At 42.0% G+C, this 288,358-nt stretch overlaps 1 protein-coding gene and 2 pseudogenes across 1 annotated transcript; 2 read left to right on the top strand and 1 right to left on the bottom strand.

Annotated features, from left to right (window-relative positions):
- Nucleotides 1-51,563: 51,563 nt before the first annotated feature.
- LOC126264055 (5S ribosomal RNA) lies at nt 51,564-51,681 on the bottom strand (annotated as a pseudogene).
- A 25,029-nt stretch (nt 51,682-76,710) lies between these two features.
- Nucleotides 76,711-214,664, top strand: LOC126262476 (peroxiredoxin-6-like). Its single transcript, XM_049959140.1, has 5 exons — nt 76,711-76,863; nt 116,243-116,399; nt 187,523-187,740; nt 206,581-206,653; nt 214,190-214,664. The coding sequence occupies exons 1-5, from the start codon at nt 76,781-76,783 to the stop codon at nt 214,370-214,372; spliced, it is 714 nt and encodes a 237-aa protein (XP_049815097.1). The 5' UTR covers nt 76,711-76,780; the 3' UTR covers nt 214,373-214,664.
- On the top strand, nt 117,242-117,359 carry LOC126263811 (5S ribosomal RNA; annotated as a pseudogene).
- Nucleotides 214,665-288,358: the final 73,694 nt, after the last annotated feature.

Raw genomic sequence — 288,358 nt, 5'->3', positions numbered from 1 at the left:
AACACGTAATTTATGGAAATAATGCGATTAACTGTATTTTATTTCAAGCCATGTCATTATATTTTTTAGGTTTCCACGTAATTTATTATTCTGATGAAAATCCCCTAGTGCAATCGAAACCATGGTCAACTGACAAAAAATTTTTGTAACCGATGTGGCTGTATGTACATCCCGTAAGCAAAACTTTATGCTACTCTTTCAGTAGGGGGACTCGAAACGGATACCTCCAAGTCGATCGCCACTGTGCTAGCGACCGTAGCGAATCTAGGTGAGGAAATGGACAGAAACTTGTGATCAATATTGTAATAAAATTCGGCTTCCTAGCAAGTTTCAATAGCCAGTCTTTATTGACTACCAGAAATAATATAGCACTTAATCAGTGATTCGTTGGTTTGAGAAAAGTATAAAGCTGATTAGAGATATTTCTGTTATGTTTTCTTTAATGCAAAGAATTAACCGCCCATAAAATCTCGCTGAGTTTCGTTTTACTAGTACAGCTTAAGGCGTAGAGCGCCTTACTTCGGTGAAGATGAGTGAAGGTCCCTTTACACTGTTGCGAATTCCAGTGAAAAGTGAATGCATATCCGCAGTGTTCACTACCATTCGCTTGTATCTGTGAACAAGTATTTACACTATAGGGAACTGAAGGGAACACAAAGCGACGGACATACCCTAATACCGCTAGATTTTTGTTTATTTGTGCTAGTGATCGGAACACAGGATACAACACTATATTGAGCCACGTTCCAAAACTGATATCCAGAGAGGATGGTTTTGACACAAAGGAATCTGTAACATTAACTGATTGAGACAATTAATTTAAATCAGTCAGGAAAGTTGAAAGTTTGTGCTGGATCAAGAGTCTAACCCAGGCCTCCTGCTTGCTAGGCAGATGTGCCGACCACTGCGCCATCTGGGCAGAGTGGTCATCGTAACTGTACGGACTATCATAGCACGCCTACAGTCAGTTCAAAATTTTTGACTTATCCACATATTAGTGACGTATTCCCCTTGTTCATAGTCATTTTTACTGGCGGTATTTCACCGATTCCCATAAGAATTTGAACTTGGTGTGCACCTCCACTGAAGTGATCAACTGGTCGCCCTTGCCTTAGTTATATATATGTTGTGTCTGTTCTTTTGGATATCCAGACACTATATATATATATATATATATATATATATATATATATATATATATATATACACTACTGGCCATAAAAATTGCTACACCACGAAGATGACGTGCTACAGACGCGAAATTTAACCGACAGGAAGCAGATGCTGTGATATGCAAATGATTAGCTTTTCAGACCATTCACACAAGGTTGGTCCCGGTGGCGACACCTACAACGTGCTGACATGAGGAAAGTTTCCAACCGATTTCTCATACACAAACAGCAGTTGACCGGCGTTGCCTGGTGAAACGTTGTTGTGATGCCTCGTGTAAGGAGGAGAGATGTGTGCCATCACATTTCCGACTTTGATAAAGGTCCGATTGTAACCTATCGCGATTGCGATTTACCGTATCGCGACATTGCTGCTCGCGTTGGTCGAGATCCAATGACTGTTAGCAGAATATGGGATCAGTGGGTTCAGGAGGGTAATAGGGAACGCCGTGCTGGATCCCAATGGCCTCGTATCACTAGCAGTCGAGATGACAGGCATCTTATCCGCATGGCTGTAACGGATCGTGCAGCCACGTCTCGATCCCGAAGTCAACGGATGGGGACGTTTGCAAGACAAGAACCATCTGCACGAACAGTTCGACGACGTTTGCACCAGCATGGACTACCAGCTCGAAGACCATGACTGCGGTTACCCTTGACGCTGTATCACAGACAGGAGCGCCTGCTATGGTGTACTCAACGACGAACCTGGGTGCACGAATCGCAAAACGTCATTTTTTCGGATGATTCCAGGTTCTGTTTACAGCATCATGATGGTCGCATCCGTGTTTGGCGACATCGCGGTGAACGCACATTGGAAGCGTGTATTCGTCATCGCCATACTGGCGTATCACCCGGAGTGAGGGTATGGGGTGCCATTGGTTACACGTCTCGGTCACCTCTTGTTCGCATTGACGGCACTTTGAACAGTGGACGTTACATTTCAGGTGTGTTACGACCCGTGGCTCTACCCTTCATTCGATCGCTGCGAAACCCTACATTTCAGCAGGATAATGCACGACCCTATGTTGCAGGTCCTGTACAGGCCTTTCTGGATACAGAAAATGTTCGACTGCTGCCCTGGCCAGCACATTCTCCAGACCCCTCACCAATTGAAAACGTCTGGTCAATGGTGGCCGAGCGACTGGCTCGTCACAATACGCCAGTCACTACTCTTGATGAACTGTGGTATCGTGTTGAAGCTGCATGGGCAGCTGTACCTGTACACGCCATCCAAGCTCTGTTTGACTCAATGACCAGGTCTATCAAGGCCGTTATTACGGCCAGAGGTGGTTGTTCTGGGTAATGATTTCTCAGGATCTATGCACCAAATTGCGTGAAAATGTAATCACATGTCAGTTCTAGTATAATATGAATACTCGTTTATCTTCTGCATTTCTTCTTGGTGTAGCAATTTTAATGGCCAGTAATATATATAATTTTGCATGTTGAGTGCAGTGTTTTTGGCGAAGTAAGGAAAATGGCGTAGGAAACGAAAAAGTTAAGTGTCTCAGTTTATACAGGAACATGGTTCAAATAGCTCTAAGCACTATGGGACTTAACATGTGAGGTCATCAGTCCCCTAGACTTAGAACTGCTTAAACCTAACTAACCTACGGACATTACACACATGCCCGAGGCAGGATTTGAACCTGCGACTGTAGCAGTAGCGCGGTTCTGGACTGAAGCACCTAGAACCGCTCGGCCACAGTCGTCGGCTTACAGAAACATTAAATGCGTTCAGGCAGTGGACTTAACACTGAATTGTAGCCGCAGTTTTCCTCAGCATTAGTTCAATACTTGCCACGTATGTCGGTTGGCGCTTTTCACTGGTTACTCATTACAACTGAGGAGGAAATTTAAATGTAGAAAGCTAATTACCGACCACGAACATAACCTGAACAAACGCTAACATTTACATTCGGCTTATTAACAACCGGAGACGTCTATGTCAGCTAGTGTCTCGCATCTCAATAGCTATTATATCTGAGATTGTTTGTGATCTCTGCAGCGGATGTGCGAATCACTTTAAGAATTTTATTAAAATGTGTATAAGGAAGATATTGTCAATAAGTATGATAAATGAAATGTGAAATATACAAACGAATTGTCAGACAGGATGCTTGATAAAATCTGCTGTATAGTTTGTTAGAGGGCTCATAACATGATCTCTGCTAAACCATTTTTATTCATCACCAAAAGTCTCTAACAACACACTGATACATCAGCCATGTATTTACAAATGCCGTGACGAAAGCAACGCTATTAATCAGGTCTTCCGCATATTTTTAAATTTTATTCCAATCCATTGTGGCGCGGTGGTACGACAACATCACATTGCGATAAATATTAAAAAAGAGTTCTAAGTTGCACAGCGCTCTTCATTGGTTCATCAGTGTAATAGATACATATTCCTTTTTCTTCAGTTTCAATGAAATTTATTCTGCTTCTTCTCTATAAAAAAAAGAATTAGAAACATTATTTTATTCTCCCCGTTTCCGGGTGATGCAATCATCTAATAAAATTGTCGTCTTTCTGACGTCCAGTGTAAGACCGTTGAGTAGTTCGACAATTTTTTACCAGTCATATTTCTTTTCCTTCGACAGTTGTGCTGTGCGTTTGTACTCATTAGACTGTTCATTCCATCCAACATATCCTGAGATTCTTCTTAACACTCATTCAGAATGACATTGTCATCCGAGAATCTTATCACTTATATCCCTTCATCCTGAATTTTAATCCTAGTCTTGAATCTTTCTTTTATCTCCGTCATTGCTTCTTCGATGTATAGATTGAACAGCAAGGGTGGACAACTGCGTACCTGTGTTAGACACTTTTCAATCCAAGCACTTCGTTTTTGGTGATCCAATCTTATAGTTACCTCTTGGTTCTCATACACATTATATAATACCCGTCTTTCTCTCCAGCTCACTCCTAATTTTCTCAGAATTTCGAATATCTTGCACCAATTTATTTTGTCGAACGCTTTTTCTAGGTCAACATATCCAATGAACAAGTCTCGATTTTTCTTCAGTGTTGCTTCCACTATCAATTGCAACGTCACAAATGGCTCTCTGGTGCCTTTACGTTTCCTAAGGACAAACTAACTGCCATTCAACTGATCCTCAATTTACTATTCATTCTTCTGTATATTATTCTTGACAGCTTGGATGCAAGAGCTGTTAGACTGATTGTGCGATAGTTTTCACACTGATCGACCCTCACTATCTTCGTAATTGTGTGGATGATATTTTTTCGAAAGTCTGATGGTACCTAGCCAGTTTCACAGATTGTATACATCAACTTGAATAGTCGTTTGGTTGTCATTCCCCTCAATGATGTTACAAATTCCAATGGAATGTTATCTATGCCTCTTCCTGCTTGGTACTAGCGGTCGGAAAACAGATAAGCATGTGCTCAGTTGTTGTTGAGGGTTCAGTCCAGAAGAAGGGGACAAAGCATCAGCTTAGTTTGTTAGAGTAGGTTGCCTACTTCAGGGGCAAGAATACGTTCAGGGACAAACCTATTGTTCTCCTTTGATTGACAGGTCCTCAACCTATTGTTCTGCTAAGAGGATTAGACCACCCCACAGATAATCCGTCCTTTTGATTGACAGATCCTTAACCTATTGTTCAGTTAAGTGGTTTTCCAGTATGTCACAGACTTCTTGTGTCCCAAAGTGTTACCACTCATGTGACAGTGTCGTGGTGCCATTTTTCAGCAGAACATACTCCTAGCATAGCATATGTCTCTATTAACTATCTGTGCTATGTTGAGGTATTCCCATTACCAGCAAAATGCCCGGATCTGTCCCCTACAGGATATGTGTAGGACCCTGTTCGGACATCAATTCGGTCCTTGAGCCAATACTCAGGATATCAGCGGCTAGTACAGGCCTGGCTTGCCTCAGCGAGGATATAATGACATTATGACACCCTTCCCAACTTAATCAATGCACATGTCGACACCATAGTGGCTGCAACATCATACTGATAAATGGGCTCATACAGTCAAGTTCCTTGTAAATGTGACTCTATTTTGTAATCACTGAAACATCATCACATACCGCTTCAGTCCGTGAAGTTTCGTTTCCTCCTCCCCTTCTAGGAGCTTCACTTTTTCTGGTCAGACAGTGTATTTGATTTTGCTTGTAGTCTGAGGGCATGTCGCCTGTCTCATATATATGTATGGAATAGTTTTGTCACGGTATGTTCTCCCAAGGACTTTGGTAATTCTGAGTGAATGTCATCTACTCCAGATACCTTGTTTAAACATAGATTTTTCAGTGTCAGTATTACATTCTCTCGTCTCATCTACTTCCTCTTACATTTCTGTAATACTCTCTTCTATTTTTGGATGGCGTGGTCATTAGAGAGACGCTGCTGTTGTAAGAATTCCGAAATGAGTCTGTCATTTCCGTCGGCCGTTAAACTGCCGTCATAATGTGGTTTAGGAAAAGAACACTTAAATGGGAACAGTTTATGTAATGGAGCTAGTGGTTCTGTAGAAATCAACAGAGATTCGTTGGCATTCGATGGATATGTAGTTGCTAGTATCCACACAGCACCGACCGTACATCAGACTGTAAATTGTTTCTAATCTGTATTGCCATCATTTTGCCATACATGTTGCCTAACCCTGTTTGGTCCTGTGACGAAACTACGTAGTTGCTGCGTGCAAGCAAGGCACCTCGTTGTAGCAACAGCTTTCGGTGGTTAGGGGCTCTTTTCCTGCTGTATATTTGTGTCTGACAATAACAGCATTTGGTGAATACAAAACCAACATATCCTTAACTTATGAAGAAAAGGAAACAAAAAACATACAACTGTGCTTCAGTGACAAGATTTTACTTCATACACAGCGCGTTTCGACGGTTAAACCATCAAGTGGGAGATATCTCTTACACAGCTGTTTTTCGTGGCAAGCAGAATGTGTCCTATCAACCGATCCCTTCTCTTGTCATGTTGTGCCACAAATTTCTTGTCTTCTCAGTTCTGCTCAGTGTATCCTCGTTAGTTTTGCCATAGCTGGCTCTCCCGAGGCTATCAGTAGTTCTGAAGGAATATCGTCTATCCCTGAGGCCTTGTTTCGACTTGGATCTGTCAGAGCTCTGTCAAATTCTTCTTGCAGTATCGTATGTCTCATCTCATCTTTATCTACGTCCACTTCCCTTTCTATAATATTGCTTTGAAGTTCATCTCCTTTGTATGGACCCCGTGTAGTCGCCTTCCACCTTTCAGCTTTCTCTTTTTTGCTTAGGAATGGTTTACCATCTGCGCTCCTGGTATTCATAGAGCTGCTTCTCCATCCCCCAAAGGCCTTTTTAATTTTCCTGTAGGCGTTATCTATCATTTCCCTTTGTGAAACATGCTTCTAAATCAATACATTTGTCCTCTAGCGATTCCTACTTAGCGATTTTGCACTTCCTGCCAATCTAATTTTTTTTCCTTTCACTTGCTGCATTTGGTGCATTTTTAAGTTTTTTGCTGTCATCAATAAATTCAATATCTCATGTGTCATCCTAGGATTTCTACTACGGCTTGTCTTTTTACCTGTGTGATCTTCTGCTGCCTTCACTATTTCATCTCTTGAAGCTACCCATTCGTTTTGTACTGTGTTCCTTTCCCGTGTTCTATTCAACCGTTGCCTATTCCTCTCTCTGAAATTCTCAACAAACTCTGGCTCTTTCAACTTATCTAGGTCGTATCTCCTTAATTTCCTATGTTTTTCCAATTTCTTCAGTTTTAATCTACAGTTCATAAGCAATAAATTGATAAATATTGGTCCGAGTCCACATCTGACCTTGCAAACGTCTTACAGTTTAAAGTCCGATTCCTAAATCTATCTAACCGTTATATAATCAATCTGAAACCTTCCTATGTCTCCAGATCTCTTCCACGTATACAACCTTCTTTTATGATTCATAAGCCAAGTATCGGCTGTGATTAAATTATCCTCCGGCAAAATTCTACTTTCCTCTTTCCTCTTTCACTCCTTTTCCCCAGTCCATATGCTCTTACTATTTTTCCTTTTCTTCTGATCCGGCTTTGTAACATCAACCAAAATGCCTTGCTGTGAAAAATAAAAGAAAAATTGTTACAAATAGAAAAGGAAAATACATTTATTCATCTCTTCATCAGCAGAGCTAGTTGGCATGTAAACTTATACTACTGTGGTAAGAGTGGTCTTCGCGACTATTACACCAGCTCCTCCATAACCCCAATTAGACCTTGTATTTGTAAACCTTATTCACCTGATCAGAAGTCCTGTTCCTTCTGTCAACGAACTTCCCTAATTCCCACTATATCTAAGTTCAGCCTATTCACTTCCATTTTTAAATTCTATCCTAGGTACCCGATTAAGGGATCTGACATTCTACGCTCCGATCCGTAGAATGCCAGTTTTGTTTCTCCTGATAACAACATCCTCCCGAGTAGTCTCCGTCCGGAGATCCGAATGTGCGACTATTTTCCCTCCGGAATATTTTACCCAGCAGGACGCCATGATCGTTTAACCCTTCAGTAGAGAGGCATGCCCTGGGGAAAAATTACGGCTTTAGTTTACCCGTGTTTTCAGCCGTCCGCAGCACCAGCACAGCAAGGCATTTTGGTTGATGTTACAAGGCCGGATCAGTCAATCATCCAGACTGTTATATTTGTTTTGTTATCCAGACTGTTTCCCCTGCAGCTACTGAAAAGGCCGCTGCCCCTCTTCAGGAACCACACGTTTGTCTGGCCTCTCAATAGATACCCCTCTGTTTTGGTTGTACCTACGATGCGGTTGTCTGTGTCGCTGAGGCACGTAAGCTGCCCCACCGACGACAAGGTCCCTGTTTCATACGGGCGTGCATGCATATGTTTCCTAAATGGCGGTAAAGGGAATTTTATGCAATTCCTCGATGAAATTTTATTACGTTTTTGATAGTGAGTGCATAGAACCATGGTCACTGAGAGCCAGGACTGGATTCGCTGCAGGATACGTGATTGGGCCCCACCTACAAACATTACAGTCCAGTTTTATGGTTACTTTAAATAAATTTTGACGTGATTTGAACGTAACATAATTCGGGGAATATTGCAGATACACAAATAATACTGATTGGGGTAAAATATAAAATAAATGTGATTTCTTATTAAACACTAAATAAATGTTCACAAATGCAGTTTATGCTATGGTACTACACGTTGCGTGACACTGTCGAGAGAAAACTGATAGTTGTTCATGGTGCAAGAGGCTCAATCAGAGCGCGCGGAAGTGTACACGTCTGTGTCATAGAGCCACTATTACCAGCGTTAAGTTTTGTTGCATGTTAGTTGCGGTGTTGTCCTTTTCTACAGAAGCTGTAAACATTCGAGGAAATTACACAGACTGTGATATGTCATTGCACTGTATTTAATTTTCTTCAGAAAGCAGACGTCCTCGAAGAAATCGCGCGAAGTGTTTCGACGTAAAGCAGAAAGTTTATATACAAGTAAACCAAATTAACTGTCACTAATTTTCTGATGTCGAAGAGGACATGAACATAAATATTATTTATCAGTAACAGACCTACAATGTCTGCGAATGATTCGTTTTCTGTACGAAAGCCATCACTCAGATTTTACATCTACATCTACATCTATACTCCGCGAGCCACCTTACGGTGTGTGGCGGAGGGTACTTATTGTACCACTATCTGATCCCCCCTTCCCTGTTCCATTCTCGAATTGTGCGTGGGAAGAACGACTGCTTGTAAGTCTCCGTATTTGCTCTAATTTCTCGGATCTTTTCGTTGTGATCATTACGCGAGATATATGTGGGCGGTAGTAATATGTTGCCCATCTCTTCCCGGAATGTGCTCTCTCGTAATTTCGATAATAAACCTCTCCGTATTGCGTAACGCCTTTCTTGAAGTGTCCGCCACTGGAGCTTGTTCAGCATCTCCGTAACGCTCTCGCGCTGACTAAATGCCCCCATGACGAATCGCGCTGCTTTTCGCTGGATCATGTCTATCTCTTCTATTAATCCAACCTGGTAAGGGTCCCATACTGATGAGCAATACTCAAGAATCGGACGAACAAGCGTTTTGTAAGCTACTTCTTTCGTCGATGAGTCACATTTTCTTAGAATTCTTCCTATGAATCTCAACCTGGCGCCTGCTTTTCCCACTATTTGTTTTATGTGATCATTCCACTTCAGATCGCTCCGGATAGTAACTCCTAAGTATTTTACGGTCGTTACCGCTTCCAATGATTTACCACCTATGGCATAATCGTACTGGAATGGATTTCTGCCCCTATGTATGCGCATTATATTACATTTATCTACGTTTAGGGAAAGCTGCCAGCTGTCGCACCATTCATTAATCCTCTGCAGGTCTTCCTGGAGTACGTACGAGTCTTCTGATGTTGCTACTTTCTTGTAGACAACCGTGTCATCTGCAAATAGCCTCACGGAGCTACCGATGTTGTCAACTAAGTCATTTATGTATATTGTAAACAATAAAGGTCCTATCACGCTTCCTTGCGGTACTCCCGAAATTACCTCTACATCTGCAGATTTTGAACCGTTAAGAATGACATGTTGTGTTCTTTCTTCTAGGAAATCCTGAATCCAATCACAAACCTGGTCCGATATTCCGTAAGCTCGTATTTTTTTCACTAAACGTAAGTGCGGAACCGTATCAAATGCCTTCCTGAAGTCCAGGAATACGGCATCAATCTGCTCGCCAGTGTCTACGGCACTGTGAATTTCTTGGGCAAATAGGGCGAGCTGAGTTTCACATGATCTCTGTTTGCGGAATCCATGTTGGTTATGATGAAGGAGATTTGTATTATCTAAGAACGTCATAATACGAGAACACAAAACATGTTCCATTATTCTACAACAGATTGACGTAAGCGAAATAGGCCTATAATTATTCGCATCTGATTTATGACCCTTCTTGAAAATGGGAACGACCTGCGCTTTCTTCCAGTCGCTAGGTACTTTACGTTCTTCCAGAGATCTACGATAAATTGCTGATAGAAAGGGGGCAAGTTCTTTAGCATAATCACTGTAGAATCTTAAGGGTATCTCGTCTGGTCCGGATGCTTTTCCGCTACTAAGTGATAGCAGTTGTTTTTCAATTCCGATATCGTTTATTTCAATATTTTCCATTTTGGCGTCCGTGCGACGGCTGAAGTCAGGGACCGTGTTACGATTTTCCGCAGTGAAACAGTTTCGGAACACTGAATTCAGTATTTCTGCCTTTCTTCGGTCGTCCTCTGTTTCGGTGCCATTTTAGAAGGTTTTGTTACAGCTGTAATTCTTACCATGGAAACAATGAACTACTGAAGTTAGTTTATTATAAGTCAAAGAATAGCTTCTGTGAAATATGTAAATTTGTATTTCTACGGAAGTGCGGAAAGTTAGGCTTCCTAATTATAGGATTGACACTGAAAGTTATATTTCCTGTCTCCAGTGCGTAATTTTTTCCGAGCACATTCCCTGCATCCACATTTCTGATTTCCACGTATATTTTCAATCAGAATTAGAATGCATAATGGTATCTACAAATTTAAATAACATTTGAAAATATGTTTACAATTTTCATTATATTTAATTATAGTTATTGCGTAGAAAAAATTGTGCTGTTGCTAAGACTGTGGTCTCAATTTTACAATCGTTTTGCAATAAAGTCCTTGCAGCAAATTTATTACAATATAAAAGGTTCCTTCATCCCAGTACAAGTTCAGAACGGTGCAAGTCTGGACATTGCTTTTTCAAGAAATATATTTTTGATTTCAGGAAACTAGAAATAGTTATTGTGATACACCATGTAGAATATTCTATTAAAATCGAAATCATTTAGAATGTCGAAAAACAAAAAACAAAAAAAAAAGAAAAGAAAAAAGTCTTAAATCACGTTTCAATTTCCCCACTGAGGCTTTGAAAGAACTAACAAACAAACGGAATGGATCATGAATGAGTATGAATGAGTGTGCAGAGGTTAAATATATCAAGAAATAATGGCAGTGCCATGACGTTTTCATGGGGTACGGGACTGAATGAGGGGTAATAAGTATTGGTTTGAAAAGTAGTGTTGAAGATAGTATAATGGCTCGACCAAGACTTGCATGGCTGAAGAGGAAACTGATACTCCTGACGAACTCACAAGTTCGACTTCAGATGCCACTCAGTAATGAATTACTGTAAAATGTATGTATGCTTCATTTAATTTTATTTTTTAAATTTGTTTAACTTACTTTCACTTCACTTTTTAAAAAAAAGCTCATTATTTTACTGACTTGAACAACGACGAATGGCTGGAGCCAGTGACGTTGCGATATGGAGTGTTCTGTCCCCCCCCCCCCCCAAGCCCCTCCCCCTCCACCCCTTCTTTCCGCGCATTCCCATACATTTCAGTAAACAGACATCAGCGAGCCCGTGTGTAAACCGCAATGATGTGTGCAACGGGCAGCATGTTATAACCTACTTGCCTGTAACACTGTCAATGACTCTTTGTGATACGTTTGAATCACAGCATCAAAGCCTAGCTGCCTTGCCAATTATATTTATTTGCCAGGGTTCCCAAATCTGTGAGACGTCGACGATATATAGTTGATCTGCCACTGAGACAATTTTTAACACGAGCCAGAGTGCCGAATGACATTTCTGCTTCAGCTACAGTGACTGTAAGAGTGTAAAAGAAATTTCGGAAATGGGACTGGAGTTTTCAGATCGTGCATCTTATTCAAGAGGTCTAATGGTCCCAAAGTAATGTACACAAAGATTTAAGAATGCATTGTATTCAAATACTGAATCTTCTGACACCGTTGTGCCATCATTATTATATCCATTGATAAATAACTTGCATGCCTCGGTGACCCGATCGTCAGTCACATTTCAGTATTCCCATAAAAACCCACATGTTTCATGTAAAATCTTCACAGTTCCACTTCATGTTATCAAGGTAGACGCTGGACTATCAATAATGACTTTAAAACATTTATCTTGAATAAAGCTTCCGAATTCACGTCTGCCGCTTCATTTATGGTTTCATAATGAAATAATATTAGTGCACTCCTCCACAAATTGAGGATCGACATTAATTGCACTGCTAGGAAAGAGGTATTCCAATTTTCGCGAAGGTACTTTAACTGATGTAATAATTGTTTTACCTGAACATCGACGGTGATATTTCGAGATTGTAGTAGTTTACTTTTGTACTCGATTGGTACCAACAACTTCAGCCAGGCTGATGATATAATTAAACACTTGAGAGGTCTCACATAACCCAAAACACCCTGAACCACAGAAAGTGCTTCAGATGACAAATTTAACTTACTGAGAGTTTCAACAACAATGGCAATCTAATGCAAGTAAGCTATAATTGGCTTTACAGCGACAACCCGAGCACTCCTAGGGGTACCACAGATGGAATTTAAGAACTTCCAACACACTGTTTCAGAATTTCTCACAGTTGTGAACTTAAACTCAACAGACTGTAAAGAAGTTCAATCACTGTGCAAAAAGTGCTTACTTCACGACAACTCACAACTACATGTTCTCCGCCTGAGGCTATGACAAGCCCACAGAGAAAATTTTGTAAGAGAATTCGACCGAAGAAAATTTGTCTGACCTCCTTTGTAAGACCCTCTCATTTTACTTCCATTATCACAACCTTGTCCGGTGCATTCACTGGTAGAAATTGACTGTTTCACAAGTATTGATCGAATTAAATGTCCAATAGCAACTCCTGTTTTCCGATTACGACCTATAAATTGCAAAAACCGTTTATTCATTTCATATTTATCAGTTTCCCTATTAAAGTAAATATAACGCAGGATGAATTTCTGCTCAACATGGTTTGAGTTGCAGCAACAATAATTTTCTCTCTGTTACACGATGGTATGCCTGACGTGATGGGCACGACTAGAAATAAATTCTGAGTATCACTTAACAGACAATGCACTTTTAAACTATTTACAGTTTCTTGTCCGGTTCTGACCTTGCTAATGTGTTTTGCAAGAACTGGATCATAGTGACTCAAAATCTCTAATATTCGGAAGAAATTTAATTATTTGAATCTCCAACGCCTGAAGCCAAAACTTTTTGATCAGGAAATGTCACATCCAGTAACATGAGAGTTCCCATGTAATTTGGCTACTCTACCGACGAACAAAAGAAGAATATTACCTCTTCATTTCCGAGCATCAGCATGGCCAGCCTACCTCTATCGTGTCGTTTCATTTCTTCGCTCTTACGGTTTTTTCAGGCCAACTGTATTCAAACAGACATATTTTATTTTGTGTTTACTCTTAAATGCAAAATATTTTCTGTATATTTCGTGTAAAATCGCCAGTGGTGGAATCAGAAGTGCTTTATTTTGAATGTTCTTGGCAATAGTACCAAATTATAACGACGTTTCAGAGCTATTGCCATGTACATCTGTTGGAGAAATGTTTCGGTAAGATTTCCAGGCATATTTAAAGAAAGCGCATTTTCGACTAAATCACAAAGTGGTTTTAGCGCATGATGTTTAAAGAAAAAACTGTGCAGTCGGGGTTAAACGCAAAGTAGAATTTTATGCCGCTGGTCTGTAGGAATCATAAAACTGAAAAACTGAAGTGTAAAGAAAGAACTAGACTGGCTAAGCTGGTTCTGGGTTAAGATTTTTCTTATTTTTTATATGATACAAAATTTATTTCATAATAGCAGTATCCGAACTCTTGAGGAGCCCCGTATGAGGCTTGGGTCCCAGAGACTTTTCCTGAAGCTGCCCCCCCCCCTCCCCCCTCTTGTTGAGACTGCATAGAACCCCTAAAAGCTGGATATGACAAGCCAATCCCCTACAGAACCTTCAGCATTCATTAAAATTCTGGAATGTATGCATTCTCCATTATCAAAGAAGTTCTACTAGAGGAAACAGCCTAGAAGTAGACTCAAGAAACAACATTACTCATTGATGCACCAAAACACTACGGCGAAATTCTTAACAGAGTATTGCTCCACCCTTGGATCGCAATACAGCAGCGACTCGGCGTGACATGGTTTCGACAAGTCGTTGGTAGGTTTGCAGAGGTATTTGGCACCATATGTCTCAGCACAGGTCACGCAATACCAATCAGTTACGGGCCGGTGTTTTCTGGTTGCGAAGCTGTTGCCCGAAAGCGTCCCAAATATGTTGCGTCGGTTCAGATTAGACGAACCTGCTATCATATTTCTCAACCACTGGAGCGCGATTCTGGTCTTGTGACAAGGGCAGTTTTCTTGTTGGAAAACGTCGCCGCCGTCGTGAAGAACATCAAGCGTGAAGGACTGTAGTTGGTTTCTATAATGTTCACGTAGTCCACAGTTATTATGGCCCCTTCAGTACAACCACAGGTCCCATGGAGACACAAGTGAATAACTCCACAATCATTACTCTGGCCTGCATGTGTGTTGTTGTGCAAGTTTCGAGCAGACATTCACCTGGGTAACGGTGTATCTGGACACGAACATCCAGATGGTGTAACAAGAAACTTCATTCATCGGACCAGAGGAAACGGTTCCACTGACTTAGGAACATGAATAAGCCGTAAAGAGCTGTTAAGCAAGGAACCAATCTTTATGATTCCGTACCCACTGCAACGGTAATTGACGATTTCGCTGGATCAATATGGGAGTACGTAACGGTTGTCTGTTGCAGAGCTCCATGTTGAACAATGTTCAATTTACCGTGAATTTCAATGGCTGTGGTTTCGCATATTCTAAGTTCTAGGCTCTAAATATCTATAGCAAATTTTTGACTCAAGGTCAGTATGCATTATAAATCGCTGCTTAATCAACAATAAAGTTCTTTGTTGCTTTCCAAGAGATATTAATAGACCGAGAACACGCCATTTTGGAAAAAGGGTGGACGACGTTAAAAAAAATTCAGGAGCGACGTATATACGTAAAACTAGTCATTAGTGCTTGTATGTAGTAATGAATGTCAAATGACCGCTAGAAAATCTTGCCTCCGTGGCAGATTTGGATTCTATAGTTCATTTTCACTCTGTTACTAAGGTGTTTCCGGATGTATCACCGAGGACGAAATGTTCAACCACCCAGACTTTTCGAATATATAATTTATTTCACCATATCTAATGTGATGTGCAGACATGTATCAGTTAACAGACTTTTACACTGTAAAGTGTAAAGCAAATCTTGTCCTCAAGACAAAACTGAGAAAACTGTGCATCCACGCTGCAGTCTTATGTTTGGCATAGGGCCGAAACCCGTCAAAACGAAATAAATTATGAATTCAGAAAGTGTAAATTGTTACAGTATGCTTCCTTTGACCCCGCTGTGTCCAGAGTTTGTTTTCTGAGTTCAGACGTTCTTCCTAATCTTTTACCATGAGTGCCCACGTTCCTCATCCAGAATCACTAAGATTCGAGTAGTTTAAATACCGTTCTTTAAGTATTCTGAAATTGTTTATTTCTTAGGAGACTTTCCAAGACTACTGTGTATATATTGTCTTATTTATGGAATTTTAATTTTTTTACTTACTTTGTGTTTCATTGTGAATCGTGAACCTGTATACCCAGGATTCCACACTTTCAAAAATTTTTTTCTTAGTATTCATTCTAGGAAGAATCATTTCCATTGTATGCTATGGTGGATATGCAATTTGTACACTACTGGCCACTAAAATTGCTACACAAAGAAGAAGTGCAGATGATAAACGGGTATTCATTGGACAAATGCATTATGCTAGATCTGACATGTCATTACATTTTCACGCAATTTGGGTGCATAGATCCTGAGAAATCATTACCCAGAACAACCACCTCTGGCCGTAATAACGGCCTTGATACGCCTGGGCATTGAGTCAAAAAGAGCGTGGATGGCGTGTACAGGTACAGCTGCCCATGCAGCTTCAGCACGATACCACAGTTCATCAATAGTAGTGTATGGCGTATTGTGACGAGCCAGTTTCTCGGCCACCATTGACCAGACGTTTTCAATTGGTGAGAGATCTGGAAAATGTGCTGGCCAGGGCAGCAGTGGAACTTTTTCTGTATCCAGAAAGGCCCGTACAGGACCTGCAACATAGGGTCGTGCATTATCCTGCTGAAATGTAGGGTTTCGCAGGGATCGAATGAAGGGTAGAGCCACGGGTCGTAACACACCTGAAATGTAATGTTCACTGTTCAAAGTGCCGTCAATGCGAACAAGAGGTGACCGAGGCGTGTAACCAATGGCACCCCATACCATCACGCCGGGTGATACGCCAGTATGGCGATGACGAATACACGCTTCCAATGTGCGTTCACTGCGATGTCGCCAAACACGGATGCGACCATAATGATGCTGTAAACAGAACCTGGATTCATCCGAAAAAATGACGTTTTGCCATTCGTGCACCCAGGTTCGTCGTTGAGTACACCAGCGCTCCTGTCTGTGATGCAGCGTCAAGGGTAACCGCACCCATGGTCTCTGAGCTGATAGTCCATGCTGCTGCAAACGTCGTCTAACTCTTCGTGCAGATGGTTGTTGTCTTGGAAACGTCCCCATCCGTTGACTTATGGATCGAGACGTTGCTGCACGATCCGTTACAGCCATGCGGATAAGATGTCTGTCATGTCGATTGCTAGTGATACGAGGCCGTTGGGATCCAGCACGGCGTTCCGTATTACCCTCCTGAACCCACCGATTCCATATTCTGCTAACAGTCATTGGATCTCGACCAACGCGAGCAGCAATGACGCAGTACGATAAACCGAAATCGCGATAGGCTACAATCCTACCTTTATCAAAGTCGTAAACGTGATAGTACGCATTTCTCCTTCTTACACGAGGCATCACAACAACGTTTCACCAGGCAACGCCGGTCAACTGCTGTTTGTGTATGAGAAATCTGTTTAAAACTTTCCTCATGTCAGCACGTTTTAAGTGCCGCCACCGGGACCAACCTTGTGTGAATGCTCTGAAAAGCTAATCATTTGCATATCACAGCATCTTCTTCCTGTCGGTTAAATTTCGCGTCTGTAGCACGTCATCTTCGTGGTGTAGCAATTTTAATGGCCAGTAGTGCAATATCCACTGTTTTCTGCGCTTCCAATCTACCTGAAAAATTCTGTTGATTCCGGTTTACAGAATGTTGCAATATCAAAGTCGTCAGCACATCCTGTTCATTTTACCCACGACAAGTAACACATCTCTTAATTCCGATCAGTGACCTTAATACCTTTGCTTTCGCGATCTTGAAAAGAGAGGTTATTGTTTACATCCATGTATCATAAGATTATGTTAAACACCTTGCATTCTTGCCAGTGATCTCGAGTTATTTCCACAGACTTGGTATCCTAAGAATGCATAAGGATGTATGAGATTCCATGATAGAGCATAAATCCTGTTATTCCTCAGACATGTTATACTGTTTAAAACAAATTCGGCCAATACCATAACGAATATGTCCCGGAGAGCTGTCTCTATTGATTTTATCCCCATCATCCACTTTATTCCAGCAATTAATTCAACTGAAACTAACCAGGAGTAGTGTCTCAGTTCAGGACAGACAAATAGAATTGTACGAAGATCCTGTCGCTAGTTTCTCGGCATTAGAGCTGTATTTTACAAGCGTTCGTAGAAGTACTTCAATCTCGAAATCTCATTGTCAGCGATGCCACCTACCAGTTATGATGGGTTACTGGTAGTAAATTGCACCTTAAACTGCTTACAGTACGAGAGAACGAACATTTCTTCCACAACGAAGATCCTAACCGACTAAATGATCATTGAGTAACATGACAGAATTATTGATTCGAGGCTAACTGGTCGTAGCGCTCTTCCACGCGACTTTAAACACTGACATTAAGATTAAGTAGGAATCATGATTGTAAGTATATAGAATTTCACAGAACTTCCCATGAACTATATAATTTTGAATCAACCTCAGTGAGATTTGACAGAAAACAAAGGGGCTCAGTGATATACTTAATGTCTCTTCAGCATTTTCGATGACATCAGGATAGCCTCAACAAAGCGTGGGACAGTATTTTCCGCTGTAAGTTGTGGGAGGATACATGCCAGCGTCGACCGTTGCACAGGTGTCCAACGGTTTAAACACCCATCCGACTACACCTGTTACTTCCAGAGTCGCTCGTTGCACAGTTGACCACCGGTTTAAAGACCCAACGAACAACACCTGTTACTTCCGCCGCTGGGAGTGCTTTAAATGACCCGATAGCAAGTTGCTGCAGAAAGGGACGATCCCAACCTGTCTGAATTCCTTTTTTCTTACTTTGTGTGTGTTGTGTTGTAACACCATAGCTCTAATGCTGTACGGATTTATTTTGCTTTTGTTTCATTTAATGTTACATCATTGAGCTTCTGTAAGTGTGTTTGATAGAATAGAGAACACAAAATTGTATATTTTCTTTGTTAAAACTTTGATGTATGGTTTGGTTCTATGCAAAGTAGTGTATCTGTCTATTAAATGCTTTGTCCCATTTGGAGGGAACAAAACTTACTGTATATGATTGTAATTTTGTGTGAATAATTTTTGGTAGAAATGTCAATATGTGCAAATGTTCTGTTTTATTTAATGTATTTGGTTGCTGTTATGTAAACTGCTGATCCTCACTTACGGTTCTTAGTTTGTATGTAAACGTTGTTGTGGTTCCCCTTGGGAACGGAACTGTGTAGCGCGCGCAAATTGTGGCTGGCCTATGTAGAAAAGGTGGAACTGATACTCAGTCGGGGACTAGCTACGAGTCAGGGACAAACTACCAAACCGTGCACTGCCATGTAAAAGATGCATATTGTGCTGGTTCCGAGAGAGGATTTTTCTGCTACTTTCCAATGCCTCGGATGGATGGATAACTAGATGGAACTATTCTGGAATTTGTAACTATCATCGCCACCAAGAAGGGCCAGAGTCCAGCAATTCTGCCTGCAATTGCACCTACCAACATGCAGTTGCCACCACATTGCGCAATCATTACATCGGAATGCTATAATGATGTACAGTGAAGGATCAGCTTAATGGATGTGCTAATGTGCTCAAATATAAGGTAATTTATATCTGAATTTATGTACCTTCCTTGATTTTTCTCCTCATCATAACACATGTCAGGTTCCTCTCCGTTTGAACTAAAGTGATTACCGAGTGTCCTTACTGAAAGTACATTAAAACCCAGTTTTCTAATTAATGCCTCTTGAACATAGTAAAGAGAAAGTTAAAGTTAATGTGGCAAGAGAGTGAGTTAAAGTTAATGATGCTTGCTGAAAATATTCCTATTAAAACTGCAAATTAAAGTGCTGTTGCCAACTTCAAAATTAAAAGTTCTTAAGACTGAGGCTTATAAAGTAAATGATCACATTGTTGTCTGTAGTAAATTCTAAAAGGTGAGTCAGTTTCTTGCAATTTTGTCAACATTGTGTTTCGCTGTAGTAAAAGTGGAAAACTGCAGTTGTGAAACGTTATATACTCATGTTTGTTAAGTGTATGTCTCTCTTGTGTATAGGAAGTGCATATTAATAATATAAGATCCACAGTTTGTCTATTGTATTAATGCTGGGTAACAAGTAATGGGAAGACCACTAATTATAAAAAACCATAATTTCTTTAAAGCCTGAAAGTAATAGGGTGTTTCGGTATCTCTTATAATTTTGCAAATAGTTTGTGCTGCTCCAGTTGTTAGCTTCAATTTTAACGTAAACATATGTATGTGTCAGAGTTCATTGCACTCGCGTGTGGCGGCCAAGTATAGGTTGTGTTTATCCATTAAAGTTACTAATAACTATTTTCTTGAACGAGAATGTTAATCATTCTCTTGCCTAGTTAGGCTGGCGACCGTTTTCTTTATCAGTTGAACAATACAGATAGACAAAATTTTGTTCGTACTGTTCAAATATTTACGTAATTCTGACTTTCGTTTTCGATAAGCCATTCCCGTTAGGTACAGCACGGCCAACCTAGCAAAATTCCTCTCAGAGGGTAACACTGCTCTGTTGCTTTATACCATAATTGTTTTTACTAGATAATTATATTTCACGACCTGCCTCCTACTTTAAGGTTATGGTATAGTAGTAGCAGACGGGAGTGTTATAGTGTCTAGGAAGACAAACAATCAAACAACTCGTATTTATAAGTTTCATTACAGCAGACCAATACAATTCTTAACTGTGACTCATGTATCGCAAGCAAAGGGCGACATACGAAATAATCAGTCTTTGCGGTGACTGCTGATCTCTGACAGATGTCTTTCCTAAAGTACTATCGAAGTGCTCGACGTTGACGCAGCTATCCAAATGCCTAATCTTGAATCTGCTATTGAAATGGAGTCGGTCAGTGTGCGATAGGCTGATCTCTTCTCATATCCTTCTCTTCCCTGTCGTTCCCGACTGACGTGCCAGCGCTGACTGTACGCCGTAACAGCGTGACCACAGCAGATTTAAATTTATCCTGTGTCACTCCGAAACTCATAAATATGGTTGCTTCTTAGTCGGTGTAGGGATGCTACCTCCATTGCTGCATGATGATCAGCTTTTTTAACGAAGATGGTAAATCTAATCTTACGAAGGAATATTTAACAATTCACCAGCCTCCGTGGCCGTGGTCGGTAACTGAAGCCTGTGCGGTTGCTCTCGACTCAGAGGGGGGCCTTCCGTTGCCTGTTGGTGGCAAGATTTCACTGCTTGTATTTGGCCGGCAAGGGAAGGACTAATACTGACTTAAAGTTCCTGATGGCTAGACACTGCGCCAGCGCGCTGTATTAAATTCCAAACCTGTCCGCAGTGTCTCGTGAAGTGTGGGCGTGTGGCACTGTTGTTGGAGACCCGCCCTTCGGATGAGAACATTAAGCTCCATGGCACCTTGCGCTATTTGAGTGGAATAGGCTGTGCTGGCAGAGAGTTTCACCGTCTCTGCACTTCATCCGTAAAAACACAAACGTAACACTACAGTGTGCAAGCACTCATCAAATTCATCTACACGGCATAGATACAAACCTGACACTTCATAACAGGCAATGACAAACAACCTCCCCTTTTCATGAGGGGCGATGCAGCATCCCTGCATCTATTCACGTACACTCATTCCCTGAATATAGGACTGCTCTGACTGTTTTCGTAATACCAGCCGTGAGATTTTATACAAGGATGGATCTGAAAGGGAGGAAAAACCCATGAATCTATCTGTTGATTTAGTTTCTACTAAATACCATTTTCTAGTGTTTAAAAGGCATTTTGTAGAACGCCGAAATCCACTCATAAATGGTGAGGCAAATATGATTAGGAATTTTTCCGAGTAAGGGAACATTACGCACGTCGTACCTTCACATATCTTAATAATCACATTTTTATGAATTTCAGAGTTCTTTTAAGTAACTCAGCAAGCTTCGTTTGATAATACCTCAAACGTTAATGTTAGTGCTTGTATGTGCAGATCAGTAGGAATGATGGTTTGAGAAAGACGTAATCTCGCACAAGAAGGGAAAGGAGTGGGGACAGAATTACGAATATGAAGTATAAAACAACGCGCTCGGGGCATCACATCAAATTAGTCAACCACGAGTTAACTACAAAGCGATCTGAAAGTCTACCGACAGTTGCTGTACGCGATGAGCGCTAGCTAAAACCGTAGTCCTGAGGGAGAGTACAAACTGAATACGACTGTAGGAGCTCAGAAGTACTGCCATTACCGCGGAGATATTACTCAGGATTTTCTTGTATGCACAGAGGGCAAAAATGGAACCATTGAACTAGAGTCATAGTGATGAAGCTGCCCAGAAGCCACTGATTACAAGAATGTATACACGCCATTGCACAGTATAATAGTGGATAAGAACAGATGTTTGTTATCTGATTCATGTTAGTGGGGCAATACTCCAGCGAAAATTGCCTTAGTGTGTTCAGAACAGTTAAATTCTATCGAGGTGGTGTCTTGACCGGAGCTACGTGTTCCCAAATTTGACCTCGCTTCGCTAGTTTTGATCAATGACAAAAGATTCCGATGTTTTTGAAAATAAGGCAGTATCATGCTTTTCATTATATGAAATCAGTTTGTAATCAGATATTTCGTATATCAACATGATATTGCTCCTGTAATGAAGGCAAGAGATGTTTCAATATGCCTAGAAGAAGAAACAATCCGTCATTGTAGCACAAACCACAATCTGCAGACAGCTTCACAAAAATCGGTATGCCTTCTCTCGCCTTGCATAAAAAGTAACTAATTTACTTAACCTTTGCGTAAACAGGGCCCTCAATCTTAGCTAAATCTGTAGCATCCGTTACTAGGTAGAATTACTGGGAAACCATGAAAATAATGCCACGAATCTCGCATTTTTGTCCCACTGCTGGCCACGTACATTCGAAGCACTTACTACTGGCTACCACAAAACGGGCGCTCTCACGCATCAGACTGCATGCCGGAATCTACCGCTGTACAGGTGCCCTTCTGTTTAAAAACCTCACGGATAGCACCTGTTACTTCCGCTATCCGGGTGGTTTAACCGTCCAAAAGGCAGATTGGGGACCTTGAACGCAACGTACGGCAAATGCAGCGCACCTGTTGGTATTTAATGCCCTTCTATTTGACTACTGTTTCTATAACTGTCGCAAAAAGAGGTTAATGTTATTACTTATTAGATATCCACACATCGGGTAAGGTGTAAGAACTGAACGAAAACTATTCCATAGACAGCTTAACCCAGATTGGAAAAGGAATACCTGCAAATCAAAATTAACAAACTATAATATAAGGAATGTTGCTGCCACCAACTGGATAACAGCAAACTTTTTCAATTGTTTTTTGCATTTTGGCTTTGTTATATTAGCATTTGAAGTTTGCAGATCTACTAATCTACTCACAACCCCTACAAGGGTAACAGTTCCAAGCGTTCACCAGCCATTAGAACGTATATTAGTCGTAGTTTGAACACAGTGTGCCAGAAACCATAATTTTGATCACTTCCCTTTCTGTTTCCCTAAAACGCTTAAGGCAAATGGCTGCTGGTTGCATTGAAAAGGAAATGGCCGATATACTACTCCAACCCTGTCAAATTGGAGTTTATTCTGGCCCGGTAGATAAACCTTGATGTTACTTCCTTTTTCTTCAGTTCTTTTGTGACTTGAATCATTCTATTCGCCCCTGTGTATCCACTGTACCTTAGGTCTTAAATTGCAGTACGTAGCACATAGTACCGTTTTCAATCTTTGTCATTCCTTGCTTTCTGCTCGGCACACATTCGATTTTCATCTGACGTCGTGTTCAAGAACTAAAATTCCATAATTTTATAGTAGTTCTTCATTCTTACTTTCCTTCATATCAGTAACAGATCTATCCAATGTTACTTACTAACAAGCAGAGAGTTGAAATAGGATCTATCTCACAAAATAGAGAAACATTTTAGATCTTACCGCAATATGAAAAGCGGGCTTAACGATTTGTACGCTTATCGAGGTGAGCAGTCTGCAGGTAGGATGTAGAATGGCTGAGACAGATTCAAGAGGAGGCAGCTCAACCGCACCCCCCCCCCCCCTCTCCCACTATTTCCTGATTTAGGAATGTCTTTCCTTTCGATTCAGGAATACAATGACAAAAAAAGGCTGAGATTTAACGTCTCGTCTACGACGAGATCGTTAGAGAATGGACACAAGTTCATACTAGACATGTAAGCAGCAGGAAAGCGGCAATGTCCTTTTCAAAGGAATCATCGATGCGCTCTCATCAAATTATACAGAGAAAACTGTGGAAAACTTTACTCTTGACAGAATTTGAGCCTCTTCTCCCTAAATTTGTGTCCAGTACCTTGGCAAGTGTGCCACCTTCTTTTTGCACTAACCTTCTGGGGTCTTCTCAATAATAAATTACATTTTGTTAAAATTGACACCTGATCATTATCTACTTCTAATGCTGGATAGCTATGGTAAACTTATATTTCATTTCTACGGTTTCTCTGACTGGCATCAAATCAATTTTACTTCCATTATTATCGCCTGGAGCTTCCCATGTGTCCCTTGTTCTGCCGCGCAGTTAGAAGGTTTTGTTTGTTTTCACCATGTCATGTTCACCACACAACTCTCATCCTAATCCAAATCTCACTGCTGTCATCCTTTCAAGATCACTCCCTACTTCAGCGATGAAATCTCCTACTGCGATTATATTACTCATATCACTTCTTGTTTCTATTAGTTCTATGTTTTCAAGCATTTCTTCAACGTCTGATACATCGTGTGTAGAAGGTGGAAAATAATTACTATGTCGCCGTGTTTAGCTGAAGTTCTTATCTTTAATAATTTGTCATTAAATGCTAGGTGTTCAAAACAGTACTTTCCTATATTTTTATAGGATGACAGCTATTTCATTTCTAAGTTGTTCTTGTCTAGTCATCAACGAATAATAATTAGATAATTCCATGCTGGAAAGGAATCTCATACTTCCGCACGTTTGATTCCACTGCCCCAATATATACCGTACATATATTTCAAACAGGGTCGGCGACATGCTGCAACCCTCTTTAAGATCTTTCAATGTTTGGGATGGCTCACTCAGCTTACTCCCTACTACTGCCTATAACTGCTGGTATGTTCTCCGAATTAGGGTAGTTTCCTGTGTTTCTATACCTATATGCTCCATTCTTCCCATAGTGCTTTGATGGGTACAGAACCACACGCTTTTTCTAAATCCCCAAATAGTAGGTGTACTTCCTGAACCTTAGAAAATGAATTCTCATTTGTCTAAAAATCCACAAAAGACTGTCCAACCCCCCAGGTTCTCCCACATCTCTCCGTAAATCTCATTCTCCAACAAGTTTTTCAGTACACTGCCAAAAGGTCTGCTGAAAGTTTCAGTAACACTAAAACCCCTTTAATTGCTTGGGTGTTCTGTATTTCCGTTTTTATAGACTGCAGATATATGTGATATACACCATTCTCTCGGTATTTCCTTCCCCCACCTCCACCCCCCCTCCCCAACCTGCCTGAAAAATTTACATCACCATTTGAGGGGGCCCATATTTCCACAATTCTGTCACAACACCCTCCCGATCCTCTCGTCTTTCCGCTTCTTGCCTTTTCCAGCATCTTTTTTACTTATTCCTCTAGTATAAGTTCCGTGTTGTCTAAAGTGCTTTCCACATCCCCGTCCGGCATCCAGATTTAGGGTTTTCCGTGATTTCCGTAAATCGCTCATGCAAATGCCGGGATGGTTCTTTTGAACAGGGCAAGGTCGATTTCCTTCCCCATCCTTTCGCGGTCGGAGCTTGTGCTCTGTCTCCAACTACCTTGCTGTCAATGGGACATTAAATCCTAATCTTCCTTCTTTCCTTTTTCTAATGTACTGCTTCTATTGTTGACTTCTATCAACTGGTCTTTTGTTTTTTCTACCAGAAGTTGTTCGAAGTGCTTTCTCCACTGTCCAATAGATAAAGGCTGTATTGTGGGTGCGGTATTGCTAGCCATTTTCATCTTCCTCGTCATCTCCGATGACTCCGTCGATCTCCTTATATCAAAACGAATGCTCTGTTTTTGCACATACCCTTTCCCATGCCTCTTACTTAAATTTCCTTGCTAATTTATTCGTCCTCTTTTCTGTATCTTGTATCTGTTCCATTCCTCTGCCCTCCCAGAGCTTAATCATGAGTGATATAGTTTCTTCTTTTCCTCATACACTGTAAGGTGACAACGGTTTTGCACCTTACATGAGTCCATTTAACGACTGACAGCGGCGCAATCGCTTTGTAGATAAGTAGTTGTTGTTTGTTGGAATAATACTCTAAATTACGGTGTAGGAAATCTATGTGGAAACGCATCGGCACGCTGGCTAGGTAATACAGCGAGAATGCCGCGATTTTGTAATTATAAGATTTTGCAAGCGAGAGAGAGCTCGGTTACCTCACCAGCTAGCCGCCGAAGAACACAGCCTAACGGCATGAATGGTGAAATGGGGAAGTTCTGAAATCCGTTTAGAGCGGCCACAGCGGCCGCCAGCCTCTGAGGGACGCACGGCTGTAGGTGGTCAAGTGTTTACCAAAACAGAGCAGTGGATAGCTGTACGGGCTTTCCTGTGCGTGCTCTCGCCTATGTCCCACTAATTTTACGCCTTCGAGTAGCTCAAGTTGGGCAGGCCAGGAGTTCCGAATAACAAAAACTTTCAATGCAGGGGTCTATGTTCGCTACGACGGGGAATCTTGCCGGGAAAATCTCGAGTGGTCCCTTAGCACAAAATTTCCAGTAAACGTGTTATTGCCCACAGCTGTGGTTCTTCCCAGCCGGCGTGGGCGGAGTTTACTTGTGAAATTTTGTAGGAAGAATTGTGGAAAATAGTTCTGTTCCCAGGCTGTACATTGGTCGGCACTGGCAAACTGGGTATTTTGAGAGCTTCTAGTGATGTGATTCGCTCGGTAAAAGTTGAGGTGGGAAAACAGAGGTGAAGAGCGATCTTGCTCGGCTCTCGGTAGAGGTCTTCCGTTCTGGTCTCTCGTACTTAGAGGACGTTAGCCAAGTCGTCTCCCCTCTTGGTCTTTCGTTCTGAGAGGACGTTAGCGGCGCCAGCTCATTGCTGACGGAAACATTGTCGCAATTAGGGAAGTTTACGGACAGCAGTCTGTTGTTCGAATACTGTAGGATTGTACTTTCCGAGACGCCACACGCCGACCGCACGGACGCGCCGTCGCCGCCGGAGACCGCCACTACAACAGGAATATTACGGTGAGATTGCTCCCGCTTCGGCCTGTGTTAGGAGTAACGTTAAATAGTTGCATCAACTGCAATTGCTGTTTCCACAGAGGTTTCACGATACTTTGGGGATTAGTGGCTCTTCGTATTTTACGTTTGTGTCGATGTCAGTCGGTCAGCCAAGTTATAAGAGATCCCGTTTTGTACCGATTTTGTCACAGTTCACTGCCAGTGCCAGTTAGGTGGGTCATTTGTAAATTGTTCATTGCGTTTTATTCAGCATTGATCTGAATGTTATAATAAAATTATTGTGATTCAGTAGAGCCTTTACTTTCAGTAGTTGATCCTGAATTTACCCTTATGCTTATTTTTTATATTTGTGTATGTGTTTGATGTCATTGAACACCCTAAGTCTTCGTGATCGTTCATGTTTGGAAGGTAAAATAGGTTTGATTTATCGTCAACACTACCACCGCAGATCAATTAGGGGTGACAGGGCCACATTTAAATCTAGCGTTATCCATTTTTGCGTACAGTTCCACTCCCAATTTCTCTGTAAGTTGTTTGTCACACGCAAAATCCGACAAGCAACGGGTGGGGTGTTACAACACCAACAGCTCTGTGGTCATCCATTCTGTTCATACCCTTCTCTCCATTTCCCTTCTTAAAGCCTATTATACTGCTTCCTTTATTGGCTGTTTCGTGAAACTCCAGTCCTTCTCCATTGCATACAATCTTAGATTTAATGTTTGCTGGTAAAAACTTTTCACAGTTTCTTCTTGTACTAGATGTATCCTATATTTTGTACTTCAACATCCTTCTCCTCTTCCTGTTCTATCTTCGTCTTAATCGGAAAAGCAATTCTTGAAGTAACAAATCATCAGAGCAATACTCTATTCCTCTTTTTACTTTTACATCTTCTACCTTAATCACGTGTTTACACTATTACAAAGTCCATAAATGGTTTTCGGCTCCTGGACGTATTAGCCCAGGTGTATTTATGAATTTCTTTATGCTGGAATTGGCCATTTATAAGAGCACACTTCTGAACCGTACAGAAGTTAATCTACCTCTTGCTGTTATCATTCTCCAGATCCCTTCCCCATGGTCATCGTTTAATCTGTTTCCTATTCGTCCACTTAATTCTACAATTATTTATCCATCGGGTTCAAATGATTCAAATGGCTCTAAGGACTATGAGACTTAACATCTGAGGTCATCAGTCCCCTAGCCTTAGAACTACTTAAACCTAACTAACCTAAGGACATCACACACATCCATACCCGAGGCAGGATTCTAACCTGCGACCGTTGCAAGACTGAAGCGCCTAGAACCGCTCGGCCACAGAGGCCGTCTGTCCATCGCGACATTTGTCATCTACTTCCCATAGGTCATCGAAGAAGTCTCTCTTTTCTCCTCAGGTGGATTTTTGTTAGGGCCATATACCCCAATTAATTCCATTTTTATTCCATGAATTTTTATTGTTACACTTATTATTCTTTCATTCACTTCCTTCCTATTAATTATTCGTTATTTCAGTTTCCTTCTTATATGAATTGCTATCCCTCATTATGGTCTTTCAGTCTCTTACACTTCACTTCGAAACAAAATACAGTTTCCAATCATTTCTTGTCCACATCCTTTCTTTTTTGTTTCTGTAATTACCAGAAAACTATTTTCAGTACTTTCCTTAGTTATATGCTCGATATTTTCTACCAATTCCTGTACATTCAGTGTTCCACAGTGAGAGACTTTGTTCTGAACCTGAATCGGTAGCTTTTTTTTATCCACCCAGCTTTTTTATTTTCATTTGAGAAACGCGGCAAAACATGTTTTTAACGCGATTGGGTGCCAGCCCCACGCAGATACATGTAGGGTCGGGATGAGGTTACCTTCCATTAGGAACTTCGATGCACTCAACGACTGTGATGTGACTTTCAAATGATAGAGCACAGCAATCAGTCGTTCTTTTCTTGCAATTCTTTCGGCAAATATAGACTCCTGGAAATTGAAATAAGAACACCGTGAATTCATTGTCCCGGGAAGGGGAAACTTTATTGACACATTCCTGGGGTCAGATACATCACATGATCACACTGACAGAACCACAGGCACATAGACACAGACAACAGAGCATGCACAATGTCGGCACTAGTACAGTGTATATCCACCTTTCGCAGCAATGCAGGCTGCTATTCTGCCATGGAGACGATCGTAGAGATGCTGGATGTAGTCCTGTGGAACGGCTTGCCACGCCATTTCCACCTGGCGCCTCAGTTGGACCAGCGTTCGTGCTGGACGTGCAGACCGCGTGAGACGACGCTTCATCCAGTCCCAAACATGCTCAATGGGGGACAGATCCGGAGATCTTGCTGGCCAGGGTAGTTGACTTACACCTTCTAGAGCACGTTGGGTGGCACGGGATACATGCGCACGGGCATTGTTCTGTTGGAACAGCAAGTTCCCTTGCCGGTCTAGGAATGGTAGAACGATGGGTTCGATGACGGTTTGGATGTACCGTGCACTATTCAGTGTCCCCTCGACGATCACCAGTGGTGTACGGCCAGTGTAGGAGATCGCTCCCCACACCATGATGCCGGGTGTTGGCCCTGTGTGCCTCGGTCGTATGCAGTTCTGATTGTGGCGCTCACCTGCACGGCGCCAAACACGCATACGACCATCATTGGCACCAAGGCAGAAGCGACTCTCATCGCTGAAGACACGTCTCCATTCGTCCCTCCATTCACGCCTGTCGCGACACCACTGGAGGCGGGCTGCACGATGTTGGGGCGTGAGCGGAAGACGGCCTAACGGTGTGCGGGACCGTAGCCCAGCTTCATGGAGACGGTTGCGAATGGTCCTCGCCGATACCCCAGGAGCAACAGTGTCCCTAATTTGCTGGGAAGTGGCGGTGCGGTCCCCTACGGCACTGCGTACGATCCTACGGTCTTGGCGTGCATCCGTGCGTCGCTGCGGTCCGGTCCCAGGTCGACGGGCACGTGCACCTTCCGCCGACCACTGGCGACAACATCGATGTACTGTGGAGACCTCACGCCCCACGTGTTGAGCAATTCGGCGGTACGTCCAGCCGGCCTCCCGCATGCCCACTATACGCCCTCGCTCAAAGTCCGTCAACTGCACATACGGTTCACGTCCACGCTGTCGCGGCATGCTACCAGTGTTAAAGACTGCGATGGAGCTCCGTATGCCACGGCAAACTGGCTGACACTGACGGCGGCGGTGCACAAATGCTGCGCAGCTAGCGCCATTCGACGGCCAACACCGCGGTTCCTGGTGTGTCCGCTGTGCCGTGCGTGTGATCATTGCTTGTACAGCCCTCTCGCAGTGTCCGGAGCAAGTATGGTGGGTCTGACACACCGGTGTCAATGTGTTCTTTTTTCCATTTCCAGGAGTGTAGATTTTGGCTAGTGCCATTATCAACGCACTACTTCATAGTATCAGTACATATTCTGGAAACGGCCTTGCCGTAGTGGATATACTGGTTCCCGTCAGATCGTCTAAGTTAAGCGCTGTCGGGCGTGGTCGGCACTTGGTTGAGTGACCATCCGGGCCGCCATGTTCTGTTTCCATTTTTCTGGGTGCACTCAGCCTCGTGATGCCAATGGAGGAGCTACTCGAGCGAATAGTAGCGGCTCCAGTCAAAGAAAACCATCGTAACGACCGGGAGAGCGGTGTGCGGACCACACGTTCCTCCTATCCGCATCCCCATCTGAGGATGACACGGCGGTCGGATGGTCCCGATAGGCCACTTGTGACCTGAAGACGGAGTGCTTTCAATACATGTTCTAGTACGTTATTCCCCTGTTGTTCTGTCACAGTTCTTTCAAGACTACTGTTGTAGTTAAATCACTTAAAAAGGAAACGCTCTTCGAACGACAGTTAGTTACTTCACTGTTGGAAGATTAACAGATGGAATTAATATTTTGGTGATTAAAAGTAATACAGATTTATCTCCTTCTCTTTAGTAACGCCGCTGATACAACACATCAGTTAAGGTCAACTCCTTACAGGTGGGCGTGTAGTTTACAAATTGGTAAGGTAACTCGTCTTAATCGGCCACGTTACTACAACATAAAAAAACGAGAGTTACATACGTTACATATGTGATTACTTAAAAGCAATACTCCAATCAGTGGGCCGTAGAACAAGAAATTCGTATGAAAAATAATTACAGGCTTAGCAACAATTGTCTTATCAACGGGCACGAAAATCATAATATACATGCATTACCAATTCCTGTTTACAAGAAAGGTTCATATAATGCTAAAGACAAGACTTGACACATGGACTTAAACTAATGAGTTTCTGGAGAAGTAACCAAATTCTAGTTAGCTTCATGACATAAAAAAACCCATTATGAAACATGTTGATAGTTACTTTTATTTTAGTTCGCCAAAGTGCGGCCAGGAGCATTACGATAGAATTGGTCTCAACGGAATCAAAACCTTTAGTACAAGTTTATCAAATGAAGGCTCACCAGATTTAAGATAATTCAATTATGTGGATGAAATTCCATGAGTCAACAGTAAAATACGCTTCAGCAACCTGCAGCGCCAAGATTTAGGACCTGTCCGGCGGTAACCTTCCATCCATTGCAATACACTACACATAGGGACGATTACTTTTAAATGCCACACTTCCTCACCGTTTGGTGCACTTCATTCTACATGGAGTATAAATTCTGAGCACTTTCCGCCTGTCTTATAACATAGCGGTCCAGCCCTCAGACGCCATCAACACCAGGTCGCGCACCGAGTAAGACACAGCTCACGCAACCGCATCCCGCACTTAATTTCCTTAGCCGCCTCGTAGTGTACCTAATATCCGGACGTCCGGAAATCTGCACACAAAGACGAAGTAACAAGGTCTCTGGCCGCACCCGCCACTCATTGATATACAGGAGGTAGACAAAATAATTTGAACATCTGCACTTTCTTGGCAATGGTTTTGTTAATTACGGGTTGGACCCCCATTTTCCAGTAATGCAGCTGCGATTCTTCTTGGAATACTGGCATATAATGATTGTATTGTCTCCAGTGGAATGTTATGCCATCCTACCATCTGAATGTCTTCCAACTCCTGTAGTGAGAAGGGAGGCGGAAATCTCGTCTGCGCTCCAATGCCGCCCACAAGGGTTTGATAATGTTCAAATCCGAGGACTGTGCTTGCCAGGGAAGACGCGGCAGTTCAGTTGCATGCTCCTCATACCACGATTTTACTGTTCTGGCTGGCATGAAATATGGTATCATTGTTGGGGAACAACATTTGAATCATGGGGTGCACCTGATCACCCTAAATATACACATAATCGTTGGCTCTAACACGGCCTTTCAGAGTAATGATGGAGCTAGCAGAATACCGTGATATGGCTGACCACACCATCACACTTCTACCTCCATGCTTAACCGCTGGAAGCAAGCAATAAGGACTGTAGGCGTCTTTTGGCATTCTCCAGATGTAAACCCGGCCCGATGTTGGAAATAACGAAAACGTTGACTCGTCGGACCATATGACATGTTTCCACTGATCAGCTGTTCAGGATTTATGCTCCCGACACCACGTTTTACGCTTCTTTTCGTTGGTTGTCGTCACTAATGGTTTCGGTATTGCGGCTCGTCCATAAATATTCGCTTTATGGAGTTCTCGGCGGACAGTGTCGATAGATACGGAGTCTCGAAGATGGCTATTGATCTCTGCAGGCCGGCCGCGGTGGCCGTGCGGTTCTAGGCGCTTCAGTCCGGAACCGCGTGACTGCTACGGTCGCAGGTTCGAATCCTGCCTCGGGCATGGATGTGTGTGATGTCCTTAGGTTAGTTAGATTTAAGTAGTTCTAAGTTCTAGGGGACTGATGACCTCAGATGTTGAGTCCCATAGTGCTCAGAGCCATTTGAACCATTTTTGATCTCTGCAGTGAGTTTAGCCGTCGTAGTTTTGTGTTGTTTTGACACAATTCGTGTTAGTGTACGACGAGGTCTGTCCTTCAGTTTTGATTTGCCCCCACTATTACGTTTACAAAATGATTTCTTTCTAAGTTTTGTATAGGGTTTCATGACTGTTGAAACAGTTGCTCTTGAATCATTCAATAAGTTGGCTGTGTTGGTTACTGATGCTGCAGCTAATTGGGCCCCCATTGTCTTCCCTCTTTGGAACTCGATTAGGTCTTTCATTGCACGTCGACCTCGACCTCTGAATGCAAATACGAAGTGTGCACTACTCGTAAACAACCTGCACGTACTGAACACGCAGAGTCCAGGGTGACACGTGCCTTACCTGCGTTGTTGACCGGCAGACACAACTATCCCACTACTACCACTTTTCACATTATTTTGACTATCCCCTGTAAGCCGGTAAACGGCAGTACCTCCAGGCCTTAATCTGATACCTGTGGGAGGGAGTGAATATGGGCTTCTTTTGGACCTGACACATTTCCATATTTCATTTTACTCAAATGGACTCTCGTTACCTTACCCGTGGTTGTTCTTTTTGCCTGGAAAATGACTGACATAAGGACCTCCATAATTTTATAGTGATACACAAAACGCAGCAATAATTTTCCCGAAATCTTTTCTGTAGCTTTATCTGGGCATTTAAATTCGTAACCAAAAACAAAACTCAAACCTCACAACAAGGCAGGACGCCTTCCCTGGGTGTACCACCTACAAAGTACCAGCCAAATATTTTTCAATGCCCTCGACCAATTACTCTGCAATTTCTCAGGCAACAAGTCAATAGCGTTCCGTAAATTCTCTCTGGGTGAATTTAGCGAATATGCCAGCAGAAATTTTGCCGGAGTAGTTTTATGGGCTTCGTGGGCCGCGGACTTGAAGGAAAAATTGATCCACCCCATCGATTCGACCCCATTTCCCTGTGATTTGCCACGGAAAATAATAAAACAGGTTTTAAATTCCGATTCACTCTTCTCACAAACTAAGGATGCGGGTAACAGAGGACGGCGGCAACATTCAATACTGCATTGCCAAAGTAAAACTTGCAAAAACTCCAGCACCTTTGGCGAGCCAAAGCAGGAAAAAATCCTTCCAAGTGTTGAATGGTAATACCACTGATCATCTCCATGCTAGAGAACAGGCACAGAATATGGCTAAAGGTGTCTACCACGACAAAGGTATATCTGTTCGTGCTTCTGGTCAGTGGAAGCCACCCCAAATAATAGACAGAAAACTCATGCGTTTCTCTTCCTGATCAGAACTTAACAAAAAAATGGCTCTAAGCCTATGGGACTTTGCATCTGAGGTCTTCAGTCCGCTAGAACTTAGAACTACTTAAACCTAACCAACCTAAGGACATCACACACATCCATGCCCGAGGCAGGATTCGAACCTGCGACCGTAGCTGTCGCGCGGTTCCAGACTGAATCGCCTAGTACCGCTCGGCCACGCCGGCCGACAGAACTTGACAAACCTTTACGTGTGATGACTGGGTCAGGCTTCGCACACTTACGTTCTGAACATTGAGACACGAGTTGTCTCACATCGGAATTCAAAGTGGTCCGCATCAGATGCTTCAAATTTTTTTAATCGCATTTTAAGACGTTAAGGATCTCCCTTAGCCCGTTGTCGACGATGTAGTACAATGTCGAATGTAGCATGCTCCAGGAGTATTTCAAAAGCCTAGGCAACAATATGCCTAGCAGTAATGGCGTAAGGAGCATCTGGCTGTACAGCGACAGCAAATTCACCACAGCAGCAGCACCAGCAGCAGCTGCAAAATTAGCCTGGTCTGACAACACTGTCACATTGCTTCAAATTCCCAGAGCTTTTTAAAGAGGCGGCGGACTTGCTGGCATAAAAGTGGAGTCTTCAAATGCATTTCCAGTCACAAGATTGATTGAACCAGTATGGCAACGCGGTTATATCTATAAACCCTAAATTGAATGAACTGATTCAGAAATTAAAACCTCCTAGCGAATCGTTGCAGTTTGTATTATACCAACATATTAAGCTTGTTATCAGTTCACTGGTCCAGACGAATGCGTGGAGTGACCTATGAACACCATTGTAAACTAACCAAGCGTTTGGGTAGCAGAACTGAAAGAAATCAGCCCCCTTTATACATCCACTTGTGAAAACCCGAATGACAAACAGTACCACATAGAAGCTTATTTCGGCATGAGGTTATGTACGATGAGGTTACAAAAGTCATAGATGGTATGCTTCCTAATATCGTGCGCACCTTCTTTTGCGCAGCGTATTGAAGAAACTTGATGTGGCTTGGACCTCACAAGTCGCTGGAAGTCACATGAAGAAATACTGAGCCATGCTGCCTCTATAGCGCTCCATAACTACAAACGTATTGCCGGTGCAGAATTTTGTGCACAAACTGACCTCTCGATTATGTTCCATAAGTGTTCGATGGATGGTCAAACATTCGCTGGAACTGTACAGAATGTTGTTCAAACCAGTCGCGAACAACTGAGGCCCGGTGACATGGTGCATTGTCATCCATAAAACTTCCATAGTTGTTTGGGAACATGAAGTCCATGAATGGCTGCAGTGGTCTCCACGTAGCCGAACAAAAGCATTTTCAGTCAATGATCGCTTCACTGGACCATAGGGCCCAGCACATTCCATATAAACACAGACCACACGATTGTGGAACCACCGCCGGCTTGCACAGTGCCTTCTTGACAACTTCGGCCCATAGCTTTGTGGGGTCTGATCCACACTCGAACCCTACCATCAGCTCTTGGCAAAGGAAATCGGGACTCATCTGACCAGTCCACGGTTTTCCAGTCGTCTAGGGTCCAACCGATATGGTGACAAGCCCAGGAGAGATGCAGTAGGCGAAGCCGTGCTGTTAGGCACGCTCGTCGGTCATCTGCTGCCATAGCCCACTAACGGCAAATTTCGCCGCACCTCCTAACGGGTACTTTCGTCCCATATTGATTCTAGGGTTATTTCACGCAGTGCTGCTGGTCTGTTAGCACTAACAACTTTACGCAAAAGCCGATGCTCTCGGTGGTTAAGTGAACGCCATCGGTCAGTGCATTGTCTTTGATGAGAGATAATGCCTGAAATTTAGTATTCTCGGCTCACTCTTGACACTGTGGATCTCGTAATACTGAATTCTCTAGCCAGTTCGGAAACTGAATGTACCATACGTCTATCTCCAGCTACCATTCCGCGTTCAGAGTCTGTTAATTCCCTCCGTGCGGCCATAAACACGTCCTAAACCTTTTCACATGAATCACCTGAACTCAAATGACAGTTACGCCAATGCACTGCCCTTTTATACCTTGTGTACGTGATAGTACCACCACCTGTATACATATGTGCATATCGCTTATCGCTATCCCATGACTTTTGCTTCCCCCGCGGCTTACGCAACTGGTCAGAGGACCACTCGAAAGCTCCACAAGCCCCAGATCGTTTAACGTCAGACTTTTCGCAGATCAAGCACTTATCTCTAATGAAGTACTGTCTGATAATACCTTCACAATTACGAAAGTAGATGAAATTTCAAGCTGATGGAAAGATTGGCAACTAGCTTTAAATGCCCAGAAATGTAAAACTTTGCACCTCACAAAACGAAATATATATGATGTGTTACGACTACAATATCAATGAAACAGTTGGAATCGGTCAACTCATACAAATATCTGGGTCTACCAATTTGTATGAATATGAAAAGAAACGATCACATAGGCTCTTTTATATTTGAAACAGGTGGCAGATTTCGTTTCATTGTTTGGATGTGGTGGATCTGGCTGAATTACTGACATTCTGAATTTTACTAAGCCAGCTTAAAAACTAGTACTTCCCCTCTTGTCTACGACAGCAACTTACAAAATTCCTGATTAGTAAAGGAGTAATTTCGACCAGTTTTTAGGACAAACACATGACAATATGCGCCTGCCATTGTCGCTGTGGGTGGCGTTTAGAGAAAAACTTGATTGGTTTGACAATCAACATGGATGCTTGTGAATAAGCGATTGAAGAAGTGAAAATTACGCATCCACACATGCTAAAGAATAAACGGTGCTCCACATACGCTAGTACGATTACAATGCTTCAAGTAGAAGTTAGATATTTTGATCACCCCTTTGTTATTTGTGAATGTTACTGATCGACGGCTTATTTAGGTAACCCTTTGCTAAACGCTTTTCTGCACATAAGGAGCTACAAGGCAGTTAAGAGTTATGAAGGACAATGAAATATCCGTTAGGTTTTGCAGGCAGTATGAAGTACGACAAACAAGAGAAGTTGTACAATTAATTCTACAGTTCATTCTAGTAATTAATAGATTCCGTATTAAATACTTTAAGTGAAAATGGTTAACAGAATACATAATATAGGTTGTACCTAAACATACTTTTCATCTATGCGATATATTCTGTGTAAAAATATACTCCTTCAGAGAGAGCTGTCATATGTGCAGTAACCTGTAGTTATGAAATATATGATACGTAACACTCCTTATAAACTTCAGTGCCAATGAAGTGTACACATCTTCTGTTCAAATAACTGCAAGCTGGTGACGTCGCTGACAACCGCTGATATTTGGACAATGACCACCAAGTAATTTCCAAGGTGAAACTGCAGCAAGACATCGAAATGCAAGAGAATTTGAAACCTCGGATTGCAGATAAATTCTGGGAAGATAACACACACACTCACACACACACACACATACACACATACCGTAAATACTAGCGCCATCACGCAATCCACCATGACCGACACCAGAAGTTATCGACAGTGAAAATTACTAAACAACGCATGAAGCAGCATTAGTTCTGTCCCTCTGTTTGAAAAGGGAGAGAGCAGCATTCCATGCAAAAACTAAGTAAAAACCTCTAACTCTATTTACAACGTTACTTGCTAACTTAACTTCAACTGCCTCCTTAATAACAGTATCCCAATGGCTGGAAGTGCATGCCAAAATCTCCGTGATGGTATATTCCATAGGATCACCGGTACCAAGACAATGTTCTGCAATGGGGAATCTGCTGTGCTGTTGTAAGTGTGTGTGACGCTTATGTCCAGTACACCGGTCCTCCACGGTTCTGATATTCTGATCAACACGTGATACGCCACAGCTGCAAATAATACGACTGATACATGCCACAAACCAATATAAGATAGATCGGAAAACACATTTCACATGAGATTTCCGCAAAACAATCTTCCCTGCTTAAGGTAGAAACGCCGTAGACCTCGGTACCAGCTCGGTATTATCAAATGGCTCTGAGCACTATGGGACTTAATATCTGAGGTCATCAGTCCCCTAGACTTAGAACTACGTAAACCTAACCTAAGGACATCACACACATCCATGCCCCAGGCAGGATTCGAACCTGCGGCCGTAGCAGCCGCGTGGTTCCGGACTGAAACGCCTAGAACCGCTCGGCCTCCGCAGCTGGCTCGGTATTATCGTGACTCACCTGTGCACTGTTGGTCGATATGTAATGCACCTCTGCTCTGTCTTCTACTATATCCATTCTGGCGGACGGTGGGTTACCGCAGCTTACAAACTCTTGGGAGGGTCTCAAACGTTGTGGGCCCTTCGAACCAAGATACGAAGTACCCCTGTCACGTTGAGCCTGATGTTGACAACTTTCTGGCTTTAGATTCAAGTCAGTGTGAGCAGAATCCCTGTAAACGGCATTTTGCAACGTACCGTCAACCTTCCTGCTGCCCAGTACATCACGGAAGGAAGGCAGTCATTCACTTCCACCTCCATCGCGAAACGAATATTCAGGTGGATTGAATTCGGGTGTTCTAAATCGTCGTTCAAATTCTCACTGTCATGAGGCCAAATAAAAAAAGTATCGTCCACATATCTGAAAAAAGACGCAGATTTCAAGGTCACCGACTTTAAGCCACGTTCACCGAAATCTCCCGTAAACAGATAGGTGACAACGGGTTTCCCATCGCAACTCCATCTGTCTGCTCATAGTATTGGTGATTGAATAAAAAGTAAGTGGAAGTCAAAGAATCCGTCAGAACGGATAGTAAAAGAGATCAGAAGTGCTTTACGCTATCGACCAATCATGCACGGGTAAGTGATGATACTGAGTTGAAACCAAAGTCTACGGCCTTTCTGCCATATGCAGGGGGCATCATCAACATGATTCCAGAATGAAATTTTCACTCTGCAGCGGAGGGTGCGCTGACATGAAACTTCCTGGCGGACTATAACCGTGTGCCGGACCGAGACTCGAACTCAGGACCTTTGCCTCTCGCGAGCAAAGGGCGTGAGTCGTGCTTGGGTAGCTCGGTCGTAAAGCACTTGCTCGCGAAAGGCAAAGGTCCCGATTTCGAATCTCGGTCTGGCACACAGTTCTCATCTGCAAGGAAGTTCCAGTAAGATTGTTTATATTTTGCGGAAATACTGTATGAAACGTGTTTTCTGATATAAATCTAAGAATATGTTCCTTCTAGTTTCCGTTAAGGATGCTCTTGGTTTGCGGCATGTGTCAGTCGTACGCTTTGCAATTGCGGCATGTCATGTATTGATCATACACTGAAGAGCCAAAGAAACTGGTACACCTGCCTAATGTCGTGTAAGGCCCCCGCAACCACGGAAAAGTGTCGCAGCACGACTTAGCATGGACTCGACTAATGTCTGAAGTGGTGCTGGAGGGAAATGATACTATAAATCCCGCATGGCTGTCCATAAATAGTTCGAGGGGGTGGAGATCTCTTCTGAGCACCCGTTTGCAAAGCGTCCCAGATATACTCAGTAATTTTCATGTCTGGGGAGCTTGGTGGCCTGCGGAACAGTTTAAATTCAGAAGAGTGTTCCTGGAGCCAATCTGCAGCAGTTCTGGATGTGTCAAGTGTCGCATTGTCCTGCTGGAGTTGCCCAAGTCTGTAGGGATGCAGAGTGGACATGAATAGATGCAGGCGATCAGACAGAATGCTTACGTACGTGTCACCTACCAGAGCCTTATCTAGACGTATCAGGGGTCCCACATCACTCCAACTGCACACGCCCCGTACCACTACAGAGCTTCCACCAGCTTGAACCATCCTCTGAAGATATACGAGGTCCATGGATTCATGAGATTGTCTCCATACCAGTACTCGTCCAGTCGCTCGATACCATTTGAAACGAGATTATTCCGACCAGGCAAAATGTTTCCATTGTCGGTGTTGACGGGCCCTGGCGACGCGTAAAGATTTGTGTCGTGCAGTCATCAAGGGTACACGATTGGGCCTTCGGCTCCGGAAGCCCATACCGATGATGTTTCGTTAATGGTTCGCACGTTGACACTTGTTGATGACCCGGCACTGAAATCCGCAACAGTTTGCGAATGGTTGCACTCCTGACACGTTGAACGATTCTGTTCAGTCGTCGTTGATCTTGTTCTTGCAGGATCTTTTTCCGTCCGCAGCGATGTCAGAGATTTGATGTCTTACCGGATTCCTAATATTCATGGTACACTCGTGAAATGGTTGTACGAGAAAATTCCCACTTCACCGCTACCTCGGAGATGCTGTGTCCCGTCGCTCGTGCGCCAGCTGTAACACCACGTTCAAACCCACTTAAAACTTAATAACCTGTCATTATAGCACCAGTAACCGATCTAACAACTGCGCCAGACACTTGTTGCCTTATTTAGGCGTTGCTGACCGCAGCGCCGTATTCTGCCTGTTTACATATCTCTGTATTTGAATACTGGCTCTTCAGTACAGTGGAAGAGCGGTGTACTGAGCATAAGCCACTGCAGAACATTGTCTGTGCACCGGTCATCCTATGGAATATAACAACACAGAGATTCTGGCATGCACTTCCAGCTATTGGAGTAGTGTTATTAAGGAAGCAATGAAGTCAAGTTAGGAAGTAACCTTGTGAATGGAGACGGAAGTTTTTGCTGAAATTTTGCACGGAATCCTGTTGTATCCCTTATCAAAAAACATGGGTCAGAGTTAATGCTACGTCATCCGTTGTTCAGTAATTTTCACTGTCAATAACTTCTGGTGTCGGTCATCCTGCTTTGAGTGGTAGCGCTAGTATTTACAATATGTGAGTGTGAGTACGTGTATTATCTTCCCGGAATTTCTCTTCAAACTGAGGTTTTAAATTCTCTTGCATTTCGATTTCTTGCTGCAGTTTCGCCTTGAAAATGAAAGGGTGATAACCTGCCGAAACATCTGCGTTTGTCAATAACGTCCCCCGTCTTGCAATTGACTGGATGGTTGTCTGTATATACGGAGCACAACATACAGGTCCTCAGCACCAATGCTAAACTATTTGGGGACGAATGGGGTTAATATATTTAAAATTGGGTTTGAAATGTTAAAATATTAAATAAAGGTCTGATCCTCTCTACTCCATTCTTACTCAGTTGCCTTCATGCTTTCATACGAAAGAATAAAATACGTAAGGCTTAGTCTACAGAAATTTTGTAAAATCCATTGTGAAAGTACCCAAAGCACAACTACACAATGGCCAAAATAATGTAACTAGGAACTGTGATTGGCTGATCATTAGGAAATAGTTCAAATGGCTCTGAGCACTATGGGACTTAACATCTGAGGTCATCAGTCCCATAGAACTTAGAACTACTTAAACCTAACTAACCTAAGGACATCACACATATCCATGTCCGAGGCAGGATTCGAACCTGCGACCGTAGCGGTCGCGCGGTTCCAGACTGAAGCGCCTAGAACCGCTCGGCCACATCGGCCGGCTGATCATTAGGAAAAGAAAATGATTAAAGTGCCGTTGCTGATGAAATATTTATTCTGAACAGAAACATATACAGTCACAATACAGGTGTGACAGAAAGACGGCTAACGGAACAATATCTGTAGTTTTAATAAATGTACAAGTTACACAGCCAAATCCGAACGAAATATCGAACGTTCCGTTTGGAGTACCCATGACATTTGTTTTCAAATGTCGCGACAAGTTGATTTCTTATTGGTTGTCCATTGCGGTTTGATACCAGAGACCATAACAGCAATTTGCATGACGAAAGAAACAATATAAAAAAATGGAAAACAGCACTGCTTCTTCGCTCGCCAGCTGACATGGAGGCTACCAGCAGCTGGCGCGTGGTTTGCGACACGCTGCATACCATTCCACAGCACTGCGTCAGCCTATCTGGACGAGCGATGACTTGCAGCTGCCCTGAGGTCTAACTGTACTCATTCCGTTATCTCCTGCACACTGCAATGCGGACACAACATCCCGCATCGAGAAGTATCTCCCATTTTACTGTTCGTTCTCCTGTTATGGAAAGCAACGAGGATGGGCGAAATAGTATCCCGAGACGTGTAGAACATTGGCAGTATTGTTCACATGTCAATACACAGACGGTACATTGTCACCACTTTCAATCATGACAGAGGTGAACAACTTAAACGTTTGGCAAACTTCAGCTTATCAGTTTGTTAAGAATTTTTGTCTGCTTACTAAATACTGTCAGTTTCGCAGATGTCACAACCCTTTGTAAAATGAAGTAGTAAAGAAAGTAAGTCCGTCTGCGAAAAGGCTCTGTGATATTCTTTACAAACACAACTTCCGAGTCTCTTGTGTCTTCGCTTGTAATGTATAAGATGGTTCAAATGGCTCTGAGCACTATGGGACTTAACATCTGTGGTCATCAGTCCCCTAGAACGTAGAACTACTTAAACCTAACTAACCTAAGGACATCACACACATCCATGCCCGAGGCAGGATTCGAACCTGCGACCGTAGCAGTCGCGCGGTTCCGGACTGAGCGCCTGAACCGCTAGACCACCGCGGCCGGCAATGGATAAGAGAGTTAGGAGACCGCTACTGTCTTTTTCCCCAGCGTTTATCCCGTCTAGTACGGGGTCTGCTTTTTTCAGGATCTGGAAAACTTTATTTTAATATTTAACTTTGTGGCCGGACGCCCTACCTGACGCCGCACTCGTCAAGGTAATCCAGGAGAGGGAAGTCGTGTGGGCCATTTGGCTGCGTATAAAGTAAACTTTTACCTGACTGCGTATTTCTGAGGCGGATGCTGGGAACCAGCTCAGTATTTGCCTACACGAGCGTCAGAAACCGCCTAAAAACCGCACTCAGGCTGGCTGGTGTGTCAGGCTACTGTTGTTAATCCGCCGTGTGGACGTTTTTTTATTATTTTTATAATTGAACTGTTCTGCCAACAGCTTGCTACAAATACAGTACTGTTTGGAGGAAGTGAAACATCAAAGCCGAGAGATGTGATCCCAATGAAATTTATTCCACCGATTAGTGACATGACACTACACAAATGATTAGATTTACAGACATGTACACGTACTGTGTGAGAGTAGCGCCGCCACGTTGCTGCAATCAGAGCCGCTAGACGTGGAGGCATGGAATCAAAGAACGCCTGAATATGCTGCTGGGGAATACTCTGCCAAGCTATAGGCGCGTCCACAAAGCATAAATTGAGGCTGCAGGAAGACATAAACGAATAAGCTGGCGGCCGACCATATGGCAGACGTGTTCGATGTGCGATATGTCAGTCGAACGGGCTGGTCATCGAAGCAATGGTACTAATCGTTCTTTGAAGAAGGCTTGAATATTTCTCGCCACGTAGGTCTGGGCGTTGTCCTGCTGAAATATGGTATGTGAAACCGTCTGCGGAGTGGTTGGGCGGTTCTAGGCGCTACAGTCTGGAACCGCGCTACCGCTACGGTCGCAGATTCGAATCCTGCCTCGGGCGTGGATGTGTGTAATGTCCTTAGGTTAGTTAGGTTTAAGTAGTTCTAGGGGATTGATGACCTCAGCAGTTAAGTCCCATAGTGCTCAGAGACATTTGAACCATTTTTGAAACGGTCTGCGAGAGCAGTGCCTCGAGTTGTATAATTCTACATCTACATCTACATGGATACTCTGCAAACCACATTCAAGTGCCTGGCAGAGGGTTCATCGAACCACCTTCACATTTCTCTATTATTCCAATCTCGTATAGCGCGCGGAAAGAATGAACACCTGTATCTTTCCGTACGAGCTCTGATTTCCTTTATTTTATCGTGGTGATCGTTCCTCCCTATGTAGGTCGGTGCCAACAAAATATTTTCGCATTCGGAGGAGAAAGTTGGTGAATTTCGTGAGAAGATTCCGTCGCAACGAAAAACGCATTTCTTTTAATGAGTTCCAGCCCAAATCCTGTATCGTTTCTGTGACACTCTCTCACATATCTCGCGATAGTGCAAAACATGCTGCCTTTCTTTGAACTTTTTCGATGTACTCCGTCAGTCCTACGTGGTAAGGATCCCACACCGCGCAGAACTATTCTAAAAGAGGGCGGACAAGCGTAGTGTAGGCAGTCTCCTTAGTAGGTCTGTTACATTTTCTAAGTGTCCTGCCAATAAAACGCAGTGTTTGGTTACCTTCCCCACAATATTTTCTATGTTTTTCTTCCAATTTAAGTTGTTCGTGATGGTAATACCTAGGTATTTAGTTGAATTTACGGCTTTTAGATTAGACTGATCTATCGTGTAACCGAAGTTTAACAAGTTCCTTTTAGCACTCATGTGGGTGACCTCACACTTTTCGTTATTTAGGGTCAACTGCCACTTTTCGCACCATTCAGATATCTTTTCTAAATCGTTTTGCAGTTTGTTTTGGTCTTCTGATGACTTTATTAGTCGGTAAACGACAGCGTCATCTGTAAACAAGCGAAGACGGCTGCTCTGATTGTCTCCAAAATCGTTTATATAGATAAGGAACAGCAAAGGGCCTATAACACTACTTTGGGGAACGCCAGAAATCGCTTCTGTTTTACTCGATGACTTTCCGTCAATTACTACGAACTATGACGTCTCTGACAGGAAATCACAAATCCAGCCACATAACTGAGACGATATTCCATAAGCACGCAATTTCACTACCTGATGTAGCGGTAATTGTTCATATTAGGCTCAAAGCGGAGACAATGGCACCCTAAACCATCACTCTTTCCGTTTGTTCGCTGTGCCACTCACAATACAATCATTTCGACTGCGTTCTCCACGGAGGCGTCGAACACGTAAGCGGACATGTATGAAGCGGGACTCGTCCGAAAACACTACATTTTGCCACTCAGCACGCCAGTGTCGGCTTTCACATCCCCATTGCAGTCTGCAGCGTTGGTTGTTTCTGGTCAGTGGAAGCCGACACCATGGCATGCGTGCCGCCAGTCCAGCCAGCAGAAGACGCCGGCCAATCGTCGACGCAGACATGTCCACATCCGTTGCAGTGCCCCAACGCCACCCCAACACTGGATGAAGCCTGCTGTGTTCCTGTCGCAAGCGTCCGTGTTCAACCACAGTCGGGTATCTACAGTTATTTCGGTGCTCGAGGGAGGTGCCTCCGTTGAGTGTGCATAAATTCAGTTACAGCTGTTGCCGTATTCCGCGTGCATGTGTGCAGGGACCTAAGACTGTTTAATCTTACAGTGTATGTAAGTGGGCAGGGAGAAACTATTCCAGCTGTAGTAGTTCCTTTACTGTCTTTAATGTGTGAATGTAGATTGAATCTTGAGTGGGTTCAAATTACCGCCCATTCTGTTGAAGCTAAATTTAATCCATTTGTACAGTAGCAGCAGGGAGGTGATAGAAATCGAGTCTGGCACTCCTGTAACTGTGAAACTGAAGGCCACAGTGCCTCTCATTACTGTACAACTATTTCCAGAACGCCACGGGGGTAGCCGCCCGGTTCGGGGCTTCTTGTCACGGTCCGGGAAGCTCCCCCTGTCGGAGGTTCGAGTCCTCCCTCGGGCATGGGTGTGTGTGTTTGTCCTTAGGATAATTTAGGTTAAGTAGTGTGTAAGCTTAGGGACTGATGCCCTTAGCAGTCAAGTCCCATAAGATATCACACACATCTGATCATTTTTCTAAATGTAGCCCCTTGAATATTGTGCCGTCCTGTAACGGACGCTAGATGTACACTGAACAGAATTGCAACAGCTGATGTAGATATTGTTTGTTGCTATTGTATTAATCTTAGTTTGCTGTATTATGCTGTTGGCAGTTACTTAATTCGTTGCTGAATGACAACTCGATTATTACATATTAATGTATGGTCTTGCCTGTAATGATTCCGAAGTTGTTATTTTGTTAAAGTAAATCATTATGTGAGTGGAGCTTCTGTCCTTAAGCATTTCTGAATTTGGATTATGCTGCAGAATGAATTTATACACGGTCACGGGTAAATGTAATTGGTATGGGTGGCCGCTGATCCCCTTTTGATTAATTCGAGTCTGCAATTTTTTTTAATTCTCTGTTTTGACTCTTCAGTGAAATAGCAGCTAGATTTCTAAATTCTGTGCCCGTTAAGTGCCTAAAACTTGAATCAACTTCCGTCATTTATAGTGTATTATTGTTGAGCGGTAGTTGTGGTTCATGTCAAAACTTGAAGCTGGTAGCAGGATTTCATCTTTCAACACGATGACGCCTCCCCATATTCCACGACAGTGTACGAGATAATTTAAATCATACATTATTACGCCGATGGATAGGTCTTTTTGCACTCGCTAACCTGGCGATACCCAATGACCGCAATGTTCTTGCTTTTTTTCTTGTGGGGTAAAGTCAAGGAAGGCGTTTATGTTGCACTTCTACCACAGAACCTCGAAGACTACTGACACAGCATCACAACCGCCATCCTTACCGTCACGCCAGATATGCTGGATCGGGTGTGGGCAGAACTGAACGACCGACTACATCTGGGCAGTATGACGAGAGGGGGACACGTAGAACGCTTAGAAACACGGTAAAAACTGAGAGTTTGTCTTTCACATTCTACATCGTTTGTAACATTGTTCTAACCATTAATCTATATTGATTTTTTGGAATGTTTCGTGGACTTCAGACTCAGATGGCAGAAGCTGTGGACAGCGATAAGTACATAGTGTGGGACATTCCCTTTCGGAAATAGGGAATCCAGTATTCGGAGATTCACCGTGTCAAGAGTGTGCCGAGAATACCAAATTTCAGTCATTACATCTGACCACGGACAACGCTGTGGTCGACGGCCTTCACTTAACAACCCAGAGGAGCGGCGATTGCGTAAAGTTATCGGCCAAGCGACAGTGCGTGAGATAACCGCAGAAATCAACATGGGATGTACGAAGAACGCATCCGTTTGAACAGTGTGGCAAAATTAGCGTTAATGGGTTATGGCAGCAGACAACTGACGCGTGAGCCCTCGCTAACAACGTGGCATCGGCTGCAGCGCATATTCTGAATTGCCACTAGATAGCTGGAAAACCGTGGCTTGGTCAGGTGAGTCCCGATTCAGCCTGCGGATGGTAGAGTTCGAGAGTAGCGCAGACCCCACCAAGCCACGGACCTAAGTTGTTATCAAGTCACTGTGCATGCTGATGGTGGCTCCATAATTGTGTGGGCTGTGTTTACACGGAATGGACTGGGTCGTCTTGTCGAGCTGAACCAGTCATTGACTGGAAGCAGTTATGTTCCACTGCTTGTAGATCATTTTCAGCCGTTCACGAACTTCATGTTCCCAAACAATGATGTCATTTCAGTGATTTGGCCTTTCAGATCGCCCAACATGAATCCCATAGAGCATTTGTGGCACATAACCGAGAGGTCACTTCGTGCACAACAGTGTGCACCGGCAACACTTTCTCAATTACGGTCGGCTATGAAGGCGGTACGGCTCAATATTTTTGCAGGGGACTTCAAACGACTTATTAAGTCCGTGCCATGTAGACCTGCTGCACCACGCCTGGAAGAAGGAGATCCGACACGATATTAGGGGGTATCCCGTGACTTTCGTCACCGCAGTGTACAATTATCCTGTAGTTTAAGACAAAGTACGTGGTCAGGATGTCACATTTTCCTCTGAGAAACGGTACTACGATAGTGTAACTGATCGTACCAAACTTACCGAGAAGTCGCAATTAGGAACGCGTAAATAGTGGAAGGAATGCATACATCGCTCGAAAGGTATGCAGCGATCGTTAAGAATAAATCCAGAGATTATGCGCCACGTGTCGCGTATTATTTTCTTTCTTATGTAAGCTAAAAAAAAACATTACGCGACCTCTAGTCGGTTTACCTTTACAAGAAACTGTCTAAAAAAACTAAACTAGCGCAGCCTCTAGCTACTTGCTTATACAATCAAGACCCAAAAAAACTGGTACACCTACCCAATGTCGTGTAGGGCCCCCGTGAGAACTGAGAAGTGCCGCAACACGACGTGGCATGGACTCGACTGATGTCTGAAGCAGTGCTGGAAGGAACTGACACCATGAGTCCTGTAGGGCTGTCCATAAATCCTTGAGATTACGACGGGGTGGAGATCTCTTTTGAACAGCGCGTTGCAAGGCATTCACATATGCTCAATATTGTTCATGTCTCGGGAAGTGTTTAACTCAGAAGAGTTTTCCTGGAGCGATGCTGGCGTGAGGGGTGTCGCATTGTCCTGCAGGAACTGCCCAAGTACGTCGAAATGCACAAGGGACATGAATGGATGCAGGTGATCAGACAGGATGCTTACGTATGTGTTACGTGACAGGGTCGTATCTAGACGCGTCAGGGGGCCCATATCATTCCAATTGCACACTCCCCACACCATTACAGAGCCTCCATCAGTCTGAACAGTCCCCAGCTGACATGCAGGATCCATGGATTCATGAGGTTGTCTTCATACCAGTACACGTCCATCCGCTCGATACAATTTGAAACGCCGGCCTGTGTGGCCGTGCGGTTCTAGGCGCTACAGTCTGGAACCGAGCGACCGCTACGGTCGCAGGTTCGAATCCTGCCTCGGGCATGGATGTGTGTGATGTCCTTAGGTTAGTTAGGTTTAATTAGTTCTAAGTTCTAGGCGACTGATGACCTCAGAAGTTAAGTCGCATAGTGCTCAGAGCCATTTGAACCATTTGAACCAATTTGAAACGGAACACATCCGACCTGGCAACATGTTTCCAGTAATAAGCAGTCCAGTATCGGTATTGAGGCCCCAGGCGAGGCGTAAAGCTTTGTGTTGTGCAGTCGTCGAGAGTATACGAGTGGGCCTTCGGCTCCGAAAGCCCATATCGATGGTGTTTCGTTGAATGGTTCGCACGCTGACGATGACCCAGCATTTAAATCTGGAAGGGTTGCACTTCTGTCAGTTGAACGATTCTCTTCAGTCGTCATAGGTCCCGTTCTTACAGGATCTTTTTCAGGCCGCAGCGATGTCGGAGATTTGATGTTTTACCGGATTCCTGATAATTCACCGTACACTCGTGAAATGGTAGTACGGGAAAATCCCCACTTCATCGTTACCTCTGAGATGTGTACCATCACTAGTGCGCCGTCTATAACAACACGTTCAAACTCACTGAAAACTTCATAACCTGCCATTGTAGTAGCAGTAACCGTTTTACCAACTGCGCCAGACTCTTTTTGTTTCATACTGTATAGTCACTACCCACCGCAGCTCCGTATTCTGCCTGTTGACATATTTCTGTATTTGAATACGCATACCTATACCTGTTTCTTTGGCGCCTCAGTGTATACGGTCGTGTTGTTAGATGCCAACGGTGTCAGGTTGCACAAGACGTTGGAGACGTTTCCGATAGACCCGTTAAAATTACTTGGCAGGACTCTGTGTGCGCATTATGTACAATATCCTCGTCTCTTTCACTGAAACCTGGCAATCTGAAGCTGTTCCCTGTATCTTCACACGATAAAGACTGTTTTATCGTCACACGATATGGAACATGTACGCAATATTAACAAGGTTTCTCTATATTTTTGCCTTGGACGCTGAGAACCGGTAGAAACTAGTGTCTTCAGTCTGCTTTTGCCACTTACAAGGGAGTTAGCGCAAGCTGCCATCGCAGTTGCTGTTGAGTTGTGGTGTGTATAAATATATTCGAGGTGCTGATTATTAAAATGTATAAACTGAGTGCCATCGCCAAGTACACTGTAAGCTACGAAAATGCGATATTCCATTCACAGTGGACCATATTGAGCATGGTATCATTGCTTTAGCAACTGTAGCCATGTGTTCCCCTGGGTAACGTAGCTATATGCAGTGTGTACTGTGGTGGACGCACGCCGTGCCGTACCGAATGTCACCTGATGAAGTGTCCGATGCGACATCTAAGGGAACAAAACAGAATTACGCATAAGAGCAAGGAAATCAGTATAATAGTGACCCCGCCTGTGCTGCATCAACCTCGACGGTTAATCCGTCCGTGCGTGGTGTTACGCGCATCACGTTAATCTCTCTGTCAGCTTAGCTTTGTGATAATGAATCCTGCAGATGTAGTGAGCATGGTTGTTAGCCACTACAGCTCAAAAGAAATCTCAGAAATTGCAGTAAAGGAGAGAAATGCCGCTGCATTCGTAATCAGTGTGAGAGGTGAAACAGAGGTAACCATTGAAAAATACATCACGAAAATAAATAGACTATATGGAAGGATATGAATACGCAGGAGAAGACTTGTCTGTGAAAAACTATGAATGATCCAGAACCTGATAGTGACGAAGAGATGGAAGCCCGTCGTCTGCTTATCTGCCAAGGTCATCGAAGAGAGAGAAGTGGGTTGATATATTTTTTGAAAAGGCAAAGGAAATAATTTCGTTCCATTATTCCGGGAAAACTAAAAGATTGAGCTACAGAACAGTACAGAAACGATATCGTATGGTGCAAGACATACATCACTTACGATATTTACGTCATGTGGTAGAGAAAGAGGAGTAAGATCAGCGCTCAAAACGATCATGTAGTTGGTCGACGAGAACTGTTGTACACACCGACGTTCACGACAGGGATATTCGTGCTTGGGGTTTGAAAAAAGTCCGAGAAATAGGACTGGTTCGATTCACTGAATCTATCCATGGATGGGTTCCTAGGTTTAAATGGAGACGCCGTCTTGGCTCACGGGCAGTAACAAAATGTATGATCACTAAAGCTTGGACCGAGTGAGGTGGCGCAGTGGTTAGCACACTGGACTCGCCTTCGGGAGGACGACGGTTCAATCCCGCGTCCGGCCATCCTGATTTAGGTTTTCCATGATTCCCCTAAATTGCTCCAGGCAAATGCTAGGATCGTTCCTTTGAAAGGGCACGGCCGACTTCCTTCCCCTGTGTCCCTAATCCGATGAGACCGATGACCTCGCTGTCTGGTCTCCTCCCCCCAAACAACCCAACCCAACTAAAGCATGGACTACCGATGGTGACGCGAATCAAAGATGTGACGATTTCTGCAAGCAGGCGGTGTGCTTAATGAACACAATGAAACGTACAGCGATTTATAATACTGATCAAAGTGGTATACGGAAATAACCTCACCCATGGCGAGCTCTGCATTTCAAGGGAGAGATGTCAGTAAGAAGTTCGTCGTGGCATGATCTTGCACCAACTTATTCTTAAACCATCCAACCCTTCACGTTGGCAAGTGGATACGTGTTTTCAAAGATGCTGATAATTTACTAGAAACCTAGAGGTCAATTTGTAGTGCGAGTTGTGCAACACATGCTGAAACAGTAAATTTGATTCCAGTTGCCTTTCGAGGCCTAATCACTAGACAAATCTTGACGCAATCCTTTCAAGATGTTTACTCCCCATATGCAACGAAAGAGTCTCTTCTTCTGGATGATTCGTTTGGGATATATCGTCATAAAAACTCCCGAACAGGGCATGAAGGCGCAACGGTACCGACCGGCCGCCGTGTCATCCTCACAGCCCATAGGCATCACTGGATGCGGATATGGAGAGGCATGTGGTCAGCACACCGCTCTCCCAACCGTATGTCAATTTCCGAGACCGGAGCCGCTACATCTCAATCAAATAGCTCCTCAGTTTGCCTCACTATTGCTGATTGCACCCCTTATGCCAACAGCGCTCGGCAGACCGGATGGTCACCTATCCAAGTGCTAGCCCAGCCCGACAGCGCTTAACTTCGGTGATCTGACGGGAACCGGTGTTACCACTGCGACAAGGCCATTGACCACATATCGTGATAGGTCTGAAATAAATGCTATTCGGCCGCAAAACACGGTGTATACAGTCAAGACCTTACCTCCTGTTTGCACACTTTATATTCAACCATTTGATGTGCTATTCTTCTGACAGTTACGATGTGCGGAAGCGGACTGAAGATCACAGTATCCTTAACGACTACCAGTTCACACCATCGTCGAGGGATTCAGTTTCGTTGCTGATGTGTATTCTACACAATCAGTTCTGTCCTCCAGTCTTCACAGACTTTGTTCGGTAATTCTGGACCCAAGCTGGATATGATGACTTCAGATTAGAGATGTTTCAAAGACCGACCGAACGTATTTTTGATGTTCAAACGCAGTGTGACTCGGAAGACTGTTTCATGCAGACATTCATGAAGTGCTTTTACTATGATAAGCAACTATGTTTACGGCACTTTATACTCTGTGGTCATATTCATCCTAATAATGTTTTTCAAGAGCTATCAGCAACCCACTATTTGAACTCGGTGACTGAAAGTGTGCACGATTGTCAGGTGCAATGTAATTGTCAATGGCAAATATTGTGTGCGTATTTGTAATGTACATGTAAAACTCTTACATAGAAACCAAAACTTTGTTAACAACTGCGATCGCAAGTTGCGCTATCTCCCTTGTTAGTTCCGCCCACGCTAGTGTGTATCCGACCGAGCTCGTAGTCGCCCCGAAACATTTAAATAGACAGTGATGTGTTCACCGCCTGGTGGCGTATCTAGAAGAGTTTGGCAGATGAGTGACAGGCGGTGACCTCCAGGCTAGCTCCTGCCTCGGCTGCCAGCTCTCGTGACGAGCGTGACACACCGCCCTTGGGTGCGCCCAGAGTGCGTCGCCTGCCTGCGTAAAAACAGCTGTGGCTGAGGAGCTAATACCGGCCTCCACATCGGCTGTTACAAATCAATAAGGGATATTTCGTTTCCTCCGAATAAATAAAACGTTATCGGTTTACTTGGCACGTAAATCACAGATACAGTAGGTGGAGAAAAATATGCAAATACCACAAACACAAGACATCTACATCTACATCCATACTCAGCAAGCCACCTGACGCTGTGTGGCGGAGGGTACCTTGAGTACCTCTATCGGTTCTCGCTTCTTTTCCAGTCTCGTATTGTTCGTGGAAAGAAAGATTGTCGGTATGGCTCTGTGTGGGCTCTTATCGCTCTGATTTTATCCTCATGGTCTCTTCGCGAGATATACGAAGGAGGGAGCAATATACTGCTTGACTCCTCGGTGAAGGTATGTTCTCGAAACTTCAACAAAAGCCCGTACCGAGCTACTGAGCGTCTCTCCTGCAGAGTCTTCCACTGGAGTTTATCTATCATCTCCGTAACGCTTTCGCGATTACTAAATGATCCTGTAACGAAGCGCGCTGCTCTCCGTTGGATCTTCTCTATCTCTTCTATCAACCCTATCTGGTACGGATCCCACACTGCTGAGCAGTATTCAAGCAGTGGGCGAACAAGCGTACTGTAACCTACTTCCTTCGTTTTCTGATTGTATTTCCTTAGGATTCTTCCAATGAATCTGAGTCTGGCATCTGCTTTACCGACGATCAACTTTATATGATCATTCGATTTTATATCACTCCTAATGCGTACCCCCATATAATTTATGGAATTAACTGCTTCCAGCTGCTGACCTGCTATATTGTAGCAAAATGATAAGGGATCTTTCTTTCTATGTATTCGCAGCACATTACACTTGTCTACATTGAGTTTCAATTGCCATTTCCTGCACCATGTGTCAATTCGCTGCAGATCCCCCTGCATTTCAGTACAATTTTCCATTGTTACAACATCTCGATATACCACAGCATCTTCCGCAAAAAGCCTCAGTGAACTTCCGATGTCATCCACAAGGTCATTTATGCATATTGTGAATAGCAGCGGTCCTACGACACTCCCCTGCGGCACACCTGAAATCACTCTTACTTCGGAAGACTTCTCTCCATTGAGAATGACATGCTGCGTTCTGTTATGTAGGAACTCTTCAATCCCACGTCTAACACGGTGTAGGAAACCAGTTGGCGTTCAAAACAGCTTCCAGTCGTCTCGTAATGGATAAATACAGGTCCTAGTCTCTTTCGCGGGGTGGAAACAAAGTAACGCTTTGCAACATCGTTTCCATTATTGATCGCGGGTCTCTGGTTTGGAGCCGAGAGGAAGGATTAAACCAGAGGCTTTGTGACGATCTGGAATGCGTATTTATCGACCTCGGCTATCGTCTTGAGAATTGTATGACCCCTGCCTACAGGCCAATCGTGCACTGCAACCAGGAAGCGGCTATTAGGGGAGAAGAATATGTGTCGTCTGCAGAGGCGGGATTTTTAGGATAAAGAAATGCCTCGATAGGGCAGATAAGATTCGCTCTGATTCAGGCTCGGAGAAACGGTATTAAAGCACTCATCACGGCAGATAGGAGAAAGAAAAAGTTAATATAATACTACTTAATTGCAGCAGCGTATATGGAAAGATCTCTGAACTATTGTAGTCTCGCTTACAAATGGAAACGCCGCCCACTTAGTATTAGGGACAGAAACTTGGCTGAAACCAGAGGTTAGTAGCAATGAATTCTGAATTCCAATTAGAATGTATATCGCAAACATAGTTTCATCGTCAGTAGTGGAAGAGTATTTATAGCCCTAAAAATACCGTAGTACCTTTTGATGTTAGTAGATTTTTCGAATGTGAAATAATGTGGGTGAAGATAAAGGGGATGGACAAAAATATGGAACCACCAATAACAACACGCAACAACACTTCTAATATGGTGTAGGACAGTGGTTCCCTGCCTAGAGTAATTACCCCCTGAGCGGTAAATGTAATTTTCTGAGAGGTAAAATTAAACGATTCAGTTTTTTCGGTCACGAAACTAAATTACTTTTAAAAGATAATTACTGTTATTACTATTTTGGGAGACTAATACTGTCTAACATTCTGCGTGGTGTCTGTTTGTTCTATATCGTGTCTCCCTACCACTTTCGCGCAACGACGCTCTGAGCGTGTTTTTTTAGGGAACTGACTAGTTTGAACCTGGGACCTGTTGCTGGTAAGGAGACGTCAGACCACACATGACATGTAGAATTCAGAAGAGTTCAGTGAGACTAGCGATGATATAACCAAATACTTAATGATTTCAGCGTCAGCTCCACTGCACTCCCTGTAAAAGAATCTTAATACTAACTAAATTTAGTGGAAGGGGTTCAAGGCTTTCCTATTTTTAGTTAGCTGGTAAAATAACGTCGAAAAAGCAGTTAAGTTTACCATTGGAAATTTTATTCTATTCACAAAACATTGTTTATAAATTGCACTATTGATAAAAGGAAATGTTTTAATACAGGATGGTAAAAACCAACTGCGTTCAACAAAAATGTGAACGAATATTCCCTGAATGGGTTTCCAAGTTCTACAATGGACCGAAGGATGACCTATGCCATATCACAGCTATAATCTTGGGTTAAATTAAGTTTCACAAAAGAGAAAACTATCAAAATGGTCTACAGTGACCCTGAATTATCTTTAATTTCTTATCTAACTTGTCGTAAATTACAGTGGCTGATGTCGCTTCTCAATAACTATAAAACAGAAAAATCATCGCGTTTCAGATTTTTACTTCTAGTGGCAAATATGAACACCATGAGCTTTAATTGACGATCGACACTAGTATTACGAAAAAAGGGGGTGTAACAGATGAGACTTCTGCAGTTCTGAGTGAAGCTTTATGCGCTGTTATGCGGCATCGTGTGCGTTCATTACCTTGTCGGTGTTCGTCAGGGGGCGGCGGCCAGCACAGCTCCGCTCACCTCGCCGTCTCGGGAGCAACTCTCTCCTAACTTCCACTTACTACAATTTACCGAAGTTGGTTTAAAAAAACTATCTGGCTGTGTTTTCACCTGACCAATCAGGGTCTCAATGTTAACCTTAAGCTCTGCCTACAAATATTCTGTCTATCCAATGAGAAACGTTATGCTTTTCATGGTGGGGCAATGTTTTTAAAGTTTGCAACGTAATAGAGACGCGAAAAAGTCTCACGCTCAAACTTGCAGCTGGTGTGGTCCTTTTAGCGTTATCGTAAGATCTATACTGTTCTTCTGGAGGGCTCTATCTTTTAACATGGGCTGGGGGGTGGTCCTGACGTAACAGAGACGCGAAAAAGTCTCACGCTAAAACATGCGGCTGGGGTGGCCCTTTTAGTGTTATCGTAAGATCTATACTGTTCTTCTGGAGGGCTCTAGCTTTTAACATGGGCTGGGGGGTGGTCCTGACGTAACAGAGATGCGAAAAAGTCTCACGCTAAGGATCTAGCTTTTAACATGGGCTGGGGGGTGGTCCTAACGGTTAGCTGGCGACGTGGGTTTCCGTCCCTTATCGTAGGGCCTTCTAACTTAACACGGTTCTGCTCTCGGCTTCTGTTCTCGTTTCTCCCCTCGGAACTGCGTCTGTCTCACAGTGGGAAGGTATGACATGCATTTAGGCATTCTTGTGTTAGTCTGTGGTATTCCATTTGCTCACTCGTTACTCGTATTACTTTGGTTAATTTAATGTCACGATTTATTCGGAGCTATGTGACATACTACTGGATTTGCTTATCATGTCAGGGTTTTCATGGAAGGTGTTGGATTTGCCTGACACCTTACAATTGTTTCTATAAGTTATCAATAATCAGATTTTTTTCAGATACTAACATTAAAATATGACAATATTGTGAGGGTTACAACTTGCGAAATGTACAATCATCCATCATCTTCCTCTTTAGTCCACCCACTACACGCGTACTTCGTACTAAGAATCTATGACAGTAAAATTGAGATATATACAACACATATACTTAAATATCTCTGAGTTCTAGATAGTTAGGTTGATCAGATTTAAAAGAGAAAAGAAAACGGTACGTTTTTGTTTATACCAAACTTCATTACTACACTTACGCTTACCTTTTTGGTCAATTGTCGTCGTATTTTGAAATCGACAACAGGCCCATGTCGATGCAGTAGCTGAAAAATTTATAGTAAGAATGTATCTCCATTTTGTGAATTGCAAAGACGAAATGGATCTACTTTATACATAAATAAAATTCTTTTCTTCATAAATAAAAAAGATATACAGGGTTTTACAAAAAGGTACGGCCAAACTTTAAGGAAACAGTCCTCACAGACAAAGAAAGAAAATATGTTATGTGGACATGTGTCCGGAAACGCTTACTTTCCATGTTAGAGCTCATTTTATTACTTCTCTTCAAATCACATTAATCATGGAATGGAAACACACAGCAACTGAACGTACCACCGTGACTTCAAACACTTTGTTACAGGAAATGTTCAAAATGTCCTCCGTTAGCGAGGATACATGCATCCACCCTCCGTCGCATGGAATCCCTGATGCGCTGATGCAGCCCTGGAGAATGGCGTATTGTATCACACCCGTCCACAATACGAGCACGAAGAGTCTCTACATTTGGTACCGGGGTTGCGTAGACAAGAGCTTTCAAATGCCCCCATAAATGAAAGTCAAGAGGGTTGAGGGCAGGAGAGCGTGGAGGCCATGGAATTGGTCCGCCTCTACCAATCCATCGGTCACCGAATCTGTTGTTGAGAAGCGTACGAACACTTCGACTGAAATGTGCAGGAGCTCCATCGTGCATGAACCACATGTTGTGTCGTACTTGTAAAGGCACATGTTCTAGCAGCACAGGTAGAGTATTCCGTATGAACTGGCGGTCAATCGAGGAAGTACAGTACATACTGACGAAACTAAAATGAGCTCTAACATGGAAATTAAGCGTTTCCGGCCACATGTCCACATAACATATTTTCTTTATTTGTGTGTGAGGAATGTTTCCTGAAAGTTTGGCCGTACTTTTTTGTAACACCCTGTAAAAGAGCTTGGATATATTTTTTGCAATGTTTATTCACTTACTAGTTATTTAGGTACGTTTTGTCAAGCATAAAAACTATATAGTATTATTAATCAATAATCAGACACAAATTATACATTTCATACTAAAGTTTAAGATTTCCTTTAATTGCAAACTGTTAGGGCAAGCGTACACGCATGCCAAACGGTATTCAATAAGCGCTGCTAACACACGCCACATCGCACACATTCTTTACAAAATTTGCTTCCATATAGTTGCAGTACCGTTTGGAGAAATGATTGAAGTGATGCTCCTCTATACTTTCGTTGGTTTTGGCTGTACTTGTCTAGAGGGCCGTAAAGCGGAAGGTCGCCAAATTAGGGATTGGGGTTCGACATACCTTCTTTTCTTTTCTACGTATCTCTTACTGTTTCTTTCGGCCTAACACAAGTAAACAAAATGCGGTAGACTTATATACTGTGAAAATATATGTTTCTATAACGTTCTGCTTCTAGGAAGCTTGTTTTTCGCAAATAATCAAATGAGAAATGTTATTGTACGCATTTAGTTTTTCAATTAAAAACCGTGATAATTATAAGTCCCGAATGATTTTCTCGGGACACCAGGACATTATGTGAAAACTGGGACTGTCCTGGCAAAATCCGGACGTCTGGTCAGCCTATAGATACTCCCCGCAACAGACTAGAAATTTCGTCGTTATTTACTTTGCAACAATAAACGAACTAATTGATAGCACAACCGTAACTATGTGATGGCTACTATACTGCCGACAAGTGCGGTTATCATAATCACAGAAATCGGTTTCGCAAACAAAGTTGACACTCGGTACGGTGGCTGAAGGGAGACACCGTAAAGACATTTCCCATTTACAGTCGCTCCTATCATCCTCCGCGCCGAGTGTCAACTATTTGTTTGCGCAAATATTAGATGACCCTCGTACGACACTGTGTGAAGCAGAGTTTTTGAAGGATGTAATTCACCATAGTGACTGGGTGATCATAGTCAAAAATAAAACAACTTGTCTCCGTGTTGTACTTTAACCTGCCATAATGAAGGTCGCAGCGTCAAATGTTGTGACTTTTTTCTGAGTCTAATCAAAAGAGTTTAACTATCGGTTTTATTAAACAAATTGGTTTAAATGTATTTTTTTATTTCTAATTCTTTGCCACGTCATTTTGATCATCGTATTAGCTATTTTATTTTGTCTTATTTTTCTACCTGTCATTCTTTATCCCTCGTGAGTCTGCCTGTATCGTCTATAATCTGCAGCCAAGTGCCAACGAGGACTGCTCATCGGTTGGTAGCGCGGTAGCTCATGCAATCAGTGAGGATAGTTTCGGATAGCCAATGACAGCAAGAAATTGCAGTTTAAGCTTATCCGTTACGGATATTTTATAACCAGTGACTATTAACTGAATGTAAATAAGTTACATAAAACTGCAACCAGTCACTTTCTTGAATAATTATGTTTTATTCCATGAACCGGTTTTCGAACCTCTCCAGCTTCATCTTCAGATGGTTTCTGGAAGTTACATCATTATTTCCAGCATAATGCTGAGTGCTGGCTCCGTGACAAGAAGATGGAACACGCTTTAATGTATCGCCATTGCTATTGTTTGCCTGTCGAAATGGGTGTAAATTAAATTTTTTACTTACTGCGACCGTATGGGCGGCTTTTTACCGTTAGTATCCATGTGTCTGCTTCCATTTTCATGGCTGGTTGGTATATCACTTCGCACTGCTCGCATCATCAACGTGTGAAGTGATGTACCAATTGTCCATCAAATTGGAAGCAGACGGACACCAACGAGAAAAGCCGCCCATACTGTTACAGTAAGTAAAACACTAAATTTACATCCATATCGACAGGTAAACAATAGTCATGGCGATACATTAAAGCGTGTTCCATCTTCCTGTCACAGAGCCAGCACCCAGCATTATGCTAGAAATAATGATGTAGCTTCTAGAAACCATCTGAAGATGAAGCTGAAAAGGTTCGAAAATCGGTTCATGGAATAAAACATAATTATTCAAAAAAGTGACTAGTTGCAGTTTAATGTAGTTTATTTAAATTACAGTTTGCTTTTTTTTCGTCTTCAGTTTGCTCGTAGAGGTTAGCTGTAATAGAGGTAAACAAACCGATCGTGATTTTAGTGCTGCTGCAGGATATTGACCACAGTTTTGTCGGATATACTACACATCACTAGGTTGTGTTTAGCCTAGGATATGAGTTTAAACTCAGGGCTAGACTAGGCGTCTCCTGCAGCATTTCAGTCACTGACCATTTAACATCAGCTGTAGACAGAGCGCCTTGCATTTTTGAAATACCTTGCGGCGGCCACTCCGAACATTGCTCCGCATTACACATTAACAGCATTTGTGGAGTGACTTGCAGTGTTTGTTTGTTAGCTATAACCGAGAGGTACCCGGCGGCCGATTTGGCTACACCGTAGCAAGTGACAGACGTCAACTATCAAGTAATTTTAAACGTACCATAGCTAATATTTAACTACATTTAGGGGTAATGGTCTCAGAAAGATTGAGAACCACTGATGTAGGACATCCGTCGGCATTCAAAATAGCTTCCAGTCGTCTCGGATTGAGTAAGTACAGGTCCTGGATGGTTTTTAAATGAATCTTATAACATTCTTCCTGCAAAACAGTGGCAAGCTAGGGTAACGATGGTGGGCGTGAATAGCGATAGTGCACCATTCTCTCCAAAGTAGACCACAGAGAATCAACAATACTGAGATCTGGCGACTATGGTAGCAAAGGAGGACGCGAGAATTTATCCTCGTGCTCTCAAAGCCGGTCCTAGATGATGCGAGCAGTAGGATCACAGTATCACCATCGCAGAACAAACATTGTAAAGTGAGATGGACCTGATCAGCCAAGATGGTCACATAATCTTTGACATAATGCAAACTTGCAGAGTAATCAAGGGGCCCATGGAATACCACAATATGGCAGTGAAAATCATCACCGGAGCCCCCCTCCCATTTTTCACTTCTGGGACGTAAATTCGGCCAGAAGTTAGAAACAGTGTGAAACAAGACATATTTCAATATCTAACTAAATTGCATTGTTCCAGTGCTCCATCCACTGAATACTACACTGCTAGATTTATTCCAGAAGGCGAGCAGATATATTATCGAGACATATATAACCTTTAATGTAGGCATTACAAGGTACTGTAATAAATAATACAATAATAAAACACAAGGACCAGTACATAAGTTCCTTAAAGGGTACTGAGGCAGATTATACCGCAGAAGGCGTGGACTGAAGGAGCGTTACACTGAACTACTGGCCATCAGACCTCCTTTTAGAATACACATGTCTTACAAGGACCAAGGCGCCACATACGGGCATTGATGTGTGTGATGTCCTTAGGTTAGTTAGGTTTAAGTAGTTCTAAGTTCTGATGACCTCAGATGTTAAGTCCCACTGTGCTCAGAGCCATTTGAACCATTTTCTCGAAAAAACCACACCTTCTTCGCGACAAGGCTTGTTCTCTAGTGCACGGCATACTCGAAACGAAAATATTCGTTCTAATCAGAACATGATACTTCAGGCTCCGTTTCTATATTTTTTTCAGAAATCGCCAAACAATCCATGGAGATTTCGCAGTCCGGATTATCCACGCCTTGGGAGCCCGCTGTAAGTCGTATACAGTCAACAATCTATTGCAAGCATTCGATCGACATTTGATCGACTGTTCCCGACTGAAAGTTGTTTGCTCCTTTAAACCTTAATCTTCGTGTATTAAAGGCTGATCCTTATGTGGCATAATATACACTAACGACTACAATATAAAATTGCTTGCGGAGAGAAACAGAGAGAGAGAGAGAGAGAGAAAGAGAGAGAGAGAGAGAGACAGAAGCAGAGTGAAGGAAACGCACGAGTAGCAGGTAGCTTCTATTTATACCTATTTCAGTTGTTTAGTTTTTGTTCTTACATGATTCTGCGAAAAATGTTAATTGTATTTCAAGTGAGTGAACAGCCTCTGTTGCAATTAACCTACGCAATTGTTTTATTGATTACAATTATGCGTTTCACGCGGTTAGCGCATCATCAGACTGGTACAATAAGAAAATGGCTGCATCTCGAAAACGGTCATTTGGCCAATACTTGAATATTACTCGTCTGGGTGGCATCCATACCAGATAAGACTGATTGGAAAATAGAGAAGATTCAAAGGAGGTCAGCACGTTTCGCCACAGGTTCATTTCGTTTGTGCGCAAGCGTCATGGAAATGTTCATACAGCTACAGTGGCAGAGGCGCTCTGCATAACTGCATGATTTACTCTTAAAGTTCATAAAGCGTGTGTTCCTAGAAGAGTCAACTAATCTATTGCTATCTGCACACATACCTTGCTAACAGACTGTGAAGGTAAAATTAGGGAGATTAGACCCCACACAGGCTTGCCAGCTTTCCTCCTACACGTGAACTATTCGCGACGGCTAGGTGTGGTACATTCCCAAATCACTCTATGTTGTGGCCGAGAGTGAAAGTGCTTCTTGGCGCCTTTCTGCCTCCCGTGCGTTTCCTGTGGTCCAGCCCTGGCTGTTAACTTGGTGGAAAGCCTTGAGAAAGAAGCTAGTCTGCGTAACTTAAGTCTGGCACATGACTTCGAAGGCTGTCACTCCAGGAAGACGACATAGGAAAATTCTTTGGTGAGAACTTTATGAGCCGGCCGTTGTGGCCGAGCGGTTCTAGGCGCTTCAGTCTGGAACTCCGCGACCGCTACGGTCGCAGGTTCGAATCCTGCCTCGGGCAAGGATGTGTGTGATGTCCTTAGGGTAGTTAGGTTTAAGTAGTTCTAAGTTCTAGGGGGACTGATGACCTCAGATGTTAAGTCCAATGGTGCTCAGAGCCATTTGATTTGAAGAACTTTATGTTAAACTTGTTGCTGTCGTCGCTTCGGATCTCACTCGAAAATTTGCAGTGAAAATTTATCTTTTATGCTTGCCGTGGTTAGTACCTTACCTGCGTGTTTATGACTGTTACATAAACGTAATTGCGAGTGATGATATTTTACCGATATTTTCGGTATACAGCTTATCTTCCTTTGGGTCGGTTTCTAACGGTTGGGTAGTGTGTTGAACGTTTTTAAATTATTGGCTCAGTTGAGGTTCCTTAATAACCACCGTTTCTTTTCCCTTAAGTTATAGCGATAATCGAGAGAGTGCCAAAGCAGAACATAATTTATCTCCGCTTAACCATACGTACGTTTTATTCATATTCTGTTGCAACCTTTTAAAGGTTTTCAGAGTATATCTAGCATATTAAGCTTTGTGTTGTTTAACCAAGTATAACTGGCATCTCCCGTGTTTTTTGTCGTCAAATGTTACTGGTTTTCTAGATTGGGGTCTTCAAAATTAAATGATTTTTTTGTGCGTTCTCTCTCTGTTATAGTTGTGCATCATTTGATATCATGACTGATGTAAAGATTGTTGTTACTACTCCAGCGCTCCAGTTTGCTTGTTAAGAAGCAATGCACCTCTATGTCGCCAGGTTTACTACTCACGTCAGCGCCTGAGAACTTAATTATTTCACACATTCGCCTATTTTACTTAAGAATTAACGAAATTCTGTTTCGTGAAATATGAGTTATTTAACTAATTCAACTAGTTATTCGAAGGCCTTCTTTAGTTATTATTTTCACAAATATTGTCTAACGAATGGACTCAGTAAATTTTAGTCAATGCATTTTCTAAATTTTGAGATCTGCTTTCAAGGAAAACATTGTTTTAACATATTCTATGTTGAGTAATTTTATTTTGGTGAAGGCCAAGCTAATTTCAGTTACTACAATTTTTTGTGCAGATATCCTGGTTAAAAATTGCGCATATTGATGATCTGGGACCTTACTACTCCAAGCTACTGCGTGCTACCAGTCAGTTAGTTATTATGAATTGATTAAAACATCAATAAGAACACATCGATTAATTTATCATGTATTTTTTCTCAAATTCTCATTCCATATTCAGGTTTCCGATGTCAACTACTACCGTTTAACATGATATAAATCATATATGACTGCTCCGTAAACAAAAAGAGCTTCATCTCAGATTCAAGCGAAGCCAAAACATATCTGACAAAAGAAGCTGAACGAAGCGACGAAAAGGAGCTTAAGGAGAGCGATGAGAGAACCGTTCAATGATTGTGAAAGAAAAATTTTGCCAAAACCCCTAGTGGTTTCGTTCTTATGTAAAATCACTTAACAGTTCGAAAGCATTTACACATTCACTCAGAGACCAAACAGGCACCGATATGAAACATGTAAACCCTCGTTACATATCTGGTCTTTTTTGAAACTAAGATTTATTCGAACTGGCCATGAACAATTCCCATATTTCATGTAAAATCTTGAATTCCCGTTTTAAAGCAGGAAAATTAAATAAAAATAATAATAAGAGAGAATAATAATAGAGTATTATATGCAAAGGAGCAAGGGGCTTTATTCAAAGAGTTTCTAACGAACGTCGCTTTTCTTTCATAACTATTACATAAACCCAACGCACTTATTGTTAACGTCTCTAGCGTCTGTGACTCTGTAGCGTCCGGGAGTCTTTTTGTTCGTGATTTTAGTGTCAAAGCTTTCAGCTTTGAATCCTGAATATTCACGTATCTTAAGTTCGTGCGCCACTGCGTGAAACAGTTAATCTCATTAGAAGCCGGGCTAATTAAAAGTAAATGTCTTTGACTTTCGATTATACACTTTGCTTGGACATTTATTATCGGGCTTAAGTATGACCATTCATCGTAGCGAATCATATCAAAGAAACCGTGTTATTAAAAACCGAGTTAAGGAAAAACTATAGTGTTCTACGATTTCGAACAGAGTATCACGAGAAATGAACCGGATAGTGGATTATCTCTGGACAATAATAATAAGAATAATAATAGTTTATTCCATATCAATATTAAAGGAAATATTTTTCAACGGACGAAACGTCGGGCTGTGTTAAATGAATCCTGTGACCTTTGAAGGAATTAATTCGGCGTACATGTCCTATGCAAATCAAAGGTATCAATTCATTTCGAAACGCAAATCGGCCGCCTAGTAATTGTTGATTAGTATCTTTGGAGCCAACCGCTAAACAACGCAGCTAGCCGACAGTCATAACACTAGTTAAGAATTTTAAACTTTTTGTCTGCATCTGGTTTGTAAATGGGTGGATTTACCTAATTTTGGGCTGCTGAATACACTGGTAAAATCAGTTTTTCTCCGTGACGTCACATTTCCTAGATACACAGCAGAATACAAAATGTTAATAGCGAAAATTGACACAATTAAGTCAAACAAAAATACACATTCAAAACGTTCGAAACCAATATTATTTTGTATGTATATATGGGCATGATGCCAATAAAAGGTCCAAATTAATTCAGAAGATATTTTCACCTTTAATCGTCTTTGGTTTTTGAAAAATGCGGCGACGGAGCTCTTCTTTTGTTTGCCGTTTCATCACTCTCCCTAACAAGACCCCAGCAGTAGTCACCCATCAACTACGGGTTCCAATGGCCTTGGTAACGGTGTTCCATGGTAAGAATGTCTTGGTGGAAGCGTTCACCATGCTCATCGCTTACGGCTCCCACAGTTTCCGGGAAGAAATCAAGGTGAGAATGTGAAAAGTGAATTTTAAGCGACATTCTACACCCCATGTTCTTATAGTTGTCCAACAGATCATTCACAATGGTAACATAGTTTTCGTCATTTCTCTTACCCAAAATGCCCTTCACAATTGCTTTAAAAGACGACCAAGCAGCTAATTGGATACCTGTGAGTTTGGTATCAAAGGTTGGATCTTTCAGCAATTTTCTTATTTGTGATCCAACAAATATACCCTCTTTCAGCTTTCCCTCACTTAATTTGGGAAACTTTTCTTTTAAGTGATTGAAGGCCTCACCTTCTTTATCCAGAGCTTTTACAAAGTTCTTGATAACGCCCAACTTGATATGAATGGGAGGCAAAATGATATCGGGCTCAACCAATGGAGTATTGTTCAGATTTACGTTTCCAGGAACATATGACTTCCTTATAGGCCATTCCTCGACTGTATAGTGTTTCTTGGATCACGGCTAACCCAAAGTCACAAAAAGCAGCAATATTTCGTGAACCCAGCCTCTAAACCTGTAAGGAGTGCAACAACTTTTAAATCACAGCAAAGTTGTCATTCATGGTCCTTATATTTGATTGCCTCTAGCAGCAAAGCCATGGTTTCATAGGTTTCTTTCATGTCTACTGCGTAAGCCAAAGGTACCGATGAAAATGCATTACCATTATGTAGTAGTACTGCTTTCAAGCTGGTTTTACTGGAGTTAATAAATAGTCGCCACTCCTGTGGATTTTGTTGTACACCTAGCTGCATCATCAGACCATTGACATCTCTCACATACACATTGAATTCTGCAAATCGAAATATTGAGCGAAGAAAGCACCTCTTGACCTGAAACAGGAAATTTTTGTCCCTGGAGCTAGAAGGTTCTGTTGTTGTAGTCTCGACCCCAAGAGATCAGCTTGCTGTTTCGAAAGTTTATATCGCAAACCAAATCGTTCAATTCCTTTTGATTAAAGAGCTGAGGCGAAATGTCATAATATTGAGGGCAGTATTCTTCTATATATTCAATACTTTCTAATTCACTTGACATGGTGTCTGGTTCCGTGGCTTTAAAATTACAGACAGGAACAGGCAACCCCTCATCATGGGGCGCTGTCAAATGCACTGTAGATATATTCGGACACTTTATTTTATGTCTAGTTTTGCTTTAATGTCCCGAAAAGACAGAAGTAACAGTCTGAATAATGGTCATTAGGCTCACACCACACCATCGGAACAGAAAATGGCATGGCTCGATGTTTTCCTTTCAACCACTCGGTTAAGATTATAGCATAGGTTGTGCAGGCAATATGTGGTGCAAACGTTTTACCTTTATCATCAACAGGACAATCAAAATGCAATTTATATGCCTTCTTAACCAAATCAGTGACTGGTTTTCTTTAGGCTTTTGGAGTGAATTTCCCACACACATAACAAAAGTTGTCGGTGGTTTAGACAGCAACGAGATTTATTAGTTGACATTTTTCTTAGTGTAAGATTTAAACACAAACAGGAAACACTCAGTGAAGATCTCTTTCACACCACTGGATTACCACACCAACCATTTACTGACGATTTGTACATCTTCTAGCTCTCCTCTGCAAATCAAAAACAAACTTAAAAACATCAAAACAGAAGAAAAAGGGAAACACTGAATACGAAAAATAAAAGACCTTTAAAAACTCAAAACTGATACGGGCTAGAACATTTTGAAAGGCATATTCGGATTCTGCACACCAAAGTATATAATAGTTGATGTATCACATCCCAGATTCAAAATGGCTGTTGAGTACTGTAATTTGAGTCTAAACTTACTAATCAACAAATATTGACTGCAATGACAGATAGTGTTCTGCCGCCTCGCTTTCAAGTATCTCGACGAGCTGAAGAATACTGGCTGGTCATAGGAGAAGGACATTACACTTTCGTTGATCGTAGAAGTGCCAGTAGGCAATAATAGGAGGCGTCGCAAATGACGCCCAACCTGGGGCTCGGAGGTAACAAATCACCAATATACTATTTATACATGTGTTTTTGTGAATTATTTAGTGACTGTATACTAATGAAATAACCGTTCGTGTAAACTTGCTCGTGTAACTGTTCACTGTCTTCGAGAAACTACGCCCGGTGTGACAGGAAATACTACAACGAACTGAAAGCGACAGACGCCGTGCTTGAAGGAGATACACATACAGGTGTTATAAAGAACAAAACCCAAGTACGTTCGAAATAACTGACACGACGAGATTGCCGTAGTAATCGATATTTAAAGTCTGAGTCATAACTCATTGTGCTTCAATCAAATGTATTGTACCATCTGGTGCATGACTATGGCAAGTTTGTCGCGTTGTGTATCTGTGTATCTGTAGTCGCGTTAATGTTGATTGATACAAACCTGTAGTATTTGACCATGTCAGAGAAGTCCTATAGGTTGAGATTTAATGTAGAGGATGCGAAAGAAGATGTGACTAAAGAGGAGGGAACAGAGCTGGATGACAATAGGATAGTATACGTATTCCCTAAACAGATCAGTCAGGCAGGAGAATTAGAATCACTGAATGCGACCTGAATAGATTCGTTGTTTGCGACGGAAATGACTGGAAGTAACAATGTCGGACTCTCGAAATCCAATAGTGATTCCACTGTACGTACGAGCAGAATGCGTATACCTACAAATGGAGTGGAGACGGATGTTTTGTTTGCCTTTTTAAGTTCAGTGAGGAGATAGCACGGACTAATCAGGAACGGAAGATATAAGAACGGAAATACATGGAAGAATGGGATAAAAAGGAATGAGAATTTAAGGAGGATATATTAAAAGTTAATCGCAAACTGGAGGTACAAGAACGAAAAGACAGGGAAGAACAGGAACAGAAGGACCCAGAATTTAAGGAGGAAATCAAAGAGGCGATTAAATCGTTACAGGCTCAAAATAAGGAAAGAGAGGATAGGTTGTCTAAGGAACTCGAGAAACTGGAACTGGACTTAGTCAGCAAGTAAAAAGATTGAGTGGATAGAGACCAAATCAGAGTAGGTACGATCTCAAGTTCAGAGCACTGTATAGTCAGTTAGTAAATCGATCAAGCAGGAATCATCGATACCCGGAAACATAGAAATCTTGGAATAATTTAATGCCAAGTTTCAGAATATTAAGGGAAAGGTAATCTCAGAAATTTCCGCTTAGTAAAGTAAACAATCCTTGGATAGATTGTCCGGTTAACGTTCACCGATCATTCCAAAGATTAAGGAAAAGTAGGGGAACGGCTGCCGTGAAAAACTGGTTAGCAGTAGCGAAGACTCAGAGCACAGGAATCGACGTTTTGACTGTCGAAGTGCTACTTCGTCGGCAAAGGTCGAAAATAGTGTATTTAACGCCAGGCGATTTCATATATTTACAGCAGAGAAAACTCCTGTCCACCCTCTGGTGTCTATAAAAAGCTTTCGAAGTGTGTTTCCTAAATCCTGGAATAAGCAGGACAAAATTCAGTTTGTAGTGTCGAAAACCAGTGGTGAAGTCTCGCTAAGGGCATCTGAGGTAGCTAAGACTTGTACGTCATGCTATAAGTTTGAAAAATTGTTTATTGCGAAATACTCGTCGAAGAGTAAAAAAAAAAAAAAAAAATAGACTTAGAAACGAGATTTACAGTTCAGAATTTTACAATCTGGAAAGGGACACACTTCAAAAGTTTTTCGAAAGGTACATAAATAAGACCCGATATTGCGATGAACCCTTTCAACCGCAGGGAAGTTTTAAGAATTCTGAAAGGGAAGTTATTAATTCACCTGCGAGAGAAACTAATTAATGTCCCCAAAGGTTTCTTAGGTAAATTCCTGTCAGTAATAGACTCGCTAGATGTAATCCAAGAGGACTATAGGCAGTTCGGAAATCAGATATATAATAAGAATCCGTACAATGTATATCACGGTAACTGTTGCAATGAAAACCATCGTAAAGGAAAATCGCAATGTAATAACGGTAATACGAATAATCGAAATTACCACAACAATAATCAGTGTAATGGCGCACATTCGGGAAATGTAAGGTCAAATTCACATGATAATCAGTCGGGTAATGGCGGCAATGGGCCCAAATGCCTCTGAGCACTATGCGACCTAACTTCTGAGGTCATCAGTCGTCTAGAACTTAGAACTACTTAAACCTAACCTAAGGACATCACACACATCCATGCCCGAGGCAGGATTCGAACCTGCGACCGTAGCGGTCGCTCGGTTCCAGACTGTAGCGCCTAGAACCGCACGGCCACTCCGGCCGGCTGGCGGCAATAGCAACGGTGCTATGTAGAATAGTAATAATAGGCATTATGTGTGGTGTCACCGCCAGACACAACACTTGCTAGGTGGTAGCCTTTAAATCGGCCGCGGTCCGTTAGTATACGTCGGACCCGCGTGTCGCCACTGTCAGTGATTGCAGACCGAGCGCCGCCACACGGCAGGTCTAGAGAGACGTCCTAGCACTCGCCCCAGTTGTACAGCCAACTTTGCTAGCGATGGTTCACTGACCAATTACGCTCTCATTTGCCGAGACGATAGTTAGCATAGCCTTCAGCTACGTCATTTGCTACGACCTAGCAAGGCGCCATTATCATTTGATATTTATCTTGTGATGCATGTACCGTCAGACCGATGTTCACCAATTATGGATTAAAGTTAAGTATTCCAGAAGCTCCGTACTTTTTTACTAGACTCAATTCCTTTAACTGTTCCAGACCTCACGCCAGCCTGCGTGAGCTTAAACGCGTGCCTTTCGGCTATCTCCTAGTGGCTTGGCTGTCTTGCCAAGTCACAACATTATGGACAGAGGACCAACAACAGTAATAGCGGTTCATTCAACTACACATAGAAGCGAAAATATAACGCTCATAATATACCATCGGATAATAATAACATGAGACACATCCAACTAGGTAATCAATCGGCCATTCCACGGACAGCGTCTGCAAAAGCTATACAGGCATCAGGTCAATACATGCCACCTCAAATGATAAATAACGCTGAAAATAGGCCGTGTAAATAAGACAGTGAATGGGCGGCTCAAACCTACGAAGTACGAGTGGTAGTTGCAGAGGAAGGGAATAATGACAGGACAACTGAAACAACAAAATGGAATCAGCCTCTTTACGTCTTTCGGAGGTGGCTGGTCGTAAGAGGAAAGCGAAACATAATTAGAAGAAAGAGTGCTAAAATACAACGATGGGATGGACATTCGAGAAGAATTGCCAGAAAATCCGAGTGGACATAGAATAAATCCTACTGGAATGGTACAGGCGATGGTCGAAGAACCTATTGAAATGGTACAGGCAGTGGTCAAAGTTCTAATAAATAACGGACATGTAAATATCCTGCTCGATAATGGTGCGACTTTTAGTGTGATGAGCGTTTGTCTGTTTAAACAATTGAATAGTAAGCAAAAATTGCCTGTGTTGTCGGTTTCAAACTGGAAGCTCTCAGGTGCGTTGAGGCTCATTCCATTCCTGTGAAGCCTCAGGTGCAGGTAGAAGTGTCTGCACAAGGGGAAAGACTATTAAGCACCTTCTCGTTAGCTCCTATACTATCTTATCTGTGCATGTGGGGTTGGGATTTTCTGAAGGACAAAAATTCAGTAATTGACCTCTTAAAAGGGATGTGCGTCGTAGACAATGACGGGAGAATTATTGTTTTGAACCTGGTGAGGAAACTGGAGTTGCATGGCAGATTCTACCAGAGAACAAAGATTAATTATTTAGGTACTATTATATTGTATTTAAATAACAATTGTGGACTAAATAGTTTACCAACAGACAACTCATCGGACCTTGAAAACGGTATTCAGAATAAAGTAGTCGAATCAGAGTAGTTAACTGAAGTATATGGGAATGAATTAGCTAGCTTATTAAAGAAATATTTGGAAGAATTCGATCAGAAACCTGGTGTGATCAAGGTTTACGTTTCTGAAATGGATATCTATCCACATCAGACTTATTGTAAAACCCCTGACTCCATCCTGTGGGCCAAGAAGGGAAGGTCAGAAACGAGATTAGGAAAATGTTAGAATGGGGCATTATCGAACCATGTAATTCACCATACAGTAGTACTTTATTAGCAGTAGCCAAAACTGACGGCTGCATTCGCCTCGTATTGGATGCAAGGGATATAAATAAAATAATTAAACCAGTACAAAGAAGACCCGAAAATTTCGAAGAATTAGGACAAGGCTTTCACAGTGTGAACAATTTAGCCACGATCGATTTTCGCTCAGCATATTGGCAGATCCAGTTACCTAAAGCTAGGAAATATACAGTCTTTATCTTTGCACATAGGAGTTACCACTTTAAGGTACTACCTTTTGGATTAAACGTAAGCCATGGTGTTTTTATCGCAGCTTTGAATACCATACTAGGACCATATTTGTTACCGAAGGTGACCCTTACGTCGATGATTTATTAATTGCAAATTCCAGTGGGAAGAGTATATTGACTTATTGAGAAGAGTGCTCACTAAATTTGAGGAATATGGCGTATAGTGAACTTGACGAAATCTAAGTTTGGAAGAGGTAGATTAAAATTTTTAGCACATATAATTTCACCCGATGGCATAGTACCAAACCCGAATAAGTTGGACGCTATTAAAAATTTCCCAAATCCAAGTATTAAGAGACAATTAAAGTCATTTACGGCACTCGTATCGTTCTATCGAAAATTTCTATCGAATAGATTACTAAACAACATTGCTTTATTAAAGTTGCTGAGAAAGAACGTAATCTGACAGGGACTGCTGAGTTCGGCGCATTTTTGATAAAATCAAAAAAGTATTAGTTAATTCCGACTTGAGTCATCCGCATATGGGAACGGATTTTTGTATCATAACCGACGCGTCGGCGTGCGAAGCTGTTTCAAACAAAAGAACCCGACAATCTGGAAGACATCAATATCATTTCATTCTCTAGCCGCTCCTCATTCAATTGTGAGGGGGCTTATACGATTACCGAGTGGGAAATTTCAGCAGTTGCGTGGATGCTGCGTGAATTCAGGTATTTTGTATACGGGAAACGGACCATGAGATATTGTGACCATAAAGTTGTTACATTTTTAATGACCTGAAACCTGTTACTTGCATGGCTAATGTCGTGGACATTGCTGTTGCAGGGATATTAGATGGATATCAGACACATTAAAGGGGAGGATAATGTAGTATCCGACGCTCTGTCTCGATTACCACAAGGACTAAGCGATGAAGACAATATAAGTGAAAACAACCAGAATTTCAGGGCAATGCTTTTGAAAAATGTGCCGTGCCGAACGTACCACGAATATACGTGTAAAAATTAATCCGACTTACAAGAACAAGATGTAAACTGGAATCGTTTAATAAATGCTTTGAAAACAGGTGAAAAGGATCACCGATTGTTAAATTATAAATTGCATTCGGGGGACCTGTTTCATCGAGCGAATATCAGTAAAAGAAGTAGGAAAGTAGGAAAGTGTGTATATATGAAAAAAATATCTCCGAATTCTTATGGCATACGCATCACTCCTGGGGATATTTTAGTGCTACTAAGTGTAATATAAAATCAAACAATATTATTTTTTAATACGAACGGAAAATACAAAATATTCTCGAGCTGAGCACCCTATGTCAAAAGCTAAAACTTGTTAACTACAGCAAAAAGTTAGTGCTACACCAAATGGTTACAACAGAACCCTTAGTGATAGTACCTTGTGATATGATCGGGTTACTTCCGACAGCCAGAGGTACTTTTAAATATGTAAGTGCCTTTTATTACCTGTTTTCAAAATACGTTAAAATGTACCCAATATGGTGTACTAATATCATGCAGAAGCGATAGCATATTTCTGCTATGTTATCGTCATTATCCTCATGATTATCATCAATAATCACTAAAACATTCAACATATTTATCTCTACTGTATCATCGTGATAATAACCCCGCATTCATAATATCCTCATATCTCGCAAATAATCAACAGCAAATGATCCCTGCTCCGTTTCAACGATCAATCCTTACACGTGAAATAGTCCATAGTCAGACTTCATAAATGACACTGTTGAGCAAACAAGCCTCTTTACTGAACAACTGGTCATGAAAAGAAAATCTCCACGAAGTACACATTATCTCTGGCACAGATTATTTCGTTCGGACAACACAATCTTATCTTTAACAATCTGCAATTATTCCTTGTACTAGCAGAAAATCCTTCGTGTACTTCCACTTCAAAGTGCCACTATTATTTGCAAAACTGACTTTCCATTTGGGCATCACAACTACTATCTCATTAACCTGTGTATCTCATCAGAACTGGTACTAGATCTTTCATTTTATAACTCATGACTGCTACATGCTGTCTGTAAAAGTGATAGTGTTCAAAGCTGTGTACTTGTTTCACCAATCTCTGTTTCACTTCCAAAATTTTCGTACTGGATGATGATGATGATGTCGTGTGACGAGGGCCTCCCGTCGGGTAGACCGTTCGCCTGGTGCAAGTCTTTCGATTTGACGCCACTTCAGCGACTTGCGCGTCGATGGGGATGAAATGATGATGATTAGGACAACACAACACCCAGTCCCATTCCGTCGCGCTGACCACTCAGCTACCGGGGGCGGACTTCGTACTGGAGTGCACAATTTCTGGGACGATCAGTAAGATGTTCCAGATATTTCTGTAAGTGATAATAGTGCGGTAGCAGTGGTATATTTTCCGTAACGTGTCTCATTATTTACTGCCGGAATTGCAAGTCACTGTTCTGTAGTACATTCCTGTCGTGTATTGTTACGTATGTGCCACAGTCTTACTTTAGTGTAAATGCTGCTTATTTTTCTTTACATCTTTTGCTAACGGGTTCAAATATGTATTAGATGCGAATGATTTTATATCGTTTCCTTGGAATATCACCTCATAGGAATCTCTTCCCATCCCACTGCTTATCATCACGCATTACCGCATGCAACAGTTGGAATATGTACATAGAAACAGAAATCTAGCTTAGCCGCTGCCTGCTAGCTGTTTCCTGTTGTACTTTCGAGAAATCTGCAATAATGTTGTCAAGAGGCGAGGTAAGCGGAGATTCTGATTAGGGCCAGATAATTGATGTATTTCCGTTGAACATTTAACACTAAGACAAGCTGCACTCAGATTAGTTACAGTTGAGTTCAAATTAGGTTCTGTTCAAAGGTTAGCATACAAGTATAGGTTGGATAATACACTACTGGTCATTAAAATTGCTACACCACGAAGCTGACGTACTCCAGACGCGACAGGAAGAAGATGCTGTGATATGCAAATGATTAGCGTTTCAGAGCTTTCACACGAGGTTGGCGCCGGTGGCGACACCTACAACGTGCTGACATGAGGAACGTTTCTAACAGATTTCTCATACACAAACAGCAGTTGACCGGCGTTGCCTGGTGAAACGTTGTTGTGATGCCTCGTGTAAGGAGGAGAAATGCGTACCATTACGTTTCCGACTATGATAAAGGTCAGATTGTAGCTTATCGCGATTGCGGTTTATCATATCGCGACATTGCTGCTCGCGTTGGTCGAGATCCAATGACTGTTAGCATAATATGGAATCGGTGGGTTCAGGAGGGTAATACGGAACGCCATGCTGGATCCCAACGGCCTCGTATCACTAGCAGTGGAGATGACAGGCATCTTATCCGCATGGCTGTAACTGATCGTGTAGCCACGTCTCGATCCCTGAGTCAACAGTCGGGGACGTTTGCAAGACAACAACCGTCTGCACGAAGAGTTCGACGACGTTTGCAGCAGCATGGACTATCAGCTCGGAGACCATGGCTGCGGTTACCCTTGACGCTGCATCACAGACAGGAGCGCCTGCGATTGTGTACTCAACGACGAGCCTGTGTGCACAAATGGCAAAACGTCATTTTTCCGGATGAATCCAGGTTCTGTTTACAGCATCATGATGGTCGCATCCACGTTTGGTGACATCGCGGTGAATGCGCATAGGAAGCGTGTAATCGTCATGGCCAAACTGGCGTATCACCCGGCGTGATGGTATGGGGTGCCATTGGTTACACGTCTCGGTCACCTCTTGTTCGCATTGACGGCACTTTGAACAGTGGACGTTACATTTCAGATGTGTTACGAAATGTTCAAATGTGTGTGAAATCGTATGGGACTCAACTGCTAAGGTCATCAGTCACTAAGCTTACACGCTACTTAACCTAAATTATCCTAAGGACAAACACACACACCCATGCCCGAGGGAGGACTCGAACCCCCGCCGGGACCAGCCGCACCGTCCAAGACTGCAGCGCCTTAGACCGCTCAGCTAATCCCGCGGATGTGTTACGACCCGTGGCTCTACCCTTCATTCGATCCCTGCGAAATCTACATTTCAGCAGGATAATGCACGACGGTATGTTGTAGGTCCTGCACGGGCCTTTCTGGATACAGAAAATGTTCGACAGCTGCCCTGGCCAGCACATTCTCCAGATCTCTCACCAACTGAAAACGACTGGTCAATGGTGGGCGAACAACTGGCTCGTCACAATACGCCAGTCACTATTCGTGATGAACTGTGGTATCGTGTTGAAGCTGCATGGGCAGCTGTACCTCTACACGCCATCCAAGCTCTGTTTGACTCAATGCCCAGGCCGTTATTACTGCCAGAGGTGGTTGTTCTGGGTACTGATTTCTCAGGATCTATGAACCCAAATTGTGTGAAAATGCAATCACATGTCAGTTCTAGTATAATATATTTGTCCAATGAATACCCATTTATCATCAGCATTCCTTCTTAGTGTAGCAATTTTAATGGCCAGTAGTATAGTTTGTGAAGAATAGTTTTGGTAATATGTAGATTTTTGTAGAGTGGGAGGTAAAGTTGAACTAAATTTCAGACAGAACCTACTATAGAGACAGCAACTTACACACTGTTTACTGAGGGAGGTGATGCAGTGATGTGCACACTAGACTCGCATTCGGGAGGACAACGATTCAAACCCGCTTCCGGTCATACTGATTTAGGTTTTCCGTGATTTCCCTAAAATCGCTTCACACAAATGCCGGGATAGTTCCTTTGAAAGGGCACGGGCGACTTCCTTCCACATTCTACCCTAATTCGATGGGAACCAACCAACCAATACATTTGTAGGGGTGTCCAAACCGTATATTTGCAATGAGTACAGAAACTTGTGGCATCATTCGCAGCACTGACTGAACACTGGCATTTTGCTGCAATCCATAGAAGCTACGTAACGGAGATCTTCAGTCTTGAATGGCTAGTGTGATAAAAAAGCTCCTTTCTCGCGTTTCGGTAATGGACTGGCAGAGGAGAAACAGAGCATTAACGCGACGCTCGGAGGTCGGCGGTGACTGGCGATACTAGATGGCCAGTCGTTTCTGCGATATCACTGCATCGGGCCATCAGACGTAAAGAGAGACCGCTGTGAGGCACCTCTTATCACTCATGTGCTGCGCGCCGCGACCAGAGGCCACGGCCAGAGGACAGGAGAGGGGGTCCCGGCGTGGTGACGCAGCAGCAGCAGCCGTCGGGCCAGGGCTGGCTCAGAACACAGTACGCGGCGAGCGCACCCACTGCCAGCATGCGGCTGGGAGCGACCGTGCCGGACTTCACGGCGCAGACCACGCACGGGCCCATACGCTTCTACAACTGGCTCGGCAACTCGTGAGTACGCTATCCAGCCCGCTCTGCAACAGTCTCGCGCTCGCTAGCTCCCCATCTTGCGACGCAGCACCCGCGATTACCACATAGCGTCCGTGTCTCTGTCACTGGATCGATTCCCGTCTCGAGTCTGGCGGTGGGTTTTAAGCACTGTGTGTCCTGTAGAAAAGTTATACTTTCTTCTTTTCTGTCCTGGCCTGTTCCCTTATCTGCACGCGATCGTCATGTTAATTTGGTTCTGACAATGTTAGTGGTAGAGGATTGCCGGATGCCATCCCTGTAGCCACCCCTCCCCTCCTTCCCCCCCCCCCCAAAAAATGGTTCAAATGGCTCTGAGCACTATGGGACTTAACAGTCGCGCGGTTCCAGACTGAAGCGCCTAGAACCGCTCGGCCACCGCGCCCCCCCCCCCCTCTCCCCCCTGGTCGGAATTTGTGTGCCCCATCTGTAGGCGTGTAGTGTTATAGTCCATGTGAAAGTATAAGAACCTTTTAGAAGTAGTTGCGAATACTGCATCCGAGGCGGGACGTCAGTACTAGCCCGGTATTCACCTAGTTCGATGTAGGAAACTACCTAAAAACCACATCCAGGCTGACCGGTACACCGACCCCCGTCGTTAATACGCCGAACAGACTCCACTTGAATCCACCACGCCTCCCCGTATCCAGGAAGCGGCATCCTGAGCGAAGCTAAATACGCTACTATAGCTCAGAGTACTGGGTTAACGACAATTTGAATACAGGAAAAAACAATGTGGTAGGGTATAGCTTCCGAAAGTGCTTGCCTTATCGAAATGGTATACAAAAACGACTGCCCATCGGCTGTCACTATTAGAATGGTGCGTATTTCAAGATTCACCTGCAACCACTCTTACAGCGCGCCGAACATGCCATTACGAAAGTCATCCGATAAGAAACGAGGAGAAGAAAACACGTTTTGTACGCGAATGCCCCTTTTTCGATAACACATGCGCAGAAAACGCAACATACCTCACATCCATGTAAACCTATTGGTATTTTTTCTTTCTTTGCTTTAAACGTGTTGAAAAATTGGTCCCCTTCAAAACGTGCTGTATACTTCAGATGTTATCATCAGGTGGATCCCTCTTTCCACCCCCCCTCCCCCTTTTGCTTCGTGACCCAGTCCCTCCTTCCATCGCCTGCAAGGTCAGACTTCTTGGTCTTGCATGCCTAAACACATGACACATGGAGCAGACACGCCCCCTCCCCACCCCCTGCTTTCTTCAATGTTTATAGTTCCCTTCCCTATAGTCAAGTGCTCGACCTTGGCAGCACGGATCGAAAGGAAATGTAACCATACCATAGGCTCTACTGCAGGTAAAGCAATTCACTTCACAGACTGCTTACTGGGAAACTGGTGCATTTACGGATGACATAGCGTAGGAAATACTTCTTTTACGACCTATAATGGAACTCGACTCAATTTCTTGGGATAAATAGTCCATGAGCAGGAAAGGAGAGTAGTGTGATAGGCCACAGACTCTTTTTGACTTGCAGGACAGCTGCAAAAGCTGTGCTACTTGATACGTAAGAGAAATGTCAACTACAAATCTCACTGAAGCCAGAAAACCTTAGCAAATTCCAAGAGACAGTTTTCGTAGCAGAAGCCTAGACATCCATCCCATAGGAAGCGAAAGATATGTTAATGGGCGGTACTATTCGGAGGGCACATCCGTCCGAAATTAGTAGTGATTTGACAAGAATATATGAAAGAGTAGATGTAGTTCTTATCAAATATTTGACACTGTGAAGAATGGTTTCATTATCTGTAACAACATACACTCCTGGAAATTGAAATAAGAACACCGTGAATTCATTGTCCCAGGAAGGGGAAACTTTATTGACACATTCCTGGGGTCAGATACATCACATGATCACACTGACAGAACCACAGGCACATAGACACAGGCAACAGAGCATGCACAATGTCGGCACTAGTACAGTGTATATCCACCTTTCGCAGCAATGCAGGCTGCTATTCTCCCATGGAGACGATCGTAGAGATGCTGGATGTAGTCCTGTGGAACGGCTTGCCATGCCATTTCCACCTGGCGCCTCAGTTGGACCAGCGTTCGTGCTGGACGTGCAGACCGCGTGAGACGACGCTTCATCCAGTCCCAAACATGCTCAATGGGGGACAGATCCGGAGATCTTGCTGGCCAGGGTAGTTGACGTACACCTTCTAGAGCACGTTGGGTGGCACGGGATACATGCGGACGTGCATTGTCCTGTTGGAACAGCAAGTTCCCTTGCCGGTCTAGGAATGGTAGAACGATGGGTTCGATGACGGTTTGGATGTACCGTGCACTATTCAGTGTCCCCTCGACGATCACCAGTGGTGTACGGCCAGTGTAGGAGATCGCTCCCCACACCATGATGCCGGGTGTTGGCCCTGTGTGCCTCGGTCGTATGCAGTCCTGATTGTGACGCTCACCTGCACGGCGCCAAACACGCATACGACCATCATTGGCACCAAGGCAGAAGCGACTCTCATCGCTGAAGACGACACGTCTCCATTCGTCCCTCCATTCACGCCTGTCACGACACCACTGGAGGCGGGCTGCACGATGTTGGGGCGTGAGCGGAAGACGGCCTAACGGTGTGCGGGACCGTAGCCCAGCTTCATGGAGACGGTTGCGAATGGTCCTCGCCGATACCCCAGGAGCAACAGTGTCCCTAATTTGCTGGGAAGTGGCGGTGCGGTCCCCTACGGCACTGCGTAGGATCCTACGGTCTTGGCGTGCATCCGTGCGTCGCTGCGGTCCGGTCCCAGGTCGACGGGCACGTGCACCTTCCGCCGACCACTGGCGACAACATCGATGTACTGTGGAGACCTCACGTCCCACGTGTTGAGCAATTCGGCGGTACGTCCACCCGGCCTCCCGCATGCCCACTATACGCCCTCGCTCAAAGTCCGTCAACTGTACATACGGTTCACGTCCACGCTGTCGCGGCATGCTACCAGTGTTAAAGACTGCGATGGAGCTCCGTATGCCACGGCAAACTGGCTGACACTGACGGCGGCGGTGCACAAATGCTGCGCAGCTAGCGCCATTCGACGGCCAACACCGCGGTTCCTGGTGTGTCCGCTGTGCCGTGCGTGTGATCATTGCTTGTACAGCCCTCTCGCAGTGTCCGGAGCAAGTATGGTGGGTCTGACACACCGGTGTCAATGTGTTCTTTTTTCCATTTCCAGGAGTGTATTTGCGTCACTCTGCTTCGACCACCTGGTGTAATCTTGTTTCCGAATTAGCGCAAGATTACATCAGCAGAGGACAGACGCTTCTATTGAGAGTTACTCCACCCGTCGCTCAAGTATTCTATTACAGTGTTTATAATACAAATGTATGAAGGGCCCGCAGCAAAGCCCGCCTTATGTAAGGTGATAAAAATTACAATAAAGGAAAAAAAAAAAAAAACCGCAGCAAAATGTAAAACAGCTTCGCGTGTTTTTTTAACAACCAGAGTATGCAGCAACTTCACATCTTGAATATAATGTGTGCTTCGTATAATGAACACATCAGGACACTAAAATAAGGCTGTCGACAAGATATAATACGCAGATGAAAGTTTGATCTTTCGAGAAAATGAGACAAAAGCGGTTTTTAGTTAAGCTGTTATTTTTCTTAGAGAATGATTTAATCCATATACAGTGATGAATGCCATCCTCCGACGGATAGTGCACCCATATCGGTAGCATATTGGCGAGGCATTCGTATTCATGGACGACAATTCGCGCCCCCATCGTGCTCATCTTGTGAATGACTTCCTCCAGGATAACGACATCGCTCGACTAGAGTGGCCAGCATGTTCTCCAGACATGAACCCTTTCGAACATGCCTGGGACAGATACAAAAGGGCTGTTTATGGACGACGTGACCCACCAACCACTCGGAGATTCAAATGGCTCTGAGCACTATGGGACTTAAAATCGTCGGTCATCAGTCCCCTAGAACTTAGAACTACTTAAACCTAACTAACCTAAGGATATCACACACATCCATGCCCGACGCAGGATTAGAACCTGCGACCGTATCGGTTGCGCGGTTCCAGACTGAAGCGCCTAGAACCGCTCGGCCACCCCGGCCGGCCCACTTGGAGGGATCCACGCCGAATCGACTTTGAGGAGTGGGGCAGTCTGGACCAACGGTGCCTTGGTGAACTTGTGGATAGTATGCCACTCGAATACAGACATGCTTCAATGTAAGAGGACGTGCTACGGGGTATTAGAGGTACCGGTGTGAACAACAGTCTGGACCACCATCTCTGATGGTTGGTTGGTTGGTTTGGGGAAGGAGACCAGACAGCGAGGTCATCGGTCTCATCGGATTAGGGAAGGACGGGGAAGGAAGTCGGCCGTGCCCTTTGAAAGGAACCATCCCGGCATTTGCCTGGAGCGATTTAGGGAAATCACGGAAAACCTAAATCAGGATGGCCGGACGCGGGATACCACCTCTGAATGTCTCGCTGTATGGTGGTACAACATGCAATGTATGGTTTTCATGAGCAATAAAAAGGGCAGAAATTATGTTTATTTTGATCTCTATTCCTATTTTCTGTACAGGTTCTGGAACTTTCGGAATCGGGGTGATGCAAAACTTTTTTTGATGTCTGTTGCAGTACTGAGATCCAATCCTAAAATTCAGCGATACTGCCAACTTTTGGTGTTAATAATATATTCGTGGACGAGGTGATAAAGAAATTAGCTAATAGTGGTTAGAAAACGGGGGACGAAGAAATAAAAATCATTTTTTTATGCTGACGTTGCAGTTCTGCTGGCAAACAGTGAAGATAACCCGCAGAAGCTTTTATATATATTTAACGTGCCAACCAAAACCCTAACTGTGGTCGCATCCACTCAAAAAACCAAATGTATGACGACATCTGTGGAACGAAATACATGCAAAGTGGAAGTGGATAAAAAGTATTCAACAGGTAATTACATTTAAATATCTTGATACCGAACTATCCAGCAGTGGAAATGTCGAAAAGGAAGTTAGGGGTCAAACAACAAAAGGCAAACAAAGTGGCTGGGTATTTAAAAGATACTATTGGGAAAAACAATCATTATATCACTGGTTTGGACAACACAGTATTAGACGGAAGAGACGAAATTTGAGTTTAACGTCCTGTCGACGACGATATCATTGGAGACGGAGCACAAGCTCGAAATACGAATGAAGGGGAAGGAAATCGTCCGTGCCCTTTTCAAAGGAACCATCCCCGCATTTGCCTGGAGTGATTTATGGAAATCAAGGAATATCTCAGTATGGACGAGGATTTAAACCGTCGTCCTCCCGAATGCAGACTCTATTGCGCTGATCACTGCGACACCACCCTCGGTTATAATATACAGTGCAGTCACATTGGTGAGACCACCGCCTATGTTTGATGTCAACGTGCAAAAACCACTCACAGACGGCAGTGGCAGCATTAGCAGTGGATGGTACATAAAGCGTGTCGGGTCAGTCAAGTCGTCGTACTGCGGAAGCGGAGCGATTTATCTAACGTCCAAAAGGACATGATCGCTGGATTTCGGGCCAGGGGTGGAAGCATGGTTAAGTATGTAAATAATTCACGTGCCGCAGCGTTAAGTATATTGAGCATAGCAAAATGGCGCTGTCCAAAACCGGCGCCGAGGCAGCTGTTGTGCCCCACGGACCATAGATGACAGATGAACAACGGCTGCAAAAGGACGATTAGACGTGCAGCTGCTGAAGAGCTGATCCCCAGACGAACCGAGGGGCTACCAACTGTCTCCTTAACGACCGTTCAGCAGACGTTGCTTCGTATGGGTCTCCGCAGCAGGTTCCTGATTCATCATCCACGCTGACTGCTGTTTATCGGCGACGAAGGCTGGAATACAGACGCCTTTATCGGAACTGGATATCCACTGAGTGGCAAAGGCGGTCATTCCAGATGAATCAAGTTTTATGCCCTATTGGACAGATGGCTGTTGGTGCTTATTGCGTGAAACGTCTGAAAGCAAACACCTGCTCCAACTATGGTCTGGGAAATTTTTTCGTAGTAATCCCTTGGTGATCTCGCCATTTTGGAAGTCACAATGGAATACCAAAAGTATGCATCTGACTTTGGGGACCATATCTGCTCCTACTTGCAGTTTGTATTTCCTCGGCACGATGGCATCTACCAGTAGGATAACGCAACGAGTCACACTGCTCGCAGTGAACGTGAGTGGCTTGAAAAGCACCAGGGTGAATTCATTGTACTCCCCTGGCCACCAAACACCCCGTATTTAAACCCACTCGAGAATCTGTTGGACAACTACGATTGGGCTGTTCGTGCGATGATGTCCTCAGCCGAGAAACCTAGCGCAGTTGCCCATTTCATTGGAGTTATCATTGCTCCATGTCTCTGCCGGTAACTTCCAGAATCTCATTCACTCATCCTTCACGCCTTACATGGGTCCGCGCTGCAAAAGGGGGTTATTCAGGCTTCTGACAGGTGGTCACATTAACCTGGCTGGACAATGTATTAGTAACACCGGCCTGCGTGGGTGAGTCAGCACATTGGGTCTCCCGAGCTTGGAAATTTGGAAATTTGTGGTAAGGACTGTGGGACCAAACTGCTGAGGTCATCGATCCCTAGGCTTACGCACTACTTAACCTAACTTAAACTAACTTACGGAAAGGACAACACAGACACCCGTGCCCGAGGGAGGACTCGAACCTACGACGGAGAGTGGTGGTGCGGGGGGGTGGGGGGCGCGAACCGTGACAAGACGCCTGAGACCGCGCGGTTCTCCCGAACCGATGATCAGATTTGAGAACAGAGTGAGCCTTATAAGGCAGTAGCTCATTACTACTCACAAGCCAGTCATTGTTCCTCACAGAAGAAGTGGTCCAGCTGCGTATTTCTGAGGTGCATATTTCTTTACTTGTGAAAATATGTGGATATGACAAGGCTGCAGCTCCAGTACGGTGGATATTCTAATTCATCCTTCAGATTACACACTTTTCCCATTGGCAAAGCACTTTCGTGGGAAGGTGGATTGTATGATTATTTACTTATTTATCTTCACCATTTTGGACTCCTTTAACGAATATGAGGATCAACTCGTCCTCTATATCTGCGTGGCATTCACAAGCTATTGCTTCACTCTTTACAAGATAATCATCAACAAAAAAACCTTTGGACAATAGAAAGCGCTGGGCAATTGCCTTTTTGATACAAGACTACTGGTTTCCACCCCCTGATTCGCTTGCCATTTCATTTCTTGTTTCAAATGGCGATCAATGTGTCATCCACTGTAACAAAGTAGCACGAAAAAATTCGGTTGAGTTCCTCTTAAAAAGGTCCGTACATTGCTGAGAAGCTCGTTTCTGTACTTTATTCTAGTCAGCATTCAGCAAATGCCGCTCTCCGCTCTTACTCATAATTCTTCATGACAAGTGCGATGTACTATTTGTTCTGATTCTACTACCTCATGCACTCTGCAACTGCCCAGTATCTTGTTACGCGTTTCCTCAAAATTTTCATCTCTGGTTGCAGTTTTGGGAAGTCTGTCATGAGAATCTTCGTTAAGGAAAGTGCGATCACACTGAATTGAGCGCCGGCCGCTGTGACCGAGCGGTTCTAGGCACTTCAGCCCGGAACCGCGCTGCTGCTACGGTCGCAGGTTCGAATCCTACCCCGGGCTTGGATTTGTGTGATTTCCTTAGGTTAGTTAGGTTGAAGTAGTTCTAAGTCTAAGGGACTGATGACCTCAGGTGTTAAGTCCCATAGTGCTTAGAGCCATCTTTTTTAACTGAATTGAGCTGTTTATTTCTTACCTGTTGAAGTGGAAGAGTTAGCTTCGTAATCATCTATTGTGACAGTTTCCGTTGACGATACACCATCCAAAACAAAATTTTTTTATAAAAGTTTTTTTCCAGTTTATCGGGTTAACATGCAACAGAGATGTTTTACAAAAACGTAAAAAGCAATTATTCATACATCAAACTCCAACTGACTAACATTTTTGCGAAATGTGTATCAACATATCAGAAACAAAACTTAACAGCCAAGATCATATTAAGTCCTTTTTACTCCTGATAACCGGTTTCAAAACTTATTTACTGACCTTTAAAAAACTTCTTGTTATACGTCCTTTTCCAGTATGTTTGTATAGCACATATAATGTTGACGTAGTGGATTGTATGTAGCACACTCCACACAGGTTTGTTAAAAATAACATCAGGCGTCTCAACAAAAAAAAAAAAACGATACAGTTAAAATGCACCTTTTGTAACCGTGGATATCCACACGCGTAACATTCCACTGATGCTTGTTAGTTGTTGAATTGCGTAACAGTACACATTCACGCACTTGTTTACTTTCATGGCGAGTTAAATGCATCATAGATGCACAGTCTTTGAAGTACACGGTTCAAAGCAATTACAGATCGCCTCTTCTCATCTCAATGAGAAATTTCATTTTAAATTGGTATTAATGTCATCTCTGTGTCCGGCCGAAAACGTTTTCTCCTCGGCGTCGCAATGTTATTTGCCGTGTTATGGGGAGCGTACAGTGTAAGGGTGTGGTTAAAAGCCGATGCTAACAGGTAAGCAGGATGAATATCAATGCCGCCTTCCCGAATCCCAGTTCATTAATATACTTACTGCCACGCACATATCTCAACAATGCAGACCTCTTCAGTTTTATTGTAAACAACAACGTTTTAATGCTCGACGATAGTTGTCAGTAAAATGTAAACCATCAGAAAAACTTTGTGCCGGCCGATGTGGCCAAGCGGTTCTAGGCGCTGCAGTTTGGAACCGCGAGACCGCTACGGTAGCAGGTTCGAATTCTGCCCCATCCCGGCCGAAGTGGCCGCGCGGATCTGGCGCTGCAGTCTGGAACCGCGAGACCGCTACGGTCGCAGGTTCGAATCCTGCCTCGGGCATGGATGTGTGTGATGTCCTTAGGTTAGTTAGGTTTAACTAGTTCTAAGTTCTAGGGGACTAATGACCTCAGCAGTTGAGTCCCATAGTGCTCAGAGCCATTTGAACCATTTTTGAATTCTGCCTCGAGCATGGATGTGTGTGATCCTTAGGTTAGTTAGGTTTAAGTAGTTCTAAGTTCTAGGGGACTGATGACCTCAGATGTTAAGTCCCATGCTGCTCAGAGCCATTTGAATCATTTTTGAAAAACTTTGTGGCAAATTTCGCACCTTCAGAACATGGGAAGTAGAAATATTGCATAGCAATGGCTGATTAGTTAAAAAATATATACATAACGTTCTTCATCAACTGTTGCTATTTTCTACTTCAACAAGATTTTTCGAGAGTAAAAGTTCACAATATTGTCGTCCATAGATGAAGCACAGGCCCAGAATGTATCGTTAACCTAGTATCCATAGGCACAACATACAGATCTTCCCCTTCAAGAGAAACACTTTTGCGTATGACAAGGTGTTATCAGTACACAACAGCACTCAAAATTTACTAAATATTATCGTCCTTTATATTTGGCTGGCACTGTGGATAACGTTTTGATACATGCACTACAGTAGTTGAACAGAGTGAGGACATAGTGGACTGCCGATAGCAACAGAAGGAGATTTTGGCAGTGTCGGTTATGATGTCGCCTCACCATCACGCTGATGGGCATAAGTTCTCTTCCTCTCACGTGTCAGCTTCGTTTCGTCCACTGCGCCACAACCACCGTGTAATACTTGAAAATACTAGTCGTCGCTCATTGGCAGTACGCAGAGAATCAATTTTGAAACATGAGAGGGAGGAGAGGTATATCTCCTCAGTTTGGGTCCCTTCAGAGCAACATTGTCAATTCCTGACTGTAACTAGGAAGTGGATATGGATTAGTTATTGCCATTTTTATAGTGCAAGAGTAATATTTTGCTGCTGTTGTGGTCGGACTTATACTAGGACAATGTTGATCATACCTGGAAATCGACACTCATATACCTGACCACTATGCAGTGATAAGTCTCTGTGTCCGTCCTAAAATTTAAGATTCGATTACGCAGTAAGAAAGTTTACAGCTCTCTGCTAACCAAGCTTAGCGATAAATACTTTACAAACGAATTTGCGCTTTGTTTGATAGATGGATTGTTTGTTTAGTTCAATGAAGCAAGAGACTGTGGTTCTAGGAAAGGATAAAAATTTGAAGCAGTCACAGAAATCTAGAGTGTATAGATCCACCATAAGATCGGCTTGGAGACCACGCACGTGTTACTGTACGTGAAATAAATGGCAGCGTCAACGGCCGTGACAATGATGATACATCGGTTCCTATCAGATCACCGAAGCCAAGTACTGCACGGAGTGTCCAGTACTTGGATGAGTGACCGTCCGGGTACATAGCGTGCTGGAGCCAGTTTTTCTCTTTGACGGCAGAGGGAACAGGAGGCGTGGTGATGTAAAGTCCCTGACCACCAGTCTTCGCGCCATTGTTCTGGATTCAGTTCCAAACACCTCGACAGTGAAACTTCCTGGCAGATTAAAACTGTGTGCCCGACCGAGACTCGAACTCGGGACCTTTGCCTTTCGCGGGCAAGTGCTCTAACAACTGAGCTACCGAAGCACGACTCACGCCCGGTACTCACAGCTTTACTTCTGCCAGTACCTCGTCTCCTACCTTCCAAACTGGCAGAAGTAAAGCTGTGAGTACCGGGCGTGAGTCGTGCTTCGGTAGCTCAGTTGTTACAGCACTTGCCCGCGAAAGGTAAAGGTCCCGAGTTCGAGTCTCGGTCGGGCACACAGTTTTAATCTGCCAGGAAGTTTCATATCAGCGCACACTCCGCTGCAGAGTGAAAATCTCATTCTGGAAACACCTCGACAGTGTTTGGTCAAGCGATGGGATAGTCACCCGTCCGACGGATGGGGACCTTAAGCTCGGAGGTCCCCTTAGTGCTCTTCGAGAGGAGTAGGCTATATGGCAGCTTCGTATTTCACTCTCTCCCTTCTGCCATGATCTCGAACACTACACTACAAACTCGCCATTACAGTCGTCTACATGTAACAGCTATACTACCACACACAGCTCCAATACTTCGCCAAGGAAAGGTGCCTGTGGGCGCTAAAAATAGGAAAAACCTTTCTAATTGGGTGACAATCTGTCCTTCGTGGTCTCCCGCCCAGTCATGCCATACGGTTTTACTACCATATACATGGCAGCCACAGATTGTGCTACCGCAGCTGTAAATATAATAGCTACTACAGACAGTGGAACTCCGTAGGCAGTGGCTCTCCAAGACAAAGGTAGAGCTCCGAGGAATTCAGAGGCATTCAGCAAAAGCTGCAATCTGCAAGCTGATTCAGTACGACAGTATAGTCCAGATGCATAGCATAACATAGGTGTAACTCATTGGTAGAAAAACGACGCTTCTTTACGAAAGCCGCTTGTGTAAGTTTAGGAGATAATTAGTGAGACTATATTATAGTCGTCATTGTATACTCTTTTTTAGGCTGTAAAAAGAAAATAAGAAACACCTCTCATACAAACGGAAGTGTAAAGCAAATCAGAATACACTTGTTCCATGGAACACAAATTAAGGAAAGAGGTAAGTGTACAATATATCCTTCGATATGTAATATATAGTATATTTAGGAGCGTACACGTAAATGTTGTCTTTGTCTAACCCTAAAACTGAAAACTACACTCCTGGAAATGGAAAAAAGAACACATTGACACCGGTGTGTCAGACCCACCATACTTGCTCCGGACACTGCGAGAGGGCTGTACAAGCAATGATCACACGCACGGCACAGCGGACACACCAGGAACCGCGGTGTTGGCCGTCGAATGGCGCTAGCTGCGCAGCATTTGTGCACCGCCGCCGTCAGTGTCAGCCAGTTTGCCGTGGCATACGGAGCTCCATCGCAGTCTTTAACACTGGTAGCATGCCGCGACAGCGTGGACGTGAACCGTATGTGCAGTTGACGGACTTTGAGCGAGGGCGTATAGTGGGCATGCGGGAGGCCGGGTGGACGTACCGCCGAATTGCTCAACACGTGGGGCGTGAGGTCTCCACAGTACATCGATGTTGTCGCCAGTGGTCGGCGGAAGGTGCACGTGCCCGTCGACCTGGGACCGGACCGCAGCGACGCACGGATGCACGCCAAGACCGTAGGATCCTACGCAGTGCCGTAGGGGACCGCACCGCCACTTCCCAGCAAATTAGGGACACTGTTGCTCCTGGGGTATCGGCGAAGACCATTCGCAACCGTCTCCATGAAGCTGGGCTACGGTCCCGCACACCGTTAGGCCGTCTTCCGCTCACGCCCCAACATCGTGCAGCCCGCGTCCAGTGGTGTCGCGACAGGCGTGAATGGAGGGACGAATGGAGACGTGTCGTCTTCAGCGATGAGAGTCGCTTCTGCCTTGGTGCCAATGATGGTCGTATGCGTGTTTGGCGCCGTGCAGGTGAGCGCCACAATCAGGACTGCATACGACCGAGGCACACAGGGCCAACACCCGGCATCATGGTGTGGGGAGCGATCTCCTACACTGGCCGTACACCGCTGGTGATCGTCGAGGGGACACTGAATAGTGCACGGTACATCCAAACCGTCATCGAACCCATCGTTCTACCATTCCTAGACCGGCAAGGGAACTTGCTGTTCCAACAGGACAATGCACGTCCGCATGTATCCCGTGCCACCCAACGTGCTCTAGAAGGTGTAAGTCAACTACCCTGGCCAGCAAGATCTCCGGATCTGTCCCCCATTGAGCATGTTTGGGACTGGATGAAGCGTCGTCTCACGCGGTCAGCACGTCCAGCACGAACGCTGGTCCAACTGAGGCGCCAGGTGGAAATGGCATGGCAAGCCGTTCCACAGGACTACATCCAGCATCTCTACGATCGTCTCCATGGGAGAATAGCAGCCTGCATTGCTGCGAAAGGTGGATATACACTGTACTAGTGCCGACATTGTGCATGCTCTGTTGCCTGTGTCTATGTGCCTGTGGTTTTGTCAGTGTGATCATGTGATATATCTGACCCCAGGAATGTGTCAATAAAGTTTCCCCTTCCTGGGACAATGAATTCACGGTGTTCTTATTTCAATTTCCAGGAGTGTATATTTGTAAAATACAACTGTTCTTCATGTTAGCAGCCATTTAGCAATTTATCTTATGTATCCAAATCTTCTGAAATTTAGTATTATAACTAAATCCATAACAGTATTTCATAGACGACTGCTTCTCTTTTTTATCTCAAACCCCGAATTACTTTTGAGATTCAGACGACAGAACAGGACCACCAATGCGTTCTTCCTACGCTGCCTCCATGTAGGAGAAAATGCTTTTCAGGTATTCCTTCCATCTTTGTGATGTTTCCCGAGTGCGTATCAGTGTTCAGCAATTCAGCTGAGAGTTCACTGTCCAAAGAAGGGGACAAAGGTTCAAATCCTGAGTCCTTGTGTTTACAGAGCTACTCCGTCACTAGTACCCGTATTGCTATTTATTCTGTGTTTCACGTAATCTGCGCACAATTTTCATTTTCAGATAATGGTCTATATACAAGGGTTGGTACTTTAATAATGGCAACTATTTATCTACAGCTCGTACAAAATAGATACGTGTTTCAAAGTTTTACTGACCTTCAAAGTAGTCACCAGAATTGTGTGTTGCCCGTTACCAGTGATGTGGAAGTCGTAGGATACTCTTAGCAGTGCCAGTTGTGTTGACAGTTCGAGCAGTGCGGTCTATTGCCCGACGAATTTGCAGCAGTTCTGAAGCGAATACCGTGAAGTGTTTCTTCAGTTCAGAAATCTAGTTGAACTCACGAGGGCTAAGTCAGGGGAGTACAGTAGGTGGTATAGCACTTACCAGCCCCATCAGTCAATTCCTGCAGAAAGTGTCATCACTTCTGTCTCTATGCTGTTCTTTTTTGGAACGCAACCTACGACCGACTTTCTAAACTAAAGGAAACACTTCACGGCATTCACTTCAGAACTGCTACAAATTCGTCGGGCAATAGACCGCACTGCTCGAACTGTCAACACAACTGGCACTGCTAAGAGTATCCTACGACTTCCGCAACGCTGGCAACGGGTTATACACAATGCTGGTGACTACTTTGAAGGTCAGTAAAATTTTGAAACACGTATGTATTTTGTACAAGCTGTAAATAAATAGTTGCCACTATTAAAGTTCTAACCCTCGTAACTTTCATAGAGCCATGTTCTGTCTTCGCAACTAAGCGAAAGGCAGTTTGTTTTTGCCGTAAGCGTTTCGCTTCTTTTATTTGTATGGCATCTTCAGTGGCGATTTACAATGTTGTTAATCAATGTGTGGTGTCCTGGAGATGTATTTACTCGGTATCCATAATTTTGATGGCAGACATTCGGCGTTTCCTTTCTTTTTTTTTACTACATTTATTTCAATATTTCACTTGCACTTCTCACTGTGAAACAAATAAGAATACGATTTGCCCCCCGACCGTACATTCCATACACAGTTACTAATAGCACGAGAAAATGTCACATGCGGCAAAAATATTCTCGAATTTTATATTGAATTTTGGTTAAAGGCTTCACCGTTTTGGGATACCTGTTCTCTATACATAAAGCTCTCTTGTAGTTAACATTCCAAATGATAGAATCTACTGACTTCGAGAAATGTCAGCTCTGTGTCGGTATAGCTTTCCGTATGAGTGGTTATCAGCTGTGGGTGAATGGAAGTCAACAATACAACGAACGGAAGCGTCGCTTTCAGGCTATCGTTTGTAAGAAGAGACGTTGATAGAATGCGGTCATCACAAGCCACACATGTCCGTCGCTGTTGTCAGCGTGCTAAAAATAACTGCAGCGGTAAACGTATCGGTAGTGTTACTGGTGCACTGCGAGTTTTCGGAACCGCGAATCAACGAACATGCCGATGCACTTCGGACGGTGTTACTCAAAACTGTTAGCATCCCCTGCAGAAAGAATCACGTTGGCCTGTAGTACAGCATTATGAACAGTGGAAGGACCTACTAATACAAGGATTTTCTACACGACTCTGGTCTCAGAATGTGCCTGCTCTTTCTCCCTGTCACCGATACTAATTTACAACTCACATCTGCTCAAACCTATCTGAGAATATTCTTCAGCGATTACACAGAAACGAAATAGCTCATCTATCGAAGACTGTCTGGTTTTATCATCGTATCAGCCACATCTCTGACGTCTTCTATTCGAGTATTTAAAACTATCCTCAGCAATATTGAAACCCAGTATCTACACACGCCAATAATAGTTTTGCATCACCCCTTTATTTGCAAGTCGTGACACATAGAACAAAATTGACTGTGACCCATTTGCAGTGTTGCCCTCAACAACCACGAGAGGTGTATGGTGGTCCCATGTAATGCCATCCCATAACATTACTCCATCGCCAACTTGATGCACAAGTAGGGCACAGTATTGGAGGCGTTCGGTATTACTGGGTTGTCTCGAAACAACTTGTTTGCGATTATCGGGGTACAAACAAATCCGAGTTTCGTCCACACACAATGCCCGACAATAGAAGTGTAAACATTCCGCTTTTAAACTGCCCAAGCTTGCCTGTTAGCCAGGCAAGCAAGCTCCTGCGCGTTATCAGCAGAACAGGAAGCCTGCTTTACTCCCCTTCAAGCCAAGCTAATTCCAACCCAAGCAGGCTACAGCGGTGCCGATTTCCTGCTCGTCTTTCCTCCGCGCTATGTTACATGGCAGTTGTTTTTTTCTGTACGCTTTCATTGCAGTGTTACTAGTAGGGTTCGCAGGTTCATAAAAATACCCGAATATCACAAGACGAGGCTCAATCAAATGTATATTCATTTTGGATCATTGCGGGCCAGAAAACGGTGGATTTATTTGCCTTTTTTTCCTTTTCGGCGTATTTCGGGCTTGTTTATTTTAGTGCGATCGGTTTTCTCTGCAACTTCACCCTCTTTCGACTAGTACTGGCCATTCTCAATTCGAACCAACGTCAGTTCATCTCTGATACATGTTTTCTGTGTCAATGAGAACCATCTCTGTAAGTCAAGATGCCTTACATCTAAGAACCTGAAGACGTCTATTACACTGCAACGCCAAATAAAGTACGGTTTTGGAAACCTAGTTTCTGTGACCTTAGTGTGTTCCAGCCAGATATGACCCCAACTATTACTTTTTCCAATATGTGTACTGCAGCTTCGCTGAATTTATTCTAAGTGGCCAAAATAGTTCATTCTAAATTCCCCAAATGCATTTTGGCAAACACCAAGTTCGTTTTTCATATTATATTAATCTAAAAAGTACATGTATGAAAGAAGAAGCTTATCTTTCATACTAAGCCTTCTTCGCAGTACGTTACGTACCACCAGAATGTAGTTTTTAATATACACTGAGCCATATTTTTTTCTATTTCAATCAATGTTTACCCTAAATTTAAAAGCCAACTACTCAAAATCCTAAGTCCTTAGCATACATTTACACACATTTTTCAGTCAGTAATTCTTTGTCTTGTTTCAAAATATCTATGGAGTGAGGAAACAGCTGATTAAATTTACAAACATGTCGTAACACACTAGAGGTTTCCGAATAACTGACTGGACTCGCATTCGGGAGGACGACGCTTCAATCCCGCGTCCGGCCATCCTGACTTAGGTTTTCCGTGATTTCCCTAAATCGCTCCAGGCAAATGCCGGGATGGTTCCTTTGAAAAGGTACGGCCGTCTTCCTTCCCCGTTCTTCCCTAATCCGATGCGACCGATGACCTCACTGTTTGGTCCCCTCCCCCACACCAACCAACCAACAGAATGAGTGTTTAGTAACTATTTACACAATTTGCATTGCGATACAACTTCCGATGTACTCGTAGCTGCCTCGTACACACATTACAACTTTTCCCCTGCTGAACTTGTGCTCTGTTTCGTGACTGTTATATACTCCCCAATTCTTAATTTCTCCTCAGTGTCTTTACCACACCCACCACTATTGATGAGTTGCAGTGAAATTTCCTACCCAAACATATACCTGGCTAGTTACAATGAACTGATAGTGCAACCTGTTGTCGGGCGCAGAAGGTTAAACGGATCCCGTGAAGCTTGACAGGCTAGCGGAAACCCAAGTTGGCCTGCTTTAACCATTGTGCATCAGTACATACATACTCTTGTGACTCCTTTGCGACGGATTGAGTTGCTTAAATGGTTCTCGCAGAGATAGGGACAGGCAGGCTGGAAGGAGAATTTTTGTGCATCTCTGGTCCATTCTGCATGATTCATTGCCCATCTGTAATGGAGTCCATGGTTGTTACGGTGCACGACTTTGTGCTCGCCTTGGTCGTCAGGAATGGAGATTCGCACCATGCAGGCGTCTCTTAACACTTTGATGCGACACATGACGCCCTTTAGCATCTTAGAACCCAGAATTCAGTACTTGAGCTCTCACCTACGGTTCCTTTGACTCAAAAGTCGTAGACATCGATCATCTTTTGCAGCTGTCGAATATGGACGGCCTGAGCCGCGCAAGTCCTCAACACTACGTGTCAATTGGAACCGATTCGTCAGGAATGGAGATTCGCACCATGCAGGCGTCTCTTAACACTTTGATGCGACACATGACGCCCTTTAGCCTCTTAGAAACCAGAATTCAGTACTTGAGCACTCACCCTACGGTTCCTTTGACTCAAAAGTCGTAGACATCGATCATCTTTTGCAGCTGTCGAATATGGACGGCCTGAGCGGCGCAAGTCCTCAACACTACGTGTCAATTGGAACCGATTCCATGTCCGCACCTCATCACATTGACTCTGGTGCACACGACGAGCAACTTCCCTGGTTCACAAGCTTTCTGCGTATTACGTGATAATGCGGACTCGATCACTGGTCGCGACCGTCTTTCGTAGCATGGTGCATATTAACTCAACTGTTCCACAGACGTCCCTGATTTCTACCTGCGAGTGCTTTACTTTCAGTTTACATCCTGCAGTTCATTCGAGTCCGGCAGTCTTCCCGTAGATAGCGCGCACGAAACAGCGAGTGTGTTTACTAACAACGTCAGGGGTGTCCTTCCGATCGGTACAGAAACAGCCACCATAGCAACACACCTGCAAGTCATATCTGGATGTTTGCAAAACTTTTGTTGACGTGTGTATAAATTTTTCCTTAAGCTGAAATTTATTCCTTCATTATAAGAATGTGACATTCCCCATCGTCACACTGGTGATGGTAACACAAAATGTAGCGGGAGTGTCATTTGTTGATTGTAGACATCGAGGCAGTTCTTAGCTCGTTATTTTACAATTACCGTGCAACATGATAAATTTGTTGTGATGTGGGGTGCCCCAGGGATCGGTGCTGCGGCCACTCCTGTTCCTTATTTATATAAACGATATGTCCTCTAGTACTACAGATAATTCCAAAATATTTCTGTTTGTTGATGACACTAGCTTGGTAGTAAAGGATGTTGTGTGCAACATTGGCTCTGTTTCAAATAGTGCAGTACATGACGTAAGTTCATGGCTTGTAGAAATTAAACTTACGTAAATCACAGTAAGACTCAGTCTTTATAGTTTCTAGCACAATTCAACAAAACCCGACGTTTTAATTTCACAGAATGGGCATACGATTAGTGTAACTGAACAGTTGCAATTTCTAGGTTTTCAGATAGATAGTAAACTGTCGTGGAAAGCCCATTTTTAGGATCTTGTTCAAAGACTGTTCGAACGGTATCTGAAGTGAGTGATAGTTCGACACGAAAATTAGTCTGCTTTGTTTATTTTCATTCACTTATGGCGTATGGTGTTATATTTTGGGGTAAGTCTTCCCATTCTCAAAGGATATTTTTGGCTCAGAAACAGGTGGTTCGGACAGTAAGTGGTGTAACCAGAATGAGATTTTCACTCTGCAGCGGAGTTTCTCATTCTGGAAACATCCCCCAGGCTGTGGCTACTCCATGTCTGAGCAATATGCTTTCTTTCATAAGTGCTAGTTCTGCAGATTCGCTGGAGAGCTTCTGTAAAGTTTGGAAGGTAGGAGGCGAGGTATTGGCAGAAGTAAAGCTGTGAGGACGAGGCGTGCGACATGCTAGGGTAGCTCTCTTGGTAGAGCACTTGCCCTCGAAAGGCAAAGGTCCCGAGTTCGAGTCTCGGTCCGGCACACAGTTTCGTTCTTCCAGGAAGTTTCAGTAAGTGGAGTAAGTTTGCGAACTCTTGTCTACCCCTGTTCATTAGTCTGGGTATTCTGATAATGGTCTCTCAATACACACACACACACACATATATATATATATATATATATATATATATATATATATATATATATATATATATTCTTTACTGTCGTTTCTTGGTAACAATACCAGCTCCTTCCCAAGATTTAGCAATTTTAACTCATTTAATACTAGACAGAAATTCAATCTGGATTTGGATCGCACTTTGTTGACTTGTGCAGAAATGTAAGCAGTGTACCGCTGCATCCATTTTCAGTAAGCTACCACAAGAATTCAAAAATATTTGCAGTAATCCACGCGCTTTCAAATCGAAACTGAAGAGTTTCCTCATGTGTCATTCCTTCTATTCTATCGAGGAGGTCCTTGGAAAATTAATCTGATTCCTGTGTTATATTGTTGATTGCGTTTACATAAACTTATGGCTTGTCTTTTTTGGGTTCATAAACATTTTATTTGATCTGTTATTACTTTTGTGTTGTAATTTCATGTGTTGACAGGTTCCATGAACTTGGAGATTTGCTCCTCAATTTAATCCTACGGAACTAGACGTGTAAAATAAATTTTAAAAAGTATAAACTCCCTTTTGTAAGGAATGGGGCTCAAACTTCAAACTTGGGTTTTTTTCATGGCTTGCATATATCTCTACAGGGGAATTGCCAACACGATTCTATGAACAAAGACTCGACGTAGTCTGTCCTCCTTCCACAAGTGAACTAGTGGACAGTGCCTAATGACGTCTGTGCCGTTGTTTTACATGGTAGTTAGCAGAATGCCCTCAATCAGTCCTCATGTTTAATATACTAAAACAAAATTTGCTAAAGAGCCACATTGAAACATCGCTACCGAGTTCACTGCTGACCCGTCTCCGTCTATGTTTACGTTCAGTGAAGATAGGAAACGCTGCTCACGGTAAGACTACATAAACTTTTGGTATCTACTGAGATGTGGCTTTTTGAAATGCGGCTGTTAACTATCTCCCGCGTTCTGTGGACTTTTAACGTTTCTCGACATGTTATGTGCCCTATGTACGGTACACTGCATCGATTACGTTACCGCAGTCGACAACCATTCCTACTTCACTATCGACGACTTTCAGTCGATAGCCGCACTGCCTCATGTGATGTCAGAATTTAAGATGTAGGGCGTACATGCCTCGTAAAACTGGGACGCATGTCAGTCTAAATGAATTAAAAGTTGCCGACCTAGCTGGAAAAGCAACGACTTTGAATGCACGCGTGAAGTCGCTCGTTTCACGTGCGCGCGCTGGAAACATCTGGCGCTATCAGGAGTAGCTGTGTTTACTGTTTACAGCAGAACGTAACGTTCATGCATACGTTCTTTTCACATACGGGTACTGTGTCTGCGCATGTGCTGGACAATGGTTTTTCTTTTTTCTTCTACTAAATATCGGTTACTTTGTTTATTTTCAATGTTGTTGTTGTGGTCTGTTCTGTTTTCACCGCCTACATCTCGCCGTTCAGCATGTCTAGCGTTGTTGCACCAGCGAAATCAAAACTAAACTTCATTGTCAGACTAAATTTCTATCCACTGCGCTATTACCTTTCGTTTGTTAAGTTCTAAAAGAAAAGTACAAGATTGATATTCGACGCAGGACGTTTGTTGTTTTGTCAGTAGTGGCCTTATCATGCACACACGATATTCTTTAAAGGCTTGGCTCACAAACCTACAGTATCTACCTGAAATTTTATGAATTACGACAGCATTGAAAACCTTAGCCTTCCCAACGTCTTTCTGGAGCTCAACTTTCGAGAAAGCTATGAAAGTTCATCGTGAAACAGAAGTTGCCTTTATATACCTTCTGAAAGGCGCTCTCCTTTCTAACTCTTGTCACAACTAAGCATCATTTTGTGAAATGGTTTCTGGCGTTTCCCAAGGTGACGTTAAAGATCCCTCTGCTGTTCCTTATCTGTATAAACGATGTAGGTGACAATCTGAGCAGACGACTTAGATTGTTTGCAGATGATGCTGTTGTTAATCGTCTACTAAAGTCGTTAGAAAATCAAACAAATTACAAAACGATTTAGAAAATATATATGTGTTAAGACTGTTTTAATCTGCCAGGAAGTTTCATATCAGCACACACTCCGGTGTAGAGTGAGCATTTCATTCTAGAAACATCTCCGCAATATCCTTTCTTCCAGGAGTGCTAGTTGTGCGTAGTTCGCAGGAGAGCTTCTGTGAAGTTTGGAAGGTAGGAGACGAGGTACTGGCGGAATTAAAGCTGTGAGGACGGGGAGTGAGTCGTGCATGGGTAGCTCGGTAGAGCACTTTCCCGCGAAAGGCAAAGGTCCCGAGTTCGATTCTCTGTCCGGCACACAGTTTTAATCTGCCAGGAAGTTTTATATATGTGTTGTTGTTGCGGTCTTCAGTCCAGAGACTGGTTTAATGCAGCTCTCCGTGCTACTATATCCTGTGAAGAAAAAAAAGAAAAAAAATGGTTCAAATGGATCTGAGCACTATTGGACTTAACTGCTGAGGTCATCAGAACCCTAGAACTTAGAACTACTTAAACCTGACTAACCTAAGAACATCACACACATCCATGCCCGAGGCAGAATTCGAACCTGCGACCGTAGCGGTCGCGCGGTTCCAGACTGAAGCGCCTAGAACCGCTCGGCCACTCCGGCCGGCGCTATCCTGTGAAAGCTTCTCCTATCCCAAGTAACTACTGCACCTTACATCCTTCTGAATCTGCCAAGTGTATTCATCTCTTGGTCTCCCTCTACGATTTTTACCCTCCACGCTGCCCTCCAATACTAAATTGGTGAACCCTTGATGCCGCAGAACATGTCCTACCAACCGATCCCTTCTTCCAGACAAGTTGTGTCACAAATTTCTCTTCTCCCCAATTTTATTCAGTACCTCCTCATTGGTTACGTGATCTACCCATCCAATCTTCAGCATTCTTCTGCAGCACCACATTTCGAAAGCTTCTATTCTCTTCTTGTCTAAACTGTTTATCGTCCATGTTTCACTTCCATACATGCCTACAATCCATACAAATACTTTCAGGAAAGACCTTCTGACATTTAAATCTATCCTCAATGTCAACAAATTTCTCTTCTTCAGAAACGCTTTTCTTGCATGCCAGTCTGCATTTCATATCCTCCCTACTTCGACCATCATCAGTTATTTTGCTCCCCAAATAGCAAAACTCCTTTACTACTTTAAGTGTCTCATTTCCTAATCTAATTCCCTCAGCATCACCTGATTTAATGCGACTACATTCCATTATCCTCGTTTTGTTTCTGTTGATGCTCATCTTATATCCTCCTTTCCAAACACTGTCCATTCCGTTCAACTGCTCTTCCAGGTCCTTTGTCGTCTCCGACAGAATTACAATGTCATCGGCAAACCTCAAAGTTTTTATTGCTTCTGCATGGATTTTAATTCTTACCCCAAATTTTCTTTTTTTTTCCTTTACTGCTTGCTCAATGTATAGATTGAATAACATAGGGAATAGGCTACAACCCTGCCTCACTCTCTTCCCAACCACTGCTTCCCTTTCATGCCTCTCGGCTCTTATAACTACCATCTGGTTTCTGTACAAATTGTATATAGCCTTTCGCTCCCTGTATTTAACCCCTGCCACCTTCAGAATTTGAAAGAGAGTATTCCAGTCAACATTGTCTACAAATACTGGAATCGTAGGTTTGCCTCTCCTTAATCTATCTCCTAAGATAAGTCGCAGGGTCAGTATTGCCTCACGTGATCCAACATTTCTACGGAATCTGATCTTCCCCAAGGTCGGCTTCTACCAGTTTTTCCATTCGTCTGTAAAGAATTCGTGTCAGTACTTTACAGCCGTGACTTATTAAGCTGACAGTTCGGTAAATTTTTTTTGGGTTGGAATTATTATATTCTTCTTGAAGTCTGAGGGTATTTCACCTGTCTCATACCTCTTGCTTACCTGACGGTAGAGTTTCGTCGGGGCTGGCTCTTCCAAAGCTATCAGTAGTTCTAATGGAATGTTGTCTACTCCCGGGGCCTTGTTTCGACTTAGATCTTTCAGTGCTCTGTCAAATGCTTCACGCAGTATCGTATCTCCCATTTCGTCTACGCCTACGTCCTCTTCCATTTCCATAATACTGCTCTCAGGTACGTAGCCCATCTATAGACCCTCTATATACTCCTTCCACCTTTCTGTTTTTCCTTCTTTGCTTAGAACTGGTTTTCCATCTGAGCTCTTGATATTCATGCAAGTGGTTCTCTTTTCTTCAAAGGTCTCTTTTAATTTTCCTGTAGGCAGTATCTATCTTTCCAGTAGTGATATTCCATCGCAACGAAAAACGCCATTGGTTTAATGACGTCCACACCAGAGCCTGTATCATGTCAGCGACACTCTCCCCCGCCGGCCGGAGTGTCCGAGCGGTTCTAGGCGCTACAATCTGGAACTTCGCGACCGCTACGGTCGCAGGTTCGAATCTTGCCTCGGGCATGTTTGTGTCTGATGTCCTTAGGTTAGTTAGGTTTAAGTAGTTCTAAGTTCTAGGGGACTGATGACCTCAGAAGTTAAGTCCCATAGTGCTCAGAGCCATTTTGAACACTCTCCCCCATTTTGCGATAATACAAAAGGTGCTGCTCCATTAATCATATCTGGTAAGGTTTCCAGGCCGCACAGCAATATGCCAAAAGAGGACCGTCAAGAGTAGTGTAGGCAGTCTCTTAGAAGATCTGTTACATTTTCCAAGTGTTCTGCCAATAAAACGCAGCATTGTTTCGCCTTCCCCCACAACATTTTCTACGTGTACTTTCGAATTTAATTTGTTCTTAATTTTAATTCCTAGGTATTTAGTTGAATTTACGGCCTTTAGATTTGACTGATATATTGAGTAATCGAATTTTAGCGGATTCCTTTCAGCACTCATGTGGATGACCTTACACTTTTGATTATATAGAGTCAATTGCCAACTGCCGCACCATACATACATCTTCCCGCCATGAACCATGGACCTTGCCGTTGGTGGCGAGGCTTTCGTGCCTCAGCGATATAGGTGCAACCACAACGGAGTGGTATCTGTTGAGAGGCCAGACAAACGTGTGGTTCCTGAAGAGGGGCAGCAGCCTTTTCAGTAGTTGCAGGGGCTACAGTCTGGATGGTTAACTGATCTGGCCTTGTACCATAAACCAAAGCGGCCTTGCTGTGCTGGTACTGCGACCGGCTGAAAGCAAGGAGAAACTATAGCCGTCATTTTTCCCGAGGGCATACAGTTTTACTGTATGCTTAAATGATAATAACGTCCACTTGGGTAAAATATTCCGGAAGTAAAATAGTCCTCCATTCGAATCTCCGGGCGGGGACTTCTCAGGAGGACGTCGTTATCAGGAGAAAGAAAACTGGCGTTATACGGATCGGAGCGTGGAATGTCAGATCCCTTAATCGGGTAGGTAGGTTAGAAAATTTAAAAAGCGAAATTGATAGGTTAAAGTGAGATACACAGGAAATTAGTGAAGTTTGGTGATAGGAGGAACAAGTTTTCTGGAGGGTGAAACAGGGTTATAAATACAAAATCAAATAGGGGTAATACATTAGTAGGTTTAATAATGAATAAAAAGATAGGAGCGCGGGCCAGCTATTACGAACAGCATAGCGAACCCATTATTGTAGCCAAGAGAGACACGAAGCCAACGCCTGCCACAGTAGTACAAGTTTATATGCCAACTAGCTCCGCAGCTGACGAAGAGATTGAAGAAATTAATCAGATAGCGAAGGGAGACGAAAATTTAATAGCCATGGGACTGGAATTCGATAGTAGATAAAGGAGTAGAAGGAAAAGTAGTAGGTGATAATGGAATGGGAGTAAGGAATGAAAGAGGAAGCCGCCTGGTAGAATTTTGCACAGAGCATAATCATAGATAACACTTAGCCGGTCGATATGGCCGAGCAGTTCAGGCTCTTCAGTCCGGAACCGCGCGCTTGCTACGGTCGCAGGTTCGAATCCTGCCTCGGCCATGGATGTGTGTGATGTCCTTAGGTTAGTTAGGCTTAAGCAGTTCTAAGTCTAGGGGACTGATGACGTCAGATGTTAAGTCCCATAGCGCATAGAGCCATTTGAACATTTGGCTTAAGAATCAAGAAAGAACCCTGTATACGTGGAAGAGGCCTGGAGACTCTGGAAGGCTTCAGATAGATTATGTAATGCCAAGACAGAGATTTAGGAACCAGGTTTTAAATTGTAAGACCTTTCCAGCTGCAGACGTGGTTTCTGACCACAATCTATTGGTTAAGAACTGTAGATTAAAGCTGAAGACATTGCAAAAAGGTGGTAATTGAAGGAGATGGGACTTGGATAAACTGAAAGAACCAGAGGATGTAGAGTTTTTCAGAGAGACCATTAGGGAACGATTGACAGGAACAGGGGAAAGAAATACAGTAGAAGAAGAATGTGTAGACTTGAGAGATGATATAGTGAAGGCAGCAGAGTATCAAGTAGGTAAAAAGACGAGGCATAGTAGAAATCCTTGAGTAACAGAAGAGACATTGAATTTAATTGATGAAAGGAGAAAATATAAAAATGCTGTAAATGAAGCAGGCAAATAAGAATACAAACGTCTCAAAAATGAGATCGACAGGAAGCGCAAAATGGCTAAGCAAGGATGGCTAGAGGACAAATGTAAGAATGTGGAGGCATATATCACGAGTGGTAAGATAGATACTGCCTACAGGAAAATTGAAGAGACCTTTGGAGAAAAGAGAACAACTTGTATGAATACCAAGAGTTCAGATGGAAGACCAGTTCTAAGCAAAGAAGGGAAAGCAGAAAGGTGGAAGGAGTATACAGAGGATCTATACAAGGGCGATGTACTTGAGGGCAATATTATGGAAATGGATGAGGACGTAGGTGAAGATGAAATGGGTGATACGATAGTGCGTGAAGAATTCGACAGAGCACTGAAAGACGTAGGTCGAAACAAGGCCCCGGGAGTGACAACATTCCATTAGAACTACTAATAGCCCTGGGAAAGCCAGGCACTTAAAGTAGTAGATGAGTTGTGCTGTTTGGGGAACAAAATAACTAATGATGGTCGAAGTAGAGAGGATATTAAATGTAGACTGGCAAAGGCAAGAAAAGCGTTTCTGAATAAGAGAAATTTGTTAATATTGAGTATGGATTTAAGTGTCAGGAAGCCGTTTCTGAAAATATTTGTATGGAGTGTAGCCATGTGTGGAAGTGAAACGTGGATGATAAATAGTTTAGACAAAAAGAGAATAGAAGCTTTCCAAATGAATACACTAAGCAGATTCAGAAGGATGTAGGCTGCAATAGTTACTCGGAGATGAAGAAGCTTGCACATGATAGAGTAGCATGGAGAGCTGCATCAAACCAGTCTCTAGACTGAAGACCACAACAACAACAACATGGCCCTTTATCTATTCCGCCAATTGTTTCTTCGTTTCATTTGTATACATTCAAATTTATTCCCACGCCTAATGTTGTCACCACTGTAGCGGAGACTGATGCTGAATTTCCTCTGTGCTACATTAATTGTATATGTTAAAAAGTCACTTTATACTCTTGTTATGCTCCGTGATATGACGCACCTTTCTTGTCTCTAATGACTGAACTCCCACTTCTTCCATCCTGGAAGTACCTGGAACTCTGTTCCTGTCACTTTCATTTTACAGATCTTCAAGAAAAAAAACACAGACTACTTACTGATTCTACATTAAAAAGTCATCAGACTTTGCTCAGGACCCCGGCTCAACGCTGAGCTCACCACTCTTCTCCACGCACAGGCCTTAGAAACTGTTTCCGAATGTGAGTTCCAGATTTTTCCCAAGATCGTCCTACTACCTAAATTTTCCTCTGTTCACCGCTCATGCTTCTAATTTGCCAACGACTCTGTACCGCACACACATCTATTATCTCTTTCTTCGTTTCTGTTCCAGCAGTTTGTTCTCCATCCTCTTACCTGTACGTGTGGCCATCTGTTGTAATTCTTAGGTGGAACAACAAGAAAAAGGAGAGAAAGGATTAGAGGGCACTAAAAAGGGAAAGGGACTGAAATGTATGAAAGGAAATCATGAGAAGTGCCTCGCTCGTGTCCTATTTTCTGCCACTAGATGCAGCCACAGTCACTTTGCCAAGTAAACCATGGCAGCGAAAGTGTAAATTGTATATTTTCGGTTTGTTCTTTAGTTTTTTATGGGTATGCATTGTTCGTCAGTGAAACAAAAAATTGTGCCCATTAGTTGAAAGAAAGCACAGTAACATCCTTCTACAACAAGAGTAGTATTATGCTTTATATCCATCTGTTGTAGCATCTTAGAACACTCTGAGCTCAAACATAATGAGATATCGTGAACAGAATGAGCACGTGGATTACGAAAAAATCGGTCTCGTGAAACCCAAACCGTGCTCTTTCCCGTGACGTCCTGAAAGCCGTGAATCAAAGCAGTCAGGTAGATGCTGTATTTTTTGAGGTCTGAAAAACATTTGACTCAGCATCACACTTCAGCTTATAGTCGAAAATTAGATCGTATAGGGTATTTAGGGAAATTTCTGACTGAAACGAGAATTTCTTGGTAGGGAGGGTCAACTGTCAACGTGTAACTCTAGGGGGTCCATATAAATAATTTTTTCCTATTGTTATTTAGTTTCATTCGTTTTTTTTTCAGCCATAAATGTTAATATATCCAAATATTACAGTAACGTAGATGTTTCAATATATCCCTATGTATATTTAGTCGTAGATGTTTCAATATATCCCTATGTATATTTACTGTCGGCTGTTGAAGCTGAACAAACTAGTGGTAGGGCGGAGACAAGAAGATCGCTGATTGTTCACACTGTGGAGTGGTTGCTGCATTTGTTTTCTTGCGTAAAGACAGGGATAAAACATTTTAAAATCAATATGTGCACCGTATTGTTTGAAATGAAAAAAGACAATGTTTCATATTGAATAAACTGTAAACTGTGCTCTCTCCCTCCCTCTCTCTCTCTCTCTCTCTCTCTCTCTCTCTCTCTCTCTCACACACACACACACACACACACACGTACACACACAACGATGCTAATGAACACGTTTCATGCGCAGCACTAACCAAACGCTACTGGATACTTCCGCACAAGACGCGTCTCAGCGTCCCATATACAGTTACCATAACAACAGAGATCGGCTTTCATTACATAAGCTTCGTATGACACTGCGTGACACCCAATTTTTGAAGGCTGCAATAGCGTTGTGAGTGGATCACGACAGTTATAGATATAATTCTGCTGTATTCCAGAGTTATATCATAACGCAATGGTTATCGTATAATTCTCACGAGTAGAAGGTCTTAGGTTCGAATCTCGTCACATGCAGCGAATTTCTTTTATTACTTAATCTAATCAAAACAATTGGATTATAACTTTTATTCAGTTAATTGCTACAAATTTGTAAACCAATGATAGCGAGAAATTACAGTTTACTTAACGTAAAAACTGATTTTCTTTTCTGTCTTCAGTTTGTTCGTACGAGGTTAGTTTTAATCATCATGAACAAAGCGATCGTGATTTTTGTTCTGCCTCGGATTGTTGACCGCCGGTTTCTCAGATACATTAAACACCACGACATTGTGGTTAGCTTAAGACGTAAGTTTAAATTCAGGGCTACAAAACGAGTCGGCTGCCGCAGTTCAGTCACTGGTCACTTACAATCAGCTGTCCGACGCACCTCGCGGCCGCCACTAACATTCCTCCTCGTTACACATTAACAACATTTCGATGTTAGGCAGCCAAGACCTCGTAACTCCATCTGTCCGCGAAATCCTCTGAATTCCACTATCTAATAATTACATTATCAAAGAGAGATGTAAAACTGCACGCAATTCTCTAATCTATCAATAATTAGGCTTCTACGAGTATTATATAGTTACACGTGTAGCAACGTTATCTGTATCACCTTATATATTTTTTAAGAAATAGTGTTTGCTTCTCCTGCAAAATTTCACAAAATAGATTTACGAGGTGTTCATTGCCTACAATCGATTTGTGAAATGACCAGCCTGGTTTGTGTGTCACCCATAACCGAGCGATAGCTAGTAGCCGATGTTGTGTCACCGTAGTGGCAAGTGACAGACGTCAACTATCAAGTAATTTTAATCGGACTATTGTTTATTTTCGTTGATTCTTATGGCTTGATCATGGTTTTCTGATATTTGATTGATGGTATTGTCTAGCAGACGACTCCTAATAATCTTTCCGTCAGACAGAAGTATCTTCAATACTTTTCCTTCCTCCGTTGCACCAAGAAAAACGCAAGCACAACGTAAACAAGACTCACAACTGTTACGCCACTTTTACCGACTTATGCAGCAAGGTTTCCACTAGAGTTTAAATCATACCACAGTCTTCTAGCCATATGAATCTCGAGATATTAACTTTTAACTCAGCAAAGATTTATGAAATCCTGAAAATTTCCTTTGCAACTAATTAAATTCATGTAAATTAAATATACTTCCAGTCAACCAAATTTTATAAATCGAGCACAAAATTAATCAGCAAATTCCGAATAATGTTTCTGCATAAAAAGTTTTAGCCGGTGTACGACAAAAATGCCGTTGTAGGAGTATTGTTCTTGTGGTCTTCAGTCCTGAGACTGGTTTGATGCAGCTCTCCATGCTGCTCTATCCTGTGCAAGCTTCTTCATCTCCCAGTACCTATTGCAGCCTACATCCTTCTCAATCTGCTTAGTGTATTCATCTCTTGTTCTCCCTCTACGATTTTTACCCTCCACGCTGCCCTCCAATACTAAATTGGTGAGCCCTTGATGCCTCAGAACATGTCCTACCAACCGATCCCTTCATCTAGTCAAGTTGTACCACAAACTCCTCCCCAATTCTATTCAAAGGGGCTCTGAGCACTATGGGACTTAAGATCGATGGTCATCAGTCCCCTAGAACTTAGAACTATTTAAACCTAACTAACCTAAGGACATCACACACCACCCAGTCATCACAAGGCACAGAAAATCCCTGACGCCGCCGGGAATCGAACCCGGGCAATTCTATTCAATACCTCCTCATTACTTATGTGATCTACCCATCTAATCTTCAGCATTCTTCTGTAGCACCACATTTTGAAAGTTTCTATTCTCTTCTTGTCCAAACTATTTATCGTCCATGGCTACACTCCATACAAATACTTTCAGAAACGACTTCCTGACACTTAAATCTATACTCGATGTTAACAAATATCTCTTCTTCGGAAACGCTTTCCTTGGCATTCCCAGTCTACATTTTATATCCTCTCTACTTCGACCATCATCAGTTATTTTGCTCCCCAAATAGCAAAACTCATCTACTACTTTAATTGTCTCATTTCCTAATCTAATTCCCTCAGCATCACCCGACTTAATTCGACTACATTCCATTATCCTCGTTTTGCTTTTGTTGATGTTCATCTACGTACTTGTGAAACTATTTTTAATGTCAGAAAACAATATTTGCTTAATTTTCTTCGTCCTGGATATTGTAAATTTGTGGTAAGGCCTTATGGGCCCAAACTGCTGAGGTCATCTCTCCCTATGGTTACGCACTACTTAATCTAACTTAAACTAATTTACACTAAGGACAACACACAAATGGTTCAAATGGTTCTAAGTACTATGGGACTTAACATCTGAGGTCATCAGTCCCCTAGAACGTAGAACTACTTAAACCTAACTAACCTAAGGACACCACACATTCATGCCCGAGGCAGGATTCGAACCTGCGACCGTAGCGGTCACGCGGTTCCAGACTGAAGCGCCTGGAACCGCTCGGCCAATTCGGCCGGCCGACAACACACACACCCATGTCCGAGGGAGGACTCGAACCTCCGACGTGAGGGGCCGCGCAATCCGTGATTGGCGTTTCAGACCGCACGGCTACCACGCGCGGCCTTCATGCTGGTTTTGCATGTTTGAATGATCGTGCAGGGTGAGTATATGAATACAGCTTTTTGCTTTTTAGTTACACAATAAACTTAATTTCATTCTTATTAATCTCTGTTAATTAACATAGTTTTGTTCATTCGGAGAATATGGAGAGATTAAGTCAACACTCAATCACACGATCACTTACACTATTTACGAAGGGCGTCCATAAGCAAACCAAAACATTCCTTTTCTCGGTGAATTTCGGTTCAAAAAATCGGAAATTTGGTGTTGCGCACCACGAAATACTTTCACTGCAGCCCATATATTTAGTAAAAAGTTCAGATTGGTGGTGGCACTATATGTAGCCTTCAAAATGTCGCCTTTAACGCAAGTGCGTTCCAAGCAGAGAGCTGCCATGAGTCTCTTGTCGTGGAAACCCAGAGCATCGTAAATAATCATATGCGCTTACAGAATTTCTACGGAGACCTGACAGTGAACAAGAGCACAGTGAGGCGCTGGGTGAGGCGTCTGTCTGTCAACACTGAACAAGCTCCCGCAAACCTTCCCGGCCTCCTGCGTGTTGACCGGCCGCACACACCTGTGATTAGTACAATTTTAACGGCCCTTTTGGAAAATTATGAATGACTGTGCTGGTAAACTTGTACGTTATTTGATACAGAGACAGCTGATTAAAATTGAACGTACTCATTCTCTCTTTACTTATTCTGATCATCACTAAACTGACACACAATATTTTTAGTGCAACGCAATCTGACTTTCAATAATCCCTACAAAAGAATGGCCCTCACTAACAATAAGCTATACCTTTCATGAATCACTTACCTCACAAAAATCTTCGTTACTCGAACTACTGCAATACAGCGAGCGCGAATACTGCCAGCTCAATAAAAGATTGTAACTACTGAAGGCACTAATTACTGATAGGCATAGTTAGCAAATGAAATATTTTGATAGAGGACAAAAAATGCATTTACCTTAAAAGTGTTCAAAAGTCATAATATGTATATCAGTTCATGACATCCAGTCTTACAAATTTCCTTTTTCTGACGGACACACGTCCAGATCTCAAAATTCTGCCATCTCTCTCCCCACATCCACCACCGCTGGCCTCTCACCTCCAACTGCGCAACGCTACGCGCTGTTCACATCCGACTGCTCAACACTACACTACCAAATATTCCAACAATGCAAATCAGCCACAGACTGCACACAGCACAGTCACAGATTTTCATACAGACCGCTACGTGGCGTTACCAACATAAAAACCTAAACAAGGCTACTTACACTACTACTACTGCTACATATTGCGAGAGTAAACAAAACAAACGTCGGGACTTAATAGTGGCAGCCTTCGCAACCCGCACGTGCCGTTGCGCCCGGCGCAGCGTGCCGTCGGTCCAAGGCTATTAATGATTCGGCGCACACTTCGATCGTCGCCGTGCCGGCCGACAGTGCGCGTCGAGCCAAATCTCAGTCCCCATTGCCTCCCGCGCACACTGCGCGCTGCCGTTCCATTTGCGCCTATCAGCTTCCATTAGGACTTCCGCCTGACCACGCGGAGTAAGTGGCTGTGAGGGTCTTGCTAGACGGAGCGAGAACGAATCGCCGCAGGAGCAAACCACGTCCCTAACAGCATTATCTGAAACTTAATTCAACATTCGATACCACCGAAATGCACCAATATCGAGCGCTTCCTTGTTTCCTCTCGCTTTGAAATTCACTGACAATGTAATTGTAGAATCCTGCCTAGTCGTCGAGTATGGAGTGTCTAGCAAACTTGCTTTCTTGGATCGCTAGACAAACAATTCAAACAAATCGTATCAATGAGTTTTATTACGAAAAGTAAATGGTAGTAGTTAACTTTCCAGAATTAGATTTTCACTCTGCAGCGGAGAATGCGTTGATATGAAACTTCCTGGCAGATTAAAACCATGTGCCGGACCGAGACTCGAACTCGAGACCTTTGGCACACAATTTTAATCTGCCAGGAAGTTTCATATCAGCGCACTCTCCGCTGCAGAGTGAAAATCTCATTCTGGAAACATCTCCCAGGCTGTGGCTAAGCCATGTCTCTGCAATATCCTTTCTTTCAGGAGTGCTAGTTCTGCAAGGCTCGCAGGAGAGCTTCTGTTAAGTTTGGAAAGTGGGAGACGAGCTACCGGCAGAAGTAAATCTGTGAGGACGGAGCGTGTGTCGTGCTTGGGTAGCTCAGTTGGTAGAACACTTGCCCGCGAAAGGCAAAGGTTCCTAGTTCGAGTCTCGGTCCGGCACACAGTTTTAATGTGCCAGAAATTTCAAGTTCCAGTAGTTAACTTTGACAATTACATAGATGTGTCACAAGCAAAGGGTGACAGACAAAATAAACAAGCTTCTTCAGTACATTCAATTGAACATAGAACAAACGATACGATAGTGCTGAAGCTACTCTTCAATTGCGCCGCGACCAGTCGGGCGCGGCGCCTATGTCCTCTTCACGTAGGGGCGGCTGCTAACGCGTTGTCGTCCTAGAGAAGATTCGGTCAGCGTGCAATTGGCTGACGTCTTGTCACAGTCCTCTCTGCCTCACCGTTCCCGACTGGCGTGCCGCCGCTTCACTTTACGCCGTAACAGTAGCCATATTTCTTCAGTATTATTTTCGTTTCGATTCCAAATACACTCCTGGAAATTGAAATAAGAACACCGTGAATTCATTGTCCCAGGAAGGGGAAACTTTATTGACACATTCCTGGGGTCAGATACATCACATGATCACACTGACAGAACCACAGGCACATAGACACAGGCAACAGAGCATGCACAATGTCGGCACTAGTACAGTGTATATCCACCTTTCGCAGCAATGCAGGCTGATATTCTCCCATGGAGACGATCGTAGAGATGCTGGATGTAGTCCTGTGGAACGGCTTGCCATGCCATTTCCACCTGGCGCCTCAGTTGGACCAGCGTTCGTGCTGGACGTGCAGACCGCGTGAGACGACGCTTCATCCAGTCCCAAACATGCTCAATGGGGGACAGATCCGGAGATCTTGCTGGCCAGGGTAGTTGACTTACACCTTCTAGAGCACGTTGGGTGGCACGGGATACATGCGGACGTGCATTGTCCTGTTGGAACAGCAAGTTCCCTTGCCGGTCTAGGAATGGTAGAACGATGGGTTCGATGACGGTTTGGATGTACCGTGCACTATTCAGTGTCCCCTCGACGATCACCAGTGGTGTACGGCCAGTGTAGGAGATCGCTCCCCACACCATGATGCCGGGTGTTGGCCCTGTGTGCCTCGGCCGTATGCAGTCCTGATTGTGGCGCTCACCTGCACGGCGCCAAACACGCATACGACCATCATTGGCACCAAGGCAGAAGCGACTCTCATCGCTGAAGACGACACGTCTCCATTCGTCCCTCCATTCACGCCTGTCGCGACACCACTGGAGGCGGGCTGCACGATGTTGGGGCGTGAGCGGAAGACGGCCTAACGGTGTGCGGGACCATAGCCCAGCTTCATGGAGACGGTTGCGAATGGTCCTCGCCGATACCCCAGGAGCAACAGTGTCCCTAATTTGCTGGGAAGTGGCGGTGCGGTCCCCTACGGCACTGCCTAGGATCCTACGGTCTTGGCGTGCATCCGTGCGTCGCTGCGGTCCGGTCCCAGGTCGACGGGCACGTGCACCTTCCGCCGACCACTGGCGACAACATCGATGTACTGTGGAGACCTCACGCCCCACGTGTTGAGCAATTCGGCGGTACGTCCACCCGGCCTCCCGCATGCCCACTATACGCCCTCGCTCAAAGTCCGTCAACTGCACGTACGGTTCACGTCCACGCTGTCGCGGCATGCTACCAGTGTTAAAGACTGCGATGGAGCTCCGTATGCCACGGCAAACTGGCTGACACTGACGGCGGCGGTGCACAAATGCTGCACAGCTAGCGCCATTCGACGGCCAGCACCGCGGTTCCTGGTGTGTCCGCTGTGCCGTGCGTGTGATCATTGCTTGTACAGCCCTCTCGCAGAGTCCGGAGCAAGTATGGTGGGTCTGACACACCGGTGTCAATGTGTTCTTTTTTCCATTTCCAGGAGTGTATTTTATTAGCCTGTTAACCTCATAAGTCAGAAAGGTCAATGGAAGTTACCAAATCGGGCTTCGTTTAACGTCTGGTGAACGTGACAATAGCGACAGATCGGTAATTTAGCTGTGAGGAGCCTAACAACGGACGTGAGCGAAACACTGTTGACGCAGTGATCACAGTCAAAAATAACAAAGAAGTGTATATTCTGTGGGTACCTTCAACGGGAACAGTACCATTTTGGTACAGAAAACAAGCTAGTTATCAATTCACAAGGGATGTGTGTGTGTGTGTGTGTGTGTGTGTGTGTGTGTGTGTGTGTGTGTGTGTGGCCGGCAGGAGTGGCCGAGCCGTTCTAGGCGCTACAGTCTGGAACCGCACGACCGCTACGTTTGCAGGTTCGAATCCTGCATCGGGCTTGGATGTGTGTGATGTCCTTAGGTTAGTTAGGTTTAAGTAGTTCTAAGTTCCAGGGGACTGATGACCTCGGAAGTTAAGTCCCACAGTGCTCAGAGCCATTTGAATCATTTGTGTGTGTGTGTGTATGTGTGTGTGTGTGTGTGTACGTGAATTTTGGTCGCCCAAAGACAAGGTGATTAGAGCCCTAGCTAAAATAATCTGACACGAATAACGGCTAAAATTGGTAAACCTTTAAAACACACAATGCAAACTCTCTCAAAACACGCTACACAACAGAATTAAAGGATCCCCTTTTCGAAAGCCCGTAATTACCTCCACTTGCGACGCATAGGATTGAAATTTGGCTAAAAGGGATCTACAACCTTCTTCTGTAATGCTGCAAAGTGGTGCTGTCCTGCGACGTCAGCCTAGAGCTCGATGACGCTTCAAACTGCAATATGTCGGCACATATAGGCAACTGGAATCGCAGAAATATCAAGCGGTTGCCTACCTGCAGGCCCCAATACCTACTTTACGAATTGTCTCCGTAAATGTTCATTTTTAAAATTCTTAATAAAGGTAGGTACTGCGGAACTTTGCGTTTTGTTCACGCAAATGTCAATTTCTCACTCCTCCGTGATCACGCCACAGGATGAGGTGAAAGAGAAGGGCTGGAAAAGGATAAGCATCCTTTTCTGCTTCGGGTCACGTTCACATGTCATCGAATAGTAATGAACGGTTCCTAGTGGCTCCAACCTTTACACGAGATCAAAAACTGCGGTCCAAACTCACTGAATTCTCCAGACCGACCCATTTTGTTGTTTCTGCTGCTCTACTGACACCTCAATACTCAACACTACCTTTATTCTGATGGGTATGCCTCTCGTGACGTCAATCAGTCATTTCCACATTACCTAGGGTTGTGCGGATACTTTTGATCAGATAGCGTACTTCGCACCTGCCTCAACATTCCTGCGTCGTGCACAGCACATCTTCAGATGGGACAAGCCTTCCCATTATAACACCTTTATTGAACGTCAGCACCTAAATATGACCTTAACGTACAACAAGGGTTACCCTCTGTGAGGAATTTTTGGTTGTTTGACCGTGTGTTAACCTAATGGACAGAGGGTATCGAACATAAATTTCGTGGCTACGGCAATTAATAGAAAGCTGAAAGACTTTAATTTAGGAAATAATAAAAGTAGTCAAAGTTTTCGTGAATGAAGCAATAAACGGTCGCCCGCCTGATTAGGCATAATAATGTGGGAACATTAAGTTCAAAGAATTTAATTATAATTTTGCAAAAAGGACTCTCATTATTTCTGTCTTCATAAAGTGCAATGTACTCACACAACTACCGGACGAACTGAACAGTGATTAGCAGTAGTTATCATTCGGATAAATTAGCAGTCACAGAAAGATCAATGGTACTTTACTTCTATTATTAATAATCAACATCTCAACCATTAACCGATTCGGCACCAAAAAGTCATCAAAGACATCACGAAACTAAGTGAAGCATGACACGAGTCCTGGTTTAACTAACACACAAACATGACAAATGTAATAAAATAACACTGTACAAACACTTTTTATACTCTCTTTCTTATGGAAATACTTTAGATACCTTTAGCAAAAGCAATATTTAGTTTAACTTTTTCATAATAGAAAAGAATATAGTTGGGGCCCACAAACTGTCATTTACTGTACAGGTAAATTTTCTAACTATTTCAGAGACAAATTTCATTACACTAACCCCACTTGAATTTGTTTTTATTTCAATACTATATAGCAATTTACTCAAATATTATTCTCAAATAAAACTTCAGTAACTAGTTCATGGTAAAAGTCAAAGCAAAAATCACATTTCCTGTAAGTCAAATTATGTGCCTTTTTCATCACCTGTGAAGCAGGTGGCTTAACTCCCAACATTTATACACTTTAGCATTGAAACTTTGGCACATTCAAAGTAGAAACAATTCAATGACTATTCATAGACAGGAAACTCGGTCTTTTGCACGTTTAGGGAAGAACCGTAAAACGGTTTTATGATCCAGACAATTCCAAAGCTCACACACATGTCTTTATCACTTGAATTATTATTGAAAAAACACACACACACAAACATACTGGTCCATACTACGATACATATCGGATTTCCTGAAGTTGGCGGATCATTGGCGCAATAGTGGTGGCAAGCACGTGGCGGCTATCTGGTCTCACCTCTTGCAGTTTAACGCTCTTTTCAAATTTCTTCTTGGCGACGTATTAATCATATAAGAGCCATTCCATAATACAAGAGCACCATATTACAGCTGAAACCACATCTGAGGTAATTTCAACATAAATTGGCACTCACGGTATTGACTGTACAACTGCTGGCCACTGACTGCGTAATGTGCTCTCTCTCTCTTGCCGCCCAGATTGACCGCCAAACCCACCTTTTCCCGCGCGCCAAGCCCCTTCCATAGCGGAGGGGATTCCCTACACCGTTTCCATTATATAATCCAACTTTCCAAAGAACACTACAGGCCATTAAAATTGCTACACCAAGAAGAAATGCAGATGATAAATGGGTATTCATTGGACAAATATATTACACTAGAACTGACATGTGATTACATTTTCACGCAATTTGGGTGCATAGATCCTGAGAAATCAGTACCCAGAACAAACCACCTCAAAAAAAAAAAATGGTTCAAATGGCTCTGAGCACTATGGGACTCAACTTCTGAGGTCATTAGTCCCCTAGAACTTAGAACTAGTTAAACCTAACTAACCTAAGGACATCACAAACATCCATGCCCGAGGCAGGATTCGAACCTGCGACCGTAGCGGTCTTGCGGTTCCAGACTGCAGCGCCTTTAACCGCACGGCCACTTCAGCCGGCAAACCACCTCTGGCCGTAATAACGGCCTTGATATGCCTGGGCATTGAGTCAAACAGAGCTTGGATGGCGTGAACTACTTAAACCTAACCAACCTAAGGACATCACACACATCCATGCCCGAGGCAGGATTCAAACCTGCGACCGTAGCGGTCGCGCGGTTCCAGACTGTAGCGCCTAGAACCGCTCGGCCACCTCGGCCGGCCAATGTCGCGATACGATAAACCACAATCGCGATAGGCTAAAATCCGACCTTTATAAAAGTCGGAAACGTGAAGGTACGCATTTCTCCTCCTTACACGAGGCATCACAACAACGTTTCACCAGGCAATGCCGGTCAACTGCTGTTTGTGTATGAGAAATCGGTTGGAAACTTTCCTCATGTCAGCAAGTTGTAGGTGTCGCCACCGGCGCCAACCTTGTGTGAATACTCATTTGCATATCACAGCACCTTCTTCCTGTCCGTTAAATTTCGCGTCTGTAGCACGTCGTCTTCGTGGTGTAGCAATTTTAATGGCCAGTAGTGTATGAACTTGTATTCAAATTTTTCTTTTACGAGCATACATATTTTTCGAGCATACGTATTTTATAAAGTTTCATTATTTTAAACATTATTAAGTCTTTACAATATATACATCATAAACTTCCACTTTCCCCCTGACAATTCAAATATCTTAACTAGTACAGAACAATCACTTCATAGTTACATACACATAATTACACTGTATAAACTACTTACAATCGATAATGGTGTCGCACCGTGACTTTGTTTTAGTCTGTATGCGTTTGCAAATTAGCCAATATTCAGCAACGAAGTTCGACGTCTCGCTCATTTATTGCCACCTCACTTACAACTGCCCCTGAGGAGCCTCTTGTAAAAGCTTCCAAAGAGGCCTCAAAGTTGCTTGTGTTGAGATGATTCAGTTTTTTGCTCGTGTGTTTTCTGCGAGGTGACGGTAGTGACGGAGTCGTGGTGTGTTTGCAGGTGGTGCATCCTGTTCTCGCACCCGGCGGACTTCACGCCGGTGTGCACCACGGAACTGGCGCGCATGGCGGAGCGCGCCTACGAGTTCACCAAGCGCGGCGTGCGCATGATCGGACACTCGTGCGACTCCGTGGCCAAGCACCTCGTCTGGCTGCAGGTACGTCACACATTTACTTTCATCCAGCTGTTTAACAAACAAGCCGTGCAATATGCTGCAATCGTGTCTTACATTTTTACATGTTGGCTGTTTGTTACCGCTACCTCGTCTTTGTTACTACCTAGGTATCGCAAAAGTGATCACACGGCCATCCACGGAATAGGGTCGGCGGTTATCACTGAAAGAACCGTTTTGCGGTTGTACCGGTCTTTTTCTTCTGCAGTTTAAGCTGGCTGTTAAAACTACTCAAAATAACTGGTTTCTGAACTAACAGATTTTTCTTTTTTTACTGCGGTTGTTTTCAGTAATAGACGTAGACTTCGAAGAAAGAATGCAGGAGATCTCGATCGACAGGGCATTGAGACTGTGACAGAAACTGGTCCCATTGTCTCCAGCAATATGGTGAAGGTTAAGGAGACGGTGTGGCAACACAATGAGCGAAATGTCACAAGTTTGTGACATCCCTGCAGCGACATTTTTTCACCCTGAAGCAACCACAAAATGAGGGTTTCAGTTATCGTCCCAAGTTTATAACACGTCAATAAAAATTATAGGTATATATATCAAATTTATTTTCTCTTCCGAGGAACATTATGGATGTTTTCTCCTTATATGATATTGCAAGTTGGTTGTGCCTCCTCCAGTTTCTAATCTTTTGAAGGAAATGGAGCACTGTACGCAAATGCTACGGAGCTACGTAAATTACTTTGAACCCATTTTCAAGGATCACAGCGAAAAACTACCATATAGACCAGGTAGGGGCTAGTCTTCACATTCTACGTACACGATCACCGTCTAATAGACCCTGCCACACGTTAATAGGTACAGCGTTGTGCCAGCAAGCCAACGGCCTTGCCGCAGTGGTAAGACCGGTTCCCGTCAGATCACCGAAGTTAAGCGTTGTCGGCCTGGGGTAGCACTTGGATGGGTGACCATCCGGTCTACCAAGCGCTGTTGGCAAGCGGGGTGAACTCAGCCCTTGTGAGGCAGACTAAGGAGCTACTTGAGTGAGAAGTAGCGGCTCCGGTCTCGGAGAGTGGTGTGCTGACCACATGCCCCTCCATGTCCGCATCCAGTGACGCCTGTGGGCTGAGGATGACACGGCGGCCGGTCGGTACCGTTGGGCCTTCATGGCCTGTTCGTGAGGATTTGTGCCAGCAATGCTGTACCTATTCTATCTTTTGTACGTTGCTAGTTTATAACTGTGGACGTTGTAATAAGAATAGCAGTGATCGCTTTTGCCACTTTCTATAATAAGGCAATCGTTAAAATCAGTGGAGGTTTAAGGATAATCGTTTCCTTAAAAAAAAGTTTTACTTAAAAACCAAAAATTTTAGCACTGCTGCTATGGCAAATTGATACGCCGGTTTTTTACTCCATCATTACTAAAACATGAAAAAAACCTGTTATAACCAAGACAGAACAAATACTGAAAAGCACCGGTTATTCAGAACTAAATACCGGTATCTGTTTTAACTGGTCTGTTTTTCCCATCCCTAGTATGGAATTTAATATTATCCATATGTTGAATGTGAGGTAACGATTGTTACTTTATCTGTACTAGCGTTGGGAATTATGGGAGTAGATGTTCACTGGAATGATATTGTCGTTCACCCTGTTACTGTGCATATACAGTGCATAGCAACACATTACTACGCCAGGGCACGAAGACAAGTGTCACGCGACTACTATTGATTCCCACTGCTGGTGAAGAGGACATGAACTGGTGTGTGGATGGAGTGTCTCATGAGACTGACAGGGGCAGAAGCGGCCGACTTTAATGCATGACGAGGATCCCCGGTTCCATGTATTTTATTTTATTTATGAATGTACCAATGTGCTGATAGAGTTTTTAGTGTTTTAATCAAATCAGCTGTCGACAACGTGATGAGGAGAACAGTGTCTCCCGAAACGTGCTGTTATTTTATGTGAAGTACAGTTAAGGTGTCAGTAACGCAACTAGTCATTACTGAGAATCATGGAAGGTTCCTTACGTGTAGGAAGGATAAAATATCAGTAACTACTAACCAGTGTTGGAGGTTTCGCCAGCTCGAGTAGCTACCGAGTGTACAAGAGAGACTTTCTTCGCGGGACACCTACCTTTTGGCTGAATTAATGCGGGCCGCCACGACTTACTCTTCTGTTTTCCTTTCACCGCGAGTTTTAATTTCTTCCCTGAACTTTTGTTTTATTTCCGCCATTGTTTCTTCGGTGAATTCTTTCTACCATGTACAGATTGAACAATTGGGCACAAATATTGCTTCGATGCCTTCCTCTTTATCTTAGAGAAGCACTTACCCGTACTCAAACATTTGGTCTGTGTGTTCTTATCTCTTTGTTTCCCTACAGTTTATAGCCAGTACAGCTCTCTCTAATACTGTCCAAGTTATTCCCTGACAGCTGAAAACGTTCTATCATATTGTCGTCGCAAAGCGTGCTCCAGTGTCCAGCACCGCAGTCTCTAACCCGCGCGATTCCTGGTTAGAATTCCGAATCCCGAATTTTGTTCTCTCGGGGACTGAGTGTTTGCGTTGTCCAAATCACTTCAGTACAACAAAAACCCAGCCAAAGTTGCAAATATTCCTTTTTTTAGTTACTCGATGACTAGTTCTGGGCCGGGACCCATTTTCAAATCATCCAGATAGTCAAAACGGATGTCCAAACACACCTTGTCAAAAACATATACGTACTATGAAGTTCAAATGAACGGTTACAACATGCTGGAAGATCACAAATCACTATATCCTACCTTCAACGTCGGGCAAGTCGCCGAAATGGCGTCAGACAGGAACACCTGCACAAGGTGGCAAAACACTCAGATCGTGTCTCCTGGTCAATAACATCAAATGTTAATTTCTCCTTCCTGTCCCTTTTTATAGCCAATGTTTGCCAGATATTCCTTTCCTTGCCGAGTCAGCGGAATACCTTCTCACCTATTATCTGTCCACTAAATCGTCAGTTACCTTCCGCAACAGGACGTCTGAGACGCTCCATTTTTCATCTTTTCTGGTTTTACCAATGTTTAAGACTCATCTCGATGCACTGCTGTGCTTCAGACGTATTTATCAGATGTTTCTTCCTCCATTTAAGACCTATGTTTGACTCTACTAGACTTCTTTCTGTAAGTAATGTCCTTTTCGCTCCCTAGTCCGTTATTTTGCTTTCTAGGTAGCAGATTTCTTTCACGTCGTTTCCTATGTGGTTCAAAATTTTTATGTTAAGTTTATCGCTGAATCATTTCTGACACTCATTAGTACTTTAGAATTTCTTTAACATACTCTTAGGTCATATTCTGTTCTTATTAGACTGACATTTCGTTGAAGAAATTCTGTAATTGTTCGTCACTTTCTATGAGGTTAGCAATGTCATCAGTGAATCTGATATCCTTTCACCCTGAAACTTTGTTTTATTTCCGCCACTGTTCCTTGGATATATTGTTTCTACCATGTACAGGTTGAACAACAGGAGAAAATACTGCTTCGATGTCTTATGCCCCTTCTAATCTGAGCACTTACCTCTTGTCTTCCATTTTTATGGCTCCCTCTCTGTTCTTGTACAGCTATTACACGTCTTTCCCTCTGCTTACAAGTGCTCCTTTAAAAACATGTTTTAAAATGGCGGTGAAAGTACAGTATGTGGCTCTCTGCATTGATGAGTCTAAACGCTATGGTGACTTCAGACATCTAGGGAAGGACGTGTTCTGTCGGTTGCCAGAGTACTTAGGAATTCAGGGCAAAGAATTCGCTGATACAACAGCCAAATAAGCAAAGGAACATTACCTACATCGACGAAATGTAAAATCTCTCTACATACAATGACGTCGTTGTTGCGGCAAAAGGGACATGCGCCCGAACGGACAGATCACAATTTGCGACCGATGAAGCCAAACGTTTGCTAGTTTCCCACCTCCTTCCAGTAACTGAAGCTAAATGAAGTCATATTGACATTCCTCCGAAATGGCCGTAGTCTTCTTATGATGAGTTTAATTCCAGCGAGAGCACCCAGAAGTGTGCAGTGCTTGCTATATTACGCCCAGTTGTAGTTGAATGTTCTCTATGTCCTTCAGTTAGCTGTGGCCTTGTCCTATTTTAGATGATGTTTGGATCGTTGTAGCAAATTTTCTAAAATTTGCGAGGTTATAGGACTATTCCCTAAATTATTAGGATAGAGACGTCAACTGACATTGGAATGTCTGATTCTCCCGTTTCATATATCAGTGGTGAGGCAGCCACAAAGAAAGGGAAAAAGTTTCAACTAGTTTTATTTCACTACAGCAACAACATTCAGATTGTGTGTATGAGTGAGTCTGTGTATTTATGTGTATGTGTGTTCAAGCGTAACTCACACTTTAATGTTTCTGAGGGTGGCTTTTTCCTTGCTTAATTAATCAGGTAGGCAAATTTTTAAGGCCTTTATCGTATTATTGGATATTCTATTAAAGCTCTTTTATCATATGACTATTACAACGGTATTAAAGAAATAATAAGAATGTGTTTTAAGTTCACTCGCCCAAGAAAAATATTTACGAGCAATAATAACCGAGACACTGAGCACCTCAAACCCAGACAACGGCACGCCTTCAGAATGAAGTGTCTCTTGCTGTTGATCGTTTTGTTTGAACAAGCCAGGCTCATCAGTTTGTTATACAACTTCAGATTAGAAGATTTGTGATAATAGTAGTGAAAGTGAAGGAATATTTGGGAATCATCAATTCCAGGGGACTCTTATGCTCGTAGGTCTTCTGATCGAAAGAAGAACAGTAGAAGAAATTAATGAAAGTAACAGCGTACTTAGCACACGATATTAGCTGATAATGAAATGTGCTAGTATAAAACATAAGCCTAAGTTTGAACAAGAAATCGATGAGAAGCACAACATTATATGGAAATGAGTAATGGACGTTGGGAAAAAACCGGGAAAGAAGAGAATCGAAGCGTTTGAGATGTGCTGTCACTGGAAGATATTGAAAATTAAATGGACTGGGAAAACAGAAAACAAATTCTTGTGCACGTACGCGCGTGTAAGAATTATTTGACCTTGACATTAGTATCAGAGTACTCTACTTACCTAATGCTGCCAATACAGTGAAACCGTTCATTGTATAGGAGTGTGCGATCTAGGCGGTCCTTTATTTATGAAGTACCGCGATTGTTAATGACGTTTTTCATTCGTGGAAGATATTGGTCAGAGAACAAATTCGAAGATGCCTTGAGCTCTTCAATCAGTAGCATGCAAAACAGTAAACTGCATGCCTCGCCTCATTCTGTTCTGGAACTCATGCTCGCTTCCACCACCATTACTATATCAGTCATCTGCACCACTTGAACAGTATCGCAAAGCCTGAGGCAGTTATTTTGACAGAACGACAAGGAAATGAATGGGCGTCGGAAATCTGCGGAGATGTCTCAAAACTAGAGCAGTTTCAAACCTTTTCCTCCGTTCCGACACCACTGACTGCGCCTTTCCTGCCCGTTGTAAAAGCTGACTGCTGCTGGCAGCAGACGTTAAGTTTCCGAGTCCTCGCAGCGTGAGTTACGTAATCTGTTTATTGCTGTGTCAACGGTGTTACGCAATGGAGAAAGCTGCGGTAGCACGCGACACACGCCAGACGTGCCTCGTGGGTGCGCTGCCCACCTGCTCCCGTGTAATGATTGAGCTGCAGCCATCTGAAGACGTTAAACAACGGTGTTGAATATTTTCATAGGTGGCAGTACTCACCAAAACAAGAAGAAAAGTCCAATAAAATGGGCTTTAAAATGCATTCTTTAAGAGATATGAGCACTTCTTTAATAGAACACATGAGTTTCACAGTAGCGAAGATGAATAAGTCCTTATAGCTCTTAAGGCAGCGGTTCCCAACCTTCCTTAGATCATTACTCCTGAATGCAATTAGACCTCAAATAGTACCTCCGCTTCCCCCCCCCCCCCCCCCCCCCCGTCTGTTGCCCGCCCTTCCTCCACCATATTATCACCAACTTTAGCACGTAACTAAACAGTAGAATGAAAAGCTTTTCTTGGAAGACTTCTTTTTAAATCACTAAATATGAATGATATTTAGTTTGTGTGTGTGTGTGTGTGTGTGTGTGTGTGTGTGTCAGAGAGAGAGAAAGAAAAAATGAATTTCGAAGAAATTCGTGGTGCATCGCAAGTGCTACCCACAACTCCTTCTCAGGTAAGAAAGGTAATTACCCACTGTGAGGGTAGACACTTGTTACAAGACATACTTCCGCTGCGTTACTCGTCTCCATTGCGACACTTCCTTGACATGCACGCCGCAACCCCACTTCAGATCAACCAAGTTAAAATGTGTGCATTATACTCACTGTTCGTAAATCACTTGATTGCTGCACTCCTTATTTCTCAACTGGTAGAAATTGGAAGACTTCAGTCTGTTAATGCTTTGTGCCTGACCACAACCACTAATAGTAATAATGATAATTATAACAGTGCGTACAGAACTATAGTAGCCCATATGTAGTGAGTGCTTGTCGTGCTGTCAGTTAACTCATTTACCTGTTTGGAAGAGAGTGATGAAGCAATTTCTGCAGGTGCTATGTACAACTTGGAAAAGACATTTTTTGAGGCATTTAGCATTTGTTGCGTACACGTCTTACTTTCAGCGTCAGCGATGTACGGGACAAAGCACAACATATGTGTGTAGTGGGTGAACTATGTGAGGAACCTCTAACCTCCGCCGCATTAATGCTACTAATTTGGCCGAGCGGTTCTAGGCGCTTCAGTCTGGAACCGCGCGACTGCTACGGTCGCAAGTTCGAATCCTGCCTCGGGCATGGATGTGTGTGATGTCCTTAGGTTAGTTAGGTTTCAGTACTTCTAGGGGACTGATGACCTTAAATGTTAAGTCCCGTAGTGCTCAGAGCCATTTTTCTACTAATTGAGAAAAAGTAATTATTGATAACTTAATTAGAGTCTAAGAAAATAATTTAGTTTCCTGACTGAAATAGAATCAAATCGTTTAGTTTTTACCCCTCAGAAAATTTCATTTTCTCCTCGTGGGGTAATTATCTCCAGGGTCGGTACCATTGTCTTAAGGTGTGCATTTTAGAGCCCATGTTCAATGGACTTCTTTTCTTGTTTTGCTGAGTACTGCCACCTCTCAAAATATTCGACACTTTTTTTTAACACCCTGCACATTACTAAGCGACTATCCCGGGGGACGGAACCCAAACCCTTTTGCAGGCCTATTAATGGCCTCCACGGGTATCAAAAAATTGAGTTGCAACATTGCGCGTCATTACTGACCTACTTTAAATTTTAAAATGTTGTTTGCTATATAATCTTATGTGGGAGGTTCAATACAATGTGAAAGGTATTGCAGTTACAAACTGTCTATATGTCTTGAAGCAGGATAAGTCACTGCTCGCAAATACCCAGACGAAATTCATCCAGTATCTGAAAAGAACACTTACTGACTTGCAACAAACTTTGCACATAATTTCAAGCCGTTGGGAAACTTTTTGCCACCGACGCCTCCCACAAAATGATGAAAGAAAGAAGTATACCTCTTACTGTATTTACGCTCTTGATGCAGTAAAACTGCTGCATCAGGCATGACGTTTTAATTAATTATTCGTTGCTGCTAACTCTATTCGCAACAAATTTTACAGATAGTTCCCATATGCAGGGTGTCTCAAATCTTCTGGTTCAAATTGAAACAGGTGATAGTGGGTCCAGCCGGCCGTTGTGACCGAGCGGTTCTAGGTGCTTCTGTCCGGAACCGCGTTGCTGCTACGGTCGCAGGTTCGAATCGTGCCTCGGGCATGGATGTGTGTGATGTCCTTAGCTTAGTTGGTTTAAGTAGGACTGATGATCCCAGATGTTAAGTCCCATAGTGCTCAGAGTCATTTGAACCATTTGATAGTGGGTCCACAGAACATTGAATTGAGACATGGAACCAATGGTCGAAAATGCATATTTATTGCGTTATGGACATACACATCGTACACGCGTAAGAATACCGTAGCTTATAGAAACTGTTCGAAGAGACGACCGCCATTCTTAATGCAATGCATATATGGCAACGGCACAAGAGTACAACTGCGCTCTCTCAAAGATCCCTGGGTCTGTTGTACCAGGAAATAGGTACTTTGGACCCTACACAGTAATACATCTCATCTTGGACACATCACAAGCTGTCTGATGCAATTGACAACTGTCACCAGAGATAGTGGTGTGCGTGCGGCACAGGTTAATGCGTGGGTGCGATGCATCCGGTCGTTACGTGACAAACGTGCTATGAGCAAAGTTGTATACAGCAGGTCTGTTTGGTGGCTAGGGATAAATCCTGCTTGTCACCCCCTGTCTGTTCCAGTGTACAACAGACAAGCGGGATCTTTGCAAGAGTGCGGCAGAACTGCGTGCGCCCTTGCAATACACGCATTCAGACTGGCGGTCGTCACTTTGAACAATTACTATCAGCTATGTTGTTATGTGGTGTACGCCTTGTATGTCCATGACGCAATAAATATGAGTTTCCACGATTGGCTGTGGGCTCACTATCATCTATTTCAGTTTGAGACACCCTGTGTAGCACAGAATGTACCTGCAAAATTATATCGCTGTACCACGGATGGCGTCAATAAGAGCATTAGCGACTTCCAACAAACATTAGATGCAGAAACATGGTCACTGCGGCGCTACAGCCCCATTGAATCTCGTCATTTTGGAGTGTATGTTCCCCAGTGCCACATCTAGTTACTAGTCTTCTGTCTGGTTTCATGCCAGTATCAACGACTTCACCTCTCCCCCTCCCCCCCCCCTCCGTGGTCCCTTTAAAATCCCTCACCCCACAGTTTGGCATACCCGCCGTGCCACCCTTATACTGCCACCCCTACATCGTCATCATATACTCTGCAAACCACGGTGAAGGGCATGACAGAGGGTAGATCCGATTGTACCGGTTATTAGGGTTTCTTCCCCTTCCATTCACTTATGGAGCGCGGGTGAATGATTGTTTGAATGCCTCTGTGTGTGCTGTAATTATTTTAATCTTGTCCTCACTATCGCTATCTGAGCGCCACATATGGGCTGTAGTATATTCCTACAGTCATCGTTTGAAACCTATTCTTAAAACTTTCTTAGTAGACTAGCTCGGGTTAATTTACACCTATCTTGAAAGGGTCTGTCAACCTAGTTTCTTCAGCTTCTCAGTAACAATCTCCCATGGGTCAAACAAACCTGTGAACATCCTTGCTGCCCTTCTCTGCCTACGTTCAATATCTCCTTCGTAGGCTGATTTCACTACCCCAGTATTCTACCAATACACAAAAATCTAGCACCTGATTTACCCACTAATTGAGCCTTTGTTCATTCCATTTCATATCCCTACAAAATGCTACACCCAGGTATTTGTATGAGTTGGTCGATGTCAACTTGACTCACTGATGTTATAGTCATAGGATGCTACATCTTTTCGTTTTGTGAAATGCACAGTTTTATATTTATATGCATTTAAAGCAAGCTGCCAGTCTTTGAAATCTTATCAATATCTGACTGAACATTTATGCTGTCTCTTTCAAATAGTACTTCATTATACGAGGGTCACTCCAAAAGAAAAGCACACTATTTTTGTAAAAATACAGTTTTCATTCTGCATGTGTGAAAGTTTTACAGCGTATAGATGCATCCTTACCGCTTGTTTTCAAACTTAGTTCAACATGTTCCCATGAGTGTCGCCGTCACAGCATGTCTTCAAGATGGCTGCTACACTTGACGTTCGTCAGCAGCAACGTGCTGTCATAGAATTCCTGTGCTGTGAAAACGAGACATTGGGGAACATCCACAAGAGGTTGAAAAAGGTGTATGGAGATGCTGCTGTCGATCGCAGTACAGTTAGTTGGTGGGCAAGCAGGTTACGTGATGAAAGCGGGCACGGCAATATTGAGGATTGTCCTCTTAGCGGCAGGACTCGTATTGCACACACTCCAGACGATGTACAGAGAATTAACGAATTGGTGACTGCTGACAGACGCATCACGGTGAACGAATTGTCACGTTACGTTGGGATAGGGGAAGGAAGTGTCTGCAGAATACTGAAAGTGTTGGCGTTAAAAAAGGTTTGTGCAAGGTGGATTCCCAGGATGTTGTCAGTGGCTCACAAAGAAACAAGAAAAACGGTATCCAGCGAGCTTTTGGAACAGTACGAGAATGGTGGAGATGAATTTCTTGGAAGAATTGTGACAGGTGATGAAAAATGGCTCCATCATTTTTCACCAGAGACGAAGAGGCAATCAATGGAGAGGCATCATGAAAGTTCACCCAAGAAAAAAAATTCAAAAACACACCTTCTGCTGGAAAAGTTATGGCTACGGTGTTTTTCGATTCCGAAGGACTCTTGCTTGTGAACATCATGCCAAGTGAAACCACCATAAATTCTGATGCATATGTGACAACACTGAAGAAACTTCAAGCTCATCTGAGTCGTGTTCGATCACATCGGCAAAAGCAGGATGTTTTGCTGTTTCACGACAATGCACGGCCGCATGTCAGTCAAAAAACCATGGAAGCGATCACAAAACTCGGATGGACAGCACTGAAACGCCCGCCTTACAGTCCTGACCTGGCTCCATGTGACTATCATCGCTTTGGGAAACTGAAAGACTCTCTTCGTGGAACAAGGTTTGAAGATGATGACTCCCTTGTGCACGCTGCCAAACGGTGGCTCCAACAGGTTGGCCCACAATTTTACCGTGCGGGTGTACAGAAGCTGTTTCCAAGGTGGCGTAAGGCAGTTGAGAGGGATGGAAATTATGTGGAGAAATGAAAATATTGTTCCTAAAGGATGTATCCACACAATAAAACTTTCAGACATGTAGAATAAAAGATGGATTTTTAAAAAATAGTGGGGATTTCTTTTGGAGCGACCCTCGTAGATAACTGCATTATCTACAAAATCTCTGAGGTCACGATTACTTTTGTCTGCAAGCTCACCGATGTAAAAGATGAACAGCAAGGGTCCGAACACACATTCCCTGGGATACCCCCGAAGTTACTTCTACATCTGACGATGACTCTCAATTCATGATAACATGCTGCATCTTCCCTACCAGAATGTCATCAATCAAGTCACAAATTTCACTTGCTACCCCACATGATCGAACTTTCATCAGTAATCGTAGGTGTGATACTGAGTCCAATGCTTCTCGGAAATCAAGAAATACTACATCGACGGCAACCAAACTACGCTTAGGATGTCGAAGGGGTTGCCTAACTCTCAGGCGCTAGAGCAGCCGCTAGGCAGAATTGAAGTTCCTGACAGCTATATTTTTAACGTGCTCAGAAAAAGTGCATGTGTAGTACCGATTATGTTGCCGAGATGGGTGATATTAGAAGGGCACTAGTCTCTCACGTGTCAATATTGAACCCTCCTATCATCACGCCACAAGAGGGCCAGAGAAAAGACGGATAAAAAAAACATAAAAAAGATGTATTGCTTCAGATCACGTTCAGATTTCGTCGAGTGATGTTGAATGGCCCTAGTTGTTCCATCCTGTATGACAAAGCAAAACTTGCTGTCATGCTACATTCCAAAGTGGCGAGATCATGTTCAGCTGGATTGCAGCCCATGATGTCGTTAGAGTAGGGATGAATCGCCTAGGATGGGCGTGGGGAGTGTCATCAGTGTCGAACTTTGTGAAGGACGTCGTTCTCATCGCGTGCGCCAAAAGAAGGGGTGGTTTCATTGACACCCCTTATGCCACCCCTTGAGCTGGAGTCTCTGAAATGTTTTCCTCAGCCACTCATAAGAAAATGGCTCTGAGCACTATGGGACTTAACTTCTGAGGTCATCAGTCCCCTAGAACTTAGAACCACTTAAACTTAACTAACCTAAGGGCATCACACACATCCATGCCCGAGGCAGGATTCGAACCTGCGACCGAGCGGTCGCGCGGTTCCAGACTGTAGCGCCTAGAACCGCTCGGCCACTCCGGCCGGCCACTCATAAGAATACCGCGTGATTTCAACTATGGGTGTCGCGGTTCTGACCTCCATCGCAGAGGCGTCAAAAGAAGGGGTGAAATGAGGATTAGAGAGGCTGTGACGATCTTTTCATCGTGTGATACTTCCGCGATGGCGTTGGGTGGAACTGGGGTGAAATTTGGTGCCAATGTAACATCATTAGCCCGCTTTACAGGTATCATGAACTTCTGAGATGTGATCTTTTCTTCGCATGTGTCAATACCTTGCTTTTTGAAGCATCGCTGAGGCCGAGGGTGACGTCACTAGTTGCCACTCTATAACAGTGGAATGTTTTAGGTAGGTTTGATCTAAATGCCAATGGGAGACAAATGCGCACTGTATTCATTCACTACATATGTAATTAAGCTCATCGTTAATCTTATTTATTCGTATTACTCTAGTCTATTTTCTATGTTCATGTGGCTGGTGCTGTAGTACTTAATCACTTTCACTGAGAATGGCAATGTCATCTCTCCATGAATTTTTATCTCACTTTTCAAACTTTCGTTTATTTCTGTCATCGCTTCTTCGCTGTGCAGGTTGAGCAGTAGGAAAGGAAAACTGTTATCCTTGCCTTGCACCCTTTTTAATCCGACGGCCTATTGGTCTTTCAATGCTATTGTCCCATCTTGGTTATTGTATAATACTGTCTTTCCCTGTAGTTCACCCCTAGTTTCCTGTTAATTTCGAACATCTTGGATCATTTTATTCTCTCCTCCGCTTTTTGTAGGTCAACAGATCCTACGAGTGTCTCTCGCTGTTTCTTAGGTCTGCCTTGTACTTTCAAGAGCAACGTCAGGTCCCTCTGGTGGCCTTACCTTTCCTAAAAGCGAAAGTGATCGTCATCTAACAGATCCTCAATTTTCTTTTCCATACTTCTGTATATTATTGTTGTCAGCAACTTGAATGAATCCTCTGTTAATCTGACTGTACAATAGGTCTCGCACTTATCTGACTGATATCTGCTGTGAGTGATATCTTTCGTCTAAGCCGATGGTGCGCCTCCAGATTCATAGATTATACTAACTAGAAAATTCCTTTGGTTACTAACTCCCCCCCCCCCCCAATGATTTTAGAACATGTGAAGAAATATTATCTGTGATGTTTGCTTTGTTTGGTAGTACGTCACCCTAAACCGTGTGCATTTGATAGCGGTCAGTTAATGAATACCCTACGCTTGGGACACCCCATCTTCGAAGTGGTCTAATCAAGTTCCATTGTGTCAAGAGCGTCTCGTGACTACATCGACTGTGGGGAAACGGCTGCCACCAGGGTCAACTATCGTCGACAACACCGTTATAAGGAAAGGGGTCGCTGAAGGCAATAGCACATTGTAACACAAGATAGGCGGGATACACGGCAGCAAACCACATATCTGTTAAGTGCTTGGCAATAGTAACTGCTGAGCAGCCATACCAACCAGAGTCACTTCCTCCCTGCGGCGTGCAGACGACACCAGCCACCGCTCAAAAGGTGAACTTCTGCCTACTGCTCCTAGCAGGACACAGACATTACTACAGGCATGAGAACTCCTCCATTGGATGCTCAAAGCGAGTAAAAGGTCGACAGAACTGATGCACCGTGGATAAATGTTGATATACCGAGGGTTGGAACTTAAATAGTCGAAACTACTTATTCACAACCGATACAAAAGAGGTACGTGTTTGCACCTGTTACTGTCCTTCACAGTAGTCACCAGCGTTGTGTAGAACCCGTTGCAAGGGATATGGAAGGTGTAATATACCGTTAGCAGAGCCGGTTCTGTTGACGGTGCGAATGGAGCGGTCTACTGCCTGTCGAATCTCTGGAACAGTTCTGAAGCGAATGCCACGAAGTCGTTCCTTCATCTTCGAAATCAAATCGAAGTCACAAGGACTTAAGTCCGGGAAGTATGGTGGATGGTACAGTACTTCCCAGTCCCATCGACCGAACAGAGCAGCCACAGCTTGCGCTGTATGCGCCCGCGCATTGTCGTGCAAAACGATGGGTGGGCTGCGCAGAAAGTGTTGGTGCTTCTTTCGCTAAGCTGGTCGCAGGTGATGCACCAAAAACGAACAGTAATACTGTGCATTGACGGTCTGCAGTGGCGGAATGTAATACGTTAGGATAGCACCATCACAGTCGTACACGAGAATCACCATAACTTTCATCATACAGGGGCTATGACGCACTGTCGATTTTCGCGGCGACCCATAATGACGCCATTCCCTGGATTGGCTTTTCAGTATTGGCTCCTACGATGTGATTCAAATGGTTCAAATGGCTCTGATCACTATGATACTTAAAATCTGAGGTCATCAGTCCCCTAGAACTTAGAACTACTTCAACCTAACTAACCTAAGGACATCACACACTTCCATACCCGAGGCAGGATTCGCATCTGCGACCGTAGCGGTCACTCGGTTCCAGACTGAAGCGTTTCTTAATGGGACCAAACAGGTGAAAGTCCGACGGTGCAACGTCCAGGCTGTATTGTGGATTCTGGAGCACCTAGCACACAAATTTAGCGATTTTCTCACAAACAGGAGCAGCAACATGGGGGCGAGCATTGTCATGAAGAAGTTTGACAGCGTCAGCATTAATGTTGTGGCGTTCGTCACGAAGGGCACATCGCAAATTAATCAAAGTTTCCATGTAGGCTGCAGCATCCACAGTAGCCCTGTGTTCTGCGAAGTCCACCAGTAACTCACCATGTATATCCCAGAACATTGTCTCAAGCACTTTCCTAGCAGATTGAGTCACTTTGGGGAACCAGCATGTTTCCATTCCAACTAGAGGCATGCTTGGTTTCTGGCGTGTAGTGGTACATCCACAATTCATCAACCGTGATGATTCCTATCAGAAATTGATGCCCTTCTGCGGCGTAACGCGTTAAGCGAACCAATCTTGTCATCATTCGCTGGCTCTTGTGGTTGTCTGTCAGGTTCCTAGGCATCCATCGAGAACTAACGTAACGATACTTCAACATATCACGAACAGCATGTCCACCTCACCATAGGAAATGTTGAACTGCTGCGAAAAGATTCGCAGGTGCACATGGTGGGCCGGCCGGAGTGGCCGAGCGATCCTAAGCGCTACAGTCTGGAACCGCGCGACCGCTACGGTCGTTCAAAGCTGCTTCCTCAACGACAATCTGCAGGGTTGCAGCTGGTTCAAAGCTTCTGGATCGTGGTGACTCATAAAGTTTTACAGGGCCCTATTGGAAGAAGTACTCCACGTGGAGACATTGTTGCGGTCCATACAGTCATCCCCATACAACCCATGCATGTCCCGGTGAATTTCACTCGGTTTATACCCATTGTTCCACACATATCGAACTACACTTCACTGCTCCGCTGCTCTTCACAAGTTGACGACAGGAACATGCGCGCCATGTTTGTTTCGTAATTAAGGCTTCTCTCGCTAAAGCAACACATGAAAAAAATACCCTGTGTAGCTCGAACTTCAAACTATATAGTCGTGAAATTTCAATATTCCAGTTGTGCGTTGCTTTCCGATCCTCCGTCGTACATCTGAATCCGTTGATGATGTTCTAAGACTGAAACCGGTTGATGCTTAAGGTTTCAATAGAACAGTTGATGGTCAAATATGCATTTCATAAAATTTCTGATGGTATTTGTGTGGAGCGTAGCCACGTATGGAAGTGAAACATGTACGATAAATAGTTTAGACAAGAAGATGTTCATATGTTCAAATGTGTGTGAATTCCTAACGGACCAAACTGCTGAAGTCACCGCTTCCTAGACTTACACACTACTTAAACTAACTTATGCTAAGAACAACACACACACCCATACCCGAGGGAGGACACGGAACCTCCGGAAGGAGGGGCCGCGCAATCCGTGACATGGCGCCTCAAACCACGCGGCCACTCCGCGCCGCTGACAACAAGAAGATAATAGAAACTGGAGGACTATACCACTGGGATTTAGACCGTTGAATAATGTTGTAATTTACTATTTCAGAATAGTGATTGAAAGGAATTAAATGTCTCAGTTGCTTCAATACGTTATTAGTTTTTACATGTTCGCAGAATGCCGTTGTCTCGCAAGTGTATATTCAAGGAATGAAATGATGCTTCAGTTGCTGATACAGACTTGAAGCCCACGGTCTTCACGTCCATGTCATTTTTATGTGGATCTGGAAATAGCCTGGATATAAAGGCAGTAATCGGAGAAGGATATATCAGCAGCTGAGATGGCCTTTCATTAATTGCTTCAGTACATATTAAATTCCCTTTCACTTTCAACCGCATGAGAAAATAACAATGATGACAAAATTCGGCGCCTAATACACCTTTTTATACGCTTGTGACAATAAATGGCTGTTGGAAACTGCGGTTTAATCCTAGGTCAATATTAAATTTTTAACCGTAGGTTGGTAGTTGGGAACCGTTCATAGTCAACAGTTTATATTCAGCCACTTTTATTTGGACATATTTTTGTTACTGTGAGGACAAAGGTGCCCGCTCCACTATCAAAAGACCACTGCCCTGAGTTGTTATCTTTTTGACAAACAAGCGATATTGGCGGCCGGCGGTGATAATATCTGTGGCAGAAAAGTTGGCGCTGCTGTGTCAGTCTCTTTCCTGTTCATCGATTCAAGGTCCAAAACATTTTTATTGCCGTACAATCTGCACTAATTTAAAGTAGTAGCAGTAGTACTTCTCGTTTATATCATATCCCGTTCGGCTTCTGCGTTACAGTGTGTACACTGCCGTTTCTGATCCCGGTTTCCTTTCACCTGAGTTTCTAGCTCGTCGATTCGCGAGTGTAATTCAAGGTAACTGGAACGAAGGATCTACAGACGATGCCAGCTTATGTTATGGAGTTGACTAAACTCCATTAACTGGTCGCTTTCCACCAATCGATCAGCCAATAGAGCCATTTTATTTACATTCAGAAATAGTCAAAAACTTGGAATATAGAGTGTGAAGTACATTTTCTCCCACATTGTTTCCTGCATAACTTCCCATGTTTAACAACAGTTTACTTGGTTTTATGTCAGCTCCAGCTCACTGACAATTTTTTTACCTCTTCACTATCCTTGTACACGGTTATTAACCATTCTTTAGGTAATGAATACTTATTTGATTCGTATTGGAAACTAAATCGCCGATGTTTTGAACAAATCGTGACTCTACTTCAGTTAGTAAATAATTGATTCTCATAGCTCTAGGCGTTACGCCGTGATAAGAAACTGTTCTTCAGGTTGGCAAAGTCAAACAGATCTACTCAAAATGGTAGTAATTTAACACTGGCTTCGACCACTTCAGCTTTACGCAGGCCTGCAGCATTTGTATTGGCGGTATCCGTGGTCTTTCATTTTTCAATTATTTCTTCTGGATCACTTCGGACTTTACACTTCAGTGGACTTATTCCTTATGTTTAGCTATCTTTGTATACGAAACACCATTCGCTTGCATCATTTCTTTTATTTCACACCTAACATACAATTGAAGATAAAATCTTCCAGGATGGTGTGCAGCGTTATGTTCAGTTTCTTCTACGCGATCGGCGCTTCGACCCCTCTGCTGACATCTTCTTCAGCGTCCTCGTGTGTGCACGGTTAGCTAAACGTGAGCACAAGAAGATCCCGAAAAACATCACAGCAGAGCGGTCGAAACGTCTGTCGTGTAAAACAAATTGAAATGACGCTGTCTAACGTCCTAGAAGATTTTACCATTAACGAAGACCATCGCGAAAATCAGCAGGCTTAACATAACTTATTACTACTGTTTTTCGGTAAAACAAAATGTAGACGAGCTAACAGACAGGGCAGTTTCGTACAATTATACGAAGATATTTTGTAAAAAAAAAAAAAAAAAAAAAAAAAAAAAAACCTAACCATACTTATACGAATACTCGAAATAAATACATATTTTTCAGTCACAGTTTTCATTTTTATTTATCTCCACTGCCTATAATTACACGGGAAGTGTCTTTGATACATTTTGGTTGGAGTGGTGAGGCCTATGCCGCACAAGGAATGCGTACCCAGTAGTAGCGTTGAAATAGCGGTCGTCTAATACCATACTATGCATTTTCTGGGTGTTTAAATATATGGTTCTTGGTTCCGTTCTCATTCAAGTGTATTATATCCTATCTGCATTCAGCTGACCGCTTTGTAACTACGAGTATTATAATCCCTCGCCCACTTCTGACGAATTTTCATTGGCGGTGAACCGTCAAAAAGCTAAAATTCTTGTGGCAACTCAGTTTTATAATTTGTCCATTTGTATAGAGAATATACAACACGACTATGTTACGAATCTGCATATAACAAACTATTCCGCAGATCAAGTTGACCTTTAATTGACATCATTGTATAAGATGAACAAAAAACTTGATTTCAAAACCTTCTCAGTTATAGGGAAAGAAATTTTCTTTTTTCCGCCGTAAACGAAATTGAATAAAAAAATCCTAAATTCGTACTGTTCACTCTTTTCTGTAAGGGAAGGACTAGGACAGAGGGTTTTTTTCAGGCAGGAGACCACTAAAGAAGTCGGCGTATACTGTCCATATTCTACATCTATGATCCGCAAGCCGCTTTATCGTGTATGGCGGACGGTACTTTGTGGACCATTGTCACTCTCTACCCCCCCCCCCCCCGCCCTCCTTTTCCTGTTCCAGCTCGAATGGAACTTCGGAAGAACAATTGCTGGTCATCCTTTGTGTGACTCCAAATGTCTTTAATCTTACCCTCATGGTCTTTTCACGGGGAATCAATATATTGGTTAACTCTTGTAGGAACGTACGCCCTCGACATTTTAACAGCAAACCACAACCACAGGAGCTGGATATGCGGTCATGTCCGTGACGTTATCGTGTTTAGTAAGCCAACTTGACACGAAACGTGCCGCTCTTCTTTGGATCTTCTTTATTTCTTCCAGCAGCCATACCTGACAGGCAGTATTGAAGTATCGGTCTAAGGAGTGTTTTGAAAGCTACACCCATCGTTGGTATACACTTCCTGGCGAGTCTTCCAATGAATTTCAGTCCAGCATCTGCCACTGATACAATTAGCTTTATGTGATCATTCCACTTTACATCTCTCCATACGCATACTCCTTCAGTACTCTGCAGTTCCAGAAAGAATTCTCTGTATACCTCGTATAACAGCATCACCCGCGAACAGTATCACGGAGTATTTAATGTTCTCGGCGAAGTAATTTTTGCATATTGTGAACGGAAATGCGCCCGTAACACTCTCTTGATGTACAGTCGTAGTTAGTTTTACATCTGCTGATGTCTCTCAGTTAAGAATGATGTGTTCTATTTGCCACGAACTCTTTAACCCATTCACAAAGCTAGCATGATATTCCGTGCATCGATATTTTCCTCATAAGGGAACTGCTGAACCGTATCGGGCGTCTTGTGGAAGTCAAGGAACACGGCGTACAAAAATGGCTCTGAGCACTATGGGACTTAACATCTGAAGTCATCAGTCCCCTAGAACTTGGAACTACTTAAACCTAACTAACCTAAGGACATCACTCACATCCATGCCCGACGCAGGATTCGAACCTGCGACCGTAGCGGTCGTGCGGTTCCAGACTGAAGCACCTAGAACAGTTCGCCCACAGCGGCCGGCGAACACGGCGTACCTAGTCGCTTCTGGGTGTCAAGGATGAATACAGCGAGTTGGGATTTGTCTGCGGAATGCCTGTTGATTTTTGCAATGGAGATTTTCGGCCTCAAAGAAGGTCCTAAAACGCGAGCATACAACGCGTTCCAAAGTTCTCCAACAGACTGTAATCGATGTAGGCCTATAATTGTGTGCGTCTGTTCGACGACTCATCTTCAAAACGAGAATGTACTGTGACGCATATATCTTGTGTTCTGTCCCGTGTGCAAACGACATTGTCGTATACCAAATGTGTGAGTACGTGAAAAAGTTCTCCTAGATGTTTCAGAGGAAACCTTCTTTCCAAAAAGTTACAAAAATAACCTCCAAGGAAGGAAATGATGGCAAAATAAAAGTGGAACCTAATATAGGTAAGAGATACAGCCAGACTGATCTCATCATTCCAGAGGGTAAATATTATGACACGTGACATTCGTTTACACTTCAGAACAACAATACATGTTCAATTAAAATATGCAGGTAGACTTCCACAAATCAGACAGCACATAGTGCGTACATTAGACTTTCAATACTGTAATATATAATGAGCTCTTCATTCAGTTATCATTCAACTAATTTTGCGCAAGAGTTCGTACGTTTGCTGAAACATATTGTATATACAAGGCGCCCTTGAGGCCAGTGCATTAGTCTTGTGTACGTAAGGGACTCCAAAGAAGCCAGATGATTATCTGACTGGCGCCAACCGCAACTGTAAGCGCCTTGTCAGTGGACGAATACATTTCTGGGTTGAATGGCGGTATATTTTAGTTTCTCCTCCGCGAATTTAGGATTGGTGTCTCACTCCTTCCCCATCGTTGTATGTCAGCTATCTCGAAGTGGTAATGAAATTTCTCTCACACTCTGAAAGTCTGAATCGTGTCAATGTAGACGACAAAGCAAAGATTCTTAAGCATTGTTTTTCTCATGTTCATGAGTGTCACAAATTAACACAAGGCATCGACGCTTCTTCGAATGAACATGATGTGCACTAATTAAAAATCAGTTACGTCACAAATACCGCACATTTGATATTTATTACATCATGCACATACCTGCACCAAATTCCCGATTATTCGGTTGCGGATTAACTAGTTCGCAGATTGTTCGTGCAATATTCAGCGATTGTTGCAAAATATGAAACAAAGCCTGAAGTGTTCTGTTGTACTACGAACGAATACCTTCGTTCAGTATACTGTTAAGCAAGTAACTCACGTTTTACCACCGGAAGATCATGGGGGTCCTAAACCTATTGTCCGATTCCCCAGAAATGTTTTTAAGTTGTTTACCATTTCATGTTCAGATAAATACGGGGACTCTAATCTTGTAACATGTTCGCAGCCCATTTCCTGACTACATGTTTGCCTATCAAGACAAGAAGAGAATAGAAGTTTCTGAAATGACGTGTTACCGAAGAATGCTGAAGACTACGTGGATAGATCGCGTAACTAATGAGGAGGTACTAAATAAAATTGTGGAGAACAGAAATTTGTGGCACAACTTGACTAAAGAAGCGATCGGTTGACAGGAATATTCTGGGATATGAAAAAAACCGTCACTTTCGCAATTTATTATAGTTTAGCGATTTATTAGTGTGAGTGGGGGTGGTTAATATTGTAAAGGGAAACAGAGGCGAAGTACGGTAAGCAAATTCACATGGATGTAGGTTGCAGTAATTATTCAGCGATGAAGTGGAGCATAAGGTCGATAATTAAAAACCCTCTGTTTCCGCTAACTAACTCGTAGCAGTGAGTTTTTAAACGTAGCATGTAGCGTATTTTATAAGTACTCTAAATAGCAGTTTCTGGTAAAAACATGACTCTGAATTCTTGTATTTCGGTTGTCCTTGCAGTATCGTGTCCACGTTAACCCCGATAATTGGAAGTTTGCAGTATAAGTAAATGGTTATAGATTTCACCATCTGAAATAAGTTCACATACAACTGAAATAATTGGGACTAATTATTATCTGACGACAAACTTCCGCAGTTTCAAAAGTTCTGGTGTATCATCGCTTCTCTTGCCTATTGCGCGCGATATGGCAAGATGGGTAATTTGCTAAATTGAAGTTACGGGCTCTAGTCGTTAAAACATTATAATTTCATTAAAAATCTGACGTTCAAAAGGCACTGTTTTTAGATAAGTATAACACTGTTGCCCACCGCACTTGCGGCTATTAATGCGAAAAGTTTAACCTGTTCAAACTGGCTGAAACAAAAAAAGCGCCACGTAAATATAAAACGTTTGAAAAGGAAATAAAATCTTCCTGCACAGTCAGTTTCAGCTGCGCGTCGGGAAATCTCGTGACACTCCAGATATCTCAAGAATGCCACCAACAAGATAAGAGGTGAGTTTCGACCGACTGTTACCTTGACGGATATCTAATGTTTGTTATTCTTCTAAAAATGGCATTCCTCGTGACCATACGAGGTTACTGTTTCATAACATCAAAGCCTATTAAACACAGTGAGGCATGTTAAACGGATCATCAGAATAGTACAGGCACTTTCAAATATCTACGTAGGCAATAACTGCTGGCGGGCGATGGCCGCGTAATTGGATATTCCTGTGCGGCAGTCAGATCAGTTGTGTTAAATGCAACTATGCCGTTTTTTACTAATAATCTAGCTGTACCAGGCCAGTCTTTGCCGTGGCTGCTTAAATGGCAATGAAAGAAAAGAGAAAACACGCGTTTCTAATACGTACGAGAATTGCATATACGTCCTAATCTCCTTCTCTCCCGTGCCTCTGCCTATCTCCCCTTTCCCCTTTCTTTGTCCATCTGCTTCTCCTTCCCCCCCCCCCCTCTCTACCCATCTCCTCCCCCCCATCTCCTCCTACCCCAATCTCTCTCTGTCCATCTCCTCCTTCCCGTTTTCTGAGTCCATTTCCTGCCACCCCTATTTCCGTCTTCTCTTCTCCCCTCCCTCTGACCTTAGCCTTGTTTGTTGTAATAGCAAATTCAGATTCTGTAGTAGTAGTATTTTAATCATAAAACAATAATCCATAAATATAAGTATCCTATTTGCTAAAAGTCTTTCACTGTTGTTTATTTTATACATGCGTTTATATTTTAAAAAATTTATAATCTATACGTGTCTAAACGTTTATTACTGTAACGTGTAAAAATTTGAAGTAAATCAGAAAGGTACATTTTAAGATTTTTGGAAACAAAATTTTGCCGCGGAATTAATCTACAAAAATTTGGTAGGTATCTGAAACGATCGGCAGAGAAAATAAAAGAGAAACACATCAATGCAGAGGATAACGTAGATCAGGCTTGGAAGAAAACCAAAGAAAGTACTCAAGCAGCAGCTCCAGAAACATTAGGTTCACGAGTTATAAAACAAGATAAGAAAAACAAACAGGTAGTCCTGGTTTCGCCAAGAGATTAAAGAAATGAGTAAAAAAAGACACACGTCTATTTCAAATATAAAACACTCAAAACACAAGAGTCTGTTATTTTAAACAGGACCACTGGGAAACCTTTTCATGACTTCTATGGGTTTCAGAAACAACTTTAGAGAATGATACGACAGCAGAGAAAAGAATTAAATGAAATTTTGTAAGTGAGCTGCATAAATGAGGTATCATGGGTTAAATATTTAACAGAGTTGTATAGACGTAAAAAATCACCATAAAATGAAAAGAGATCAGAGATCAGTATGCAAGTAAATGATGATGTGAAATTCACATGCAAAGGTCGAAGAAGCTGTAAGTCGGTTAAAAAACAGGAATTTGCCAGGGAAAGAAAGGATTCCCAATGAACTGCTGAAATATGAAAAATATCCACTGACTGAACAATTAACCAATTTGATTAACAATGTTATGACTGATAGTAAAATTCCACACACGAAAAAGGAGATAAGAACAACCCATCCAGCTACTTAGGGATAAATCTACTGAGTTCCGTTCTTAAACTCATAACAAAAGTAATAGGAAGTAAAATAAAAAAGCATTACAACCCTTTCAGAGTAGCAATATGGTTTTAGATCGGGTAGGTCATGCACGGATGCAATATTCATTCTTAGACAGGTTGTAGAGAAGTCCCTCGAATACAACAGACCAGCTTATCTTTGTTTCATTGATTTACAGAGGGCTTTCGATAGGATTCAATTAAAAGATGTCTTAAACCTAGTCTATAATCGGGCTATTCCTACCAACTCCATAAAAACAGCTGAAGACGTTTATTCCAACTACGCCCAGGTGAGAACTGGTTTAAGGTTAACTAGCTGCAGCGCAATGAATAGTGGTACTAGATAAGGTGACCCTCTAAGCCCGCTACTTTTTAATATAGTCGTAAACGAGGTGACAGAGAAAGTATTGACTGGTAATGGTTATAGAATAGGCGATGAATAAATAAGAATTGTTTGTTACGCTGACGATGCAGTTCTTCTGGAAAGCAATGAAGATAAACTGCAGAAACTTTTACACATATTTACCGTGGCAGCCAAAAACCTGTATATGGTCATATCTACTCAAAAAACCAAATCTATGACGACCTCTGTGGGACGAATTAGGTGCAAACTGAAAATGGATGGAAAAGTTATTCAACAGGTAATGCCATTTAAATATCTTGGTATTGAATTATCCAGCAGTAGAAATGTCTAAAAGGAAGTTAGAGAACAAGTAGCAAAGGCAAACAAAGTGGTAGGGTATTTAAATGATACTACTTGCGAAAACAAGCATATAGGGAAATATGCAAAGGCAAGAATATGGAAGACAGTAGTGAGACAAATTATGACATACACTGCTGAGACAGGACCGGTAACATCAAAAACAAAGAGACTTTTGGAAAACACGGAAATGAAAATTCTGCGAAGCATTACAGGGAAGACAATGAAACACAGACAGAGAAATGAAAGCATTAGAAAATGATGTAAAGCGGGCACCATTAATAAGTGGTTACAAAAGAGAGACCTTGACAGGAACGAACACGTAGACAGGATGGGTGAAAGGAAGAGTGTGAAAATAGTAAGAGTTAAATCACCAGATGGTAAAAGAAATATTGGCCATCCAAGGAAAAGATGGAGCGACAGTCGCAGGATAGACTGACGGGTACTGAAGGAAAACAGGCTTTAGCCTAGGAAGAAAGGAAAAAGAAGCAAGAGAAGAAGACACATTTATATATTGTGTGTATTAAAAATATACATTTAGTAAAGAATTAGGTACCTAAAAGCACGCCCATATCAGAATTCAACATTGCATCAAAATTTCAAAGCAATCAAATGGTTCAAATGGCTCTGAGCACTATGGGACTCAACTGCTGAGGTCATTAGTCCCCTAGAACTTAGAACTAGTTAAACCTAACTAACCTAAGGACATCACACACATCCATGCCCGAGGCAGGATTCGAACCTGCGACCGTAGCGGTCTCGCGGTTCCAGACTGCAGCGCCAGAACCGCGCGGCCACTTCGGCCGGCTCAAAGCAATCACTCAATAACTTTCGGAGATTGACGATTCTGAACAAACCAACATTTACATTTTTACATCGTCCCCTTTCATCACATATATACCAGATGTCGTTCCAGTAGGTACATAAAATACTTTATTGTTAGACTGCAACGTTGTGTCAAAACTTCAAAGCAATCGGTCGAGAACTTTCGGAGATACACCATTTTGGACAAACGAACATTTACATTTTTATAGTAGATAGAAGCCACCCAAGTAAAAAAAATTTTTTTGACAAAAATTTTCGTGTATCTGTCAAGGTAATGCAGAGGAAACTGCAATAAAATTTGCTATCACTGTTATCTGGTTACTGACAAATAGGCATCCTGATAATTATATCTATAGATACTGAATATCTGGTTGGTCTATAGAAGGGAAATTAACTTGAAAATAATATCATAGAAAGACAAGAAGATGCAGATGAAGATGGACTGGAGACACGACACAGCGAGAATAATTTGACAAGGCTCTGGAAGACAGAAGTCGAAACAAGGCACCTGGTGGACACGCCATCCTCTCACAGTTAATGAGATCCTTAAGAGAGTCGGTTATGAGAAAACGATCCCATCTGTTGAGAAAAATAGATGAGACGGTGAAATACGCCAAGACTTCAAGAAATATGTGTTAATTCCAGAGTGAATATTACAGAACAACAGTTTAATAAGTTTTGGTTGCAAAATACTGAGACAAATTGTTTACAGAACAATGGAAAAACTGGTAGAGGCTCACCTCACCGGAGTTCAGTTTCGATTCCGGAGAAATGTAGGAATACGCTTGGCAATACTAACCTGCACTTCCAACTGCAAATGTTGACTACTCTTTGCAATTGTAAAGAAACGAGACTGCACTTGTAAGACTTGAAGGACATGAGAGGACAGCAATTACATTGTCTATGGAGTAGCTGAGTGCGGAGTGAGACAGAGCTGTAGCTTGTACCCGATGTTATTCAAACAACGCTGAGCAAAACTTCCTGGCAGATTAAAACTGTGTGCCGGACCGAGACTCGAACTCTGGATCTTTGCCTGGCAGAAGTAAAGTTGTGAGGACGGGGCGTGAGTCGTGCTTGGGTAGCTCAGATGGTAGAGCACTTGCCCGCGAAAGGCAAAGATCTCGAGTTCGAGTCTCGGTCCGGCACACAGTTTTAAGCTGCCAGGAAGTTTCATATCAGCAAACACTCCGGTGCAGAGTGAAAATCTCATTCTGGAACACTGAGCAAGCTGTGAATCAAACAAAGGAGAAACTCAGGAAATTCACAGAAAAGTTTCTTCATCACATTGTAATTCTGTCAGAGACAGCAATGGACTTGGAAGAGCTGTTTAACGAAATGGATAGCGTCTTTAAAAGTGGTATAAGATGAACATCGACAATAGTAAAACAAGGGTAATGGAGTGTAGTCGATTAAAATCAGTAAAAGCTGCGAGAAGCAGATTAGGAAATAAGACATTAAATAGCAAAACTCGTCTATCACTTTTGAGACAGCAAAATAACTGATGATGGCCGAAGTAGAGAGGATATAAAATGCAGACTGGCAACAGCACGAAAAGTATATCTAAAAAGGGGACTTTGTTAACATCTAACATAAATGAAATTCGGAAGTCTTTCGTATAAGTGTCTGTCTGAAATGTAAGCTTGTGCCGGAGTGAAACGTGGACGGTAAACAGTTCAGACAAGAAGAGAATAGAAGCTTTTGAAATAGGATGTTATAAAAGAATCCTGAATATTAGATGGGTAGATCGAATCACTACTGGAGAGAGTCTAAATCAAATTGGAGAAAAAAGAAATACAGGGTGTTTATAAATGTTTGCCATAATAACAAAACAATGTAACTCTGTACTGGATACAGCAAGTGAAACATGCATTACACGACATATGCATCTACTCATTAAGTTTTGAGCCTTACATAAACATTTTATACACATAATATAGTTCAACATTTAAATCACTTCAATACATGCACCCCTGGTAACACGCAAAATATCAAGCAGGTATTCAATCTCTTGTCACACATTCTGCAACATCTCTGGTGTGATTGTGCCAATGGCATCTCTGATGCGTTATTGCAATGTCACAATAACAGGTGCTACTGTTTGTTACACAATATCCTTCAAATGCCCCATAGAAATAAATCTAATGTCAGGTGAGCTCGAGGAACATGGATTTGGGCCGTCTCTGACAATCCACCTGTTGGGGAAGGTTTCATGAAGAAACACGCGGACTTCTAGAGCCCACCCGACTTAATTCCACTACAATCCATTATCCTCGTTTTGCTTTTGTTGATGTTCATCTTATATCCTCCCTTCAAGACACTGTCCATTCCGTTCAACTGCTCTTCCAAGTCCTTTGCTATCTCTGACAGAATTACAATGCCATCGGTGAACCTCAAAGTTTTTATTTCTTCTCCACGGATTTTAATACCTACTCCGAACTTTTCTTTTGTTTCCTATACTGCTTGCTCAATATATAGACAGAATAACATCGGGGAGAGGCTACAACCCTGTCTCACTCCTTTTCCAACCACTGCTTCCCTTTCATGCCCCTCGACTCTTATAACTGCCATTTGGTTTCTGTACAAATTGTAAATAGCCTTTTTCTCCCTGTATTTTCCCCTGCCACCTTCAGAATTTGAAAGAGAGTATTCCAGTCAACACTGTCAAAAGCTTTCTCTAAGTCTACAAATGCTAGAAACGTAGGTTTGCCTTTCCTTAATCTAGCTTGTAAGATAAGTCGTAGGGTCAGTATTGCCTCATGTGTTCCGATATTTCTACGGAATCCAAACTGATCTTCACCGGGGTCGGCTTCTACTAGTTTTTCCATTCGTCTGTAAAGAATTCGCGTTAGTATTTTGCAGCCATGTCTTATTAAACTGATAGTTCGGTAATTTTGACATTTGTCAACACCTGCTTTCTTTGGGATTGGGATTATTATATTCTTCTTGAAGTCTGAGGGTATTTCGCCTGTCTCATACATCTTGCTCACCAGATGGTAGAGTTTTGTCAGGACTGGCTCTCCCAAGGCTGTCAGTAGTTCTAATGGAATGTTGTCTACACCCGGGGCCTTGTTTCGACTCAGGTCTTTCAGTGCTCTGTCAAACTCTTCACGCAGTATCGTATCTCCCATTTCATCTACATCCTCTTCCATTTCCATAATATTGTCCTCAACTACATCGCCCTTGTATAGACCCTCTATATACTCCTTCCACCTTTCTGCTTTCCCTTCTTTGCTTAGAACTGTGTTTCCATCTGAGCTCTTGATATTCATACAAGTGGCTCTCTTTTCTCCAAATGTCTCTTTAATTTTCCTGTAGGCAGTATCTATCTTACCCGTAGTGAGATAAGCCCCTATATTCTTACATTTGTCCTCTAGCCATCCCTGCTTAGCCATTTTGCACTTCCTGTCGATCTCAGTTTTGAGACGTTTGTCTGCTTCATTTATTGCGTTTTTATATTTTCTCCTTTCATCAATTAAATTCAATATTTCTTCTGTTACCCAAGGAGTTCTACTAGCCCTCGTCTGTTTACCTACTTGATCCTCTGCTGCCTTCACTACTTCATCCCTCAGAGCTACCCATTCTTCTTCTACTGTATTTCTTTCCCCCATTCCTGCCAATTGTTCCCTTATGCTCTCCCTGAAACCCTGTACAACCTCTGGTTTAGTCAGTTTATCCAGGTACCATCTCCTTAAATTCTCACCTTTTTGCAGTTTCTTCAGGTTTAATCTACAGTTCATAACCAATAGATTGTGGTCAGAGTTCACATCTGCCCCTGTAAACGTCTTACAGTTTCAAACCTGGTTCCTAAATCTCTGTCTCACCATTATATAATCTATCTGATACCTTTTAGTATCTCCAAGATTCTTCCATGTATACAATCTTCTTTTATGATTCTTGAACCAAGTGTTAGCTATGATTAAGTTATGCTCTGTGCAAAATTCTACCGGACGGCTTCCTCTTTTATTTCTTACCCCCAATCCATATTCACCTACTATGTTTCCTTCTCTCCCTTTTCCTACTCTCGAATTCCAGTCACCCATGACTATTAAATTTTCGGCTCCCTTCACTACCTGAATAATTTCTTTTATCTCATCATACGGTTCATCAGTTTCTTCATCATCTGCAAAGCTAGTTGGCATATAGACTTGTCCTACTGTAGTAGGCATGGGCTTCGTGTGTATCTTGGCCAAAATAATGCGTTCACTATGCTGTTTGTAGTAGTTTACCCGCACTCCTATTTTTTTATTCATTATTAAACCTACTCCTGCATTACCCCTATTTGATTTTGTATTTATAACCCTGTAATCACCTGACCAAAAGTCTTGTTCCTCCTGGCCGGCCGAAGTGGCCGCGCGGTTCTGGCGCTGCAGTCTGGAACCGCGAGACCGCTACGGTCGCAGGTTCGAATCCTGCCTCGGGCATGGATGTGTGTGATGTCCTTAGGTTAGTTAGGTTTAACTAGTTCTAAGTTCTAGGGGACTAATGACCTCAGCAGTTGAGTCCCATAGTGCTCAGAGCCATTTGAACCTCCTGCCATCGAACTTCACTAATTCCCACTATATCTAAATTTAACCTATCCATTTCCCTTTTTAAATTCTCTAACCTACCTGCCCGATTAAGGGATCTGACATTCCACGCTCCGATCCGTAGAACGCCAGTTTTCTTTCTCCTGATAACGACGACCTCCTGAGTAGTCCCCGCCCGGAGATCCGAATGGGGGACTATTTTACCTCCGGAATATTTTACCTAAGAGGACGCCATCATCATTTAACCATACAGTAAAGTTGCATGCCCTCGGGAAAAATTACGGCTGTAGTTTGCCCTTGCTTTCAGCCGTTCGCAGTACCAGCACAGCAAGGCCGTTTTGGTTAGTGTTACAAGGCCAGATCAGTCAATCATCCAGACTGTTGCCCCTGCAACTACTGAAAAGGCTGCTGCCCCTCTTCAGGAACCACACGTTTGTCTGACCTCTCAACAGATACCCCTTCGTTGTGGTTGCACTACGGTACGGCCATCTGTATCGGTGAGGCATACAAGCCTGCCCACCAACGGCAAGGTCCATGGTTCATATAAGTCAGATACCTGCTAAGTCATCCAGATGGTAGTGACATTGATTGTTTGGGTGCGCACCCTTTGCTTAAGCATATAGTGCTAAGCAGTCGCATGTCACTAATGGTGCAGCCCCTCCAGCCGGAGGTTCGATTTCTCCCTCGGGCAAGGGTGTCTGTGTTGTTCTTAGCATAAGTTAGTTTAACTTACTTTAAGTAGTGTGTAAGTCTAGGGACCGATGACATCAGCAGTTTGGTCCCTTAGGGATTGACACACATTTGAACATCTTTTACTAAGCAGTTCCAAAACTACACCGTGGAAGCTACTGACCCACGTATTGTAATATGTATATTTTTTGATAAACAGTTTTTGATTTTTGAGGTTTCCTCATACCTTTTGATTTTTGAGGTTTCCTCCACTTGAATGACGATATGTTTAAAGTTTTTGAAAACAGTTAGTGGTTGTATAATTATGCACAAACTTCACCGCTGCATCATCGCGCAGAAAGATAAGTCTTCAAACTAGCTACAGGAAAAAAATATTATTCCATTGTTATTTTATTGTTGCATTTATTTTAGAACATGTCGTGACTGTAAAAGAATCTTCATTGTAGCACACATAAAGAGACGAACTGAAACACGCTATGAGAAGATATGGAGTAAGGCGTCTAATCAGACGATAGTCTCACGAGTATGAAGGAATTAAACTTCCTTTCAGTATTCGATTAATGATGATTAATGAAATTTCACGTGAAACAATTCACGGGAATCACATACTGTTTTTTTCAGTATGTCAGTTAGATGTTAAAATATGAGCCGATCAGTAATTACGGAAAGACATAATTCCTAACAGGACAGACAGTGAAAATTTTTTTGCTGGAATATGAGGGATGATCTGACGGTAGGCACCTGTTGGAATGCATGGTGAAGATTATTCTGCAGTGCAATTGTTTTTAATAAGTCTGAAGGAGTGGATTTACTTTCATAGAAGTGAAAATAATAAAATTAGATGTAATATTATCAAAGGAAAGAAAACAATAAAATTCTTCAGAAATCTGTTAACTTCTGGCCCCCAGCAGAATGTGTTAAATTTATCGGTGACAGTGTAGTCATTTTATCAAGTGGGCCTCTCCGCTCCTTGAAATTTGCACCGGCGATGCCCTTTGTTCGAGTGTGTACAAACGATTCGTCATGCTTCAAAAGCAAGTTTTGTGTTTACTGGATGCATAAAGTGAATTAATTTCTTCTGGAACTGTTCCCACGTAATACATTATAGATGAACATACCTTGTATTACTTTATGAAATACTGTTATTTTATGTTGGACATGTGTTTGCAGCATTGCAACTAGCACCATTTCTAACGTCAGTGGCGGTAAACAGCGATAACGATTTAGCTGCAGCGGAACACCTCAGGCGCCTGTCAGTAGAGGATGTCTGATACATGTACATTATTGGTCCAAACCCTGAAGTAGGATAAGGATTTGAACGTTGTCATAGAGTGTCTAAACATTGGTATACTACGAGATGAAGAATCCTGCGCCTCCGAAAGTGTTACTGAACTGTGAGAATCTTGAGTTATGGCAAAATAATATGGGTGCTGTTTGCATGTACAAGTAGCACCATAGACCAGCACTCAGCTCGGAGCGCTGGTATTTCACTCTGTGATGATTCCACTGCGTCACCGTTGAATGTTTCCTGAAAGCAGTTGCCGCTTTAATTCCGTATTTCTTCATTCTAATATCTATTCTAAGTAGAAAAAAGGACTTATAAGTAAAAAGACGTGAATTGCCACCGTCATTGGAAGCGGAACAGTTATAAAAGATGACATTTATATGTAACTACATACACCGACGAAAAAAAAATCGCAACACCCAGGAGTTGTCCGACATAAACTTAAGTTGGTAAGCGTGTTTCTACATCTGAAAGACGATGACTATTGAGATTTCGCGCCAGTCGCATAAGAGGATGCAAGTCCGTTCTGTTTTAAATACACGCTGTAACGCTCGTGAGCTTTAGTTACCTTTGAGATTGGACGTGGTGAGCTGATGTTAGTCGAGAACGCCTTTAAGACGACAAAACACCTCACTGAGTTTCAACGAGGTCGTGTAATTGGGTTACGAGAAAGTGGATGTTTCTTTTGCGGTATTGTAAAAAGACTTGACGAGAATGTAGCCACTGTATGTGACTGCTGGCAGCGGTGCTCACGACAATGTAAAGTCGTCAGAATCCCGGACTCCGGACGGCCGCGTAAAGGTCGGAACACACACGTCCGGGCCGTCTCAGGGCCGAGCGTCGGACGAGTGACGGCCGTGCTCCGGTCCGTTCCTGCAGGGGCCACACACGACCGGGGCACGTCCGTGTCTTTGTTGTTCCTTGTAGTGACTCGGACACGGTGATCTGTGTTTCTGTTTGTGAAAGCTGTAAAACATGTTCACTAATTTTCGTAATAGCGAATTCGGACTTATAGCACTTGCTTTAGACGAAGAGGAAAAAGAACGAAGGCAAACAAGAAGAAGAAAATTATGGATCCACAGTGCCTGGGAAACAAGACCAGTACAGGGAGAGTTTCGAACATTATTTTCTTATCTCATGGATGATGAGACTAAGTTTTATGAATATTTTAGGATGACGCAGTACACCTTCTGTGAACTTTTAAAGAAACTAGAACCAAGACTGAGAGAAAACGACACTTTCTGTAGAGTATCAGTTTCACCCAAAGAACGACTGGCTGTTTTTTTTAAGGTAGGTTAAAGAAAAGTACACAGAACACAAATAAATAAGTAGTTTTAAGGAGAGCATTTTTATTTTATTACTTTAACAATTGAAACATAAAACATAAGTTAGTAAATAATACTGTTAAATTTCTACTTCCCTAAGAAAAACAAATGAGGACTATTCGGTGAATTACTTTCTGAAGCTGATGAGGGTGCAGGGGAACTTGGAGGATGCTGGCTTCGGTTATTTATATACGAATTGTGGGAATCCCTTTGCAGGTCCAAAAGCTGCTGTGTAGGTTCTGTTGACTCGTTTTCCACAGGTGAAGGATATGACGTTGAAACAGATTTTGCTGAGGAATTGGAGGATGATGGAGTGAACTGATGGACTGATACGTCATTCATGAGTTGCTTCAGTTCAAAGTCTTGTACAATTGAAAAAAAAATCCTACTTTGAGTCGGGCAAGAAGAATATCCGAAAATGCATTCGGTACATTGCAACAGAAATTTCGGATATTTAGAAGAATCCTCCAAGGAGATCCTAATAACTTTACAATGATTGTGACGGCTGCGTGTGTACTTTACAACTTTATTCGCAAAATGGAAGGTTATAGGCTGCCCGAACAGAGGATGGATCAAAAGGAAACTGCTGAGGGATCCGCAAGATCATCAAATCTTTGAAACCTACCTCGAATTCGTGGGAGATTAACAAACAGATGCTGCATTTGCTGTACGAGAACAACTCAAAACATTCCTGAATTCTCCACAAGGGACTGTGGAGTGGCAAGAACATGTCGCCTTGGCGATATAACGATGACATAAACCAAACATCTGTTTGTAAAATAAGAAGTAAATAAATATCTTTCGGGTATTAAAACTTATATAGTTTTTATCTTACCTTTGGCTTGTTGATCTGTTGCAATTGTCTTCCAAACTCTGTCTTTGTATTCGATATTCCTGTAGTTTTCACTTCCCTGATCGTAAAGAACAGGAAAGTTACGAACTACTTCTATTAGTCCGTCCACATCCGTGTTTTGTACACAGAACAGTCTTGCGCAGTTGCACAGCTCACAAGACAACTCTACCGTCAGGCCGTGTCCGTCACGTGAAAAATTAAAGACGACGAATCCCGCCCGGCCCGGCCCCGGCCCCTGCCCGTTGACGTTCCCCTTACACGGCGCGGTCAAGTGGGGGCCGCTGCATTTGTTTTAATGGTGTATTTCGTTGTCCGGGTGACGGCCGATACTCGGACGTGTCTCGGCACGGACACGGTCCGGACATGTGTGTCCCGACCTTAACAGTATAGCGAGGGAACACCACGCTTTCTGCGTATGGCTATGCCTCATCGAACTGAATCTGCAGCAGCAGTTTGAATGGCAGCTGTCACGACAGTGACACAGCGAACTGTTACAAATCGGTTACTTCAAGGACAGCTCCGACCCAGTCTCCCAGTAACGTGCATTCCACTGGCCCCAAACCACTGCCATTTGCGACTTCAGTGGTGCCAAGTGCGTGCTCACTGGAGGGTAGGGTGGCGGTCTATTGCATTTTCTCATGACAGTTGGTTCTACCTCAGTGCCAGTGATGTCCGTCTGTTGGTTAGAAGGAGGCCAGTTGACGGCTTGCAACCAACATGTTTGCATGCTAGACACACTGCACCTACACCTGGAGTTATAGCTTAGGGTGCGATTCCGTATGACAGGAGAAGCACTCTCGTGGTTATACCACGTATCCTGACTGCAGATCTGTACGTTGATCGACTTCTTGTGCTGCCATTCATGAACAGTACTCCAGGCGGCGTCTGCCAACTGGCTCTGAGCACTATGGGGCCCGCATCTCGTGGTCGTGCGGTAGCGTTCTCGCTTCCCACGCCCGGGTTCCCGGGTTCGATTCCCGGCGGGGTCAGGGATTTTCTCTGCCTCGTGATGGCTGGGTGTTGTGTGATGTCCTTAGGTTAGTTAGGTTTAAGTAGTTCTAAGTTCTAGGGGACTGATAACCACAGCAGTTGAGTCCCATAGTGCTCAGAGCCATTTGAACCATTTTTTTTGAGCACTATGGGACTTAACACCTGACGTCATCAGTCCCCTAGAACTAAGAACTACTTAAACCTAACTAACCTTAGGACATCACACACATCCATGCCCGAGGCAGGATTCGAATCTACGACCGTAGCAGCAGCGCGGTTCCAGATTGAAGCGCCCAGAACCGTTCGGCCACAGCGGCCGGCCTCTGCCAACGGGATACCGCTCGCCCATATACCGCTGCTGTAACCCAGCATGCTCCACAGAGTAGGCCTATCGACATATTGAAATTCTTCCAATCCATATGTGATCTAACGCGCTAGTTTTTTGGCATAACTTGACAGAATAGCCCTCAGGAGTACATCCAACAACTCCGTCAATCAATGACAAGCCGAATAATTGCTTGCAGAAGAGCCAGAGCGCTACTGTCTTAGTCAATTTGTGAAGCTCTTTTTCTTGGATAAATTATACATCATCCCATTTTTCTGAAATCTGAATCATTTGTTTGTCTGTAGATGAACATCAAAACTATCGATTTCTGTGCTATTCGGATAACTCCTTCGTGGTGCGTTTTCTCTCTCCCACGCTCTCTCTCTCTCTCTCTCTCTCTCTCTCTCTTGTGTACATGGTAATGTAAATAGTAACGTCTCTTGGGACTTTCTCGAAATTACCTTTAAATTTATCGGTTCCGTCCGGTTAAGAACAACATAGTGTGCTCTACCTTTTAGGAATCCTTGAATCCAGTCATAAATTGTCCTCGATACTCAGTTAATTGATATGTTGTTCACCAAACAACTGTGCGACATTGTATCTGATGCATTCCGGAAGTCCAGGAACACGGCGTTAGCCTGAACGCCCATGTCTCCGGCGCCCTTGATTCGTAGACAAAGAGAGCGACATGTGTTGTGCAATATCTCTACTTATGGAAAAACATTTTGATTTTTATAGAGAGCGTTTTTGTTCTCCGAGAACGTCATGAAGAGTAATAACATTCTTCTATGTCTTTAGTATTCCTTCCCTTTTTTTAACTTCGCCGTTATGTGATGGAACCTCAATGCCAGTTTGGACCCACTCTTAACAACATCACACATGATTGCCCTGATAACATCAATGTATTGCTACCACCTACTTCGGCTGGTGCACCTGTTCAGAGCCGATGCCGTTAATGGCTATCATACACTTCGTAATTTGTGTCTGAAGATGGCCAAAACCGGTCATAGTAATTTATAAAAAAGTGATCTCCTCTTTGTTTATAACATAAGTGACGACATAATGCTGCCTGTCTATAGACTGTATTAGCTTATCTCTGTACATGTTGTGCAGTAACGTAATAGCATAAATGTACTGCAAAATAATTTTGTTATCACGGCTTCTTCGAGAAGTGATGTTGGGTGCTTTTCGTTGAAAACGGTTACATGGAATTCTATACCATCATATTTTTTTACGGGTTACTGCCAAAGGAAATATTTTCCATATTCGATTAAGTGTTCTTTATCGACAGCAGTTAAGAAACCGGCGACTGAATACAAACGTGACTGCAAAATTGCTGTCATTATATTGAGTCTAACTGTTCATCCCATAATTTAATCCGCAATGAGAAAGTGGATCGATTGCACCAGAGAAAATGGAATGGAGTTCAACCACCGGAAATGTTACGATCAGTGTTCATTGGGACACAGAAGAGATTCTTTTTCTTGAGGATCCTGCCTGAGGTAAAAGGATAAAAGGTGGATACTTCGCAAGCCATGTAGTGAAAATAGGTGAATTTTTGCGAAGTTGGAGACCTGAATGCAAAAAGCAAAAGATAATTTTTCAGCAATACAGTGAAAAGTGCTTGGGCAATGCGAAAAAAGTGAAGGATTTTACGAACGAACTGTTCCGCTCTGTTTGATATATTTTGCACCCTGTAAAACATCTAAGTGAAGGGGGTAAGGCAGGCGTAGATGCATTTTCTGCAGATTTTCCAAAACCATGGAGGTATGAAGCCTACTCACTGGCCAAACGTTTTACCAAGTACATCGACCTGAAAGGAGAGTACACTTTTTACCTAAGAAACACAATCTTTTGTTGTCAGGCTAAGACTTTATAAGCACGTTGTTGCTCTCCTGAATTTCAGCTCTGACGTAGAGTAACAATAGTTTTGTATACTTTACATGCTACTGCCTTAAGTCTCACCCTCACACATGGACTCTGCATAATAGCAAATTTTCTCCTGCCAATTCTGTATCAAATTTGATACCAGCTAATTGTTTTAGGATGTCACTCCATTGCTGATATGCAGTTCATTGCCCATTAAAGTAATAAGAGCGGCGTAAAAATTTGTTACTGGTGGGCTCGTCGTGTTTAATACCAAAATCTGAATGATTTCATGATTTGAAAAAGTGGTTGTTAATGCACGGTACTTCCAATTTCATCGCACCGAAAGCAGGAAGAGGCACCGTCATCGTTGTAAACGAGTGCTAAGTGCTGTGCTGCGAGGCCAGACCCTGTCTGGAGTTACGTGAGGACCCCCACTGGCCTGTACTGTCAGCGTTGACAGACAAGGACGCGCCAAGGTGTGCGTTGCGCCAGCACTGGCAGCCACACGCTTCCTCCCCGCTCGTGCCTCGGAACTCGAGATAAAGGATGACCAGGGTTAACGGTCCGTCTACGACGTAATAATTACAGACGAAGCACAAGCTGGGATTGAATGGGTTGGAGGCGGGGGAGGGAAGGAAACGGGCCACGTAGTTTACAAGGGAACGGAACAATCTCGGCATTTGCCCTACACGATTTAGGGAGACCACAGGAAACGGAAAGCTGGTTGGCCGTACGTGATTTCGAACTGGCGTTCTCCCAAAAGCGAGACCTGCATCCTGCCATTGCACCACCTCAACCCAAGACTAGTGGCATAAGTCAGCTCTGGTGAAAGATTGGCTTGGGCTTCAGTCGCAAATGGAGCCCATCAACAGTCATAAATGTTACTTTATTGATTCACAATGAATCAACCCTGTTTTTATTCAAGCAGTACTATAACGAATAGAAGCGAAAGGGTTGTCATTTCCTACCAAGTAGGACGAATTCTTTCTTTTCTTTGAGCAGTGGTTGATGGATACTCACGTCGTAAATGCCTTAGCAGTCTCTGCTAGCAAATAGAAGGAGCAGAAGTCTCTGATGCATTGTCTGGGACGAAAATATGGCGTTTTTTTGTGGGGGAGGAGGGGGGTCACCAGTCCTCTGACTGGTTCGATACGACCCGCCACGAATTCCTCTTCTGTGCCAACCTCTTCATCTCAGATAGCACTAGTACCTTGGAAGTCATTCCCTCACGTCTTAACAGATGTCCTATCACCCTGTCCGTTCTCCTTGTCAGTGTTTTCCACATATCCCTTTCCTCTCCGATTCTGCGCAGAACCTCCTCACTCCTTACCGTATCAGTCCACCTAATTTTCAACATTCGTCTGTAGCAGCACATCTCAATATCATAGAATGCTGTACTCCAGATGTACATCCTCAGAAATTTCTTCCTCAAATTAAGGCCTATGTTTGATACTAGCAAACTTCTCTTGTCCAGGAATGCCCTCTTTGCTATTGCTAGTCTGCTTTTGATGTCCACCATGCTCCGTCCCTGCTTATTTTACTGCCTAGGTAGCAGAATTCCTTAACTTCATCTACTTCGTGACCATCAATACTAACGTTAAGTTTCTCGCTGTTCTCATTTCTACTACCTCTCATTACCTTAGTCTTTCTTCGATTTACTCTAGTCCATACGGTGTACTCATTACATTGTTCATTCCGTTCAGCTGATCATGTAATTCTTCTTCACTTTCCTCATCAGCGGATCGTATCATTAATATCCTATCACCTTGAATTTTAATTCCTCTCCTGAACCTTTCTTTTATTTCCATCATTGCTTCTTCGCTGTACAGATTGAACAGTAGCGGAGAAAGACTACATCTCTGTCTTACATCCTTTTTTAATCCGAGCGCTTCGTTCTTGGTCGTCCACTCTCATTATTTCCTCTTGGCTCTTGTACATATTGTATATTACCCGTCTCTCCCTGTAGCTTACCCCTATTTTTCTCAGAATTCCGAACATCTTGCACCATTTTACATTGTCAAAGGCTTTTTCCATGTCGACAAATCCTATGAGCGTGTCTTGATTTTTCTTTAGTCTTGCTTCCATTATCAACCGCAACGTCAGAATTGCCTCTGTCGTGACTTTACCTTTTCTAAACCCAAACTAGTCGTCATCTAGCACATCCTCTATTTTCTTTTCCATTGTTCTGTTTATCATTCTTCTCAGCATCTTGGATGCACGAGCTGTTAAGCTGATTGTGCGATAATTCTCGCACTTGTCAGTTCTTGCAGTCTGCGGAATCGTGTGTATCATATAGCTTAGCCCGTTAAAAACCAGAAGAAGAAGAAGAAGAAGAAGAAACCAGAAGAAGAACTAGTACATACATCAGTTTTATTTTTCGAAGGGAGCAGTGTCAGTGAACAGTAATCTATCAATACAAAAGACGTACCTCCACGCAAATCGCAACACTGAAAAATCGTGCATTTGGATACTATGAACACATTACGAAATAACTGCATATCATCATATGCAGTTTCCTCGCAAGCCAAGAGAGTACGAAATCCCCGATCTGTCTTATTCGGCGCATGCAAATCAGCATTTCAGTTTTCTCTGATTACAATAGTAACTGTTGAATCGCCAATTAGGATCTGACAAAAAATACTGGATTGCATTAAATCTGGCAACAAAACGTCTTGCGTAAAAAATTAAGGGTATTGAATAACAGCAATAACTTGCCGACCCAAGCGGTGTGTTCGGGCAAACATTAGGTTTTACGTAAAAGTTATGCAAATGTCTTATCTATATACAAAATGTTTCACGCACATCCTAAAAATCTCCAACTTCACTGATTCCTTATCCCGTTTTAGGTGCCTACATATGCGCACTAGACGTATCACTAAACCTTCAAGAGTTAGCCCCCAAACTCCACTCCAACGCGCGAAGATTTTTACTCTCCGCCCCACAATAACTATTTCTCCAAATCAGCAACGGAATTATATTCAACTATTCAAATCGCCCGTATCCAGGGCGCAAACAGCTGCAAGTACCCCGTTTTCACGCTTTCACTTTTTATGTCACTGTCTACCAAGCAGTTATGTTCTGTACTGTGTTGCAAGGAAAATGTGATTCGAGAATTTTCGTAAAAAGAGATTCCACCAAGACGATTGTACTCTGATAATATTTAAATTGATTTTCCGAATTTTGTTACAGTCAGTTACGAAATTCATATCACATGTAATCACAAACACTGAATAGTTACTCTAAAAAAAGTTACTTTAGACGGATAATTGCAAAAGTGAATGTGAATTACTTGTGGAAGACGGTTCACGAAAGCAAGGATGCTCCAAGAATGAATACAGTCCAAGATGCTTCCCGATTCATGCTGCAGAAGTGACAAATGTGAGGTTCTTCGATTTATCAGCTGGACATGTTTACTGATCGTAATAATAAACAGTAGACACTAGATTTCAGGCGAACAGCAAGGCTGATACTCTCTTCAACAACAGTAAGAGGCTCTTAACATTATAGTTGAAGTAACAAGAGCTCTCCAAGCGCTGTAGAAATATTCCTTTCCGCGTTTTATCTAGATCAAGCAAGGTTAAAGTCAACACCGTCGAAGCTACCTCGTAATCCTTGTGCAGCACTGAGCACAGTCTCACGGAGTATGCCTGCAGCTGTAAAGACAGAATATGCCTTCAGCGAAGACACAATGCCTTTAAGACGATTATCAAAATGACACCAACACCAGGGTGAATGTGATTAAAACAGCGTGCGATCATGTTTAGAGGATTGAAGAGAAACTATTCGTTGTTAAAAGGATGAGTAAAATCCATCTATTGTTCGTGAATGCATTGTTCCACTCATACACAGTGTACTATTTAGTTACGCCAGTGATGATTGGAAAGAAAATCTGCACTAGAAAGATTGAAAATTCTTGATAAAGTTAAATTCTATATAAAGGACTGTCCGGAGGAGGTGGAGAAATTTATCCAAATTTGAGAAGACGTCGCAGTCAATGGAGACTTATAATTGACGATAGCCGGCCGGAGTGGCCGAGCGGTTCTAGGCGCTACAATCTGGACCCGCGCGACCGCTACGGTCGCAGGTTCGAATCCTGCTTCGGGCATGGATGTGTGTGATGTCCTTAGGTTAGTTAGGTTTAAGTAGTTCTAAGTTCTAGGGGACTGATGACCTCAGAAGTTAAGTCCCATAGTGCTCAGAGCCATTTGAACCATTTGAATTGACGATAGGGACTTGGTTATTTAACAATGCTCAAACAACAGCATCAAACCGTCACTTCCAATGTACATAGTTTTGGTGGTAACTAGCCATTTGAAAGCAACACTAGTGCATCTAGGATACTGTGAAGTTCGGATACTAACGTTAACTCCATCCGAACGAGTCTCGGAAGGCCCAACTGTACCGACCGGCCGCCGTGTCAGCCACAGTCGATAGGCGTCGCCGGATGCGAATATGGAGGGGTGTGTGGTTAGCATACCGCTCTCCAGGCGTGACCGGAGAAGTTCGGGCATATGACATCACAAATATGTATCATACGTAAACAGTACCTCTTGTTGGAAACAAAATGGAGCTCCAGTCCATGTTGCTTAGAGTTGCCATCTTTTACGTCCATATAATGCTTTCTTTGTGATAATAAAAGGCTTTGAGATTGTCACCAGTCAGGGAATCTCCATTTTGTGCTATTCGAATATGACTCTGATTACCTTTGAGAAGCTGATTCATTTCAGACCTCTCTTGCGGATCATAAGCGTTACGGTTCTTTGCGATGAATACGTTGAACGTCCAGCTATAATTAGAATCGGTCTTCTTTTAACATCGACGTATGTCAGAGGTGTCCTGCCGCGAGTCTTGAACATTGTCATCTCTGCAGAAATTAATGCTCTCGACACCCCTAAGACCCTGTATTCATTCCAGCAACTCATGCTGCAACATTAACTTCGTTGAAAGTCAGAGATGTGTTCATTTTCCTGCTCCCTTACGGGCGATCAATGGAGTGGACATAATGATATAGAACATAGTGTTCTACAGGATTAATTTGATCCAAGGAAACCTTGCTATTCGTTACACAGGGCTATTACTGTACTGGCAGCTAACGAAAGATTGAAGAATTAGTATAGCCCCTTACAGTCTGTAATACCTCTTTAGAGAAGAACGTAAAAGAATAAGGAAAAATGTCATTTTGAGTATGTCGCTCCATAAATAATAATGGCAAATGCATCTTTTTCCTTCCAAGCATACAAGAGTCGGTTGTGTAAACATCGTTGGCTGGAGATCAAATGTGACATTAGATAAGAGAACTGTGTTCAGGGCTCAGCTCTATTGTATAACGCTGAACTTGGGTCCACCGAAGCAGGTTCAGATTTGATCTTAGGTAGCACACAACATGCTTGGCAACACGGCTAGAATCGACTATCGATACGATTGTTGCGCTTCGACCGCAGATATTTATCATTATCGTAGATACGCAGTATTAATTGTCGAAGGTTTCGTGCTATAAACAGGGGAGGAAGTGTAAACAGAAAAAGAGCGATCGCCAAACTTTTCTCAATAGGAGAAAGATTAGCTGCTGGAAATTGTGTTGGGCCCATATAAAGATATAATTGAGTGCAAAAAGAAACAGACAAAGTCTCTGTGGCCAACAAGGTAAAGGCGTGTAGAGAAGCTGTTGACTTTAATTCTCTCGTAATCCCGATAAAGACAGCTCTGCAAACTGTTGCTATGTCTGCTTTAAAAAGATCACCAACCACTATTTTAAAGTTTCCTATGACGTAAAGTTTTAAGGTTAACAGCAAGATGCACATTGCAGTCAGTGGTTGGTTTCTTTTGATTGATTTCATCAGACTGTCTCTGAGCCTTAGTTCCAACTGCTGTACAATACTTTTCTCGAAACGAAGCCTCAGCTTAAAGGAGTCTCTAAGCTTATCCGTTACGGATATTTTAGAACCCGTGACTGTTAACTGAATGTAAATAAGTTACATAAAACAGCAACCAATCACTTTTTTGAATAATTATGTTTTATTCCATGAACCGGTTTTGGAAACTTTTCAGGTTCATCTTCAGATGGTTTCTGTAAGTTACATCATTATTTTTGGCGTAATGCTGGGTGCTATCTTGCGACAGCATGGGCGGATTTTTCCGTTAGTGTTCATCTGTCTACTTCCATTTTGATGGTTACTTGGTATATCACTTCACACACTTTAAAAAAAATACAAATTAATTTACATTCTGATAGCGAAACTTTGCCCAGCATCCAGCTGTGACTAATTGCTGTTTTATGTAACTAATTTAGATTAAATGAGTGTTACTCAACTCCAAGAGTGGCTTCACCCTTCCACGGAACGTGCGGGGGGCTCGTTTGATCTTGTCTTCGTCGTCCTCTGTGGACACATCTGCATGATCAGATATTTGTTAAGTAAATGAAAAGAAACAACGTAATTCACATCGCGTAGGGTTATAATGCGCAGAATTTTGCCCAACAGTTGTCCAGAATGCTCGGAAAATGGAGAGTATGGTATGGTATTGTTTCAGTGGTATGGAAAGGAATGGAAATGTTGTTATAATTATCTTTTACCAATAATGTAGAGAAAATAGTAACAAACGCAAAAAATTCAGGAATCGACACGGATTCGAGCTTGCGATATACTGCACTGCAATCCACAACATAACCTGTGAGCCACCGCAATGAATGAAATTAACTTGTGTGGTTTGTGTATTTCAATGTACTTGCTTATGTTCTCTTTATCAACACAGGACGAGTTCGGTAGTTGACAATTTAACAATAATTGCATAGTTGCTGCTACTCGAGCAGACAGAGAACACATGCAAGTGATGTTGAACCGTTACTGGCTGCTGTCAAAATTCCAATACTTAACTGTTCACTGCAAATGTCTTGAATTTTCTTTCTAACTCTGCTGCTAAGTTTTTAAAATGCCTTTGAACTTATGACATAAATTACGAGTCCTCTGTTATGAGTTTGATCGTACATATGGTAGCCGGTAATTTCCTTAACCTAACCTTCCAGATCGGAAAAAAACGTATTTTGAACATCAGCGGCGTGAGAATGGCGTAGTCACTTATTTACTTGCCATTTTGTGTATTCATAAAATTTGTTTTAATATTCCAGTTGGTATCTGCTAAAAACAAAAGCGACGGATCGTAGTGCCACTGCACTATAAACCGACGATTAGAGCTGAACCTGACTTTGAACCCACGAATTTTCGCCAGTCAAACATGATAGAACTTGACGGCGATATGATCTAGGATTAACGTTTATACAACGCAGATGTCCAGGCTAAGGTTGATTTAAGGTCATTTTTCGTATTAACCTAAGATTAAATGCTTTATACAGTCGGCCCATAGTTTGAGCTATAGAACCTTTACCCGCAGTAACAAATGACTGTCTATAGTCGAGTGGGCGAAAGCTGATCCCTGACAGTTGGCAGCGCTGTTGCCAGCTTTTCTACTAGAAAGCGCAAACGGGTGCAGTCGAAAACGATAGGCATCTGCACATCTCCGGCAACAATGAAGCTTTGTCATAGAGACGCTTACGGAGACGCGTAATGTGATTGGTTATAGAAGACACGCGAAGCTGTTGCGTCTAGCCCGCTGCAGCTGTCAGAATCATTTGCTGTGACTCAACTGTAGTTCAGTAAGTGATTAGCATTTCCACATCCGAAAGATGCCGTGTTATGGAACACAAGAGTATGTGCCTCTATTTCTGTAGTATCTATAAGTGGAGGAGGAGACGGATCACAAAGCCCAGTATTTTTGCTCGAGACATTGTGCTGGCTTAAGTCATCCAGTAATATTTCCACCAATTATGTTTTTTCAATCCCTACGCACATCAAATGAAACAGGCAAGGGTATCAGGATAATTATTTGAGCGTAAGTAAGATCGTCTCTTTAGACATGTGAATGTATTCACTTCATCGTCCTCTGAGTCACATCCGCCCGTTGTATGAGACATTCTTTCACGCTGGGGCGACACCACGTGCTGAATATGCATAGACGTGATGTAACAAGTGGCTTACGTACTCATGCGGTAATCTCTCTGTAACGTCAGTGTTGTGAAGTACCGAGAACAATATGCCTTCAGCACGAGATCGGCCATAATTCAATAATAATAATAAAATGCGTCTGATAGCAGTATAAATAAATAAAAAGCAATTTAATTAATTCCAACATTTATTTTGTTTTGCTTTTCAAAACAGATATCTTCATTGTTATTCTGTGTGTTTGATGGGTGATATTTTGAGTCTAATTAGATGGGAACTTCATTAAAAAGTTTGCATTTCAAATACATTTGTGCTAATTAGGATAATATTTCACACTGAAGACTCTAAAGTTTACCTTTGACGTGTTGGAATTTACGTCAATTGTTCTGCAACCTACGTATCGTCTGAAATACAAAATTTTATTCTGAAATGGACTGCAGGGTTTACTTCCTTTGAAAGCTGCTATAAGTTTGATAGCGGCAGACTGAATAAAGTCGTAGTTAGGAGTAAATAAATGAACTGATCAGTGTGTATGTCTTCACTTAACGGACAGCTACATCAGCACTTGCCTTTCAAACTGTGATATTCCATCTTCAAAGTCTCTTCGGGTTTGCTGCCGGATCCTAAAATCAACTTGACTCGATATTTCGGCCATCCAACTGTTCGCCATCTTCAGGAAATGCTGCTTCTGCTGATGAGTCCCGCTGAGAACTGACGCAAGATTGCAATTCGACGTCCTATATAGGCCACCGTTCAGTACACGGCGCATGCGCCGCCCATCACGGTTTCTGGCTTCCAAAACAGGGAGGTGGCGCCGCCCTTAGTGAAACACTGCTGGCAACCATATATCGCAATCAAGGCCGCACCGAAGAACGTTCAGTTTTGATGCGAGATAATACAGGTTTCCACGTTTTGCTAAGAGGAAACCCATTGTCCCTGTTGATTAAATTATCAGCCAACCTAATTTCAATCGCCTCTTTATACACACTATTCCAAAAGCCGGAAATGTTGGCAATCACAACAGTTTCCTCAAATTTCATTTTGTGTCCCTCATTTAGGCAGTGTTCTGCTACGGCCGATTTTTCCGGCTGTTGTAGTCTCGTGTGACGGCGATGTTCCACACACCTGTCATTCACTGTGCGAATAGAACGGCCAACGTAAGCTTTCCCACATTGACACGGGATTTTGTACACCCCGGGTTTCCTAAGTCCCAAATCATCCCTCACAGAGCCGAGCAGAGCCCTAATCTTAGAGGGTGGACGGAACACACTCTTAATGTTAAAATTCCTTAAAATTCGTCCAATCTTAAACGATAAGCCTCCAGCATAAGGAAGAAAGGCCACAGATCTATGTTCCTCTTCGAACACCTCCGGAGACGGTCCAAATTCCATAGCCCGACGAATCTGTTTCTCGGTGTATCCATTTTCCTTAAAAACAGTCATCAAATGCTCAAGTTGTTGGGTTAAGCTGTCTGCGTCGGAAATGGCATATGCTCTCCGTACCAAAGTCCTAAGGACGCCACTACGTTGGTGTGGTGGATGACAACTCTTAGGGTGCAGATACCAATCTGTGTGTGTCGGCTTTCGGTGAACACTGTGTCCCAAAGTTCCATCTGGTTTTTTATAAACCATTACGTCTAAAAATGGAAGCATCCCATCATTTTCAACCTCCAAAGTAAATTTGATACGGGGATGAAGACAGTTGAAGTGGTCCAAAAATCTGTTAAGAGCATCACGTCCATGCGGCCATACGAAGAAGGTATCGTCCACGTATCTCCAGAAGCACGTTGGTTGCAAAGCTGAAGTCCTCAGTGCCATAGCCTCGAAGTCATCCATAAATAAATTGGCAACTATGGGTGACAAAGGACTATCCATTGCCACTCCGTCATTCTGTTCAAAAATGTTACCGTTAAATAAAAAATACGTGGAGGTCAGCACATGACGACAAAGCTTCACCAGCTCTTCATCCAGTTTTTCACTGATCAAACTAAGGGACTCTTCCAGAGGAACTCGTGTAAATAGGGATACCACATCGAAACTCACTAACAGATCTGAAGGACTCAACTTCAAAGATCCCAATCGTCGAATAAAATCCACCGAACTGGATGTATGGTGTTCACATTAGCCAACAAATGGACTGAGAGCAGATGGTAAATACTTTGCCAGGTTACAGGTCGGTGCACCCAAATTACTAACAATAGGGCGTAGAGGAACCCCTTCCTTATGCAACTTAGGCAGACCATACAACCCAGGCGGAACGGCGGCACCAGGATGAAGTTTCTTACGTAAATCATCTGACAACGAACTCTTTTTCAACAGTGAAAGTGTCTTACGTGATGGGCGGCGCTTGCGCCGTGTACTGAACGGTGGCCTATATAGGACGTCGAATTGCAATCTTGCGTCAGTTCTCAGCGGGACTCATCAGCAGAAGCAGCATTTCCTGAAGATGGTGAACAGTTGGATCGCCGAAATATCGAGTCAAGTTGATTTTAGGGTCCAGCAGCAACGCCTAAGAGACTTTCAAGACTTATTACGCCGGGAAAGCCTACGTAGTCACATGTGATATTCCAGAATTACTGTATCAGTGTCGTAGAAAAATTAACACGTGACCTTCAACCCTGCTCTTACAGTGGTATAGCTAATTATTTGTCGTTTTCGTTATTACAGTGAGTACAAGTGTCGCAAGAAAACGGGCAATGAATAACTCCTCTCAATTATGGGCGTCAATGTTCACATCACACCACCTGTGCTCTGGCATACACAGGGTGAACAATAATAAAACCGACAAACCGCCGGGACAGATTCCTGACCAGAAATGAAGGGAAAAAGGTCTCATGAATATGTGTCCGGAAATGAATCGTTGCTGCGCTGTATGGCGATGACGAATAGAAGTTACTCTGACCGTTGCTGATAATCCCTGCACTTGTTGCAGGTGATAGGGAGAGTACGGGTTGTGCCGAGCGCAGTGGCCGTGCGGTTAGAGGTGCCATGTCACAAATTGTGCGGCCCCTCACGCCGGAGGTTCAAGTCCCACCGCGCGCGCGCGCCAGTGTGTGTGTATGTGTATGTGTGTGTGGGTGTGTGTGTGTTGTTCTTAGCGTAAGTTATTTTAAGTAGTGTGTAAGTCTAGGGACCGATTACCTCAGCAGTTTGGTCCCTTAGGAATTCACACACATTTGAACAGCAGCAGTTGTCATATAGGATACACATGATCGTACTTTAGCTTACAGCGTGTTGGCGGGTGACTTGCCTGGACCTTGTACTAGGGTTCTTCTCAATATACTGTAGAAGCCAGTCCTCCAAAACTGGTGTGGTTGGTTGGTTGATTTGGGGACGGGATCAAACAGCGAGGTCACCGGTCCCATCGAATTAGGGAAGGATGGAGGAGTCAGCCGTGCCCTTTCAAAAGAATCATCCCGGCATTTTTCGTGAAGCGATTTGGGGAAATCACTGAAAACCTAGATCAGAATCGCCGGATACGGCTTTGAACCATCGTCCTCCCGAATGCGAGTCAGTGTGCTAACCACTGCATCTCGTTTGGTCCAAACCCCATGTACGAACAGTCTGCTGTCTCCCAGCACGTTCGTCTGTCTGTAAGGACCCATGATCACACAAACGCACGGAAAGCGCTTGAAATGTTGTGTGGTGTGGTTGGTGTCTGTGAGGGCACTTGTTTTGGTATAGCCGTGCTGCCTTTCGACCGTTTCCATCTGCTTGGCCATACACAAACACCATCTCAGCGTGTTCCCGACTTGTATGCCAGACCATTCTACTGCTCACGGTACGCTGCGTTCAAAGCACAGCCTGCAGCACACAAAGAACCCACGGCGTGTGGTCAGAGCAACTTTCATTCGTCAGCGCCATCTACCGTGGCAACGATGCACTTTTGGACATATGTTCATAGGGACTTTTTCCTCCATATCCAGCCAGGAATCCGTCCCTGCAGTTTGTTAGTTTTATTACTGTTCACCCTGATAGTTGAATAGAAAATGAAAGAAATCGCTTTAAAGCAAGATTGGTCGTGACAGACAAAATCATACTCATTATCAACGTTCTACAAGGTGATTCACGAAGATGTGCAAATATTTTAATATGTTAATCTACAAGTAAAACTAAAGAAAAAAGTTCATATAAACATAGGTCCGCAAGTGTTTAGTTACGGAGTTACGGCTAGTAAAAGATTTTGCCTGAAATTTAGCAATTTCGCTAGTATGAAGTCATCGCAAAACTGTACGAGGTTAAAGTAAAGCACGATTTCCATTTATTTTGTTGTTATTGGTCTGGTGAATCTAATAAAACATATCCCAGACGTTTATCTGTAGCAGTTTTCCAGAACATCCAGAGAAGCAAAGATTATTATGCAAGTAAGTTTGTTTACTTTCCATGAAGAATGTAGAAACGTTTATGTCATTGTTGGCAACCGTTACTCAGTTGCTTCAGTCGTTTGCTAACCTGGAAACGAGTAAGTTCTCTATATTGTTCAGTGAAAGAACATAATAAGAACAGTCTATTTGGCCGGCCCTAGTGGCCGAGCGGTTCTAGGCACTTCAGTCTAGAAGAGCGCGACCGCTACGGTCGCAGGTTCGAATCCTGCCTCGGGCATGGATGTGTGTGACGTCCTTAGGTTAGTTAGGTTTAAGTAGTTCTAAGTTCTAGGGGACTCATGACCACAGCAGTTAAGTCCCATAGTGCTCGGAGCCATTTGAACCATTTTTTGAACAGTGTATTTAAGTGAAAACACACTGTAACTGTTATAGTTTGTAGTTTATTTATGAAATAGGGATACCTTTCAGATTTACGACAGAGGAGTACGCCGATATGGTGTTAATTCATGGCAAGTGTGACGGTAATTCTACGGCTACAGTTAACGAATCTCGCGCACGTTATTCAACTCGGAGGATTCCGAATGCACGAACCATTAGTGGAGTATATCGAATGTTACGGGAGACAGGTTCTCTGCCTAGCGTTCATAATCAGTACGAGCGCTCGATACGTGAAGTCGATGATGAGGATATTGTGGATACTGTTCAACATAACTCGGGTACCAGTACACTACGTATCTCTCAACGATTAGGCATTTCACAGTCTAAGGTATGGCGTACTCTGAATTATAATAATCTGTATCCTTACCATAAACAAAAAGTACGTCATTTACATCTGGGAGATGCTGCCCTTCGCTTGGAGTTGTGCAAGTGGTTAAATACTAATCGGCAGTTAACAAATACATTTTATTTACTGATGAGGCACAGTTTACTCGAGATGGTATCAACAATTTACATAACGAACACGTATGCTCTGAAGCAAACCCACATGCAACACTGCAACGCAATTTCCAGCAGCCATTTTGCATAAATGTGTGGTGTGATGTAATCAATACACACTTTATGGGACCATTCATTTTTCCAGGACGTCTAACTGGCGAGACGTACTTACAGCTCCTTCAAGAAGAAATGACCCGCTTGCTCGAAGATTTTCCACTTGCTACGCGATTGCAAATGTATTTTCAACATGACGGCGCGCCTCCATATTTCATCAACGCCGTTATTGCACATTTAAATGAACATTTTCCCCAGAAATGGATTGGTCGTGGTGCTACACGTCTGTGGCCACCCAGATCGCCCGATTTTACACCAATGGATTTTTGTGTATGGGGATGGATGAAAGACATAGTTTATGAAGACATGCATTATGAATGCAATAGACGAGATTAAGAACGACCCTGTGAAACTGAAATGAGCAACAAAATCTGTTCATACACTTGCAGCTAAATGCATTGAATTCGGTAGAGACATTTTTGAACATTTATTGTGAATATATTGTGAAATTCTATGTACACTGTACAGCCTCATTAACACTGAGCTTGTTTTTCGGTTTAACACGAATTCACGTGTGTTATGGTATTAATAAAAGCAAGGGTCTGACACGTTCATACATATTCAGTTAACGTCATTACCAACATTTTTCCAAAATTTAATTCTCAACAACTGCTGTTGAAAACTTTGTGCAATTACCTGGAATTTAAAAAACAAATTGGGCCAAGTAGTTAATAAATTAAAAATTTTACGAAATTACTTCTTTGCCTCTCTGGATGTTCTGGAAAGCTACTGCAGTTACACGTCTGGGACATGTTTTATTAGATTCATCAGATCAGTAAGAACAAAATAAATGGAAGTTGTAACCTCCCCACAGAAAAGTAATAATAATGAAAATGGACCAAGCGTAAACTCCCCACAAAATTATTGATTAAATGAATTTTTAAAGCATTGTAACCTCTGAACAAAATTAATTTTAATGTAACCTCTGAACAAAATTGGCTCCCATTTATAATCTGTGTGCCGAAATGCATTCACATTTAATGTTCCCACAAAATTCTTTTCTCATTTAATGTTAAGTTCGAAACAGAAAATTTCCTAAACACCAAAATAATAAAAAAAATTAGTAACCTGGTAAATTTTATGAGGACACCAGCGCTGCCCTTCGGCCCTGTATTCTGAATAAAAAAGCAAAAATTCTTACCTCAATAGAAACTGCAAATATATCTGCTCTTATGTAGAAATTTTCGACACAGCTTCGTGCAATGCTGGCATATATATATATATATATATATATATATATATATATATATATATATATATATATATATTCTTGGTGGGAATGATCATGAATTGGAAATATTCTTTAAATTGAAATGAATGCTTTTCTTTAAAAAAGTTACTTTATATTATAAAAATTATTATTGGGGCATTTTTTTGAAAGAAATTAAAGGACAATTAATATACATTACTAGATATGCGCAACGCTGCTTCTTTACCTTCTACAACAATACTCATCTTCCAGTGTTCTGACCAGAGTCCCGAGCAGACCAGACAGCCGACACGGGCCGACTACCTGCGACTCACGCAGACTACTCAAGACTACTGAAGACTACTGCTTACTAGAGCCGACCGACTACTAAAGCCGACTGTCGACTCGCGCAGACAAGCGCAGACTAGCGACATACTACTCTCTGGTCACAGATTCTGTCATGCCTCGCCCATCGCCGGCAAAGCATACGTCTTACATAACACTCCACTGGGGGGGGGGGGGGGGGGCAAAAATTTGGCAGCGATGGTGAGTCAATTGGACTTGCAATGAGCAACAAATTTTTCGTAACTAACTAAGTTTACAATCACAGAATATATACATATATATATGTGCAGAACATGAAGTAAAATATAGTGCACATGCACTAAGTGCAGAACATATCAAGCAATGACAAAATGTATACACAATGAGTACAAAACATATTAACAAATAGCAAAAGTGCTCACGCACTGTAGTTCAGAACATATCAGCAAAACACAAAATGTATATGCAATGAATACAAATCATGTTAACAAAATGACGTAAGTGCACACGCACTGTAGTACAGAACATATCAGGAAATCACAAAATGTATACGTAATGAGTACAAATCATATTAACAAATGGCATAAAGTGCACACGCACTGTAAAACTCTTTAGCATTCTTACAACTAATAAACATATCAAGGAGTGAAATAAAGTGCACAGGCACTGTAGAAGTCTTTAGCATTTTCACATAACATATCATGGAGTGAAATAAAGTGCACATGCACTGTATAAGTCTTTAGCATATTTAGGACAACTGATCATATTAACAAATGAAAATGAAGTGCACACGCACTGTATATGTCATTATCATTTTACAAGAACTAGGAAAGGAATGGGAAGGATTGCGTCATGATTGTAGCACTTTAGGTTGCACACAGCTGCACTGAAAGTCCATATCTTTCTACAGAAGCACAACACCAAGTGAGACAATCTGAAGTTCTTTTCCTTGAAGTATTAATCAGTGTAGCCAAGACACTGAAATGTCGTATTAATATTCCATGTTATCATTTTGATAGAACACTAGGCATACCAAACAGTGGGACCATAATAGCATCTCCATCGCTCAAGGTGGTGGACAGCATGTCGTGTCAACACCACGTTCTTGCAAGGTACACCAATATGGAATTCGTGCAAAAACCAAATATAGTGCTCCATGATCATGAGGATAGACAGGACAAACGGATTTTGCAGTAATTTCTGGTAATTAGGTCAGAAGGTGAAGGACATTAAGTCACATACTAGTCTTCATTGAGAGTTACACTAGTCTAACAACTGATCTGAGTAACTGGTGGCACTCATCGCCCAGTTACTGAACATTTCTGTACCATGTATGAAATATTACAGAATAATGTTCATAAATGATCTGTTTACAGAGAACATTGGCACTCATTGGCCAGTTACAAACCATCAGAGGTCATCATTCAAAACAGGAGCTAATGAATGGCATAGTATTAACATAATTCACTTAGTTATAGTAATCATTGGCACTCATTGTCCAGTTACAAAACATATAGCAAGTATTGAATAGTACAAAACATTTTTCATCATTCAAGTGACATACGACATATTTAATATAATTATTGGCTCTCACTGACCAGTTACAAACCATCAGAAGTCATCATTCAAAACAGGAGCTAATGAATGGCATAGTATTAACATAAATCACTTAGTTATAGTAATCATTGGCACCCATTGGCCAGTACAAAACATACTTCATCATTCAAGTGACATACGACATATTTAAAATAATTATTGGCACTCACTGGCCAGTTACAAATCATCAGAAGTCATCATTCAAAACATATTACTCAGAACTGATCATTCCAGTGACATAGAACATATTGAAAATGTAACATACTGTAACTATTTATTATTCAACGTCTGTGACTAGAAACATTACTCAGAATTCCCTTTTTTTTGTGCTAGCAATGCATTGCGTTGAGATCTGTAATTAATTACTGGGGCATAACAATATTTGTTTTTGAGTTATTGCTGCAAATGAAGATGTGTAACGTCATTCGTCATGAGTCAGCTGTAGCAAGGTTATGAAACAAGTAGAGTATATGTGATCACATTCATAAATGACACAGGTTTAATGACCAACTGCTTATAGCACATTAATTTCATGAATAATTTCTCCTGCAAAAGATACAAAATGGATTATTAAACTGAAAGAAGAAACGCATATTATGCTGAAAAGTAGTGAAATTCTAATTAACAGGTAGTGAAATGTGTATAAAATATATATATTCTCTAGCTGTCCTTTCCAAAACCTCCAGTCATCATACCATGCGACATAAGACATACTGTCAAAACGAACTGCAACAAATACTTAAATAACTACATAGCATAAATACATAAACTTCAACATTATCCTCATCTGCAAAGAAAAACTTCATCATCCATATCATCATAACTCCATTATTATCATCACCTGTAAAGAAAAACTTCATTATCCATATTAGCATATTCTTCATCATTATTCATCATCATTCATTATCATCTGCAAAAAAGTCACTTCATTATTCATTATACAACTATTCCTTATTTCTAGCATATTTCATCACTAAAACTAAGATGTGTAGTTGTGTCTGACAGCCTGCATCAATCGCCTCGTATTCTGAAAGAAAAAATTAGTTAAGACTGCTATTCTACGATGTGTATAGTATATTCGTGTTAATGCTTGTTAATTCTGATCTATTTACTCTTCGTCACGAGGTATTGCATCTTCTTTCGTTCATTCCGAAGGTGAAATTCCCATTTCTGTTTAATTTATTTCTTTTACACGTTATTTCTTTCTGAAAATGATGAACAAAGATTAATGTCTTGCATTTAAATCAAATACCCACTAAATAAAAACTGGTTTATAGTAACATAATTGAGCATACAGCATAGCATGACAGAAAACGTAATATGTCAAAAACATAGACAGTGTGCAGGTGCAAAAAAAAATGTACACAGAGTATCACAATGTATCAGCAAAAAAAAAAAAAAATGTAAAATAGTCACGATGTTGAGCTATCATAAGGCAAAATGTCAAAGTCAACTGGTATTTGTCATATCTTAAATATTTGATGGTGCATACAAACAAAACACGAAAACAATCATACATACATGAAAAATGGAAAATATGCACGGTCTGATATATAACGACATGGAATGTGACCTTCTTTGTGTTCAGCTTGTATGTTGTGTAGTTAATAGAGGCGAGAATTGTAGACTTTAATAGAGAGGATTTAATAAAATTAATATGTCACTAGATAGAATTGCATAATTATTCATAAGATACGTAAGTTTATCTGGAAAAATGTGCACGGTCTGATGTGTAACGACAAGAAGAGCGACCTGCTAACCTTACCTTCATAAAGTATGTTCATTCAATAAAAGGTTTGATGTTGGATACGTGGTGGGTGCCTTTGGTTTTTCTGGTTCTCAAAGTTTCGACGTGTACTACATTGGGGTGAGGAATGCTGCGAATTCGATATGGACCTGCGTATAGAAACTCAAATTTACTGCATCTACTCTTTCCTTTGTTGGATAAATAGTGTGTACGTACTAATATCTTCTGTCCAATGTGAAAGTCACGGCGTGTACAAACCTGTTTTTGCTGTTTTCTCCGGCGCTCTGCGGCACGTTTGATGTTGTTCAGCGCAATGTCAATTATTTCATGGTTTCGTAGTCGACGAGATGTAGGGAAGGTTACTAATTCTTTAATTTTGTTAAGTGGTTCAACATTTTGCAGTATAACAGACGGAGATAGCATGGTAGATTCATTTGGTATGGAATTAATTACATCCTGGAATGAGAGTATGTATGTGTCCCAATCAATATGTCTTTTATGGCAGTATATTCTACACAGTTTACCAATTTCTTTCATTAATCGTTCACAAGGGTTCGAAGAAGCATGGTACCTGGATATATAGATCGGAGAAATGTTTCTAGCTTGCAACATACGTGTCCATATAGCAGATCGAAACTGTGATCCATTGTCGGAAATTACTTTCAACACATGCCCTACATGAAATAAAAAATGTTTTACAAATGCTTTCGAAACAGTTTTAGCAGTAGCTTTGCGTAACGGAGTGAAGGTAACAAATTTTGAAGTGAGTTCAACAGCGACGAAGATGTAGCAAAAACCTCTATTAGTTCTGGGAATCGGACCAAAAATGTCTACAGCGGCCATGTGTCTCAATTTAATCGGTACAATAGGATGTAACTGAGGAATATGTGAAGTCGTGTCTGATTTAGCTTTCTGGCAGATTTTACATGTCGCTAAAACTCGTCATATACGTTTCTCCATGTTGGTAAAATAACAGTTCTGTCTCAGTATAAGAAAACATTTTCTGGCTCCGTAATGTGCGTCACTTAAATGAGTATACCAGATTAATTTGTTAACAAGTTCGTCAGGAATGCATAATAACCAATTCTTGCTGTCAGGATGAGAGCGGCGAAACAGAATATTATTGCATACAGTGTAATGGTTTCTAATGGTAACATTATTCCTATCTTGCCAAAGGTGTTTAATTTCTTTCCCCACGTTGTCTTTACTCTGCTCTTGTGCTATGTCTTGTAATGACGACGAAATGAAATTTTCAAATGCAACTTGTTGAATGTACATGACGCTGAAATTTGCTTTGCAGAAGTTGGTTGCGATGTCTTGCTGATTGTTGCTGAGAGAACGGGATAGTGCGTCTGCAACAATATTTTGTGTGCCGGGAATGTGAACAATTGTACAATTAAATTCCTGTAAATAAAGTTTCCATCTGCTTAAGCTGTCGTGTGTAAATTTAGCCGAAAGTAAAAACTGTATAGCTCTATGGTCTGTGTAAACGGAAGTATGTCTTCCATAAAGAAAATGCCTAAATCTGGTAAAAGCCCATACAACACATAATGTTTCAAGTTCTGTGACAGAATAATTGCGTTCAGCAGGTGACAGAATGCGACTTGCAAAAGCGATGTTTTTAATTACTGTACAACCATCTTCTTCAATTTCCTGAAACATATGTACGCCTAAAGCGGTGTTAGAACTGTCGGTAGCAATGGAAAAATTTCTAGTAAGAACTGGGTGCGATAAAAGTGGTGCATTCAACAAAGCTTGTTTCCGGTTCACAAATTCAAAATGTGCTTGCTTATCCCAGGACCAAATAGTGTTTTTACCTGTCAATTGACATAATCTAGGGGTGTCTAAAGCAGAGTAATGAATAAATTTACGAAACAAGTTAATTAAACCCAAAAAGCTACGTAGTTGTTTCTTCGTCGTAGGAACAGTAATGTCACGTAAAGCTTGAAGTTTTTCCGGGTCAGGCGCAATGCCTTCTGCTGAAATTACATGTCCAAGAAATTTTATAGAAGTTTTACCAAAGTGCGATTTACTGAGATTAACTGTGAGTCCTTGTGCACGAAAAGTTTGCAACAGTTGTTCAAGAATCAGATTCTGTTCAGACCAGTTAGCTTCTGCAATAAGAATATCGTCTACGTACGTTGTGATTCTGTCTTTAAGTTCTGTCGGAAGTATTGTATTCAAACCGCGAATAAAAGCTGCTGAAGAAATGGTTAAATCGAATGGTAATTTACAAAATTGATAACAGTCACCAAAACAAAGAAAAGCCGTGTACTTTCTGCAGTTCGGATGGAGTTGAATTTGCCAAAATCCCGATTTCAAATCTAATGTGGAATAAACAGCAGTACCATGAAATTTCTGTAGAAGTTCTTCTAGTGTTTGTGGGCGATCTGTTTCGTTAATAATAATGTCATTGATGTGACGCGAATCAAGTACGAGGCGAAGTGAGCCATCCTTTTTCTTAACAATATGGAGCGGGTTTATGTACGGGCTAACTGCAGGTTCAATAATTCCTTGGTCAAGCATAGCTTGCAATTCTTTCTTAACTTGTTCTCTGTGAATATACGGAATGGGATAATGTTTGGCTTTAAATGTGTCGTGCTGTTTAACTTGAAATTCATACATAAAACCAGACATAGTACCAGGAACATTGTCAAAAACTGGAGCTTGCTGTAAAAGAATTTTGCGTAGTTGTGTGCGTTCGTCGTCTGTATTTGCACTGCTCCGTTTAACTTTATCAGAAATCATCTGTATAACGTCACAGTCGGCTTCGTCTGGAGTATTATAGTTGTGAACAATGTGGAATGACATTCTAAGTTACGTGATGCGGAAATGGCCCCTGTACGATTAATTGTTTGTTCTTCTGCAGATGATGAGTGCTGAAATTCTAAAGCCAGTTGTACATTTTCATCCTTTAACATTAAATAGGAGTTTTGAAAGTCAATAATGGCATCGTGTTGTACCAGAAAATTCGTACCTAAAATAATGTCTGTCGTCAATAAGGGGATAATCCAAAAATTTGAGTGAAATGTATGACCTGCAATACAAAATGATAAATGTGTCTGTAATTTTACATCCTCTCCTTTACTAGATACTGCTCCTTTTACTTTCGTTTTGCCTAATGGTAACGTAGGATAGGTTTCTCTTTGTTACACTCGTTGAAAGTTTCCTCATTCATAACTGACATAGGTGATCCAGACTCGATTACTGCTGAAAATTTCGATGATCCAATTTTAACCTCGATGACAGGGTGTGAAATGGTTTTTTGAATAACTGGTCTTTCCTGCAAAAGAGTGTCTCGGATGTCGTCAAAAGTAATAACATTTTCGTGAACAACATTCTCCGTGTCAAAAGTAGTGCTTGCGTTGCTGGAAGATGCGACCTGTACAGTATCTCGTCAAATTCTATCTGACGTGCTATTATTCTCAGGAGGATGCTGCGGCATTTCCACTATTTGAACTGTTCTGTTATTTCTTCCTGACGTATTACGTTCTGGATGATACCTACTGTCTGGTTCATTCATGATAATATGTTGTTGCGGATGTTCTTGCTGCTGATAAGACCGACTGTTATTAAATGTACGCTGAAAATTGTGCTCATTATTTTTACGTCTGTCATGATAGTCATTTCTATACGGTGCATTGCGATAGGAATTGAAATAGTGTGTTTTCTGTACGTACTGGTTTCCTTGTTGCTGTGCATTACTATTTGTTGGGGGCGACGCTATACGCGTACGCGGCGAAACATTAAACCTTGGTTGACCTTGTGCATTACATTGTTGATTAGGTATGCTAACTGGTTGGTTTTGTTGCTGTTGTTGGGAAAAACCTCTATCGTTACCAAAATGTGGTTCCTGTTGCTGATAATTTTGACGATACTGATAATTAAAATTTTGTCTGTTATTAAAGTTCTGGTGGTTGTCGTTCCTGAAGCGTCTATTACCTTTACTATTGAAATTGCGTGGCTGATCATAATTGCTGTATGTTTGTTGACCTTGGTTACTATATGAAAAATTTTTGTTTATAAAGGAATAATCCGATTGCTGCACTTCCAAAAGCTGTAACAGATCTCTGAATGCCGAAATATTTTCTTTCTGCTGACCCGTTAAAAGTGACACTCTTAATGATCGTGGTAATTTAGAAATGCATAACTGAATAAGTGCAGATTCACTGTATGGTTCACTTAAGTATTGGTTTTGTTGGACCATGTGTTCAAAAAATTGCGTGATACTGGGAAAATTTGAGTTCTCATAATTCGGTAAACTAATTAGTTGATCCTTAATTCCGCGCTGTGTCGTCTTCGACCAATACGCTGACAGAAAAGCATTCTGAAATTCTTCTACCGAGTAGCATTGTCTCGCGATCGGTCTCATACGAGTTGCCGGTTCGCCTTCCAAAAAACTGCAAATAAATTCAAGTTTGTGCGGTACAGGCCAAGTCGGTGGAAAAGCAAAGCTAAATTGTTGTATCCAATCCAAGGGGTGGATCTGTGTTCTGTCATTTTTAAATACTTTAAATTTTCTCACTGATAGAAAATGTTTGTAATCAAAATTATCGTCTCTGTACGTCTGAACAGGTTCACGATTGTATGAGAATCTATTTGTCTGTGACTGTTCGAAATCTAGGTCACGTACTCTCTGTAAATTACCTAAATTATACTGGCAGTGTGAGTCTGACAAATGTTCGCAAAGTGGCGTCTGCTGTGATGTATTAAACGCTGAAACATTTTTCATCTCTGTTACCTCTTGCTGTAAAGTTGACAATTTTCTACGTAATGTATTATTAGACGAATCTATCTCACTGATCGTCTGCTGTAAATTTTGGAATTCAGGTGTTTGATTAAACGAAATCGGTGAAGTATCGTCTGATTTGGTGTCATTATTACTTTCAATAACGTCAATACGACTGGCCAATTCATCATATTTTTCAGTCAGTATTTTTACCTGATCATTTTTAATGTCACAAGCATTAATTTGTTTTTGTATTTTACGTGTGGTTTCGTTCAATTTTTTAACGTCAGCTTTGATGACATCGGAATCCTGTATTAGTTCTAATTGTTCGAGTCTGTCGGTCACTGTCTGAAAGTCCACTATGTGTGTATCTGTTTTTGATTTAAGATCGGAAATTTCATCACGCAATTCGGTGTTCAACTGTTTGATAGTATTAATTTCGTCTGATACTGTAGCAATATTGTTGTCTACGTATGTTTTTGCTTTCGTAAACAATTTACGTTTATCTTCCTGTCTCTGTGCGGTAATTGTTTCCATAACTTGTCGTTTTACTTTATTTTGTTCCTGTATGAACTTACGGTAACGCGTTTCACTGTTTTGTAGGTGGTGATTAAAACGTTCGTCAATTTGACTGTTCTGTTGGTCGAATTTCGCGTCTACTTTTGCATCCAGTGTGCGCGAAAGTTCTGCTGACATCAATTTAAACTCCTCGCGTAACTGTGTTGTGTTTTCAGAGCATTGTTTACCGACTGCACTAATTTCGTCTCTAAGTGTTTCTGTTGTAGCTGTTTGCATATTCCTTAATTCTTGAGCAACTGATCTAATTTCTTCACTACTTTTCCTAGCACAAGCCTCAATTTCCACACGTAATTGTTCTTTAGTATCATGAAATTGCACGGCAACGGCTGTAATCTGTTTACTAAGCTGTCTGAAATTGTTGTCTAGTTTTTTATTAAGGTTATCTTGTTTTTCATTAAGTTGTTTGAAATTTTCATTAAGGTTGTCTTGTTTTTCATTCAACTGTTTGTAATTGTTGTCTAGTTTTTCATTCAGGTTGTCATATTTTTCATTAAGTTGTTTGAAATTGTTCTCTTGTCTTTCATTCTGTTGTTTGGAATTTTCATTCTGTTGTAGCAATATTGCCATAATTTGATCCAAGCCAATATTACCTACTCTATTCTCTGTGCTGTGTGATGGTGTATCTGCAATTGTCCCCTTTTTGTGTATCCATTTCGATATTTTCTGCTTCTTGAAAAGGTTTGCCAATCTGATGTGCACTGTTGGTCACTACATCGGAATTAAATAAATCTGACGTATTCTGATTACACTGTTCATTTTCATTAGAAAAATTTGTCTGTTCATTACGTAAATTTTGCAACCCGGGTGTATCAAGCTGGGCAGCGTTCTTTGTAACAGAACGTCCCGCGTCATCAATTGTCGTTAAATTAACAGAGGACACAACTGAATTTGTTTCCTCATCACTAGGATCAAAATCATTACTAGTGGTCAGTACGCATTGATTGTCTACAATTAGGGAATTATCATCATTACACCGAGTGTCGCAAATACTATCGGTCAAATTATTCGAGTCGGCTTTTCACTCATTACACATCGCGATGTACTGTTAACAGTTTGTCGCGGCATTTTTCACTAATCAAAATTAAGCACAGATGAAACAGAGACAATGCAAAATGCAACAAACACAAATACAACAAGGAGCAACAAATTGCCGATGATCTGTGGAAGAAAGAGCGACAAATTAGTAAATGCGTTGCGCCAGATGCAAACTACGTTGAAGAAAATAAGAGCAGATATATGACTACTTCTCAGAAGATTCACAAAGAAATACGATCCTGGCCGGATGTCGCCAAGTGTAACCTCCCCACAGAAAAATTATAATAATGAAAATGGACCAAGCGTAAACTCCCCACAAAATTATTAATTAAATGAATTTTTAAAGTATTGTAACCTTTGAACAAAATTAATTTTAATGTAACCTCTGAACAAAATTGGCTCCCATTTATAATCTGTGTGCAGAAATGCATTCACATTTAATGTTCCCACAAAATTCTTTTCTCATTTAATGTTAAGTTCGAAACAGAAAATTTCCTAAACACCAAAATAATAAAAAAAATTAGTAACCTGGTAAATATTATGAGGACAGCAGCGCTGCCCTTCGGCCCTGTATTCTGAATAAAAAAGCAAAAATTCTTACCTCATATATTGGTTCTTGGAAGGAATGATCATGAATTGGAAATATTCTTTAAATTGAAATGAATGCTTTTCTTTAAAAAAGTTACTTTACATTATAAAAATTATTATTGGGGCATTTTTTTGAAAGAAATTAAAGGACAATTAATATACACTCCTGGAAATGGAAAAAAGAACACATTGACACCGGTGTGTCAGACCCACCATACTTGCTCCGGACACTGCGAGAGGGCTGTACAAGCAATGATCACACGCACGGCACAGCGGACACACCAGGAACCGCGGTGTTGGCCGTCGAATGGCGCTAGCTGCGCAGCATTTGTGCACCGCCGCCGTCAGTGTCAGCCAGTTTGCCGTGGCATACGGAGCTCCATCGCAGTCTTTAACACTGGTAGCATGCCGCGACAGCGTGGACGTGAACCGTATGTGCAGTTGACGGACTTTGAGCGAGGGCGTATAGTGGGCATGCGGGAGGCCGGGTGGACGTACCGCCGAATTGCTCAACACGTGGGGCGTGAGGTCTCCACAGTACATCGATGTTGTCGCCAGTGGTCGGCGGAAGGTGCACGTGCCCGTCGACCTGGGACCGGACCGCAGCGACGCACGCCAAGACCGTAGGATCCTACGCAGAGCCGTAGGGGACCGCACCGCCACTTCCTAGCAAATTAGGGACACTGTTGCTCCTGGGCTATCGGCGAGGACCATTCGCAACCGTCTCCATGAAGCTGGGCTACGGTCCCGCACACCGTTAGGCCGTCTTCCGCTCACGCCCCAACATCGTGCAGCCCGCCTCCAGTGGTGTCGCGACAGGCGTTAATGGAGGGACGAATGGAGACGTGTCGTCTTCAGCGATGAGAGTCGCTTCTGCCTTGGTGCCAATGATGGTCGTATGCGTGTTTGGCGCCGTGCAGGTGAGCGCCACAATCAGGACTGCATACGACCGAGGCACACAGGGCCAACACCCGGCATCATGATGTGGGGAGCGATCTCCTACACTGGCCGTACACCACTGGTGATCGTCGAGGGGACACTGAATAGTGCACGGTACATCCAAACCGTCATCGAACCCATCGTTCTACCATTCCTAGACCGGCAAGGGAACTTGCTGTTCCAACAGGACAATGCACGTCCGCATGTATCCCGTGCCACCCAACGTGCTCTAGAAGGTGTAAGTCAACTACCCTGGCCAGCAAGATCTCCGGATCTGTCCCCCATTGAGCATGTTTGGGACTGGATGAAGCGTCGTCTCACGCGGTCTGCACGTCCAGCACGAACGCTGGTCCAACTGAGGCGCCAGGTGGAAATGGCATGGCAAGCCGTTCCACAGGACTACATCCAGCATCTCTACGATCGTCTCCATGGGAGAATAGCAGCCTGCATTGCTGCGAAAGGTGGATATACACTGTACTAGTGCCGACATTGTGCATGCTCTGTTGCCTGTGTCTATGTGCCTGTGGTTCTGTCAGTGTGATCATGTGATGTATCTGACCCCAGGAATGTGTCAATAAAGTTTCCCCTTCCTGGGACAATGAATTCACGGTGTTCTTATTTCAATTTCCAGGAGTGTACATTACTAGATATGCGCAAGGCTGCTTCTTTACCTTCTACAACAATACTCATCTTCCAGAGTTCTGACCAGAGTCCCGAGCAGACCGGACAGCCGACACGGGCCGACTACCTCCGACTCACGCAGACTACTCAAGACTACTGAAGACTACTGCTTACTAGAGCCCACCGACTACTAAAGCCGACTGTCGACTCGCGCAGACAAGCGCAGACTAGCGACATACTACTCTCTGGTCAGAGATTCTGTCATGCCTCGCCCATCGCCGGCAAAGCATACGTTTTACAAAGTCGTGCTTTACTTTAACCTCGTATAGTTTTCCGATGGGTTCATATTAGCGAAGTTGTTAAATTTCAGGCAAAATCTTTTATTAGCCGTAACTCCGTAACTAAACATTTGCGGACCTATGTTTACATGAACTTTTTTTCTTTAGTTTTACATGTAGAATAAAGTATTAAAATATTTGCATATCTTCGTGAATCACCCTGTATATCTAAAGAAGTTTAAAAACGGTATGCTCCAGACGTTCACCGAAAAAAATTTTAAATCAGTAAATCATAGCAGATCCAAATATTCCTGAAAATATTAGATCGTATCTCTCGTTTAACAGCGATGATCACTGCAACAGCAGAACAGAGAGTTTCTAGATGAATATTTTCACACATACCTTAGCGACCCGTCTTATGTGAATTCCTGTAATAGATATGCTACAGACTATTGTGTTAGGGATCATACGTTGCTTCCAAGACACCTACGTGAACTGCTTTATGCAGACTAGTTTTATTGTTATAAATTTAGGAAGAACTACAGCGTGGCTTATTTTTAATTTACCTTGTGTGTCTAAACCCAAATCGAAGGGTTCCCCAAACTTTTCACCAAGAGCATTTTGATCTTGTCTCTTCCACTGCTGTGTTTATGTCTCTTTTTCTCAAATTTCGCAGTAGTTGTCTTGATCTCATCATAACTTCAAAGATTTCTATTTCATGTCATTAGAATAACCAGTGTGAAAGCTTTTTTGTTTCCCCTAGTCCCGCCTGGTCATCCGACTGTGTTTCGAGGCCCACGAGAAAGACAGTTCGTGTTTATCACAGCATGTGACGCTGCAGATCTTACGAGTGCGAACAGCAGTCTCCGGCGTGGAGCGAGTAACTACACTCATGTTCAAGAAAACAGAACGCCTTGAACGACTAGAGATAGGACGTTAATATTCACAGGACGTGTACATTAGTATGTTCTGCAGAAATGATTAGCATTGAACCATGTCGGCCTGCGGGATCGAGGTCAACATCGATATTGCAGCGCAACACCATCTCCCGGAAAAATCTGCCTGTGGCTCTCGTTTTTGCTATAAACCGAGGGTAATGGATCAGCGCGTCTTAAGTAGGCGTACAGGATGCCGCGCCGACCTATGCACGAACCACACCTCAAATCAGTGAGTCTGAAAGAGGGCGCATTATTGGCATGAGAAAATGTGATGCACCCATCTGGGAAATTGCCGCTCGTGTGGCTCGACGTGTTTCGGCAGTGCAACGGGTGCGGGAAGAATGGTTCACGGAAGGCCGTAGAATACAACAAGATAGGTCACGTTGCACCACCCAGACTCCCCCTCCTCGCAGGAGGGACATTGCAGGACAAATCTGTGTCCTCCTCGGCTCTGGCGCAAATGTGTAACAGTGTGTAACACATCGTACATTATCAGGGGTGACAGTCCATCGCCGTTTATTACTGCATAGGTTACGTGCGCGTCGCCTACCTTTGACGAATGTGCAGAAACATGCGCCGGCCGGAGTGGCAGTGCGGTTCTAGGCGCTACAGTTTGGAACCGAGCGACCGCTACGGTCGCAGGTTCGAATCCTGCCTCGGGCATGGATGTGTGTGATGTCCTTAGGTTAGTTAGGTTTAATTAGTTCTAAGTTCTAGGCGACTGATGACCTCAGACGTTAAGTCGCATAGTGCTCAGAGCCATTTGAACCAGAAACATGCGAGACGGCAATGGTGTTTGGAATGACGTCACTGGTGACAGGAATGGCACCAGATGGTGTTTTCGAACGAATCCAGGCTCCGTTTGTTCGAAAATGATGGTCGCATTTTTGTTCGCCACCGACAGGAGGAGCGGCTTCACAGTGACTGCATTCGCAGCGGACACATTGCGCCGACAATGTGTGATCCGCGAATAAAATAGTTGTTACCGAGAAAAATAAACAATTGATCTGTCGCGCAACTTAGCTGAGAATGATGCGCGCGACAGGAATGGCGAAGCTGGCCATTTGTGCCTTGGAGCGAGAGTTCACGTCGTATGAAAATCATTGTCATGAAAGTAGATCTGCCCTTGTCAGCAATACATTTCAAAAAATTAGATATATCTAATGACCACACTCTTTTAGAATATTCCTACTTTCGCAAAAATACCGACCATTTCTTTCATTTGTGTAGCCTGATGAATAATTAGTTTATTAATGCTGATAATGTGCATGCAACAATTAAAATGCTTTTTCTCATCACGGCAAGACAATTAAAACACTGTTATTTGTGACTGCTTTTCGACTGTTTCTAGCTTGCATTGGAAATGTGATGTCCACATGTATATAGTATAATGTCTGTTATTACATTCATATCCAAGTAACGATAGTGAAACTTAACGTACTTCGTATCTTGGACACTTTTTACCAGAAGCAAAAAGGGGCCAGATCTGTGGAATTTCACCTTTTCGACTTTCTGCAACAGATCGTAGAGATTGTTTTACTTTCCTGCCTTGCTTCTAAATCACGTGATTTTTTTTTAATATTCCTTAATTGTTTATTCACTACCCTCACGATGAATCATCTGTCCCTTGTTACGATCTGAAAACATTGTGGAGGCAGAAGATATAATCCCAGTCGCTAATGACTCACCATTTACTGAACTGTGCATTGTTCTTGACAAAAGAAGAAACAAAACAAAAGAACTGTACAGGTATCTGTAACTGAAAACTATTAGGTACTAACGAAAATAGATGGAGCACTTAAACGGCGAAAAACGAAACACTACTCAGTAATAATAAATTTCAGTATACCATAAGGCTGTATTTTTCGGACGGGCAATACTTGCACTGCCCATATGCGCCATGCCGCAATGAACATATGGTAGGACCGCCTTCCCGCTCTCCGCCTCACCCCTCCCGCAGTGCTCGCGAGGCGCGCGGCGCGAGAAACTGTGCCAGAACCACAACGCCGCGCGACCCGGCGCAGACGCGTGTCGCGTCCCAGTCGCGTCGCGTCCCAGTCGCGCCGCGTCCCAATTTGCGCGGTCCCATTTGAACCTGTAAAGTTACAAAATACGCTCTGCGCTTCGCCGCGCCACACACGCTATACGCGTCTCGGTTTGCGCTTAGCCTACAGTAGAAGAGCGATATGTGGTAGCAGCTGGTACGGGTAGTTTAAGTTCGAAGTTGTTTCTGATCGAGTCGATTAGCTCAATAAATTTCTACTCACAAAAAGACACCCCTCCTCTTGGAATCGGAGTTGAAATTACAGCACGCATGGAGCCATTTTGTGCGTTTTGGATTTTCTGTGACTGTCTTACGGATATCAGGACTAAGACTAATTCTGGGCAAACATTTAACACCTTTTTGTCATCACAATTATTGAGCGGTAGAGAGATAAGGAATACTGAGAAGATAAGGAATAGTGTTTATGGAACTAAATAGAAATAAATTACATGTCTGGGTATACACAGGACGAAACTGTATGCGCCATGACGCTGTATCGCCAGCCAGGTAAAGAAGTGACAAATACGAGGACAAATATAACGTGAAGTAGCGAAGCTGCCTTTATGAAACGAGTGAATGAATAGATCTAGCTTCGATGCAAAACATAACATGCATTATCCAATAGGTACACTAGCATAAGCAAAGTAATTAAGTGCTGCACCTCTTCAACAAAATTTCTGACTATTTAACGACAGTAGTCTGCCCACTTACAAAATCTGAAAACCTTGTATGTAAGCTTAGTAAAGGTTGCGCCAGAAAATGATGTTGTAATGTTACAGAGGAAGTAAGTAAGAAAAGGAAGTTCTTTGGACGATCCGACAAAGCAAGAACAGTACGGAAAAACATAACTGGCGGCAATAGCAGCGTAATCGGACATGTTGAAAATACTTGAGTGGAAGAGGGGTCGATGGAAATTACTGAGGAGGATGAGAGTAACAGGCTTTCGTAGTGTGTGAAAATCGTAGATGACACTGCAGAGCGCAGTGTACTTACTATGCAGCCCGCACTCTCGCACAGACTTCGTGTAGCTGGCACAATAGACAGCGTGTCTTGTCACCTGCCACCTTCCGCAGCCACGAGCAGACAGCTATGCAATTTCGTCTTACTCTTCACGGCAGTCACCTTCAAGTATGAACTTTCAGCTGCCATACCACTCCTACTGTATAATTTCAAACGGGAGGAAATCACGTGGTATTAGTTATCAGCATTACAGGATAAGTGTTGAAGAACGAGTACACCTCTGCTTTGTCTTACGTGATGTCTTTCAAATGGTTTGGCACTTTCTTCGCATTGACTTCCCTCCCAGTTACGTCATTCATTTCGAAAAGAAGAAGGTATGTTGCTGCTGTCCTTGATGATCATTGTATTTTTTATGTAATAAACTTCAGTGGTCCTTCCTGATTCCAGAGGTATACACTTTATGTATATTATCTCATCATTTGTATTTTTAAATACCTTTTTACAGTAGATGCGGCGCGTGCAAGTAAAGTAGGTGTAAAGACAATGGACAGAAACACACACATGCAGGCCCCATGGAAGAAATTATTACGGTAGAAATGCAGCCAATATAAAGAGATATTTCAGATTGCAAACCTCTGGAAAAATGTTTACATGGCGAAATGCAGACTTCAAATGGCAGCACTTGCTAAAAACTGTTTCTGTTGGTACTCCACCTTTTCACATTGGTGTGATGGATGTCATAAGATGTTTTACTGATGGAGTAATAAGCAGATTAAAAACTATAAGCAGAGTAGGCACCAAAACTGGAGAAAACCTAAGGACTGGACTTCTGCGAGTGCACAGGCAACGTGTCACTGAAGCTGACAAAGCTGCTGATCATAACACTGGAGGCCACAATAAGAAGAAAAGAAAGACAACTAAAGAAGATGAACAGGTCTCTCAGAATCAACAAGATGATGGAGCTGGGATATTTTGACATGTAAAACAAGCTCCCCTGGCAGACGTTACAAGAGAGGCGTTGTGCATCACGGAGAGATTTACTGCTGAAATTTCAGGGTAGCACTTTTCAGGAGGAGTCGGACAACATATTACTTCCCCCCACATACATCTCGCGTATTGATCACGAGGAGAAAATTCGACGAATTAGAGCCAGTACAGAGGCTTGCCGACAATCATTCTTCCAACGACTATTCTCGAGTGGAACAGGGTTGGAGGGATAAGATAACGGTTATGAATTCCACAGTACTTAAATTTTTATCATGGAGAGGTCCAGTGTACTAATTATTTGGTTGAATTTTCATTTCAGTATCAATTAAAGCTTTTATGTTACTGCATTTCAAAATTCTAGTGAAAAGTACCGACCATGATGCCCAGGTCCCCTTTAACATTTCCTGCTCGATTCAGTAATGGAGAACGAGAGGACCTTCCGAAACGTGACAGTACTGTGGAACGCCTTCCATGTAACAGCCTCCAGTTTAAGGGCTGATTTGATGCATCTTTCCACGTTAGTCCATCCGTGCAAAACTCTTCATCTTTGCATAACTGTTAAATATTTTTACTGTATTCTAGCCACCATCTCCCATTACAATCACCCTCCCCCCTTGCCCCCCAGGACCCATCAACCCAGTCCGCAGCTCGTGGTCGTGCGGTAGCGTTCTCGCTTCCCACGTCCGGGTTTCCGGGTTCGATTCCCGGCGGGGTCAGGGATTTTCTCTGCCTCGTGATGACTGGGTGTTGTGTGATGTCCTTAGGTTAGTTAGGTTTAAGTAGTTCTAAGTTCTAGGAGACCGATGACCATAGCTGTTAAGTCCCATAGTGCTCAGGGCCATTTTGAACCCATCAACCCACCCACGCCCCCCCCCCCCCCCGTCCACATTCTTACATTATTAGCTTGGCAATTCTTTAATATCTCAAAAAAAAAAAAAAACCTTCCGAATAGGCCTTGAAGGCCCAACGGCACCGACCGGCCGCCCTGTCATCCCCAGCCCTTAGGCGTCATCGGATGCGAATACGAAGGGGCATGTGGTCAGCACTCCGACTTCCTGCAGTTGTCAGCTTTCGTGACTGGCGCCGCTACTTCTCAATCAAGTAACTCCTCAGTTGGCCTCACAAGGCCTGAGTGCACATCAGCTTGCCAACAGCACTCGGCAGACCGACACGGTAAGCCATCGAAGTGCTTCGGATGAATCCAGGTTCTGTTTACAGCATCATGATGGTCGCATCCGTGTTTGGCGACATCGCGGTGAACGCACATTGGAAGCGTGTATTCGTCATCGCCATACTGGCGTATGACCCGGCGTGATGGAATGGGGTACCATTGGTTACACGTCTCGGTCACCTCTTGTTCGCATTGACGGCACTTTGAACAGTGGACGTTACATTTCAGATGTGTTACGACCCATGGCTCTACCCTTCATTCGATCCCTGCGAAACCCTACATTTCTGCAGGATAATGAACGACCGCATGTTGCAGGTCCTGTACTGGCCTTTCTGGACACAGAAAATGTTCGACTGCTGCCCTGGCCAGCACGTTCTCCAGATCCCTCACCAATTGAAAACGTCTGGTCAATGGTGGCCGAGCAACTGGCTCGTCACAATACGCCAGTCACTACTCTTGATGAACTGCGGTATCGTGTTGAAGCTGTACCTGTACACGCCATCCAAGCTCTGTTTGACTCAATGCCCAGGCGTATCAAGGCCGTTATTACCGCCAGAGGTGGTTGTTTTGGGTACTGATTTCTCAGGATCCATGCACCCAAACTGCGTGAAAATGTAATCACATGTCAGTTCTAGTATAATATATTTGTCCAATGAATACCCGTTTATCATCTGCATTTCTTCTTGGTGTAACGATTTTAATGGCCAGTAGTGTACTTTCGCGTTATTTTATCATATAAAGCTATTGTGTGTAATGTTCAACCGTCACTTATCTCTGTAACGCACAGTACAGTTGTTGACATACATTGTATCTAAGCTTCAGGTGTTATTTTGGTATGTATTCACTGGGTTACAATGTTCTGCGCTTACCGTTTTGCTAACTAGCTCACAAAGTATTGCTTCTCATATGTTTCCAGTTGGTTTATTAGATGTGATAACGATTATGACCGAAGAGCGTGCACTTTGTGATCTAGAAATATTCTGTGTGTAAGTACTTCTGTCCTACACAAAGTGAGTCCATTCAGAGTAGGTGGTGCTGCCGGCGATGGAGGCGTAAGTGGTGGTGGTGGTGGTTGTGGTGGTGGTGGATGTCGCGCAGTTGACTGACGCCTGTTTCCGCCCGCAGGACATCCGGTCGTTCGCGCGCAACCTGCCGGCGGAGTTCCCGTACCCCATCATCGCGGACGAGACGCGCGAGCTGGCCGTGGCGCTGGACATGCTGGACGAGTCGGAGCGCACGGCGGAGGGCGACCCGGTCAGCGTGCGCGCCGTGCTCATCATCGCGCCCGACCGCCGCCTCCGGCTCTCCATGTACTACCCCAACACCACCGGCCGCAACGTCGAGTGAGTCCGCGCCTGCCAGCCTCACTGCTGCTGCTTCGTCACCACTCTCCTCCCCGTTCTTCTTCCGAGCAGTGCGAAACTCGATGATCTAGTCACAAAGGCAATTGTTATCAAGGTTTCCACGGTCTTCCAATCTCTCATCGAAGCACACCTCACAAAAATTAGTCACCTCAAGGACACATCAAGCTCTAGCCAGTGGTCTCCACTCGGCGACGAATGAGCCCACAAGTTTCTTCAGATATACAGGGTGATTCAAAAAGAATACCACAACTTTAGGAATTTAAAACTCTGCAACGACAAAAGGCAGAGCTAAGCACTATCTGTCGGCGAATTAAGGGAGCTATAAAGTTTCATTTAGTTGTACATTTGTTCGCTTGAGGCGCTGTTGACTAGGCGTCAGCGTCAGTTGATGCTAAGATGGCGACCGCTCAACAGAAAGCTTTTTGTGTTATTGAGTACGGCAGAAGTGAATCGACGACAGTTGTTCAGCGTGCATTTCGAACGAAGTATGGTGTTAAACCTCCTGATAGGTGGTGTATTAAACGTTGGTATAAAAAGTTTACAGAGAATGGGTGTTTGTGCAAAGGGAAAAGTTCTGGACGGCCGAGAACGAGTGATGAAAATGTAGCACGCATCCAGCAAGCAGTAACTGGACTACAGTATCTGGAGATGTTAGAGAACTGGCTGTTCCCTCAGCTCGAACAAGAAGCACAACAATTCATATTTCAGCAGGATGGAGCGCCACCACATTGGCACTTATCTGTCCGTAACTACCTGAACGTCAACTACCCGAGGCGATGGATCGGCCGCCAGGCAGCCCATGACAGAGCACTTCATCACTGGCCTCCAAGAAGCCCTGATCTTACCCCCTGCGATTTTTTCTTATGGGGCTATGTTAAGGATATGGTGTTTCGGCCACCTCTCCCAGCCACCATTGATGATTTGAAACGAGAAATAACAGCAGCTATCCAAACTGTTACGCCTGATATGCTACAGAGAGTGTGGAACGAGTTGGAGTATCGGGTTGATATTGCTCGAGTGTCTGGAGGGGGCCATATTGAACATCTCTGAACTTGTTTTTGAGTGAAAAAAAACCTTTTTAAATACTCTTTGTAATGATGCATAACAGAAGGTTATATTATGTTTCTTTCATTAAATACACATTTTTAAAGTTGTGGTATTCTTTTTAAATCACCCTGTATTATATCTACTCACTGAAGTTAAAAATGTGCAGAGCCACAAATTTGGGGGATGTCAATGGCTACATTTCACTTGCATTTCCAAACAGTCCTAGACATTTTCTATGGAATTAAGATCGAGTGGTTTGGCGGACCTTCCGAGGCCTAGTAGCGCCCCTGAGGGTCCACCGGTAACGTCCAGCCCTGTAAACCTTAGGAGTGTCTACATGAAAATATAGGAGAAGAGCAACACTTAGTCACTGAGAGTAGTGGCATAAGCATCCTGGTTCAAGTCTACAGTAACCTGAATGGCTCTGAGCACTATGGGACTCAACTGCTGAGGTCATTAGTCCCCTAGAACTTAGAACTAGTTAAACCTAACTAACCTAAGGACATCACAAACATCCATGCCCGAGGCAGGATTCGAACCTGCGACCGTAGCGGTCTTGCGGTTCCAGACTGCAGCGCCTTTAACCGCACGGCCACTTCGGCCGGCCAGTAACCTGAATCTCTGGACCCATATCATGATGCAAAAAAACACCCACAGAACATCATCTGGCTTGAACTACACGCTCCGACACACTACGGTTTAAACACCTAGTTGAACTGTCAATGCCTTGGCGTCTTGCATAATAATTTAAAACCGGGCAAAACGTGACTAATCAGATGACATTACCCGCCTACCAGGCAGCTACCGTCCAATTCCTGGAACTCGTTTGGCCTATTCAAGACGTCCATTTGCAACTGATAGTCACTGAAAAGGAGTATAGGTGAGGATCTTTTTACCACCACTATTTTAAGCTATTTTAAATGGCTCTAAGCACTTTGGGACTTAACATCTGAGATCATCAGTCCCCTAGACTTAGAACGACTTAAACCTAACTAACCTAACGACACCACACACATCCATGCCCGAGGCAGGATCCTAACCTGCGACCGTAGCAGCAGCGCGGTTCCGGACTGAAGTGTCTAGAACCGCTGGGTCACAGCGGCCGGCTAAGCTATTTTACCTGGTGAGCGGTACACCTTTTCATGTAAATCCGGTGGATAATATGTTTTCATACATCAACACAACTGCAAACTTCATTAACGGTGTAGTCATTCGCACGTCCAGTTTCGGTAGTTCCCTTCTGCTATTCCGTCACATCTCCATGTTGATACACGTCACTATGTTCACTCCACACAACCGACTGGCAAATACACACGACATCACTTACAGGACTTCAGTCTATGGTCGAAGTTCACGTGATGGCCAGATACCAGTTTCTCGATATACAACTCTTCAAAGCGACCAGTGCGCCAAGAGGGTGACTAATATTTTGTAACAATAGTGCAATGGAAATTCCACTGTTAGATGCAAAGGAAAGAGCGGCTACGTGGCAAGAGTATGTTGCAGATATCTACGAGGGGAAGACTAGTCTGATGTGATAGAAGAAGAAACAGGAGTCGATAAGAAAGAGACAGGGGATCCAGTATTAGAATCGGAATTTAAAAGAGCTTTGGAAGACTTAAGAAGGGATACATAACATCCCATCAGAAAGGATAGATAACATTCCATTCAGAATTTCTAAAATTTTTGGAGGAAGAGGCAACCAAACGACTGTTCACGTCTGTGTGTAGAATGTACGAGTCTGGCGATATATCATCTGATTTTCTGAAAGATATCATCCCTGCAATTCCGAAGACTGTAGGAGACGACAAGTGCGAGAATTATCATCCAATCAGCTTAACAACTCATGCATCCAAATTGCTGACAACAATGAGATACAGAAGAATTAAAAAAGAAAATTGAAGTTGTGTTAGATGACAATCAATTTGGCCTTAGGAAAGGTAAAGGCACCAAGAGGCAGTGCTGAGATTGCGGTTCATAATGGAAGCAAGAGTAAAGAAAAATCAAGACATCTTCATAGGCCGGCCGCGGTGGTCTTGCGGTTTTAGGCGCGCAGTCCGGAACCGCGCGACTGCTACGGTCGCAGGTTCGAATCCTGCCTCGGGCATGGATGCGTGTGATGTCCTTAGGTTAGTTAGGTTTAAGTAGTTCTAAGTTCTAGGGGACTGATGACCACAGATGTTAAGTCCCATAGTGCTCAGTACCAATCATCTTCATAGGATTTGTCGACCTGGAAACAAGGTTCGACAACTCAACATGGTGCAAGATGTTTGAAGTTCTGAGGAAAATAGGGGTAAGCTATAGGGAGAGAGGAGTAATACACAATACGTACAACAGCCAAGAGGGAATAATAAGAGTGAAGCACCAAGGTCGATGCTCTCGGTTTAAAAAGGGTGTAAGACAGGGATGTAGTCTCTCCCCCCTACCTTTCAGTCTTTACGAAGAAGCAATGGCGGAAATAAAAAAAAGTTTCAGGAGTGGAATCAAAATTCAAGGTGAAAGGATATCAACGATACGATTCGCTTATGAGATTGCTATCCAGAGTGAAAGTGAAGAAGAATTACATGATACGCTGAATGGAATGAACAATCTCATGAGTACAGAATATGGACTGAGAATGAATCGAAGAAAGACGAAAGCACACTTCAGTGGGAACCTGGTTTGAGGAGGGAGGCTTGCTAGGGTAGTCCGTGCAGTTGTGCAAAGAAACTGTGCCAGGGTGGTGCAGTGGTTAGCGCATCTGCCAAGAGGGAAAGAGACCCTGTTCGAATCCCAGCCTTGGTATGAATTTTTACTCATCACTTCAGTCTGCCATATATACGTCATAGATGGTTGAGACTTAAAAAGTTCTCTGCTGGCATACAGTTTCAGTTGAACTTCCTATCCACCTATTTGCATTCTCATCTTCATAGACTGCACCAAACTCCCTCAGTTCTGATATGTGTGTAAGCCTAATTAGTTAATTTGATCAGTGCCGTAACTGAGACTTGTACGGCTGAGATCAAAGGGAGTTCTGATGAGGCACTTTACCTGTCTAAGCATACCATGAAGATCCAGATAAACTGCTCCCTCAGTTTAAACGGTGTTGAACAGTTACCGCACCGTATCTAATCCGGTTTCTCGGTCATCACAAATGAGCTCCCGCTGTCGGTATTTTTAGAGAAATATTTCCCCTTACCATAAAGTAACATGGAATGATCCCCACAGAGGTCAAAAAATCAACTTTAGCAACGCAGATTAACAAAACACAAAGACTAGAATGTTCAAGACAAGAATGCTCACAGGAAACAATAATACTGAAGTAATAACCCAGTCACACTTGTAAGTATCATCACAAACATCTCACCACGTTCGCCCTCCATATAAGGTAATGTAAATCAAATCCTCGACATTATTACGGATCAGTTATATTAGTCAACAAGCGGCGAGGCTCTATTCAACGCAGAAGCTACTGAAAAGTCGCCAGGGTGTTATCTTAGTGTTACAACGTGTGGGTGACCATTCGCTCCCTCGGGGTCGAAACTGACAGCGGTAATAACGGGCGCATTGTTATTGACTACAGCACAGAACAGCTACTGTCCGACCGGAGAGCATGTACGTAACGCCGCGTGCACTGTTAGACTGTCTGTGCTAATTAGGAGTACAAAATCTGCAGGAAGTTACGGCTATTTTCAGCCTGCTCATAGCGCAAGAACGCAAATGAACATTCCTTTTCTTACGAAATACAACTAAGGAGAGTTACGCAAAAAATTGATGGAACATTTTTCACACATGGGAAAAGAGACCGTAGAAAAAGGGTAAGAAAAAATAGCCCTTCTTTGTAATATTCTAAGCCCACCTAATGAAAAATTAGGTCCAAAACGGACCCACATTTAAACTGTTTGCAACTTGGAAGTATTATATTTTCTCCCCGGAACAGGGCGTTAGCCTGTCGCCAGGTAAGTCCATTGGGAGGGGCTGCCTCTTCGCAGACTGAGACCTGCTACCAATTGTGTTATCCTTAACTGGAGTGATTTTAGGAAGGGACGCTCCCAGAACGATATAACGATATTATTCTCAGTCTTGAAAGATTCTAGAAAAACAACGTGAAGACAATCTAGACACGCAGGTTGCTTTTAATTGCCTTCTAGGATGTTTTTGACTCGTTCATTAGAAACAGACTGTAGAAAATAGTAGATCAAAGAGGATATCCCATACGTCTTATACAAGCAATCAGAAACTTGTGTGAAGTTTCCACGATAATCGTAAACACAAGCGGCTCAAAAACGGAAGAGATAATAATAAATCACGGCGTCAGGCTAGGATGTAGCTTTTCACCGACACTCTTTAACATCTGTATTGAGGATCTTATAAGAAAATGGAAGAATCAAATATATGAAAATATACAACTAAAAAGAAGCTATCATCTGAACGCTATACTGTGCGCGGATGGTGCAGTCTTAATACACAAACAGGAAACAAATCTACAACGTTCCTTGTATAGATTATACGAACTAGGAATCTGAAAATAACCGCCACTAAAACTGCAGCTATCTCTCAGTATGGAAAACGACCAACCCAATCAAAAATTGTTAGTGAAGACAAGGCGCCGCAACAAGTCCTCATTTTTAATAACGATGATGATGTTCAGAACAAAATCGATAAACTTCAGCAGATATGTGAAACTACGTGTAAAACATTAAAGAATGACACAAAATTTAAGTTTTACAAAGCAGTAGCCTGCACCATGGTTGTGAATCTTGAACTGAAAAAGAAAAAAAGGCAGGAGAGCTTACAGGAAAGGACAATATACGAGAAGAAATAGTAATACTTAAACAATAAAGTGGAAGAAGATGAAGAAAACACGTTGAACTAGTCAGAATTCCAGTCATTGCAAACAAGTACAAGCCCTTAAGAAAGAATACGCAGTGGAAAGTCGAAAAAAAAATGCTCCTGAATATGTGAAATCGGAATAGGCCCACTGCCTAAACCTTGAAGTGAAGAAGAAGAAGAAGAACTTAAAAGTTTGAATGTTTTGAAAAATCTGACGAGAGAGAGTTGGCTAGCATTAGATAAAACTGATAAGATGTAGGGGAGTGAAACTGAAAGAGAACATAGTTTTGGTAACGTGACTATTATGAAGGTAATGGGAACGGTTCCTGTTTGTCATCCTAATGAATAAGAATGTGGATAACAGTGGCGAGTTTCTGCAAGCAACCTGATAACGATGTTGAAAAAGAGATAATATCTGCTATAATTTTCAAAACAGTAAAATACGTCGAATAGGATGAAAATGTAGTAGATGAGAGATTAGAATCTGAACAGGGAAGATCAAGAAAGAAGTGCTCGGATTAAAAAGGGCTTAAGACAGGGATATAGTCTTTCACCGGTATTGCTCAATCTAGACATCGCAGAATCAATCATGGATTTAAAACAAAGCATCGGTAGTGGGATAAAAAGGCTGAAAAGATAATTATACGATTTTCTGATGACATCCTCTCCTCAGTCGAAACGTGGAAGAATTACAGGACATACTGAATATAATGAGCAATCTGCTGAGCGCGGAATATTGATTGACACTAAACAGAAGAAAAATGAAAATAACGAGGAGAAGCGGATTTAAGAGCAACAAGAAATTTAACATCAAAATTGATGACCGAGGAGTAGAGCAAATGAAGGAAATCTGCTACCTTGTAAGCAAAGTAACACGCGAAGGACAAAGTAAGAACGATATAAAGAACAATCTAGACGGTTTTCCAAGAAGTCTGCTGGTATCAAACATGGGCCTTAATTTCAGGAAGAAGTTTCTGAGAATGTATATTGGAGCACAGAATTGTATGTAAGTAAATCATGGACTGTGGGAAAATCGGAAAATAGCAAAATCGAAGTGTTTCAGATGTGGTACTACAAGAAAATTTTGAAAATCATGTGTACCGATGATACAATGAATGAGGTGGTTCTCTGCAGAATCTGCAAGAAGAGTTACACGTGGAAAACATAGATAAGAAGACGGCTTAGCATGAGAGGACATGTGTTCAGACATCTAGGAAAAACTTTTATGGTACTAGAGGGATCCGTAGAGGGTAGAAACTACTGGATGACAGAGATTCGAATAAAGCCAACAAATAATTGAGGAGATTGGTTGTAAGTTCCACACCGAGATGAAGCGGTTTGCACAGGAGAGGAATTCGTAGCGGACCGTATCAAACCATCACAAGATGGATGACCTTTCTCCCCCGCCCCCTCCACCCAAACAAAAAAATAAAACAAAAGCAATTGAAAAGAATGCAATGAGAAAAACGTGCTTGGTGAACGGAAAAACATCTACTTCTATATCTTCATGGTTACTCTGCAATTCACACTTAAGTGCCTGGCAGAGGGTTCATCGAACCATTTTCATACTACTTCTCTACCATTCCACTCTCGAATGGCGCGTGGGAAAAAGGAACACCTAAATCTTTCCGTTCGAGCTCTAATTTCTCTTATTTTATTATGATGTTCATTTCTCCCTACGTAGGTGGGTGTCAACAAAATATTTTCGCATTCGGAATAGAAAGTTGGTGATTGAAATTTCGTAAATAGATCTCGCCGCAAAGAAAACCGCCTTTGTTTCAGTGAGTGCCACCCCAACTCGCGTATCATATCAGCGACACTCTCACCTCTGTTGCGCGATAACACGAAAAGAGCTGCCCTTCTTTGCACTTTTTCGATGTCCTCCGTCAATCCTACCTGGTAAGGATCCCACACCGCGCAGCAATATTCCAGCAGAGAACGAACAAGTGTAATATAGGCTGTCTCTTTAGTGGGTTTGTCGCATCTTCTAAGAGTTTTGCCAAAAAAGCGCAGTCTTTGTATCACCTTCCCCACAATATTATCTATGTGGTCTTTACAATTTAAGTCGCTCGTAATTGTAATTCCTAGGTCGAATTAACAGCCCTTAGATTTGTGCGATTTATTGAATACCCTAAATTTATCGGATATCTTTTAGTACCCATGTGGACGACCTCACACTTTTCTTTGTTTAGCGCCAATTGCCACTTCTCGCACCATACAGAAAATCTCTCTAGATAATTTTGTAATTGGAATTGATCGTCTGATGATTTCACTAGAAAGATATTTACTTATGGAGAAACAATCATGATCGCAAAATATCATTTACTTAAAATGACCGGTTTCGGCAGCTACAGTGGGCCATCGTCGGATTGGTTGCACTAGTTACTGGAGATTGCGACGTGTTGAGCACTCGTGTGTTGTCAAGGCGATAACTTGACAAGTTATCGCCGTGACAACACGCAATTGCTCAGCACGTCGCCAGCTCCAGCAAATTATGCAATGAACCTGAACATGGCTGCTGTAGGTGCCGAATTGGTCATTTTAAATAAATGATATTTTGCGATCACGATTGTTTCTTCATAAGTAAACATCACAAGTAAGATCGCAGTATGTACTCTGTTTTATTGTAGAAAAAGACTTTCTTTTAATTTTACACATGTAAAGATGTACGATAAATGTATACTGCCTTTTGGGGATGGGGTTATGAGATCTATATCAATATTCTGAAAACCACTGTCAGATCCGTTGCAGACGGAACTTCTCAGTATATCAAAAACTACAACGAGAAAAATTGGTCAGAGCATAGAAAGACCTAAGTCGAAACAAGGCTCCGGTAATAGACTTTCCCATGTGGTGCACAAGATGTGTAAGGCAGGCGAAATAACCTCGAACTTCAAGAAGAATGTAATAATTCCAATTGAAAAGAAAGCAGTTACTGACATGTGTAAAAATTATCATATTATGGTTTAATAAGTCATGGTTGCAAAATACTAACACGAATTTTTTACGGAGGAATGGAAAATCTGGTAGAAACCAAAGTCCTGGAAGATTAGTTTGAGTTTCGGAGAAATGTAGGAAAACGTGAGGCAATACTGACCCTACAACATATCTCACAAAATAGGACATCGAAAGTCAAACTTACTTTCATAGCATTTGTAGACTTAGAAAAAGCTTATCAGGGGTACAATCAGGGAGCGAAACGTTATTTACAATTTGTACAGAAACAGGACGGCTGTTGCAAAGGTTGAGAGGCATGAAAGGGAAGCAGTGGTTGAGAAGGGAGTGAGACAGAGTTGTAGCCTAACCCCAATGTTATTCAAACGGTATGTTTATCAAGCAGTAAAGGAAACCAAAGAAAAATTTGGAGTAGGAATTAAATTTCAGGGAGAAGAAATAAAAACTTTGAGGTTTTCCGATGACATAGTGATTCTGTCAGAGACAGCTGAACGGTATGCACAGTGTATTGAGGATATAAAACGAATACCAACAAAAGCGAAACAAGCATAACGGAATGCAGTCGAATTAAATTAGGTGATGCTGTGGAAATTAGATTACGATGTAAGTAGGCTATTTAGGTTTTCTTATTGGTAACGTTACGTAGCGCTCTGTATGAAAATCACTGGCTGTGCTGTGTGCAGTCTGTGGCTAGTTTGCATTGTTGTCTGCCATTGTAGTGTTGGGCAGCGGCAGCTGGATGTGAACAGCGCGTAGCGTTGTGCAGTTGGAGGTGAGCCGCCAGCAGTGGTGGATGTGGGGAGAGAGATGGCGGAGTTTTGAAATTTGTAAGACTGTATGTCGTGAACTGCTATATATATTATGACTATTAAGGTAAATACATTGTTTGTTCTCTATTAAAATCTTTCATTTGCTAACTATGCCTATCAGTAGTTAGTGCCTTCTGTAGTTTGAATCTTTTATTTAGCTGACAGCAGTAGCGCTTGCTGTATTGCAGTAGTTCGAGTAACGAAGATTTTTGTGAGGTAAGTGATTTGTGAAACGTATAGGTTAATGTTAGTCAGGGCCATTCTTTTGTAGGGATTTTTGAAAGTCAGATTGCGTTGCGCTAAAAAATATTGTGTGTCAGTTTAAGGACAGTCTTGTATAATTGTTCAAAGGGGACGTTTCATATGGCGACCCTCTGTGCTTGCAATTAACTAGATTTTATTTTCAATGCTATGTTAATGTGTTTTGTTATTTTGCTCTTCAAATTGTGCTTTTCTGTGTTGTCGTGTGAAATATTGTGACAATAATGGCGTGTGAAAAACGTAATACTAGGCTTCAAAGTAAACTGAGAAATGACAGTGAAGACGAAAGCAGTGTGTTAGCGCCACCGAGTAATGAATTAACTAATGTTCAAAGTAGTAATTTGGTAATTGTGCATAGGGAAATGGAGCGGGCGGCAAATAATGGTGTAGACAGTGAAACAATTACTGAACAGAGAAGCATTATCGATCGATCGGTCAGCAACAGTTCGCCTCAGGAATCCGAAATGACAGGACACAATCTTGCAAATACTGTAGATTCAGGTTTTTGGTCCTCACCGTTTTCTCAAATAAGTCAAGATACATTTTCTGCTTGTCAAAATGTGAATGTTGCCGGTGCAACTTCACTGCCGAAAAGCACTGAGGAACATGTTTCAGACACCAGTGCATTGTTATTACAGTTAATGCAACAAATGGGACAAAGGCTACAAAAGTTAGACACAACGCTTGAACAAAATCAGAAACAAATGGGACAAAATCTTCAAAAGTTAGACACAATGGAATAAAATCTTCAAAAGTTAGACACAATGGAACAAAATCAGAGACAAACACAGCAACAGCTTCAAAAGTTAGACTCATTGGAACAAACTCTTGAACTAACACGTGAAGATTTAACTACTGAGTTACATAACATTGAATCGAAATGTCAAAAAGCCTGTAATGGCGTAAAAACACAAATTTGTGAGCATTTTCAACCTATTTTTTCGCGGCATGAAAATGCATTACAGAAACACGAAGCAACCATAAAAGAACTGCAAATTATTGTTCATGAAAATCACGACACCTTGCAAGCTAAAATTGACTCAGTTGCATCTACCGATACGGTTACGCAGCTTGCAAAAACTCAGGAAAACTTAAAGGACACAGTAGACACGATTTCAACACAAATGGACACTCTGAAACTTGGTTCAGAAAAACACACAGAGAAATTTATTTCACTATCGGATAAAGTAGCCGAACTTTCAGATCAGGTCACTAACTTATCTACGAAGGTAGATGATAATCTGAATGACACAAAACCAGTAGTCTTTAATGACGCAGAAGAGTGCGAAAAAATTAGGAAATTCAAACAAAATCAGAATCAAATTAATACGCAACACCAAAGAGAAATCCTGGAAGTATAAGATCAGCTGACACAGGTAATACAGAGTTACGTATTTCAGAGGACACTCGCGCCCCAATACGGGAAGAGGGACATAGAAATACGGAACAGCCACAAAATAATAACACAGCGCATTTCGGAAATTATGAAAGAAATTGGCAAGGTGCACCGAATTTTGAAATGGAACCGCCGAAACGACGTAACAATGACCGATATGCGACTCGCCGACATGATGATTTTGTCTATAAGCGGTTCATTACTACATGTAAATTTAAAACATTTAAGAATTCTGGCAACGACATTCATCCACAAGCGTGGCTCCATCAATTCTCTCATTGTTTTCCTCCCAACTGGTCATTAGAGCACAGATTAGAATTTATGTGTGGCTATTTAGAGAATGAACCAGTTGTAAGAATGCGATCAGTCATTCACGATTGTCACAGTGAAGGGGAATTTTACCATGCCTTCCTCTGAGCATATTGGTCTCAAGCTACACAAGACCGAGTAAAACATAACATCATAATGATGAAACATTTCGAACAATCTGAATTTTCCAGTCTTGTGAAATATTTTGAAGACATGTTGCACAAGAATCAGTACCTGTCAAACCCATACAGCCCCTCAGAACTCATCCGCAGTTGCTTAATGAAATTGCCTGAACATTTAAGAAATATTATTTTGGCTGGGCATTGCAAAGACGACATTGAAGCTTTTCAGGGACTCTTACAAGAATTAGAAATCGACACAGACAGTCGCGGAATGCGAAAACAGGAAAACAATCACTACAGGTCACATCCGTCACAATTCCGTGACGACAGAAAAAATAACTGGACACGACAAGTCTATTCTTACAACGCAAATCGTGACCAAAACAGACGCCACCCATATGACAACCACTGGCAGAGTAATAACAGTTACAGAGAAAGATCGCATTTCCGTAGTAATGAATATGACAGAGATTACCATAGAAACAGACAATATGGGAACCAAAATAATTATTATCAAGAGCGACACAATAACTTTAGACGCAACGGTCCAGCGCGCAGTTACGATTCAGGGAGAAATTCTCCAGCACGTGACTGACAAGAAAGAAACTATGGAATCTACCGACATGACGACAGACGATATGATCGTAACGACAGACCTGAATTGCATCAGAACTGGCGGGATTCTAACAGAGCTGGGCCCTCTCGGCAAGGCGAATTTGTGGAAGTTAGGTCTCCTAATCCCAATAACAAAGCGCGCCAACAAAGAGACAGACAATGACTCGCGCCGCAAGCAGCTACGTGCGCCGGCTGGCTCAGAGAAAAATAACATAGAAGCCAACCTTGAGAAAAATTCCAGTGTTCTTTACCGACGTATACTGCATGATAATTGCGTTCAAGCTGAAACTCTGAGTACTTTGAAGAGTAAAAGATTGTACCACATTTCAAATGTAAAACCGTTTATTGAAAGATAATCTGCTTTTTAACTTTGTCTTTGCCATAAAACTTTTCAATTCACGCTACTAGTACGCTTTGTCACACTGAGAAACTGTTAACATGCAACAATGTTTTGAAGTTAAATATCCAATCAAGAACCAAGAGAATTTATTTAAACAGAAATTACAAATGCATTGTTATAGTGAACAGACGTCACAGTGTTATTGTGTGTGTACATTCTTGCTTGTTAGTTGCACGATTACATAACGACTGTAAGGCTTACATACTTAGAACATATACGGGTACTGCTAATGAGATTTTAATGCAACATTTCGGTTTACTTGAAAATACATTCTGGATTTAAAGTACTTTCTGTGAGATACCAGATGACACAGTGGTTAGTTTATGTGACAGCTACACGATTTTACCACGACGCTACTAATGAGTGACAATTTACAATGTTGCTTTTGCGGTGTTTCTGTTTTATATCTGCACAGTTTTCTGTATTATTCTGGAAAGTAAAACATGTTTTAGTAGTAACTTTTGTGGTATAGCTACAATGAGACAGCCTTTTTCGTAGCTCAACAATACGTTACATTATAGTACTTTCTTGATCACAGTAAGGTACGTAATAACTACGATATCTATACGCAAAACATTTCACTTTAGTTTATGATGAGGTAAGTACATTGACTTGAGCAGAACTTTGCTTACAGAGTACGATAACTACGACAGTTACACAGAATTATCTTACAGCAAGACGCACATTTAGTGCTACAGGACACGCATTTGAGTGATTAATTTTGTACTTAAACCATTTATTTTTCAAGATTTTTGAATTGCAAAGAAAGTTTTCCGTGATACATTTCATTCCATTGCTGTAATCTGTAACACCTCAGGGTATAATTATATCCTCAGGGGGGTACACGCTTACTTTTTGTACCATGTGTTTGGCAAGCACAAGGAGCCCTAGCTAATATGGTATTTGCTTATACAACTTTACACATCGGTACCATATTCCTCTAACACAGAGTTACACAGCTATCTGATTATTTAACAGAGAAACAAACTTTTTTTTTACTATGGCAGTGACAGATATTTACGTAATTACACAGTTGGATAACTTCACACTTATGAAATTGTATTTTGTCTGTACTTTGTGAACTGTTCATATTTTTTCGGAACCATTGTGATACTATGAGAGCTTTTAATGATGTATTTGGTAAGGGAGCATGATTGTAAAGTACGTTTGAGGTAGATGACACTATTGAAATGAGCAGAGAATATTTTTTAGGTTTTGACGTTATTGCAGAAAGCTACGACGTTTTTGAGATTTGGCTGAGTTTTTATGATGTTAATATTACGACGACGATGTGTATTATGCTGTCGAGGAATGTTTATTATGATATGTATTTATTATGATGAAATATTGAAGAAGTGTCGACGAATATGTATATGTGTAATAAGGTAAGGAATAATGGGTAGTGGTTAGGGACTCTGACTTGTGAAAAAGGATGTTGGAAACCAAGAATCGTACTTTAAGAGTTATGAAATGTGTGTAAATGCGTGAATGTATCACAACGCTGGCGAAAATTTTTTGGACACTGTCATATTTATAAGATTTTGTTTCTACAGATTTGTAACGCAAATATTTGGACCTGTGAAATTTTATTCGTATCAAACTGTCACTGTAGCGCAAACTGTTGTTGTAAATATTTCGTTAAGGAAGGTAATGCACTGTAAGCACCCAGCTGTACCACCTGCCTGGAAAAAAGCCATTAGTGTGTGCCTTTCAGAGGCACAGGTGGAGAAAAAAGGAGGCCATTATCCTCACTATTGATATTCCTTTGTAGAAAGTATCGCAAATATGACACTCTCAAACTTGAAAACATGATTACACTGTAGAGTTCTTAATTTATGATATTTACTGAAACGAAATGATGAGAAACATTTCACATCGATTGTCTTGCTAGTTGAAAGATTGTTTACTGCATTATGAAATGCCATATGGCTAGTGAATGACGTTTCACGCCTTGCTTTGCCTATTTTGTTTAATATCTAGTTTCTAGCTGCACTGCAGCATTGGTTATAATAGATGTACTAATATCACTATTTTCTGTCTACAGACCCAGTAAAGAATATGATTTACTTTCTTCGAAAAAAGAGCACAAATATTCATTTCCCTTCACAGGATTTGCATACATAATTTTCTTTTCAACTACTTGGTAATATTTCTCGTAGAATAAGTTGTGGTGCACCACTTTAATTACATAGACATTAAGATGTGAATATACATTTCCCTTGTCTGCATTGTGGTCTTTAGTGTAATATTTTTTCTGCTTTAGCTATGTCATGTTTAGATATAATATATTGCATTTGCTGCTGCTGTTTGCCAGGCATAGTGCTATAAAATTTCACTTTGTATTACTCTGTTAAGCTAGTTTTACTACTGATTTATTTTTCTTGTTGCTGCACATTGGCTCATACTAGTTGTAATGTTGCATTGCTTGGTAATTTAGATTTACTGTAGCTTGCTTTGCAAATTTCCATTTTATTTGTCATTGCTGTTTATGTTAATTGTTTTGTGCTGGTGTATTGCCTCATCCCTTAGTTTAGCATCTGAGCTCAGTAGCTTTAAGTTAGCTTAAGAGGGGGTAGACTATATAAGAGAATGAGTTATGATGAATTGGAAGAAATGCATTGAGAAGCTATAAGAAAATGGTTTGGCCAAAAAAGTAGTGTACAGTGGAGAAAAACTATTTTTGAAAGAGGATGTGAACAGAATACAGAAAGCAAGCTTGGATAGAATTTTTTTTTGGTGGAAACAAATGTTGAAATAAGAGGAAAGATATATGGAATTAAGTTTTGGGGTGGAATGCAGTACCAAATGTCACACTGAAAACAAACCCTGTCCTGTATTTTTGTGTTATTACACTATGTGAATTTGTGTTTTTCCTGTCTTAATGTGTTTAGCTAATAAGAGTTATGTTATAGAATTTTTCTGATAATATGTTATTTTCTTTGTAAAGATGTTTAGACATTATTTATTCTGTTCTGTTTTAATGCTCATGTGTGAAGTTGATGTTTCAAAAGTTATTCTGATCTTTTATGTATTTACTTATGTCATAATTCCTGTAACACTGATGTATATGTTATTTAGATTCTTCTGTAAAGCCTGCATTACCACAAATGTTATCTGTATTGTTATGTTCTTTAATGATGTATTTTGTACCGTTGTTATTGTATTCTTATGTTATAAAATTGTAATTGACACCAGTTCATCAAATTAAGTAACTTGTAAGTTCCATTTCACTGCACACGTTTCTGTTGGTCATAGTATATGGACAATATGTGAGAAGTAGGGACTGTTAGTGTTTGCACGTGTGTTAATAATTCAGCAAGGGTCTGGATAACAGCATTGCTGGTTCTAAGGACAATTAAAAAAAAAACTTTGTGAGTGTACAAGTGGTGGTTTATAGACTTGCTATATTGTCCACAAGACTCTTCGATGGTGATTGTGCAACTGCACAGTCGCAACAGATGGCTGCTGGCCGTCTCTACCAGGACTACAGTGGGTCTGCATCTTTGATGGCCCACCAATTTCTACAAGAACTGCAGTGGGTCTGCACCTTTGATGACCCACCAATACCATTATTTCTACAAGGACTGCAGTGGTTCTGCATCTTTGATGGCCTACCAATACCATTATTTCTTCAAGGACTGCAGTGGGTCTGCACCTCTGGTGGCCCACCAATACCGTAATCTCTACCAGGACTACAGTGGGTCTCCTCTGTGATGACCTAACTACCAATATTCTTCATGAGTTAGCTCTGTCTTTCCGTTGGAAGGACAACACTACTTCTTCAAGACAGCATGGAAATCCACTACTTCCGTGTGCATTTTCTTTTACTGCTCAGACACTGAGAAAAACACTGCTATTTTACTGTGATGAACGATCAGGACTGTATTTATGGACTGTGAGAAAATTTTAGCTTTTGACCAACATTGTATTAATAAGTGTGTGCATTTGATATCTTTCTTACTGCAATTATGAAAAAAATTTTCAAATCTGTATTGGCCAGTGCCCAAAACAATTTGTAAAATTTTTTGTTGGGAGCATGGGGGCTATGTAAGTAGGCTACTTAGGTTTTCTTATTGGTAACGTTACGTAGCGCTCTGTATGAAAATCACTGGCTGTGCTGTGTGCAGTCTGTGGCTAGTTTGCATTGTTGTCTGCCATTGTAGTGTTGGGCAGCGGCAGCTGGATGTGAACAGCGCGTAGCGTTGCGCAGTTGGAGGTGAACCCCCAGCAGTGGTGGATGTGGGGAGAGAGATGGCGGAGTTTTGAAATTTGTAAGACTGGATGTCATGAACTGCTATATATATTATGACTATTAAGGTAAATACATTGTTTGTTCTCTATTAAAATCTTTCATTTGCTAACTATGCCTATTAGTAGTTAGTGCCTTCCGTAGTTTGAATCTTTTATTTAGCTGACAGCAGTAGCGCTCGCTGTATTGCAGTAGTTCGAGTAACGAAGATTTTTGTGAGGTAAGTGATTTGTAAAACGTATAGGTTAATGTTAGTCAGGGCCATTCTTTTGTAGGGATTTTTGAAAGTCAGATTGCGTTGCGCTAAAAAATATTGTGTGTCAGTTTAAGGACAGTCTTGTATAATTGTTCAAAGGGGACGTTTCAACGAAACGAGACACTTTAAGCAGTATATGAGTTTCGCTATTTTGGCGTCAAAATAACTGATGATGGATACAAAGTGTCAACTGATAATGGCAGAAAAAGCATTTCTGAAGAAGAGAAATTTATTAAAATCAAATATAGACTTAAGTGCTAGGAAGTCTTTCCTGGAGGTATGCCGGCCGGAGTGGCCGTGCGGTTCTGGGCGCTACAGTCTGGAGCCGCGTGACCGCTACGCTCGCAGGTTCGAATCCTGCCTCGGGCATGGATGTGTGTGATGTCCTTAGGTTAGTTAGGTTTAAGTAGTTCTAAGTTCTAGGGGACTGATGACCACAGCAGTTAAGTCCCATAGTGCTCAGAGCCATTTGAACCTGAAGGTATTTGTTTGTAGTGTAGCCATGTATGGAAGTAAGATGTGGATGACAAACTGTTTTGACAGGAAGAGAATAGAATCTTTTGAAACGTGGAGCTTCGAAAGAATACTGAAGGTTAAATGGGTACATCACGTAACTAATGAGGTGGTACTTAACAGAATTGCGGAGACACGAAGTCTGTGGCACAACCTGAATGGAAGAGAGGATCGGTCAATAGGACACATTCTGAGACATCAAGAGACCACGAAATTTAGCACTGGAGCGAAATGTGTGGGGTAATAACCATAGAGGGAGGCCAGAAGATGAATATAGTAAGCAGATAAAAAGGACGTAGGTTGCAGTAGTTGCTAGGAGATGAAGAAGCTTGCACAGTTGCATAGAGAGCTGCCTCAAACCAGTCTTCGGACTGAAGAGCACAGCAACACAACGATTTATTCCTGTTCTGGTCGTCAGATGGAGCGCGAAAAAAATAACTGCTTAAATGCCATTGTGCGCGTTATAAAATAGTCTTCAGTCCGCAGTCCCTACGGCAGAGATACCTAGCGGGGTGTAGTATATTTCTAGACTCATTACTTAGTACTGATGTTTTTAATTTTTTGTAAGGAGTCTATCCCAGGTTAATTGCTGCCAGTTTAGATTTTTCAGTATTTCCATGATGCTCTTTCGTAGATCAAACGAGCTTGTGACCAATCGTGCTGTCTTTCTTTTTACACCATTGATTCCTCTTTGCATAAGTCATATGAAAAAAAAATACACATGTACAATATTTTGTGCATATTTACGTATGTTATATAACATAGATTGCATTAATGAAAGAAAAGAAAGAGTAAAAAGAACTAAAGAAAATTCTGTCTGAAAGCCTCCAGGCATAAACATTGCTGCCGCCCCCACTTCCCCCAAAGGGGTTCTGTTTTTCAGATTTGTAGAACTGTCGCACTCAATCGTTGATATGCTAAGTAATACTTTATGAACGGTGCTCATTGCAGATATCAAAATCAATCATTCGATGAAATTGTGACTGGTTGCAGTAATTTTTTATAACTGCTGTAATATTCTTGTAACCTTAATCAAAACGCTATCTCATATTCATACATATGTTTTCTGTTACAGTGAGATACTGAGGGTAATCGATTCACTGATGCTCACGGAAAGACTTCGCGTCGTCACCCCAGTTGACTGGACGGTAAGTAGCGTCCATAAATCATAACGATGCGACGGCAACTCGCAGAAGTGTTAATGTGTCACGACACGCTTTAATTAGTCGTGAAATACGACCATTTCTGATGCATGATCACTACTTCTCGCATAGACCACAATGGCGATGTTTCCAGTAAAATCTTGTTCTTATTATGTTGGTACACATGCGTGATTCTGCAAGTCAAGTGTGACCTCTGACCTTATTGCTGTAGTCAGGCCTTGGTCTCCCTCTACAGTATATATTCCGCACACTTCTCCTCAGTACCAAACTGACGATTCTTTGATGCCTCGAAATCAACCAACCCCTTCTTTTAGTCAAGCTGTGGCACATATTCATTTTCTCCCCATTTCAATTTAGTACCTTCTCCTTAATTATCCGATCTACACATCCTATCTTCCGATTTAGTACCTTCTCCTTAATTATCCGATCTACACATCCTATCTTCAGCAACACATTTTAAAAGTTCCTGTTTCGTTTATCACCCGCGAGTCACCTATGTACAAGGCTACACTCCAGTGTTCAGAAACTTCTCTTTATCAGAACTGCTTTTTTTGGTACTGCTAGTGTTTTCTGTATCCTCTCTAGTTGGGCCTTCAGTTTTGTTGCCACCCAAATAGCGTATCTCGTCTACTACCTTAGCGTCTTATTTCAAAAATGGCTCTAAGCACTATGGGATTTAACATCTGAGGTCATCAGTCCTCGAGACTTAGAACTACTTAAACCTAACCAACCTAAGGACATCACACACATCCATGCGATGCAGGATTCGAACCTGCGACCGCAGCAGCAGCGCGGTTCCGGACTGAAGCGCCTAGAACCACTCTACCACAGCGGCCGGCTCTTATTTCCTAATCTGATTCCTTCAGCATGGTCAGACGTAATCCGACTACAGTCGATTACCCTTACATTACTTTCGTTGATGATCATCTCGTAACCTCTTTTCGAGACAGTATCCATTTCGTTCAACTGGTCAAGTCTTTTCCGTATCCGACTGAATTGCAGTATCGTCGGCAGACCTCAATTTTTTATCCTGAACCTTGATTCCGTTTATAGATCTCTGGTTGGTTTCCGTTACTCCATTCCGAATTCACGGATTGAATAGCATCGAGGATAGGCTACAACTCTCTCTTACTCCTTTCTGGACTACTGCTTCACTTTCATATCCTACGATTCATAATTGCAGTCCGATATCTGGATATGTTCTAGATAACCTTTCATTCAATGTATTTTATCCCTGCTACGTTCATAATTTCAAAGAGATCATTACATTCAACATTGTCAAAAGCTTTTACCCAGCGCGTTCCTACATTTCTCCGAAACCCAAACTGATCTTCTCCTAGGTCAACTTCTACCGATATTTCTATTCCTTGAGTGAATGTAATTGCTGAAAAAATTCGTATCAGTAGTTTGGAGTCATGAATTATTAAACTAAAGATTCGGCATTATTAGCACTTGTCAGCACCTACTATTTTAGAATCGAAAGTACATCATTGGCAGAGGCTTACTCAGTAGGCAGTCCGCTTCCCATGGATATCAGGCCTGGATCGCAGGATTAGTTACACCACAGACGCCATCTTTAACGACATTACACTTCGCTATAAGTACAGTAATACTCCGATATGCAAACTACGTTTGTGCGTTTCATAAATGTTCTCAATTGGAGCATAATTCCTTGTTCCTCTTTTGTTTATGACCTGTCATGTTTCGCCAAATTCGAATAATCGCCATAAACTTTTAATTAATACCTCACTGCCATGGGACATAATGGTGCAAATCCTGTACATATTCAACCTTCAGTGCGACAGTATTTTCCCAGAAATGGATGGCCTTGTGCAGATCTTAGTTATAGAAGTCTGCATGTTGGTTGTTTAGGAAATGATGCTCCTCGAAAATCAATCTTCCTCATTCTGAAAATGCCAACTTCTCAATTGTTTATTCATCCGACGAAAGAGGAGGAAGTCACTGAGTACCATACTTCAATAATCCAGGGATCAGTGTGTCTGAGTCTTGCGCAGAATAAACTGGGATATTGTCGCGGAACAAGAACACTAACTTGGACAGCTTCCTGTGGAAATGGAAATGCCGTGCGGCTAGGGCCTCCCGTCGGGTAGACCGTTCGCCTGGTGCAAGTCATTCGAGTTGACGCCACTTCGGCGACTTGCGTATGGATGAGGATGAAATGATGATGACAAGGACAACACAACACCCAGTCCCTGAGCGGAGAAAATCTCCAACCCAGCCGGGAATCGAACCCGGGCCGTTAGGTATGACATTCCGTCGCGCTGACCACTCAGCTACGATGCGTCACGAGCTTTCGGTAGCATGCTCCTGGATAGTGTGCCCCTAACGAGCATTTACAGTTAACACTACATCATGGCATTTCTGCTGTTGTCTTCGTTCGGTGGCTTTACAAATGGAAGTGAACAGTCCTAGAAGAGAGGTATTGGCGATATTTTTTCATGTTCAAAAAGTTGTACAAAATGTTGAAAACTGATCCATGACTGAAACGCACTTTTTCCACTACCGCATGTCTGTGATTCGCCGGTGTTCTAATATTGGTGTCTCCACTTCTCGGTTCTTCGCAAGAGATGAGCTGTCTTTTAGTTCTTCATCGTCAGATTTAACTGATCATAATGGATGCGTTCTTCTCAGAGCGATGGGCTGCTTTCTAATTCTTCATCATTCATACTTAAATAACAATATTGGAAGCATCGGTGCCACTACATACTACGTCTTACAGACTTTTGAGTAAAGGAATGGGCCATGTCCACATTCTGACTTTCGAGATTGATGAACTCCTACACTTTCTTTTGTTTATTATTTTTGTTATTATGTAATTAACAATAGCAAATAATTACGATGTAATCTGCCTTCCAGTGGTTGCTTTGGCGCAGAGCCCTCTCACTTACTGCAGAACTGCTGACACTTTGATACAATCAGGATGATGCTTACGTTAAACATTTTCACTGCAAGAATTTTTTTTAAAAAAGTACCTTAAATTTATAGAGTATCCAATAATTTAGGAAACCGCACCATTTTCTCATTTCCGACACTGGAGCTGCTGATTTACATACCTTCAACAACGGATACCTCATATTCCCATTAACGCCTTCCTCTACTGTTGGATCCAGACAGAAAAATGGCCCACAGGGCCTAGGTAAGGATGAGGTTTGTTGGGGTCCTCTGTCTTTGTACATGCGTTCTCTTGGTGCCTCTGTATCCGCATAAACAGCTCAGTAGCTTTTCAGAGTGATTCCTTTATTCTTCATGTTCAATCTGGTTAAGGGCTTTAAATTTAAGACATATTTTTTAAACCTTTAATATGTTCATTAAAAGATTGTAAGTCCATTCCTTAATGGGCTACAATTCTCTTTCCCAGCAAGAATCCTGAATACATATCATTTCAATAGCGCACACGTTGCCAAGGTTGTTTAGGGTATGCTGTAGAAGTTTCGCTAGGAAGCCCTTACACGTACTGCATTCTGTCCCGATCTCTTCCCACGCGATTTCCATATTTTTGGAGCCCTGAAGAAAGACATATGCGGCTTTCGATTTGTTTCGAACGCAGAGGTGCACGCCTGGGTACTATCATCGTTACGTTGGCAACCGCAAGCTTTTATCCATGATGGCACTGACCGTCTTGTCTCACTGTGGGATAAATGTATTAATAGATAAGGCGATTAATTTTGCAATAATAAACAGTTTACTGCTTCCTTTCTCTATGTCTCGTTTCCATTTGGACGCCCCTTATGCAAATATACAACACACTGTTGTGTATATGCATACTTGAATCGCCTCCAGAAGTACTGAAAATGTGGATCTCCAAATGACAGTTCGCCAAATTCAACAGTCTATGGACATAGCCCATTAATGTCTTGGAAGTACCGACTCTGTTGGGCGAGAGCGAAGAAATATGCACTCCACGGCAGATCTCTGCCTCACCTACAAGGATCAATGCCTTCCCCGAAAATTGCAAAACTGAACATTTTTTATACACAACCGTTCATATGATGATTTACTATTGCCGGACACTTGCACGAACTTTGCACTGATTGTTCCAGCGGTGTTACCCTTCAAATGCGGGAAGCAAATTATCGCGCGATGGTACACTTCGAATCTGGGATGCGCCATTTTTTTTTTTTTTGTTCCTCTAGCGGTATACTACGGTACTGTGGTGCTGGTATTTCACATAGAGTTACTAAAAATGACCATACCGCTCAGTGACACTGGTGTAACGTTTCCATAGTGAAGATGCATTTTGCAGAACAACACTGTGTTTGCACATAGTAAATGATGTGAAACATCTGATAAAACGCTGAATACACTTAACTTAACGGATACAAATAACGTTCATAAGAACTCTGTATGTCTGTTAGAAAGAAGTCTGAAAATGAAATGGCTCATTAAAGTTATACTGGAGATCGGCTGTTCAAGTCCAAGTTAGGTAAAAATAAAGCAAAACCGAGAAAAGGATAGTAGATCAAATTGTTCTGCACAAAATTAAATTACAGACTGAAAAATAACCGCAAATGACGAACCTAGCGCATGTCACAGGAGATATTAAAGAACAACAGAAAGTGAAAATCTTAGTGAACGATAAAATAATCTCACCATCTGCTGCTCTGTAGTTTCAGTCAACTGACTTGAATCGATAACTTGCCGCATTTTCGCTCCTAATTGTAAGAAACGAACCCTACGAATGGGTATCTAGTACTCCCCGTCTTTTGATGCAGACCTTTTGTACCGACTGGTTATAATTAAAAGTGCAGCTACATAGAGAGGTCCAGTGCGGGCTATAATTGTCGTATGGCAGTGAAAATTGGGAGATATTCTAATGCGTTAATGCGGAACTGATTTCCGCTGGAAAAAGATTGGTTTCAATTTTGGTCAACAAGTGCAGATCTGGCGCTGCGAGTGCTAATAGGGCTATAGAAGTATTTCCATATGTAATGGTTTAAGTACAAGACTTTGGCAAAAAAAGGTCAAACAAACGAGAACGGCATAATGATAAATTTATTATTAACCTTTTTGGCGTGTCGAATGACAGCGTGGATGTCGTGCCGTAACACAAACAGTGTACAACGCCAGATTTTCACCTGGTCGCCAAAACTAGAACTAATTTTTTTCCAGTGTAAACAGGTTCTATATTAACTACGAAGTTTCACTGCCATCCGGACAGCCCGCACCGGACTTCCGTGAGTAGCTGCTCTTTAATTATAACCATCCAACAGAAAATTAGGAAACTACGAGATTCGTCTAACACAGACTTGAATACTCAGTGTCAGTAGAAGTCGTGAAGTAACATCATTTTATTTTGTTCTTCAGTTTCTTTTCGTTGTCTCTCAAACCCTTCAAATCACTAGGCCAGTATTCATATTCGCTCCTGTAAATGGCGACATCATTTCGGAAACAATTGCCTCACTTCTCGGCTACGACATGATAAAGCACTCCGTCTTCAGGCCACAAGTGGCCCATCGGGACCATCCGACCGCCGTGTCACCCTCATTGAGGATGCGGATAGGAGGGGCGTGTGGTCAGCACACTGTTGTCCCGATCGTTATGGTGATTTTCTGTGACCGGAGCCGCTACTATTCTACATCTACATCTACATCCATACTCCGCAAGCCACCTGACGGTGTGTGGCGCAGGGTACCTTGAGTACCTCTATCAGTTCTCCCTTCTATTCCAGTCTCGTATTGTTCGTGGAAAGAAGGATTGTCGGTATGCTTCTGTGTGGGCTCTAATCTCTCTGATTTTATCCTCATGGTCTCTTCGCGAGATATACGTAGGAGGGAGCGATATACTGCTTGACTCTTCGGTGAAGGTATGTTCTCGAAACTTTAACAAAAGCCCGTACCGAGCTACTGAGCGTCTCTCCTGCAAAGTCTTCCACTGGAGTTTATCTATCATCTCCGTAACGCTTTCGCGATTACTAAATGATCCTGTAACGAAGCGCGCTGCTCTCCGTTGGATCTTCTCTATCTCTTCTGTCAACCCTATATGGTACGGATCCCACACTGCTGAGCAGTATTCAAGCAGTGGGCGAACAAGCGTACTGTAACCTACTTCCTTTGTTTTCGGATTGCATTTCCTTAGTATTCTTCCGATGAATCTGTCTGGCATCTGCTTTACCGACGATCAACTTTATATGATAATTCCATTTTAAATCACTCCTAATGCCTACTCCCAGATAATTTATGGAATTAACTGCTTCCAGTTGCTGACCTGCTATTTTGTAGCTAAATGATAAGGGATCTATCTTTCTATGTATTCGCAGCATATTACACTTGTCTACATTGAGATTCAATTGTCATTCCCTGCACCATGCGTCAATTCGCTGCAGATCCTCCTGCATTTCAGTACAATTTTCCATTGTTACAACCTCTCGATACACCACAGCATCATCTGCAAAAAGCCTCAGTGAACTTCCGGTGTCATCCACAAGGTCATTTATGTGCATTGTGAATAGCAACGGTCCTATGACACTCCCCTGCGGCACACCTGAAATCGCTCTTACTTCGGAAGACTTCTCTCCATTGAGAATGACATGCTGCGTTCTGTTATCTAGGAACTCTTCAATCCAATCACACAATTGGTCTGATAGTCCATATGCTCTTACTTTGTTCATTAAACGACTGTGAGGAACTGTATCGAACGCCTTGCGGAAGTCAAGAAACACGGCATCTACCTGTGAACCCGTGTCTATGGCCCTCTGAGTCTCGTGGACGAATAGCGCGAGCTGGGTTTCACACGACCGTCTTTTTCGAAACCCATGCTGATTCCTACAGAGTAGATTTCTAGTTTCCAGAAAAGTCATTATACTCGAACATAATACGTGTTCCAAAATTCTACAACTGATCGACGTTAGAGATATAGGTCTATAGTTCTGCACATCTGTTCGACGTCCCTTCTTGAAAACGGGGATGACCTGTGTCCTTTTCCAATCCTTTGGAACGCCACGCTCTTCTAGAGACCTACGGTACACCGCTGCAAGAAGGGGGGCAAGTTCCTTCGCGTACTCTGTGTAAAATCGAACTGGTATCCCATCAGGTCCAGCGGCCTTTCCTCTTTTGAGCGATTTTGTTTCTCTATCCCTCTGTCGTCTATTTCAATATCTACCGTTTTGTCAACTGTGCGACAATCTAGAGAAGGAACTACAGTGCAGTCTTCCTCCGTGAAACAGCTTTCGGTCGAGTAGCTCCTCAATTGGCATCACGAGGCTGAGTTCACTCCGAAAAATGGCAACAGCGCATGGCGGCTGAATGGTCACCTATCCAAGTGCCGTCCACGCCCGACTACGCTTCGGTGATCTCACGGGAACCGGTGTATCAAATGCGCAAGGCCGTTGCCACGCGACATGATAAGGGCTTGGGAATTCAGTGTATGCCAAGACTGCAGGCATGTTGCTCCTAATGTAACTTTATTTTCCTGTAGGGGATAATTAAAGTTTTATGACTATCCTCTGTATCCACTGTGTGTGGCCGCACTCTGTACCAGCTGGTGTGACGCGCTGTGTTCCAGATGGGGGACGACCTGCTGGTGGACACGACGAGCGGGCCCTCGCAGTGCGGCACCGTGCCGCGCGCCGCCGTGCCGGAGAACCGCGTGGAGACGGTGCAGATGCCGTCCGGCCTGGCCTACGTGCGCAAGACCAAGTTCTACTACGACTCCTCGCCCTCCTCCTGCGAGTTCTGGGACAGCTGAGGACCGGCGCCTTTCGCAGGGTCTCCTCACTGTTTCTGTACATCCGAGAAGCCCGAGAAAACTACCCCGTCATCATTGGCGTATCTTCGCTACGGACACTGCATTTGTAAAATCTTCAGAGACAGCTGAAATGTTTTTCACAGCCGTACATTAACACTGTAGCCATACTTTAAAGGATAGCATCGGACTGTAATGTTTATACCTTTCAGACAGCTAGTTTCTGTATGAGAATTGTCATTGTGAATGTACTGAAAATAACGTTTGTTATTTAAATATAAAATACTCGTAATAATCGTTTAAATTTATCACTTCCTCCAGTACTGTCTGATCACTTCTTTGTTAATTTTTCCACGAACTGCTGAGCACTGGCCTCACATTTGACGGGATTCTTGTTGGTTTTTTTCCTAAAGTTATACACGTTATATGCGCCTGGCAGAAATGCCGGTGATTGTAGGCAGACACACACTACGATGACGCTATTGACCGGTCCCTGCAATGTGGACGTTACAGATCTGCCGTGACACGCTCAGCCACATGCTCCTGTTCCAGCAGGTGTCCCTATAATTAATTAGCTTCTGCAATGGTGGGGTATGGACACATTTTGCAAATCATCACTCAAAATTGGTCAAACTGTTCAGCTATTAAGAGCAAGAAGAAAGATACGAATATGTTGGTTATACTGTGCACAATCTATAGTCGTCTGTTAGTTAACATCAATCATTAATGCTTTCTGGCGATGACTGATATCCTCTATTTATCATTCCTAAATAACACGCCCAGAAAATACTTCCTCCGCCCTAAAACAGGCGTCCCGCGCGACGCCATCCGCACCCAAAGAAGGTGCTGCAAGTTGGGTAGCCCATCCTAGACTCCATGAAATACGAGGGGTGTTCAATAAGTAATGCATTTTTTCTGAAAGCAGGTTGGTTTTATTCAGTGTTCACCACATTATTACCCACTCTTTTCGCTACAAAACCCTATTTTTCAACATAATCTTCATTCAATGCGATGGCGTTACGTCATCTGACTGGCAGGGCCTGTATGTCCGCACTGTACCACTCTACAAGTCGACGTCGCAGCCAACATCTAGCTGCATCAGTAACGGCCCCATGTAGTGCTTCCCGCGGAGGGCATTCAGCCAAACAGATGGAACCCGAATGGTGCCAGATTCGGGCCGTAAGGTGGATGAGCAAGAATAGTCAATAAAGTTTTGTGAGATTGTCTCGGGTGCGCGGACTTGTGTGAGACCTTGCGTTTTCATGGAGAAGCAGAAGTTCGTTTGAATTTATGTTGCGACGAATACACTGAAGTCAAACGTTGCAGGAGTGGCAGTTATGTGCGGACGGCCAGCACGTGGAAGAACTACAAAAAAAAGTGCGATCTCCCGCGTGCTGGCCGTCCGCACATAACTGCGACTCCTGCAACGTTTGACTTCAGCGTATTCGTCGCCACAAAAATTCAAACGATCGTGTTTGCGCGACCTCGTTGCGATGACGACAGCCGCCTCGGCCAACGACTCATCGTGCTTTTGTTCGCTTCCAGTTCTCCATAGACATTCAGCAAGCACCTACGGACATCTCCGATGCTCTGGTTTTGCGCCAATAGAAACTCAATGGCGTTTTCTGCTTGGAACGCCCCTCCGTTACGGACGCAATTTTATAGGCTATATGTAGCGCCGCCACCTATGGAAGCTGAAGCGTGAATATTCCGCGATCCCCCACAGCAAATCCCGCATTTTCTCAACTGAAATTGGGCAATAAATAACGTGTTGCATTACTTATTGAATGCCTCTCGTATCTTTTGGGACCAGTTTCATTTTCCCCTCCCTATGTGTGTGTTTAAGATATGTAAGTAATTTTCATTACGATGTCAGAATACACCACATTTGCGTGATGCTTCGTTCTTTTTCATGACGGTGTGTGTAACCATCACAAAGCAAATGATTGTAATCTCCATGACACCACAACAAAATCAATGCACAGCCTTCCATATATATATATATAATGTACACTTTCTGTTGTACCAATCTTTAACGCTAAAGCATCAAGTAAGCGGACGGCTCCAGAATATCATCCCATAGGGATGATTATTAATATCTTCGGCACAACACACATACTCGAAAGTCTGTAATACTTTTATACACTGCCTGACAAAAAAAAAGTGGACCACCGAGAAGGGAAGGCGGGAAGGAAATGAAACCTCACGGTTTGAGACGGTATTTGATGTTATTTTAGTGGTTACAAAATCGAATCAAATTTACAAAGAAGTTGGCAGTATGCGCACCCTTATCAGAATGACGTTTCACGCCCTCTGGCCTGGACGCCCACACTTAAGGCCTGAGACAAGGCGGCCAACAACTGCTGTGGCTCACCCTTGATATCCTGGATGCTGACACTTGTTTCAGTCAGTACCAAAACACTGGGGCGGAGCTGACTTCCGAGCAGGTAACACACATGTTCTGTCGGGATAGACCTGAGTATCTGCTGGCGACGAGATTACCTCAGTATCACCCAAACAATTCATAGAGATACGTCCCATCTGTGGACGACTATTGTGTCCTGTTGAAAAATGGCACCGAGGTACTGTCGCGTTCGAGGTAATACATCAAGACCCGTAAAGTTCGTAACGAACTGTCCCGTAGTCAGAGTTCCCTCATTCACTATCAGCTGTGACCTGAAACCATTCTCTATTGCTCCCCACACCCTGACATCAGAAGTTATGGGCTCTGCAACGAACCTGTGACGTCACGCCAGTCGGTTCGTCCACCACGCTTTGCGAACGTTCGGCACCTGCAGGTACATAATTGAAAAGGTATCCACTAAAGGTCTTAAATTTGTCGTGTGCTGTCGAGAGCACGTACATTTCAACGCACAATCAAGAATTATTAAACTCGTCTGAAATAGTTACTCTCTCTCCGCCAGAGAAAGCTGCTGACTCTCATAAGACCTGCAGTATACTTGTTATGACGTACGCACCACGGCCTGTGTTTCTCCTTGGCCTTGTAACACCGTTGAATCTCTCCAAAACATTAGAAGAAGGGGACCACTTCGCAAGTCGCCGCCTGTCTTTCTTTCCCTACACTCGCTTATACTTGATACGTATGCTTCAAGTGCTTTGGAAGTTATTCCCTGATCTTTTAAACATGTCCTACAATCTTGTCTGTTCATGTTAGTGTGTTCTATATATTTCTCCGTACAGAAATATGCTAAGAAATTGTTAAAGTCAGTAATACAGTGTCAATGTTCTATCGTCTGTATTGTGTCTGTATTGTGTTCAGTTCCATACCAAAACAAAAGATGGCATAATTATGTAGCTCTCGACTTCTTCTGTAAATACATGAGCTTTGCCACCACCTCTAAGTACAGGAGTAACGCCGAATTGTGACACTTGTTCTTCGTACTTATAATCATCTTCAGATTTTTAATTCTTCTATAGATTACCCTGTTTCCACAGATTTATATCTGAACTCTGTCGTGCATATCCAAATATTCCTACATGGCTTTTCATTCCCAAGTACACCAATGTGATGTCTCATCATATAATGTGTTACTTTTTTATGCGACTGGGCATCACATTTCCTTAGCTCTACTGTGTATAGAATAAGATAACTCATTCATAATACATTCATGTCTTGTCTCAATCTCTTCACCAGCGCAAACAAAATGAAGACCAATAAAATCATATCGTTGTACACTTTACTGATTAAGTTCCATTGTAAATTTTCTGGTACTTTGTGGAAAATGACAATCTTAGTCATTTCTCCCAACAGCCTACCCAATGTCTTGAGGATTGCGGTAATATTTTTTCCTCTGAGTTGCTTAATTCAAAGATTGATTGAATGTTTTAGTATTTTTATAATGATATTTTCTTTATAAAAATACTTTCCAATGGCATAATAAAGGTTAGTCTTTCCACTACGTCACAGTATTTCATAATCTTCAAGTCTCTTAGATGTATGACACTTCCTTGTACATTATAACTGTGTGCCAGAACTTTGCCTCTTGGGGGAAACACTTCTATAATTTTCTAATATGTCATTTTGGTATGAACGATTCACACAATTCTGCTTCAATCTTTTTTGTTTCTGTACATACACAGATTTTACTAAGAAAGGCGTGGAAGGTAACTGAATGTCCACGAAACTAAAGAAGTGAGTAGAATAAAACTTGCCTTACACCAAAAAAATTCACACATATCTGCAATAAACGTAGTGTATACATCTTTGACACAAGTTTATTAAAAGCGACTTTATTATCGCAGTTTGATCAGAAAGTGAGATAAATTAAATACTTTAAATTGCAAAGGCTGAAGTCGGATGCTGAATTTGTATACAATCAGAGTATTGTTATCTGCACTATAAAAGTAATTGCACTGGTACCAAAATATTATCGTAATTTTTTGATAATATTATGCATTCGCATAGGACATGCATTGTCCAGGAAAGAGAAATCTAGATGATCTAGTGTGCTGATCAAGAACATCATTTAAATCACTCTCCAACAGCTCTGGAAGTTTGCTCTTTCTGGTGTGGTTTATTTCTAATAAAAATGACTCATTCAAAAAGAACAGCAGCATTCAGTCAGTAATGTGTGACTATACAACACATTCCATGTTGAATAGATGCCCTGTAGAAACGAAAATAACAGCGATAAATATCAAATTTTCGATAGAACTATCTTTTCACTCAGTAACAACCATCAGCCGGAAGGCCTCTAAGTGGACTGCACGTTTTTATTCTGTACAGGAGTTCCTCGCAAAACCATGTTTGAGACTTTTATTTCGCACAAGTATATACTGTCGCAAATCTCAGTGGTTTTTAAATCAATATCTTGCAAACTACGTATATACGAACGAATAACTTCGCAGATCCCGTGGGCCCCGAGATAATACACACATAAAAATAGTTTACCACAGAACAGTAATTATCTTCATTAAAAACGGTTTTGGCCACTAGGTGATTCAAATTGTTGCTGGTAACATCACACACAGCATTCATATTTTTGCACTGCTGCAGATTTTTCAGTTTCATACAATTGTCAGAAAACTGCCGCTGAGAATGTCTCTTCTTTTTCCACTGAGGTAGCGACGTATAAGAAGTTGATCACATTTGCTCTTGATGTCCTGCAGTTTATGTGAATGACATAAACTCAATGACTTGAAAATGGCATATAAGGGCAAAACATGAGTCGTAATTAAATAAACATCAGTACAGTAAAATGGCGGTGTGTTCATTTCAAAATTATTATACAACTGTAAATAAGTTATATGAAACTGCAACCAGTCACTTTATCGAATAATTATGTTTTATTCCATGAACCGGTTTTCGAACCTTTTCAGGTTCATCTTCAGATGGTTTCTGGAAATTATATCATTATTTCTAGCATAATACTTTGTGCTGGCTCTGTGACAAAATGATGGAACATGCTTCAATCTATCGCCATGAATATTGCTTATCTGTCGATATGGATGTAAATTTATTCACTTACTGCGACAGTATGGACGCCTTTGCTTCTGTTAGTGTCCATCTATCTGCTCAAATGGCTCTGAGCACTATGGGACTTAACAACCATCTGTCTGCCTCCATTCTGATGTCCAATTGTTATATCACTACACGCACTTTCACGCAAACTATATTAATTCACACACTGACAGCGAGACTTTGCCAGCATCCAGCATGCACTTTACAACTGTTGCTTGTAACAAAGATCTTAAAAAAAGGATATGGCATAGGCCTACTTTGCACAGAGATGTAATTTGTTCTTTTCTACAGGTGTTGAAGTAGATATAAGGGCAAATACACTCCTGTAAATTGAAATAAGAACACCGTGAATTCATTGTCCCAGGAAGGGGAAACTTTATTGACACATTCCTGGGGTCAGATACATCACATGATCACACTGACAGAACCACAGGCACATAGACACAGGCAACAGAGCATGCACAATGTCGACACTAGTACAGTGTATATCCACCTTTCGCAGCAATGCAGGCTGCTATTCTCCCATGGAGACGATCGTAGAGATGCTGGATGTAGTCCTGTGGAACGGCTTGCCATGCCATTTCCACCTGGCGCCTCAGTTGGACCAGCGTTCGTGCTGGACGTGCAGACCGCGTGAGACGACGCTTCATCCAGTCCCAAACATGCTCAATGGGGGACAGATCCGGAGATCTTGCTGGCCAGGGTAGTTGACTTACACCTTCTAGAGCACGTTGGGTGGCACGGGATACATGCGGACGTGCATTGTCCTGTTGGAACAGCAAGTTCCCTTGCCAGTCTAGGAATGGTAGAACGATGGGTTCGATGACGGTTTGGATGTACCGTGCACTATTCAGTGTCCCCTCGACGATCACCAGTGGTGTACGGCCAGTGTAGGAGATCGCTCCCCACACCATGATGCCGGGTGTTGACCCTGTGTGGCTCGGTCGTATGCAGTCCTGATTGTGGCGCTCACCTGCACGGCGCCAAACACGCATACGACCATCATTGGCACCAAGGCAGAAGCGACTCTCATCGCTGAAGACGACACGTCTCCATTCGTCCCTCCATTCACGCCTGTCGCGACACCACTGGAGGCGGGCTGCACGATGTTGGGGCGTGAGCGGAAGACGGCCTAACGGTGTGCGGGACCGTAGCCCAGCTTCATGGAGACGGTTGCGAATGGTCCTCGCCGATACCCCAGGAGCAACAGTGTCCCTAATTTGCTGGGAAGTGGCGGTGCGGTCCCCTACGGCACTGCGTAGGATCCTACGGTCTTGGCGTGCATCCGTGCGTCGCTGCGGTCCGGTCCCAGGTCGACGGGCACGTGCACCTTCCGCCGACCACTGGCGACAACATCGATGTACTGTGGAGACCTCACGCCCCACGTGTTGAGCAATTCAGCGGTACGTCCACCCGGCCTCCCGCATGCCCACTATATGCCCTCGCTCAAAGTCCGAACTGCACATACGGTTCACGTCCACGCTGTCGCGGCATGCTACCAGTGTTAAAGACTGCGATGGAGCTCCGTATGCCACGGCAAACTGGCTGACACTGACGGCGGCGGTGCACAAATGCTGCGCAGCTAGCGCCATTCGACGGCCAACACCGCGGTTCCTGGTGTGTCCGCTGTGCCGTGCGTGTGATCATTGCTTGTACAGCCCTCTCGCAGTGTCCGGAGCAAGTATGGTGGGTCTGACACACCGGTGTCAATGTGTTCTTTTTTCCATTTCCAGGAGTGTATTTTCTCAGTCTGATGAAAATGATGATGATGATGAGGTCCCATACTCCGAGAAGTGTAGGGGACGATGCGGGAGAAAAGAACAAATTACATCTCTGTGCAAAGTAGGCCTATCCATATCTTTTTGTCAAGATCTTTGTTACAAGCAACAGTTGTAAAGCGCAAGATGGATGCTGGCAAAGTCTCGCTGTCAGAGTGTAATTTAATACATTTTGGTGAAAGTGCGTGTAGTGATATAACAACTGGACATCAAAATGAAGGCAGGAAGATGGACACTAACCGAAAAAAGCCGCCCATACAATCGCAGTAAGTAAAAAAACTAGATTTACATCCATATCGACAGATAAGCAATAGTCACGGCAATAGATTAAAGGATGTTCCATCTTTTTTGTTTACGCTAGAAATAATGATGTAACTTCCAGAAACCATCTGAAGATGAATCTGAAAAGGTTCGAATACAGGTTCATGGAATAAAACATAATTATTTCAAACAGTGACAGATTGCAGTTTCACATAACTTATTTACTTTCAATTTACAGTCATGGTTCTAAAATATCAGTAATGGATAAGCATAATATTATACAGCTGTTTCTCAGCAGCATCAAAAACTGTTTATTCTTTTCACTTAGGTCTTCACTTCTAGTGCTTTAGCAGAACTACGTAGCCACATCGGTTTGCAATGCATGAACTTCCTCAGATTTCATTTTTAACTTATCTCGGAGCAGCAGTCAGAAGTTCTGCGTCTTCGTGCAAACTTTTGATTTCCTCATGAACCTTATTACTTAATATTTTATATTCTACAGATTTATTAATATTTGTGGTTATTGTAATTGAACTATTTCAATGAAATGATTACACAATTTTGTTTCTAGAATAATCAAAGCTCAGGCCACAAAGACACTTACAATCAGTGTAGCCGGTAAAGTCTGACTGAATACTAGTCATCTCTGGGCACATCAATTCGGCCCCTTCTGAATTCCCTTATATAACTGCAGCACTGACAACGTTGTTCACACACTAATCTGTTTCGGATTGCTTTTTCTGATATTCTGCTGTTTATTTTGATCTGAATTAAGGGATTAACAATTTATTCGGAGTTTTTCGAAGTGCTATAGGTCCTGAATCGAGATATAACGCTAGAATTAAGTATCTGCTTTCTTTATTGCATCCACCATATAGACCCTTCTTTAGATTTTGATTTAGAGGATACCTGTATAGCCCACGTAAAGTACTGTAACAATCTGAACCACCATTTGTACTTCTGCTCTTCAAGTTAAAACAGACTGCAATTAATTTTTCATGCTGGCAGCTGCAATTACAGCAAGATGGGCGGAATCTAATAATTGTTCTTTACAGAAACGATCAGAAAAATTCGGCACATCAAATTCCTCAGGTATTTAAATCCATCTCTAACTTGTGTTGGCTTTCGGTCGAGACTTCCATAACTTCATATTTGGCTTTCAAGTAATGCTTGGCAGTAAATTTTTTATTTTTTTCATCCTTTCATTATGTTTATCATTATTATTATTAGTGTAGCATATCTGCCTTCACGTCAAACAATTAAAGCTAATATGAGTTTAATACACCGTCGAAAACGAAATCGCGGTTTTGAGTCCCGCTACTTTGCAACACGAGTTCAGTGTGTAACAAGTGTCTCCCATCGCGTCCTCTTCTTACCGATTAAAATTGTCTTACACAGCCTTATCCATCGTGATGGGAACAAACGTTCCCCAGTATCCATTACTGTGATCCTTGAAATGAAATGTTAATGATGCAGATTATTCTGTGGACGTAATTAGACATGACTCACTCGTCCACATTAATTTCTGTGATTATACTGCATTAAACGTGTCGTTAATTACTTAGTTTAATGGCAAGCAATATACTGAGAACAATGCAGACCATCCCTGTCTGTCCTACGTACATACACAAATCTGGGGAAGGTGAACCATTACGACAATCTGAGGAGTGCCACTCAAGTAGCAGCCGCTCAAAGTCGTCTATCCGGACGCAACAAACATCGTCTGTAGGGAATTCCCGCCCATCAAGGAGAAGTGGTATTCCTCGATGACTTGACAAATACTCAGTGAGAAGTACATTTGGTTCACAAATGTCTTCGTCATCTGAATAAACGCGCCTACTATTTTCCTGCCCTCGCTCATATCCAAATGCATTCATAACCTATTCTGACAAATTCTATTTCAGATGTTAATTTTTCAAAATACTAGGCATTACCTTACTGTTTACATGTTTTTACTAGTGTGTAATAAGTAGTCAAAACTTTTTGTCTTTTTGTATTGTAACGCCAGTTTATATCTCTTGACTCTCAAAGATATCCACTAAAACAGCATTGCAAAGAATTATGTTGTGTTATATGGGTACTTACTTGAGGACACATTAGTATGTTCGTGGTCCCTTTGTCTTCATCGATTGCTCCACGAAAATTCACGATGTTAGTTGCAAATCTATCAAATAAATTAAATTAATTATTAAATAATTATTTTGTATAAAACATTTAATTGATGATTTGAAACGTGAATTAGGAAAATGGCTACCATGTTCTGTCTGTAGATTCGCAGTGTTTAGATTTTAAGAGCTTCGTACAACGATGTCTCTCTCTTCAACACCACTGATTCAGTCGCCACAAATTTATAACAAATGTCTGTATCAGTTGTTTAAAGGGCCTCGTTTCTCATAGGGGCTAAAATACCCCTTACAGAGACGTTCAACACAAACAAAATTTAGAATTGCGTTATACTGATCAGCATACTATCGTGATAGTTATAGAAGATGCCATAATCAGTAATATTGAAAGCTCAGAGTACGTTCTTGATATTACTGTGCAATAATAATTATTTAAATTTCCTAACTTGCTACAAATATTCTGTAACTTCCATACGTCAACTTCTTTCTTTCTCACAAGGGAACCTCCCCATCACACCCCCCTCAGATTTAGTTATAAGTTGGCACAGTGGATAGGCCTTGAAAAACTGAACACAGATCAGTCGAGAAAACAGGAAGAAGTTGTGTGGAACTATGAAAAAAATAAGCAAAATATACAAACTGAGTAGTCCATGCGCAAGATATGCAACATCTAGGACGATTTGAGCTCAGGAGTGCAGTGGTCCCGTGGTTATCGTGAGCAGCTGCGAAATAAGAGGTCCTTGGTTCAAGTCTTCCCTCAAGTGAAAAATTTAATTTGTTATTTTCAGACAATTATCAAAGTTCAGGCACTCACACATAATCAACTGCGCTCTCCAAAATTCCAGGACATGTTCAGATTTTCTTGGTCATATGCAGGATTTGACGGTCTACACAGGTAAAATTTGAAAACGTTAAAAACATATGTTTTGACAGAGCACAGGGAAAACTGTGCGACTGTGAAACGGTTGCAATCATTTGTTGCAGTTTGTCACATTAACTCTTATGTTTTCATCACTTGTTTGGGAGTGATTATCACATACACAAGAAAATCTAAATCGGGCAAGGTAGAAGAATCTTTTTACCCATTCGCCAAGTGCACAAGTTAGGTGGGTGGACAACATATTCCTGTCATGTGACGCACATGCCATCACCAGTGTCGTATAGAATATATCAAACGTTTTTTTCCTGTGGAGGAATCGGTTGACCTATAACCTTGCGATCAAATGTTTTCGGTTCCCATTGGAGAGGCACATTCTTTCGTCTACTAATCGCACGGTTTTGCGGTGCGGTCGCAAAACACAGACACTAAACTTATTACAGTGAACAGATACGTCAATGAACGAACAGACAGATCATAACTTTGCGAAAATAAAGAAAGTAAACTTTTCACTCGAGGGAAGACTTGAAGCAAGTAGCTCTCGTTCCAGAGCTGCTCACGCTAACCACGGGACCACGGCGCTCCTGAGCTCACATTATCCTTGATGTTGCCTATCTTGCGCAGGGACTACTCAGTTTGTATATTTTGCTTATTTTTTTCATAGTTCCACACAACTTCTTCCTGTTTTCTCGATTGATCTGTGTTCAGTTTTTCAAGGCCTATCCACTGTGCCAACTTATAACTAAATCTAAGGGGGGTGCGATGGGGAGGTTCCCTTGTCAGTTTTATGAATAGCGCTATGCTATCTTCAGACGTATATATTTCTTTTTTTTCTCAGAGTTCTTGTGTTCCTGAAAAAAGATGGAAACATCTTCTGAACCACTGAGAGCATTTGCAGCTACTTCAGTCGTTTTTATGTTTTGATAATAGTAACGTTACTCTTCCCTTTCAAATGAATTTTTATTTTGTTTTCAATCAAACATATTTCTCCTAGTTTTAAGCATCTTCAGTGGTAGATAAAGGATATCAACGACATAATTGTTCGCTTTTTTTTCTTTGAGATTCTTTAAGTTTCATAGCAGCACTTTTAGAATAGCGTAATTTTCACATTATTTATAAGTAAATGATGTAGAATGTGCACTCATTTTTTGCCTCCTGTGTTTGATGTTCATCGACTGCCTTTTCTCTAAGCGCTTCTGGTCTCAAGCTTCTCATATCCAAGTTCTCACTTAAATTAATGTCACAACCCTATCGTTCACTGCACCTGTCGTTCTTGCTTGGGTTACTGACAGATCGTGGAAAGTGTAATGGATGACAGTGGAGTGGTACATAGAAATGGGTAAGTACTGTTACTAGTGTAGCAGTGGGGCGCACGTGTGTGTGTGTGTGTGTCTCAGTATATTGTTGTAGTATTGGCAGACATTACATTTCTCAGACTGGGAGTTTTATATTTCTGTAATTCCCATAAAAATTTCGGCCGGGACTTTAAAGAAAGTAAAAAGAACATTCAGATGCCTCTTTTTCTCTTTTGAATTCTTCAAAATACGACAGTTTGGTTCATAATATCCAGAAATTTGTGTTTTACTTCTGCTGCAGCACATTATTTCAGCAGACTGCTGTGTGGATTAATCATGCTCATAGGTTTTACATTGGTTTTTAGTTCTTTTGTAGTGATTATTTAACACCAGTAAACATCAGTAACGGATAACCAAATGTTGTAGAGCCTACCTGTTATTCATCTGCAAGCATCTTTGTTACGCCAACAGTCCCAATTATGTCCCAACTGAAACCTCATTCAGAGCACAACTGATGGGTCTAAGTCCTGGAATCATATAGAATTATGATTCAATATGTAAGTCAAGAAGGATGACAATTTATTTATATCAACACTTGATCTATTTGATGAATATAGTACAATGGCTTGCAGTTTACTAAACTTTCTCAGGACTGGAGTGTTCAGTAACTGCATCATGGGATGTACGTTGTTTTTGCCTGTCACATAGTTTAGCTTTATTTTGGTACAATGTTGTTCCGTGTTCTTCAGTTCCTTATTACACATTATGTCGCAGTTGTCCGACAGATTGTCGAGTCTCACTGACGGCCTGTTAGTAACCAGACTTTCGTCCACCAGCAGCACACACACACACACACACACACACCAGCGTGAGGGCCTGTTTTATGGCCCGAGCATATGCATCTACAATGTGAAGGGCATCTGGAGAAGATGCTGCCTGCAGGACTGAACAGCAACTGTTGCAGTTTATATGGCGAAGGATCCTCAGAGAGAACGCAAAAGTCGAGCCAGTCCTATAAATATTCAGTTGCATTCAAATTTTGGGCAATTTGGCAACAGGGAAATAATCTGAAAAAATAACCAGTTTCACCCATCGTGCAGCCAGATGTCAACAGCATTATCCTGTTGAAAAATCCCATCTTTCACACACATTACAATTTCAGTGAGTGAAGATACTCTCTGATCATCTGAATTCCAGCCAAACGTGTCTAGACCTTTTACGTAGAAAAATACTTAAAAAACAGCAGACCATAACACTGAGCCCATAGCTTTGTGTCCATTTACTAATGGTTGCAAGGTATCCACCACTGGAAGTGCCAGTTGATTCATCATGGTATGCTCATCTACTGTACTAGACAAGTCTGCCAGTCCTTTTATTTAGTGTGTGAGAGAGATTTTGTCTTATTAAATTGCTATGAACTGCTATACGTTAGTTTGACAGCATTCTCTGTTTTGTTAATTGTTTTTGATTCCAATGTAATGTTATTGCAGTTTTAGGTTCCGATTATTATTAACACAATTATAAAAATAATGTGAATGAATACATCTGAATGGATGAAACTTTATTTGTAGATGTATTCGTTTTATTCTACTTGTGAATAATGTTCATCTGCTGCAAGTATACAATGTAAGTTTTATGATATGTAATCGAATACTATGACCATTAGGTAAAAATTAATATCTGTGCTTTGTAATCGAGCGAGGAAGACGTAGACAGTTAAGAATTATCAAGTTCGTTCAATTGTCACCCTGTAGGTACTCGAACTGTTATAGACTTTTAATTTATGTTGTTTGTTGTTGTTGTGGGCTTCAGTCCTGAGACTGGTTTGATGCAGCTCTCCATGCTACTCTATCCTGTGCAAGCTTCTGCATCTCCCAGTACCTACTACAACCTACATCCTTCTGAATCTGTTTAGTGTATTCATCTCTTGGTCTCCCTCTACGATTTTTACCCTCCTCGCTGCACTCCAATACTAAATTGGTGATCCCTTGATGCCTCAGAACATGTCCTACCAACCGATCCCTTTTTCTAGTCACGTTGTGCCACAAACTCCTCTTTTCCCCAATCCTATTCAATAGCTCCTCATTAGTTATGTGATCTACCCATCTAATCTTCAGCATTCTTCTGTAGCACCAGATTTAGAAAGCTTCTATTCTCTTCTTGTCCAAACTATTTATTGTCCATGTTTCATTTCCATGCATGGCTACACTCCAAACAAATACTTTCAGAAACGACTTCCTGACACTTAAATCTTTACTCGATGTTAACAAATTTCCCTTCTTCAGAAACACTTTAGTTGCCATTGCCAGTCTACATTTTATATCCTCTCTATTTCGACCATCATCAATTAATTAGCTGCCCAAATAGCAAAACTCCTTTACTACTTTAAGTGTCTCATTTCCTAATCTAATTCCCTCAGCATCACCCGACTTAATTCGACTACATTCCATTATCCTCGTTTTGCTTTTGTTGATGTTCATCTTATATCCTTCTTTCAAGACACTATCTATTCCATTCAACTGCTCTTCCAAGTCCTTTGCTGTCTCTGACAGCCCGCATCTCGTGGTCGTGCGGTAGCGTTCTCGCTTCCCACGCCCGGGTTCCCGGGTTCGATTCCCGGCGGGGTCAGGGATTTTCTCTGCCTCGTGATGGCTGGGTGTTGTGTGCTGTCCTTAGGGTAGTTAGGTTTAAGTAGTTCTAAGTTCTAGGGGACTGATGACCATAGATGTTAAGTCCTATAGTGCTCAGAGCCATTTGAACCATTTTTGTCTCTGACAGAATTACGATGTCATCGGCGAACCTCAAAGTTTTTATTTCTCCTCCATGGATTTTAATACCTACTCCGAATTTTTCTTTTGTTTCCTTCACTGCTTGCTCAATATACATATTGAATAACATCAGGGAGAGGCTACAACCCTGTCTCACTCCCTTCCGAACCACTGCTTCCCTTTCATGTCCTTCGACTCTTATAACTGCCATCTGGTTTCTGTACAAATTGTAAATAGCCTTTCGCTCCCTGTATTTTACCCCTGCCACCTTCATAATTTGAAAGAGAGTATTCCAGTCAACATCATCAAAAGCTTTCTCTAAGTCTACAAATGCTAGAAACGTTGGTTTGCCTTTCCTTAATATATTTTCTAAGTTAAGTCGTAGGGTCAGTATTGCCTCATGTGTTCCACTATTTCTATGGAATGCGAACTGATCTTCCCCGAGGTCGGCTTCTACTGGTTTTTCCATACGTCTGTAATGAATTCGCGTTAGTATTTTGCAGCTGTGACTTGTTAAACTGATAGTTCGGTAATTTTCACATCTGTCAGCACCTGCTTTCTTTGGGATTGGAATTATTATATTCTTCTTGAAGTCTGAGGGTTATTTCGCCTGTCTCATACATCTTTCTCACCAGATGGTAGAGTTTTGTCAGGACTGGCTCTCCCAAGGCTGTCAGTAGTTCTAACCCTTTCAGACCCCCACCCAAACTTGAAATGAAAATTTTGAAATAAATGCATTTTCGTAACTAAAAAAATATAGAATTGCGGACCAATTGCTTAGAGAATTTTATTTTTTAATTTTGATACAAATTTTGAACCCTCACGATTGTGTGGGTCGGGATTATCTTACATATTTATGTCATTTTTTGCAGTGACATTCACGAAAGCAGTTACTGTCTTTTGACAAACACAAATAAATATTACACTTCAGACATCTTGTTGTCGTCCTGTTCTTGCAATTTTTTTGCCTGCAGCAACGAGCTGAAGGCAAATCATCAACATTTGGCCTGTGATGATATCCGTCTAGCCGCTTCTCATCACTTGCTGTGTTTGCTGGTTTGTACATTTTATTTGGTGGCTCTTCATCGGATTCACTTTCATGTTCCTGTCCTGAAGAAGTAGAAATTAGCGCTTCCCCAATCACTTGCCGGAATCCAAGAAGATCTAAAGTGTTTTTCTTTTGTACTTTATTGGCTTCGCATTCAACTCTGTATTGTAACCAGGAATTGACGCAAGCCAAATCAAGTAAATGAATGAAAACTTTTAAAGTCCACTTTTTTGTCTTCAAAAAAGTCCTGTAGGTCTCCAGCATTTGATTGCAGAGGTCCACTCCTCCCATACACAGGTTGTACTTCACTACGAGTGCAGGACATGGCACTAAGATGTACTTCTTTTCTGGTTTACTTCATCTCTCAACATTGCTTACAGGTTCACATCCTCTACAAGTAGAGGCAAGGGTAACAGCTATTGAATCTTTCCACTGGACAATGACTATTTTAATCATCGTCCCTGCGGAATTCTTCCATATCTCCTCTCTTCAGTCTTTTTTCTTCTGTAAGGTGAACTGGTTTCACTCTGTTTTTCATTATGGTTCCTGTTCCTTCCAGCCCTAGTTCAAGTAACTGTTGCAATAATAGCAAAGCTGTAAAATATCTGTCAAAATATAGTCTTGCACCTTGAGGTAATGTTTGAGCAAGGCGAAGTATTACATATGGCCCAAGACCAAGGCCAACATCTGGCATAGGAGTTGATTTACCTTGATAAAATTCAAAATCAAGTACTAAACCTTTCGTTGTTGCCAAAACAAAGTTTTTAATTCCCAAAGGGCGCGGTTTATTTGGAACATACTGAGACAATGTGCAGCGTCCAGTAAATGGTACCATTTGCTCATCAATGGAATAATCGTTTTCAGAGGGGCGTGGAAGTCTCAAACAAGCACTGCGTACAACATTAATTGCAGGTTGTACTTTCCAGAGTCTATTAGTTTCTGATTCACATGGAATGTTGTTAGTGTCCACAACATGCAGTGCTGTTCTGAGAGTGAAGAACCTGTCTCTAGACATACAGTCTGCAATAGTTGGCATACGCAATGACTTCTGCCAGTACATATGTGTACGAGGATATCTAATGCATCCCATAAGTACATGCATGCCATAAAGCTTTTTTATCTCTTGAGGATTTGTATGAAGCAACTTCCCTTTCTTCGAAAAGTATTAACTGTTAGTGCAGTCAGATGCTAACTGAAAAAATCTTCTGGGTAGTACTCGCTGAAATAGCTCATTGGAGTTTTAATTTCCTGTCCTACCTCACTCTCTGAGTGCGCAAAAATTTTGGAGGTGAATGGTCTTTTTCTCCAAGTGGAAAAACGACGATGTGTTTCCACTGTTTTTTTAGAATTCTTTCTACTTTGTTGACTGGGAAAATTGTCCTGAACTTCTGGAGCAGCTGGTAGTATTGTTACAATTTTCCTCCTCAGAGCTTTGTCCAAGTCTAGGTTTGATTGTTGGAAGAGTCCAAGAAGTATCTAACAATTCGTCATCACTACTGAAGCCTTCTACTTCAGAGTCATCTAATATGGCTCGTCAGTATGCCCTAAAACGAAACAAACTGACTTATCTATTCCGTAATTTGTTCCGAATCGTAACCACAAACATCGACCGGAAACGGCCCTATGCCAGTAAAATCGTCCCAACACGCACAATTGTGCATGTGGATGTTACTGTCATTGTAGCTATGAAAGTATTTAAATAATTGTGGCGGACATATTTTTATTTACTTCTGCACACCTTTCGGAATCTCTAACACATTTTTCAAAATGTCAAAACGCCATAAATAAAGCACAATAAACATTTACCTCGACAGACATGCTTCCGACCCGCCATCTTGAAAATTATCAAAGATTATGACACAATGTCTCGCGTCTGTAACGAGACATCGATATAAATCGAGTTGTATACGAAACAGCGATTCCTGCACACTCGTGTGGCTTGGGACTCAACTGCATAGCGGAATAATATGATGCTGCAATGCAAATAAACCGCACCCACACATTTGTACGTATCGGGTTTGAAAGGGCTAATGGAATGTTGTCTATTCCTGGGGCCTTGTTTCGACTCAGATCTTTCAGTACTCTGTCAAACTCTTCACACAGTATCATATCTCCCATTTCATCTTCATCTACATCCTCTTCCATTTCCATAACATTGCCTCAAGTACATCGCCTTTGTATAGGCCCTCTATATACTCCTTCCACCTTTCTGCTTTCCCTTCTTTGCTTAGAACTGGGTTGCTATCTGAGCTCTTGATATTCCTACAAATGGTTCTCTTTTCTCCAAAGATCTCTTTAATTTTCCTGTAGGCAGTATCTATCTTACCCCTAGTGAGATATGCCTCTACATACTTACATTTGTCCTCTAGCCATCCCTGCTTAGCCATTTTGCACTTCCCGTCGATCTCATTTTTGAGACATTTGTATTTCTTTTTGCGTGCTTCATTTACTGCATTTTTGTATTTTCTCCTTTCATCAATTACATTCAATATTTCTTCTGTTACCGAAGGATTTCTATTTGCCCTCGTCTGTTTACCTACTTGATCCTCTGCTGCCTTCACTACTTCATTCCTCAAAGCTACCCATTCTTCTTCTACTGTATTTCTTTCCCCCATTCCTGTCAATTGTTCCCTTATGCTATCCCTCAAACACTGTACAACCTCTGGTTCTTTCAGTTTATCCAGGTCCCATCTCCTTAAATTCCCATCTTTTCGCAGATTCTTCAGTTTTAATCTACAGTTCATAACCAATAGATTGTGGTCAGAGTCCACATCTGCCCCTGAAAATGTCTTACAATTTAAAACCTGGTTCCTAAATCTCTGTCTTACTATTATATAATCTATCTGAAACCTGTCAGTATCTCCAAGCTCCTTCCATGTATACAACCTTCTATTATGATTCTTGAACCAAGTTTTAGCTATGATTAAGTTATGCTCTGTGCAAAATTCTACCAGGCAGCTTTCTCTTTCATTTCTTCCCCCCAATCCATATTCACCTACTACATTTCCTTCTCTCCCTTTTCCTACTACCGAATTCCAGTCACCCATGAATATTAAATTTTCGTCTCCCGTCACTAACTGAATAATTTATTTTATTTCATCACACATTTCTTCAATTTCTTCATCATCTGCAGAGGTAGTTGGAATATAAACTTGTACTACTGTGGTAGGCGTGGGCTTCATGTCTATCTTGGCCACAATAAGGTGTTCACGGTGCTGGACAATAAGGCGTTCATTGTGCTGTTTGTAGTAGCTTACCCGCACTCCTATTTTTTTATTCATTATTAAACCTACTCCTGCATTACCCCTATTTGATTTTGTATTTATATCCTGTATTCACCTGACCAAAAGTCTTGTTCCTCCTGCCACCGAACTTCGCTAATTCCCACTATATCTAACTTTAACCTACCCATTTCCCTTTTTAAATTTTCTAACCGACCTCCCCGATTAAGGGATCTCACATTCCACACTCCGATCTGTAGAATGCCAGTTTTCTTTCTCCTGATAACGAAGTCCTCCTGAGTAGTCCCCGCCCGGAGATCCGAATGGGGCCTATTTTACCTCCGGAATATTTTACCCAAGAGGATACCGTCATCATTTAACCATACAGTAAAGCTGCATGCCCTCGGGAAAAATTACGGCTGTAGTTTCCCCTTGCTTACAGCTGTTCACAGTACCAGCACAGCAAGGCCGTTTTGGTTAGTGTTACAAGGCCATATCAGTCAATCATCCAGACTGTTGCCCCTGTAACTACTGAAAGGGCTGCTGCCCCTCTTCAGAAACCACACGTTTGTCTGGCCTCTCAACAGATACCCCTCCATTGTGGTTGCACCTACAGTACGACTATCTGTATCGCTGAGGCACACAAGCCTCCCCACCAACAGCAAGGTCCATCGTTCATGGAGGGAGGTAATTTATGTTAGGTTTTTCAGTGCCTAAGTTATTTTAGGCACTGAAAAACCATGAAGTCAAGATCGCTAATTAAATCTTTTGTTTACTAGTTTCAGCTAAAAATCCAACAATATTTGGATAATAAAACATTCTTGATTAGTGGCTACACATATCGGTAAAAGTGTTCTTAAAGTGACAACATCCATACATAACATAAATAAAACCAGCGTTTCATTGCTCAACTGCACTGGCCACGAACGATGAAACGCAGTTTTTAATTACTTTATGTCTTTAAGAAAGATTTTAACTATCTATGAAGCCATAATGGTACCAACAGTAATAAAGAACGTTTTATGGTCACAAGATAGCTAGATTGTTAGCCGAAACTAGTAATCCATCCAAATAAAAGAGATTTGGTGTGCGATCTTACCTTCATGGGATTTTAATCCCTAAGCTAAGGGCTAACTGTGAGTCGATGGTGAACTGACGTTGACAGTAGTACATTAGGGAGGAATGTGTCATATAATGAGAAAGGAAGAATTGAGAAGCAATACTGAGACTGTGATGTGTCAAAAGTAGTGCCAAAGGAAGTATTTTAATGGGCAAAAGTTAAAGTAAAGCTATTTTGAGATATTGCCGACGTAATGGAGACTGTTGTTGCGGACAGTAATGCCGTCGTGTTAGTATGACGTCACGAACTGTGAGATGAGACATCACACATGTAGAAATTGTTTAGGAGTATGGAGGCAGATTAATAAAGAAGGGAAGTCGACTGGGAGACGGAAATCAGTTTTCCAATGAAGATTTGCAAGCGAGGAGAGAAAAATAGGAGAGTTCAACAACTGTCCAACGCAAGAAGGTCACTACATCGAATTTGAAAAATTTCTTATTTAAGACATGTTGGCAGAAGGAGAAAAGCGTAAGGCTAGGAAAGTTACAAGTTACTTTATTTGTCGGTAATAGAAATGTGTACATGGACTGCTGCAAATGAATGAACTGTTCATCAGAACTATTGCGTCGACTTTCGTATGCTACAGATAAAATTAGAACTGTTTAACATTATTTGAGTGGTCACGGCACATGATTTGTGGAAAACAAAAGTTTTAAATAAATATCCACACTGTCATAAAAACAGAAAAAAGTTTTAAATAAATATGCACACTGTCATAAAAACACATCTTATTGGTGGGTATCCATTGTTAAACTTCTATACAGTGTTTTGGACATTGTTTGCATCTGATCCATCCCCAAATTTTCCATAGAGTGAATACAATATTTCTTTTCGTTGACCTGTATTTTTGGTGACAGTAATTTTCAGAGAATTTAGTAAACGTGAACTGGAGACAGCGTCATTCTCACGACCATCTCAGCACAGAACACCAAAATATAAAACTGCATTTCCCATGTTACAATGCGGGGGCAGAGAATGACAGCAGTGCTCCTCGCTTTCTGGCAGTGAACTTCAAGAATGAGAAAATATGCCTTTTTGTTTTTCGAAGGATAAGTATTAGATGATAATATTTTTTAGTTTTAGTTGATGGGTGGCTCTCATAGTTTAATGGTAAAGTGCCTGCCTGGAAATGTTTTAGTGACCTTGCAAAATAGTAAACTTGAGAAATCTCAATGAAAAACTGAGATCAACTTCTCGTAGCTGGAGTTCGCAGCCCTGGCAAATTTTGTAAATGTCATTGTGGTCGCCTTTTGACTGTATAATAATTTATTTGCAAAAACCAATATTGCAATTTCACACATGTGGTCATTGTTACATTAAAGTAATTACACTTTGGCACACATCAAAACAAAAAAATCATTTGGCTCATATGTACGATGACTTTTAGCTTCTGACATGTGCTAAAGCGCAATTATTTTCATTTTATAATGGCCACATGGCCGAAATTGCTATAGCGGAGTGTACAAATAAACGATTTTACAGTTAAAAGACGATCATAACGTCAGTTACTAAAACAGGATGACATTCTATACTGCAAAATAAGTGGCTTCTCTAATGTCTAGTAAACTCGATCTATTTTAATTTATATTGATTAATATTTATGCATATTCAGTCACAGGCATATTCACTCAGCTGCAATCGCCCTTCTGCACAGCCACTTTCAAGCAAAATAAACTTACATAACCACAAAATTCTTCATTAAATCAATTGAACGAGAAACTGAGAACAAAGGAAGGTACACGTTTCATGACTGTGGCCAAAATTTTTTGTTAATGACACCTGTAATGAAAACTTACTAAATGACAAATTTTTGTTTCCTTTGCCTTTTCTCCTGAACTGGGCAACATTTTGGGTGCACTCATCCATTATTAGATAATGAAACGAGACATATGTACAACTTTCGTTATTAGCACATTTCGTACCTTTTTCTTATTTTTCATGTACACTTGTGTTTTGCTTCTGATGCTGAAGTAAAAATTTTGTCAACAATACTACTACCAACAACTGTTGCATCAAAAGTTGATATCAAACAAGTGTTGTCTGTCTTAGAATGACCTGTGCCTAGAAAGTTTACAAAATCTGATTGTCAAAAGTGACCCTTGCACACGCAGTTAATGTCTTCAGCTATACTGCAAATTAATTTCCCTTTCTTAATGTCTCACCCATTAATGCTACTGTCAATTTCCAGAAACGTTTATTCTGCTGTTTTCGTTGTGAGCTTAGGGTTAAAAAATAACTAATGTATCTGGGTTATGTCACACTGGTACTCTAAATCTCAAGCTCGAATCTTTCCTTCCTGTGTGATCTTTCTTTACTTCTTTAAAAAGCAATTGAAAGGAAAAATCCTGAACGAAAAAAAGTCAGATTCATCTCATATGGATGATAAATTAATATTACATTGAGTTAATTTGGAGTTGGAAAGGCTACTTGGATCTGGTGCAGGGTCACACATTGGTGTGCTTCCTGTTGATTCACTCTGTAGGTGGGACTATACTAGACATGGCCTACACCTCAACAAGAAAGGGAAGCGTAAACTGGCTGGGCTGATAGCAGGAAATTTAAAGCGGGGATGAACTACATCTCATGGTGGAAACTCTTTTTTAGTGTAAGATCAGTGTCCAGTGGGAAACTCAGCCAGGCAAGTACTAAAGATGTTAAAAAAGTTCAAGATACTCACAAAAGTAAAGTGAAAAATAATGTTAGTATATTTCATCAAAATATTGGGGGATTGAAGAATAAAATTGATGAGCTTCTGCTTTGTGTAGAAGATATAGAAACTGAAAATGTAATAGATGTACTATGCCTGTCTGAGCATCACATTGTCACTGATATGCAAAAGGTTAGCATCAATGGGTACAAATTAGCTGCACATGTAAGTAGAGATAATAATATGAGAGGAGGAGTTGCCATATATGTCAAAAGCTTCCACAGTGTAAAAAATTTATAAACTAACAAATTTTGTGTAGAGCAACATATGGAAGCATGGGCCACTGAACTAAAACTAAATGATGGCACTTTCATAATTGTAACAGTGTATAGGTCCCCCTCAGGGAATTTCCAGCTATTTCTAGAAAACTTGGATGCTTTGTTGTACTATCTGTCAGACAGGGGGAAGTAAATTATCATTTGTGGGGATTTCAATGTTGATTCCCTGAAAGAGTGTAATAGGAAGAATGGTCTTGTAGTATTACTCAGTTCTTTCAATTTGAGCTCCATCATTGATTTTCCTACTCGGATAAAAAAGAACAGCAGGACGTTGATAGATAACTTTTTTATAGACCAAGATATGTTTAAGGACATAAATGCTTATCCTGTTGAGAATGGTCTTTCAGATCATGGTGCACAGCTAGTTACAGTACATGACATAGCTCCATGCAGTGTATCAAATCACAATTTCAAAACAGTGCGTTCAGTTAACAATATAAATATTGCAAACTTTAGGGAAAGCCTACAGCAGCTAGACTGGGATGAAGTGTATAAGGAACCTGATGCAAACTTGAAATATAACTTATTTCACGATACATTTTTAAGGGTATTTGAAAATTGTTTCCCAAGAAAATAGTTAAACATAATTCCAAGAAAACATATAAAAAACCTTGGCTAACTAAAGGAATAAGGATATCTTGCAACTGTAAAAGAGAACTGTATCTAACAGCAAGAGGGAGTACTGACCCCGAAATTGTTCAATATTATAAAAACTATTGTGCGGTACTAAGAAAAGTTATTAAAAAGTCCAGAAGCATGTGTATCATGTCTGTGATCAGTAACTCTGATAATAAAATTAAAGTAATTTGGAATATTATTGAAAGGGAAACAGGGCAACCAAGAGCACAGGAAGACTTCAGTGCCATAAAACTGAATGACAAGTGTGCTAACAAACAATCAGAAATTGAAAATATTTTTAATAATTATTTTTTAAATGTTGTGGAGAAAATAGGACCTAGATCTTCACTAGAAGAGGCAAGGCTACTAATAGAAGACGCCATACCTGTGCAGTTTGAAACAACTGAATTTGCACCAACCTCTCCCTCTGAAATCAGTAAAATAATAAACTCACTGAGAGGTAAAAGCTCTTATGGAATTGATGGCATTTCCCGCAAGGTACTTAAAGCTTGTTTCCCACAGATAAGTAGGATTCTCAGCCACGTATGTAATAGCTCCTTGAAGCAGGGTGTTTTCCCCGATAGACTGAAATATGCCATTGTAAAACCATTACATAAAAATGGGGACACGTCGGATGTCAACAACTATCGCCCAATCTCTCTTCTGACAGCTCTATCAAAAATTTTTGAGAAAGTAATGTATTCAAGAGTAGCCTCCCATATTTGTAAAAATAAAGTACTAACAAAATGTCAGTTTGGTTTTCAGAAAGGCTTTTCAAAAGAAAATGCTATATACGCTTCCACTGATCAAATATTAAATGCTCTGAATAACCGGACATCACCCATTGGTATTTTTTGTGATCTCTCAGAGGCCTTTGATTGTGTAAATCACAGAATTCTTTTAGATAAGCTAAATCATTATGGTTTGAGGGGGCAGTGCACAAATGGTTTAATTCATACTTAAATGGAAGAATTCAGAAAGTTGAAATAAGTGCTTCATGTAATGTTAAAACAACAGCTGATTCCTCAAACTGGGGGGCTATAAAGTACGGGGTCCCACAGGGTTCGGTCTTAGGTCCTTTACTGTTCTTGATATACATTAATGACTTACCATTCCACATTGATGAAGATGCAAAGTTAGTTCTTTTTGCTGATGATACAAGTTTAGTAATAACATCCAAAAACCAAGAACTAAGTGATGTAATTGTAAATGATGTTTTTCACAAAATTATTAAGTGGTTCTCAGCAAACGGACTCTCTTTAAATTTTGATAAAACACAGTATATACAGTTCCGTACAGTAAATGGCACAACTCCAGTAATAAATATAGACTTTGAACAGAAGTCTGTAGCTAAGGTAGAATTTTCAAAATTTTTAGGTGTGTCCATTGATGAGAGGTTAAACTGGAAGCAACACATTGATGGTCTGCTGAAACATCTGAGTTCAGCTACGTATGCTATTAGGGTTATTGCAAATTTTGGTGATAAGAATCTCAGTAAATTAGCTTACTATGCCTACTTTCATTCACTGCTTTCGTATGGCATCATATTCTGGGGTAATTCATCATTGAGTAGAAAAGTATTCATTGCTCAAAAACGTGTAATCAGAATAATTGCTGGAGCCCACCCACGGTCATCCCGCAGAAATCTATTTAAGGATCTAGGGATCCCCACAATAACCTCACAGTATATATATTCACTTATGAAATTTGTTGTTAATAATCCAACCCAGTTCAAAAGTAATAGCAGTGTGCATAGCTATAACACCAGGGGAAAGGATGATCTTCACTATGCAGGGTTAAATCTGACTTTGGCACAGAAAGGGGTAAATTATGCTGCCACAAAAGTCTTTGGTCACCTACCAAACAGCATCAAAATCCTGACAGAAAGCCAACCAACATTTAAACTTAAAAGAATTTATAGATGACAACTCCTTCTACTCATTGGCTGAATTTTTAGATATAAATTAAGGGAGGGAAAAAAGCCAACTTAAACATTAGTGTCATGCAATCTTTTGCGTAGTGTAATATCTTGTACAGACATCTTTTATTAACCTGACACATTCCAAAGCATTACGAAGTGTCGTTTTCATGATCTATGGAACAAGTATTATCTAATCTAATCTAATCTTTGTTAAATGTCTACAATTCCATTTAATTAAGTTCTGAGATTCTTCTGTTTTGTTTCCTATTATGAAAGTCAACAATCCATTTAGATACAATAATAATTACAAAAACCTAAATAACCTCTGTTCCCATTCTACAAAAAGATACTTTTTTTACATACAGAAAAAGTATTTCAGTGTATTTGGGTTCTCATGTGCAATGGAGGAAGTGGAGTGCTGGACAGTACATATTTTTTATTGTACTTCATATCTGTGCATTATGCTACACACTATAGTGTGACCATAGTTCCATTGCATTTATTGTTACTGTAATTTATTCCAGAAAATATCTGTAATGTAACTTCACTGAATAGGTCTACTGATACAATGAGGTCTGTAACACTGTTAAATGTATCTCGATTTCTTGAGGGTATATTTGTTCTGTAGTTGCACATCCAAAAATCTGGACATAGCTTCTGCTTCAGCAAATACCTCTATATATCACAATAAAGACCACATCCAACTAAATATTAAGACAAATAATTAAATCAAGTGCTATACACATAATTAAGACAGTGTACTACAATATGATGCACATTATAGTAGCAGTAAATTTATACTGCACTGAATATTGCCACAAGAATGTGTGTGACTGACATTCTATTTGAAGGAGACATGTTGTGTGACAATGGAATAGAGGATACGGTGTCCTGACAAATTACGTGACAACATAACCATTGTGAATACGCCAGTAACAAACACCTTTTAACTAGGAAAACAACAATGTCCAGTGCAGACTATAGAAAATAAAAAAGGGGCAGATATCAATACATCTAATAAAAGAAAGTAAGTGTACAGACCACTTGGTATGTGGGGCATCAACAGCTGCAGAAATCCATTTGCAAAAATAAATAACCACAACAGTTGCTGTGAGGAGATTTATTGTTCTCCTATTGGTTCACTACTAGTTTCGTGACTATAAAGCCACATCCTCAAGTGCCATTCAACAGACCTAAAAAAGAACAAAAATTTTTTTTGTTAACCTACACAGCATAAACTATGTTATAAAATTTTAAATTGCACTATAAATAACAAAAGGAAGACCTTTTCAGACATGGAATAAAACATAGATGTCCCCAACTCCCATGATGATCATAGCATAAAAACGTACTATCAAAAATCTTTACAGTGGGCAGTATGTGAGATGTAAGCTAGAAAATACAAGGATACTAAGAGCTCAATCAAATTACAAAAGAATCCCAGTGATAATTAATTATGCCCAAGGGAAATCGAAAATCTATACTAAGAACACTAGAAACTATATAGTACCTACACAAGCAGTGGTAAGAAGATGTGTGCAGAATGTTCCCACACACAGCATAGCACATACTGACAACTAGGGAGTAGTAGATGTAAATACCTCCCTGACGCACATACATGAAAGTTAAGCCTTTATTAATTATAAGTAGCAGTACAGTGCCAGTTCAATCTAAATTAAAACTAAAATACCTCCAAACAAGAAAGGTAGGGGGATATCTGTGTAATTAAACATTGATACAGAAAACATTAACAAAAATTAAGAAAATTCCCCTAACAGTAATGGTACATTGCACACACTTCCTAATATTTACAATGACACACCTCTTGGTGGAAAGGTAATTAGCAGGATAAAATATATACATCACCAATGAAAGCATATTACTGGAACGTGTTGTCTCCTGACAAAATGAAAATAAAGGTAAAATTACAGGGCTGTGTCCAACCCAAATGTCCATAAAAGATAAAAATCCAGTCAATTTAATCATCAAGTATTATAATAAAATATATGGGAATCACTTTATAGTTTTGCAACTAGAACTGTCACATACGAAAGACCAGTGCGAATAAAAAATATGAAAGGTACAAAAATCTCTTTATTAGTAACAGGTAGACAAATACAAAAGCAGTCAAAATTGGGACTCATTGGAATGCGACTACATTATGCATCTAAAAAATGCGAAGTACTTGCATTTCTGAATACTACTACATGAAATTCATGGACCAACATGTTTCACAGCTTGAAAAAAAGTCTATGGATATCTATGAGAAATGTACAGAGGAGAATGTCAGCAGTTAGGATTGCTTGCAAAGGGGAATTACTGGGTGTTGGTACTTGAAGAAGCTGTACTAACACCAACCACAGACCAAGTGGGAGATCTATTGGTAGTAATACTGATAATGTGTAATCCACTATATTCAATTGGACTACAGGAAAAATTCAAAGAACATGTGAGTGAAGATGTATTGCAGCCATCCTGAAAGTGGAGGCAAGGGTGACAAGCCACTCGTCCTTGCATGTGCAGAGAGTAATGAAATATTAATATTTCATGTGATACAAGTAAAAGACTTCTGGTGAACAAATATTGCTAGCATTACATTATCATTTCCATGAACTAAGTTAGGACGATGGCTCATTGTTAATTTGCTGTCTTATGTCACAGGAACTGGCATAGGATTAGACCGTTATTCAAAGCCATTGTGACTGTCCAACTGATTTCAGCCAGGCTTCTGGAGTCAGCTCAATGGTAGTGAGATAACTAGAGGTTGAATTCCAGTGTATGTTCAGTGGAAATAGTCAGCTGGATTTAAAATAAAGTTATACAAGTCCACCCTTCCCATAGATAAGTGGCTGATTTACAGCGGTAACAAGAGATCAGACGTAAGTGATTCACTGAGTGTGTTCTTTGAAATTGTATAGCTCTAGTAACTAAAAAGATTCTAACTTATTTGTTCATCATAATTTTTTAAATATTAAAACATCCTGAATTAATTCAAAGTGGATGGAAACAGTTAAAATTTTAACTAACTAACGAAATTGTGATTCACTTTGTAAAAAATATGTAGTGAAGTACACATATCTGCTCAGATCCAATAACTGTACTCACAGCCATTGTTACTTATACCCTAGTTGTATTTGTCATCTTGTACCACCTTTGAATAATACAAATATGTAATAATTTTTAAAAAAGTTTACCTCTGATATATTTGAATGACACTCTCTAATTATTTTTATCAGTTTGGTGTTGTAACTGATAACTACAATAATGAAACAGAAGTAAATACATACCATAGGCAGTTTTTGTGCCAAATATGAGAGGTGCTGAGGAAGGAAAGCAAAATAGGGGTGGGGCTTTAAAATACTTTACGTTTCAGAAGGGCAGAAGGGGAGCATGATGGAAAAAGTTTGAGAACCCCTGAGGTACAGCAGCAGTTTCAACAAATTAATCCAGAATTGAATTCAAGTTCACTGAAGAGATATTTAGTGAAACACTTATTCGTTTGGCAGGCAAATATTTAGCAATAAACAATCAAATTTTACAAGCTGAACTATTTATGCAAGTACCAAAAAGGGATAAAATGCATACATTGAATTATGAAATACTGAAAGAAAATAAATTTAAAGAAAATACTGAAAGAAAAATTATAGGAATACATCCCTCAAAACAGACAATTGTTAATAGAAAGTCAAAAGCAAGCTTATGATCATGTGGAACATGTGGACAAACATGTTGGTGGCATAATCTGTATGCATCAGGAGGGACCAGAAAGATGTTTTTCATTAATTTAATATTGGCTGAAATACTCACTACAAAAGAAAAAACATGCAAACTGACATCATCTGGAATCATGACAACATTAATGCTAGGAGGACAAATAGCTCATTCTGCTTTGAAACTGCCATTAATCTCTCACAGCAAAAATTACCAGTTTGCGATGTATCAAAAGCCTCAGGGCGAGGTCCACTCTTAAAGCAGTGTAAAGTAATCACTTGGAGTGAATATACAATGTTGCATATAAAAATCATTCGAAGCATTAGACAGAACACTGCAAGATCATCAGTTACAATTTCTGGTGATTTTCAGCAAACACCTCCAGTTATTCCAAAATCAATTCCAGCAGATAAAATCAATGCATGTTTAAAGAAATCATTTCTCTGGTCTCAAGTGAAGTTGCTAATGATGAAAAAGCGAAAAATTTTGCCAAAAATCTCTTAAAAACTGAAGAAGGCACTCATTTAATGGAATGTATATTTGGACGAATTGAACCTACAAATGATTTATGTAATATCATAAACAGTTCAGATGAAGTTTATCGAAAAACTTTTCAGAATTACAAAAACAAGTTGGTTATATGACAGAGACATTTTAGCAGTACGAAAGGTAGTAGCTGATTGTATTAATTTAAAAATTTGAAATAAGATCCCTGGAGAGAAGGAAAAATAATAATCAATAGATACAATGGTAACTGCAAATGAAAGCGTTAATTTTCCATCGAATTTGCGAATCCAGTGGAAGTGCCAGGAATGCCTTTATTGCTTTAGACGAAAATATGATCACCAATTATTTTGTTAAGAAATTTAGCCGACCTAGTTTATGTTAAGGAACGAGAATGACCGTAAAACAGTTATTAAATAATATCATTGAAGCAAAAATAATGTCAAGGATAAAAGGATGAACAATATTCATCATGTTTTCTCTAAAGTAGGAAATCCAGATAATTTAGTTATCTGCTCTCCAAATAATATGATGAAAAATTAGTTTATAAGCAAGTGCTGCAATAAAATAAATTAAGTATGAAATATAGTAAAAATAAAGTTCAATAAAAAGCAGAATTTTCTTTTACTGAATTAATTATATCTATATTAAGAATACTATGATTTAATTTACCTCTACAATTTCTGTATTTAATGATTAATTTTTTCAGTCATATTCTATAGGAACTGTCTGACTTTGTCCGAGTGAAGTGAGGATGATTTTGCCAGTAAATAAAAAAAGAGAAACAGAACAGAACCAATACTCAAGACTATTATTACAGATCAACTCTGGGGCTATATGTAACAACATTCACTTGAGTGCAGCTCTGTTCTCACGTTAAAGTAGAGTGGAACAACAAATACGAACAAATCACAGAGCATTAATCCTTACAAATGCTATAAAAACCAACAACAGTTACTCAAATATGTTCACCTATTATTAGGATGCACTAAAAACAACATAAATTAGCAGAAATCAATACACTAGAATTTTGCTCTCACTGCAATTAAAACTCTGAATGAATAACAATCTTAAAATATAATTTCTCATCACCACTAACATGATTTAAACATTGAATGAACTGATGGATTGAGCATAGATACAGTAGCATTCAGTATGGTGTAAATATACTCACACTATATTTTATGGTTAAAGTGGGGAACTGGTACACCCCCCCCCCTTCCCCTGGTGAAATCTTGGTTATGGGAACAGACTAACTTGTAGTATACTCTGAGGTCTGGGTTGAGATGAACTGAGGTAATCCAGTTGTGAGTTGATGAAGCCAATGAATGTAAATGGCAAATAAAGATTTTGTTAACAGACTGCGATGTAGTGTAGCCTAATTTTCGATTACCCCATATTTATGTGCACTTTGGCAAATTTAACATACTGTTTGTCATAAAAACTTAAACTGCATGATAAATTCAGAAAACATTTATTAGATAACAGACAATTCTCCAACAAGTACTCTGATACACATTAAATAAATATATCATGCATGAACTATGAAAAATGTAACAGGGTTCCCCTGTGTAACTTTTATCTGTTATACGATACCATGTACAAATCTGCACTTTGAAGCAGAATATTTTTTTGTTTAATGGTACCTGACACAACAAGTGTTTCTTCTGTTACTAAGATTACAAAGCACACATAGCACCAAGAAGCAACACCATTCAAAGAGTAATTGAATGCTTTTTAGGTGAAGAAGTATGACAGAATTAATTAACAATTCTGACAAAAACTACTAACATGAAAGTCTCTATTAAATGTGAGAAATCAAGAAAAATAAATATGAAGAAAAACTGAGCAGTAGACATACAACACAGTTAAATTGTGCAATTCACACACCGATCTGTAGGGAGGAATAAAAACACAAATCCCCAGAATACCATGTGATGAAACTGGCTTCTGATTCATACAAATAAAAAGCAAAGACTGAAATCATTTACACATTCAATATAACAAATTCGACCTAAATCAAGCAGAATACGAGGAACATACTTACAATGCAATTTAAATAGTGCAGTAAACATACGAAGTAATAAGCAGCAACAAATGTACATAAATCTATAGAAAACCAGCTTCTGTTTTGAATGAATACGAGATAAAAACAAACATGGTTGAATTTTCATCTACCAATAATAAAATTACAATAAAACTTGCAACACCCCATGAGGCTTGGCGCCAAATGTAGGTCGTTTTAACAGAAGTTGCTATACAAGTTTTGCACTTTGCCCCCCCCCCCCCACATCTTAGATGAGCAACAACACAGCATTGAGACACAACTGACAATCTACAGCCTGATGTGGGATAATCTCATAAATACAAACATACAGTTAGAAAACAATAGCAGAAATACTGTATATTTTCTTCAGCTCTCAATGTTGCAGTTGTCAATAAAAAAGTTTAGACAAGTGGATTGATGGAATATCAAAACCCTCATATGCTGTAAGAAACGAAACAATAAAAATTAATTTTCACTTGCAATGCAGAAATTTCAAAACAGACTCAAATTGATAGTAGTCAGTTAGACATTTGTGGAACATAGAGACATTGTAATTTCTCTCACAGTCTAGTACTATAAAGTTGAGACGAATAACTGGTTAAACTCGAGTTACCTGTGAAAAGTTTTGAAGACTGATTACAGTAGAAATATAAATGTGATATTCTACAATTACAGATTTATCTTAGAGAGGACAAGCTGTAAAGCTAACACTTAGTGATGCCATTTTGACGTACATTTTGCTTAAGTGGCTACAGAGTAAAAATCATTTCTACATAATAGAAACACCTATGTGAAAGCGACACATAAAATATGGACACTGATTCGTGAATAACATGAAGGATGAGGATGCTCATGTCATATCGCTCAAGAGAGAATTACTGTATTTGGTGGGAAATTTAAATAACATGATCATTTTTTGTATCTTGAATCTTTGTTGTTTAACCCATCAACCAGCTTCTACACAAATAAAAAAAATCTTTTCTCAAAATGAGTTTTCAATCTTTTTCAAATCTGACCTTCGGTACAATTAAGGTGCCTGATTTTCTAATTCATATCCCTATAGCCTAAGTCATACTTAGGATAAGAAGTCTGTGACAACAGAATAATGTAACAAAAAATCACAGTAACAAATTATAAACTGCAAATGTAACATTACTTCCATAGTTACAAACAACAAAATTACGTGTAGGAAACAAAACATTAATTCTTAACAAATTTTTTAAATTTGCATATCGAAAATCAATTGGTTGCACCACAGATATCACAGAATATTTCTTAATGTTACATTCCATGGCACTGTGTAGGTCATGTATCCAAACTTTACGTTTTGTACACTGAATCATGTCTTCTTCTCTATCCTCCCTACACAGTTAACATAACCACTTGACTCCATCCTTCAGCTTTTTATTCTTGTTAAAGTTTTCATCTATTTGTCTCTTTTTATAATTTTGTGCACAAATTTCTTCTTTTTATTTCCTTCTTTTTGGCTTCTATTTCCCTCGCGTAAGGACTTGATGTTAATTCCACTGTTGGTTAAGGTTGTTTCGAAGTTCTCTTGATAACTGTTTTTATTAATGGGATAGGAGATAAAAGTGCTCAAATAAGGCATTATTTGTTGACTGTTAATTTCTGCAACAGATACAGTATTATTTGAGGCTCCACATTCTTGAAACATTGTAAAAGGCGCATGCTGATCATTGAGTGGTGTTGCAGCCTTCGAGATTTTCGCATTATTGTTTCAGTTCCATCAGCCGATTTTTGCACTGATTGATCATCAACACGTACAGTACTAGCTACAAAGTCCTCTTTCTTTACTATATTTCTTTCATATGGCCACAAGCCTTTTGCCTTAAAACCGTTTAGTGCTGTGTCTATACAAACTGATCTGGCGTATGCATTACCCAGGAGTTCTGCAATGTTAGCTTGTTTTATGACACTGCCAGAATTTGAACATAGCAACGAAGAGGTCACTTCATTGTAGCTGTTTTTAGTGTTTTAAAGAACCATCTATTCAATGACGGCAGACGATGAGTCATGTGAGCAGCAAATGATTGCATGATTATACTATAATCATGATTACTGCAGCCAGCTGAATTACCTGTAAATTTCTGGTGTGTGTACTATGTCTATCCAATAAAATCAAAAACTGTTCTGGTCCCTTTTTCTTACTTCTATTCATTTTATGAAATGTTGTAGCCATAGGAAAACGGTTCTGACGCTACCCATCCATTTGTGGTGCATCCAAATGCTGTGGTAGCCTTTTCTTAGCCATGTGTTGGATGCGTCTTGATCGATGTGTGGCTGTGTTAGATGATACGGGTGCTTGCCATGTAGTGTTTTCTTTTTCCAATTTACTTTCTTCGTATCTGTTGATGTTATGTGATCTAAAGGGTTGTAGAAGTGGTTATGAAATTGCAATGGTGTAGCCAATGTATTTATATGAGTGATTGCTTTGTGTATTTTGCTAGGTTCTGCTCGTTCTATAAAGAATTTTCTTAAATTGTCTACCTGTCCCTAATGTAGGTTTTTTATGTCGATAAATCCCCTTCCTCCTTCCTTTCTGCTTAATGTGAATCTTTCTGTTGCTGAATGTATGTGATGTATTCTATATTTGTGACATTGTGATCGTGTAAGTGTATTGAGTGCTTCTAGGTCTGTGTTACTCCATTTCACTACTCCAAATGAGTAGGTCGGTATTGGTATAGCACAAGTATTTATAGCTTTTGTCTTGTTTCTTGCTGTCAATTCTGTTTTCAGTATTTTTGTTAGTCTTTGTCTATATTTTTTCTTTTAGTTCTTCTTTAATATTTGTATTATCTATTCCTATTTTTTGCCTGTATCCTAGATATTTATAGGCATCTGTTTTTTCCATTGCTTCTATGCAGTCGCTGTGGTTATCCGATATGTAATCTTTTTGTTTAGTGTGTTTTCCCTTGACTATACTATTTTTATTACATTTGTGTGTTCCAAAAGCCATATTTATATCATTGCTGAATACTTCTGTTATCTTTAGTAATTGGTTCAGTTGTTGATTTGTTGCTGCCAGTAGTTTTAGATCATCCATGTATAGCAAATGTGTGATTTTGTGTTGGTATGTTCCAGTAATATTATATCCATAATTTGTATTATTTAGCATGTTGGATAGTGGGTTCAGAGAAAGGCAGAACCAGAAAGGACTTAATGAGTCTCCTTGGTATATTCCACGCTTAATCTGTATTGGCTGTGATGTGATATTATTTGAATATGTTTGGATATTAAGTGTGGTTTTCCAATTTTTCATTACTATGTTTAGGAATTGTATAAATTTAGGATCTACTTTGTATATTTCCAATATTTATAGTAACCATGAGTGAGGTACACTATCAAAAGATTTTGGTAATTAATGTATGTGTAGTGTAGCGGCCTTCGTTTCGTTTTAGCTTGATATGTCACCTCTGCATCTATTATCAGTTGCTCTTTACATCCTCGTGCTCCTTTGCAGCAGTCTTTTTGTTCTTCATTTACAATTTTGTTCTGTCTTGTATGTGTCATTAATTTCTGTGTAATGACTGAAGTTAATATTTTGTAGATTGTTGGTAGGCATGTTATGGGGCGATATTTAGCTGGGTTTGCTGTGTCTGCTTGATCTTTAGGTTTCAGATAAGTTATTCCTTGTGTAAGTGTATCAGGGAATGTGTATGGGTCCGCAGTGTAACTGTTAAATAATTTAGTTACATGTGAATGTGTTGAGGTGAACTTCTTTAGCCAGTAATTTGCTATTTTATCTTTTCCAGGGGCTTCCCAATTGTGCATAGAATTTATTGCTCGGGTGACTTCATGTTGCAAAATTATCACTTCAGGCATTTGTGGTATAATCTTGTATGTGTCTGTTTCTGCTTGAATCCACCATGCATGTCTGTGTGTTATCTATTGTCTGGTAAAATTTCTTTTGGTTTGTATTGAATGTTTGGTTTGGTTTCCTTCAATTTTCACTTTCTTTGTATCTTCTAAGACGTTTGGCCAATGCTTGTAATTTCTGCTTCTTTTCATCTAATTGCTCTATCGCTTCTTGTTGTGAGATTTTAACTAACCTTTTTCGTTTTTTGTCTGACATTTCATTTCTTATAAAGTGTGTTAACTGTCCAATGTCTTTTCTCAGTTTTTCTATTCCGATCTGTAGCCTGTGTTGCCATGCTGGTTTTGTGGGTTTCTTCTGTGCTTTGGTTGGTTCTGATCTCTGCCTAGTGTGTATATTTAGTGTAGTGAGTGCTCTTATATAAACCAGTAGTTGTAACTCTTCCATAGTTATATTTTCATTTATTTTGTTGTGTATGATTGTGCTGATAGTTGTTATTGTTGTTTCAATTTGTGGGTTATTTGGTGGACTATGCAAGAATGGTCTAATGCCTGTGTTTGTGTCTTTGTATTCTATATATGTCAGCTGAAATTTTTCTTCTATATCTAACATATGTGTCACTTCATCTTCTATTCATGCTTGTTCTGGTGGCCATCTTAAGATTTCGTTTTCCTCTGATTGTTTAATTGATGCGTGTTCTTATTTGTTTGTTTGCTCTGGGATGTTTGAGTCCATTACTGTATTTTCTTCTTCTTCTGATTGCACATTATTATGTTCCAGTACTTGTTGTACTTGTTGTTTGATGTTTTCTAATTCTGACTGGGATATCCTGTTATTTTTTTATTATTACATGGATCTGATCAGCTAGCCGTTGTTCTGTTAAAAATTTTAATTCTGGGTATCTGGTAATAACTGTTGTGTATACTTGTGATCTGTATCCAGTTGTGTTGGTTCCTAAGTTTGTTGCTTGGTAATAACAGAACATGAGGTGTCAGTTAACTTCATCTGACCATCTCATCCTCCGTCTTTGTTTTCCTTCTAGAGTGGTTGCAGGAAGCATATCCTGCAAAACACATCTATTTGGATTTAAATCATTTTCCGTGTGGCTAGCAGTGTCGTTACCATTGTGGGCGGGCATAGGGTTCAAGCATCGTCCCCAACCATGACAGCGTTTGTCCGAGGCTTCATTATTTCTGTCCTGAACCAACTAATCACACTAAAAGGGGGGGTTAGCCCTATTAGTGGTTTGTTCTTTTCGTCGCCTTTTACGACTGGCAGAACATACTGGAGGCCTATTCTTTTCCCAGGCCTACACGGGAAGAATTATTATTATTATTATTATTATTATTATTATTATTAATTTGTTGTCTGGCTTGAGTGTGTGAATGTGTGTTCACACTTGCGTTGTCTGTAGAGAAAGGGTAAAGTAATGCAATCGCAGAAAGCTGTTGATCGATGGTGGTTGATTAATCTGGCCGGTAGTGAAGCTGTATCTACACTCCTGGAAATTGAAATAAGAACACCGTGAATTCATTGTCCCAGGAAGGGGAAACTTTATTGACACGTTCCTGGGGTCAGATACATCACATGATCACACTGACAGAACCACAGGCACATAGACACAGGCAACAGAGCATGCACAATGTCGGCACTAGTACAGTGTATATCCACCTTTCGCAGCAATGCAGGCTGCTATTCTCCCATGGAGACGATCGTAGAGATGCTGGATGTAGTCCTGTGGAACGGCTTGCCATGCCATTTCCACCTGGCGCCTCAGTTGGACCAGCGTTCATGCTGGACGTGCAGACCGCGTGAGACGACGCTTCATCCAGTCCCAAACATGCTCAATGGGGGACAGATCCGGAGATCTTGCTGGCCAGGGTAGTTGACTTACACCTTCTAGAGCACGTTGGGTGGCACGGGATACATGCGGACGTGCATTGTCCTGTTGGAACAGCAAGTTCCCTTGCCGGTCTAGGAATGGTAGAACGATGGGTTCGATGACGGTTTGGATGTACCGTGCACTATTCAGTGTCCCCTCGACGATCACCAGTGGTGTACGGCCAGTGTAGGAGATCGCTCCCCACACCATGATGCCGGGTGTTGGCCCTGTGTGCCTCGGTCGTATGCAGTCCTGATTGTGGCGCTTACCTGCACGGCGCCAAACACGCATACGACCATCATTGGCACCAAGGCAGAAGCGACTCTCATCGCAGAAGACGACACGTCTCCATTCGTCCCTCCATTCACGCCTGTCGCGACACCACTGGAGGCGGGCTGCACGATGTTGGGGCGTGAGCGGAAGACGGCCTAACGGTGTGCGGGACCGTAGCCCAGCTTCATGGAGACGGTTGCGAATGGTCCTCGCCGATACTCCAGGAGCAACAGTGTCCCTAATTTGCTGGGAAGTGGCGGTGCGGTCCCCTACGGCACTGCGTAGGATCCTACGGTCTTGGCGTGCATCCGTGCGTCGCTGCGGTCCGGTCCCAGGTCGACGGGCACGTGCACCTTCCGCCGACCACTGGCGACAACATCGATGTACTGTGGAGACCTCACGCCCCACGTGTTGAGCAATTCGGCGGTACGTCCACCCGGCCTCCCGCATGCCCACTATACGCCCTCGCTCAAAGTCCGTCAACTGCACATACGGTTCACGTCCACGCTGTCGCGGCATGCTACCAGTGTTAAAGACTGCGATGGAGCTCCGTATGCCACGGCAAACTGGCTGACACTGACGGCGGCGGTGCACAAATGCTGCGCAGCTAGCGCCATTCGACGGCCAACACCGCGGTTCCTGGTGTGTCCGCTGTGCCGTGCGTGTGATCATTGCTTGTACAGCCCTCTCGCAGTGTCCGGAGCAAGTATGGTGGGTCTGACACACCGGTGTCAATGTGTTCTTTTTTCCATTTCCAGGAGTGTATATACCGCATTCCCGACCGACTGCTGTGTCATCCTCTGTCAATGGCGCTGCTGGATGAGGTATGGAGGTGTATGTGGTCAGCAAAGCACTCTCCCAGTATTATAGATCTTATAATTAAATTTTCCCCGACACATTTGAATCTCATCTTTACCTAGGCGATAGTGATGGAAGCTGAAGAAACGAAGAAACGAAATTTAATTATAAGATCTATAAGATCATCTGAGGCACAGGACTTCCCCATTACGTCAAATGCTGTGATGCTATTTCACTGCTGGAGATCACCAGCAGTAGTGACGATTTAAGAGAGAGTAAGCTGAAGATATGAATTGAAGTGTGTGTTGGGGTAGACCGTGCAGCGATGTTGACCATAGTGCTGCAGTAGTGTAATGGTCACCATTATTGCCTAGTAACCAACGAGACCCGAGTTCGAGTCCCGGCCGTAGCACAACTATTAATTCATTTCTTCAGCTTCCATCACTCTCCCGATCGTTGTCGAGTTTCTTGACCTTGGAAGCGCTACTAATCTGTCTCGTAACTCATCAGTTGTCATCACGAGGCGCAGTGCACCCCATAGCAGTCCTCCCACCAAGGAAAAATCCCTGTCAGTAGCGGGAATCGATCAGGGTTGCTCTGCAAGACAGTTAGCGGCGCTGACCACTTAGCTACAGAGGTGGATGAGAATCTACATTGATTTACTGCAATTGCGTTTAGCCGACAAAGCATCGAAACGCTAACCAAGTCGAAGTAGAGAGATAACTGACCAGCTATGGTGACAGTAAAAATCACTATACCAGTAGGTCAGTACCGAGAACGAACAGAGCTTTTAATTTATTTGATAAAACATTCCACAGTTCAAATTACCATCCTTTTAAGTTGATTAGTGATATGTCCATTGTAGTACATCAAAAGGAATGGAAACCGAAGGGCCGGCCGCGGTGGTCTAGCGGTTCTAGGCGCTCAGTCAGGAACCGCGCGACTGCTGCGGTCGCAGGTTCGAATCCTGCCTCGGGTATGGATGTGTGTGATGTCCTTAGGTTAGTTAGGTTTAAGTAGTTCTAAGTTCTAGGGGACTTATGACCACAGATGTTGAGTCCCATAGTGCTCAGAGCCATTTTTTTTAAACCGAAGGAACTTAGGGTAACAGAAGAAATATTTCAATTGAGGGAACACTACACCGCAAGTTAAAGAGGACTCAAATCAATAGGAAGTGCAAGAAACCTAAAGCGAAGTGGTGGCAGGAAAAATGTGAAAAAATCCGCAAGTAAAAGGTCGTCAATTAGCCAGTTTCATCCAAACTAAAGAAATTAAAATCAAAGGAGGCAACATTGAGAGTACAGAACGAGTACCACTGTTAAAAGGGAATAGATGGACGAGTAGTCTCTATGAGAAGATGTGGGAAAGGAACTCCTTAACAACGTGACAGTTGAAGAGTGGGTGTCGCTATGCAGAACATAGGGAATTCTGTATTAAGGTCAGATTAGCGATCAAGCATAGCTGAAGGAACAGATGATATTTTTCGGGAATTTCTAATTTCATTAGATGTAGTGGCAAACAAACGACTATTTAAGAGCCGGCCGAAGTGGCCGTGCGGTTAAAGGCGCTGCAGTCTGGAACCGCAAGACCGCTACGGTCGCGGGTTCGAATCCTGCCTCGGGCATGGATGTTTGTGATGTCCTTAGGTTAGTTAGGTTTAACTAGTTCTAAGTTCTAGGGGACTAATAACCTCAGCAGTTGAGTCCCATAGTGCTCAGAGCCATTTGAACCATTTTTGACTATTTAAGAGAGTGTGCAGAATTATGAGACTGGATACTTACCTTAGGCTCTCCAAAGAATATCTTCCACAAAACCCCTTGCACACCAAGAGCAAATAAAAGCGAGACTCATCATACCATCACCTTGACAGCTCATCCATCCAAGCTGCTGATAAGAGTAATACACAAAATAACGGACTTGAAAATTGAGGATCTGTTACATGAAAATCAGTTTCGCTTTAGGAAATGTAAAGATTCCGGAAATACAATTTTGAAGTTGTGTTGGATAGTGGAAGGAAGACAAGAAAAACAAGGCACTTTTTGAGGAACTGTCGAATAAGAAAGTGAGTTTTACAATTAAAATGCCAAATGCTGTTCTCAGAAAATATCCAGTTTGTACGAGAACCAAGAGAGGACAATAGTGCTGGAGACCAAGAGAGAGATTAAAAAGTAAGTAAGGCACAGATGCAGTCTTTCACTCCTGCTGCTGAACCTGTTTATACATGATAAAGGGAATAAAACATACTTTCCAAAATGGGATTAAAATGGAAGGTAAAATATATCAACGATAAGACTCACTGATGACATTGTTTTCTCCTATGAAAATGAGGAAGAGTTACAGGACCTGCTGAATGTGGACTGAGAGTAAACCAAAGAAAGTCGAAAGTTTTGAGATATAGCAGGAATAAGAACAGCGAGAAACTTAACATCAGAATTGAGGATCACGAAGTAGACGAAGTTAAAAAATTATGTTACCTAGACAGCAAAATAGCTCTCGACGGACGAAATAAGGGGGATGTAAAGATAAGACTAGTTCAGTCAAAAAGGGAGGTCCTGGCCAAGAGAAGTCTACTAGTATCAAATGTCGGCTTTAATTTGCGTAAGAAAATGGTTCAAATGGCTCTGAGCACTATGGGACTTAACATCTGAGGTCATCAGTCCCCTAGAATTACTTAAACCTTACTAACCTAAGGACATCATACACATCCATGCCCGAGGCAGGATTCGAACCTGCGACCGTAGCGGTCGCGCGGTTCCAACTGTAGCGCCTAGAACCGCTCGGCCTCCAGGGGCCGGCCCAATTTGCGTAAGAAATTTCTGAGAATGTATATTAGAAGCATAGCATTGTTGGTAGTGAAACACAGACTTTGGGAACACAGGAACAGAAGAGAATCGAAGAAGTTGAATGTGGTGTTACAAAAAGATGTTGAAAACTAGATGGTTTGATAAGGTAAAGATTGAGGAGGTTCTCCACAGAATTGGCTAGGATATGAATATATGGTAAACACTGACAGGGAGAAGTGACAGGCTGATAGGACGCTAAGACATCAAGGAATAACTTTATGATACTAGAGGGAGCTGTAGGGAATAGAAATTTTAGAGGAAGACAGAAACTGAAATACGTCCAGAAAATAATTGAGGGCGTAGGCTGCAGTTACTGCTCTGGTATGAAAAGATAGGACAGCAGAAGACTTCGTGGCGGGCCGCATCAAACCAATCGGAAGACTGATGACTGAGAAGAAAATAAATAAGTAAAGAGTAGAAGAACTGAAGGATTTCTGCTGCCTTGGAAGCAAAATGACGTCTGGCGAAATAAGTAGCACTTATCAAGCAGTCCAGCGCAGTCAGAGACATCATTCCCCACCATCAAAAAGGGTGGGGAATTTCAAAGGTTTATCTGGAGCACAGATACCATTCTACGGAGGTTAATCATGGATTTTGGGGAAACCGTAAAAGTAGATAACTGAATCGTTTGATATGTGGCGATACGGAAGGAACCTGAATATTTAATGGATTTATAAGATGCGAAATTAGGAGGTTAACTGCAGAATCGACGAGGAAAGAAATATGTGCGAAATAGTAACTAGAGGGAAGAGTGGTTGTACATGTGTTACGACATCAGCGAATACCTTCTGTGGTACTACAGGGAACCATAGAGGGCAAAAATTAGAGTGGAAGATAGAGATTAGAAGGCACAGAACAAATAACTGATAGCACTGGGTGCAAGTGCTACTATGATATATAGTGACTGTATACGAGATCTTGGCGTTCCGCATCAATCTAGTCAGAAGACTTATAAAAGAAAACTCATTTGACCTGCACGTGCATCATTTGCCTCGTAAGGCTATGGCCCCTTCACACACAATTTCATACCTTCGAAGTTCACACTGCGTTCATTGATTATTATTATTATTATTTTGAGTCATCAGTCTTCTGAATCGTTTGATGCGGCCCGACACGAATTCCTATCCTGTGCCAACCTCTTCATCTCAGAGCAGCGCTTGTACCCTATGTTCTCAATTATTTGTTGTTTGTATTTCAATCTCTTTCTCCCTTTATAATCCTTACCCCCTACAGCTACCTCTAGTACCATAGGAACTATCCGCTGATGTCTTAACACACGTCTTATCATACTGTCCCATCTTTTTGCCAGAGTTTTTCATTTGTTACTTTCTTCATCTATTCTGCTGAGAATCTCTTCATTGCTTACCTTATCGGTCCACCTAATTTTCAACATTCTTCTGTAACGTCACATCTCAAACGCTTAGACTCTCAGCCGGCCGGGGTGACCGAGCGGTTCTACGAGCTTCAGTTCATAACCGCGCTGCTACTACGGTCGCAGGTTCGAATCCTGCCTCGGGCATTGATGTGTGTGATGTCCTTAGGTTAGTTAGGTTTAAGTAGTTCTAAGTTCTAGGGGACTGATGACCTCAGAAGTTAAGTCCCATAGTGCTCAGAGCCATTTGAACCATTTGCTTGGATTCTCTTCTGTTCCAGTTTTCCCTCTGTCTATGATTCACTGCCATAGAATACTGTACTCCAAACTTACATTCTCAAAAATTTCTTCCTGAAATTAAGGCCTATATTTGATACCAGTAGGCTTTTGGAATGCCCTTTCTGACTGTGATAGTCTGCTTTTTATGTCCTCTTGTTCGCCCATCATGGGATATTGCGCTTCCAAGGTAGCAGGATTCCTTAACTTTGTCCACTTCGTGGTCACCAATTTTGATCTTGATTTTCTCGTTGTTCCCATTGCTGCTAATTCTCATTACTTTTGTCTTTTTCCGGTTTATTCTCAATCCATGTTATATGCTCAACAGACTGCCTGTAATTTTTCTTCACTTTCACTGAAGATGTCATTCACCCTGAATTTTAATACCACTCTTGAATCTTTTTTTTTATTTCGGTCACTGATTCTTCGATGTATGGATTGAACAGCTGTCTTACACACTTTTTAATCCGAGCACTTCGTCTTTGATCTTCCAATCGTATTGCTCGCTCTTGTTTCTTGTATATATTGTAAATTACCCGTCTTTCCCTAAGCTTTTACATTCTTCTGTAAATTATTCTTGTCAGCAGCTTTTATCCATGAGCTGTTAATTCGATTGTGCGATAATTCTCGCACCTATCTGCCTTTGCTATCTTCGGAATTGTGAGGATGATATTTTTCCGAAAGTCTAATAGTACGTCGCCAGTCTCGTAGATTATACCCGTCAACCTGAAAAGTCGTTTGGTTACCTCTTCCCACAATGATTTCAAAATTTCCAATTGAATGTTATCTACTCTTTCTGCATTATTTGATTTCAGATCTTCCAGAGCTCTATTAAATTCTGACTCTAATACTGGATCCCCTGTGTGTTCCATATCGACTTTGAATTCTTCTTCTAGCACGTCATCATACAAGTCCTCCAAACTGCGGTTTCCACCTATGCACTCTCTCCTCTGCGTCGAGCAGAGGAACTCCCGTTGCACTCGTAGTGTTATCACCTTTGCAGTTAATTACACCGAAGTTTGTTCTGAATTGTGTTTTCCTGGGAATCATCAGTTTTTCTATTTCTTTCCAGCAGTCATTTCGCCTTGACTACTCTGCACTTCCTATTTGTTTCATTGCAAAGGGATTTCTGTTGCTATATTCCAGTCGTTCCCTGAAATATTTGTACTTCTTCTTTTCGCCAATCAATTGAAGACTTTCTCCTGTTACCCAAGGTTTCTTTGCAGTTACCTTCCTTGTTGCTATGTTCCTCTGTCCAACATCTGTGCTTGCCTTTTTCAGAGTTTTCCACTCCTCTTCAGCTAGACTGCCACTCTGGAATTCCTTATCACACTATTCACAGCCTCAGCGAACTTCAAACGCGTCTCATCATTCCTGACTACTTCTGTATCCCACTTCCTTCCACACTGAGTCTTCCGCACATTTCCCTTTAACTGCTGTCTACTCTTCATCACTACTAAAATGTGATGCGAGTCTTTGTCCGCACCTGGCTATGCCTTAAAATCCAATATCAGCTGTCGGGTTCTTTGTCTGACCATGACGTAATCCAGCTGGGATCTTTTTGTGTCTCCGTGTCTTTTCCAGTTCTTTGTCTTGTGGTTCTTGAGCAGAGTATTAACTTCATCACTTAAAAATTTCTGGGCTAATAGGCCGTGGTCGATATATAAAAATTTCTCCTAACGTTTCGTCTCCGACTGCAGGAGACATCTTCAGAGATACAATGGCGAACTGCATCCAGAACTCGAGAGAGCACCGAATGTATAGTCAAAGTAAAGGGCACCACAGTCCATCACGTGACGTCGGCTACGAGATTATCTCTGGCAGTGCCAACTTTCCCGACTGAAAGTAATCGATCCTGTTTCTTACGTTGCAATGTTGACATCTAAATTTTATCTAATTTAACTCTTTCCTCTTTTCTGTTTATACGTGTTTATAAATATCGATAGCGTTATAAACCCGACCACAAGTACTAGGAATTTTATGTACACCCGGGGCAGCCAAAGGATGTCGTATATCTTTTTCCGGTCTTGAACATTCTTTTACCTTCCTGGTGGGTCTGAAGGAATTTTCCACTCCATACTTGCTCAATACATTCCCAGTGCGATCTGTAATCGTACTGATGAACGGAAAGAAAATTTTCCCTTTGGGAGGCCGTCGAGCCAAGTCAATCTTGACTCTTTCCCTAGGGCGAAGTGCCCGATCTATCTATTTGTTCGAATAACCAATCTTCTTGAATGTCGACCGTAAAAGTTCAAGCTCATGTTCTAAATAAGTCGGTTCACAAATTTTGTGCGTCCTGCCCTACCTTTTTGCAGTTCCTTCAGTTTTAATCTACAGTTCATAATCAATAAATTGTGGTCAGATTTCACATCTGCCTGGTTCTTAAATCTCTGTCTTAGCATTATATAAACTATCTGAAATCTTCCAGTGTCTCCAGGCCGCTTCCGTGTATACAACCTTCTTTCATGATTCTTAAACCAAGTGTTAGCTACGACTAAGCTAAGCTCTGCGCAGAATTCTACCAGGCGGCTTCCTCTTTCATTCCTCACCCCCAATCCATATTCACCTACTACTTTTTGATCTATTCCTTTCCCTACTATAGAATTCCAGTCCCCCATGACTACTAAATTTTCATTTCCCTCAATTACCTGAATAGTTTCTTTAATCACATACATTTCATCAATCTCTTCATCATCTGCGGAGCTTGTTGGGATATAAACTTGAGCTGCTATGATAGGCGTGGGCTTCGTGTCTATCTTGGCTACAATAATGCGTTCACTATCCTGTTCATAGTAGCTTACTCGCACTCCTATTTTTTTATTCATTATTAAACCTACTCCTGCATTACCACTATCTGATTTTGTATTTATAGCCCTGTATTCACCTGACTAGAAGTCTTTTTTCTCCTGCCACCGAACTTCACTAATTCTCAGTTTATCTAGCTTTAACCTATCCATTTCCTTTTTAAATTTGCTAACCTAGCTGCCCGATTAAGGTATCTGACATTCCACGCTCCGATATGTTTTCTTTGTCCTGATGACGATGTCCTCCTGAGTAGTCCCCGCCCGGAGATCCGAATGGACGTCTATTTTACCTCCGGAATATTTTACCCAAGAGGACGCCATCGTCATTTAACCATACAGTAAAGATGCATGTCCTCGTCAAAAATACGACTGTAGTTTCCCCTTGCTTTCAGCCGTTCACAGTACCAGCGCAGCAAGCCGTTTTGGTTAATCTTACAAGGCCAGACCAGTAGATCAGTCAACCATCCAGACTGTGGCCCCTGCAACTACTGGAAAGGCTGCTGCCCCTCTTCAGGAACCACACGTTTGTCTGGCCTCTCAACAGATACCCTCCGTTGTGGTTGCATCTGCGGTACTGCTGCCTGTATCGTTGAGGCACGCAAGCCTCCCCACCAATGGCAAGGTCCATGGTTCATGGGGTAGGAAACCGTAAATGACAAAAATTACAGGGTAAGACAGCTATTAGAATATATAAATTAAATAATTGAGTTCGTTAAGTGCAAATGGTATTCTGATATGTAGAGACTGTGTATGAAACAGTAGCATTCCGCATCAATGCAGTCAGAAGACAGTTAAAACAAAACTCAGTTATTCTGCAGGAGCACTATTTGCTTCGTATAGCTGTGGCATCTGGACTGTCGCATTTCACACTACCTTTCTTAACTATGATGCCGTGAGACCACTTACGATACACTTTCTCCACAGAAGCACGGCTACGGTACACAAATTATCCTTTCAGAAATATTTGATTGGCTAATCCGTACTTTTTCCTTTCTTGGTAGAATGTGAAAGGGGGTATTCAAGTGGCTGTGCCGGAGCCAATGTTGGTGGTGCCGTCACCATACTGCAATTTTCAGATTTCTTCCAGACGAAATTTTCGCCTTGTCCACATCGTGGTTTCTTTCACGGCAGTGCACCTCAAGAAAAGTTGGAGTCACCTGATTTTTTTTCATTTTCTAGTTTTTGTTGTATCATTTATCATCAGAATCATGGAGTCATGTGCAGAGTATAACTGGAGTGGAAATGCAAATAAACGGTACAAAAATTGATGTTTATCGTAGTTAGTTATTACATTATTAATAGCGACAACTTATGGACCAAGATTACAAACTTTTTTTTTTAATTTTACACCTCTGTTGAGCACGCGTTTGTATCGGTCGTTTCACTCCACCTTGTAAACATAATGGTTCAAATGGCTCTGAGCACTATGGGACTTAACTACTGAGGTCATCAGTCCCCTAGAACTTAAAACTACTTAAACCTAACTATCCTAAGGACATCATACACATCCATGCCCGAGGCAGGATTCGAACCTGCGACCGTAGCGGTCACGCGGTTGCAGACTGTAGCGCGGTTAGAACCGCTCGGCCACCCCGGCCGGCTGTAAACATAAATTTTGCAGTTTGTGACCCTCGCTCGTAAAATCCAGTTGCTGCATAACGAAATAGTGCGCCCTCGATTCGTATTCTGAATACACTCATGCGGCAAGCAATCGCTTAATATTATGTAATCTATGTGTTCTACAATGGACTGAATCTATTGGAAAGCCTAAATTTATGAGTCATAAAACCAAAAGAGTTTCTGACGTACTTCTAAAACGACTCAAGGGACAAGTGAAGTTACGCTTCCGAAGATCTGAACTGTCCGCCTTGGTAGCTAGGGGGACAGCGTACGCAGACTGCTAACCGAAGGGGAGATTTTCTCCGATCGGGGAGTGGGTGTTGTGTTGCCTTTACCTTCGTAGCGTCATAACTGACAGGAAAATCGCGTGCTTGGCATCATATCACAGGTCTAAGCCTATACAACTTCGTATCAGTGTACGGCTTGGCCCTAACGTATGCTCGGTACTGCTGAATGACGTTGTCGTGTCTCCCAGTACTGTGATGGCTGTATACGCTCGTCCTGAAATCCAATTAGTTATAACGAAAATCCAAAGAAAACCCTGTACAACGTTCAACTGTGTAAGTGTTCCGAGAAAGTGTCTCGTCAGCTACAGCAGCATATGGAACTTGAGTATCTGTGTTTGTCTGGATAGAGGTTGCTGGAATATTCTTTCAACTGCAATAACTCTCACATCACTACTTTTGTGGTACGTACCCACATCGACAGCAATAAAGCCGGTCGCCGTTGGGTGAGGAAGTATTAACAATAACGCCAGACTTTTCACACGTGATATAGTTGCCCATAATGAAGTAAAGTCTTAAAAATGTTGCACAACTATTCATTCGGATCTTGATAAGATTTCAGGATGGTGCAAAGACTGCCAGCTTGCTCCAAGTGCTCAGGAATGTATAAATGTGCACAACACAAAACAAAAAAGTGGTGTCCTTTGACGACAATATCAACGTATCACAAATGGATTCGTTCAATTAGTACAAATACCTAAGTGTAACAATTTGTATGGATATGAAATGGAACGATCACATAGTTCAGTCGCAGGTGAAGCAGGTGGCATACTTCGGTTGATTGGTGTAATACTGAGGAAAGTACGAAGGAGACCGCTTACGAAATGCTCATGCGACCCATCCTAGAATATTGCTGAAGTGTATGGGAATAGGGCTAACAGGGGCTATTGAACGTATACACGGTGTTATAGAAAGGTACGTCCAAACTTTCAGGAAACATTCCTCACACACAAAGAAAGAAAATATGTTATGTGGACATGTGTCCGGAAACGCTTACTTTCCATGTTAGAGCTCATTTTATTACTTCTCTTCAAATCACATTAATCATGGAATGGAAACACACAGCAGCAGAACGTACCAGCGTGACTTCCAACACTTTGTTACAGGAAATGTTCAAAATGTCCTAAGTTAGCGAGGATACATGCATCCACCCTCCGTCGCATAGAATCCCTGATGCGCTAATGCAGCCCTGGAGAATGGCGTATTGTATCACAGCCGTCCACAATACGAGCACGAAGAGTCTCTACATTTGGTACCGTGGTTGCGTAGACAAGAGCTTTCAAATGCCCCCATAAATGAAAGTCAAGAGGGTTGAGGTCACGAGAGCGTGAAGGCCATGGAATTGGTCCGCCTCTTCCAATCCCTCGGTCACCGAATCTGTTGAGAAGCGTACGAATACTTCGACTGAAATGTGCAGGAGCTCCATCGTGCATGAACCACATGTTGTGTCGTACTTGTAAAGGCACATGTTCTAGCAGCACAGGTAGAGTATGCCGTATGAAATCATGATAACGTGCTCCATTGAGCGTAGGTGGAAGAACATGGGGCCCAATCGAGACATCACCGACAATGCCTGCCCAAACGTTCACAGAAAATCTGTGTTGATGACGTGATTGCACAATTGCACAAGCACCGAAGTCAACATTACCTTCCTTCAATTGGGCCAACTGGCGGTGAATCGAGGAAGTACAGTACATACTGACGAAACTAAAATGAGCTCTAACATGGAAATTAAGCGTTTCCGGACACATGTCCACATAACATCTTTTCTTTATTTGTGTGTGAGGAATGTTTCCTGAAAGTTGTTCGTACCTTTTTGTAACACCCTGTATAGAGAAGGACAGCACGAATGGTCACAGGCCTGTTTGAATCGCAGGAGAGTGTCAGAGAGATGTTGAAAGAATTGAACTGGTAGAACATACTATTCAGAGAAAGTCTGCTAACGAAGTTTCAAGAAACGGCTTGACATGATGACTCAACAAATATACTACAGCACCTTACACATCGCTCACAGAGGCATCGCGAGGGCTAGATTAGTCTATTTACAGCGCGCATAAAGGTGTGTACTCCGTGGCCGAGTGGTCTGCGTAGATGGCTGCCATGCGAAGCACCCGGGTCCTATTCCCGGTATGTTTAAGGATTTTTCCGTGGTGGAGGACTGGTACGGGAGGCACTCAGCCTCGTGATGCCAGTTGAGGAGCTTCTTCACTGACTAGTGGCGGCTCCACGGTCCGGAAAGTCTGCAAAACGGCCGGAGTAGCGGTGTGCTGACCATGTGCCTCTCCGTACCGCATCTGCAAGACGTTGCAAGGCGGAGGACGACACGCCGGCCGGTCGAAATCCATTTGACCTTCACGGCCGGGCGAGGACCTCGTTTAATAAAGGCTTTTAAACAATCATTCTTACCCGCTCCACACGTGAGAGGAATGGGAAGAAGGCCAAATAATTGATAAAATGGGAAGTATCATCCATCAAGCACTTGACAATAGTCCGAAGAGTACAGATGCAGATTAAGGCGAGTCGTCCTGCTGAACTCTATCTCTCAGCTTTAATCCTGTCGTCGTTGTGGGTGAGAATGTACAAGTGGAAGGCGCACCGGACTTTTGACAGCACACGTGCCCCGACGGTGGCAGCGCCACCCCGGCGCCGTGGTGGCCGCCGGCGTCGCGTGGCGTCTCTATTGATCGCCGCCCCTCCAATTACACCCGCAGCCAAGGCGAGGGCGAGGCGGTGCGTGGACGCTGAAGCGAGGCTCCACCGCAGCGTGCAACGACGGCGACGACTGTGGCGCAGCAGCAGGATTAGCTGCTCTCACACGACTGTTGGCGCCGTTTCGCAGATGACTTCGTCCTTGGTACAACAACCGTTCTTTAGCTACTTTACCAACCTGACACCCACCCTCGTCGCTCGTTATCACTTTTAACTCAATTTGCCTCTTGCTTGTCGTTTCAGAGGTTCATAAAACAACAGTTGCTTAAGTGACTTCCACCATCCACTTGTCTAAAGGAGGCGTCACCAAAATGCGGCCCAGGGCCGGATCCGGCCCGCCGACTGCTCTTGGATTTCCCTGATAAAACATATGGACGCATCTGCCCTATTGCTGGTGTTACTAGGACCACATGCCGCTGTTGGACCTGAGTTGTAGGTTCTGCAGCTGACGTCGTGTATGCTGAACCACCCACCACCCCCTTCGAGATTTTTGAGCAAAACCATGAACGTCCGTCACGAGAACTTCCGTTCCTACATCAGCAAATCAAGAATTCCACCTCCAAACCCCGCCCGTCGCCGGAATCCCGACGTACGGACCTGATTATCTATGTACACAAGGATCTACAGACGTGTCCTCATTTCGTGTTCCGTGCAGACCGTCTCGAATCACCGTTACAAGCACCTTACACGGGCCCTTCTCCCGTATTGTCCCGTATTAACATTCAGTGACATTCAGTCAACCGCCGTCATTTCCGGAAGAAAATCATTCCGAGTTCTGTGACTTGTCAATACGATAAAATTCTATTTCGTTTTTACAAGCTCCGAAACTAAATACATATTTTTCTCACGTAAAAAGAAGGTTGAACCGCAGCTGTCAGATCCTCCCTGGCTGTCAAAGAGGTTCTTTTTGATCGACATCACATCCCACATCCATGAACTGGACTTGAAACTTCAGGGAAAGGATAACCTCGTCTGATCACTAAATAATCATCAAAGGATTTCGGAGAAAGATGTCATTGTTTGTCGCAGGCTGAAAGGAGAAAACTTTTCTCATTTTCATTTCAAATAATTTTGTGCTGCAGTCCCAAAGATGTCAATCTTGGCTTTCCGAAGAAAATTATTCGTGACTTGAGGAAGCATCTTTTCGAGAGATTTCCTGATTTTGAAATAACTGAGTGCGACTTTCTTCTGTTCCAGAATCCGTTTGATTTTAACCTTGATGCTACGCCAGTTGAACCATAGTTGGGGATCATTCATTTACAAGCAAAATGCCTTGTTGAAAAAGAAGCACAGAGAAAGAGAAGCGCGGAGAAAAAGTATCTGAAGTCAGCACGTCGAACGAGACTGACTAATGTACATTTGAAACCAGTTGTCTCGATTGGATGCAGCAATACCAAACACGGATGATATCTAGAAAGTACTCTAGATCTGATGTAATTATCTTTTTGTTAACTTCGCCCCCTTTACAACATTTTTATTAAATAAATATGTTGTTTGTCCTTGTTTTTCATTCACTGCATGCCACTCACCCACTATTAACACGAAATGCCGAATTTACTTTCTCGTCTTTTTTTCCTAGAGCTTTCGTTTTGGTTTGAAAATATTCTGCAAAATGGTAATGTGGCGAGTGCTCGTCATTTTTTCAGTTATCCAGATAGATGTGAAAAACGTTTGGTGACGTCTGGTCTAAAGCAATTTGTGGATAAATCCACAATGTTTATAGAAATTATAGTGAGCTTTATCACTAGCAATGTTTGTTTTAAAGTGTTTGTAGATAGACGTATTACAAAGCCGAAAGTGGAAGCTAAACGTTGGTCCCATAAAGGACGCAGCTTTGAGTGCATAGTAACACACAAATTTATCTATAAAATTAAACAATATACACATTATTGGAGAGTATGCCCCTGTAATAATGTATATTGTTACACAAATACTCTCCACGAGTCTGCAAGCACACTCTCGTTCTTTCGATGAAATTTTCCATAATTTTTCGGCATACTTGCATCTCTAACGTTGAATCTCACCCTTGAGCTCTGGAAGTGATCGTGGTTTGTTGGCATACACACTAGATTTCAGGTACCCCCACAGAAAGAAATCAGATGATGTCGAATCATGAGATCAGCATGGCCTATTCGCAACACAGTTGCGAGAAATCTCTTTGACACGGAACCACTCTCGTAACAAACGATGTACGACATGTTGCGACACCCTGCTGAAACCAAACTTCTTCAGTATTCACTCGTTCTGGTACAGATCACAAAACCTCTCTCAGCATGTTGCAGTGCAGTTCGTCGCCATCTTCGAAGAAGTACCGCCCATTTACGCCCTTCTCGCAGTTGCGACACCACACAACACTCTTTCTGGGTGTCATGGCTTCTCCATATTTACTCGAGGGTTTCCTGTGTCCCAAATCCTGCAAAGCCATTCAACAGAAAGTTAACCTCATCAACGAACATTATTTTCTTGATGAAACTGCAGCAATATCTTCCAAATTATATACCACGGCAAGTGATGAAGGTCTCAGAGATCTAGACATAAGAGTGCTTTTCTCATTTATTGCCCTGTCCACTTCTTTGGCGAGGGCAGACCTTCAGCAAGCAAGACAATGCTTGTTCTGACGTGGAGTGGCAGACTGCTACTGCCATTATTCTTAAAGTTCGTGGCTGAGAGCTCCATAATCTGCCAATTATCTTTCTTTGGATGTTGTTTCAAATGGTGTCCCATAAAGAATACTACTATTGAAATGCCCGTCATTTCTATTCGAGTAAGTTGGCAGCACTCACCGTTGCACAGTTTTGATCTGTTTCCTTTGTGGTTAGTAAAGGAGTGTTTCCCAACGGAACCGTTGTTGTCAAAGTGAAAACGTACTATAAATGTGATGAATGTTGTCTAGAGAATGTTTGCAAAGTCCATGGAAGGTATGGTCAACGTAAGGCATTGAATAAGGTGACTCTGATGAAAATGATCGCCAGATGTGAGGAAACCGTTTCGATTATGGACATTAAACATTTGGGGCGTCCTAGTGTTAGTCGTGTTGTGGGAAACAACGCAATTGTAAGTGATAATGTTGCTGCAAGACCGGTGTAATACATTCGGCGATGTTCACAACCGTTGAATATTCACAGAACCAGCACACAACGAATTCTGAATGAATATTCCGTATATAAAATTCACCTGACAAAGAAACTAAATCTCATCGATCACGAAAAGCGCCGAGCGTTTGCATATTAGGTGCTAGTGACACAAGGACCGGACAGCAATTTCATTAAAAAATAATGTTCGCTGAGGAAATGCATTTTCTGTTGAATGGCTTAGTGAACAAGAAAAACTGCAGGATTTTTATCACAGAAAACCCTCGAGTAAATATGGAGAAGCCATTACATTCATAACGAGTGACTGTGTGGTGTGGCATTTGGGAAAAGGGCGAAGATGGCGTCAGAAATGCGTTAACAGTAGACGGCGAACTTCACTGCAGTATGCTGAGAGAGCTTTTGTGATCTGTACCAGAACGAGTGAATGCTGAAAGGTTTGGTTTCAACATGATGGCGTAACATGTCACACATCGGTTGCAACAATGATCTTGTTAAGACAGAGTTTCCCTGGCTGGGTGAGGTTACTGCCAGTGCAGAAAGAAGAATCCTGATATCCAATCTGAGTCATCCGTTGCACGTTTATGCATCAACCGCCCACAGATTCAAGACCAGGGAAAGGTTCATGAAAATTAGCAACACGTTCCAAACGACTCCATAAAAAGAAATAATATAAATGTGGAAATCACAAGTAGCAAGTTATCGTCAGCCTCCTCAACCGCCTGAAAATCTCCCTACTGGCAACGAAGAGAAGTGGTCTGTGTGGTGCGCTCACAATCGCCTACGCTCTGGAGACAGAAGATCCAGATCCAAACTCCAAAAATAGGATTTTCCAGTAGCCACTACCAACTGCGACTTCAGAGCAGCGCAAACCATTCACCACTTTTTCTGCTGTCGGCTTTGTATCTCGCCTTGCATCAAGGAAGATATGCTTCAAGCAGCTTCAGTCGATGATGTAAACAGGCAGTCACGCATACTCGGAAATGTTTCCCTTAAATTTTTTAACGTATTATTCATCCATAGTTTTGATGATTCAGTTAAAAGAAGTAATCTGCACATGCCTTTCGCACCCTTCTACATAATGAAGACACATTTAACACTGAGCGAAAGATATATGTGAGCACAGTAACATATTTCATTTGTTTATAGAAGCTTCATAAAGATGCACTTGTCCGAGCACGAGTTAACATCTTCACATATACATATCCTATAAACTGACTCTATCGACATCATCCCGTTAACAGAATCGTTAAAATGCTCTACGGATCATGTAAGTAACTAACTATTTGTGCCAACGAATAAAAGTAGCTAACAAGGTGTGACCCATTAGTTTCCAAACACATTGAGACTGTCATGGTAAGTTATATCTATCTGCCTCACACCACTTCCGACTGACTTCCTCAGGCTGAAAGAGTGACTTATGCTGCTATCCTACTCCAGTGCAAGCGAAAGCTACAAAACGCACAGAAAAATAATACATATCACTGCATATAGCATCTCTCGAAGTTTCGATTCGTGATACGCGCCGTGGCGTACAGAGGTGGACAAACTATGGAAACAACGAGAGAAATGGATGTCTGAATATAAACGCAGGTGGTGCTGTGGTATTTGATCAAGGACGGTACCTGTGCAATGCTCTCAATACATTGCAAGTGTAAGTCGTGATCAGAACAGAGTTCTGTGTAATTCTGACTGCATTATGTGAGAGCTCGGTGAATTCGAACGTGGGAAATTTGTTGGTGCTCTTACGGTGGGTCCTGCCGTAACCAATGTGGAAGAAGTGTTTGGTACTTTAAGAGGAACGGCATCGAAGATTTGTACCACACACAGAAAAGCTGAAAAACATCATTCGTTAAGCCAAAACGCATGTAGAAGTGTGTGTGGAGTGATAGTAACAAACGGTCACTGTAGAAGACTGAAACGACAAATAAGAGGACACAGCTACGAGGGTCACTTCAGAGTTGAATGCCGCACTCGCGGACACTGTTACCAGCAAAACAACAAGAAGAGAGCTCAGTAAGCTGGGAATTCAAGAGAGAGAGATGGAATTCGAAAACTACACATCATTGATGCAAATGCTCTTAACAGGAAAACGTGGTGCGAAAACCATAAAACTTGAACAGTGGACCAATGGAAGAAAGTCACTTGGTTGGATGAGTCTTCACGTTGTTTCCAACTTCTGGCCAAGTTTACGTCTGGTGCACGCCATCCCAAGCCTACGATGCAGAGTGCTTTTCCGAAGAGTGGTATTCGGTGATGACTTGGGCGTTTTATTCCATGCGTACTCCGCGAGGTCGCATAACGGGCAAAGATTATGTGGCCATTGCGGCTGATCAGGTTCGTCCCATACGTCCCATACGATGTCCGTTCCCCAGTGTTGATGCTGCGTTCCAAGACGACACGGACCTTGTCCACACAGCTCGCATCGTCCAGCACTGCTGTCGTGAGGCTGCTAAACAAGGGACTGAATGGGAACCTTAGACCCTCTTAGCGATTTTACATAGGATCAGAATTTTCTCGGGTTCTTGAGAAACAAGGCATGGTGCAAGGAATTTCGTATACTGAAGAAAACCCGTATGGCGATGCTGCCGTTCCCAGTAGCCTCTTCAGGATAGTGGAAAATTCACAACTGTGAGACGATATAAGTCCTAGAGGATACTTTCAGAGCCTTAAAGTCGAAAAATGAAGGTGGGGTGAGTTTTAATGGAATTTATCGCAACCATCTTAATTTGCCTGAAGACATTGTGCTGCTTCTGTCCAGCGCCGATAGACTTCATCGTGAAATGGAAGGACTTTTTATAAATCAGATTTGAAAGCAGACATGAAAAGTAATTGTAATAAGACTAAAACAATTCTCGACTAACGTAAGTGAGTACAAATTGACAATTGATGGAACCAGTTGATCAGTTTTTGTTTTTATGGTAGCTGAAGACGCTGGCTGTTGGGCAGTAAAACAAATAAACAGAAGAGAAGAAATAGATTTCATTGCTTTTGGTAAACTAAGTAGGTGTTTCAAAATACGGTCTTCAATTTCTATGAAATAAAGCATACAATCTGTATTTCCAGTTTTGACATATAAATGAAGTGCGTGACCTCGAATGCTCCCTACCGCACGAAAATGTGCTTAAAATATAAATCTCTCATCCTGAAAACAGTGATATGAGCCAGTCACAAGCAAAACTTCACGTCTTACTACGAGTGACATGGAATAATCGGCTATTCACGGTCTAAGAGAGGAACTTTGGTATCGCGATAGAACAAAACATCGATATAATAGAAACAAAACCACACATATTTCTGTGTCGAAACGTATTGCTGTATTTCCCTCTGCTTAAAATAATTACGCTGCCTGACCAACAAACTTTTTATACTTACCTTACCTTACAGGCCGGCCGGTGTGGTCGAGCGGTTATAGACCCTACAGTCTGAAACCGCGGGACAGCTACGGTCGCAGGTTCGAATCCTGCCTCGGGCATGGATGTGTGTGATGTCCTTATGTCAGTTAGGTTTAAGTAATTCTAAGTTCTAGGGAACTGATAACCTTAGAAGTTAAATCCCATAGTGCTCAGAGCCATTTGAACTTACCTTACAGTGTTGCAGAGATATTCAGTCTTCGATGTGGGGTTTCAGCAAAATAGTCAAAGCAAAGTTGAACAGAACAGTATACACATCTGACGAAGCCACTTTTTTGCATTCATCATCACTTTGGCTTTCAAGGAGCGCAATGGCACACCCCACACTAATTACATCTGCAAACGATGATATTGGCATGTCAGTGCAATAGCCTGAGTTTTACCAAGCCTACTTGTATATCGGTGACATAAATCGATTGTATAGCACAAAGTGAAATCAGGTGATGAAACAACGATCGTGTACGTTACTTGTGATACGCACCACGTCGCAACTTTGCCTCTAACACTTTGACAATATTCATGAGATGAATTCGCCACAGCGCCGGCCGTTGTGACCGAGCGGTTCTAGGCGCTTCAGTCTGGAACCGCGCGACCGCTACGGTCGCAGGTTCGAATTCTGCCTCGGGCATGGATGTGTTCAAATGGTTCAAATGGCTCTGAGCACTATGGGACTTAACTTCTGTGGTCATCAGTTCCCTACAACTTAGAACTACTTAAACCTAACTAACCTAAAGACATCACACACATCCATGCCCGCGGCAGGATTCGAACCTGCGACCGTAGCAGTCCCGCGGTTCCGGACTGCGCGCCTAGAACCACTAGACCACCGCGGCCGGCGGGCATGGATGTGTGTAATGTCCTTAGGATAGTTAGGTTTAAGTAGTTCTAAGTTCTAGGGGACTGATGACCTCAGATGTTGAGTCCCATAGTGCTCAGAGCAATTTGAACCATTTGAATTCGCCACAGATACCGATGAGCACGCTTTACACTCCAACCCAGAACCGAAAACTCTGAAAGACGGCCTCTTACTGCAGCTACACTATTCACAGAACTAGGGTAAGTACTTGATAGTTCAGGTACAGCGTGCCACCATCGAATGGCGCTAGCAGAGCACGGCGTTTTGCATACAAATGATTCATAATATTGTTTTTTGATTGATTGGTTTGTATTCTAAGCATATTTTCGTCCGGTTCCGCGATTCACGCAGTTCCCTTGTTAGAGTAGTGTGATATGGACTTTTATTGCGAAAATTATTTAAAACATGGGGTTGCTCACTGAGTAATGCAAAGAGTTATGCTAGGAATTACCTGGACAGAGAGAAACAAACAACTGACTCGGAGAACAGACTAGAGTGGAAGACATAATTGCAGCTAAAACAAAAATGAAACAGTGGGTGGGACATGTAGTCAGACGATTGGCTGACAGACCCAGCTAGGAAACTGTCTCCTGTAAAGCTCTGTATGGGATGAGTATGGTCACCTAGCAGCGGCCGCCATTTCAGGCCCATCGCAGTTCTACTTGTACATGAAAACTAAGTGGCTCGAAAACAGTAACGAATTCTGGAACTTGGAAGCTACGTTTAACGCAAGATACTTTTCTATCGCTTGCCTGAGGGCGTGCCCACATGGGCGGGCTTGAAGCTTGGCCGGTAAACATTCCAGCCAGTTCAGGATAGAAATGCAAAACCCGACTTACTTCTGTCAATAACTAATATGGCACGGTTGGTGAATCAACAAGTGGAAACGGCAAGACAAGGACAGAAAAAAAACCGTGCATTAAAAGAAGTAATTTTCCAAACGTAGGCGGAAACGATTGAAATTGCGGCTTCTCCCTCACCTAAATGCTCGTATTGCCATGGTTTGCAGGCCAGTGCTCAGCATTGTTGTGCTTACTGTAATCCTTACAATTGTGAGAGCACACTGCGATTTTATACTGTGTAACTTACGATATTATCAGAGTTGTGACATTCGTTGCTATTATAGAGATACATGTACTTCTCAAAATTTTGGATGAGGGCTTTTCAAAGAATATATTTCTCTTAATTGCAACTTCTTACACATTATGCTACGGCAATCTACTACTCGCTGATATTTAAAAATTATTATTATTACTATAAAATTAAAATATTTTATGCATGTTATGGAAATTTCATAATTTATTAACATATCTATACATTTGTACATATAATAAATCGAAGTCCCCTGCTGCGTTTTCCTGTCTGTATGTGCAGACTAATCTCAGGGGTTACTTCAGGGATTTTGCTACAGTTTTCACTGATAAATGGACTGATTAACGATATACTTTATATAGTCAGTGTGTAATACAGTATAAACTCGTTAGCGCGAACTCGCATAAGACGAACTCGCGGTTAACGCGAAAAAAATATTCGTCCCGCCAGGAATAATTAGTTCTTATGGTATGTTTTGTCGGTTAACACGAATTTCGGTTAAGGCGAATTACGAACTCTGTTTCAGTTCCTAGCGTAATTAAATTTCACTGTAACACAAACTTCCGACCTTAGAGTATTCTAAAGCGTAATTTTGTTCCGAAATGAATGCAAGAAATGTAGCTACAAAGCTAATTATACTTATTGTTGGTTCGTTTTTAACGTATTGTAGGTCGGTAGCCGCGATTATCACCTCAACAATCAGCGTATGCTGTACATTGTAAGACGTTCAGTGATGTGTGCAGCAGCATTTAGGAACGTACTCAGTGCCAGATTTGACAGGTGTTCTGTTAGTCGCAGCCGTATCGAGCTGGAATACTGAAAAAAAACTACAGCTATAACCGGTACCGTAGCACGCGAAAATGGCAAAGAGGAAACAGACAGCTCTAAATGTACAGTTAAAGCTTAAGATTCTAGATGAGGTGGACCGTGGTACCAAGAAAACAGCAATTGCAGAGCAGTTTGGAATACATAAATCTACTTTATCTACGATTATTAAGAATAGACAAAAAATTATTAATGCTGCGGCATCAGGTTCTGGAAACAAATCTAAACGACTTCGTACCGCCAAGTATGAAGACATCGAGACGTTACTGCTAGAATGGTTCAATCATATGCGTGAATCTAACATACCTTTAACTGGTCCTGTGAGTCAGTCAAAAGCAAATGATATTGCTAAAGATATGGGCATTGAAGACTTCCGTTGTTCTGCTGTTTGGTTGTATCGGTTCCAAAAGAGACATTCAATTTCATCTGTACAAATTTGTGGTGAAGCAAATTAAGTTGACGAAGAAAGTGCGAATAGCTGGTTGCATGAATTCAACCGAGTGAGGGAAAAGTATGCCTCGTGTGATGTGTTTAACATGGATGAAACTGGATTTTTCTACAATCTTTTTCCAAATCACACCCTGGGGATAAAAGGTGATAAGTGTCACGGTGGAGCACGAAGCAAACAACGTGCGACTGTTGTACTGTGCTGTAATGCTGACGGCAATGAGAAGTTTCGTCCCTGGGTTATCGGTAAATCCGAGAAACCACGTTGTTTTAAAAACATGAATATGGACACTTTACCTTGCATCTACTCTCACCACAAGAAAGCTTGGATCGATGGCATGTCATTTCGCAAGTAGCTTCTTCCTTTCAACAGTCGAATGGTTTTCTCAAAATAGACATGTTCTTCTTACATTAGACAGATGTACTGCCCATAACGTTCATGATCTGAACCTATCCAACATAAAGGTTCAGTTTTTTCCATCCAACGCCATAAGCCGCCTTCAGCCTTTGGACCAAGGCATAATCTCTCTCATAAAGAGAGCTTATCGTAAGCGACTTGTAAGAGCTGCAATTCGTGCTGCTGAAAACAATAGTGCAACCCCAAATTGGAATCTGCTTGACGCAATAAAAGCCATCGCAGCAGCCTGGAACTCAGTATCGCCATATCATTTAGGGAAGTGCTTTAACAGACCTTGGAGGCATAGCAACACTGAAGATGTCCACCAGTTAGAAGATGCCACCTCACCTGATGAATGGACAGTTCTGCAGGACGTTGCGAACCCTGGGATTAGTTTCGAAGAATTCATTAGTGTAGACGACGATGTTGCCGTATTTGCTTCTGTGGAATCGGATGTGCCAATAGCTGTGAACGAGGTGCAAGAAGGACCATCAAAAGAAAGTGAAGAGGAAGAGAATACAGATCGCATTCCATCTACCCGTCACGAGATGTTTACAGCCTTGGACTGTTTAGAACGGTTCGCTTCAACATCCGACGTCACTGCTGGGTTTACGGACGCTATCATCACAATTGGTTGTGAAATTACAAAGTATTATCGTTCCCATGAACGTCAGCGAACCATGACCGAATTTTTTCCAAGAAAATAACGTACGTAATTTGTGAGTACTTGGATTTTACAATCACTTTATAGTGTTATATGTCTACAATAACGTGACTGATAGTGTAGTGTATTACACATTAGTGTACTGCTGTACATGTATACTTATTAAAATCTGTGTTTTTCTCTTAATACGAATTTTTTTAACACGAACTCCTGATTTTTCGGTCTCTTCGGATTCGTGTTAACGAAGTTTTACTGTATATGCACTTTTATCTGTTCCGTATTTGATTGGCGTTTGGAGAGACATCTCGCGGTAAAGATGGGAGCTAGCCGGCCAGAGTGGCCGAGCGGTTCTAGGCGTTACAGTCTGGAACCGCACGACCGCTACGGACGCAGGTTCGAATCCTGCCTCGGGCATGGATGTGTGTGATGTCCTTAGGTTAGTTAGGTTTAAGTAGTTCTAAGTTCTAGGGGACTGATGACTTCAGAAGTTAAGTCCCATAGTGCTCAGAGCCATTTGAACCATTTGATGGGACCTACGATCTTGTCAGCTACAGAAGAGGCGGTATCTGGCAGGAAAAGCAGTAAAGTAAACAGCCACCGCAACTCCAGAGGACAGAGAAGCCTGACCAGAGTCTGTTCATATCTGTTTTGCACATATTATAAATTAAAGTCCACCTTCACGTTTTTCTGTCTTTATGTAAAAGTTAATCTCAGGAACCACTGTAGAAATTTTGATACAGTTTTCACAAATACTAGAGATTGATTCACGAGAAAGGTTTGTGTATACAATTTATTTATTACCGCTACGCCAAGTAAGTCATCTGGCAGTACACAGCTAGCGCAGGTTGCGCGAAGAGGGAGAAGGTATAGCATCGCTTCTTGAAAAAAAGGAATATAAAATATAATAATCGATATTAAGCGAAAATGAAAGCGATATTGATCTTTGTCAAGTGGTATAAAAGAATGAAACTTTGTTTCTTTGTTCTCTCTGCTGTTCTTTCGTCTTCTTGGTTCTGACGTCATAGCTGAATGTCGCACACAGATCACGGTCTGTAATTAGTTAATGTACTCATACGTAGTGTATTTAGAATTTCTGCTAAATATATATGTCAGTATCTAATGCAGTACGTGTTTTTGTTAGTAGCAAGAAAGTACTTTCCCTGTCCCCTTTATTTAATTAATTATGTAACAATTAAATATTGCCCTGGCTATTTGTAATTGCATTGTTGAAGCAACGCCATTGCTGTTAAAATTGACAAAAACTTCTTAATAGTCGTTTAATTCTGAAAGTATTGAAAGGATTTAGTCTTAATAAATGTAAAACGGCGTCTCATAATAATTTCCTTTTCATTTTAGGTCAAAGGTACAGTTTTATTGAAAAGAATTATTATTATAATTGTGTACGCTCAAATTGCACGTAGGCAACTATACTGGAGCATCAAGCCTCACAGAGAAAAATAATTATTTGAGTATTATATTTAATTTGCTTATCGCGTAATACCAAAGAAAGATTTTTTTTTTTACCCATCGGATGTCTTCACGTTGGAATAGATATGATGTTTCTGGCGATAGCGCCCTGAGAAATAAAATTTAGCTGTGGCTTTTAATGAACGTGAAAGAAATTTGCTTTAGCAAAAACTTTTCATTCCAAATTAAATGAAATTTTTTTCTATTTTCAAAAAGTTATGTGATAAAGGTCTCTACTTTTATATTCTTTATTGTTATTGATATTAAAACCGTTCCTATCTGTAGCACATTAAATGCGGCGGTAATATTGGTAAACTGCAGGAGTATCCAGGGCAAGGTTCCTGAATTAGTATCGCTTATTGAAGGAAATAGTGCGCATATAGTATTAGGAACGGAAAGTTGGTTAAAACCGGAAGTGAACAGTAACGAAATCCTAGACACAGAATGGAATATATACCGCAAGGATAGGATAAACGCCAATGGTGGAGGAGTATTTATAGCAGTAAAGAATTCAATAATATCCAGTGAAGTTATTAGCGAATGCGAATGTGAAATAATCTGGGTTAAGTTAAGTATCAAAGGTGGGTCAGATATGATAGTCGGATGCTTCTATAGACCACCTGCATCAGCAACCGTAGTAGTTGAGCGCCTCAGAGAGAACCTGCAGAACGTCGTGAAGAAGTTTCGTGATCATACTATTGTAATAGGGGGAGACTTCAATCTACCAGGTATAGAATGGGATAGTCACACAATCAGAACTGGAGCCAGGGACAGAGACTCTTGTGACATTATCCTGACTGCCTTGTCCGAGAATTACTTCGAGCAGATAGTTAGAGAACCAACTCGTGAAGCTAACGTTTTAGACCTCATAGCAACAAATAGACCGGAACTTTTCGACTCCGTGAATGTAGAAGAGGGTATCAGTGATCATAAGTCAGTGGTTGCATCAATGACTACAAGTGTAATAAGAAATGCCAAGAAAGGAAGGAAAATATATTTGCTTAACAAGAGTGATAGGGCACAAATCGCAGAATATCTGAGTGACCACCATCAAACGTTCATTTCTGAGGAAGAGGATGTGGAACAAAAATGGAAAAAATTCAGAAACATCGTCCAGTACGCCTTAGATAAGTTCGTACCGACTAAGGTCCAAAGCGAGGGGAAAGATCCACCGTGGTATAACAATCATGTACGAAAGGTACTACGGAAACAAAGAAAGCTTCATCATAGGTTTAAGAGTAGTCGAATCATAGCTGATAAGGAAAAGCTGAACGAAGCGAAAAAGAGCGTAAAGAGAGCAATGAGAGAAGCATTCAACGAATTCGAACATAAAACATTGGCAAACAATCTAAACAAGAACCCTAAAAAGTTTTGGTCATATGTAAAATCGGTAAGCGGATCTAAATCCCCTATTCAGTCACTCGTTGACCACGATGGCACCGAAACAGAGGACGACCGAAGAAAGGCAGAAATACTGAATTCAGTGTTCCGAAACTGTTTCACTGCGGAAAATCGTAACACGGTCCCTGACTTCAGCCGTCGCACGGACGCCAAAATGGAAAATATTGAAATAAACGATATCGGAATTGAAAAACAACTGCTATCACTTAGTAGCGGAAAAGCATCCGGACCAGACGTGATACCCGTAAGATTCTACAGTGATTATGCTAAAGAACTTGCCCCCTTTCTATCAGCAATTTATCGTAGATCTCTGGAAGAACGTAAAGTACCTAGCGACTGGAAGAAAGCGCAGGTCGTTCCCATTTTCAAGAAGGGTCATAAATCAGATGCGAATAATTATAGGCCTATTTCGCTTACGTCAATCTGTTGTAGAATAATGGAACATGTTTTATGTTCTCGTATTATGACGTTCTTAGATAATACAAATCTCCTTCATCATAACCAACATGGATTCCGCAAACAGAGATCATGTGAAACCCAGCTCGTCCTATTTGTCCAAGAAATTCACAGTGCCGTAGACACTGGCGAGCAGATTGATGCCGTATTCCTGGACTTCAGGAAGGCATTTGATACGGTTCCGCACTTACGTTTAGTGAAAAAAATACGAGCTTACGGAATATCGGACCAGGTTTGTGATTGGATTCAGGATTTCCTAGAAGAAAGAACACAACATGTCATTCTTAACGGTTCAAAATCTGCAGATGTAGAGGTAATTTCGGGAGTACCGCAAGGAAGCGTGATAGGACCTTTATTGTTTACAATATACATAAATGACTTAGTTGACAACATCGGTAGCTTCGTGAGGCTATTTGCAGATGACACGGTTGTCTACAAGAAAGTAGCAACATCAGAAGACTCGTACGTACTCCAGGAAGACCTGCAGAGGATTAATGAATGGTGCGACAGCTGGCAGCTTTCCCTAAACGTAGATAAATGTAATATAATGCGCATACATAGGGGCAGAAATCCATTCCAGTACGATTATGCCATAGGTGGTAAATCATTGGAAGCGGTAACGACCGTAAAATACTTAGGAGTTACTATCCGGAGCGATCTGAAGTGGAATGATCACATAAAACAAATAGTGGGAAGAGCAGGCGCCAGGTTGAGATTCATAGGAAGAATTCTAAGAAAATGTGACTCATCGACGAAAGAAGTAGCTTACAAAACGCTTGTTCGTCCGATTCTTGAGTATTGCTCATCAGTATGGGACCCTTACCAGGTTGGATTAATAGAAGAGATAGACATGATCCAGCGAAAAGCAGCGCGATTCGTCATGGGGACATTTAGTCAGCGCGAGAGCGTTACGGAGATGCTGAACAAGCTCCAGTGGCGGACACTTCAAGAAAGGCGTTACGCAATACGGAGAGGTTTATTATCGAAATTACGAGAGAGCACATTCCGGGAAGAGATGGGCAACATATTACTACCGCCCACATATATCTCGCGTAATGATCACAACGAAAAGATCCGAGAAATTAGAGCTAATACGGAGACTTACAAGCAGTCGTTCTTCCCACGCACAATTCGTGAATGGAACAGGGAAGGGGGGATCAGATAGTGGTACAATAAGTACCCTCCGCCACACACCGTAAGGTGGCTCGCGGAGTATAGATGTAGATGTAGATGTAGAATAGTGATTTATATCTTTGGGGTATCAAGACAGAGACATAAGGAATTGTGATCCTCCCCCCCCCCCCTCCCCCCGAAACCCACAGCGAAAACTGAAACCTGTATTAGCACCTGACAGTATACTTGGCCATTTCTGTTAAATAAGCAGGCTCAACTGATTCATATATTTTGAAGGTAAAGAACTAGCTTCAAAGAGTACATCTACAACCTTCAGCAACAAAAAATGTAATCAACACTTGTTGTAAACTATATATTATGCCGAGGGTAAAACCTAGTTGTCATTTATTAACAGCAACAGCGGTAGATTTCGCAAGTATTGTTACAGCATCGAATTCAAATACCTAGTGTTGTCGTAAGTACCTGTAGGCTTAAACTAATTGTCTCGAAGCAGTATAAAGTATTCAATATTAGGCCTGCAAACACATATTTTACCACGAAAAGTGATAGGTTCCGGAAAAGTACCACAATTCCGGAATAATTTTCGTTTTGAGCGGCGCTGCTCCTTGTACAGGACGTGTCTCTCTGCCCTTCGATAGTGATCTTCAGAGTCCATCTTTGATGTTAAAAACCTTCTCATCTCTTCTAATCGCCCGGTGTTCACCATCCCTGCTTGCAGTAAATCCTTTCCTTGAGTTCTATGCTAATGATTCTCTTTTGCTCCATTGCGATGTTTGTTTATGCTGGCGAGACAAAGTCATTTTTTGAGGCATGCCTTCTCCAAAAGTTAGCATTACGAGTATTATCCCTTCTATCGTCAGCTATCTCTGACAAATGACTTATTCGTGTAATATTCTTACATCGTTTCGTAGATTAAAATCTCCGCTATCCGTTTTATGTACTGTTTAACGCGCGAGAGGATGCTAATTTTATGCATGCAAACACCACAATAATTCATGATTAGATAACGCTGATGAGCCAAAATAAGTTTATCGAATTATGTACCATAGTCCAGAATGTATTAATCAAGGTTAATATAATGGAGATAAAGTTACATTTCAAATAAAATTAATTAATGACATAGCAAATAAAATTGCAACTTTGTCCCTAGTGTGGGAGGAATCTGATTGTTAAATAATATAGTTCAATACATGTTATAAATGGGTGTAATACCAGTAATAATCTATTGTAAAATAATATTCTTTAGTCCACCCTACATAGACGTTTTCGCGTCCAACACTTCTAAGGGCATGTAGGTGGCACAGCCCCTTTTATTATTTAATTTGTTGCTAACAGAGATATGATTTTCTCTTATTGTATCTATTTGTTTCATTGGGGCAGCTCTTCAGTGGTATTTGTGTCTTTACGTCTTTTCTAATACATGTTTTACTTCGCGTCGTTATTGTATTCCATTTGCCTTTTGATTACACAATCGGATTGCTTGTGGCCAGCCTAGCGTTCAGTACCCGCGCAAATTTATAATTACTACCATTTCTTTGTTTTATTTCCTTTATCACTTTGTATTCCATCGTTAGTAGGGTATAGTACAATTCACATTTCTTGGTCGGCTATTTTACAGTCTCATAATAGTTGCCTACGTCTTTATTACTTGCCATTTTGTCCAGAAGATACTCAGTGTCTCTTAGGTTGTTGGAGGTATTTCCAATGTTCCACTTATTTTTTAAAACTGTGCTCCCTGCTGCAACAAGGTGAAATTTATCATAGGATGCTATGACCGTTTCTCTTTCCTCAGACTATTTTTCATGCCAATATTCTCAAGTGATGTTGCATGCTTTTTTCCTTTATTGCGATAACATTCCTGTCTTTCATCTGGAGCACATTTTAACACAAATGTAATTTTTTGTATTAATTACATTGTTTTCTCCTTTTTTTCTTCGATGTTTCACCGCTATCTTTCGACGTGAACATGTAGACCTCCTCCATTCTGAGAAAAATAATCCGACATTTGTGTTGCTCGTAGTTACAAACAATATTTCACTCTCCTACTAATAATAATTCCGAAAGCATTTATACGACTGACTGACGGGACAGCTGCCATCGTATATCAGCTTTCCGCTTTGCACTTCGCCATACCATTCCTATTGCGTGTAAGTCCCTCTTCCATCCCTCGCTTCCTCTTGACAAATTACTGTAGAAGCTGACCCAAGATTTCATCCCATTGTAGCCATTTACTAGACTTGATTCTTAATACAGACAGTGCAGCATTTTTTTTAATTTTCTTGTAATTTAGTGCGGATCCTGCGGGAAAAGCAAATATCTGAAAAGCTATGTAGAACTTAAATGGTTTCAAAAGGCACAGAGACATATTTAATATGGCAGAAAAAATTATGTGGTTTGTTTGTACTCTGTTAATTAAGGAGAAAAATCTTAGAAGAAAATTTTAAGCGCAAGAGTTTCGTAGAATTTCACTTTCGCATAGCCAGCACCCGCACGTCAGAGTAAATTCATTAGTTAATCAAAACGTGATTTCAGGTTTTTCACAGAAACCAATCAATATATTTCCTTTCTCTATCACAGGGCAAATGCTCATTTAAAATGATGACTACAATAGCAGCTTAATACTGGTAATTCTATTAACTACAGTGAAAACGTTCGTTATGCCATTTGTTAAACATAATACAAGCAGATTCGAAGTAGCAGTCTAGTCATGTGGTGCAAAACAAGATCGCCACTGTCATCTTTTGCCTAGAACGTGTAATACTCCAGCTTCTTTCATGTGTCGTATATTGACAGTCACTGCAATTACTGTAATTTCATGTACGTATAACACAACTGTGACAGTTATTGCCGTGAGCCCGCTTTCCCCCTTGCACCAGACACAGCTCCTTTCGTTGCTCACAGGTAGTGGGGAAGCACCATGGCTGAGGGAAGAACCGGTCACGCTGACACAACTGATTGCGTCCCTTACCATATAGCAGCACCTCACTTCCGTTTCACGCTTTTCCGTTCGAATAACAGTGCCGCTACGGCACATCCCGGAATACACGCAATAGTTCTCCAGTAACTGCGGCGCGCGCTCGCTTGAGCGCGGCAGTCTTCTTGAAATGCGTCGAGGAAAGACGCAGTGCTATTCGGTTTCGAACTAACATTCACCTTTGTTTCAGGTTCTTCACGACACATACCTACGGCAAATTGTTTTTGCTCGTACCGAAACTCATTCACCTACTTTCCGTTCATGGACATTTTTTTTATATTGTTACCTTTGAAGATATAGGAAGTGTTCTGCATTAGTCGAACATTAAAACTAGGAGAAATCAAAACGGGATCACTTTTGTATATCGTATCGGGTGTGGAATGACTTTAACGTCGATCACAATACATCTTGATGAAGACGTGTAGTATTCCTTGATTACCACTGTAAGTGATAGTTACAATGTTTTTACACACATTTGTAAACGAGGACATTCTCTGCTTCAACATACGCGAATGGAAAGTGCATTTCACCCAGGAAGATGACACCTAACTATGACAGTGTACGAACAGTTCTTGTGTGGCAGCCGCAACTATATAAGTCTATTTTGTAAACCGAAGAAACCGCACAACAGTTGTTGAATCAATAACACTGGGGTGGAAGAGGACTTCAGTCAGTTAAGTGTTTTTTATTTCACACCAGACGATTGAATTCTAGTGTTCCGAAACTGATCGTGTAAGCCAGGGGTAGTCGTAAGCCTTTTTTAATTACTGCCGACTTTTGTATCTCTGTTAGTAGTAAAATTTTCTAACATCCCCCCCCCCCCCCCCCTCTGTTCCACAGTAATGTGGATTCATAAGGTAGAAACGTAACTTCAAAAAATTTATAAATCACAGTTGCAGTAAGTTAAAGAATATAAATTACTTGCCAAATACTTAATGTCAATATTTTATGAAAACCTAATTAAAATATTTTTACAATCCCAAATGGCTACCACCTACTGCGAAAGCTGGAACCCAATAGTGGGCGGTATGGGGAAGGCTGACTACTACTGGAGTACGCAATAAAAATATTTTTGATTCGCCATAAAATGTTCGTGGTCCCTTCAATTTACAAAATAATATATTAACAATTTTTAATGTTGACTGTATTAATTTTACTATTGACAGAAGTTTCAGTGGCGCAAGTTGCGTTTTCATTTTATGGTTTGACGCCACAGCAAGAATGATGTCACACAGGCTGATGTAAATAGTTTTATGGTACCAGACGATGATCTCTTGATCGAAATTGGTGGTTCATTAAGTTTTGTCAAGCCAAAGGCTCTCGCTGGTCATGAAATATAACCTCTCTTTCAAATATTTGTAAACTATGTGGCACCACCTGCACAAAACATGTAATATGATACGAGTAGCACCTGTTTCTGGTTGCGACCTGATCTTTATTGATAAATAAGAATTTTTGTAGCAAAGATCGCGGATTTGAATATTTTTATTTGCACAATGAGCGGTTCTGACCGCTCTAGATGTGATCATAGGATCTTTTGAGAATAATACTATTGCACATGAATCGTACCACCTCAATGAGAGCACACTCATTTATAAAACACTGGCTTGTCAAATACGTAAAACAGAGTAACTTAAAAGTACATAGCACCAACAGTGTGGCTCAGAGAGACGTCGAGTTTGTCCGTGAAAGCGTTATAGCTACGGCCCATTAGGAAGGACTAACGAGCCATCTTTCCTAATGGCACGTAACTATAACAGCTCCACGTACAAACTTGGCACCTCCGAGCCACACTGTTCGTGCTACACATTTTGTAGTTACTCTGTTTTATGTATTTGACAAGCCAATGTGGTGCCTTTCCTTTACACATGGAGTGTGCTATCGTTACGATCATACGATTCACCCACAGTAATATCATTACCAAAAGATCCTAACACTACAGCTAATGTGCGGCTGGTCCTGGCGGAGGTTCGAGTCCTCCTACGGGCATGGGTGTGTGTGTTTGTCCTTGGTATAATTTAGGTTAAGTAGTGTGTAAGCTTAGGGACTGATGACCTTAGCAGTTAAGTTCCATAAGATTTAAACTCATTTGAACATTTTGAACTACAGCTAGATCTGTCGAAACCGATCGTTGAGGAAATAAAATATTTCAACACGCAATCGTTGCTGCAAAATTTCTTATTTATCAAGGTATGTGTGAGATATTTTAATGGGGTTTTTCAGTACACACAAATAATTATTTTATCCAAACCTAGATTAGAATGTAAGATATAAATTTGTATACAGAACGTGTAAATTCTGCACAGAGGTACGAATTGTGGTATTTTCAGCACTATTAGATATAAATGCAAGTGAAAGAAAAACACTGTTCAATACAGAAAACATGATTCCAGTTCATGCTTAAGTGGCTGGAAGAGGGTTCATCAAACCACCTTCTAGCTATTTCACTGCAGTTCCACTCTCGAATTGCTCGTGGCAAAAAACGAACACTTAAATCTTACCGGGCGAGCTCTCGAAACGTCCCCTTAGAAAAATTATAAATGACTGTGCTTATCCTGACACACAATATTCTTTAGCGCAACGCAATCTGACTTTCAAAAATCTCTACAAAAGAATGGCCCTGACTAACATTAACCTATATCTTTCACAAATCACTTACCTCACAAAAATCTTCGTTACTCGAACTACTGCAATACAGCGAGCGTCACTACTGCCAGCAAAATAAAAGATTCAAACTACGGAAGGCACTAACTACTGATAGGCATAGTCAGCAAATGAAAGATTTTGATAGAGAGGCCGGTCGAAGTGGCCGTGCGGTTAAAGGCGCTGCAGTCTGGAACCGCAAGACCGCTACGGTCGCAGGTTCGAATCCTGCCTAGGGCATGGATGTTTGTGATGTCCTTAGGTTAGTTAGGTTTAACTAGTTCTAAGTTCTAGGGGACTAATTACCTCAGCAGTTGAGTCCATAGTGCTCAGAGCCATTTGAACCATTTTGATAGAGAACAAACAATGTATTTACCTTAATAGTCATCAAAAGTCATAATATATATAGGAGTTCATAACATCCATTCTTACAAATATCAAAACTCTGCCATTTCTCTCCCCACATCCACCACTGCTGGCGGCTTACCTCCAACTGCGCAACGCTACGCGCTGTTCACATCCAGCTGCCCAACACTACAATGGCAGACAACAATGCAAACTAGCCACAGACTGCACACAGCACAGCCAGTGATTTTCATACAGAGTGCTACGTAACGTTGCCAATAATAAAACATAAACAGCCTACTTACACTCTGATTTCTCTCTTTTTATTATAATGATCATTTCTCCCTGCGTAGATGGGCGCCAACAAAATGTCTTCGCATTCGGAGGAGAAAGTTGGTCATTGAAATGTCACAAAAAGGGAAACGCATTTATTTTACTGATTGCCACCCGAATTCGCGTGTCGTAACCATAGCACTCTCTCCCCTATTTCGCCATCGTACAAAAGGTGCTGCCCTTCTATGAACTTTTTCGGTGTCCTTCGTCGATCCTATCTGATGTGGACCCCACACCGCGTAACGTACTCCAGAAGAAGATGGACAAGCATAGTGTAGACAGTCTCGCTATTAGACCTGTTGCAGTACTTAAATGTTCCCCCAATGGGCACTTCGATTGGTCACCATCCGTGCCTGCCTACTTCAGTCGCAGGTTCGAATCCTGCCTCGGGCATGGATGTGTGTGATGTCCTTAGGTTAGTTAGGTTTAAGTAGTTCTAAGTCTAGGGGACTGATGACCTCAGATGTTAAGTCCCATAGTACTTAGAGTCATTTTAACCGGGTCTGCCGAGTGCTGTTGGTAACCGTGGTGCTCTCAGCCCTTGTGAGGCCAGTTGAGGAGCTTCTTGGTGGTGGTGGTGGTAAGTTCCTATGGGACCAAACTACTATGGTCATCGGTCCCTAGGCTTACAAGCTACTTAACCTAACTTAAACTAACTTACGCTAGGGACAACACATACACCCATGCCCGAGGGAGAGAACTCGACCTCTGGAAGGGGGATCCCAACGAATCGTGGCAAGGCGCCCCATCCCGCGACTCCCCCGCGCGGCTGGAGGTTCTTGACTGAGAAGCAGCGGTACCGGTCACGAAAACTGACAATGGCCGGCAGAGTGGTGTGTCCCTCAGTATCTGCATCCGATGACGCCTAAGCTCTGAGGAAGACACGGCGGACGGTCGGTACCGTTGGGCCTGCAAAGCCTGCTCGGACTGTGTTTGTAATACCTGAACAACAAAAAATTTTAGTTTCTCAGTGTAATAAAAAATAAGGGCTCTGATCATGCTCACAGGGTACACCCTAATACACAGATGAGCCAAAGAAGGTGGCACACTTCCTAATATCGTGTAGGGCCCCGGCGAGCTTATGGAAGTGCCGCAACACGACATGGCGTGTATTCGACTAATGTCTGAAGTAGTGCTGGAGGACACTGACACCATGAATCCTACAGGGCTGTCCATAAATCCGTTGGAGTACGAGGTGGTAGAGATCTCTTCCAAAGATCACATTGCAAGGCATCCCAGATATGCCAATAATATTCATGTCTCGATATTCTGGTGGCCGGCAAAAGTGTTTAAACTCAGAAGAGTATTCCTGGAGCCACTCTGTAGCAATTTTGGACGTGTGGGGTGTCACATTGTCCTGCTGGATTTGTCCAAGTCGTCGGAATTCACAATGGATATGAATGGATGCTGGTGATCAGACATGCTGCTCATGTAATTGTCACATGCCAGTGTCGTATCAAGACGTATTTGGGACCCTTTATCACTCCAACTGAACACGCCCCACGACATTACAGATCATCCGTCAGCTTGAAAAGTCCCTTTCTGACGTGCTGGGTTCATGGGTTCATGAGGTTGTCTCCATACCCGTACACGTCCATCGGCTCGATACAATTTTAAACGAGACTCTTCCGACCAGACAACATGTTTCCAGTCATACAGTCCAGTGTCGGTGTTGACGTGCCCAGGTGAGGCGTAAAGTTTTGCGTCGTACAGTCATCAAGGGTATACGAGTGGGTCTTTGGCTTCCAAAGCTCATATCGATAATGTTTCGTTGAATGGTTCGGACGCTGACACTTGTCGATGGTCCAGCATTGAAATCTGCAGCAATTTGCGGAAGGGTTGCACTTCTGTCACATTGAAGTATTCTCTTCAGTCGTCGTTGGTCCCTTTCCTGCAGGACGTTTTTCCGGGCGCAGCGATGTCGGAGATTTGATGTTGTACCGGATTCCAGATATTCACGGTACACTCGTGAAATGGTCGTACGGGAAAATCCCCACT

Source organism: Schistocerca nitens, chromosome 6, assembly GCF_023898315.1.
Source record: "Schistocerca nitens isolate TAMUIC-IGC-003100 chromosome 6, iqSchNite1.1, whole genome shotgun sequence".
NCBI classification, from domain to species: domain Eukaryota; kingdom Metazoa; phylum Arthropoda; class Insecta; order Orthoptera; family Acrididae; genus Schistocerca; species Schistocerca nitens.
The sequence above is the reverse complement of the archived record's forward strand: the minus strand, read 5'-3'. Positions and strand labels throughout refer to the sequence as shown.

What these genes read in the sequence shown, in the direction of transcription:
- LOC126262476 (XM_049959140.1), top strand. Translation starts at nt 76,781, where the DNA reads ATGCGGCTGGGAGCGACCGTGCCGGACTTCACGGCGCAGACCACGCAC. An exon ending in TACAACTGGCTCGGCAACTC is followed by an intron (nt 76,864 to 116,242) that starts GTGAGTACGCTA and finishes GTGTGTTTGCAG; the next exon opens with GTGGTGCATCCTGTTCTCGC. An exon ending in ACCACCGGCCGCAACGTCGA is followed by an intron (nt 187,741 to 206,580) that starts GTGAGTCCGCGC and finishes TTTCTGTTACAG; the next exon opens with TGAGATACTGAGGGTAATCG.